At 46.7% G+C, this 218222-nt stretch overlaps 7 protein-coding genes across 11 annotated transcripts; 4 read left to right on the forward strand and 3 right to left on the reverse strand.

Moving 5' to 3' along the window:
• The first annotated feature begins 729 nt into the window (after nt 1-729).
• ID1 (inhibitor of DNA binding 1) lies at nt 730-1934 on the forward strand. The gene is made up of 2 exons (XM_082670434.1): nt 730-1234; nt 1473-1934. The coding sequence occupies exons 1-2, from the start codon at nt 812-814 to the stop codon at nt 1512-1514; spliced, it is 465 nt and encodes a 154-aa protein (XP_082526560.1). The 5' UTR covers nt 730-811; the 3' UTR covers nt 1515-1934.
• Nucleotides 1935-20657: 18723 nt separating this feature from the next.
• COX4I2 (cytochrome c oxidase subunit 4I2) lies at nt 20658-28461 on the forward strand. 2 transcript variants are annotated; one of them, XM_082671462.1, is made up of 6 exons: nt 20658-20939; nt 22431-22466; nt 23522-23603; nt 25158-25322; nt 26130-26261; nt 28228-28461. In XM_082671462.1, exons 1-6 carry the CDS (start codon nt 20715-20717, stop codon nt 28362-28364), a joined length of 777 nt encoding a protein of 258 aa, XP_082527588.1. In that variant the 5' UTR covers nt 20658-20714; the 3' UTR covers nt 28365-28461. The 2 variants fall into 2 exon arrangements, with proteins under 2 accessions (XP_082527588.1, XP_082527589.1); XM_082671463.1 differs by having other exon boundaries at nt 26232-26261.
• A 15388-nt stretch (nt 28462-43849) lies between these two features.
• On the reverse strand, nt 43850-95747 carry BCL2L1 (BCL2 like 1). Of its 3 annotated transcripts, none has more exons than XM_082670901.1 (3): nt 95654-95747; nt 93457-94132; nt 43850-45492 (listed from the first exon to the last, which is right to left on the reverse strand). In XM_082670901.1, exons 2-3 carry the CDS (start codon nt 94018-94020, stop codon nt 45355-45357), a joined length of 702 nt encoding a protein of 233 aa, XP_082527027.1. In that variant the 5' UTR covers nt 94021-94132; nt 95654-95747; the 3' UTR covers nt 43850-45354. The 3 variants fall into 3 exon arrangements, with proteins under 3 accessions (XP_082527027.1, XP_082527028.1, XP_082527026.1); XM_082670902.1 differs by lacking the exon at nt 95654-95747 and adding an exon at nt 94436-95292 and having other exon boundaries at nt 93457-94150; XM_082670900.1 differs by lacking the exon at nt 95654-95747 and adding an exon at nt 94436-95291.
• Nucleotides 95748-108321: 12574 nt separating this feature from the next.
• TPX2 (TPX2 microtubule nucleation factor) lies at nt 108322-167927 on the forward strand. Of its 2 annotated transcripts, none has more exons than XM_082671074.1 (18): nt 108322-108357; nt 112122-112238; nt 122980-123148; nt 125472-125591; nt 132724-132850; nt 139497-139625; nt 140518-140646; nt 142398-142519; nt 143484-143635; nt 145069-145240; nt 147241-147379; nt 148184-148400; nt 157171-157266; nt 158291-158467; nt 158900-159046; nt 163495-163606; nt 164256-164443; nt 165845-167927. In XM_082671074.1, the coding sequence occupies exons 3-18, from the start codon at nt 123043-123045 to the stop codon at nt 165953-165955; spliced, it is 2244 nt and encodes a 747-aa protein (XP_082527200.1). In that variant the 5' UTR covers nt 108322-108357; nt 112122-112238; nt 122980-123042; the 3' UTR covers nt 165956-167927. The 2 variants fall into 2 exon arrangements, with proteins under 2 accessions (XP_082527200.1, XP_082527201.1); XM_082671075.1 differs by having other exon boundaries at nt 164277-164443.
• Nucleotides 167928-180940: 13013 nt separating this feature from the next.
• MYLK2 (myosin light chain kinase 2) lies at nt 180941-194139 on the forward strand. The gene is made up of 13 exons (XM_082670100.1): nt 180941-180992; nt 181090-181189; nt 181671-182145; nt 183155-183456; nt 185017-185122; nt 185692-185785; nt 187892-188001; nt 188083-188224; nt 191010-191080; nt 191202-191330; nt 191818-191970; nt 192145-192277; nt 193222-194139. The coding sequence occupies exons 2-13, from the start codon at nt 181138-181140 to the stop codon at nt 193300-193302; spliced, it is 1848 nt and encodes a 615-aa protein (XP_082526226.1). The 5' UTR covers nt 180941-180992; nt 181090-181137; the 3' UTR covers nt 193303-194139.
• Nucleotides 194140-203056: 8917 nt separating this feature from the next.
• Nucleotides 203057-204645, reverse strand: FOXS1 (forkhead box S1). The gene has a single exon (XM_082670437.1). The coding sequence runs from the start codon at nt 204246-204248 to the stop codon at nt 203256-203258; it is 993 nt and encodes a 330-aa protein (XP_082526563.1). The 5' UTR covers nt 204249-204645; the 3' UTR covers nt 203057-203255.
• Nucleotides 204646-206090: 1445 nt separating this feature from the next.
• LOC309832555 (interferon regulatory factor 4-like) lies at nt 206091-216168 on the reverse strand. The gene is made up of 8 exons (XM_082670436.1): nt 215848-216168; nt 210764-210953; nt 210353-210453; nt 209459-209546; nt 209274-209339; nt 208133-208504; nt 207395-207513; nt 206091-207161 (listed from the first exon to the last, which is right to left on the reverse strand). Exons 1-8 carry the CDS (start codon nt 216076-216078, stop codon nt 207051-207053), a joined length of 1278 nt encoding a protein of 425 aa, XP_082526562.1. The 5' UTR covers nt 216079-216168; the 3' UTR covers nt 206091-207050.
• Nucleotides 216169-218222: the final 2054 nt, after the last annotated feature.

Below are 218222 nucleotides of genomic sequence, written 5' to 3' on the forward strand. Positions count from 1 at the left end.
CAGGGGAGCATCAGGGAAGGCAGTCCACTCTGGGCGCCTTCTATCTTGTTCAGGTCCCAGAGACCCAGTCCCCAATCCTGGAGGAAGACTTTCCAGAATTAATTGCTCCCATCCCAAGGGGCCTGGGTTAGCCCGCCTGGTCCCAGGAACATTAACCAGCAACATTCTCTGGGAATTGGGAAGGGACACCGCCCCGGTGGGCAGAGTGTAAAGGAGGGCCCGCTTTAAGTTTCAGCTCAAATATTTGGGAGATCAGGGTCCCAGAGATAATCTTCCAATAGGGTCCAGAAGCCCAGGCTCAAGTACTGGGCGACCCAGATCCCGCTGCTTCTCCATCGGGACCTCAGTTTCCCTCATCTGTAAAATGGGGCTGGAAAAGTGAGAAAATGAACCTGGGAAAACTGATTCTTGGAATCTTTTCGTTATTGGTAATACCGGTTTAGCCTCCTTCCCGAGGAGCCCAAGGCAGCCCTTGCCTCCACTAGCGACCTTGCACCGTGTCCTCCCACTCTCTCTGTTCTTGAGTCTCGGGTCCCTTTCCACGCCGGTGAAGGTGCAGTAGTAGAGCAGGAGGCGGGACCCAGAAGCTCTCTAGGCCGCGCCTCCAGACCTCCCATTGGCTGTTTTTGAACGTCTGAGGCCGCCCCCAAGGTGGGCGGGTGGGTGCGCCGCGGCGTCTCTATAAAAGCCGGGCGGTGGGGCTCGCATCTAGCTTTCTACAGCAGTCTTTTTACCGTTTCAACTTCATCCCGCACTCCCGTCGTCCGCCTCCTCCGTCCGCTTCACCTTCTCTCACCCAGACGCCAGAATCATGAAGGTCGCCAGTGGCAGCGCCGCGGCCGCCGCGGGCCCCAGCTGCGCGCTGAAGGCGGGCAAGACTGCGGGCGGCGCGGGCGAGGTAGTGCGCTGCCTGTCCGAGCAGAGCGTGGCCATCTCGCGCTGCGCCGGCGGCCCCGGGGCGCGCCTGCCCGCCCTGCTAGACGAGCAGCAGGTGAACGTGCTACTCTACGACATGAACGGCTGCTACTCGCGCCTCAAGGAGCTGGTGCCCACCCTGCCCCAGAACCGCAAGGTGAGCAGGGTGGAGATCCTCCAGCACGTCATCGACTACATCTGGGACCTGGAGTTGGAGCTGAACTCGGAATCCCAAGTCGGGACCCCCGGGGGCCGGGGACTCCCCGTCCGGGCTCCGCTCAGCACCCTTAACGACGAAATCAGCGCCCTGGCGGCAGAGGTGAGGTCCGAGTTGGAGTACGAGATCATTTTCCTTCTACGGATGGGGAAACTGAGGCCCAGAGAGGGAGGGGTTACTTGACCCTATGTCCGCCCCATCCTTTCGGGCACCTAGCTGCTCAAGGATGCCCAAGGAGATTGGAAAAGGTGCTGCCTCCTCGTGTTTCCTGGGGAAGAGGGGCTTGCAGCCCTGTCCCCTCCAACCTGCCCGTCTCACTTCTCTCTCCGTTTCATCACAGGCGGCGTGCGTTCCAGCGGACGATCGCATCTTGTGTCGCTGAAGTGCCGCCCTCAGGGACCGGCGGACTCCAGCCCTTCAAGGGGCGAGAGGAATAACTGTTCTCTGGTCCTTCCAAGCGCCTCGCCGGAGCTGGGGAGGAACAAGACAGATCGGCGGCCATTGGGCGCTTGCTGGATCCAGCCCGGGGCTGGGGGACTGACAGGGCAGGCTGACCCTCCCTCCTCGCCCACCAGCCACCAGAGACTTGGGGGAGTCCCCCCGTGTGTTTCTATTTTTTGAAAAGCAGACATTTTAAAAAATGGTCACGTTTGGTGCTTCTCAGATTTCTGAGGAAATTAATTGCTTTGTATTGTATATTACAATGATCACCGACTGAGAATATTGTTTTACAATAGTTCTGTGGTTTTTTTTTTTTTTTTTTTTTGGTTGTTGTTATTAAACAAATACTTTCGATGGTGAAGTTGCAGTGAATTCTTGGATTGAGGGGAGGGGTCTGGGCTGGGGTGACCCCTGACCCTTTTCGCAGCTGCTGCTAGGGGGAGGGGACTGGAAGGCCACATCTGGACTGTCGCTTTTACTGACCTGAAATGAGTGTTTCCGGTGTCTTTAAAGTCTATTCTTTCCCCCCATCCCTGGCCATTTCCCCGCTCCCTAGTGTCATAAAATTAAATCCTTTAGACTTTTAGGGTTTCTCAAAGTGGTCACTGGGTCGTATGGGTCACCTGGGGAGGTTGTTAAATGCAGATCAACCTGCCAAGGCCTCCTCTGGGTTGAAGAGTTTTCAACAAGTCAGTTACATTGGAGAACCAGGTCACCGGACCACCTGCATCTTGGCCGAAATGGGTGAAGCGAGACCCACAGGAAAGGGACTTTCCCAGAACCTCAGCTTGTCGGGGGCAGGACTTCCATCTTGCCCCATTCCCCTGTAGGAGGTGCCCCCCCCCCCACGGGCTCCAGGCTTGTCCAAGTGGGTGAGCAAGTTGGCAGGGCCAGCCTGGGCACAGCTGCTGGGCCACCTGCTCTGGGTCTGGACTCGGCCCCCTCACCCTGGCCTGGCTATGCCAGCAGCTCACAGAACTTCTCTCTCCCCCAGGGCTCCTGTGTGGGCTCTGAGGAGGAGTGCGCGAGTCAGTCTGCAGCTCCTGAGCAGGAAAAAGGTGTCATTGACAAGGACCTATCTGCCTGGACATGTGTGACGTTTGTACTCATGGGAGAGTGCATATGAGTGTCTGGACCTGTGTGTGTGACGTGAGTGAACTGGTAGTTACCCTGTGGGGCTGGGTCATCTGTTGGTGTGCTGGCCTGGGGGTGTGGGTGAGGATACACAGGGGGATGTGTGCAGAAGGGCAAATGTGCGCACGTGTGTTCTGCAGGATAAGTGAGCACACTCCAGCTGTCTGGGCTGGTGTGCTCTGCTGAAATGCACTGTGCGGCTCTTGGCCTGGCTCTGGCTTGATGGACGGGTTTGTGTGTCTGGGGGCTGCAGAACTGCACTGGGTTTCTAAGTAGATGTCTGTAAATCGGCTGGCATTCCTGGGTCTCTGCTGGTCTAGGAGTGGGGGTGGGGTGGTAGGTTTATTCAGGAAAACCCTAAAATGTTCAAGTACCACCTTTCCAGGCAGTTGTTAGGACCTTGGGGACACCAACCCTTAAGTATCCCTACCAGGCAGTTGCCAGGTATTACACAGGTAGAAACTGAGCCCCAGAAAAGGCAAAGAACTTGTCCCAGAGAGTGTAAGGACTGTTAATATATTTTGTCAATAAATAAAATAGAATAAAATAAACAGCACCAAGCACCACGAGCCCCACTGTGCTCTAAACCCTTTACAGAAAGGATTTCATGGATCTCTGTGGGGCTAAGGGCAGGATTCTGAATAATAATAATAATAATAATAATAATAATAATGAAGACTATCAACTATGAGCACTAACAATAAGCCAGATATCAACCCCCTCTCCGAGCACATTCTAGACTTTATCAAAGAGCCCAGTATTCGGAGGTAAATCGTGTCCTTCGCTACTGCCCACTCAACTCCCCACCGGCTACTGTTTTGTAGCATTAACTTCACAGAACTGTTGTAGAGAATAAATGAAATAGAGCACTTAGCACGTAGTGTTTGCGAGCTATAAGTTATTATTAACTGTCCCCTGAACGTCCTTGCAGTGTCCTCAGAGGCACACGTGTGCCCCACTCCCTCCCGCGTGCCCCCCCACCCGCCTACCAGCCCACCCACCGGGCCGTGGGCGTGTCCCCGCGAGTACTCCCCCACGGCACGACCCTTTTCCAGGAGAGGAAGGGGCTGTGCCGGAGGGGTGGGGGCCCGGGTCACCTCCCCCGCAGTGCAGGCACACTCTGGCTTCCACGTTTCCCTCTTTTCCCCTTTGGCCCGGGCCCAGCCCATCTGGAGGCCGGCTCGGCGGCGGCCTGGGAGCGTTTCCATCAGCTGGGCCCGAGGAATGCGGAGCTATTTAACCTGAGCATCCCCAGGTGTACGGAGGCGCCTGGCTGTCTGGGGCCCGCCGCCTTTGGCACGGCCGCGCTAGACAAACAGCGCGCCGCCCCCGCCCTGCCCCTCCGCCCGCAGCTGCAGCCAGGCCTGGGAACTGGCGGGCGCCGGCGGCTTGCATAAGAGGCTCGCGCTCCGCGGAGGGAGGGGCGAGCGGGGGACGGGGGCCGCCGGGGGGTGTGAGAGCAAGAGTGTGTGTGTGTGCACGTGTGTGCGTGCGTGTGCGCAGCGCGCAAAACCCTGCTGCGAGTGTGTGTATGTACAGCACTGAAAACCCTGCTCTCTGCGTGTGTTTGTGTGTGTGTGTGTGTGTGTGTGTGTGTGTATGTGTGTGTGTAGCACACAAAACCCTGCTCCTTTGGGCCGCCGCTGGGGAAATCATTAACTCCTTAACCCTGCCAGACAGGGGGCAGGAGCTGGGCGCGGGGAGGGGGTGGGGGAGACCGCAGAGAAAAACCAGGACAAAGTTCTTTGGGCATTGGACCCTGCCTCTCCAGGGCTTTGGGGCCCAAGAGCTGAAGGATTTTTTTCTTTTCTTTAACAAACACTTCTAGAGCGCTTATTCTGTGCCGGGTACTATATTAAACTCAAAATTAATTTGGTTAATTCTCCTCACAGCTGTAAGGGGGCAATGCTATCATATGCTCATTTTAATAATAGCAACAACAGCAGCACAACAGTAAAGGTTAGATAACATTTTAGTAGGGAGGCTGGTAGAACACAGCTTCTGAATCAGCCTTGATGCTCCTCACTTCGCCTGTCTGAGCCTCCATTTTCTCATCTGGGAAATGGGCTCCAGAACCTCAGCCTCAAGGATCAATTGAAGGGTTGTGAATGGAAAGCTTGGCACCAGGACTGGCTCAGTGTAGACACTTGGTATATGTTGGTATAAAATGTTTTGTGCCCTCACTAAGGGGATTGTCTCATGAGCCCTATCAGATGTGTGAACCCATCGCTATTCCTACTTTTCAGATGATAAAAGGGAGACATCAGAGAAGTGACCCACCCAAGGCCACACAGGGACTGACTTAGAACTTTCTGGAAACTAGGCTTCTGAGGGGCTTCACATTCCCACTGGACATCCAATTGAGCTTTTCTTTTTTCTTTTTAAATAGGAATGAATTTTTTTAAACCAGTTTTTGTTTTTTAATGTTTTTATTTTTGACTGTGTTGGGTCTTCGTTGCTGCACGCGGGCTTTCTCTAGTTGTGGTGGGGGGGCTACTCTTCATTGCAGTGCGTGGGCTTCTCATTACAGTGGCTTCTCTTGTTGCGGAGCATGGGCTCTAGGCATGTGGGCTTCCGTAGTTGTGGCACATGGGCTCAGTAGTTGTGGCTCTTGGGCTCTAGAACGCAGGCTCAGTAGTTGTGATGCCCGGGCTTAGTTGCTCCACGGCACCCAATTTAGCTTTTTCATCTTATTTCCAATCGAAATCACACCGGGTCATTATATATTTTTGTTTTAAACACATAAACTGGAAAAACGCAAGACATAACGCATATCACAATTTTTGCAACTCATGTTTTGGCATTTCTTAATTTTAAAAAATCTAATGAGAGCCTTGAAAGATGGAAATGGCCCAGGCTCTCTCTTCCTCTAAGAGGTCGTGGGCCAGGTCCAATGTGACCTGGCTCTGAGAAGACAGGTCCCACAGTGGGGCACAGTCTTGAACCAGGTAGTGACCAACCAAACTGTGGACACGTCTGCTTGGATCCTGGTGGCTAGGGATCACTAGGCCCTGACCTCTGGAGGCACACGCCCCCCTCCACAGAGGTCAAGGGGGTTTCATGCGCAAACACCAACCTTACACTTGCCAATTTGAGTCACCCAGACCTCAAAGTGCCCCTGGAGCTGCCTCCCCGCCCCCCAACATTGCCTCCTGAGCCTAAGACTCAGGGGTAAAACCTTTCCTCACACCAGCTACTCTTATTGAGTCCCAGGGACTGCACACAGGGAGGGCTCCCGGCTGTCCAGGTCACACACTGCAAGGCTTTCCATTGACAGTTGGGCCTGGGAGTCCAGCCTGACTACCAGAGGGAAAGGTGAGTCATGGCTCAGCCAGGGTCCCGGGCGCCGCTTTCCGGGAAAGGGAAGGGAACGGAAGAGAGGAAATCAAAAGGCCTGGAGGCGCACAAGGCGGTGGGGCGTTCTTATCTTCCCGGGACCCGCCCTGGCTGGCGCTTCCTGCCCCAACTCTTGCAAAATGGATTTCCCAGCGCTGCCCCCAAGAGGGGCACCGCGGGCCATACAGGGTTGCATCAGGGCCTTGTGCAAGGCATAGCTGGCGGGGAGGGCGATGCTGCAGGCCAAGAGGGGGCAAGCGAAGTGGGACTTGGCTTCTAGGTCCAGTGCCACTTCTGATTGGCACTTGTCACCTCCCTGGCCTTCATCATCCTCAGCTTTAAAATGGGTGTTACAGCCACTGTTCTGAGGTTTCAGTGACATCATCCCCGTCCCATCCACTCCTCAAGCCTCACCCAAGCCAGGCCATTGTCATCTCTACCTGGAAAACTGTACCGGCCCCAACTGGTTCATTCAACAAACATGTTGGCCCTTGAACAATGTGGTTTTGACCTGCACGGAGTCCACGTCCCCAACACCCGGGCCGCAGACCGGTACCTGTCCTGGGCCTGTTAGGAACCGGGCCGCTCAGCAGGAGGTGAGTGGCGGGCGAGCCAGCGAAGCTTCGTCTGCAGCTCCCCACGCTCGCATTACCGCCTGAACCACCCCCCCCCCCCGCCCCTTCCCGGTGCGTGGAAGAATTGTCTTCCACAAAACCGGTCCCTGGTGCCGAAAATGTTGGGGACCACTGCACTACAGGACTACAAGATCGGTGCGTGGCTGAAACCACTGATGCAGAACCACGGATGCGGAATCCCCGATAAGGAGAGCTGAGTATAAACTAAACGCGGATTTTCACTGCGTCGGGTCGGTGTCCCTAACCCACGCATTGTTCAAGGGTCAACGGTAGTTACAAAGTTTCTACCTGTGCTAGGAGTGGGTTGCAGAAGCTAAGAATTTAGATAAAAATCCTTGCCCTACTGGAATTTACGTTCCTAGTGGAAGAAGACAGACAGTAGATAAATACGCATAAGCATAATCAGAGGTGGATTTACCCTGAAATGACTGAAGCTTACATTTCAGGTCTTCACATCTGGAAGGAGTCCTAGCAATGAGTTATGTGGGGTTTTGTGTGTTTGTTTGTTTGTTTCTTTGTGTGGGTGTATTTTTGTAAAATTTGCAAGATGTTGTGCCTAGATGCAAAAATCTAGGCCCACAAAACCTAGATTCTCTCCTGTATATGCAGAGGGCATGCAACAGGATCCAAGCTTGAAGACAAGGCTGCTGGAGGCGGAGCAGAATCATGTCTACTCGGTAGTTCATGTTTTCAGCTTGAGACCCCGGTCTCTGAGCGGCAGAGAGGAGCTGGGTGGATCAGCGAGCTCCAGCACAGCTGAACTCACTCAGCTCACAGCAAACCTGGGCGCCCTGCCCGCTCCACCCTTTCTCGGACCACTGGCCCCCCTTGCCGGGAAGACCCGGAACTGCGCCAGCGCCGGCGAGAAACCAGGCCTGGTTCCCGAGGGCTGTGAAGGCTGGTGCCTTGGCGGCCTCTGGCGGACTGTCTGGGAACTGCAGCCAGAGCTGTGATTTCTGTGTCTGGTATGTGACTGTGTGTCTGTGTACATGTACACAGCAGGTGACGAATCCAGAAATCTCCACCCAGCTCCTGCTCTGATCAGGGCCTTAGTTACTCTGTCCCCCATTCTTTCATACTCTTCCTTCTTCCTTGCTGTATGACAGCCCCCTCTGAGCCTCATTACCTTATCCACAAGAGGAGATCTTAGGCAAATTCTTGAAATTTTTTAAAATTGTGAAATGTATTATACATACAAAAGGGTACATATCACGAATGCATACAGTTTAAAGACAATAATAAAATAAACACTTGAGTATCAGCCACCGTGCTTAAGAAATAGAATATTAAATCTTTCGGTGCCCCTCTGGATAAAATCCCCTCTCTCCCTGTAAAGACATTACCACTATTCAGAACTTTGTGTTATTTAATCATTTACTTTTCTTTTATTTTTTCCCACATACGTACCAGTATGCATCCTTAAATAATCTATTGCTTAATTTTACCTGGTTTTTTCTGTTATAGAATCATACTAAAAAATAAATAAATAGAATTATACTGTGTGTAGTTTTCTGTCACTTGCTTTTCTCATGTAATATGAATTACACTAGAGCCATCCACAGTGATGTGTGTAGCCTTAATTCACTCACTTTTCACTGTGTATAGTATTCTGTAATGTGATTTTTTTTTTTTTTTTTGGCCGTTCTGCTCCTCATGCAGGATCTTAGTTCCCCAACCAGAGATCGAACCCACAACCCCTGCAGTGGAAGCGGGGAGTCTTAATCACTGGACTGCCAAGGAAGTCCCTCTAATGTGATTTATTTACCCAATCCTCTGTTGCTGGACCTTTGGGTTGTTGCATTGTTTTTGCTGTTATCAGCAGGGCTGCTCTGAATGTCCTTGTGCATATCTCCCAGTGAAGATGTGTGTGAAGGAGTGAGATGGCTGCATCACAGGGCATACACAGTTTAAATGTTACTAGGTTGGACTGGAGTCTATTTTGATTAAACAGAGGAGTCAGAACTGGGAAGTCCCTTACATACCACTTAACCCAACACACTCACTGTAGAGATAAGAAAAGGAAAACGCAGAGAAGTTAAGTGACTTGCCCAGAGTCCCCAGCCTTGACCTCCCCATTTTGAGGATCAGCAAGACTATTTCATCGTTAAAATTGTCTTCTGGGCTGGTTTTAGAATTCTGGACAAAGTAGAAACAAGGACACTCCTTGGAAAGCATGCCACAGACACACACACACACACACACACACACACACATTCACTTCATCTCCAAGTCCTGCCAATTCTAACCCCCTAAATGTATCCCAAATGCATGCATTTCTGCCCATCCCCCTGGCTTTCATTACCTCGTACCTGGACGTTGCAGTAGCCTCCTCACTGGTCTCCTTGCTTCTAGCACTGTCCCCCCCCCCAACATTCTCCAAATGGCAGCCAGAGAGATCTTTCTAAAATGTTGGCAGAACGTATCACTTGCCTGCATAAGAGTCTCCTGTACCTTCCAGTTGCTCTTAGAATACAATCCTAATTCTGTACCACAGCTCACAAGGCACAGTGAGGCCTGGCTCCTGCCTATGTTCTCCCACTAGCCTGCACTCACCTCACTGCTCTCCTGTCACTTTCGTCACTTTCCAATTACTCTTCCCTGACTGGGAGGCCTTTGCATGTGCTGTGCCTGTTGCCTGAAATTCTATGCCCCACAAATAAACATTCTTGTCACTCAGGTCTCAGCCCAAATGTTCCATCAGAGGGGTCTTCCTGACCATAACATCTCTTTTCTTTTAAAAAAAAAAAAATTATTTATTTGTTTATTTGGCTGTGCCAGGTCTTAATTTGCAGCATGCATGCAGGATCTAGTTCCCTGACCAGGGATCGGACGCCAGGCCCCCTGCATTGGGAGCATGGAGTCTTAACCACTGGACCACCAGGGAAGTCCCACCATCTCCCTTCTTTCTTTCTTTTTTTTTTTGGCCACTCTTTTTGTGGGATCTTTGTTTCCCGACCAGGAACTGAACCCAGGCCCTCGGCAGTGAAAGCACAGAGTCCTAACCACTGGACCACCAGGGAATTCCCACCATCTCCTTTCATTCCCTGCCTTTCACCCTGTTTTTTGTTTCCTTCCTAGCACCATTCACATCTGTAATTGTCCTTGGGGAAATCTGCTTAACCTCTCTGGACTCGTTGCACTTAGAACAACTCATTATCCTTGTGGCAGGTTTTTTTTTTTTTTTTTGGCAATACGCGGGCCTCTCACTGTTATGGCCTCTTCCGCTGCGGAGCACAGGCTCTGGACGCGCAGGCTCCGCGGCCATGGCTCACGGGCCCAGCCGCTCCGCGGCATGTGGGATCCTCCTGGAGTGGGGCACGAACCTGTGTTCCCTGCATCGGCAGGCGGACTCTCAACCACTGCACCACCAGGGAAGCCTGTGACAGTTTTTTAAATTGCCACAATTATTCCTTCCTTTGAAAGGTGGGTCTATGTCCCCTCCCTGTGAACCTGGATGGGTTTCTGTGACTGCTTTGACCAATAGTTTACAGCAATTGATGCTACATGACTTCCAAGGCTAGATTAGGAAAGGGCCTTCAGCCTCCGTCTGGTTTTCCTGGGGCACTCACTCTGGAGGAAGCAGCAGCCAGGTGAGCCTGCCATGAGACCTTCCTGCTGGCACGGCCATGGGCAGGCACTCCCGATGACACTGCCAGCTGAGCTCAGCCATCCGGTCATTCAGGTCTACAAGAAGCTATCTTGGATCCTCTGGACTAACCCGTCTGTCAGCTGAATCCCACTGAGTGACCACAGCTGACGCCACAGGGAGCAGAATTGCCCAACCAAGCCCTGCCTGAATTCCTGATCTATAGAATCTGTGAGATATAATAAAATGGCTGTTGTCTTTTAAGACGCAAAGTTTTGGAGTAGTTGTTACCAAACAGTATAAAACCAAAACAATCTTGTGTGTTTGTTCCCTTGTTTATTGTGACTCCTTTCTCTAGGACGGGGGCTCCATGGGCTGCTTTGTTCTCTGCTGTATGACCTCTGTCCAGCACAAAGCCTGGCATGCAATTGGCGCTCAGTAAGTACTTGTTGAATGAAAGACAGCGTGGATGAATAGAGGTACTCACACTATACTCCGCTCCAGCTCCCTTCACCCTGCTGGGTGGGGTTTTGGGGACAATCCTGCAGATACCTTGGCATTGGGAAGAGGGGTACCCAAGTTCCTGCCATCCCCTGGCAGCCCAGTCCCTAGCTCTGGAAGTGGGTACTGAGAGTTCCTTTTATCACCAAAGCCCACTGGGGCCTCAGGGCCTCTCCAGTAAGTGCCCACCTGCCATGACCTCTCTTCTATGGTCCAGCCTGTGGGCTTTGCATAAGTTCCTTCCAATGATGTCTTTCAAGCTTCCTTTACCTGAAGTCACTTCCTCCAGAAAGCTGGTGCACTTTGGGAACTTTCCCAGGCTCTCTACCTGACCTCCAGAAACAAGTCCCCTCAACTGCTTCTTTATTTTTTTTTAATATTTATTTATTTATTTGGTTGTGCCAGGTCTTAGTTGCAGCACATGGGCTCCTTAGTTGTGGCATAAGAAATCTTAGTTGCAGCATGCATGTGGGATCTAGTTCCCTGACCAATGATCAAAACCAGACCCCCTGCATTGGGAGCGTAGAGTCTTATCAACTGCGCCACGATGGAAGTCTCTCAACTGCTTCTTGATCACAGACAATTCCAGGGATTTCTCTAAGATCATTCCTGCTCAGTGCCTGCAGAACACCTCTTTGCCCTATACTGTTATCTCCCAACAAGGACACACAGCCCTCTTTCCTGCAGTTCAGTCCCCTGACAAGGACAGCCCCATCCCGAGATATCTATGTGCCAAGCCCTCTGCTAGGTGTTTTGCTGCCAGTATCTCATTTCAACACCTCCACAACCCAGTGAGGTCAGATTCATAATTATCTCACTTTATAAATAAGAAAGCTGAGGTTCCAAGAGGAAAAATAAGTTCCAGGTACATGGCTGGCAAGTAATCTTCTGGGATCCAATTCATCATCGTCAACATTATGATTGTAATTTCTTAAAGTACTGACTGTAAAGGTAACAGTCCACTAAAGGACGCTAAATTCAGTGGGTCAGACTTTAAGCAGAAACAGGATATTTTCACAGTTTCAAAATATCCCCCTTAATGTATTTAATAATTACAAAGAGTAAAATATTAATTTTAATATCAATCCCCCTAAACAAGGGATCAAGATGATGTCACCAGTTATACACATCAACCTCATGAAGTCTTGGGCATATGTCACTTCTGTGGTGTTTTTCCCCAAAAATGCGTAACCTCAATTTGATCACGAGAAAACCTACGACAAACCCAAATTGACGGACAGTCTACAAAAGAGCTGGCTAGTATTCTTCAAATGTGTCAAGATCATGAAAAAGATGGAAGGACAGAGGAGCTGTCCAAATTGGAGGGGACTAAGGAGACATGACAACCGCATGTGATGTGGGGTCCTTCCTGGACTGGATCCCAGAACAGAAAAAGGACATTAATAGGCAAACTGATGAAACCCAAATAACTTCTGTTGTTAGAACTTTAGTTAATAGTAATATCCAAGGTTAATTTCTTAGTTCTGATAAGGGTTCTATCATTATGTAAGATGTTGGCAAAAGGGAAAGCTGGGCATAGGACATACAGGAACTCTGTACTAGTTTTGCAACTTCTGTAAGTCTAAAACTACCTCAAAAGGAAGAAAAAAACATTAAAATAAAAAAGAGAGAGAATGAAGGCTAAGCTAGAGTAAGCCTCCTACAGCCCAACTCTCCCACTGGTTACAGCTAAAAACTCTGGACAAATACAAAAAGCAACTACTTAAGAAAGCCATTCTCTGGTGGCGCAGTGGTTAAGAATCTGCCTGCCAATGCAGGGGGACACAGGTTCGGGTCCTGATCCAGGAGGTTGCCACATGCCGCGGAGCAACAAAGCCCGTGCGCCACAACTACTGAGCCCATGTGCCTACAGCCTGTGCTCCGCAACAAGAGAAGCCACTGCAATGAGAAGCCCGCGCACCGCAACGAAGAGTGGCGCCCGCTCGCCGCAACTAGAGAAAGTCAGCGTGCAGCAACAAAGACCCAACATAGCCAAAAATAAATAAATAAATAAATAAATAAGAAAGAACACTGTAAAGTAAATAATAGAGAGCAGATTGGAATGAAAAGTCAAAATATGAAGGACAACCCACACAGCAGTAGTGAGTTTCCTGGTAGATGTTCTTCCTGTATCTTCTTGCTTAGACCCAGGGTACTCTGAGTTCAGGAAACTGCACACCTGACATGAGCAGCAAAAACTCCCATAGAGAAGCCCAACATTCTGGCCAGAGAACGGGGAAAATGGACCTCCGGAAGCTGGAAAGTGTGAGGAATTCCTTGGTATTATTTTTTTAATTTAATTAAATATATATATATATATTTATTTCTTTTTGGCTGTGTTGGTTCTTTGTTGCAGTGCGCAGGCTTCTCATTGCGGTGGCTTCTCTTGTTGCAAGCCATGGGCTCTAGGGGCGCCGGCTTCAGTAGTTGCAGAAAACGGGCTCATTAGTTGCAGAACGCGGGCTCAGCAGTTGTGGCTCACAGGCTCTAGAGCTCAGGCTCAGTAGTTGTGGCACACGGTCTTAGTTGCTCTGTGGCATATGGGATCTTCCCGGACCAGGGCTTGAACCCGTGTCCTCTGCATTGGCAGGAGGATTCTTAACAACTGCGCCACCAGGGAAGCCCTCCTTGTTATTATTTTTATTTAATCTTTGCTCTCAGCCCCAGTCTGCTCTGCAGTTCCCAAAGTCGTTGAGAGAAGAGTCTTGAGAAAACCCACCTGCTGGAGAAAAGAACTTGGAAAAGGGACCCCTGAGTGTAAATACTGTGGGGCGAATCTGTCTTTTCTCTGTTTTCTGTCTTTTCTCTTGCTGCTTTGCCCCAGGGGTAGGCCCAGTGGTGACAGTGCTGGTGGTTAGAACTCTGAGAGAACCTCATATTTCAGACCAGAGGACCAGAAAAAATGGGCCTGTAGAGCCAGATAATGTAGATAAAATGCTGGAGAGGAGAGAATGGATGAAGGAAACCCTCTAATTCTGTGTATGAACCAACACAAGTCCTGGGCTCAACTCCAAGCTGAGCCTGTATGGAAGACACCCCAAGAAGGTGAGCAAAGCTTTGGGTACTGACACCGTGTAAACCACTGCCCATATCCCAGACTAACCCCTGCACCAGGCAGACCCAAACCACATAGCAAAGCTTTGAAAGTAAAACTGATTAGAATCACTGCCTGCAGCAGGTGACATAGAACATGCAGTCTGCACCTAACCAGGTTTGCCTGCTACTAAAAAAGAACAAATTTCCAGAGGCTTTTTAACAGTACCCAGAGTCTCAGAAGATAGTATTGAAAATGTCCAGGATACAATAAAAAGTTGCTCAATAAGGAACATCCAACCAATTCTCAAAGCAAAAGACAATAGATGCAAACCATGAAAAGACCCAGATGTTGGAATTGTCGGACAAAGACTTCAAAGCAGCTATTATAACTGTACGCTGTGAGGGAAAGATGGATGCTTTAGAATGAATGTGAAAACAGACATTCTCAGCAGAGAAATAGAAACCATAAAAAAAGAGCCAAAAAACAGGCAGTGTTGGTCAAAAGGTACAAAGCCTCAGTAATACAAAACAAACAAGTTCTGGAGATCTGTACAGCACAGGGCCTGTAGTTAGTATTGTATTGTATGTATACTTAAAAACTTGCTGGGTGTGATGAATTGGGAAATTGGGATTGACATATATACACCAATATGTATAAAATGGATAACTAATAAGAACCTGCTGTATAAAAAAATAAATAAAATAAAATAAAATAAAAAGTTTTACAGAATAAAAAGAAAAATACTTGCTGGGAGGGTAGATCTTATGTTAATTGCTCTCACCACACAAAGGAAATCAATATTTTTAAAGGCAGGGGCAGGAGGAAACTTTTGGAGGTCATGCATAAATTTATGACCTTGATTATTGTGGTGAAATTTTCAGTAGTGTATACTTACCTTCAAACTCATCAAGTTGTATACATTAAATATTTGTAGCTTTCTCTATGTCAATTATACCTTAATAAAATGATTTAAAAAAGAATCACTGAATTATACTAAGAAAAAACAAAAAAAAAAAACAAATGACAATTTTAGAACTTAAGAAGCACAATATCTCAGATCTTAAAAATTCAGAGGATGGTCTCAATAGCAAAGGGAGATGACAAAGAAAAGACTCAGTAAACCTGAAGCTAGATCAATAGGAGTGAAGCAATCTAAAGAAGAGAGAGAGAAAATATTTTAAAAACTGAACAGAGACTTAGGGACATGTGGGAAAATATCAAAAGATTTCATATGCACGAAATTGGAGTCCCTTAAAGTTGCAGAAAAAGAATTTTTTAAAATGACGACTGAAATTTTCTCAAGTTTGGTGAAAAACTTAAATTTACAGATTCAAGAAACCCAGCAAACGCCAAACAGGATAAACTCAAAGACAACCCACACTCACACATCTCATAATCAAACTAAAAACCACCAATAAGGAAAAAACAATCTTGAAAGCAGCCAGGAAAAAAAAAAGAACCAAAAGCCAAAAACACTTTACATTTAAGGGGCCATGGAGGCCAGAAGATAGTGGAACAGCATCTTTAAATTGCTGCAGGTTGGGACTTCCCTCGTGTCACAGTGTTTAAGAATCCGCCTGCCAATGCAGGGGACACAGGTTTGGGCCCTGGTCCGGGAAGATCCCACATGCCGCAGAGCAACTGAGCCCGTGCGCCACAACTACTGAGCCTGTGCTCTAGAGCTTGTGAGCCACAACTACTGAGCCCACACACCTAGAGCCCATGCTCCGCAACAAGAGAAGCCACTGCAATGAGAAGCCCATGCACCGCAACGAAGAGTAGCCCCCGCTCGCCACAACTAGAGAAAGCCCGCGTGCAGCAACGAAGACCCAACGCAGCCATAAATAAATAAGTAAATAAATAAATAAAAATACAGTGCTGCAAGGGACTTCCACAGCAGTCCAGTGGTTAGGACTTTGTACTTCCACTGCAGGGGGCGTGGGTTCAATCTCTGGTTGGGGAGCTAAGATCTCGCATGCCACGCAACACGGCCAAAATAAATAAATAATAACAATAATAATAAAAAAGTAAAGTCCTGCAAGAAAAGAACTGTCAACAACTCTACATCTAGCAAAAATATCCTTCAGGAATGAAAGTAAAATAAAGACATTTTCAATGAAGGAAACTAAGAGAATTTATCATCTGTGGGCCTGCTGTAAAAGAAAGTTAAAGGAAGTTCTTCAGGCTGAAGGGATATGACCCCAGAGATAAACTTGGGAGTTTAGGAATAAATAAAAAGCAACAAGAGGGTAAAAATATGAATAAGTATAATAGATTGTATTTCTCCTGTTAAGTTCTTTAAAATATATATGACTTGAGAGCAAAAATCCTAACATTTTTTGGGGTATTTCAATGAATGTAGATGTAATACATATATGATAACTATTATAAAGGGGAAAAGGTAAAGGCACCTTTATGGTTGTAATGCATCTATCTTTTACTTGAGGTGTAAAGTATGAACACTAAACAGACTGTCAAACGTTAAGTATGTATATTGTAATCCCTAGAGAAACACAGAACCTACAGAAAATTAATACAAAGATATACAGCCAAAAGGCCAATAAGTAAATAAAAATGGAAGAGTAAGAATAACAAAATAATCCATTGCACAGCTAGATCCCACTTCATCCCAGTCTGGAAGCAGAGGGACCTGAGTGAACAGGCTTGATGGGTAGAGCGTGCAGGAAAAGTGAGCCTGTGGGTTTTTATGTGTGTAATTTTGGACTGATTAGAGAGGGTACTTTCCACGGGGGTCAAGGAAAGCCTCTCTGAGGAGATGATATTGAGTTGAAATTGGGAGGACAATGGTGGGGTTTGGGGTGTCAATACTTAATACCCTCTTTCTTGCCCAAGTTCTGAAACAACTGAGTCAAATGAGGAGTCAGATATATTGAATCCAAATAACATTTTGTTACCATTCCAGTTACTACTGCTGCATAACAAACCACCTGAAAACTTAGTTGTAAAACAGCTGTCTGATGTTAATGGATTCTGTTGGTTGGGAATTCAGAAAGGGCACAGCAGAGATGTTCCATAATGTCTGGGATCTTAGCCGGGAAGACTCGATGGCTGAGGCGGACTTGATGGCTAGGGGCTGGGATTGTCTGGAGACGTACACGGCTAGAAGCTGAGGTTGGGTGTAGGCTGGCACCTCAGCTGGGCTGCAGCCAGAGCACCTAGATATGACATGGGCTAGTTTGGCTTCCTCACGGCATGGTGGCTGGGTTATAAGAGAGAGCATCCCAAGAGAGTCCATGGCATTTTATGATCCAGCTTTGGAAGTCACACAGCATCACTTTGACCATGTCCTATGATTAAAGCTGTCACAAAGGTGCACTCAAGTTCAAGGAATGGGGACATAGATGCCACCACCTGATGACAGGAGTGTCAAGGTCACATTGTAAAGAGAACGTGTGGAATTGGAGATACTGTTAAGGCCACAATAACTGATAAACTTGTTTGTAGACCAGAGTTTAAGTCTGCGGGTGAGAAGTGAGGTGTGCTGCTCCAGTAAAGCCTTTCTCATGGGAACACGCCAGTGGGAATAAATGAGCCTTGTTCTTGAGAGAAGAGCATTTCAGCAGAGGGAGTAGTTGCAAAGGCCCTGCCATGGGCAAGAGTGGAGTATGTTCCAAGACCTGAAAGGCAGCATGGCTGGGGCATGGTGGGGGAGGAGGAGAGGTTGATGGGGGAGCTGCATTTGCTGAGTTTGGCAGGAGGGACCTTAAATATCAGGCTAAGGAGTTTGCTGGGAGGCCAGTGGGTGCTAAGGAAGTCTGAAGGATGCCATGAAGCTGTCCCCACAAGGGCCAGAGTCACATCAGGGGGCATTATCCCCATGCCCATGAGGCAGTTGAGTTTGAGAAGACAAGGCTTTGGGACTTGGCCAGGGTCCCTCACACCCTGCCCTGTGCACCCTTGGTTTGTCCTGTGGTGCAGAAGGCCCTGGGAGATCAGGAACAGAAGCAGCAGACCATTCCGTGTGGAGCCCCAGGGCGGGATCTGAAGGGACCAGTGCCTACCCCAGAGTTAATTTGACCCCCTGCGCCCCCAGGATCCCACGGCCACAGCCCTTCGCCAAGTTGGACCATTCTCTTGGTGGTCAGAGCAGAGCACTGGGCTGGACCTCAAGGCAATGCCCACACTGCCCATAGCTCCATCCATAGCTTGGCTGATACGTCACTGCTGTGGGCACCTCTAGGAGAAGCTCCGCTTAGACCATCGCATTCACCCTCCTGGTCCCCAAGCAGAGTTTGGGTGTGACTGGCATTATAGAAACGTGGAAAGGAGGCCATGCAGGCAGCCACGAAGAGGGGTTGAAACCAGCAGAGGATAGAGCTGGGACTAGAATCCTAGATGTGGGCCTCCCAAGCGCTCAGTTTCACGGCCCCTGATAACCAGGGGGTCCTTTGATGTCGTTTGTATACATCTGCCCAGGTCGGGGGTGGTGCTGATGAGGACCCGGACCCCAGGCCCGGGATGCCAATGCAGCGAGTTCTGTCGAAGCCCCACCCCCGCGCCCCTTCTCCTGGCTCGAGGCGAGTTCGGATACCCGTCCGGCCGCTTCGTGCCCTTCCTGCGGTCAGAGCTTGAGGGCTTCACGGTCCTGCTCCGCTCGGGGAACGTCTTCGCCTCCTCTGCCTCAGAGGTCGCCTGCAACGTGGGGGCTCCGGCTTGCGCCCTCACTGACCACGTGGTGGGGGCGGGGCCTGAGCGGGTTGGAGGGGGCAGGGCCCTGGGGACGGACAGGGAGGGCCTGCGTGACAGTCGGGGCGAGGCCGGAGCAGGCGCGGGCCTGAGGGGAGTGACAGAATGGGCAGGGCCTCGGGGAGGATCTAGGGAAAGTGAGCTGTGCCCTGCGGGGGCGGGGCTTGCTGACAGGGTGGGGGCTCGGCTGGGGCGTGCTGTGGCGAGCAGGCTGACAGTAAGGGCGGGGCTCGGGAGTGGGCGGCACCACAGAATGACTGAAAGAGCAAGGCTAGAGCCAGGAAGAGGGTTTAACGAGTCTTGCGAAGGCAGTGCGGGAAGGACTAACTGGGCAAGGGGCCGGCCGCGGGCTGAGCGATTGAGGAGGAGCCTCAGGGTACGGGCGGGGCCGGCGGGCGGGCTCAGCTAGGCGAGCTGGGCGAGGCCAGGGATAACTGACGGGACTGGGGTAGGGCTGGAGATGGTGGAACGCTAGACTACTACGTAGAGTCCAGAGGTGCGGGCACAATGACTGTGCAAGGGGCCAGGGAAAGATGACTGGCAGCTCGAGGACGGGGAAGGAGGGAGGAGACGAGGGACGTAGGTGAGTAGAGTGAGGCAGGTGGCGGGAACTAGAATAACGGCCGCCTGTGGGGGGGGGGGCCCAAGAGGCCATGAGTGACAGCCAGAGGGGTCGGCCTCAAACGTCTCCCCTGCAACTCTGCGAGGAATTCCTCTTCCGGCTGAACAACGCGGGCTTCGCTCACTTCGTGCCCCAGGTGTGGTGGTGCAGAGATAACAGACCTGCAGGAAGGAGGTTTCCATCTTCCAGGCCACCACCGGTCTCGTCCCGTCCCAATGAAATCCATCCGAGGGCGTCCACCTGCTCCTGATCGCGCCACGGGATCGTTCCTAGGGCCGGGAAACGCGCCACTAGCGACCGCTCCCGTGGTAGCCCTGGTTCGGCGTCGGTTCTGAGCCGGCCCTCCTGTCTACAGTTGCAGAAGCGCTTTCTGGACTGGTCCCTGCTGGATCTGCGGATCTTCGCACGACGTCCTCCGAGCCTGCGCTGCCGCCCGGGCACCTTCATGCTGGCGCTGCCCGTCGCCTGAAGGCCGCAGTGTCCCGGAATCACAGTGTCCCTGCTGGGAGTCAGCTTTCCAGCTGGTGGGCGGGATCGGGCTCTGCTCTGTCCTTAACACGTCCCCTCTGTTTACCGGCACCCGCCCCCCCCCCCCCCCACCGCCCAACTGGCCCCATCCCCTTAGTGCCTCGGTTGCCCTGCTCTTCCCTGGCCCACTCTTACACGCAGTCCCCGCCCCTAAGGATAAGCCCCGCCTACTCCTACCTTCCGGTCTCCGACTACCCTATATCTCCTCCCCAGTCCCTGCACTTCTTGGCTTCGCCCCCTCCTATCCCAGGCCTCCTCCCCATGTTCAAATGGCTCCAGGGGCTCCCCAGGGGCTGGGGATACGGGTCCGCAACGCTTTGTCCGACACCTCTTCCTACTTTCGGCTTTGTGTCCTCCATGAGGCCTAGCTCTTCCTCAGTATCTCCTCTGGGCTGGGAGGCCAGAGGTGGGTCCTGCATGAAGCCTGAATGGGAGGGGAAGGGGTCGTACCAGCAGGATGCTGAGATTGTGGCTCAGGTCTTTGTGTCTGAGCAGAAACTCAGGGCCTCCCTGAATCTGATCAAGTGAGAGAGAACTGCTCCTTTCTGTATGGGTTCCTGCTGGGGGGTTGGAGCCGCAGGGCCGCCTGAAAGGGACAGATCCCTCTCACCTCCTATTCCTGCTGTTTCTGAAATCTCAGCCTGCATTCACATGTAGGGCCCCTTGCCGTGAGTGGTGTGTAATGCCTCATCTGGAGCCCACCTTGTGCCCACCAAGGTTCCCACGGAAGACTCCTACTCCTCGGCCCCAGGACACCTGAGTGACCTGCTTTATGGGAGAGTCTGACTATTTCCAGGTTCCAGACCTCAAGACGCTGCTGGGCATCGCCCTCTACGCAGTGGTGCTGCCCTATATCAACCTTGAGCCGCCGGGGAGCCTGCCATCACCCCATCACCCTCAGCCCTGGGGCCGGCTTCCCAAACAGATGTTCCTTGTCACAGCACTGCTCCACATCTGGAGCCTGGCATTCCCACAGAGATGGGGGTGGGAGACGGTAGAGAAGAACAGAGGGTCAAGTTCTCCAGGGTCAAGTTCTCCCTTGGGAGGCCCTTGTAATGGATGGGGAAACTGAGGCCCAGAAATGGAGCCACTTAGTCACGAGTGTGGCAGCAGTAAAGCCTACACATTGCCCTCACCCCAATGCAGCCAGCACCCACCTGCCCCTGGAAAGATCTGACAAGACTCAAGGTGTGTCCTCCCCAGGTTGCCTGAGGGAGGGCCTTACCTCATCTTCTGTCCTTAGGGCTAATCTTCAGGACACCCTGGACAGCATCCAAGGGGTAAGGTGGTCCTCTTTGGGTTCTCTCAAATCTGGAATTCCCTTGATCATGGGGAAGGGGGAGGAGCAGCCCCCAGGAGTAAGCATGGCCAGTCCTGGGAGCTGGGGTCTCTTGACATCCAGCAGACTCCCACACTGCCTTCTCACCTCCCAGAATGGAGGTGACATGCATCCTGCCCACTCTACGGTCTCTCTAGCACCTCCCCCTGAGTCCCTGCTCTTTAAGACTCATCTGCTTCCAGGGCACTAAGCCCCTTCCTCCAGGCACTGGCTAGAGCAGGTCTGTATGGCTTCAATGGGCTACAGGAACCCTGATGGGTGGGTGGGTGCTCGGCACACCTCAGGGGACCAGAGCTTGCAGACCTAGAAAGTTCTGGCCCCAGGCCACGAAAGAATTCACAGCCTTCACCCATCAGTCCAGAATCAGTATTCTAACAATTCCAAGCCATATTTACTGGACGCATGTTCTGCTCCATTTAACCACATCACTACCCTACTTACCGTTTTTGGCTTCCCAGCTTTAAAATAAAATCCAAGATCCACACCGTGGCTTATGAAGCCCTGCTTGGTACTCCAGCCTCTCTCCAGCTTTCTCCTTTGCCCATTACACTCTGGCCAAGATGGCCTCTCTCTGTTCTGTGAACACACCTGTGTTTTTCTGCCTCTGGGCCTTTGCACAGGCCTCTCTCTGCTTGAAACTGGATTGTAAGCCCTAAAATGGCAGGGACCGTGTTTGATTTTGTTTGTCTCTAAATCCCCAAGCATTTAACCTGTTAAACAGCAGACAATAATGCCAGCTGTAATAGGTCTTAATAAATAGTTCTTGAATAAATGTGCCTGTTGCACATTTTTCTATTGACATATTTAATCTTTCCAACGATCATGTAAGGTAAGAGATATCATTAGCTCTCTTTTTCAGAAAACAGGAACTCAGTGAGGTTAGGCCATTTGTTGAAGGTCACACAGCTAAGATTTGAACCCAGGAGGAGGCTTTTTTCACCTGTCATTGAGTATGAGGGCATTCGTGCCAGGTGGTACACCACAGGACAGCTCCCAGATTCTAGATGCTTGTAGCTTCCTGGAGCAGGAAGGCATGGGGTCTGGGCTGGAAAGTTGCCAAGACTTGGGTCCTCAAAAGCCCTAAGAGAGCATTGCAGGTGGAAGAAACAGCGGTGAGCAAAGGTGTGAAGGCAGGAAGATCCAGCTCCTGGGACAAGCGGACTCACAGGGCTGGGCCAGCCCAGGGCACACAGCCAGCTGGTCCCAGGGCTGCGTCAGCTGGTGGCCTCCAGAGGCAGGACCCCGGTGGGCAGGGAAATTGAGGCGGGGAGTCATTGCGCAGCCCGGGAGACCCCAGGGACGCGGGCTAGGCTCTCCCAGGCAGGACGTTCCCACGCGGGGGCGGTCCTGGGAAAGGCTGTGGGGCGGGCCCGGAGGCGGGCGCCAGCGCTCCGGTCCCTCTGCAGCCTGTTCTCCGTTACTTGCTCCGCAGACCCGGGTCGTGTTCTGGCTTCCGCTGAGCCGCACGGTAAGTGAGTGGGTGGGAAGAGCCCCGGCTGCCCAAATCCGGGCCGGTGGGAGACGCGGCTGGGACTCCGGCTTTTACAATCCGTGGGGGCGCTGCTATAGAGGAGCATGGCGGGTGGGGCGGGCGGGCAGCTACTGGCAGCTCAGAGTTGAGGGGAACTTTCCTCCGTCCGCATATGGGGAGCCATCTCTTTCCTCAAATGTAGATTACTCCTTCCCTCCCCATAGATGGGGCTCTCAACCACTTATCACTGATGGGGAGCCCTTCCTTTCCAGATGTGCAGCCCCTTCCCACTTTCCATATATGGTACACCCCTCCCTCTCTCTAATGATTGGGTGCCTCTCTTTCTCTAGATGTGGGGCCTCTTTCAATTTCCAGAAGTGGGATACCCCCTTCTTCTCCCCAGATGTGTGCCTCTCTTCCTCCGTCTGTCCCAGTTTGGTCCGTGTCCTCCTCTAAGTCCCCTCCTCGCCCCCCTGGGATGCCAGACCCTGAGATTTCCCTGGGGATGGAGGGTTGGGCTCGCCTGTCTCCCTCTCCCACCAGGTCCAGCAGAGCAGGCTCTCCAGGCACGTAGGCAGCCAATTATGGGGGAAGGGGTGGGGGCCAAACCATCTGCAGGAGACCTTGGCAGATGGCCCTGTAGCGAGGAGAGTTATCCCAGGACCTGCTCCCTCCCTACCTGGACTCCCACCCTGTTTCCTCTAGAGGACAAACAGCTGAGAGAGGTTTCCCAACCTAGCCACCATGAGCTGGGGCTGGAACCGGAACCCAGGCTCCCAGACCCAAACTGTTCAGGTCCTGCCTTTAAGAGTTAGGCCTCCTCCCACTTCTCAGATGGTAAACTGAGGTCCCAGGAGGGGGGTCCAAATGTCTAGGATGCCCATCAACCCCCATAAGGATATCATACAGAATTAGAAGGGGCAGGCGGTGACCTTGGAATCCTGGGGACCAGTACCCCAGCCACAACACCTGTGAAAAAGCTGTTCCTCTGGATCCTGAGGGGAAGGGCAGAGGGCAGAGGGCAGGACTCACCCACACCCCCCCCCCCCAAGATGTCCTTTAGAGCTGCCTGGAGCTTGGTGCTGAGGAAAGGAGGACTTGGAATGCGAGGGATCCACAGCCCGGGAGGCACTGGTAAGACCTGGACACCCACCCCGCCCTGACCCTCGCCTAATTGCAAGGCCAGGGGCAAGGGTCCTGTCTGCAGGCTGCCCCTGGTCCCTTTCATGCTGCCCTGGGCCTGCCCCAAACCATTTCCCATGATCCTACCCCTTGGTCCGGGGCCACATTCTTCCAGGAAATAGAGACAGCCGTCCCCTCCTCCCAAGCTTTCTCAGGGTCTGACCCCCATATCTCAGGCCCCTAAGACCTTTGTGTCCTGAGGCTGAGGGTGCTGACAGAACTTTGGACCGTCTTTCCAGACCCTTGTGTCCATGCTAGTCAGAAGAAAGAGACCTAAAGTAGGAGAGACTTCAGCCAGATAGAAGGCTGACCCTCTGGAGAATAAAAACAGATAGCATTTATTGAGCCCTTACTATGTACCCTGAGCCGTGATAAACTTTTTGCAGAGATTAACACATTTAGACTTCAGAGCAAACACATGAAGTGGATACTATGCTGTCATCTCCATTGCTCAGGTAAACACACAGGCCCAGAGCCAGGACTCTTTGCCCAAAGCAGTTCCCATGCTATTTGGGCACGGTGGTACCAATGCCCTCCTTGAGGGCATCTCTGGTGACAATAAACAGAAGAAGCTTTACTGAGACCCTTCGAGCGCCCAGCCTTGTTCTGGACACTTGCATGGAGCCCTTGAGGGCTTAGCCATCAGGGAAAGCTTCCAAGAATGGAAGCCAGAGGTGAAGCCAGCCGCTGTCTAACAGTGGAATTCGTGGAGCACCTACTGTGTGCCAGGCGCTGTGCTAAGCCTTTCGAGTGCATTATCTTGAAGCTTCCACAACAGTGTGGAGTTGGATCTTTTACTCTCCCCACTTTCCGGATGAGGACGTGGAACACAGTGAGGTAAAGGGGCTTGTCAGAGCTGGGCCGGGGTAGAACTGGGGTTCCGCAACTCCAAAGCTGTGCCCCTGACCACTCATTAAAAGCATAGGGATACAGTGAGAGGCCCGCGCACCGCGATGAAGAGCGGCCCCCGCTTGCCACAACTAGAGAAAGCCCTTGCACAGAAACGAAGACCCAACGCAGCAAAAATAAATTAATTAATTAATAAACTCCTACCCCCAACATCTTCTAAAAAAAAAAAAAAAACAAGCATAGGGATAATGCTTTACAGTTTGTGGGGCAGTTTCCCATCTGCCATCTCAGGTTCATCACAATGAACCTTTCCCTACCCATTGCCTTTGCCTGATGTGCCCTCCTCACCCCAGATCTTCCCAGAGGACACAGGATTTGAAGCCACAGGGGCTGAATTGCAGCCCTGGCCCGGCTCCCTTTTGCTCTGTGAATTTCGGCAAGTCCCTTAGCTACTCAGTTTCTTCCTCTGTAAGATGAAGAGAACAATATCACTGTCTCAGAGTGATGCCGAGCCAATGAGTCAACTCGCCCGAAGGCCTTAACATGGCTCCTGGCACACAGTAAGTGCTCAGTAAGTGCCACCCACTTTCTAATACTGCGGTTAGTGCCAGGACGTCCCAGGGGCAGCCTGAACTCAGTTCCTCCCTGTGCCCGCAGCCCATGGCAAGGAGAAGATGCCCCCCTACACCAACTACCATGCCCAGCGCTCCTACCCCATGCCCGATGAGCCCTTCTGCACGGAGCTCAACGCAGAGCAGCAGGCCCTGAAGGAGAAGGAGAAGGGCAGCTGGACGCAGCTGAGCCACGCTGAGAAGGTGGCCTGTAGGTCTCAGGGTGGGGCTGGGGGCGACTTTGCAAAGAAGGGCCTGGCCTGTCACGGAGCAGTGGGCAGGGAGAGCCCCCAACAAGACAGCCAGAACCACCCAAAGACTCGAATGCGTACCTGAGGGGTGAAATTCATTCCTTTGTTCATTCATCGTTTTATTCATTGAACTGTTTGTGCACAGCCTGGTGCTAGGCGATGCTGGGGACACGGAAGTGAATCCCCCTGAGGGTTCCTGCCCTCAGGGTGCTCCCAGTCCAGTGGGGGAACCAACGCAAGCCCAGATAGCTGTAATACGGGATATGCGGCTGGGTGAGGTGTGTTCAGGGGGCTGTGGGAACCCAAGGGAGAGAGAAAGATGGAATCCTGGTGGGCCTTCCAGAGGAGCGTTGTTCCAGTCGGTTTTGGATGCTGAAGAGGAGGGGCTGCCAGGTAGTAGGAACAGCATGGGGAAGGATGTAAGAGCTGGAGAGCATGGAGGGTCCTGGGCATCACTGAGTGGTGTGGGGAGATGGAGCAGAGAGAGGCAGGTGAGGTGGGTGGGAGAGCAGGGGCCTGACCCTGGGAAGCAGGAGGGACATGTGACCCCAAGTGCTGCCCACCAGAAGTGCCCCTGGGAGCCAGCTTTGCCATCAGCTCCTGGCCATGCTTTGCACATGCTAGATGCTCAATAAGAATTTGCTGAATGGACAGCATCTGCTGCAGGGAGGGGGAGGCTGGAGGTCCCTGAGACCAAGAGTTGGCCCAGGGCCCTTGGAATGGATGCACCTGAGGCCCCTCCTCCCCCACCCCTCACCTGCCTCCAGTGTACCGGCTCCAGTTCCATGAGACCTTCACAGAGATGAACCGTCGCTCCAACGAGTGGAAGACAGTGATGGGCTGTGTCTTCTTCTTCTTTGGATTCACAGGTCTGCTGATTTGGTGGCAGCGGGTCTATGGTGAGTGGCAGTGTCTCAGCTGGCCGCAGCCCTCGGCCATGCCCTTGTGGCCACAGCCACCAGCCAAGCTTTGATAAGGGAATTATGCTGGCACTCATCTGAAGAGTTTTGAAAAGTCCCCCAAAGAGGTGTATGGGGAAGGGCAGAGCACGGCTGCCTGGGTTGCAATGTAGGGACCCGACCTCTCTGGGCCTCAATTCTCTCATCTGTAAAATGGGAATAATAGTGCCCACATCTCAGGGTTCTTGTGAGGATTTAATTATAAAACTGTTGCCTAGTGCCTGGCACATAGTCATGAACGATGTTGTTACTGATTGCTGTTACTAACCGTGAACTTTTCAGTATATTGTTTTGGCTGCTGTAACAAAGAGTCTCCAATGTACAAGAGCTTAAACAAGATAGAAGTTTTTTTCCTCTCTCACAAAAAAGGCCAGGGGGAGTATGGGGATTCCACAATATCAGACTCCTATTGTCTTGTTGCTCTGCCATCCTTAACATGCAGCTTCCTTCTTGACATACAAAATGGCTGCTCCAGCTCCAGCCATAAAGCCTACATTCCAGCCAAGAAGAGGGAAAGGGAGGACACACTCTCTCTAAGGTCCAGAATTTGCACCACCACTTCTGCTCACATCCTATTGGCTAGAAGTGATCATATGACCATGCGTAGCCACAAGGGAAGCTGGGAAATATAGTCTTTAGCTGAGTGATCATGTACCCAACCGACCATGTTATTACTACATTTGTTACTACAGAAGAGTGATTTATTACTACAGAAGAGTGATTCTCAAAGTGGGGTCTCTGGACCAACAGCTTCACTTGGGAACTTGTTAGAAATGCAAATTCTCAGCCCCACTCTGGATCTACTGAGTCAGACACTCTGAGGCTGGAGCCCAGCAATCTATGTTTTAATATCCCTCTGGGTGATTCTGATGTGCACTGAGGTTTGAGAAGCACTGCTCTGGAAGTAGAGGGGAGCATGTTGGGGATGAGCTGGCAGTCTCTGCCTCAATTGACTTCACCTCCAGAGGCCTCACTTTGTTTCTTCTTCTGTAAAAGTGTGATGGGAATTCCTACCTTGCATGAGGGTGAAATGAGAGAACCTTTGGGAAAAATTCTATTCTAGTCCAATGTTTGGTATTAATAGGTGCCCATAAAGATCTTTCCCTTCTTTCACACCCACTGGAATAGAAAGTACCAGAGACAAAGGTCAGGCAGGTTAAGCTGGCCTCAGGGGCAGATGGACCAGGATGTAGGATGTGAGCAGGGCTGGGAGCTCTGTCCCCCAGGCCTTTCTAGGTCCACACATCAAGGCACCTAAAATGCCTCCGTGAGTTCACCCTTTGGGTCCCCATAGCTTTAAAGTGAACACCCCTATCCTACCTCCCACTCCCAACCCCTTCAGGAAGCATAAGAAACTGTCTCATCCTGGACCCTTCCCAATAAGTGGGAGCAAACTCAGTAATTATAGTAGCTATCATGTGTTAGGGGTTTTCATATCTTCCCTCATTCTGCCAATTGCATTATAAATACTAACACATTCAATCCCCACAACCCTGGTGGACAGGACCTGTTTTTGACAGGTAAGGAAATTGGGGGTCAGAGATGAAGTGACTTGTTCAAGGTCACACAGCAAGGTAGTGGTAGAGCTGGGATTTGGACCCAGAAAGATTTCAAACCAGTGCTCCTCTTACCCTTGGGTCACAGAGTAGGTGAGGAAACTGAGGCTCAGAAAGGGGAAGGACCTTGGCCCAGTTCCCACACCAAGTCTAAGGCAGAGCAGGGATCATAACTCAGAGGTCCCCAGAGTGCAGCTTTAGTGGGGAGTCTGGTGGCGGATGGACAGGGTGGCGAGGGGTCCTCATGCAGGGCACCCTGACCTTGTGCCTGGATACCCTGGCTCAGCGGGAGGGGGTGGGCCTGGCAGGGTCCCGCATGCCCCTGTCCCTACCCGGTTCCTTCCCTGCAGTGTTCCCTAAGAAACCCATCACCCTGATGGATGAGTGGAAGGCCCAGCAGCTCCAGCGCATCCTGGACATGAAGGGCAACCCCGTGCAAGGCCTGGCCTCCCGGTGGGACTATGAAAGGAAGGAGTGGAAGAAGTGACGTGGCATCCCAGCTGCTCGCGCTGCAGCTCTGCCCTGGCCCGGAGCCTATGGAGGCCCCTCCCCGCCACTTAACCCCAATAAAGCTGGCCTGCTCTCATCTGCCTTTAGTCTCCACCGCAGTCTCTACCTGCCATAAAGCCTACATTATACCTAAAATTGGGCAGGACAGTAGGTGGGAGGCAGTAAGCCACTTTCCAGGGCCCCACTTATCAGGGAGGGCTTCCTGGAGGAGTAGAGGTTGGGGTTGAGCCTTAAATGATAGGTGGGATTAGGAAAGGCAGAATACTTACTATCTGCTGTGTGCCAGGTACTAATCTAGGCCCTGGGGATGCAGCAGTGAACGAGACACACAAAGTGTCTGGCCTCATGGAGGAGGTGCTTCTTTATGTGTGTGTGTGTGTGTGTGTGTGTGTAGGGGGGGAGACAGAAAAAGGAATAAGTAAGTATAATATACAGTATGTTACCCAGTAATCAGTGCTATGAAGGAACAAAACAGCAGGATAAAGGGACAGAGCTAAAAGGGGTTTGGAGGTGGTAGGTGAAGCCTCTTAGAAGAGGTGGCATATGACAAGACAAAACAGCAAGTGCAAAGATCCTGAGGCAGGATTTTAGTTTGTGGAATGTGGAACATCAAGGAGGCCACAGTGACTGGAGTAGAATGACTTGGAGAATAGTAGGAAGGTGTGTGTTGTGGGAGAGGGTTGGTCTTGGGGCAGAAAGCAGATTATATAGGAATACACACTCGTATACCCCAGAACCAAGAAGAGAAGCCTACTTTCCTCTTGGTATGTCTCCTCCAGCACCCTCTACTGGAGAAGTTTAGCATCTCACTGTAAAGAGGGCGGTGCCCAGAGTCCTGCTCATTATCTTAGAGCAGGCACTGAGGGGTGAATTTGGGGTGGAGGGGCAATACATTGATAACTGGCACAGCATCTTTGAGAAAGTCTTGGCCAGGCCAATGGGGAGGCTTAGAGCAGAAAAAGCCCATTAGATGAGTCCTGTGTTGGGCAAAATTGACCCATCCCTAGAGTCCCACTGTGCTCTGTCCTTTGTAGTCCTTGGTTGCCTAGGGGGGCTGTGGCCTTGGCATGAACACTGCAGCAGCTCTGAAAGTGCAGCAGCTGGAGGTGGTCATACACCTATCCTCTTCATAGCAGGTCCTCTTGAAGAGACATCTGAGCGGCACACCTCCAAGGACACTCTGGATGCCAATGGAGGGATTCAGCAGGGCAATTGGGACAATATTCATTCAATCAACAAATATTTATTGTGCATCCACTATGTACCAGACTCTGGGGACAGAGTGAATGAGACCTCATTCCAGTGTCGTGATTTCCAGTCCTCATGAATCTGAAAGTCGGTAATGGTCACCCTAATAAATTATAGAACAGATGAGTGCTAAGAAGGGGAGATACATGGTACTTGGACTGACCTAATCTAGAGAAGTCAGGGTGGGCTTCCCTGAAGAAGTGTCTTCATATTTGAGATATTGTTGCCGAAATTCATCCGCTGTACACTGGTGCCAGATTAAACCTCAGAGACAGAATTTTGAGTGAAGTAGAAAGAAATAGCTCTATTGCTTTGCCAGGCAAAGGGGGCCCCAGTAGGCTAACGCCCTCAAGAATGTGTGTCCTGACCTGGAGGGGGTAGTGAGGAGTCTTATAGTATTCAAGGAGCAGGGTGTGATCAGCTCATGGACATTGTTCTGACTGGTTGGTGGGGAGGTAATCAGGAGTCAGCATCATCAGCCGCCTTGTTCCAAGTGGACTGGTGTCTACATGCTTGCGGGCAGCCTACAGTTAACTTCTCCCACCTGGTGGGGGTTTCAGTATCTGCAAAACAGCTCAAAGGACATGGCTCAGAATGTTATCTATAGTCCTCGAGGAAGAACTAAAGGTCCTTGACTTTGTTTAATGGCTAAAGTATTATTATTTTGTCTTGCTTGACTGTTTTCCTTTCTTTCTGCATTTTCTCACTTCTGTGATTAACTTTATTCTTTAAAACTTTGACTAAAGTTTTTCTACAGACAAAAAGCAGGTGGAGGACATGGGTGGGGACCTATTCAGGGAAGGCCTCATAGGGTCCTGCTTGGTTACAATATGAAGGATGACTGGGTGTAAACTAGATGAAAGGGGTGGTGGAACAGCATTTTAGGCAAAGAAAAGCATGTGCAAAGGCCCTGTGGTAGTGAGGACCATGGCATGAAAGAGGAAATAAAGGAAGCCAGTGGGTTGTCACAGGATAAGGAAGAGATGAACAAGGGGAGACAGGGAAGTGGGAGACTCATACAGGGCCTTGGAGTCTCTGCTGCCTCTACTGAAGACACAAGTCTGGGGAAAAGCAGGGAAAGATGGAGCTGAGGGAGTATGTGGGGGCCAGAGGATGGGAAGCCTTGAACATCCATTTAATTTTTATTTGAGAAAGACAGCTGCCTTGGTGCAAGTTTCTGTCTGGCCTGAGGGATCCACTTCACTGCCTTAGCATGAAAGATGCTGGGGATGCAGACATGGAGCAGAAAGGAGCCCTGGCATTCGGGTCTCCTGGCCTGCGGGCAGGACTGGCATGAACATGGCCAGTGGGAGGCTAAGGGGGATAAGAGCTATAGAAATGTTTGATAGTATGTTTTGACCCCATTATTTTGACCCAGACCCTGATGCTTTGCTAGCAGCAGGAGCAGTTTCGACATAACTGAAGATGTTGAACTATGCAGGTGATAAACTTTGTTTAGATTAATAACTTACTGAGGAATTATGTTGTGGGTAATAAAGAAAATTGTCAAAATTGGCCTGGGGAAAATTTGATGTCATACTAGTCATTTTTTCACCTGCAATAATGCTGTGTAACAAACAACACCAAAACTTGATCGCTTATAACTTTGAGCATTTATTTCTATCTTTCATGGGCTTGTGGGTTGGCTGAGGCTCTGCTGGGATCCTCCAGGTTTAGTTCCAGGCTCTGGGTTGGTGTTTTGGTTTCCTAGGGCAGCCATAACAAAATACCACAGACTGGGTGGCTTAAACAACAGAAATGTATTTTCTCACAGTTCTGGAGGTTAGAAGTCCAAGATTGAAGTGTTGGTAGGATTGGTTTCTTCTGATGCCTCACTCCTTGGCTTGCAGATGGCCTCCTTCTCACTGTGTCTTCATGTGATCACTCCTCTCTGTTTGTATCTCTGGTGTCTCCATGTGTGTCCAGATTTTCTCTTCTTATAAGGACACCAGGCAGATCAGGTTAGGGCCTTCCCTGATGACCTCATTTAAGTTTATCACCTTTTTAAAGGCCCTATCTCCAAGTGCTTTCACATTCTGAGGTATTAGGGGTTAGGACTTCAACACAGGAATTTGCAGGAGACACAATTCAGCCCGTAACAGTTGGGTTCAGGGTTATTCATGTATCTCCTTTTTCTGGGACCAGCAGGCACATGTTTTTGTCATGACAGAAGTCAGAGACTCCTGAGGGGACAGAGAGACAGTGGGGACCCACGATGCTCTGAAAGCCCAAGCTCAGAACCACACACAGAACCAGCACCGCATTCCACCAGTCAAAGCAAGTCCTGTGGTGCTCTGGTTACAACTGCTACATTACAACCCCCCCTTAAAACTTAAAGGCATGAAACAGCCATTTCCTTATGCTCACTGATTCTGTAGTTCAGGAATTTAGGCAGGGCACACTGGGAACTGCTTGCCTCTGCTCTAGACTGTCTGCGCCGCCAGCTGGAAACATTCAAGGCTGTGGCCAGAATCTTCTGGAGGTGTTTTCACTTACACATCTGGTGGTTAACATTGGCTGTCAGCTGGGACCTCAGTTGGAGCCGTCAACCAGAACAACTCTTTGTGGCATTCCCCAGGTGTTCTCTCTGTGTGGGCTAGTTTGGGCTCCCTCAAAGCATGGTGGGTGGGTTCCAAGAGAGCCAGGGGGAAGTGTATTGTATTTTTATGATCTAGCCACAGAAGACACATCACTTCTGAACCCTGTTGCTCAAGGCTCTCACAGAGATCCACTCAGGTTCAAGAGGGAGAGGACAGAGACCTCCCCTACTTGATGGGAAGACATCAAGGTCAATGTAAGATGTGAGATAAATGAAACAACAAGGTCCTACTGTACAGCACAGGGAACTATATTCAATATGCTGTGATAAACCGGAATGAAAAGAACATGAAAAAGAATATATATATATATAACTGAGTCACTTTGCTGTACCGCAGAAATTAACACCACGTTGTAAGTCAATTATACTTCAATAAAATTTTTTTTAAAATGTTGAGAGATGAATGTGAGATGGGAAATACATTGTGGTCATCTTTGGAAAATATAGACTGCCAACACAGTCAAGTTCAACATCAATGAGTAGAGAAATGTCCTCCAGTAGAGGGTATGTGGAGAGCGTGAGGAGGGAAGGCAAAGTGTGAGCAAATAATACAAACTGGGCTTCCCTGGTGGCGCAGTGGTTGAGAGTCCACCTGCCGATGCAGGGGACACCGGTTCGTGCCCCTATCCGGGAAGATCCCACATGCCACGGAGCAGCTGGGCCCGTGAGCCATGGCCGCTGAGCCTGCGCATCCGGAGCCTGTGCTCCGCAACGGGAGAGGCCACAACAGTGACAGGCCCGCGTACCGCCAAAAAAAAAAAAAAAAAAAAAATAATACAAACTACCACAGATGTATAGAAATAACCAACACAAAATCAAGTTGACAGAAACGAAAACTGACATGTTAAATTAGATATTGACTAAAATTCAAACAGGGAGTACAATTTTGACATTTAGATAATCAAATGTGACCTGAAAAAATTGGACCAATTAAAATTAATGGACATAGTAGACAACGCACAATGGCAGGAAACTGGTGAAATCAGATATAGACTAAAAATGACTGAGAGAAGAATTAAATCTTCATGGTGGCATTTACCCCATGAGACTAAGTGATTTTCATGAAAAAATAATTTCGTAAAATTAAATTTAAAGTGGGCAACATTAGAAAGAATTTAATTTTGGTCATAAAATAACTGATGGAGGGATTAAATTTGTTTCGTTCAGCTTGCCCAAGAAAACTCTTTCTTGATGTATTGGATTAGTGTAATTCTGATAAAAATAGTTGAATTCAAAACTCATAGTCAAAATAGTCTTGGGGTAAACACATATACGAGGTCAAAACATTTGGGTCAAATTATCCTGTAATATTGAAATTTTCTGTAAAAAATGAGAAAGAAACTCAGGAGACAAATGAGGAACTAAAAAGTATTTACCTGTATGACAGATAAAGGGCTGATTTCCTTTAAAAAAAGATTTTTTTAAACCCATCTAACAAATCAGTAAGAAAAAAACAAGAATGCAGTAGAAAGTAAACAAAAGTCATGACCAAGGAGATTACAGAAAAAGAATAGAAATGCCCTAAACAGTTCTTAAGGAAAAGTTCAAACATACAAAAAGAATAGTTTAATAAACCTCCATGTGTCTCCCGGGAGTCCACAATTATCTGCACATGGTCCTCATTTTCCCACCCTTGCCCCTGAATTATTTTAATAAATCCCAGGCATTATATCATTTCAGTCATAAATATTTCAGTATGTCATTAAGGACTGTTTTAATATACATAACCAAAATACTATGACTAGACATAAAAAATCCTAATATTTCCTTAATATCAAATATCCATTCAGTATGCAGATTTCCCTGATTGTCTCAAACATTTTTATTTATTTGAATTTTCTTGGAATGAGGATCAACCTTAAATCTAGATTGCAGGTGGTCATCTGAATCTTTGTCTGATTTTGGTATCAGGGTAGTTTCCTTCCCTCTATTTTCTGGAAAATATTATCTAGAAATAGTGTTACTTTTTCTTTAACCATTTGGTAGAATTCTCCAGTGAAATCATTTGGGCCTGGAGATTTGGGGGTGGGGTAGGGTAATTTTTATATTGCACTGATTTTACTGCATCCCATAAGTTTTGGTGTGTTATGATTCATCTGTCTCTGAGTATTTTCTAATTTCCTTTGTGATTTCTTCTTTGACTAATTGGTTATTTAACAGTGTGTTGTTTAATTTCCACGTATTTGTATATTTTCCAATTTTCCTTCTGTTATGATCTCTAGATTTTTTTCACTGTGGTCAAAGAAGATGCATTTATATTATTTCAATCTTTTAAATTTATAGAGACTTGATTTGCGAACTAACATATAGTCTATCCTGGAGAAAATTTCATATGCACTAAAGAATGTGTATTCTGCTGTTGCTGGTAAAGTGTCCTATAGATGTTTGTTAAGTCTAATTGGTTTGTAGTTTGCTTAAGTCCTCTATTTCTTTTCTTTTTTTTTTAATATTTATTTATTTGGCTGTGCCGGGTCTTAGTTGCAGCACGTGGGATCTTTGTTGCGACATGTGGGATCTTTTCAGTTGTGGCATGCAGGCTCTTAGTTGTGGCATGGTTCCCCGACCAGGGATTGAACCCGGGCCCCCTGCATTGGGAGTGCAGAGTGTTAACCACTGGACCACCAGGGAGGTCCCAAAGTCTTCTATTTCTTCTCATTTCCTTTTGTGTATATATTTAAGATATTTTCTTAATGGTTACAGTTAATTACCATTAACATCTTAAATTTATAACTACCTAGTTTGAATTGTTACTAGCTTAGCTTCAATAACATAAAAATTTCTCCTATACCACTCTGTACCTCTCCCTTTATATTTGTCAAAAATTGTATCTTTATACATTGTGTGCCCTGATAACATAGGTTTCTAATTTTTTATGCATTTGTGTTTTAAATCATGTAGGAAATAGAGTTACAAACCAAAAATACATTAATACTCCTTTTTTTTTTTTTTTTTTTTTGCGGTACGCAGGCCTCTCACCGTTGTGGCCTCTCCCGTTGCAGAGCACAGGCTCCGGACGCACAGGCCCAGCAGCCATGGCTCACCGGCCCAGCTGCTCCGCGGCATGCGGGATCCTCCCGGACCGGGGCACGAACCCGTGTCCCCTGCATTGGGAGGCGGACTCTCAACCACTGCACCACCAGGGAAGCCCAATACTCCCTTTATATTACCTATGTAGTTGTCTTTATCAGAGTTCTTTATTTCTTCTTATGTCTTCAAATTTCACTGATTTCTGCTTTTATCTTTATTTCCTTCTTTCTGTTTGCTTTGAATTTACTTTGCTCTTCTTTCTCTACATCTTGAGGTGAGAACTTAGATTAATGAGTTGAGAATTTTTCTCTTTTGTGATGTATACACTTATTGCCTAAATTTCCCGCTTGGCACTGTTTTAACTCTGTCCCACAAATTTTAATATCTTGAATTTTCATTTCATTTAGTTCAATGTATTTTTTTTTTTATTTCCCTTGAGACTTCCTCTTTGACCAATGAGTTATTTAGAATTATGTTGTTTAGTTTCCAAGTGTGGACATTTTCATGTTATCTTTCTGTTTCTGATTTCTAGTTTGATTCCACTGTGGTCAGAGAACACACTTTGTATGATTTCAATTCTTTTAAATTTATTGAGGTTTTTGTATGGCCCACACTATCGTCTATCTTGGTATATACTTAATGGGCACTTGGAAAGAATGTGTTAAGTGTTCTATAAATGTCAACGAATCCTGATGGTTGATCGTGTTGTTGAACTCTTTATATTTTTGGTCATTTTCTGTCTAGTTATTCTATCACTTGTTGCAAGAAGGGTATTAATTGTGATTTGTCTCTTTCTCTTTTTAGTTCCATCAGTTTTGCTGCTGTCCTTTGATTGTTGATTGCATGATATATTTTTTTATCCTTTTTCTTTCAGCCTGCCTATATCTATCTATCTATCTATATTTTTTTTAAAGATTAATTTTCTTTATTTTTGGCTGTGGTCTTCATCGCTGCGCGCGGGCTTTCTCTAGTTGTGGCGAGTGGCTACTCTTCATTGCGGTGCACGGGCTTCTCATTGTAGTGGCTTCTCTTGTTGCGGAGCATGGGTTCTGGGCGGGCTTCAGTAGTAGTGGCATGCGGACTCCAGAGCGCAGGCTCAGTAGTTGTGGCACATGGGTTTAGTTGCTCCGTGGCATGTGGGATCTTCCCAGACTAGGGCTCGAACCCGTGTCCCCTGCATTGGCAGGCGGATTCTTAACCACTGCGCCACCAGGGAAGTCCCTGCCTATATATTTTAAAAGGATTTCTTATAGACAACATATAGTTGGTTTTGTAAATTTACTCTGCCAATATTTGTCTTTTAATTGGTATATTTAGACCGTTACACTTAATATAACTATTGATACGTTAAGACATATCTCCTAATTTTCTTTCTGTGTGTTCTCTTTGTTACTCATTTCCCTGTTTTCTTTTTTCTGCCTTCCTGTGGGTTATTTGAAGATTGTTTTCTAGAACTCCATTTTAATTTATCTATAGTGTTTTCAAGTACAGCTTTTTTAGTGGTTACTGTGGGTATTACATTACATATACATAATTTGTCACAGTCTACTGATGTTATCATTTTCCCCATTTGAGTGAAGTGTAGAAAGCTTACCTTTCTTTATGTCTCTTTACCCACTTTCATCATTGCCAGGTAGGGGTGGAATTCCAGGCTCCCAATGTGGTCTCCACTGACATTGTGGGGAGAAGGTGTAGCAGGAGAGGGCTCATTAACTGGCCAGCAGAGATGAAAGTCCTGGCTCCCTTGGCCTAATCTCACAACACCCCACATTGGTGGGAGTGGGGTCAGGGCATCTTGAATCAGGGTGGAAGCCTAGGCTCCCCACTCAGCCTTTGCTGATGTGGCTGGCCATAGTCTTCATAGTTTTTTTAGTGGTATTTGGCTGGAATAGAGCTGTTATTGTCTAAAACTTTTCTGTCCTGCTAGGATGATCCTTTCCTAATCCTTTGAATAGAGAGAGCCGGCTTTGGTTGGGGCTGTTTTTTCTGTTCTGTGCCCATTGGCTTTTTTGGGTAGCCCACTCCAGCTTCTTTGGCCCCAAGTCTGGGGTCTCTGAGGCAGAGAGGAAAAACTAGGGAACTCACCACCGTGTTGTTCCTCAGGTCCTGAGGTCCCCGTGCAGCCTGCCTTCTCTTTACCTTTCAGTTTTCTTATGCTTGTTGCATATACAATGTCCAGGGATTTTAGTTTTACTTAGCCATCTTCCCAGACATGGAAGTACAGAGGGGGGTCATCTGTCCTGAGGAGTTTCCCCCAGTTTGCATTTTACTGATTGCATTCCCATGTATCATTTATTGTGTCCTTCTGTCCCCTGCATTTTCCATCAATGGTGGTCACATTTAGAGGCTTTGGTCAGATGCAGATTTGACTTTTTGGCAAGAGTATTTCTTTTTTTTTTTTTAAATTAAACTTTTTATTTTGGGATAATTGTAGGTTCACATGCAGCTGTAAGAAATAATACAGAGGGATCCCATCTACCCTTCACCTAGCTTCTCCCAACGGTAATGTCTTATAAAATAAAAAATCACAACCAGGATATGGACATGGACGCAGTCAGGTACAGAACATTTCCATCGCCACAAAGATTCCTTTCTAGCCACGCCCACTTCTCTCCTTCCCAAGCCCCTGCTAACTCTGGCAACTACTCATTTGGTCTTCTTTTCTAATTTTGTCCTTTCAAGATTGTTCCATAAATGGAATCATACTGTATGTACCCTTTTGGGACCGACTTTCTTTCTTTTTCTTTTTTTAAAAAATTTTTATTGGAGTATAATTGATTTACAGTGTTGTTAATTTCAGGTGGACAGCAAAGTGAATCAGTTATAGATATACATAGGTCCACCCTTTTTTAGATTCTTTTCCCTTATAGACCATTACAGAGTACTGAGTAGAGTTCCCTGTGCTACACAGTAGGTTATTATTAGTTATTTGTTTTATATTTAGTAGTGTGTATATGTCAATCCCAATCTCCCAGTTTATCCCTCCCTGGCAAGCGTATTTCATGGGTGTTCTTTTGCCAGGAGGCACATGCTGCCTCACTGTCCTTGTGTGCCATTGGCAGCCTTCGTTGGTCATTGTGTAGATTCATTAACTTATTAGGGGTACAGATGGCTTTCAACTTATTGAAAGATGCCAATCTCAATTAGAGGTTTGAAAATGAAATTTTAAAGTATGGGATACTATTTTTTCATCAGCCAGATTGTCAGAGGTCAAAGAGTGTTAACATGGATGTTGGCAAGTGTGCAGGAGACAGGCAGTTTCACAGGATTCCGGTTTTGGGCATCCCCTTCCAAATGACAAATGGCCCAGCAATTCTACTTCTACGAATATCCTGTGGATACACACACGTGTGTGCAAAATGATGGATCAGTGAGGTTCTTTATTGCATATTGTTTGGATTAGCAAAGTGGCTAACCACCAACTGTTCCTCCCTCAAGCAGAATTTCCCAACTGATATGCTACTAAGTTTCATAAGTTGTGGTAGATGTGATGGTACCCCCACCATGTGCCTTCAGAACACCCTCGAAGGTCAGGTGCAGCTTTGGTGGACAGTTCTCACTCAAGAAACAGGTGCCTGGGCTTCCCTGGTGGCGCAGTGGTTGAGAGTCCGCCTGCCGATGCAGGGGACACGGGTTCGTGCCCCGGTCAGGGAAGATCCCACATGCCGCAGAGCGGCTGGGCCCGTGAGCCATGGCCGCTGAGCCTGCGCGTCCGGAGCCTGTGCTCCGCAACGGGAAAGGCCACAACAGTGAGAGGCCCGCGTACCGCAAAAAAAAAAAAAAAAAAAAAAAAAAAAAGAAACAGGTGCCTGTGCCTCCTTGACCATAGGTTTATGCTTGGCAGGAAGGAAGTGCCAAATACTGAGGAGAAATGACCTAGGAGCAGCCCTCAGCTGATGAGGGATGGGAGTTAGTGTATAAATACCTCGTGTTCTTTCCCCTAGAATGTTCCACGGGTCTTTCAAGGATCCCCTGGGAAGGAGCCCCATTGTCTGAGTTGGCAGGTTACTCATCATTGCATCCTCTGTTGACTTCCTGTCCTTCCCTGACTCACTGTCCCCACTACCCTGGGATCACCTTTTAAACTACTTATACCTGAATCCTTATTTTAGGCTTTGCATTTGGGGGGTATCCATAATAAGGTTAGAAATAGCCCCCAGACTAGCCACCTCAGGCGTCCCCAGAGTACTGGTGGTGAGGGGTGGGAGGTCTGACAGCATAGACTGATGAAGATTGTATAATATTTATGGTGCCAGAAACCCTTCTTAAGCACTTTACAAGCATAAAATTAGCATTAAATCTGCATAACCACCCATCAGGTAGGTATAGTTATCATTCCCATTCTACAGGTGAAGAAACTCAGGCACAGAGAGGTTAAGTCACTTGTCCCAGGGCACCCAGCTAGCCCTGGAAGTCTGGTTTCAGAGTCCAGCTACTAACCACTACACAGCCTGTCTCTCCTGCGGCCCCCACTGTTCCACCAGGATGAGCTAAGCATGGCCAAGTTTGGGCTCTTCCTTCCTGGATACCTAACTGCAGTGATCACCTGCACAGCATGTGGCCACCCATCTAGGAGGGCCACCCACCCTCCACAAGGACCCTCCACAAAGTCCATGGAGCCACTGGAGAAGTTTGCTTTCCAGGTGCCCAGGGAGCTTGGCACGAAGCCTAGGAGAGACTGATGTTCCTAAAAAGGATGGCCAACTAGCTGCTGGGGGATGCCCCACCACATAAATAGTTTGCAAATAAGGGCCTTACCATTGTTTTTATTGTTATTGTTTTTACAGTGCAATTGGACAGAACACAGTTGTTTTGCTTGGTGGGGTGTAGGGGGTTGGGGTTTGGGGGCAGTATTTTTCACACCAGTGCAACTTAAGCCAAGCTGATGCGGGCACTGGTCATTTCCCACTGAGTAACAAATTTACAAACCATGTAAAACGTGTAAGACAAATGTAGCAGGCCAGGCCGCTACATTATGTTATATATTTTAAAATTTTATTCGTAGAAGACCGTTTTCTTTATGTCCCTATTCTCGGTACCTCAGTGTTTGACTTCCTCAAACTTTAAGACTGACTTCTTAAAATTCTGTAGTAAGACCATTTAAAGTCATAAGAATTCGCAAGGTTATCATGAAATTATTCAAGCTAATTATCCACGTGTGAACCTACTGAAATGGGATAATAATTTAGGAGGGAATTATACTCCATATAATTTAGGAGGGAATTAATACTCCATATGCCCTGAATTCTAACATTAGTGCACGGATATTTATTAAACATCAAAGAGGACAAACTTGTAGGGATCATATATGTTTGTTTCTATTATTGTCTATATATTAAGAAAAAGTTCTTGGTTTTTTTTTTTTTTTACCTCATGACAAAGGCTGTGATGGTGGAGATAGAAAAATGGAGAGCTGGATATTATGTAATGAATTTGATCATGATATAAGTTGCTGATTTTCGTGAAAAACTTGTTAATTTTTAAAAATTGCACAAGCAATGCACACAATCATTACCTTAAACTTTTATGGAATTCAGAAGGGTGAAAGCTAACTTTAAACCCTTGGCTTGCTAAAAGGTTTTTTAAAAATCATAAATAGGTGTGAATTTTACAAAATACTATTTTAACATCTACTGAAATACCGTAAGGATTTTCTTTGTGAATGTTACGGTACAATGAATTACATCGAAAGATTTCCTATATTGAGTCAATCTTGTTTACCTGGAATAAACCCTACTAGGTCATGAACTATTATTCTTTTTATATGTTGTTAGATTCCATTTGTTAATATTATACTTAGAACTTTGGCTTGCATGTTCATAAGTAAATTGGCCTAGAATGTGCTTTCCTTTCCTTGCCTTCCTGCCTCCCCTCTCTTCCTTTGCGCTATACAGCCTTGTTCCGTTTTAATAACAGTTATATAATTTTCTCAAAAAAAAAAGAAAAAGAGTTTGAAAGCTCTAGGTCATTTCCTGTGCTCTGGAACTCACAATTACTTTAAAATACCCAAAATGAAAAAGTTCATTTGGATTCGAAATCCACTTGATTACAACACTGTACTTGTCAATTAAAGAAAGGGAAAAACTATTAAAACATTAAAATATAATTTCAACTGTAAGTTCTGGAATGGCTTAACATTTTCTTTTGTCACCTACTTGAGGTTACAAAGTCTTGTCAATGCTGACTACCAAGAATTTGAAGAGATCATTGTTAATAAACTTTGATCAGGAACTGTGTAAACCATTTTGATCATAAAACCTCATATAAAAAAGTTGTGTTCATAGGAACAAGATCAAGTGTCTCAAGGAAAAAAATTTAAATAGTGTATTTAGATATATTAATCAAAGTTAATTCTTCATATCTGATGAAATATGTTGTATTTCATCTCTCATCATAAAAATATATAGAAATGGAATGAATTTTTCCCTAGGACCCATGCAGACAGTCCAAAACCACTTCCAGCTTTTCCTCAGTGTGCATTTCCAGTATTTTGTGTGTGTGCCATGGCATGTTTAAGGTTGGAATCTTAAACTGAGTTCAAGGTCTGGTTAAAAAAATGTGGAATATTACATGGCTAGAAAAAAGAATGAATCTGCCATGAGTTAACTGTTGAAGCTGCACAACAGTGGGAGATTCGTGTATGAACATGGAAACTTCTATAAGATACACTATAGGTGGGAAAAGCAAGGCACAGTGTATCTGTTACCATTTTTGAAAAAAAAAAAAAGGGTCAGAATATATTTATATTTATGTATTATGTGAAAAGACGTTTCTGGAAGGATCTCAAGAAACTGGGGAGGGGACTTGAGTGGCTAGGGTAAGGGATGGGGGCCAGCGTCATGGGCCTAGAGGTGGCGGGAGCCTGCAGGCTTTGGAGAATGGTGACCTTGAGCCCTGAGAGAGCCGTGGCAAGCTGTGAATCCGGTACCTAAGGGGTGGTAGTGTAGACGTCCTTCTGGTGAGCAGGACAGAGGATGGAGGACGCCACGGAAAGCTGGTCAGGCGGGAGACACAGGTCGTGGGCACGCGCAAGGGCATCTGGGGTTGGAGCGGCTTTCAGCTGGCAGCCCCCGGCCACCAGGGGGCAGTCAAGCTCGCTCCTGGAAGCGGGCAGGGAGGAGCACCCGAGGCAGGTCCCCCGCCTCCAGGCCCGCCCCCCGGCCGGAGCTCCTGCCTCTGGAGTCCTGCTCCCTTTCCCAGGCCCTTCCCCGACCTCCGGGTACAGCCACGTGGAGCTCCGTGTGGAGCACCTCCTTCTTCCTCTTGGGGGTCTGCTTGATGGCGAGGTCATTGATGCCTCCCCCCTCAACTTCCAGTCTTCGTTAGGTTATCTTACTCAATTTTAACCACAATCGCTTGAGATGGGTACTGCTATCTTACCCATTTCATAGATGGGAAAGCTAGGGCATAGAGAGGCTAGGTAACTTGCCCAAAGACCAGGAATGGCGACCCAGGATACACCCCTGGCCTGTCCACTCTCAGAACTGGAGTGTTAACCAAACCATGGCTTCTCCACTCTGCTCCCCCTCCAGAACCTTCTCCACATAGCAGCCAGAGGGTGCTTTGGGGGCTCTCAGTGGTGTAGCACTCCCTGACAACCTCTCTCTGGCTCTCACTGCCCTCAGGACCAAGTACAGTCCCCTCATTCCACCTGTCTGGCATCATATTGACCCAGGAGCCTCCAGACACAGCAACTGTTCTTCAACCCGGAGAAAACTCTTGCTCATCCTGTGCATTTGCTTCTTCTTCACCAGGACCACTCTTCTTGCCTCCCTGCTTCTTTTGGATAGCTCTTATAGATTCTTCAGGCCCTGGCTGTGATAGCACTTCCTCCAGGAAGCCCTCCCTGACTCCCAGACAGGCTCAGGTTCCGTATTAAATGCTGTTAGAGCACTCACTATGAGCCTCTTGTGTTGCACTGGCCTCAGATGTGTGCTTCATTTTGTGATTATAATAATATCATTATTTCAAAACCTCAAAATCACCCTTGGTTCCTCTTTCTTCCTAGAGCTCTCTCCAATACATCAGCTGATCTTGTGGGATTATCTTTAAAATGGTATCTCAAGTCTGACCCCTTCTTACCTCCTTCCCCACTACGTCCTTCATGTCTTGCCATACTTCCTCAGGGTCATCCTGTTTCCACTTTTGCCCTGCAACAGCCAGCCATCCTTGTATTCGTCTGGCTGTCTCCCCGACCAGAATGGAAGCTCCATAAAGGCAAGGGCTTTGTTCCCTGCAGGATCCCCAGTGCCTAGGACTGTGCCTGCACAGAGCAGGGCTCAGTGAACACTTGCCAAGTGGCCATTTGACTGTTTCTCCCACTAGAATGTCAGCTCCTGAGGGCTGGGACTGTGTCTGTCCTGTTAATACACAGCCCCAATGCCCAGCACACAGCAGGTGCTCAATAAAAACCCAGTGTACAGGTGGAGAAATTCAGGCCCAGAGGGAGGAAGAGACTTGTCCAACGTCCTCCCCAGAGAGCAGCAGAGCCAGCACCGGTACCCAGCTCTCCTGCAGCCCCCCTGCCAGCCAAGCATCCCCTCCTTTCCCTGTCCCAGAGCACACAAGAGCCCAGGCCCTTTGCTCACCAAGTCAACACAGTTTATTACTGAATTTCACTTTCACACAATTTCAAAGAGCTGGAACAAGTGTGGGGTGGGGGTTGGGGGAGGGACAGGTGCCCCTCAGGAGCCAGGACCCCCGGCTGGCTTCCCCGGACCACGGCAGGGGAGGGAGCATCAGGCCGTTCAATCTCTGGGCACCAGCTCTCCACGTGCACACGCACAGCAAGCCAGCAGCTCCTCACACATAAATACAGACACGCTTAACAAAAATAGTATATCATCTTCACAAGGAATAAAAATTAGTCTCAAATATGTACAGCAGAGAGCCCGGGGTGGCCAGGGCTAGGCCAGGATCCCCAGGGATGAGACAGGCCATGGGTGGAGCAGAGGAGAGAGGGAGGCCTGAAGAGCTCCTGGCCAGGCCACCCTGACCTTGGCAGCCCGGCTGCCCAGGCTGAACGGGGGTGGGGCACAAATCGATCAGGCCAGACAGGACTGGCCCCTCCAGCCAGCCCTACCTCCACCCCACGCACAAGGCTCTCTTTCCTGCCCTTCCTGCCTGAGGTAGGGAAGACCCCAGGGCTCCCACAGCTGTTCCCCGTGGCTCCCCCTCACCTCTGGGCAGAGGCCCCTGAACCCCATGGGCAGCAGCCCAAGGCAAAGGTGCCACAGGACGATCTCCTTGCAGGAAGCGAGGCAGCTGAGGCCATGAACAGCTCTGGGGCACCTATCTTGGGCCCAGTCGGTCCCTCAGTCGTGGTCATGGGAGCCGGGGAAGGGGAAGGGAACTGGGGTGGTGCTCAACTGCAAGGGCCACCCAAGCTTGGGCATGGGATGCCTCCTGCAGCTACAGCTCCCCCATCCCAGGTGGGGCTGGCCTCTAGCCAGAGGCCTCTAGGACACTGGGATTGAGGGTAGGGACTTTGGCCAGGCCAGAGGTGGGGAGGGGGTCCTGGTCCTTGTTTCTGTATCCCAAGCAGCCTGAATCCCTAATTAGTCAGAAGTGGCCCCTAAGCGGCTCTTGGAGGGTGGGGATAAATGGAAGGGGAGCCCAGGTCCGGGAGGAGGGAGAGACAGGAAATGATCAATTCCGAGGCCACAAACATCAAAATGAAGGCAATCTAGTCTCTCTTTCTGGGGAAAAGGGTCAGAAAATTTTCCAGCTCCCTGGCAGGAAAGCATCCTCAGTGAGGCTAAGGGGGCAAGGGGTTCCACCAATCAGGCAGGGCACTGCAGCCCCCAGTCACAATCCCCCCAAACCTGTCAGCTTCCACGGGACAGAATCTGGGGAAATTTTGTGGGTTTTGAGGCCGGGAGAACTGAGGTGTCGGGGAAGGCGGCTTTCACAGAAGCATGGTAAATTCTAGAAAACTAAATGAGGGGACCAGGTCTAGGCCCAACCCTGTGATGTGTGGGTGGCCGTGCGCTGCATGTAGTGAGTGGTTCTCCAGGTGGCGACGGTGGCTGGACGGAGGGCTGTGGTGAGGGCAGGATGGCGGTGGGCGGGTGAGTGGGTGGTCAGTGTCTGGTCATTTCCGACTGAAGAGCGAGCCCAGCAGAAGCACGCCAGCCACAGTCATGCCCGTCAGGAACCAGCGGTTGAAGCGCTCCTGGCCCTTCCGGCTCTCGGCTGCTGCATTGTTCCCATAGAGTTCCACGAAAGTGTCCTGCAGGGAGACAGAAGAGAAGGGAACATGCTGTTCGAGTCCTCAACAGTAATGTGGCTGGGACAAAGGGGGACCATCTGCATGCGATGGCCTTGGTGAAATGAAAAACTGTGGCCGTCCATGCCCACTCTGGGCCAGATAAAGGGTTAAGGGCTGTCCTTCTTCCTGACCCTCAGTTTGGGATAGCCAACCCATTTTATTGCTGAGAAAACAGGTGCAGAGTGGGGAAAGAGTTTTGTCCAAGGTCAGACAGCTAGGAAGTAATACTTCAGAACCTGAGTTGGGAAAGAGATGGGCAGGGAACTGACAGGAGGTCAGGGGTCTGGAGCAGGGTGGAGAGAAGAAGGGAGATGAGTGTGCAGGGGTGAGCGAGAGCTAGACCACGTGTGGTCTGGAAGCCTCGGAGGAGCCTGGAGTTGAGCCCAAGGGTGGTGCAGAACCACCAGGCCTCAGCCTTTCCACTGCTGCAACAGAGGGAGGGAGGGAGAGAAAGGAGCCAGGGCTAAATTCCCAGAGTGATTCAGGAGCAGAGCAGATCTGGAGGGAGCCTCTGACCAGGGCAGGCTGATGGGTGGGCAGAGCAGGGCAGAGTAGAGAGGGTAACAACAATGCAGGACTGGGATGGGGTCTATGAGGCCCTGTCCCCCACCCCAGGGGGTGTGACCCTGGGCCCAGGAGGAGGTGAGCAATAGCTCTCTCCCTGAAGCTAGTCAGGAGGGAAGCACGTGATACAGGGAAGGAGGGGCAGTGGGTTAAATGACCAGGCCTGGGGTGGAGTCAGCCTGTGGCGCAGGGAGAGGGGAGCTTGGAGCACCCTTTAATGAGTGTGCTTCGCACCCTATCTGTCCTTTAATCCTCTCAGCAATGCTGTCTCTCCCCACTGACAGACCAGGAAGCCTGGCCTCTGAGCACTGAGGGACTTGATCAGGTCACCCAACTCTCTGGTGGAACCAGAATCCAAACCTGGTGCCTGGTGCCTAGAAATCAGTGTGCTTTGTGTGCCTAGAGAGGGAACAGATCACTGGCTGGTTCCAGAGACTGTGTTCTTGCCTCTCCACCAAGAACTCACATCATGGGCCCACACCTCTACCTGGGCCCGACTGGCTGAGCCACCAGGCGGCTCCCTCAGACAGCGTCTGCCATTTCTGGTTGGCCCCAGGTCCCACCCGGCCAGTTTGCTCACTGTGATATCTGCTGGGCCCTACTTCCAGTCTTGATGACGTCCCCTTAACTCCATGCCAAGAAGATTTTTTAAAACATAGGTCAGATCGTGGCACACCAACAGCTTTCCCTTGCACTTAGAAAGCCAGCGTCATGTCTGTTCATGTCCCTGGTACCTAGCAGAGGGCCATGCGCACTGAGCTGCCACCTTGACTCAAAGAATCCGTAACATTTATTAAACCATTAGGGAGGCAGCAGTGATGCATGAGCCAGAGCCCTTCCAGAAAGCTCACCATCTACTGGGGAAAAGGCATTGGGAGGGGAAGGCAGGCAGGTGGGGAAAACCCCACCATTCAGACCATGTCACTCCACCATCTCAAGCTCTCCAAGGCTCCCCATCACACACAGAATCAAGTCCTCACCACGGCCAGCGAGGTCTGGTAGGACTCGGACCCTCCCCACCGCACACTGCATTCTAGTCGCACTGGCCTCCTTGCTGTTCCTCGAACATCCGCTGAGCTCGGGACCTGCTGCCCTTGCTGCCTGGAGCACTTGACCCCAGGCTCCCTCATTTCACTCCTAACTCTGCTCAAATGTGATCTCCTCAGAGATGCCTTCCCTGGCCACCCTGTCTAAAATGGTACCCACCACCCTGATCTCTCTCTACCTACCCCCTTACCTTGCTTTATTTTCCTTCTCAGCACTTTTCAGAAGCAGAGCCTACCCTTGGTCTTTGTTTTGATTTGTCTCCTGCAGTAGTCATGGCTTGATGAGGCAGAGAGCCTGTCTTGTTTCTAAATACCCAGAACAGTGTCTGGCACATAGTTGGTGCTCAATAAATACATGAGTAGAACAAAGGTCTTACATGTCTTCTAAGTGCCAGACATTGTCATCCCACTTCTCCTTCATCAGAATCCCCAGATGTAGCGACCTGAGCCCCATTTCACAGGTGAAACAACTGAGGTATAGAGTCGGAAAGACCTTGCCTGGGGTCACCCAGCTAACAGGTGGCAGAGCTAGGATCAAAACTCAGGACTGCCTGGCCCCAACCCAAGTGCTGCTACAGCAGGACACTTCCCTATGTGGGGGGCTGCAGTGGAGGTGGAGCCCTGGCTCTGGGGAGAGAAGGGCAGGGGCAGTGGCAGTGGCAGCAGCCAGCGTCCTTACTCTTTGGCCTTCATCCTGGTTAGCCTCCATGAGTGTTGGCAGACCAGAAAATTCTTACAGGAATTAAAATTTTTCTGGTCCCAAGTGAAGTAGGGCCAGGTGAAGTCACAAAAAAGATTGATCTGTGATGAGGGAGAGTCCCGGGCTGTGGGGAGCATGGGAGAGGGAGGCCATGGCCAGAAGGCTTTGGGTTATCCCAAGGGACCAAATGTCCCACAAGAAACCAGGGACATTGGGTTGCAGCCAAAGTGGGAGAGGCCTGGCTCCCTCGATGGGAACTTTCCTGAAGTAGAGGGCTGGCAGCCACAGGAAATTTTCAACTCTGAGGCTGAGCTGGAATAAACAGGCCCTGCTGCAAGGCACAAAGCACTCACTGTCCAGGAACAGTTATTCTAGGGTGGCGGGAACATTCTCCTGTCGGTGCCACAGAGACAAGGCTCTGAGCTGCCCAGCCCCACCCCCACCCCATGCATTCGCGGTTGGACAACCTTCATCTCCATTTCAGAAGCTCCTTCTCCTAGGGAGGGGGGAGAGAGGATTCTGGGGATTGCTTTTGCAGAGAGAGCAAGAGCAAAACGGGGCGTGCTGTTCCAGGGCGGGTGCCGGGGAGGCAGTGGTGTGGGTATATTTAGCCCACGGTTCACACGACACACTTGGAAACAAACACAGCCATTTTCTCAGCGGGCGCCTGCTCTGGATAAATAAACAGGATTGCGGAGCTGCCCTGGTCTGGAAAAGCAGAGATAAGCCCCCACTGCTGCGAGCCAGAGCTGACGTGGTGGACAGGGGGTCAGACGTAAGAGTGGGCTGTAGGGAGGTCTCTGATGTCACAGAGGCTTTCAGGAGACCTATCCTCAGTGTGGGTTAGGGCAAAAGTGGGGCAAGTTTCTCTTTGTAGCTATGACCACTACCATGGGATCCATGTGGGGTTTTCAGGACCACTGGGGACAGGCAGTGGCTAATGACCTCCATGGGAGAACCATGGACTCCTAGGCTGGCAGACCCCAAAGTCAACAAGGCCAACCCATTTGCGCACTCTACAGTTTCAAATAGCCTGTTTGTGGTAGAGCTTGGACTCAACCCTCTAGCATCGGGGCCCTTCAGAGTGGCGAGACAAGAACCAGGGTCCCCAGGAGAAGCTAAGGCGGGGGCCATTTTCAAGGTCCTCCCTCCAACAGTCCTGGCCACATGCGTGGATTGGCCCAGCCCCACACTCCGGAGCGTTTCATGCCCCTGTGCCTTTGCCAGCATTGTGTCTTTAACTGGTCACCCTCCCCACACCTCCCTTCCTCAGTCAGCCAACCCTACTCAGCTTACACGACTCCACTTTGGAGTCCTGTCTTCTGAGAAGACTTCCCTATTTATCTCTCTTCAACTTCACGAGGAATGTCTCCTTTGTGCTCCCAGAGTTTTTGGACCTTCGTTCACACCGTTAACTACTGAGTGTCTACCATGCTCCAGGCCCAGTACTGGAGACACAGCAGTGAACAAGACAAATAAGGTCCCCACTTTTCCGGAGCTTACATTCTAGTCCATGCATTCTCCATTGGTTGGGGGGGCGGGGGGCATAGCACAGAAAGAGATCACAGTACAGCTGTGGTATTCAAAGTCACGGCAGGGCAATTAGGACAAACATGTCTAAAAGGACTCCTTCGTGGGGAGTGGTGAAGAGAGAAAAAGGTTGAGAAACACTGTCCTAGTAGGAAGCAGAGAGAATAAAGAAGCAAGACAATTTCAGATATGATGAGGTTTTGAAGACAGTAAGTCCCGGGCAGGTGATAAAGAATACCAGGGGACTGATGTAGGTGGAGTGGCCAGAAAAGGCCTCTCTGGGGAAGCGAGGTTTAAACTGAGACCTGAATGACTAGGTGGCAGTGGCCAAGAGAGGACTAAAAATCTCGGGTGAAAAAGAGCATGTTCCACCAGAAGCAACAAGTGCAAAGGCCCTGAGGCGGGAAGGAGAGGCAGGGGGGTCCCTAGGTTGAGGCCTTCTGTATGTCGGTCTCACCCATCAGTCTGGGGGCTCAGTGCAGGCAGGGACCAAGGACCCATGTCTGAAGCCAGGGGTCCATCCAGACAGGCACAGACTGGCTTCAGCTAGATCTCTGCCCAGAGACAGCCAACTGCACAATGCAGGTTATCCTGCGGCCCCCTGCAACCCTGGAGAAGTCAGGAGAAAGGCTGGCACAGCAGTGCCCCTGGGGCAGTGGCCCAAGTGCCAGCGGACCACCCGCCCTGCCAGGGGCTGGAGCGCAGTTCCTGCTTGAATCCGGTCAGTCCTCCACTCCCCACCCTTCTCCTCTCTCACCTCCCACGTCTCCATGCTTCTTCCTAGCAGTGTGACTCTGAGCAGGTTACTTCGATTCTCCAGCCCACAGTGTCCTCACTTTTTAAATGACAATAAAGTATCTGTTATTATGGCAGCTGACCTTTATCACACAGCTGAATGTTTTACCTGTGCCAGGGACTGAGCTAAAGCACTTTACTCCAAGGAGGCCATACTCCCTGCACAATCACAATCACATTCACTTGAGGGACTGCACAATCACATTCACTTGAGTGATTGTTTTTTGTCCTGTCTCCCCCACTAGACTGCGTGTAGTTTTTGTCACTTATACCTAAAGAACCTGGTGCTGTACCTGGAACATAGCAGGTGCCGTTCTAAATGAACCTATTTGAGATGAACAAATGAATGACTACCTTCAGTTAATCGTCAGAACATTTGTCAGAGCCTCATTCTGCAGACGTGAAGATGGAGGCTTCAGCGTTTCCCCGCAAGCTCTATCTAGGAAGTGGTAGGACTGGGATTTGTCTGAGTTCTGGCCTCCTGCTCATTCTGATGTCCAATCCTGCCATCTTGGGTCCCTGCTGTCTCCACCCACAAAGAACTAGCCTCTTCAGTGGCGGCAGCAGTGGGTGACTTTTCCCAAGCACTTATCTTGCAAGACACTCTTCTTGGCCCTTTCTGTGGATTAGTTTATTTAACTGTCTCTATGCTCTGCCGGCCAGCGGGTACTACTATTAACCCAGCATACAGCTGACGGACCTGAGGCCCACAGACGATCTGTGACTTGCCCAAGGTCACACAGTGACCTGGTGACATGGCTGGGTTGCCTGCACCAACAATCTGGCTCCAGTGCCTTTGCTCCTATCCTCTACACAGCACTCTGCTCACTTTCAAAAGGATAATTCGCCTCAATGCCCCATCATGGGCCAGGTGCGTGCACTTCTGTTACTGAAGGAGGTCCTCACTTTAAGCCCAGGTAAGCCGAGGCTCAGAGATACTGAGAGACCTGTCCCAAGTGGATAAGTAGAGAAGCCAGTTCATATTCTGGGCCAGGCCTATAGCCCTGAGTCCCTCTAGGAGGAAGAAGGTGGCCTGAGGCCACCAGCTGAATGAATGAGTTCTGGCCCCTAGCCAGCTGAGGGGAACTGGGTGCCACAGGAAAAGGATGTGACGAAGGCCAGGAGAGAAAGTGAAACCCTTCCGTCCTGGCTTCAGTGGAGAACAAGCACCTCTGCCAGACGGGCCCTTCCTTCCTTTAGGGTGACTCTGGAGGGCCCAGGCCCACTGCTTCCTTCCTGCTTGGTTATTTCAGGAAAGAGGTAGGTGGAGAAGAGGAAGGGGCTCCTAGCAGCCCAGGGAAAGTGCCAGGGACATCAAGACTGTACCTTATCCGGCCTCACCACAGCCCAGCATGGGCAGGCCGTGAGTCACTTTCTGTTCCTGGCCTCAGTTTCCCTGGAGGAGAGGCTGATAAATGCCGGCTGAATAGACAAATGAGGCCTTGCTAGGAGATCCCAAGGAGATGGCAGGAAGGTGGGTGGTGGGGCAAACGAAGAGGTCTTATCACTCTCTTGGCAGGGAGCAGCAGGCGGAGACTCGGAAGAAGTAAGGTTTGTGGTTGGAATCCACTTCCCCTGGCTTTCTTGGGGGAGCTGTTGGCTTCAGCAATGTGAGAGGAACACAGCCTCTCTCCTCTACCCTGGGGAACACGGGCCTGGATGTGGGCAACTCAGAGGCGGCTCAGTGGGGCAGGGTAAAGAGATGGGTTGTCAGATTGCTGAGCCGACACCTCAGTCTAGCCAGCCCAGCTGTGGGTGGCACAGCAGGCAGCTCTACTTCTGAGCCTTAGTTTCTCCTGCTTTGACCTCAGTGATGAGGTGAGGCAGTGATGGTGAGACCAGGGGATGAAAGCATTTGGTAAAGCAAGGTGACCCTGGCGTTACTGGCTGAGGAGGGTGGCATGGGGGGCCCAAGCCATCCGGGCTGTAGGTAATATTTGGAGCATCCTCACAGCAAACTTCATGTTAATCTTTCTCTAAGTCTGCCCCTGTCAGCTGCCAGCCTCTCCTCCCCCGCCTCCTCCCCCACCATTAGTTCTAAGAAGCTAAGCCTGACAGATGTGCTTACTTCTCAGAAAAGGAAGTGGTTGTGCCAGGAGGAGATAACACCTCCGCTGGGGAATTGAGAAAGCTATCGCGCCCAGCAGTGCAAGCGTGGGCTCTCCACCTCCTCAGCTCAGAAGTGGAGTGCTAGTCTTGGAGGCAGAGAGAGATAATTCAGAAAAGCATTTACTGGGGGCACAGATGCTCATTTTGGGGCTTTCGACCACCTTCCCAGGGAGTGATGGCTGCTCTTTACCGAGCACTTACCATGCACCAGGCAAGGTGCTAAGAGCTTCGTCATGTATGCAAATTCACTTAATCCTCATAATAACCCCATGAAGTAAGTGCTATCATTACTTTCCAAGTTACAGATGAGGAAACAGGCACGGAGAGGTCAAGTGACCTCCCAAGGCCATACAGTTATAAATTGCAGAGTAGGGATTTGAATTCAGGCAGTCTGGCTCCAGAGCCCAAATGTTTAATGGCTCCTGGGCAGCTGCTACCTGCTCATAAGCATTCATTCCCTGGCAGTCTGGGCACTCCCCTCATCTCAATCCTCTCTCATCTCTTCCTTGGTAACTAACTCCCTATTCTTTCATGAGTAGATGGCCACAGCCTTTCATTCCTCTCCCAGTGTCCAGGGTGAGAAGGACCAAGGCTCACCCTTGAAAGAGAGTCAGAGACTCAAAAGTGACCTTACAAGATACCCATCCAACCTTCCATGTGATGCTCAAGCTCACCCCTAACTCATCCCCACTTCCCAGATGAGGTTCAGAAAGGTGGAGTGCAAATCTACAGATTCAGTGCAATCTCTATCAAAATACTAATGGCATTTTTTTCACTTGGTTATTTCAGGAAAGAGGTAGGTGGAGAAGAGAACAAATAATTATAAAATTTGTATGGAAACACAAAAGACCCCCAATAGCCAAAACAATCTTGAGAAAGAAGAACAAAGCTGGAGGTATAATGCTCCCTGATTTCAAACTATACTACAAAGCTACAGTAATCAAAACAGTATGGTACCAACACAGAAACAGACACGTAGACCAATGGAACAGAACAGAGAGACCAGAAATGAACCCACACTTATATGGGCAATTAATCTACAACAAAGGAGGCGAGAAGATACAACAGGGAAAGGCAGCCTCTGCAACAAATGCCGCTGGGAAAACTGGACAACTACATACAAAAGAATCAAACTGGATGATTTTCTCACACCATGCACAAAAATAAATTCAAAATGGATTAAAGACTTAAATGTAAGACCTGAAAACATAAAACTCCTAGAAGAAAACATAGGTGGTATGTTCTTTGATTTGTAATGTTTTTTTGATATGTCCCCTGAGGCAAGGGAAACAAAAGCAGAAATAAACAAATGGGAGTACATTAAACGAAAAAGCTTTCTCATGGTGAAGGAAACTATCAACAAAACTAAAAGGCCACCTATTGAATGGGAGATGATATCTGCAAATGATATAGCCGATAATCAGTTAATATCCAAAATATACAAAGAATTCATCCAACTCAAAAAAACATATAACCAGATTACAAAATGGGCAGAGGATCTGAACAGACATTTTTCCAAGGAAGACATACAGATGGCCAACAGGCACATGAAGAGATGCTCAACATCACAAAACACTGGGAAATGCAAACCAAAACCACAATGAGATATCACTTCACACCTGTCAGAATGGCTATTATTGAAAAGGCAACAAATAACAAGTGTTGGTGGAGACGTGGAGAAAAGGGAACCCTCACGCACTGCTGGTGGGAATGTAAACTGGTGCAGCCACTATGGAAAACAGTATGGAGATTCCTTAGAAAATTAAAACTAGAACTACCATATGATCCAGCAATACCACTCCCTGCATATTTATCTGAAGAAAACAAAAACACTAATTAGAAAAGATATATGCACCCCTATGTTCACTGAAGCATTATTTGCAATAGCCAAGATATGGAAGCAACCGAAGTGCCCATCAACAGATGAATGGATAAAGAAGATGATACACACACACACACACACACACACACACACACACACACACACGCAACGGAATATCAGCCATAAAAATGAATGAAATCTTGCCATTTGTGACAACATGGAGGGACCTAGAGGGCATTATGCTTAGTGAAATAAGTCACACAGAAAGGCAAATTCTATATGATTTCACTTATATGTGGAATCTCAATCAAAACAAAACAAATGAACAAACATAACAAAACATAAATAGAGTTACAGATACACAGAACAAACAGGTGTCTGACAGAGGGGAGGGGGCTGGGGGAGGAAAGAAATAGGTGAGGGAGATTAAGAGATATAAATTTCCAGTTGCAAAATAAATGAGTCTCGGGTATGAAATGTACAGCATGGGGAATATAGTCAATAACTATGTAGTATCTTTGTATGGTGACTTATCTTAACTAGACTTACTGTGGTGATCAGCTTGAATTGTATAGAAACACCGAATCACTTCGTTGTATAGCAGGAACTAATATAGTGTTGTAGGTCAATTGTACTTAAAAAATAAACAAACTCATAGAAAAAGAGATCAGATTTGTGGTTACCAGAGGCAGGGGCCAGGGGAAGGTGAGGGGAGGGGAAAGGAAGAAGGTGGTCAAAAGGTACAAACTTCCAATTATAAGATAAATTAGTACTAGGGATGTAATGTACAACATGATAAATGTAATTAATACTGCTGTATGTTATATATTAAAGTTTTTAAGAGAATAAATCCTGAGTACTCATCATAAGAAAAAAAATTTTTTTTCTATTTGATTTTGTACCTATACAAGATGACATGTTCACTAAACTTACTGTGGTAATCACTTTATGATGTATGTAAATCAAATCTTTATGCTATAAACCTTTTAAACTTATACAGTACTGTATGCCAAATATATTTCAATAAAACTGAAAGGAAATAAACAAAAAGAAAGGTGGAACATCCAGATCACATAGTAGGTCTGTTTCATTCCAGATGGTCCATACTCATGGAGTATCTCCAGGGCATTCTCTGCTTACACACTGTGAGCAGGGGTTCCCTCCCTCCTATGTGGAGCATTTCATCTTTGGACAGCTCTTTTGGAAAACTTTTCCCATTGATCAGCTCTCCTGGAAAACTTTTGCCTCTTTCCCTCTACCTCCCGCCATTGCTGGGCCTTAGTTCTGGTTCTCTCTCCTCTGCTGCTCTCCTCCAACTCTGTCCCAAGGGCTACCCAAGAAGGCAACATGAGCTGGCAGAGGAAGCTATGCCAGCCTTGCCGAAGGCCCTGGACCAGGTCCTGCTGCTCTCTGAGTATCAGCTTCCTCATTTGTAAAATGGCAGTGCTATCCAGATGAGGCCAAGGCTGGTGACAAATTAACTTCTTTTTCTCCACCAAACTGGGCTGCCAGAGCAACGAATAGGCAGGTACCCAAAAAGTCTTGCAATTAGACTAAGATGTTTAGCTTTGGACCTCATCTATAACATGGGAATTAAAAATGTACTTATTTCACAAGAACATTGTGAAACTTCAATAGTAATACATATAAAGGGCTTAGAACTATATGTGACACATAGTAGACTTTAAGTAAATGCCAGCTATTATACTGCTCTTATTATTAGACCAAGGCTCAGCCCGAGTCTTAGACCTTTCTCCATGGTCTGCAGGGTTTCCTTAGCTTTGTCGAGGGCTAAGCTGCTTATTCCTCACATGCCATGTTCTGTTCGGCCTCAGGACCTTTGCTCATGTTGGTCCCTATGCTGAACTCTCTCCTGCTTATCTCTTAGGTCTTAACCTACAGGCCACTTCCTCAAGGAGGCCTCCTGCTCTCCCCTTCCAAGTCTCCTTCGGCTCTCTCACCAGTTTGCTGAGCTGCTCATTTCTGACCATGAGCTCTGTCCCCCAGGCCTAGCCCAGTGCTGGGCCCAGAGAAGGTCCTGATGAGTACGGCTGACTGGTGGGAAGGGAAGAAGGCCAGTTCCCTCTCTCTTCATCCCCACCCTCATTGCCTGGCAAAACTAGGAGGAGGCCCCAAGACACCAGGTGATTGGGCAGGGTACCTGGGGCTCCCCAGACACCAAGTTCTCCCAGGCTCATGAGAAAGTTCTGGAAAAGGCATCTTCTGCATTGTGTTGAGGCAACAGGCAGGAGGGACTAGGGTAGCAATCTACAAAAGGAACAGGGGCTTGGTCTCTGGGGTCAACCCCCTCCCTAAAATTCTGCTTCTTTCTGGGGTCTATGCCTCTAAATACTCCATGGTCCAAAGCAGCCACTCCCTCCTCCTTTCTGCCCAGAGCTGCCCCCATTCCCTCATCTGGTGCTGATCAATGCTGCATGCTGTGGGGAAAAGAGCAATGGGCTGAGCATCAGCAGGTGTGGGTTTTGTGTCCCAGCTCTGTCACTGGCTTGCTTGGGGTGAGTCCATTCCTCTGTCTGGGATGCTGGGAAAGCCTGGGACTTTCCTCATCTGCAAAATGAAGGGGATCATCTCAAATCACTCTTACCAGTGCTGCAGCATGAGGAGGATGAAAATAATTCACACATGGGCAAATAAGTGACTACCTGTGTTCTCTCTCAGGGGTATCCAAAAGATCCAGTAACTTAGTGCGGAAGGTGGGAGGCAACATTCTGGAGTAGAAGAACTTGTTGCCTCCACTTTAAAGCCTGCTGAGCCTTGCCCTCAAACCTGCAGATTCCTGGGGAAAAGGGCAATGGGCATGTCTGTGACCAAGGCCAGCTCCTCAGAGGGCCAGACCTCGCCGGGCTGTACCCCAGTGGCTTCAACCTCCTCACCCCAGCACCGCCTCCAACTAGTCCAGACAAGTCCCGGGTATTTTCAGCCACCTTTATCTGATGGGAAATGTTTGGAATTCCACAGCAGAAGGCAACGGCTCTGGAGGATTTGGCAACAGGAGTAAATCCCTACAGCCCCCACCACATACAAATGGTCACACACACACCCCTGTAACCAAAACCTCAGAGCTGAAGGCGCCCTCAGGGTGCATTTCCTTCATTCTGGTTCCTTCTAGTCTCCCCGTTTCATCTTCAGCCCGGTCCACCAGCCCCCACAAGGTAGAGAACAGCAAGATGCCTGAGATGGTGCCAGGAGAGCTGAAGTACTCTTGTAGCCATGACGCTGAGGAGGGGGCCACCTGGAGGTTTGCTGTTCACGGTCAGTGCCCACAGCACCAACAAACTGCAGAAGGTCACCACCACCATCACCAGGCAAGCCCAGAAGCAACTCACTGTCCCACCTGATGTGGCATGACCTGTGGTTCACAGAGATGTCTAGTTCAACCCCTACCCTAAACAGATGGAAAACTGAGACCTGACGAGGTGAAGGGACTCCCCCGCAAGGCTTCTTGAGCCCTGGAGCACAAAAGTACAGGTTCCAACCCTAGCTCTGTGACTGCCTACTTGTGGGACCTGGGGCAAGACTTTACCTTTCCAAGCCCAGGGGCCTGTCTACAAAGTGAGAACACTGTCCTTACATCACAGGCTTAGCAGCAAGAATTAAATGGTCCATGGAAGGTGCTCAATAAATGTTAGCGTTATTTTTTTATAGCTAAAAATGAATGGCCCCATTTGTGCTTCTCATGTGGTATTCTCATTATTTATAGCTACAAACAAACAAACCCCCCCAAAACCCCCAAAACAGCTCATACTGACTCAGCCTCTGCTTGAATTCTCAAAATCTTCCAAGTAGGTCTTGTCCCCATTTTACCAACGAGGAAACTAAGGCTCAGAGAGGTGAGGAGACTTTGCCTGAGATCTCTGGTTACCAAGTGAGGGTGTCTGACTCCACAGCTCGTTAAATCTGCCAGCGCAATAGGACAGATGCAGAAGGATGTGACTAAGCTCTTCCTTCCTTCCCCTTTCACCCACCCACTGCCCACTACTTACTGAGAATCTTGGGCCTTGCATCAGAGATGACCCTGAGGTCAGGGCAGAGGCATATCTCTTGGTTCCCCCCAGGTGCCTTGAGGGTGGGAAGGACAGAGGTATGCGGATGGCTGCTCTGTGCTTCCCCACTGCCCCCCAACTCAGCCCCTGCAAGGCCAGTCCTTGCAGAGTCCCTCCCTCCACCTAGTCATTATCTTGGAAACAAAAGCCATGCCAAAAAGCTTTGGCGAAGTTGTTAGCTGCGTTTTTAAAGACAGACCATGACTCCTTTCTGGGCTGACCTGTGGGTTGTAGGAGGATTCCCTGCTTAGCTCTGGACACTCATTCATTCCATAAATCTTTATTAAGAGCCCACTAAATGCCAGGCACCACGTTAAGTGCTGGGGATAAAGCAGTGACTAAATTAGAAGAAAATTCCTACCTGCATAAGTTTATCATTTAATGGGAAGAGACAGGCAACAAACAAATGTCAGATGGTGATAAGTGCTAGAGAAAACTAAATGAGAGAAAGGGGTTAGCGAGAAACACGGAAGATGGCAGAATTAAAACCCTGGTCAGGGGCTTCCCTGGTGGCGCAGTGGTTGGGAGTCCGCCTGCCGATGCAGGGGACGCGGGTTCGTGCCCCGGTCCGGGAAGATCCCACATGCCGCGGAGCGGCTGGGCCCGTGAGCCATGGCTGCTGAGCCTGCGCGTCTGGAGCCTGTGCTCCGCAACAGGAGAGGCCACAACAGTGAGAGGCCCGCGTACCGCAAAAAAAAAAAAAAAAAAAACCCTGGGCAAGGAAAGCTTCTTTTAAGAGGTGACATTTGATCAGAGCCCTGAATGAAGTGAGGAACCGCACTGCAAGGATCTGAGGAAAGGCAGAGGGAAGAGCAAGTGCCAGGCCCTGAGGCAGGAACACACCTGGGGTGCTCCAGGAACAGGAAAGAGGTCAGTGTGGCTGAAGCTGAGTAGTGAATGAGGGGAGAATGATAGCGTAGGGTCTGGCAGTAGCCAAGGGCCAGATTGTGCAGGGCCTGTAAGGCCATTTAAAAACTTGAGCCTGTCCTTCGAGTGACATGGGAACACTGCAGGGTTCTGAGCAGGGGAGGGACATGATCTGACTTTGATTTTAACAGAATCCCTCTGGTTGCTGGGTGGAGATCTCCATGATTTTAACAGACTCCCTCTGGTTGCTGGGTGGAGATCTCCAGGGGTAAGGGTGGAAGCAAGAGGTCTGGTGAGGAGCTGATGCAGTCATCTGGGAAAAATATGAGGGTGGCCTAACCAGGATGGTGCCAGGGAAGCTGGAGAGAAGCAGTCAGATTCAGAATTTATTTTTAAAAGTAGAGCTGAGGACTTCCCTGGTGGCACAGTGGTTAAGAATCCACCTGCCAACGCAGGGGACACAGGTTGGAGCCCTGGTCCGGCAAGATCCCACATGCTGCGGAGCAACTAAGTCCGTGCGCCACAACTATTGAGCCTGTGCTCTAGAGCCCGTGAGCCACAACTACTGAAGCCCACACGCCTAGAGCCCATGCTCCGCAACAAGAGAAGCCACCTCAATGAGAAGCCTGCGCAACACAACGAAGAGTAGCCCCCGCTCACCACAACTAGAGAAAGCCTGCGTGCAGCAACAAAGACCCAACACAGCCAAAATTAAATAAATAAATAAAATTTTTTAAAAAGTAGAGCTGAAAGGATTTGCTAATGGAATGGATGTGGACTATGGGAGTTGCTTTCTTCTCTGGCCTTGTTTCTCATCTACAAAAGGCAGGGGATTTTTTTCCAGCTTGATAACTATGGGAACCCTGTGACATGAAGAAAGAGACAAAACCATTTCTGCTATCAAAGCCATTTGCTCACCTGACCTCCAGCCATGTGCAGGATCATGGAGTAGCCAGGCCCAGGGTAGGGGTGGGGATAGCTTGATTTCTATGGGGAGGGAAGGGGCATTAGAGCTGTCCTATGTGTGTCCAGGGCCTGCTAGGCAGAAAGTGCTCAGTGAGTGAGTGAATGAGGCAATGCTAGGAGGCCAGGATGTGTGCAAGAACTTTCCAAGTCCTTCCAAATTAACAACAGGTAAGCCTAGCCTAAGGGATTCCTCTCCTGGCATTCCTTCTGCATCCATTACATTCTAGGCTGAGTGTCAAGTTCCCATTCTTCATGAATGGGAGACTTAGAGGTCTGAAATCACCAAAGCAGAATTTTAGAACTGGAAGGAAGCACAGACACATCTGGCCCACTCTATCCACAATTTTAGCGGTCACTGTTTTGGCCTTATCCATGTGTCATGATTATTATTAACATTTTTCTATCAACTGACTCACTTTTTAAACACTTAAATGTATTGAAAATTTTTAACCCATCCCCCAACTTGTTCTTTCTGCATCTTTCCCCCTTTTACTGAATGGTAGCAGCTTCATCCGTCCAGGTACTGAAGCCTGGAACACCTTAGAGTCAAGATCCTTAAGTCCTCTCTAGCTCTGATCTGTCAGCAAATTCCGCTGGATACATACTCAGAATTTATCCAAAATCCCACCACTTCTCACCACCTCCACTGTCCAAGCCAACATTATCTTCTGCCTGTATTGTTATAACAACCTCCTTACTGATCTCCCAGCTTCTTACTTCCCTCTCTGGTCCCTCACACAGCAGCCAGAAGGGTCCTTCTAAAAGCAGTCGGGGGACTTCCCCCGGTGGTCCGGTGGTTAAGATTCCATGCTCCCAGTGGAGGGGGCACAGGTTCAATCCCTGGTTGGGGAACTAGGATCCCGCGTGCCACACAGCGTGGCCAAAAAATAAAAATTAAAAAAAAATTAGGGCTTCCCTGGTGGCACAGTGGTTAAGAATACATAAGCCAATGCAGGGGACACAGGTTCGAGCCCTGGTCCGGGAAGATCCCACAGGCCGCAGAGCAACTAAGCCCGTGCACCACAACTACTGAGCCTGTGCTCTAGAGCCTGCAAGCCACAACTACTGAGCCCACGTACCACAACTACTGAAGCCCACGTGCCTAGAGCCTGAGCTCCACAACAAGAGAAGCCACCACAATGAGAAGCCTATGCACCGCAAGGAAGAGTAGCCCCTGCTCACTGCAACTAGAGAAAATCCGCGCGCAGCAACAAAGACCCAACGCAGCCAAAAATAAATAAATAATTTAAAAATAAATAAATAAATAAATAAAAATAAATAAAAGCAGTTGGACCCGAGCCTGTCTGGTCAAACCACTCCCCCCGCCTTCCCATCTCACCCAGAGGAAGAGCCACAGTGTCTCACCACGGCTCACACAAACCTCTGTCTTCTACCACTCTCTCCTCTGCCACTCTGTTCTAGCCACCCTGGTCTCCTGTCCTCTTCCTCAAACATGCCAACAACACCCTTCTCACCTTGGGGTCTCTGTACCTGTACCCTCTGTCTACAATGTCCTTACCACAGACTGTTACATGGTTTACTCCTTCAGGTCATACAGATCTCTCATCCCATGGCTCCTCCTCAGAGAAGCCTTTCCCAATCACTCTTTATTAAAACAAACAAATACCAACAGATACCTAGCCACCCTCCACCCCCACCATCATTCCCAGTCTTTTTTTTGTGTGTGGTACGCGGGCCTCTCACTGTCGTGGCCCCTCCCATTGTGGAGCACAGGCTCCGGACGCGCAGAACCAGCGGCCACGGCCCACGGGCCCAGCCGCTCCGCGGCATGTGGGATCCCCCCCGACTGGGGCACGAACCCACGTCCCCTGCATCGGCAGGGGGACTCCCAACCACTGTGCCACCAGGGAAGCCCTCCCTGTCTTTTTAGAATGTAAACTCCATGAAGGCAGATATCCCCAGTAGCTAGAACGGTGATTGGCACAGAGCAGACACTCAGTAAGTATGTGCTAAATGAATAAATGAAATGAAAAGGCAACTTATATTATTATGAATACTAGTATAAACAGAAAACCAGTATCATTTGCCACAGACGGAAATCAACATAAAATAAAAACACTACTAAAAATCTTAAATGTTTATCTGCATATCAACTATAAGTTACCTTAAAGATCAATGCTACAGGTACTGATCTTGGTCCCACATCTTTACAAAGGAGATACATGAAGTCTAGGGCAGGAGAAAGCTCAGGACAAAATAAGCCAGCCCATTAGAGGCCAGTCCAGAGCAGCCACACAGGTGCCCCTTCCCTGCCTTGGAACCACAGCCCCGCCCCCCAGAGTGCAGGCAGAGAGATTGAATCTTGGGACGGGTACAGTTAGGATGGACCAACAGAGCCTATCTGAGGGGACAAGAAAGCTCTCCCCTTGGCCAGGCACAGAACTGGCAGCTCTGCTGAAGAGAACAAAGGCCAAAGTGGAGTATGCCAGGCAGAAGGACCCTTGTGGGGCTGCATCGTGGGGGACGGGCATGCATAAACCTGTAGGTGAGGTCTGCGGACACCAGACAGCTGAGAGCAGAAATGAAAACAGGCTAGGTCCCAAAGGGTGGCAGCTTCAATCCCGTAAACACCAGACAGGCATGGGGGTTCAGGTGCAGGCCTAGGGGCCCAGCTGAGCCCAGCGTGAAGCTGAGACCTTCCCAGTCTCCTCCATCAGTGATGATGATGCTAAGTTGTGCTGAGCAGAGGACCACCAACCCTGCTACTACTAACCACAGCAGGCATTAGACATTAAGGGGGAAAGAGACAGAGACACCCTCCTAGTCCCCACATTCCAGATGGTCTCTTCCAGCACCCTCCTAATTCCAGTCAGCTCTGCCTACATAGGCCCTTGAGGATTTGATCCCTGTTTGGAGGGGAACATTCTTTTCCCATCCCCACAGGGCTTAGCAAACATGGCTGCAGGTGCAGGGGTAGAGATAGAGCTGTTGTAACTGCCAGGCCAGCAACGCCTGACCTACATCTCCACGGTTGGTCGCATGCAAAGAAAAATACCAGGGATTTCCGTTGGTGTTCACCAGATGCAGCTGCCAAGGGAAGGCTGGGTCTTCTGAAGACCTATTGTGAGTTGGGCGGGACCAGCGGTGAGCTGGCTGGGATAGTCTGGGGGCTGGCCTCTAAATTATTTCCTGGCTTTGAGGACCTCCCTAGACTTCAGAGAATCTATCAAATTTTTACCTTTTTTCTATCAAGGTCTTCCACTGAACTTCCCCCTGATCCCCCTTCTAGTATATCATCCTTAATAAGAATTGAGAGAGAGAGAGAAAATGAGAATGAGATTCTATTTGGGAAAAAACTCCCCAAACTAAACAGCTGTTCTAATTGTAAACTGCTGGCATTTGGAGTGAGGTTTAGATTTGCATAGAAAAAAAGCAATTTGGAATCCAGTTTTGCAAGATAGTATGAAAAGGACCTGGGACCTTAGTCACCACCGCTCTGTGGTGACAGAGACATGTCTGGCTCTGGACATGTCAGTTAATCACCCTGGCCTCACTCTTCTCATCTGTCAAGTGTGGAGGATGGACCAGAGGATCTCTAAGGCTCTCTCTCCAGCTCCAGAGTGCTATGATCCCAACCCTAGGCCTTCCTCCAGCACCCCCGTACCCCTGCGGGGGAGCAGTATTGTATAGGGAAGAAGTAAACTCTCTTAGGTGACAAGAGACCCGAGTTCTAATCCCAGTGTTGCTGTTTATTAACTCACTGTGTGGTCTTGGGTAAGTCACTTTACCTCTGGGGGCACATCACTTTCTGCATATGTAAACCAAAGACTTGAAAGTTCATTGAAAAAAGCACTATAGGAACTTTGGCATTATTATGCCTCCCTTATGTCATTCACCCCTTAGAGTATGCCTGCCTCCCAAAGGGCATGTTCTTCACCTGCAATTGCCTCAAACTGCAAATCTTAAGATCCTAGAGACACAAAATGGAGGAAGGGGGTTAGAACCCCCTTCTAACCCCCTTCTGTCTGATCGCAGAGCCTGTGTTCTCCCACTACAGAAATGTGGAGGTGGCACGGATGGTGGACAGGACTTGGGATTTGGAGTCAGAAGACCTCAGTAGCTTCCATGGTAAGAGGAAGACCTCCTCTACACCTCCTGGCATAAACAGAGGCTCAATGAGATAATATATGAACACAAAGCAGCACTGGACAAACCTTAGTCAATGTCTCCAGGCCACCCAGCATAGAGCCCACAGTGCTCTCCCTGAGAGGCCATGGAGGGACTCAGAGTCCTAAATCTGACACTTATTTGCGGTGCACTCTGGGCTGATCACTTAAACTCTGAGTCTCAGGGTCCTTGTTTATAAAATGGGCATAAGACCTACCCCATCGGGCTCAATAAATGTTTGCTATGATTCTAATTATGTTACGCTTCCTCCCTCTTCTGAACTCTTCTAATCCTGTAGTCGTTTCCATTGACTTTGGTACTTGCAGTCTCATGACCTAAGTTGTTGAGAGCTAGGCCCGTACTTTATACATCTCTTCTCTCCCATGGGGGCAGTGAGCACATGACAGGTGTGCAAAGAGCACCTGTTATACCATTGGGAGATGGGTTCTTTCTGAAGTAATATCAGTGGGGGCCATCGCCAATGATCACCAACCAATCCTCGGGCATCACACTGCAGCACACTCTTTGCTACCCTGTGCTGAATAGTGGGCACAGGGGTGGGGAGTATGAGGTAAATGGAAGCTGTAGGCCCTCTCCTCTAAAGCAGTCAGTGTGAGGTGGAGAAGCCAGATTCACCATCTGGAGAGGGCACCAAGCAATACAGAAAAACGGAAGAGGCAGAGAGAGCCAAGGGAAATCAATGGACACCAGAGGGAGCGAGTGAGTGTGTCTGAGTCTAACAGATTGTATTTGGATTCTGTCCTTATTAGCATCTGACCTGTCTTACTCTCAGTTCACTAATCTGGACAACGGGGACAATAATATGTTTCCCAAGCAGGATTATTGTGAGGGTTAAAAATACGACATTAGTGCACCTTATAGCACCTTGCACATAACAGGTACTCAATAAATGGGGTTATGTCTATGGGCCCCTCTGACGGCCAATAGATTGCACACCAAGAACCAGTACGACTTATGGCTCTCTATAGCAACTGGAGCTCTGGATGGAGAAAGTCCTCTTGACAGAATCCTGATTAGATTTGGAAACTCTTTCTATAGAAGGAAGGGAGGCAGCTCAGTACAGACCAGAGGCCTCAGATCAGACATATGTGGTTCCCCCCTGGGGACTCCATAGCTTCCTGGCTATGTGTTCTTTTGGCCAGTTACTGTGAGTCTGATTCCTCATCTGTGTTAGACTCTAAGACCATGTGTTACTCCTTCCAAGAGGCAGCCAGGGTGTTCTTTAAAAGCACAGAGCACAGGGGTTAGAGGATTCAAACCTGGGTTTAAATCCCAGCTCCGCAACTTACTAGCTTGGGTGAGTGACCACAGCACACTATTTAAACTTCCTGAGCTTCAATTTTCTCATCTAAAAACCTTCCTCCTTCGGTGGCTTTATTACCAGATAACATGCTTGTGTCTGGCACACAGTAACAACTTCACTTGATACATGAAAGTGTTATCTTTGTATCCAGAGCCTGGCACTGGAAAGCACTCAATAAATGTGCTGAATCAAACCCTGCCCAGTGGAAGGGGTGAGGGGAGGAAAGATGCTCCTGTAAACTGGCACTTGCTGCTACCAGCCCAGGTTGGTGACATCTATCAAAATCACAAGTGCACATGCCCTTTGACCCTGCAATTCCACATCTAGGGATTTATCCTCCACAGATACCCTGTAGTCACACATGGGCCAAATGACAAATATATCGGGCTCTTCACTGAGTATCCTAATGGCAAAAGACTGCAAAAAAGTGTTTACCACTGGAAACTGGTTAAATAGAGGACGGTACCATGTATGGAATACTCCGTAGCTATTAAGAATGAGAAAGCTCTTGATGGACTGATACAGAGTGATCTCTAAGAGACACTGTTAAGTGAGAAAATCAAGGTACCAAATAGTATTTATAGCACACAACCATCTGTATAAAAACCAGGGGAAACATATGTGTTTGCTTATGTCTACAGAGTCCATTCTCCCAGGAAGGGAACTGGGTGGCTAGGAGAAAAAAGTGGGAGGGAGACATTTATTCCTTTCAAAATTTGAACCCCATGAATATACTATCTATTCCAAGAAAACTAATAAAAAGTTAAAGGGGGAGTGGTTTGAGAGAGGAGAGAAGAGAGAGAGAGAATAATTCTCCCACGAGAAGCAGCTGGGACTCCCCAAAGACAGACCCTTTGGCCAGTCATCATACTATCAGAAAAAAAAAAGACGACTCTGGTATTTGCATCCTGTGACAGCAAAATAACATCACTGCTGTGTGACCAACTGCACTAGGGTTGCCAACATCTCTGATCCTTTGGCCCTAGGAGAGGACCAGGATCCATGATGAGGTCCCTCTATCCTCTGGGTTAAGTCTGTCCAGGTAGAGTAACAGGGAAAGAAGGTTCAGGTTAAAGTAAAAATTATCCCTGATAGTCTCAGAAGAAAAAAGGGAAAGGAGGGAACCTAGTCCTGGAGGGAGCCCTCTTCCCACCTTTCTTTCTTTCTTTTTTTTTTTTTTTAAAGAAGGCATTGGATCTTTTTTTTTTAAATTTTATTTATTTATTTTTGGCTGCGTTGGGTCTTAGTTGCTGCGCTCGGGCTTTCTCTAATTGCAGTGAGTGAGCAGGGGCTACTATTCGTTGCAGCGCACGGGCTTCTCATTGTGGTGGCTCCTCTTGTTGCGGAGCACGGGCTCTAGGCGCACGGGCTTCAGTAGTTGTGGCAATGCGGGCTCAGTAGTTGTGGCACATGGGCTCAGTAGTTGTGGCACGCGGGTGGCTTAGTTGCCCCGCGGCATGTGGGATCTTCCCGGACCAGGGCTTGAACCCGTGTTCCCTGCATTGGCAGGCGGATTCTAAACCACCGTGCCACCAGGGAAGCCCCACCTTTCTTCCCTTAAGGCCCCTACTACTCCTTCTCCTCCGTTTTCCTTAACAATCTGCCTGCATGCTAAAAACACTCTATCAGGGACTCCTGGAAGTAAATGGAGACCCAGCTGGCTCTGTAAGATATATACCTGGCTAATAAAATATAATAAAAGATGCTTTACCTCATAAGTAACCCTGGAAATAGTCCTTGGATATTTTTAACTTTTTATTATGAGAATATTTCAACATGTACAAAGGTAGACAGAATGATAAAATGAACCACCGTCACTCAGCTTCAACAATTATCAACTCAGTATCAATCTGATTTCATGTGTTTCAACTCTCCCTCACCTCTCTGTATTATTCTGAAGCAAATTCTAGACATAGTTTAGCATGTATTTCTAAAAGAGAAAAAAAAATCCATAATCACAATACCATTATCATATCTAAATTTGAAAAATCCAGCAAAAGTCTTGGAAGGGGTTTAAATGTGATCAAAACTCTTTCCCAAAGAGGGCACCTTTGTTCAATATGAAATATTAATGCAGTGTATATAATAAGCTCCAGGTACAACTCAAGTTATAAATAATTCAGATCTGTAGATGTTTAAAACCTATCGAAATAAGGGTATTCCACCAACAAAAATACTAAGACACGAGAGTCAATTCCAGATCTATTAAGAACTTAAACGTGAGAGGTAAAACTTTAAAACCTTTAGAAGAAAATATAGACAAATGTCTTTAGGACTACAGATTAAGGAAGTATTTCTTCAACATAACATAAAGGGTGTAAATCATGGAAGAAAAGATTCAACTACATTAAAATTAAGAAATTCTAGTTATCAGAAGACATCATATATAAAGTGAAAAGGCAAACTGCGAGCCTATATTCATAACACGTGCAGACAAAAGATTAGTATTCAGAATACGGACTTCCCTGGTGGCGCAGTGGTTAAGAATCCGCCTGCCAATGCAGGGGATACGGGTTCGATCCCTGGTCCGGGAAGATCCCACATGCCGCTGAACAACTAAGCCCGTGTGCCACAACCACTGAGCCTGCACTCTAGAGCCCATGAGCCACAACTACTGAGCCCATGCACCACAACTACTGAAGCCTGTGCGCCTAGAGCCCGTGCTCCGAAACGAGAAGCCACCACAACGAGATGCCCACAAACCGCAACAAAGTGTAGCCCCTGTTCGCCGCAACTAGAGAAAGCCCACGTGCAGCAACGAAGACCCAACACAGCCCAAAATAAATAAATTTATATATAAAAAAGATTAGTATTCAGAATACATAAAGAATTTCTAAAAATCCATAAGAAAAAGGCATATGAAAAGAAAACAGAGCAAAGACTTTTACAGGTATTTTACAAAAGAAGAAACACGGTCAACAGATGTAAGGAAAGATTCTCAACTCCACTGAGAAATGCAAATTAAAACCCCAAGATACCATCTCACACCCACCAGCTATATAAAAATTTTAAAGTCTGACCATATCAAGTATTAAGATGTAAAGCAATGGAAATTCAAATGCTGCTGTTTCCAGCATAAATTCTTACAAACACATAGGGAAACATTTGGGCATTACCTTCCATCAAGCAATTCCACTCCTGAGTATATACCCTACAGCAATGTTTCCCACAGTGTGGTTCCTGGACCCGCAGTAGCGGTATCACCTGGGAAGTTGTTAGAAATGCAAATTCTCAGGGCCCCAACCCCAGACATACAGAATCAAGCACTGTGGTGGTGGAGCCCAGCAATCTGTGGTTTAACAAGCCCTCCAGGTGATTCTGATAAGCAGCTGAAGTCTCGGAACCACTGCCCAGGAGAGACTCTTGAACGTGTGCATGCGAGGGAGACACACACAGAATGTTCAAAACCACATTGTTTGAAATAGCAAAAACAAGGGAACAACCCAAATAATCACTGACAGTAGAATGGATGCATAATCTGAGACATAATCATACAAAGGGATATGAAAATGAATGAACTACAACTATACACATAACATCGAGGGATCTCACAATGTTCAATGAAAAAAGAAAACTGCAGATGAATACACACAGTATGATATTTAAATGAAATTTAAAAGCATGCAGAAGCATACACACACACACACTAAAACATTTTTTTAAAGGCAAGGGAACGACAGACACAAATCTCAGGAGAATGGGTAGGGTGTGGCTGTAATTGGAGAGGACACACAGGGGGCTCTAAGGTATTCATAAACTGAGTTATGAGTTTACAGGTGATTATTTTCCTAGTCTTGAAACTTCACATACACATAAGATATTCTCTGTTGTATTTATGATAAATTTCTTAAAAAAAAAAAAAAAGTTATACTGGAACAGTGCATACTGGGAGCCAGAACTGCAACCACTAACTCTGGCTACATGTGTGGTGTCCAAAGAGTTAAGCCTGTTTCTCAGCCTGTGGGTGGGAGGGCAGGCAGCAGCTGGGGCACAGTGGGAGTCTCTGGCTCCAGCTGGCTCCAGCCTAGATCTGCCTGGATCAAGCACCACGCCCAGGAACTGGCACCTGTGGGGGCAGGGCCCTCTGGACAGGTGGCACCTGAAGCCCCTGATGACCTGCACATGTAAGGGACTGGGCCCAGTCAGATGGATGGCAGTCTCCTCCTTTAGGAGCCCCTCCATCTGGTAAGAAAGTGTGCTGGTGGCAGCTTAGAGATGGTGAGAAGTGGGAAGAGGGTCTGGGACTCAGCGTGGAGGCGGGGAAGGAACTGGGTGGGCTGGGCTCAGATACCAAGGGAGGCTGCTGGGATTAGCACCTGCTGAGAATGAGATTAGGTTTCTTGGGAAGGGCTCATCTATCTAATGCCCCCCAAAAGCTGTCTCCCTACAGCTTTTCTCTGCTGGACAGATGGTGTCTGAGCTGCTTCCTTGAGAGGGTGGTGGAGGTGGGGTGGGAGCTGATGCCTGCTTGGTCTTGGGCTTCCCTGTCTTCCACAATAGTAATGATCAGAGACCCACTACATGCCAGGCACTGTCCTAAAAGCCCTTCACACAAATTACCTCCATTTAATTTTCACAGCACCAGACTGCCTATGGCCTAGAGAGCAGGTTTACATTCAAGGAGACCTTGGCTTGGTATACTTAAACACTTGCCCAAAAAAAAAGTCAAAGAGTGAACAAACTAGGACTTGCATGCAGGAGCCCTCGCAGGAAACTACTGGCCGTGACGTCTTCCCCTTCTCATTAAACGGCAGCAAGTTCCTTCCTGTTGCGCAGGCCAAAAACCTGGACTCCTTTTTCTCTCACATACCCCTTATCCAATCATTAGCAGATCCAGTGGCCCTGACCTTCAAATTGTATCTATGCTCTGACCACTGCTCACCACTTTGGCCACATCTCTACCCTCATACAAACCACCATCATCACCTGCCCAGCTTCTTACTGGTCTCTTGCTCCCACCTTTGCTCATATAGTGAATACAGGGACTCTGGTTAGTTTACACTGTATACCCAACCTATAGCTCAGTGTCTAACACATGGCAGGTACTCAATAACTATTTGTTAATGAACAAATAAATGAATGACCAACATCTCTCAGGAAATGACTCAGATTCAGAAGGGAGGAAGACCTGCCTGAGTGCCCTTAGCTTTCTCAGCCCAGATGACCTTTGGTACCCCAAAGCAGTGGTCAACATCCTTCCCTATTATGAAATGTCCTGGATGTATAGCATTACCACTGTGTCATCCACTTGTGCCTGTACACATGCACACACACACAGGGACAAAGGTACTGGAACAGGGCTGCTTCTGATTAGGAATGAGCCTAGGACACTTATTTCTAGGGGACCGTCCCTGCACTGTATACACGTTGGTTTTTATTCTCATGAATGAAGAGTCACTGGAGGGTTCTGAACTGAAGAATGACAGGATCTGACCTCTACTTTAGAAGAATCACTGGTTGCTATATGGCTAACAGATTGGGAGGGGGGGGCGGTGTGCAAGGGAAGAAGCATGGAGGTGGCTGTAGAGTTGTCCAGGTGAGAGAGGGAATGAGCAATAGTTCTGCCCTCAGCCAAAGCAATCTTGAGAAAGAAAAACAGAGCTGGAGGAATCAGGCACCCTGACTTCAGACTATACTACAAAGCTACAGTAATCAAGACAGGATGGTACTGGCACAAAACCAGAAATATAGATCAATGGAACCGGATTGAAAGCCCAGAGATAAACCCACGCACATATGGTCACCATACCTTTGATAAAGGAGGTAAGAATATACAGTGGAAAAAAGGCAGCCTCTTCAATAAGTGGTGCTGGGAAAACTGGACAGCTACATGTAAAAGAATGAAATTAGAACACTCCCTAACACCGTACACAAAAATAAACTCAAAATGGATTAAAGACCTAAATGTAAGGCCAGACACTATCAAACTCTTAGAGGAAAACATAGGCAGAACACTCTATGACATAAATCACAGCAAGATCCTTTTGACCCGCCTCCTAGAGAAATGGAAATAAAAACAAAAATAAACAAATGGGACTTAGTGAAACTTAAAAGCTTTTGCACAGCAAAGGAAACCATACACAAGACTAAAAGACAACCCTTGGAATGGGAGAAAATATTTGCTAACGAAGTAACTGACAAAGGATTAATCTCCAATATTTACAAGCAGCTCATGCAGCTCAATATCAAAAAAAACAAACAACCTAATCCAAAATTGGGCAGAAGACCTAAATAGACATTTCTCCAAAGAAGATATACAGATTGCCAACAAACACATGAAAGGATGCTCAACATCACTAATCATCAGAGAAATGCAAATCAAAACTACAATGAGGTATCTATCACCTCACACTGGTCAGAATGGCCATCATCAAAAAATCTACAAACAATAAATGCTGGAGAGGGTGTGGAGACAAAGGAAACCCTCTTGCACTGTTGGTGGGAATGTAAATTGATACAGCCACTATGGATAACAGTATGGAGGTTCCTTAAAAAACTAAAAATAGAACTACCATACGACCCAGCAATCCCACTACTGGGCATATACCCTGAGAAAACCATAATTCAAAAAGAGTCATGTACCACAATGTTCACTGCAGCAGTATTTACAACAGCCAGGACATGGAAGCAACCTAAGTGTCCATCGACAGATGAATGGATAAAGAAGATGTGGCACATATATACGATGGAATATTACTCAGACATAAAAAGAAACGAAATTGAGTTATTTGTAGTGAGGTGGATGGACCTAGAGTCTGTCATACAGAGTGAAGTAAGTCAGAAAGAGAAGAACAAATACCATATGCTAATACATATATATGGAATCTAAAAAAGAAAAATGGTTCTGAAGAACCTAGGGGCAGGACAGGAATAAGAACGCAGATGCAGAGAATGCACTTGAGGACATAGGGAGGGGAAAGGGTAAGCTGGGACGAAGTGAGAGAGTGGCAATGACATATATACACCACCAAAGATAAAACAGATAGCTAGTGGGAAACAGCCGCATAGCACGGGGGCGATCAGCTCGGTGCTTTGGGTGCTAGGTGCTCTAGGACGACCTAGAGGGGTGGGATAGGGAGGGTGGGAGGGAGATGCAAGAGGGAGGGGATATGTGGATATATGCATACGTATAGCTGATTTACTTTGTTATACAGCAGAAACTAACACAACATTGTAAAGCAATTACACTCCAATAAAGATGTTTAAAAAAAAAAATAGCTCTGCCCTCTCACATCCCACTTCTAGCTTTTTTTTTTTTTTTAAACTTTTGAAATTTTGGCTGCGCTGGGTCTTAGTTGTGGCATGGCATGCGGGATCTTTCGTTGTGGTGTGCGGGCTCAGTAGTTGTGGTGCGCAGGCTTAGCTGTCCTGCAGCATGTGGGATCTTAGTTCCCCGACCAGGGATCAAACCCGCGTGCCCTTCATTGGAAGGCAGATTCTTAACCACTGGACCACCAGAGAAGTCCCCCCACTTCTAGCCGTTAACCAGGCTAGTTCTCCTGCCAAATGAGAAACAACAACAGCACATGCTGGGGACTCCCTCAGCAGCTTCCATTATCAAGATAGCACCTCACTAACCCCCTCAACAGTCCTGTGAAGCAGGTTCTAGCAGTACCCAAGTTTTACAGAGAAGAAAACAGAGGCTCTAAGAGGTAAAGTCACCTGTCAAGACTCCACAGCAGACTGTCAGCATCCAAAGTCTGTCCTCTTCTCATCTGAATAGTCTGCTTCCAGCCAGCATCCATCCACAGCCTATCCAGACTCCAAAGCTCAGTTCCCCTTACTCAATGGCCTTCTTTTGAGAACCTATCTACAGGGCTACCATTCACTGAGTACTCCCTGGGTGCTGCATGCACTGCTGAATGCTGTACATGTGCTGTGTAATATTCCAATGATCAAAGGAGCCACATACCTTGGTGACTTCCATTTTACACATGAAAACAGTGAAGCTGAGAGAGGCAAAGTCACAGAGCAAGTAAGCTGTCTATTGTCCTAGTCACCTGGCCCTGAGCCATCTTATTACTTTTCTTTTTCTTTATTTTTTTCCTTTTCAGTCATTGGGTCAAGGGAGGATATCCAATAGATCATAGTGTGGTGGATGCTCTGCTCTAAAATATAAGCTGTCTTTTTGTCCCCTTGACCCGACTCTACATGCCTTAAGGTCAAAGTCCACAAATAACATTTGTTTGCCCATCCTACAGTGCTGGAGCTGAGCCTTGGACTTGGGCAAAGGAGATCAGAAGGGTCAGGAATTCTCGTCAAAGTCACAGGGATAAATGAAGGTGGAGGAGAGGGATGGAGGCCCTCCTGTGAATCCTACCCCTCAAGGGTACTGTTCCTTTTAGCTTGAGAAGCCTTGAGGACACCTTTGTCCAGGAGAATGCACCTTCTAGTTCCTTAAAAGTGGGGAGCACTGTTCCAGCTAAGACCCTGCAGACAGGTGGAATGTCTGTACCCCAGCCTCGTTCTGAAGAGACTTGCAGAGCAGGAAGGAAGGGGCAATGACTTTCAGTTCCCGTTAATGTGTCTAGAAGCAGCAGCTGATTCAGCTAGATGATGTCACCTTCCTAAACCTCCTGACCAGCAGCTGAGATGGTAAAAGCAGGAAACTGGGGGATACTCAGCTGGCTAAGCCCGAACATGCCTCTGGAAAAGGCCAATAGTAACCTCGGGCTCTGGGAGCATCCTCCTGAAGTTTAGCAAAAAGAGTCCTATCAGATGAGAGGACAGTAGGTGTCCTTCAAGACCCTCATTCCAAGATGCTGCCCTAACTCTCCTTTTGCTCAGCAGCTTTCTGCACATCCTGAACTAACAATGCTTCGCTTATTTGAGGGTGGAGCACTGGAAAAAAGCCTGGCTTTTGGAGCCAGACCAATGTGGGTCTGAATTCAGGATCCAGTGTGTCCAAGCTGCAGGACCCTAGGCATGGAACTTCATTTCTCTCAATCTCAATTTCCTCATGGAAAAGAAACTGGAGCCGACAGCCTACTCATCACACAGGCTGGGTGGGAGAATAAACGAGAAAATGGATGTAGAGTGCCTGATTTGGGAAAGGTGCTCAGTAAGTGGTAGTCGCCGTAACTCCCTTTGGATCCCTGGGAGGGAGGAGTGAAAGACCCATAACACAAAGGGGAAGCAAGGCCCACAGTGGGCCCACCAGTGTCAGAGCCGAGTATCTGCGTGGGCCCAAAGTCTGGACGAGCCAAGTTCAATCTGCCTTGCTTTTCTGTTTGCAAAATCTTTGCTTCAAATCTTCCCAGGCCGACTTGCTCCTTAATCTACTCTCAGGTCAAAAGTCACTTCCTCAGAGAGGCCTTCTTGATCTCCTCGTATAAAGTTGGTTCCCTAGATACTGCATTACTCAGTTTCATTTTCTTTAAATTATTTAACCCTCTATCTGAAATCATCTTGTTTCTCAGGCTAGCTGCCTCCCCAGCTCACATATGTGAAAGCAGTGTCCTTGACTGTCTAGTTCATCACAGCACCCCCAGCACTCAGCACCACCTGGCATGTGGTGGTGCTCAATAAACATCTGCTGAATCAACAAATGAATGAATGCACCTGGGACAGCCACCGGCGAAACTGACAAGGACCCCACACTTACTCCTCTGCTCACTGTCAGTTCTAGGTCCTGGCTCTCATGCCAGGTGCTGGCATTGCTACCTGGGAATCAGTGGACCAGAAGGTGGCCAGGATGGGCATCTGTACCTGGCAATGGGATATATATATTGGGATACCAGGACTGCCGAAGAGGGCCTCGGACTCTCTCCCTGGCACTTGAGGCTCCCGCAAATCTGGCTCCAGCTGACCTTTCTGGCTTTATCACCTAATAAGTGACCCTTTCACACACACTCCAAAATGGACTACCACTCCTATCTGTCTCTTCTTGAGAGTCCATGCCAGCCTGCACAACTTAGCTCACATGGAGCACCAGCTGCTCTTTTCCCTCACTCTGCGGTAAGTCCCAGCACAAAAGTCACCTCTCCTGTGAAGTGCTGCTCTTATTTGGCATTTAGCATTTATTGTTGGCTTTCACAAGATCTCTTTTCATGTGCATTACGTCTTTTCTAATTCAACTGGAAGTATTTCAAGGATAGAACTGGGTCTTCAAATGGAGATATCTCAATTAATAAATCTGGAAAAAAGGCTCTCTTTTTTATTTAAATTAGTTTATTTATTTATTTATTTTTGGCTGCATTGGGTCTTTGTTGGTGCACGTGGGCTTTCTCTAGTAGCAGCGAGCGTGGGCTACTCTTCGTTGCGGTGCGCAGGCTTCTCATTGCGGTGGCTTCTCTTGTTGTGGGACACAGGCTCTAGGCGTGCGGGCTCAGTAGCTGTGGTGCACCAGCTTAGTTGCTCTGCAGCATGTGGGATCTTCCTGGACCAGGGTTCGAACCTGTGTCCCCTGCATTGGCAGGTGGATTCTTAACCACTGTGCCACCAGGGAAGCTCCCAAAAGGCTCTCTTTGAAACAAAGTTGGCTGGGTCCCGAAAGGGTTGGGGGGACTCCTCCCTGCTGCACTGGCCCCTCTGGTGAAGGAGGAGAAAGATCATCATGCTGTCTCAGCCCAGGAGCCCAGGTATGAGGCAGTGACGGAGCCAACAAATCCTGGACTATCACATGCAGTCTGGGACAATCCCAAGGTCATGTGTGTGACTGGCTTTTTAAAACTCCATCATTTTCACGAATCTGGGCATAATTTACTTATCAATCATAAAGAATGATAGAAAAACTCTGCTCAGTTCAACGGGACTTCCATGCTATCTGCTTCTGTGAATTAAGCTTATCCATCTTATCATCTTCTTTTTTTTTTTTGTGGTACGCGGGCCTCTCACTGCTGTGGCCTCTCCCATTGCAGAGCACAGGCTCTGGACGCACAGGCTCAGCGGCCATGGCTCACGGGCCCAGTCGCTCCGCGGCATGTGGGATCTTCCCGGACCTGGGCACAAACCCATGTCCCCTAGCATCGGCAGGTGGACTCTCAACCACTGCGCCACCAGGGAAGCCCCATCTTATCATCTTCTTATCCATACTTTCCTTTCCCTTGATTTCCCCTGCTATTTTATCCTTTTGATCATATGAATTTTCCTAAGTTGCCTCCAACTCTTTGTAAAACAAAGTGAGGCTCCAATAAAATGAGTTGGTCCAGTTCTCTTTTAAATGCTACAATGGTGTACAAAAATGATGTCCGAAACAATTCATTATAGCAAAGATAAGTGACAAAAATAATGCATGTGAATCACTAAGTATAGTACATGGCACTTAGCATTCAAAAGGTAAGTTGAAAGAACACTCACAATTCTTACTAGCTTCTCTGGGCTGACTCAGTTTTCTCATGTGTAAAATAAAAACAACGTCTTAGGTTTATTCATTTGTTCAATCATTCATTCCAAAATCATTCACTGAATGTTTACTACCTATAAGGAACAGTTTTAGGTATTAGAGATAAAATGATGAGCCACCTAAAGTCCTTATAATCATGGGGCTTACATTCTGGTAGAAGAGTGACAAAAACCAAATAAACAAACAAAAAGAAAATTTCAGATAGAGGTTGGTGCTGTGACAAAAATACAAGAAAGTAAACGACTAGAGAGTGATTTAGAAGTACCTTGGCTACTTTAGACCAAAGGTCAAAGAGAACCTCTCAGAGGAGGTGACCTGTGAGCTGAGTCAACTGAAAGAACCAGCAAGGCAAACACCAGGGGCAGAGCACTCCAGGCAGAGGGAACAGCAACTACACAGACCCTCAGGCAGGGGCAAGTGAGCCAGGAATCAGGAACAGCAGGAGCCCCTGAGCCATGAGTGCAGAGAGGGAAGGGGGAGTGCTGAAGGATGGAGAGGCAGCCAGTACCAGATCATGCAGGCCATAGAGGCCTAGGTAAGGACTGGGTTTTATTCCAATTGGGTGGAGGGTTGTAAGCAAGAATGTGCCAAGATCTGAACTGGTTTTCAAAAGACCACTCTGTCTGCAATGTTGGGGCAGAAGTGATTTTTTAAGGTCCCTTCTTAGCTCCAAATAGCTGACTTTTCCTCCTGTCATTATTCTAGGCTCCCACAAACTGGCTGCCAGAACAAGAAAGATGCATCCTCCTCAATAAAGAGAGAGCAAAGAGAAGGAGCAGTTTCTACCCCAGGCAGAAGCAAGGAATCTGTGTCACCTTGTTCTGCAGGAGATGGAGGGAGTGGCCCCATCAGGGAGGGGTGGGAATCCCAGCTTGGAAAACATCCCCAAGCCACCTGTATTGTTTCTGCCTCCTGTGTGGAAGTTTCTGCCATGACACAGTGCTCCGGAATGCTCTCCCCACCCACCCCCCCACACCCAATCTTCCGTTTACAGAGGCAGAGTTGTACTTTGCATTCCTCCCAGGATTTAGCTCAAATCTAGCCTACAGGAAATGGTCGATAAAGAGCTACTGACTGATTAATGAAGAGAGGGAATATTCTCAGCCATTAGGCAAATATTAATGAGTACTATGAGTACTATGTTGGTCTCTGGGGATACAAGGTGATTAAGATGGGTTTCTTGCCTTCACTGAGCTCAGAAGTCAGCAGATAGACCAAAAACCACAGACAGCTACAATGCTGGGTATAAGAGTAACAGCAGCAACATTTACTAGGCCCTCTTTATTCACAAGTAGAGCACTGTGGGCTTTAGAGCCAGACTAAGGTTCAAATCACGACTTTACACCACTTACCAACCTAGCATCTTTGTACAAATTCCTTAACTTCCCTATGCTTCACTTTTCTCCTCTGTAAAATGAGAATTATAGTAAGAATGCCTACCTCAATGGTACTGTTTTGAGAATTCAATGAATTAACACATATAAAATACTTAAGGGTAAGTGCTCTATAAATGTTAGCTATTATTAAAATTACTATAACATCTGTGCCAAGCTCGACATGTATGATCTCATTTCATCCTTACAAAAACCCTACCAGGCAGGTATTACCATCTCCATTTTTGAGATAGGGGAACTGAGGCTCAGAAAGGGGGAGGAATGAGCCCAAGATCAAACGGCTGGTATGTGATGGAGCCAGATTCAAACTCAGCTCTGTCCCACTCCAGAGGCCATACTTCCAATAATGAAATGATCCCATTCTCTTCAGAAGCTCACAGCACAGTGCCCCAAACACAGCAGAGGCCCCGTAAAGGGAGCTATGGTTGTTATTCCATTGTTCCTGGAGATCTTCCAGTAGTAGGTGCTGTGGAGCCTAGAGGAAGCACCTCTTTTACCCTGAAGGGGTCTGAGAAGGGCTCAAAGGAAACTGACCTGGGTGCCAACTGCAGGCTTTGCTCTGGAGTCCTATGGGTTCCCCTCACTGAATCGTGGTCTGCTAATTTGGAACCCTACCTTCCACCACTAAATCAGACCCAGAAACTGCTCCCAGGTGCCTGGACACCTGCATGGACAGGCAGGCAGTTTCCTCTGGGCTGACTTCTTGTCTGGCTCTACACACCTCTCAGTTTCATCACTTAGCCACCAGCCTGGGGCCTCTTGCCTGCACCTGCTGCTGGACCCAGTCCCAGGGGACCCTGCCCAAAGGGCCATTTCTGAGTGACTCCCTGGAGACTTCCTTGATATGGTAACCCCTAGGGTTCCATATGAATGTGGGTGCTGTGAGCAAAGGGAAATTTTTCTTACTGAGTAGCAGACGGAGAGTGGGTAGAACAAGGGGTGGTTGTTCTTGTTTTGAATCAGAGGTGAGTGTGGGGTGAGGCCCACTGTGCCTCCCAGTTTTTATATTTAAGCAGCACTGATTCTGGCCAGTCAGAGCTCCCACTCAGCAGTCTGTGGAGCCTAGAGGTGGGTGAGGACATCCGGGGGTGAGGAGTTAATAGTCATCTCTACTTCCCATTTGACCCTTACTCATAGATCTGGCCTTGCCAAGTAATTAGACTGCAGAGGGCAACCAATGGATGAATTAAGGAATGACCAAACCTCACAGTGAGAGGAAAAGGAAAGATCCAGCATTTGGTAAAGGAACCAGCTTTTACTCCATACCAGGCTCTGTGCTGGGGCACTTTACATACACCGCTCATCATTATGAATGTTCACTAACTTGGACACTACACACTCAGCCACCAAGTGCCAGGCACAAGAGTAGCTGATGGCAGTGAATGAGATTCAGTTTCTACCTTCAGAAAGCTCAGAGCACCTTGCTTAATTAGTCTTTCTCCCAACAATCCTATGAAATGATTATTTCCATTTTATAGATGTTCAGGCTTAAAGAAGTAAAGTAACCTGTCCAAATTCATGAAGCTAGGTAAGTGAGAGAGCTACGATATTGCTTCCACTCAAAAAGTGCTTGTTGGTTGAAAGAATTAATGAGTGAAAGAATGAATGAAAGAATGAGAGACACAGGGTTTTGACCTCAGTCAAGGAGCAGCAACAAGACGAAACATTTATAGTTCTCAAAGTGCTTTTTCATCTATCATCTCCTTGGGCCTCTCAAGATAGCCCATGAGGGAGGCAAGGCGGGTGTTATCTTTCTTCAGCAGATGAGGCAACAGACTTACAGCCACACAGCAAACAAGGAGTGGGGCCATCCTGGAAAACTCCAGAGTCCCCACAGCACCTTGTTTAATCATTCAGATGCATGTCAAGCACCTACTATATGCTAGGCATGCTCCTATGCTCTTTAAATATTCAACTCATTAAGTCTTCCACTCAGTCAACAAATAATGATTGAATGTCTTCTGTGTTCCAGGTTCTATGGCAGGATCTAGGGATACAGCAGTGAATAAAGCAGGGGAGATCCCTGCCTTCCTGGAGGCACTTGGCAAAGTGCCAAAGAAAATATGCCCCATCACCAAATGCCCAGCCAGCAACAATGGCCAAACCCCCACTGTGTACAGCATGATTTGGGGCCCTTGTGGAGGAGGTGGGGGACAAGGTTATGAGCTACAACCCCCAGCTTTAGGAGTCTTAAAATCTCCAAGTTCTTGGTTCGAAGGATATACATATACTCTGTCAGCCTAAAAGTCTGCTCTTGGAGTGTAGCTCCGATAGTGATCACAGCTTCTTGATCACCTGTGAAGGCAATCTGCTAATAACAGCTGTAATAGTAGCTGTCATACTGAGTAATTACATATGCCAGACTCCATGATAAATGTTCCATGTATCTGACCACTTATTTTTATGATCAAGAGTCTTTCAAGAAAAGTACGGCATTATTTTCATCTTTTAACAGATGAGGAAACTAAGGCTGCGACAGATTAAGCAATTTGTCCAAGGATAACTATAGAGCAAGTAGGATTCAGCACTGGTTTGTCAAATTTTGTATCTGGCTCTGAACAGTGATGGAATTTCTCCCAGGGAGGCACTGGAGATGGAAACATCAAGAATACCAAGAGCAGCTGCTTCCTGGGAGGGCTAGGACCTCCAGAGCCCCCAACAGATTTTTCCTCCCCCACTTTTATCAGGTCTGAACATCAGACAGAGAGGGAAAGGTTAAGTAAGCTCAAGCTACCCCTAGGGCAACAGGAGTCTCTCCCTCTCTGCTGAACCTCCAGGGGAGGAGTCTGTGACCTTCATTTGCCACCACCAACCCCCCACAAGAGAGACAGAAGGAGGGGATGGGGGCAGGGGAGTCTTTTCCCTGGGTTGGGGAGGGGTGGGGCACACCAGGGAAGAAGGGAAAAAGCATGACTGCTTCTTTCCTCTCTTGGACAAGAAGCCCATACATGTGATGTGGTGTGTGTCCTGCACATGGAAGCCCCACAGGGGAATGCCAGGGTACCTTTTGGACCCAAGAAGACTCAGAGAGGAGAGACTGGCACAGTCCTGAACTGCAAGCTAAGCTAACAATTTCTAAGCATTGTAACTAGGTCATCAGGTTCCTGGAGAAGCCAGCTGTGTCTGGGGATGGGGGATGGGGAGGGAAATTTTGCAGTTTACCAAGATCCCTACTTCCCTTCAGGCCCCGCCCTCCCTGAAATCTGCACCTGCTCCCAAACTGACCCCTCCCCCTAGCTGGGCCCAGCTGTCAACGGCTCCCAATGCCCCACCCCTGCCTTCCATGGGCCGGAACTATGGGGGCCTCTTGGACAGGAGGTACCTTATTGCCACCTTAGCCCTTCGGAAAGGGAGCTGTGGGGCAGGGAAGGAGTGGCCTCGCCTGGGGGGTATTTCTTACTCCATGAGGGCAGCAAGAAAGCTGGGTCCCTTTGGGCCTGCCCAGGGTACCTTCCTGGCATTGATGCCACAGGTGGCAGGAGACAGATGATGTTTCCCCTGCTGAGACCAGAGTTGCCAAAAGGCTTCAATCAAGCCTTTGAATCTGCACCTGGCCTGGAGCCCCAAAATAACAACCATGGCAGCCTACCTGATCCACAGGTCGCAGGTGCATCTGGCTTTTTTCTCCCTGCTGAGCCCTGGCTGGCAAGGGATTCTCTCTGCCAGCGATAACTAGAGACCTGGCTGCATGGCTCTGGTGTTGGGCCTCTCCCCATTGGGCCCACCTCTACCAGCAACTATCTCCATCCCTCTGCCCAGGGGCCTCCACCATCAGTCACCATTCCCTTCTCCCTGACCAGCTTTACTGACAGCCCAGACCCTCTTCCGCCAGACTGCCTCTTCACTGTCTCCCAAATGCTTCATCATACACATTCCACCCTCCAGCTCTGTGTGGATCTTTCATACCTATCAAGGCTGCCCTTGCCACATTCGTTTCACCTACTGAAAGCCTTCACGGTCCAAATTTTCCTAGTAGGTAGTAATGATGCCTGACACCGACTGAGCATACTGTATTCAGGCACTGTGCTAGGTAGGCTACAGAATCACTCACTCATTCAGCAAGTATTCACTGAGTGGATCCCATGTGCCAAGCACTCTGCTAGATGCTGGGGATGAAGGAAACTTGAAACAAACCCCCTACACTCCGGGAGCTTAGCTTTTACAAGAGGAGTCAGGCAGTAAAGAGGTAAACAAAGGTGGCCTCTTTACTCTTTAGGAGAGGTGATATTTGAGTTGAGACCTAAATGCTAAGACAGCCCTGATCAGATCTAGGGGAAGAGTGACCCTGGCAAGCCTATGACAAAGAGATTACTACCACTATCTTCATTAAGGGATGATTACTACCTTCATTTTACAGATGAGAAAACTGAGGACTCAGTGTGAACTGCACAAAGGCACACTGCTGAGAAAGCTATTATTCAAGCCTCTAGTGGTGACCTTTCTCCTTCCTGACACTAGGGTTTGGGCTGGTAATGCAGTTGGTGAGGGAGAAGGTGCATGGGGTGATGCAGGCTGAGGGTGGAGGTCCCTGGACCAAGCCACCAATTGAGTAGCTAGCTAATTGTGGAAGTGGGCTGGTTTGGCAGGGGTCCAGGGCACCTGTGGGATGCAGCCAGGGGGTCTGTCCTCTTCCATTTCTGGAGTCTACAATACAGATTTGGCACAGTTTGCCTGCAGCCATTCACCAAGGGTTGCGAGTCTATTCCTACTGCTTTAAATGAGTTTGCTTCCTTAAGGACAGAGACATTTTTGTAGCCTAACCTGCATCTAATAATAACAACCCTTCATGTTCATTGAGCAGATCCTGGCTGAGCCCTTGCCCAACCCCAGGTCCTGTGCCAGGTACTCAGGATAAAGTAAGCCAGTCCAGGCCTGCAAAGAAGCAATGATGCCGTGACTTGAGGGTAGGCTTTGGCATGAGATACAGCTGGGTGCAAGACCCAGCTCTGCCTCTTACAAGGTGTGGTACTGTGGACATGTTATAAAGCCTCTTGAAGCTCTGGATTCTCCATCTCCACACCAAAGCAGTTGTGAGGACCAAACACGATGATTATGTCAGGGGCATAAACATAGCACCTGGCACAGAGCAAGCACTCAACACATAGCACCTGTCATTATTACTAAAAAAACACTTTTGCATTTCACTTTCTCATTTGAGCCTCACTTACTCTGGTAGGCTGGTACTATTCTCTCAGATTTATGGATGAGAATTTAAAGCTGATTTGTCTAGTGCTACGCCACCAGCAAGAAATTAAGCTAAGTTTCACAGTGAGAGGCCTGCGTACCGCAAAAAAAAAAAAAAAAAAAAAAGAAATTAAGCTAAGTTTCAAATCTGAGTGCAGAGTTTTATCTATGGGTATGTAGAAAGTGATCAATACATACTACCATGACCCTTGCCTGGAGTGTCTGGGAGCTGAGGGGACGGATGGGTGATGCACACAGCCTGACTCAGATGGCAGAAAGACACCAGCAAGGCCCAAGGTGTAGGGCATGGAAACAGACCACTGAGGGATGGGACCCGGTTCCCCTCATTGCAGTACCCACAGTATCCCCAGCCCTTAGCTCAAATAAAGTATTCACCAGTATTTGCTGATTTAACAAATGAAACAAAACTCTGAAGACAGCTCCAAGCAATGAATCCCGCTTTAGGGAAGGCAGGCAACATTGATAACACTGAGTTAAAAGCTAGAATTCTAAGCCATTTACTGTGGGACTAAGGCCCCTTGCCTTAGTTTCCTCCCTGAAATGGGACTGAACATACCCACCTCACTGTGAAATCATGTATACAAAGAAGTCTGGTGAGTTATAAAGTGTTATCATGCATATAAAAGCAATTATCATCAGGCTACAGACCACTAAGGCAATGAAGTGTTGTGACGACAAGCACCTCAGGTTTGAAGCCCAGGTCGTCCTGGCACTAGCCTGTGTGGCCCTGAGCATGTCACTTTTCTCTGAGTCTCAGTCTTCTCAACTATAAAATGAAGATGACACCACCTACCTTGTAGGGTTTTTTAAGATGGCTTAGAGATAAAGAACACAGGCTTGGACTAAGACAGACTTGGTTTCAAATCCTGACTCTGCTTCCCACTAACTGGGTCCCCCCAAATCTCATTGTCCTATAATGCTGAGATTGTTGGACAGTAACACAGATGAAATTGGTGAAAGCCCTGTCACATAGTGAGCACTGAATAAATGCCAACAATCATTTAGACACTGGTACAGTCAGGGGAGGGGGCAAGGTGTAGTGTTTAAAAGTGGGCGCTTGGAAGCCACCCTCACAGGCTTTGCCACTTACTAAGCATGCTACCCTTCACAAGGTGCTTAACATCTCTGTACCTCAGTTTCCTCATTTGTAAAATAGGGATAATAATGGTAGCAACTTCAGAGTGTTGCTCTGCGAATGGAATAAATTAATACATATAAAGCATTTTGAACAACGCCTGGCATAGAATAAGCACTTGATAAATGTTAGGTGCTATTAATAGTAACGTTAACAATAATATTAATCACCAAGTGGAATAAGAGGGAGGGACTGTGTAATCCTGGGACACGGGTATCCCATGGAAGAATTCTAGGGAAATCCCTGGGCAGCTGTTTGTAGGCAAGTTCTCAGCCTCTGGGAGAAAGACTCTTCTATGGAAAGGACATGAGGCTGGGGGCTCCTGAGCAAAAATCTCAGTCCCGATGACCAGGAGGCCAGTCTCTGGGGAGGCAAGTCAGGCTGCTTGGAAGGACACAGTGTTCCTGGCCCCGCCTGACTCAGGGGAACAAAGGCACGTGTGTGGCCAGGGAGGAGGGAGGGGAATGTTTCCCTTTCAAGAGCGGAACAAAGGATCTGAGGCATAGTTGAGTGCGTTCCAATCCCCTCCCAGGCTAGCTCCCATTCCTCAGATGATTGTCCAACAAGGTTTTCAACCTTCTAGCTTCCTCCTGAAAGGTGACCTCGGGGAGGGAGTGGCAGGCTCCACTTCACTCTTCCCTCTGTCATCGGTCTCCAAGAGGCAGGATTTCTACGTGCCAACCTCTAAGACCTCTCTTAGGAGTCCCAGGCCTGTGCGGGGTGTGGGGTGGGGACCCAGGGGGAACCCAGGGTTAATGGATGACACAAGGCACTGCAAGTGACAGGTTTAATGTCCCTCTAGGGGGAGTCCAAGACTAAAACTGCTACTTAGTGTGGAGCCAGGAGAGAACCCAGGAGTTCTGACCAACCCCCAGTGTGGGGTGGGTGTAAAACTCTGACAGAACTCAGTGGAAATGCATTTTCTAAACCTTAAAGGGATGATCACAGGCTGGAGAGAGAAGCTAGGTGAAGGGTGAAGGGGGAGGAAGCGAAGAAAGTAACTGACAAGAGGAAAGGGAGAGACATGGCCAAAAAAAGGAGTTTGTGTGAGGGGGGAGCCTTTAGGGATATTACTTTCCAATTTCCACACTCTAGCCAGCAAGAATCCGACTGCTGGGGTGGGACAGGAAGCAGTCCATGGAAGTCATTGCAATGGCATTTCCTGAAGAGTGAGAGAAAAACCTCTAGTTCCGAGGGGAGCTCTGGAGTCTGCCCAAAAAGCCCTGTAGCTTGGAGCTAGCCTTAAGGCTCCGGCTTGGCCTGAGAGTCTCATCAGGGATGAAACCAAGTAGCAGAAGGTCCCAAAGGCAGTTTCTTTCTGCAAAAACACTATTTACAAAAATCAATATGTAATAAACGGGAAGCCAGATGATGTGACTGAAGGAGCCCTTGGTTGCGGCTGCTGGTTGCTGCTGATACTGACAGTCACTATTCTGAGAGCCTTTTGACATGAATTAACTCACTGAATCTTCAGTGCAAAGCGCTATTATTATAGCCATTTACAAGTTAAAAGACTTGCCCAAGGTCACAAATGACATAAGTGGTCTAGTCCAGATGTGAAAGCCCAAACCCTGCATCTTCCTCCTGATGTAACCTTGGGCAAGTCACTTCATCTTTCTCAGCCTGATTTCTCTCTGCTCACCTCCCTGGGTGGTTGGTTTATAAGCATCAGAAAGGCAAGGTGGGGGGAATTCCCTGGCAGTCGGTGGTTAGGACTCCCACTTGCAGGGGCACAGGTTCGATCCCTCATCAGGGAACTAAGATCCTGCATGCTGCAGGGTCAAAAAAATACAAAGTATCTGGGAACACTGGAACCACAGTCCCTCAGGGAAATAATGAGCAGAACTCACTCCATTAAAAATAATAATAATAAAAAAATTTAAAAAATTTTTAAAGGCAAGGTGGATATGAAAGTGCTTTCTAAGCTGTAAAGTGCTACATCAATGTGGAGTGGAAATATTGTGGGGTCAGTGATAAACTACCCTACATTAACACTGGGATTAGTTAATTTTTAGCAATTAAAGTGCCGCAGCTGTTGATAGGAAAGAGCCACCCTAAAGCATAACTATCGTGAAATATGCCATAATGATGGAATCCACAAGGCCTAGGGCCAGTGAGAAGCAGGATTCCTATACTCAGCTTCAACCCTCCATCTTACAGATGGGGAAACTGGGGCCTAGGGGTAAAATGACTTGGCCAAAGTGAGACAGTGAGTCAAGGCAGATTTGAGACTAGAACTGGGATCCTGACTAAGACCAGTGCTTGACCAACATGCAAAGGAACACTACGGAGCTCCTGGCAGGACAGGAACACTGCTACGGCCTGCCTGCCCTAAGGATATGCCCAAAGGTCACTACGGAGTCCAAACAAGGGAGAATAGACGCTGTAGATTCTGTGAATGGGTCTCCAACACGAGTTCTGTGGCAAAGATGATCAGAATTATGATACCAACCTGTGCCAGGCTCTATGCATCTCAGGCAGATCTCGTTAGGTCTTCGCCATGGCCTTGTGAGGCAGGTAATATTTGCCCCAAGGTTCAGAGAGTTCAAGGAGCTTGCCCAAAGTCACAGAGCTAGACATGGGTGATGTGGGACCTCAACCCAGACATGGTGCAGTTATCCACACAGAATTAGTGCTAGAGTGGAGGAGGACCATTCAGCACACCACATTTGAAGAGACTATCCCAGAACATCTAGCTTATTTAGCCCTGATTCTATGATCTCCAAGTGGTTAAAAAATGTGCCTTTCAAGGTGGCCAGACCCATCAATATGCCATGTGCAAGCCTGGTCTTGGTCCCTTTTCACCATTTCCACCTCTACCTCCTGATCCAAGCCACTCTTCTTTCTCACTTGACAGCTTTCACCAGCCTCTTCACTGGGCTCCTGGCTGCCACCCTTGCAGAATTCAGGTCATTTCACCCCTGCTCCTAATCTTCTCCTGGCCTCTCTCATTCTACCAAAGCCAAGTCCTCACCATCACCTGTAAAGGGCCATGTGATTGGGCCCCTGGCTACCTCTCCCCCCTCAATCCCAACCACTCTCCCCTCTCACCTCCTACCACTCTCTTACTGTTTCTTCTCCAGCTACACTGGCCTTCTTGCTCATCCTTGAGCATGCCAAGCACACTCCCTCCTGAGTCCATCCCTCTGCTTATAACACTCTTTCTACAGGTACCCACATCGACCATCACCTTACCTTCTTCAGGCCTTGGCTCATATATTACCTTTTGGTGATGCGTTCTCTATGCACTCTTTTAAAATTGCAGCCTTACCTCCTTTTGCTAGGCATGCCTTATGCCTCAATGTGCTTTATTTTCTTCATAGCACTTAGTATCACCTGATATATGTTATGTATGTATGTAATTACACGTTGTCTGTTTCTCCCCACTAGAATGTAAGCTCCACAATGCAAACTTAATTTTATTTAATGCTGTACTGCTAGTGCCTAGGACAGCCTGACACACAGCAGGAGCTCAATTAATATTATCTGAATCAATGAATGAATGTTTAGGGACTTCCCTGGTGGCGGAGTGGTTGAGAATCCGCCTGCCAATACAGGGGACACGGGTTCAAGCCCTGGTCCAGGAAGATCGCACGTGCCACAGAGCAAGTAAGCCCGTGTGCCACAACTATTGAGCCTGTGCTCTAGAGCCCGCGAGCCACAACTACTGAAGCCCGCACACCTAAAGCCTGTGCCCCGCAACAAGAGGAGCCACCACAATGAGAAGCCCGCACACCCAATGAAGAGTAGCCCCTGCTCTCCACAGCTAGAGAAAGCCCACGCGCAGCAATGAAGATCCAATGCAGCCAAAAAAAAGAATGAATGATTAGATAAAGGGCAATTCCTATTACTATTATTCTGGTTTGATAAGTGTCTGTTTCTTCAGAAATTTAGGCGGCTTCTCTTCTCTTTCATTAGGTACCTGCTACGCCTAAGACCTCTGCTCAGTACTGATTAAACAAGTATGGACAAGATGTGGACTCCACCCTCAGGAAGTTCCTAAACCTGGTAGAGGTATGGTAGTGTTAGATGTCTTCTTTATACTAATTTAAACTCTACCACTGTGATTTACCTATCCAAGTTCTGCTGGGTACTATACCAATAAAAAAGTCTTAGCCCCTCTTCCTGCAGATATTTGAAACCAGTGACCGTGGTCTCCTGGGTCTTCTCTTCCCCATGCTAAACAAAAAGACCCAGTGGGATTGTCTGACTTAGATCTGCCAACTGGGAACGGGGAAGACAGACTGTCGGCTGGAAAGACAGAAGAGAAGCGGATCCAGGAGCAGAGTGGCTCCTTCAAAGAAAAGAGAGGGAGTCCTTGGGGAGGAACTCCATGGAATTAGGTTGAAGGTTGGGGGTGGGGACAGAGCCCTGCTCATTAGGTAGTAGGAGATTATGTTTCTGTAGAAGAGCAGCTCACTGGGAATTACCCCTAAACCTATCCATGCTAAACCCAGACAAAACCATCGCTGCTAAAATAAAGCCCTGTAATGGAAGGCTGAGGGCACTGGAAAAACCAGGGAGGACGCCCAAGCCACTGGCCTCAGGACAGATACCTGCTGGGGAAGGGAGAAGTAACAACTGCTGCTTCCTGTAGCCCAAACAAATCTGGTGACTACCCACACAAAAGCCAAGAAAACCCTCTAGGTTCTGTTGGGGACCCCTGAAAAAATACTTGGGTATTTTCTACCAGAAGCTTAAGGGCTCTGTGGGGCTACTGGGGAAATCAGTCTCAGGAAGCCTGGAAAACCCTGTGATGGTGATGGCGTTTTAAGGGCAACTTCAAATGTACATCCAGAAGAACCGGGTGTTTTGAGGGGGAGCCCCTGAGACACTGCTACCTCACTTTGGGACCTGAATGAGAGATTACTAAAAATTTCCACGTTTGGGGTTTCTAATGGGGTTTCCCCAAGAAAACCACAGAACTGCGAACAGCTGCTGAGATCTGCAAAAGTCGCTGAGGTGCTTCAGCGAAGCATACATTAGTGCCAAAGAAGACAGAACAGGCAAGAAGAAACCTACAGAAACTAGAAGCCCACAGAGCTATGCAGCCTGGGAAAGGCCAAATTATGGTTTCTCCGCCACCCCCGCCCCAACAACTGTTCATTGCTTTCAACAATGGTGTTTCCATCAAGCTAAGGGGTTTCCCAGGGACAGTGATAACAAAATGGCCTGGCCCACTTGGGTCCCCACCACATAGCTGTCCACATTCCCATTGGAAAGCCCCAGAAACACTCTGTCCCTATCATTCTAGTGAACATCTCAGCAGCTGGCTTTGTTTCTCAAGAAACTCTGGGGGCAAAGTTCAGTTTTCGTAGGCAGGTAGCCCATTCCTTAAAAGAGGCACCTCCATCCTGCAGTTAAGGCCAAGGAGAGCCTTTGTTCTAGATCCTTTACTAGAGTCAAGCTATGGCAGCTGTCTATCTTTATTTCATTTTACAGGTGGGAGAGATGGATGGACAAGAGAGATAAACAGGTTCAGCATCTTGGCAGGTGACTCCAGGTAGGCGGTGGTGTGGTTATATGTGTGGAATTCCAGTCCTTGGAGCATCACCCACAATTAAGTAGACATACCTGGAGCAAGCCATATTCTCCCTTTATGCACACAATTCTTACCTACTGGTAGGGCTTGAGAAAGTTTTAACAATGAAAAATTAACAAGAAGCCCACTCTCAGGACTTCCCTGGTGGCGCCGTGGTTGAAGGTCCGCCTGCCGATGCAGGGGACACGGGTTCGTGCCCCGGTCTGGGAGGATCCTGCATGTCGCGGAGCGGCTGGGCCCGTGAGCCATGGCCGCTGGGCCTGCGCATCCGCAGCCTGTGCTCCGCAATGGGAGAGGCCACAACAGTGAGAGGCCCGCGTACCGCAAAAAAAAAAAAAAGAAGCCCACTCTCACCGGGCAAAACCCTGATACCCACTTGAGTTTTACCAGTGCCAGAATGTGCGGAGGCTACACACATGCCTTTGGCAGCCCGCTACTGCCAACAAAGGTGCTGTTCTTCCTGCAACTCCTGAACAAGGCCAGCATCAGACTCGAGTGAGCACCTCCACAGGCATGTTTTGCTTGGCCCAACAGCACCTTTGGCTCACATTATTACTCCTAGGACAATCTGAAATGCAGGCAAAGAGTTTAGGCTTTGGAGTCAGGCCCACCTAGGTGTAAATTCTCACTCAGTCACTTAACTGGCTGAGGAATACCTGGGGCCAGTCACTTAGCTACCAGCAGCTTCATATGTAAACTGGGAATAAACCCACCTACCTTAGAAGGTTACTGTGTGGAGTATATGAAATAGCATGTCATTTCCATGAAAGAAAGTACCATGTTTTGCTTATGGCCAGCACCTAGCACATGCCTTCCTCATAGTAGATGCTCAGTGAATTTTGGTGGCATAAGTAAAATACCTAACATAATGCCTCATGCATAAAATGTACTCTCTAAAGGCTCATTTCCTTTTCCTTTCCTGTAGGGATGCTAAATTTAGAGCATATCCCAGGGTGGAATGGCCCGTAACTCTTACACTCATGGATCCCCCAGCCACAGCCTCCAGGAAGGTTATGAGATGCCATTGCAGTAGCCAGTCCGTAAGTCAAACAGGATGGTCCCTGAGAGGGAAGTGGGCGGGTACCCTCTACCCAAAGGATCCCATGTCACATGTTCTTTACCTCCTGGCCTCAGGGAGAATGCGTGCCCAGAAATGGTTCTGACATAACTGGCTCTTCTGCACACATCCCCTCTGTTCACCAAGAGGAAGTAACATACGGTATGCTGTCCAACGGGCTCTGATAATTCTTGAGCAAAGAGACAGAAGATGGAATTTCAATCCAGTGGTGATCTAACGAACTTGCCCAGTGCTATTGTGTCTAAAACCTCTTTCTTGAGCAAAGAGACAGAAGATGGAATTTCAATCCAGTGGTGATCTAACAAACTTGCCCAGTGCTGCTGTGTCTAAAACCTCTTTCTACGTGCAATACCAGGTGACTAGCAATTCTCTGGTCCAGGCAGCCCTCTCAGAGGCTGTCTGGCAGGCCAGGAACCTTTCCCATATTGCCTTTTGTTAATAGCTGGCAACAACCCACCTGTATTAGGACCACCGGCCAAAGACAACGGTCAGGCAAAGTGGGCAAATGGCCCAAGTCTCTACTTGGAGATGCCTCAGAAGGTGTGTCAGAAATGCTGGAATCCTGTCCCTCCTGTAATAAGTTAAACAAATATTTGCCCCCAAAGAGAATCAAAGCAGGGGGGAATAAGAGAGGTCATCCCACAAACCAATAGGAACTATTTAATCATTTATCTCTCCAGGGAGTTCATTTACAGAAAAGCTTTCAAGTCTGCCAGCCTTAGCTAAAGAAAGCCCTCCACCTTTACCTTCCGCAACCCCACCCCAGTCTTCTGACCTCTACTGACTTGACCCCTTTGCCTTTTACAAGAACTGGCAGTGGGAAGAGCTGATGAAGTTGCAAAGAAATGGGAAATAAGACAGGGGGTGGGGTTCCAGGAGGTCCCTTGCTCTGTGGTAAACTGAAGTGCCTACCACACCCTAGGCCCAGCCTCTGGATAATTGCATTCTTAACATTCCTGAGTCCACGATGCATGGCCCTTTCCACCTCAGCTCCTTCAATCAATGACTTATTTTCCACAGGCTGCTTGATTTTCTGGGTTTTCTGAGGGGACAAAATACCTCTCATAAGCCCTGCCCCTCCCCGAGGCAGGGAGATAAGCAAGGAGATAGAACTGAGTTCACTGCAGAAAAGCAAAAACTGCCTACAATGACCGCCAGTAAAGAATCTCTCACCACTAGCTCACCCTGACTTGGTGATGGGCAAGGGAATTCCCCTCCCTGGCAAAGGAACGAGGCACAACTGCTGGGCCCAGAAAGTACACCTGGGACCGACGACGACTACTACAGTAAACTTGCTGGTGTCCATCACTGTGCTCACATTAGCTCCAAGGACTGCAAGGCAAGGAGGGCTTGCCACATTTTTTTAGTGGAAGAAGCTGAGGCTCAAGGTAAACTGTCCTGTCCAAGGTCACACGGCTAGTTATGTGACAGGGCTGGAACTCACACCTGTGTCAGTTTGTTTCTGAAGTCTGTCACTGAATCTCAATGTTCCAAGGAGCCCCACAGACCAGGTTCTTGCTTTGCCAGCAAACAGTGCTCAGTGAAGAGGCCCCAGGGCCCCGGCCGGAAAGCAACAGGCGTAACAGCTGGAGCTCCCCAAACGACCCCAGGCAGTGAGGTGCAAAGTCCCTGGGCTTAATGAGTGACACAGCAAGAGCTCCGCAAACTGGCCAACCACACAGAAAGTTGCACACTTTAGAGCCAATGAACATAGGGGCGCAGCACAAACACAACTGGCCCACTGGCACAGCTAACACCCTAAAATCAGACAATCCTCAGCCATCCAAGCCAGGGGGATGCAAAGTCTGGTCATGCAAACTCTGAAATAAAGGGAACTTGATTTGGGGGAGGGAAGCCCGGGCCAGGATTGACATCCCAGGGGAGTAAGATTGAAGGGGCTTGTGGGTCACTGATACTCACTATCTTCTGCAGGCATTACACTCATCACCCCTTAGCACGGTGAGCCATTATGTCAGGGTGAGGGGAACACTGGACTAACTTCCCACTCTCAAAGGTTTGGGGCCAAATGAACACACAGGCTATGTTTTCCTCTGCAGAGAAACTAGAACACAAGTATGAAAGAGTAGGGTCATGAGGATGACCAGAATGAAGATGTCTGGTCCTTGCAGAACTAGGTCACCTGTATTTCAGAACAGTTAACCTCTTGTGGTGCAATGAGGCCAGTCAGGTCTCCTTAACAAACAACGTCTCCAATAATCACCCAGAATAAGAGAAAGACACATAGGGGAAAGGCTGTTGGGAATCTGACCAGAGGCCAAGGAAAAGGGACACACAAGGGGCGTGGTCCTTACCCAGCCGCCGTTCTCCTGGATCCAAGGCTCTAGGTGGTCATTCAGGTAAGTGGCCATCCAAGCTGCAATCCGACTCACCAATACCTGCATCTCCTTGTCTACGCTTTCCACGCACAGTGCCCCACCGAAGGAGAAAAAGGCCACAATGCGACCCCAGTTCACCCCATCCCGGAAGAGTTCGTTCACTACCTGCTCAAAGCTCTGATATGCCGTCCCTGGGGTGATGTGGAGCTGGGATGTCAGGTCGCTGAATGCCCGCCGGTACCTCAGTTCAAACTCATCGCCTGCCTCCCTCAGCGCTTGCTTCACCGCTGCCATGGGGATCACCTCCCGGGCATCCAAGCTGCTGCTGTGGCCAGTGGCTACATTCACCGCAGGGCTGTCTGCCAGGTGCCAGGATGGGTTGCCATTGATGGCACTGGGGGTTTCCATGTCTGATTCAGTCCCTTCTGGGGCCTCAGTTCTGTTCTCGTCCACATCGCTAAACTGACTCCAGCTGTATCCTTTCTGGGAAAGCTTGTAGGAGAGAAAGTCAACCACCAGCTCCCGATTGCTCTGAGACATTTTTATAATAGGGATGGGCTCCACCAGTCCATTGTCCAAAACACCTGCTCACTCACTGAGTCTGGTCTCTGCTTAGTGGTTCTCTTCTGAGATCCAAAGCCAAGATAAGGTTCTGAAGGGAGAGAAAGAGCTTCAGGAAAAAAAAATTAATATGCATGCCATTTACCCTACAACATCCCATTCCCTCTCCAGGTACCAGCCCTGGGTTCTTTGCGGCTCTTATGAAGGTCTGGGTCTAGCTTCCAAGGGACTTGAATGAAGTCAAATTGAAAGCACCAGTGGGCTCTGAATCATCACACCGGCTTTTTTTTTTTTTTTTTTTTACCTCAACCATCCCATTTTCCCCAAAATGTCTTCCTCAGAAAGTCACCCCAATGGGCAGTCTGCCCCCCAACCCCACCCCCGCACCACCTACATTCAAATGTCTCGGGCAACGGCAGGCAGGTGCAGCCCCCGGAAAATCTTTTGTATCATAGGTCGGGCTAGGAGGTGGCAGCCGGGATGCCGGTAACTCAACTGGCCTCGCGGCGGCTGGCAAAAAAAGCAGCTCCGGCTGGAGGGATCATGCGACCCGGCGGACTGAGAGCTCAGAAGGCGACACAGGAATTACGAAGCTCAAGAACCGGCCCCCTCGCTTGCTTCCTCCTCCATCGCCCAGATCGAGGGCGGCCGCTCAGCAGCCGCGGCCTCCTGCCACCCGGGAGCCCAGCCCCCTCGCTCTTGCACGCCCCTTGGCTCTCCGCCTCCTACTGGGAGCCAGGAGAACTCTCTCGGAGATGGCTGGTGTGAGGTTTAGTTTTTGTTTTTTTCTATTTAAGTACCAGCCCAAGGTGAGGTTTCCGAAGAAACCCTGAAGGGACTTCTCAATGGGCCTCAAGGTTTCGATGAGGGGCGGAGAGAGGGAAAAACTGCCTCGGATCTGCGCTCTGACTTTGGAAAGGCCATCCCCGGGCCTTTCTGGGAGGCTGAAAGCCGGGGACCCCCCAGAAACGCCGCTGGTTTTCTCTGAATTCCCCAAAGGCCCTGGACTTCGCGGTGGCGGTGCGGGATTGCCGGGTCCTCCATTCCCCGCACGGACACAATGGCCGCCGGCGCCCTACACAAAGACCGGGCGAGGGTGAGGCGCCGGGCCTCTTCTCGTGTCAGAGAGAGGGGTCGAGGCCAGCTCGAGACCCCCCACAGCTGAGACCACGTTTTCCTGGGGACAGGCGGCTTCCTGGCGCCCCCGGGAGGGCTTGGGGGCCGGGAGCTGCACCTCTCCGGAGCCCGGGGTCGGTGGGCTGCGGCCTCGCAGCTTCCTCCGCGCTTTAGGCCGGGTACCCGCCCGGCCACCGCCCCGTTGCTAGGCAACTACTCTCCCTCAGGGGCGCCCCCTAGACCTTTCTGGGAGGAGGGGTCTCGCCCCCGGCGGCCCGCCCCGGCGTAGCCAATCAGCGAGCCCAGGTAGCACGCAAGCAGGACGGCGAGGGCTCCCATTGGGCGCAGCGCCTGCCACGCACAGGGGAGGCGGCGCTCTCACCTGCGAGCCCCGCGAACCGTGGGGGGCCACATACCCCCTTCATGGGCCAGGTCGTTTTCGGACGCGAGCGCTCTTCGCGGCCAAGTTCCGCGCCGTGGACCTGGGCCGGCCTACCTGGCTGAAGGCTCGCGCTGTCTCTTCCGAACGAGTCGGCCTCAGTTTCCCCTGAAGAGACCGGGAGAACTTGCAAGCTCAGTCACTTCCGGTGCCGCGGCAGCGCGCGCGAGCCCGAGACGCAAGGGGAGTGCGCGCCTTGAGGACTGGCGTCAAGAACTGGGCGGGAGCGCCCCCTTGCGGTGGAGCTGGGGAACCCGGAGACGCAAGAAAAAAAAAATCAACGTTTACGTTCACATTTCCATTCATTCATTCATTTAGCCAGTTTCATCCACCCGTCAGTTTATATATCGAAAAAGCATCGCGTTGTGTCTAAGAACCTTGTGTCTGGGATTCCAGCTTTGCTGGTTGGGCAAGTTACTCAACTGCTGGGTGCCTCAATTATCCTTAACTGTAAAATGAGTAAAAACCAACCTCCCTCATTGAGTTATTGTGATGATTAAAAAAGTTGTTATTTGTGAAGTCCCTAGTATATGCTGCATAATTTCTCTCAGCAAATGTTTATTGTTTGGATTGCTGAAGTTAGAGTTAGGAACAAGACAAGACATGGCCCGTGCTTTCATAGAGACTTAAACCCTTGAGATGGAGAGAGACAGTAAACAACTAAGAAAACGAACACGGTAATTTCAAATAGTGACTAGTGCTCTTAAGAAAGCAAATCAGGGTATTGTCATAAAGAGGGTGAAGGAAGAGGTGCTCCTTTAGAGTGGGTGGTGAGAGACGCAAGCCTTGTCCTCCCTGCCCAGTGAGGAAGAGAGGCATTTTTTCAACTGTTTCAATTGTTTGTGTAGGGTGCCAGAGACGGCCTCTTTGAAGAGACGACACAGGACCCAAGACCTGAAGTGTAGGAAGATGCCAACTCATCGGAAGAGTTTAGAGAACATCAACCTTGGCAGAGGGACTGGCTTGTGCAAAGTGTCCCTAGGCAGTAAGATCTTGGCATTTCCCAGAAACTGAAGGAGAAGCAGTGTGACTGAGGGAGGGCAAATGTGGGTTGAGAGGAGGTTGAAAAGTTGACCATGGAAGTGAGTTAGACTTGATTCTAAACATTCAAAGGTGTTTTATTTTATGGTAATTTAATTGATTAAAAATAGGATATTAAAAATACACCAAAGAGCATAGAATTAAGTCCTCTTCCCACACCTGCTTTCCAATCCCTAGTTCCCCTCACAGAGGTCATCACTCTTAAGCCCTTTCCTCTGTAGTCTTTCAGAGACGGTCACTGTATTCACAAGCAAATTTATATGTATAAATGTTTTTACACAACCAGTCGCTTGCTATAGACACTTCTACATCTTGCTTTTTTTTTGCTGAGCTCTATGTTTATAGTCGGCCTTCATTTTTTAAATTAACACACAACTTTATAAAGATATGCCATAATTTACTTGCCCAATCCCCTATTTGGGAACACTTAGGTAGTTTCCAGTCCTATCTTATTATAAATAAAGCTATAACTTATCCATTTGTTATTTTGCATATGTGGGAGTTTATCTGTTAAGTAAATTCCTGAAAGTGGAATTACCAGTAACTGAGTGTATGAATTTGTTTTTTGTTTCGTTTTAATGCATATTGGCAATGTGCTCTACATAGCAGCTGTACCAGTTTGTCCTCCCATCAGTAAAGTATGAGACTGCCTATTTCCTCACATCCTGAGCTACACAGTGTGTTATCAAAGCTTTTTATCCTCACCAATCAGATAAAAACTGAGAGACACTCTTATTTTGATTTCTTTTTATTAAGAGTGAAGTTGAGCAATTTTTCATATTTATGAGTCTTTTTGGGGGAGAATGTCTTGTTCTGATGAATTCTCTATGCATTTCATTTGCCCTTTTTTCAGTTGGTCTTTCTGTTGAACTTTTTTCTCATTGATTTGTAGAATGTTTATCTTTTTTTTTCCTACATATAAGTCATAAATAGTTTTCCAGCTTATTATTTATTATTATGGAAAAACTTTTATTTTCTATTTTTTTTTTTTTTTTTTTTTTTTTTTGCGGTACGTGGGCTTCTCACTGCCGTGGCCTCTCCCGTTGCGGAGCACAGGCTCCGGACATGCAGGCTCAGCGGCCATGGCTCACGGGCCCAGCCGCTCTGCGGCATGTGGGATCTTCCCGGACCGGGGCACGAACCCGTGTCTCCTGCATCGGCAGGCAGACTCCCAACCACTGCGCCACCAGGGAAGCCCTTCTATGTATTTTAATGTATGTCTTTTTCCTTTGTGGTTTCCAGGTTCTATGTCATTCTTATGAAGACCTCTGTTTGATATCATAAAAATAATTCTGTTTTCTTCTACTTGGTTTCATATTTTACATTTCAATCTATGTTCCATCATAAATTCCCTTCAGTGTAAGATGTGAGGCAGGAATCCATAAATTTTTTCTAAATAACTACCCAATTATCCCAATATCATCATCTTTTCCAGCTCACTTGAAATGTCTCCATTACCATAATCTATATTCCCAAGTGTATTTGTGTCAATTTCTGAATTTTTTATGTTCCATGGAAAGGTGTTTTTTTTTTATTTATTCTATTTAATTATTTTTATTTTTGGCTGCGTTGGGTCTTCATTGCTGCAGGCAGGCTTTCTCTAGTTGCGGCGAGCAGGAGCTATACTCTTCATTGCCGTGCGCGGGCTTCTCATTGCGGTGGCTTCTCTTGTTGCAGAGCACGGGCTCCAGGTGTGTGGGCTTCAGTAGTTGTGGCGCGCGGGCTCAGTTGTTGTGGCTCGCGGGCTCTAGAGTGCAGGCTCAGTAGTTGTGGCTCATGGGCTTAGTTGCTTCGTGGCATGTGGGATCCTCCCAGGCCAGGGCTCGAACCCGTGTCCCCTGTACTGGCAGGCGGATTCCTAACCACTGTGCCACGAGGGAAGTCCCCATGGGAAGGTTTTAAACTGGTACAGGACATGATCTGATTTCCATTTTTAAAACCTGTGGTGTCACAATCACTTCAATGTGGAAATTTTTAAAAAAAATAAATTTATTTATTTATGGCTGTGTTGGGTCTTCGCTGCTGTGCATGGGCTTTCTCTAGTTGCGGTGAGCCAGGGCTACTCTTCGTTGCGGTGCACGGGCTTCTCATTGTCGTGGCTTCTCTTGTTGCGGAGCACGGGCTCTAGGCGTGCAGCCTTCAGTTGTTGTGGCACGTGGCCTCAATAGTTGTGGCTCGCGGCCTCTAGAGCTCAGTCTCAGTAGTTGTGGCACACGGGCTTAGTTGCTCCGCAGCATGTGGGATCTTCCCGGGCCAGGGTTCGAACCTGTGTCCCTTGCATTGGCAGGCAGATTCTTAACCACTGCGCCACCAGGGAAGCCCTGGAAATTTTTATTATGGAAGTCTCTGATGTGCTTTGGGAGGCCAGGAGAGAGCAGAGGTGTGAGGGGTATTTAAGGTGGAAGGTGCTGCCTCAGCAAAGGCATGGAGAGTTAACAGGAGAGTCCAGATGGGATGGCTAAGAGGGAATGGTAGCAAAGGAGACTGAATGTAAACATGTATCTGCATGTGCAGGACACTAAATAGGCACTGGAGGAGCCAACCAGGCTTTTTGAACAGAAAGGACATGAAGAGATTTATATTGGGGGAAGATAGAGCCTTTGGGGAAGGGAACTTTGCAATATTTATCAAGAGCCTTAAAAATGGCTCTGGAAAGATCATTGAAAAATAATCTTTGATTGGAATTGAATTTAAGAAAAGAAGTGAAATGCAACCAAATTTTATCCACAGAGATGTTTATACTAGGTTATTTATAACACAGGAAAGAAAAATTAAAACTGAGAATTCAGTAAATAGGGTGATACTTTAAATGGGTTAAATTCACACATATTTAATGATGGGGAAAAATCCTCAAAACATAACACTTTGTAAAAAAAAAAAGGGTTACAAAGCTATACTGAGAATTATTCTAATTTACTAAAAAATGTACATTACATGCAACATATAGTAGAAAGAATTATGCCAGGATGCAAAAAGGTGGTTATTGCTACATAATCAAATTATGGATGATTTTATTTTCCTTTTTATAATTTCTATATTATCTAAACATGACTATTTTTTTTAATTGGAAAGCATTGTTTAAAAACACATTTGCTGAGATTTAGATGACGAGGAGATGCTTATGGTGTAATATGAAGTGAAAATAAAAGTATACAAAATTAGATGTGTGACATGATCTCAACTCTAAATACCATGTATAGGAAAAAAGGCTGGGAAATCAATATGATAAAGACAAAAGAAAAATGGAGAAAGCCCTTGTGCAGATGCTAAAGAGGAATGGAAATAGAGTGGTCAATAAACCAGAGATTGAGGTAGATGCTCAACCTCACCAGTTATCAGGAAAAATGCAGATTAAAACCTCAGTGAGATATCATTTCACACCCACAAGACTGGCAAAAATGAGAAAATCTGCCTTTTTTTGGTAGATGGTTATTCAGCAGTCAGTTGTGATTTTGGTGTTTTCATGAGAGGAGGTGAGCTCAAGTCCTTCTACTCTGCTGACGGCACTACTGCCTCGCCAGCAACTCCCTCACCTCGGCCAAGAAAATCTGATAAAATCAAGTGTGATTCAAGAATATGGAATAACTTTGGAAAAAATTGTATTGTTACCAAGTAGAATTGAAGATGCCTACAACCTATGACCCAGCAATTCTATTTTTTGATATATGCTCTAAAATAACTCTTAACACGTGTGAGATGCAGGTATAAGGATGTTTATAGCAATACTACTTCTTTTAGCAAAAATATGGAAACTACCCAACTGTTAATTATAGCAAATGATTAACCAAATAGTAGTATGTTTTTACATAGTAATATGACACAGTGAAAAAATAAGCAGATTTAGCTATACACAGCTTGAAAGAATCTTAGAAACACATTGCATGAAAAACATTGCAAAAGAATAATGCAGTATGATTCCATTTATATATAGTTTGAAAAAAGGCAAAATTAATTGACACACTGTGTAGGGTTTGTGGTAGCCAGCCACCTCCAAGAAGGCCCCCAAAGATCCCTGCCTCCTGGCATTCACACTTTTGTGTAGTCCCCTCTCACAATGTTCTGTGTGATTGATAACAAATGGCAGAGATGATGGCATGCCTCTCTTTCTCTCTCTCTCTTCTATCTCTCTGTCTCATCACTCACTCTGGAAGTAGCCAGCTGCCATGTTGTGAACAGCCATGGAGAGTAACAGTATGGAGAGGCCCATGTGTAATGAGAAACTAGATCCTCCCGCCCCACCGAGCCTTCAGATGACTCAGCCAACGGTTGACTACAAACCTTATTTGAGACCCTGAGCCAGAACCACTCTCTTAAACTGAATTCCTGACCCTCAGAAACTGTATGAGATAATAACGCTTGTCATGGTAAGCTGCTAAGTTTGGAGGTAATCTGTTCTGCAGCAATAAGTAGATAATTCATACAGGGAAATATACCTATGTGGTAAAATTATAAAGAAGTATAAGGGAATAATCAACACAACATTCAAGACAGCCATTGCACCTTCACAGGGGAGGGTACAGGATGAACCAGGGAACAGGATAAAGTTGGGAGCTTGAAAGAGAATAGAAATGTTCTTCTTGTTAAATTAAATCGTACGTATGTGTACAGAATGTGTTGCCTTACTATTCTTTATGCCTTTCATTCATTTTACATATACATACATTTATATTTGTATCTACTCAATATCTAATAAAATCAGTTTATGAGATTTAAAAAACTAGAAGGAAATACACTTAAATGCGAAGAGTGGAGAGGTTGCTTCTAAAGGCTAGGTTATAGTTATTTTTTTGGTTCTTTATTATTTTCTATATTTGCCAAATATTACAAACAAGTAGGCAATACTTTTGAAATGAAAAATTTTTAAATATATAAACACACACATATGTAAAATACAAAAATGCATGCGTTTATAGATATAGATATATGAGGGTTTGTATTTGCATTAAAAGCCTTTGAAAGATTCACACTCATCTTTTAACACTAATTTTTAAACTGAGGAGTGGGATTGACAATGGGGTAGGGGGGGAGGCTTAGGGCATTTTCACTTTTTACTTCATAAATATTTATAAACTCGTATGGATCTGACTGCAAATCTTAACTCTGCTGTGTGACCTTGAGTAAGTTATGTCACCTCTTTTTTTTTTTTCTTGCAGTACGCGGGCCTCTCACTGTTGTGGCCTCTCCCGTTGTGGAGCACAGGCTGCGGACGCGCAGGCTCAGCGGCCATGGCTCACGGGCCCAGCCGCTCCGCGGCATGTGGGATCCTCCCTGACCAGGGCACAAACCCATGTGCCCTGCATCGGCAGGCGGACTCTCAACCACTGCGCCACCAGGGAAGCCCTATGTCACCTCTTTTGAGCCTCGGCTTTTTTCATCTGGAAATTGAAAATAATAGCACCTACCTGGTAAGGGTGTTGCAATGATTAAATAAAGTAATAAATATACAGCACCTAACATATATTCTCACTCTGTCATAATCGTGTATAATATTTGTAATTTAAAAAATTTTTAACATAGAAAAGTCTCCCATATTAAATCCCACATTAAAGTAGTTTGACCTAGGCCAGGGCCCACTGCAAATGGAGAGGATGGAATTTCAAGTGATTCCCCTCTTCCAACTCCCAGAAGAAGACAAAGGCACCTCTTGAGTCTGGCTACCACTTACCTTACGTGAGCTTATTGAAAAAAACCCCTGCATCAGTAGTTCCTCTCTATCCCCCCAGCCCCCAGCCCCTGGCAACCACTAATCTAATTTCTGTCTCTATGGATTTGCCTATTCTGGAAATTTCATATGAATGGAATCATACAATATTTGTCCTTTTGAGTCTGGCTTCTTTCACTTAGTATAATGTTTCAGGTTCACCTACGTTGTATGTATCGGTATTTTATTCCTTTTATTAAAGAATACTATTCCATTGTATGGATTTACCACATTTTATCTACTCATCAGTTGGTGGATACTTGGGTTGTTTTCTATAATTCATCGCTTTTAATCACTGTGTGCTAAGGTGTCTGTAATCCTTCCTCCAAAATGGATTACACATCAGCTAGGAAGGAAGAGACCAGGACACCCACAGAGATCCCTGTGTTTGGTTGGAGGGGAACTGCAGAAGACAGATCTTTTTGATGACTGTCACCAATGGCTCACACTTGCAACCTTCTCCAGGGGGTGTCCTTAGGTGATCACAGCCACCTTGCCTGGAGGTGTCTGAGGGTTAGGTCGCTAACCAGAGCCAGTGACCAGCTGTTGTCTGTTCTCCATGAAGCAGGAGGTCTCCAGTGAGCTGGAAGGCAGGTCCAGATTTCTGGCCTGGTGACCACAGGTTGGATGGTGGAGGGAGTGACAGACACGGAGTGAAGAAGATTTGGAAAGGGCAGGAGTAGATGTTGGGTCTTTCCCTCTCACTTTTTAAATATAGAGCTTGTCTCCCCCACCTCTCTCCTTTGCAGACTCCTCTCCCCTTCTATAATAAGAAATAATAAATTCAAAGCACACAAGTAACACGTGGATATATTCTTTTAAAAAAATTAAAAATAAAGATCCAATTATCTATCCTTTCTGTCCACGAGTCCTGTTTAGCTCCTTCCCTCTGAAATTCCCACTCTTGTCAGGTTGTTGTGAATTCTTCCATACCTTTCTCTCTATATACACATCCATGTTTAGGAGAGGTAATATAGGGCAGTGGTTAAGGGTTTGGCCTCTAGAGCTGGCCTATTTGGGTTCAAATCTTGGCTCTGTTGCATACAAACTATGTGACCTTGGAGAAGTTTTCTAACCACTCTGAGTCTCAACTTCCTCAATCTATAAAATGGATATATAACATTACCTACCTCACAGGGTTATTGTCAGGATGAAATGAGTTAACTATGTGCACAGTACTCCAAACAGAGCCTGGCCTATGGTAAGTGCCCGGTAAGTGCTAGCTGTTAATACTTAATCACACCCATGGGAAACGTGGTACACTGTTTTGCATATTTTTAGAAAACATTATGATCAACTATACTTCAGTAAGAAAATATAGTTCTTAAAGTTCAGAAAAAAAACCCCATAATGGTTTCATAATGAAAAAAAAACACCCCTAATCAATCAGCACTTTGTGTTTTAACTCCAGAATGTGTCTCAAAGATTATCTCCATATCGGTCCAGATCTATCAAACTCGTTTTTTAAAAAAAATTTATTTATTTATCTTTGGCTGCATTGGGTCTTCGTTGCTGCGTGCAGGCTTTTCTCTAGTTGCGGTGAATGGGGGCTACTCTTCGTTGCGGTGTGCGGGCTTCTCATTGTGGTGGCTTCTCTTGTTGTGGATCATGGGCTCTAGGCGTGCAGGCTTTGGTAGTTGTGGTGCACAGGCTTAGTTGCTCATGGCATGTGGGATCTTCCCGGACCAGGGCTCGAACACGTGTCCCCTGTATTGGCAGGCGGATTCTTAACCACCGCGCCACCAGGGAAGCCCCCAAACTCTTTTTGAACTGATGCTTAGTATTCCATCCTATAGACAGTTTATTGAACAACCCCCCTCTACTAATGGACCATTAGGTGGTTTCCAATTTTTCACAACTACAATGCAGCAGCCTACTAATTGATTTCCCTATTTCCACTCTTGTTCCCCTTCCCTCTGTTTTCAGCACAGCAGCCAGAGTTATCCCATTATAAGTAGAGAGTAAATCAATGCTCAAAACCCTCCCAGGACTCCCACCTTATTCAGAGTAAAAATCAGCTTCCTTACTAAGGCCCAGTTGGTCTGCATCCTGCCCCAGAATATCTCTGGCCTCATCTTCTGATACTCTCCTCCTTGTCCATTTGATCCAGTCACCCTGACTTCCTAGCTATTTCTAAAACATGCCTCTCTGCTCCTGCCTTTGCACTTGCTGTTCCCTCTGCCTGGAACATTCTTCCTTCAGATATCTGCATGGCTTACTCCTTCACCTCCTTCAGGTCTTTGTTCAAACGTCCCTGAGCTACCCTATTTATAATTGCAAACCCCTTTCACATGGATAAGGCCAAAAGAGTAATGACTGAGGGACTTCCTTCGTGGTCCAGTGGTAAAGAATTCACCTTCCAATGCAGGGGACGTGGGTTCGATCCCTGATCCGGAAACTAGGATCCCACATGCCACGGGGCAACTAAGCCCATCCGCCACAAGTACCGAGCTCGCGCTCCTCAACGAGAGGGCCTGCATGCTACAAACTACAGAGCCCACGCGCTCTGGAGCTGGCTCGCCACAACTAAAGAGAGAAAGGCCCGCACGCCACAACTAGAGAGAAGTCCGCATGCAGCAACGAAAGATCCTGCATGCTGCAATTGAGACCCGACACAGCCAAAAAAACAATAAAGAAAATAAATAAATAAATATATAAAATAAATCAACAAAAGAGTAATGACTGAAATTGTGGATAGGGTCTACCAGATATGTCTGCGCTTCCTTCAGGTCTAAAATTCTGCTTTGGTGATTTCAGACCTTGAAGTCTCCCATTTGTAAATAATGGGAACTTGAGACCCAGCCTACACTACAATGGATGCAGAAGGAATGACAAGAGAGGAATCTTTTGGGCCAGGCTTATTACCTCTTGTTAATCTGGAAGGACTTGGGAAGTTCTTGCACACATCCTGGCCTCCTGGCATTGCCTCATACACTCATTCACTCACTGAGCACTTTCTGCCTAGCAGGCCCTGGACACAGCACAGCTTTGATACCCCTTCCCTCCTAATATAAAGCAAGTACCTTTACCTCCACCCCTACCAGTGGCCCTGCACATACCTTGAGGTCGGTGGGCAGCCACAGCCTAGGCAGACCCTGCCCTCCCTTTGTCCCTGTCCAGCCCTCCCTTCCTCCGCTTCTTGTCATGGCTTTGCATTTATCATCTCTTATTATGAGATATTATTTACTTATTTATTTATTCACCTTGTTTAGTGTCTGTCTTCTCCACTAGAATGTCAGCTCCCTGAAGACAGAGATTTTGTCTGTCTTTTCACTGCTATATCCCCACATTTAGCACAGCCACTGGCACATTGTAGGTGCTCAGTAAATGCTGCAGTGACTGTGCCTCTGTTTCTCTGTGTGAAAGTTGATGTGTGTCTCTTGGAACTAAACCTAGAAATAGAAGTGCTAGGTTACAGGGCACACATGTTTGACATTTTAAATACGTGTTGCCAAGTTGCCCTTTAAAGCAGCTGAACCCATCCTTTTCCCCAACCTTCTGAGTTACCTTGTAAATCTTTGATACCATCAAACTTTTAATTTTGGTCAGTTTGATAGGTGAAAAATGGTACTTCTTTGTTTAAATTAAGTTTAAAATTTAATTTCAGTATTACTACTGAGGCCAAGCACCTTTTCATGTCTTTAATGGCCAGTTTTGTTTCTTCTTCTAAGAATTGCCTATTTTCCCCATTTTTTCCCCCTATTGAGCTTTTGTCCTTTTCTCACTGATTCTTAGGAGTTTTTGTTTTTGTTGTTGTTGTTTACATTTTAGGTTCTAATACTTTGTTACATGTGTTGGAAATATTTTATCCTTCAGTTTTGTTTGTTTTTCTTTTGTCAAACAGAATTTTAAAATTTTGGTTTGGTCAGTCTTTTTCTTTATGTCTTAGTTTTCCCCTTATGTCTTACTTAAAAATTTCCTACACGATGTCATAAACATATATTTTAACTTAAAATTTTTAATTTAAAAAAGTCTATTTACTTTGGCTGCACCGGGTCTTAGTTGCGGCACGCGGGAACTTCATTGTGGCATGCAGAATCCTCAATTGTGGCATGTGGGATCTCCCGGTTGCGGCATGTGGGCTCATAGTTGTGGCATGCAGGTTCCTTAGTCGCAGCATGCATTTGGGATCTAGTTCCCTGACCAGGGATGAAACCCTGGCCCCCTGCATTGGGAGCGTGGAGTCCTACCCACTGGACCACCAGGGAAGTCCCTAAAATTTTTAATTTTTAAATATCTTTAGGGTTTTAATTCATCTGAAATTTGTTTTTGTAAACAGTGTTGGATAAAAATCTAACATAATATTTTCCCCAAATGAAAAGCAAATGTCCTAACTCCATTATTTGTTGCCATCTGATTTGAAATTCTACTCAGCATTTACTAAATTCTGATATACATGCGCCTGTGTCTGAACCCTTAAATTCTTCTACTGATCTTTTGTTGTTAAAAAAATTTTCTATGCCAATACCCTGCTTAAAAAAATTGTGGAAAATTTCAAATGCATATATGTATGTGTATGTATATATGTATATTGAACCTGTCACTCAGTTTTAGCAATTATCAATTTGTGGTGAATCTTGTTTCATCTATACTCCCATCTCCTTCCCTTCCTGGCATATTCCAGATTATTTTGAAGCAAATTCTAGAGTCATTTCATCCTCATCATTTCCATGTGTATCTCTAAAAATAAGGAATATTGAAAAACAAAGACAAACAAAAAGACCCAACTCTTGTTGTTTTTTTTTGTTTGTTTGTTTTTGTTTTTTCTATTTATTTTTTGAAGATACTAGATCTTTTGTCCTGTAGAGTTTTCTCGTCTGGATTTTGCTGATTGTATCCCCATAGACTCAACTGACGATACTTTTTAAATTACTATAATTTCGTAGTATGTTAATATTTGTGAGATCTGTTATGGCGATTGCCCCCTATTATTTTTCAAAATTCAGATGCCACTTCTTGTGCTTTTTTCCTTCCATGTGAATTTTAAAATCAACTTGGCAAATTCCATGACAAAACCTATTGCGATTTTCATCGGAATTGCCTTGAACTTTTAATATGGAGAATTTACAATATTAGATCTCCCCATCCATTAATAAGGTCTATAGCTTATTTAATTATTTTTATAGTTATTCAACGAAGTTTTAAAATTTCCCGTAAAGGTCTTAGGCTTATTTTTAAAACTTTGTTGCCTTTTTCGTTATTATGAACGTTGATCTTTTTGTTCTTGTTGTTGCTATTATCTTCTAATTGACTATTGATGATATATAGGATCAGACGTTCTTAACTCAAATCCCATCTCCTCTACTTAAAAAATGTGATCTTAGATAAGTTTACTCAACTTCTGTGAGCATTTGTTTTCTCTTCTACAATACGAGGGTAATAGAGCCAAGGATGCAGACGGCATTAAAAGTGAAAGACCAAACCTCCAAAAAGCCGCCGGCTTTAGCCAGTAATATTGGGGCGTGGACTGGATAAAGAGTTTGAGAGACTCCTTCACGATTGGCAGAGAATCTGGGGGCGAGACTATGTTGCTTGCAGGGGACTCGATGTTAAAACGAAGTGAATTCCTAAGAAAAATCAAAGGCACGATGCACAACTACAGGGAGAATTATAAACTAATGAAGAATTTCCTTCCGTGAAAGTTTTGGGGAAGTTCAGGACGCGCGCCTGTTACCTAAATAGACTCCCTCTCTCTCCGGTGGGTAGTACCACCTTTCCCAAACAGTGTGTAGCCGACCGTTCTGGGCCTTGTGGTAATTTCCTCTTTCGAGTTGTTGCAGCCGGCTCACGCAGTCGCACTACATTTCCCAGGAGTCTCCGGGGCCGGTTGTTTTCTTGTCCCTCATCCTGACTTCCGGCCTCCCTACGATCTCTAGGGCCAATCGGAAGGCTGGGATAGCTGGTTCCCGGCACTCTGATTGGTGCGTTTGACTGGAGAATCTGGGTTCAAATTTTCAACGGTACTGAATGAGTCCCGCGGCGGGTCTTCCTGGCGGTCGGTTGTCAGCGCTGAGGCGAGGTGAGCCGAGGGGAGAAAAGGGGAGCAGCTAGGGCGCCGGGCAGCCTGCTCCCTGATTTCCAAGTGGCTGGAGGTCTCCTCCTCCTCGAGGGCTCAGTTTCTGGGACGGTGTGCTGCTGGGGCGCCGACCTGACCCGCAGAGCAGGAGCCGGGCTTCCGGCCACCCTTCCCTTCATGACAGGATTTCCCCGGCCGGACCGGGACTAGCGGGCTGTGTCTACAGGTAGAGGCGGAGGCCGGCGTGGGAAATAGGTGGAAGGAGGAGTTGGGGGAGGCTGTGGGCTAAGGATAACGGTAACGACAATTATATTATTACCCAGCACACATGAAATAAGCGTTTACCGGACCAAGCACTCTGCATTTTCTCATTTAATTTTCGCCCCAATCCAGTGAAGTCGGTGCTAGTCTTAGCCCTCCTTTATAGGAGGGAAACCGAAGCCCGTAATCTAGATACATTTCTCGAAATGGGTGATACAGTAGCCCCACCCGCCCTCAAGACGTGTGACATTTGGTGGAGGAAAAAGATGTGGCCACAAACAACTACATTTCAAAACTGTTGTGCAAGATAGAAAGGTAAATGAGGTGAGAACATAATTGAGGACAAGTTTAATTCCACTTGGAGTTGTCTTTCTATTTGGGGATTTAAAATTCATTCTGTTTTATCCCTATCTGCCCAGCCCTCTCCCTTTGTGTGTTATCAGTAGGTATTACTGCTTTTCTAATTTCCTGTCCTAAAACACTTATAGATCGGAGAGGGAAGGAAAAGTGAACCAGGCTGTAAAATTGTAGGATTGTTTTTCTGGTTTCTTGATACATGGTTTCTTTTTCTCACCTACAGTTTCCTAGTACTTAGGTACCAAGGACTTCCTCCCTATCAGTCCTGCTTAGGACAAGACAGCATCTGAGTGCTCTGCTGATTTTGCTTTAAGACCATCACTTGGCGTTCTCCCTGGTTCAGCCTTACCTTGTTGACATTCTATGGCCTTTCAATTTGTCTCACTCATCAGATGTCAAAATTCAAACTGTTTGCTGCAATACTAAGGATATTTTTGTGTTGTGGCCTCGGTGTATCACCCCCTGTCAAGCCACCTCTAAATCAAACTTACATTGTTTTGGAGTTGTACTGTGGGTGTGTCAATTCAGTATTAAGTTGGCACTCTTGGGATCAAAATTATTGTGGCTCCCAGCTTACTTAGCTAATTAATTGACCTTTGAGGTTGTACTGTGTGCTCACTATTAGATACTGTGTGTATACAGATGAATGGTTTCTGGTATGCTTGAGGCCAAAAGTCTGATTCAAATTGACAAGTGACAATTAGAACAAGACAAGAAAGCATCTGAGTGCTCTATTGTTTTGTATTGTAAGCACCCTGGCAGTTTAGAGGTGAGGGAGATCAGTGAGGCTTAAAACAGGCAAGGGTGGCTTTGTGAAGCAGGTGGGACAGAAACCGTTCTTGATAAGGAGAGTTTAGTTAGACAGGAACCCGAACAGTCTTGGTGCCTGTTAATCACCCATTCAATATCTGTTGAATTGGAAAGACAAGAAGGCATTATCTAAATTGACTACAAAATTTCAGGTATGAAAAACTGGATATATTGAATTAGATTGGTAAATTTGTTTAAACTTTCAAATCATTTAAAGAAAATAGTTATTTTGGCCCACCTTATGCTTAAGTCTGTGTATTCCAACCTTAATAAAGTTAGTTTATCCCGCAGCTGCAATTAAGCTTCAACAGGAGACAGGATTATGTGGGAAGATCCTTCATTTCTTGTTCAGGTATCAGGAGAGGTTCAGAATCCACCTATATTTCCTATATGTATTTTTTCCTCAACCTTTCCTGGGTCTCTTCCCTAATTCTTTTTTTTTTTTTTTTTTAATATTTGGTTGGGTTTATTTTTGGGTGTGTTGGGTCTTCGTTTCTGTGCGAGGGCTTCCTCTACTTGCGGCGAGCGGGGGCCACTCTTCATCGCGGTGCGCGAGCCTCTCACTGTCACGGCATCTCTTGTTGTGGAGCACAGGCTCCAGACGCACAGGCTCAGTAGTTGTGGCTCACGGGCCTAGTTGCTCCGTGGCATGTGGGATCTTCCCAGACCAGGGCTCGAACCCGTGTCTCCTGCATTAGCAGGCAGATTCTCAACCACTGCACCACCAAGGAAGCCCCCTAATTCTTTTTGAATTGCTTGGGAAGAAAGGAGGAGGAGAGATTTAAATGTCCTTTGGCAAACTGAATTTTCTTTGCCATATGGGTAAAGGTAGGAAGCAGAATTTACTACAGGGAGATTGAACAGGCCAATCAATTCTTTTTTTTATAAATTTATTTGTTTATTTTTGTCTGCGTTGGGTCTTTGTTGCTGCGCACAGGCTTTTCTCTAGTTGCGGAAAGCGGGGGATGACTCTTCGTTGCGGTGCGCTGGCTTCTCATTGCGGTGGCTTCTCTTGTTGCAGAGCACGGGCTCTAGGCGCACGGGCTTCCATAGTTGTGGCTTCTGGGCTCTAGAGTGCAGGCTCAGTAGTTGTGGCGCTCGGGCTTAGTTGCTCCACGGCATGTGGGATCTTCCTGGAACAGGGCTCGAACCCGTGTCCCCTGCATTGGCAGGCAGATCCTTAACGACCGCGCCACCAGGGAACAGGCCAATCAATTCTGTGAATAGATCTGTGTCTGAGACAGATCAGCAGCTAGGGTACTTTGTGAAAAAAGTACAGATAACTGGGAGGGGTTCTGTTTTTGTTTGTTTGCATAGAGAAACTTGATTATAGGGGGAAATTAAAGATTAGTGAGAAAGGTATAAAATTGTATTATCATTATTGTATTATAAATTGTATTATACATTATTATCATTGTATTAGTGAGAAAGGTATAAAATTGTATGTAGGAGCATAATTTAGAAAATTTATAAAATGCTATTTCTACTTTTTAATTAATTTTTTTTAAAGCTAAGTTATTTTTTTTAATATTTATTATTTATTTATTTTGGCTGTGCTGGGTCTTAGTTGTGGCATGTGGACTTCTTAGGTGTGGCACACACGCGGGATTTAGTTCCAAACCCCAGCCCCCTGCATTGGGAGCATGGAGTCTTACACACTGGACCACCAGGGAAGTCCCTATTTCTACTTTATTAAATTTAAAAAGGTAGTAGAAGTTTTTTCATATTTTGAGTGTGCCTACTCTTTGTCCTGATGTTTGAATAGGATAGAAGTGTGCACTGCAACCCCTTGATGTCAGTGTTCCTAAGTTGCAGGTTTCAGAAAGGTTGCTTTAAAGTGGGAGTATGTAACCACAAAGATACTGGGAAACAGCACATGTACACTAAAAAACTTGAAGAACATTTTTACACTAATGAAACAACAATCTTTTAAGAAGTCTGGCATTTGGGGGGATCCATGCTCTTTAGACCTTAGCTCTCAGAGCACTCTTTGGTTTTAAGAGTGGGTATCCTTGGTATTTTATAGCAGCGGTCCCCAACCTTTTTGGCACCAGGGCCTGGTTTTGTGGAAGACAGTTTTTCCACGGATGGGTTTGGACGGGGGTGGGGGGTGGGGGGCATGGTTCAGTTGGTAATGCAAGTGACAGGGAGCGGCAAATGAAGTTTCAATTGCTCGCCTGCCGCTCACCTCCTGCTGTGCGGACTGGTACTGGTACGTGGCCCGGGGGTTGGGGACCCCGGGTTGGGGGGTTGGGGTTTTATAGCTCCTTCTGTTCTCTGTTAACCTTTTTTACTATAAAGAACTTGAACCTGTTTCATCACCTTTCTGCTTCTTCCAGGTTCTTGATAAGAAGTACTTTCTAGACTTCAAGATTTCAGGAGAGAGGTGAAAGAGTATATTGCAACTTTGAGTCAAGCCTGTAGACAGGTGGACCGACAGACGGATTAAACCACAGGTAAAGCTGTATCCACAGTATTATATTAAAAAGGAATAAGGGGGACATTAATATATTAGCTTCAAAATTCTTTAAATAACTAGCTTATCTTTAGAAAGTAACACTTATTTTGGAAGAAAATTTATTTAATATGTAAAAGCAAAAGAAAATAATGTCACCCAATGTCCTACCTCTCAGATAAACTATGGCTAGCATTTTGATAGATTTCTTTCCAAATTTTGGAGGGTATCTGTATTTGGTTTTAAGAAACCATACTCTAATAACCTTCATTTTTTTTCATTTAATGATTAGGTTATGAAAATTTTTTCATTTCATTAAAATTTTGTGTAACATAATTTTAATGGCTATATATTATTCCATTATATCGTTCTACCATAGTATTTTACCCAGTGGAACCATTGGTCAAAAAGAATGCATATATATATATATATGTTTTTTAGAATGCATATTTTTATTTTCTTAATTTTTAAAATTTATTTATTTATGGCCGTGTGACATGTGGATCTTAGTTCCCCAACCAGGGATTGAACCCGTGCCCCCTGCATTGGAAGCGCGGAGTCTTAACCGCTGGACTGCCAGGGAAGTCCCAAAGAATGTGTATTTTTAAGACTTCGGTACGTAGCACCAAATTGCTTTATAGGAAAATTGTGCTGATTTACACATCCACCAGCAGTGTATGTTCACACAGGCACAATTTTTTATTTTAAAATATAGATTCAAATGGTGCAAAAATCAAAATAATATAAAAAGGTTTATAGTTAAAAACCTTCCAACCCTCTCATTGTCTACCTCACTCCCTGCCACCTCATTGATTATCACTTTTTTAGGGTGTGTGTGTATGTGGGTGTGTCTCTGTCTGTCTGCTTTCCAAATCAGATACCTTTTGAGGGATATAAATCTCTACAAGACTGAATGATTGAGATTTGACTAGGATTGTAACCTCCTGTAGCCCCACTGTCAACCCTTACAAACTCTTTCAGCTTCTTACTTTTGGAACATCAGCAAACTTTGGTATTAAAAAGATCTGTGTTGTTATTTGGCCTAGAGGTAAATGGCATCTTTGATTTCTATCCAGGTCCTGTTAGTCATGTAAGAGTGGATTATGGTTTATAGAGTTCTGTGGTTGAATAAAAAAAGCGGAACTGAATTTGTAATCCTTCAAAAACAGTGATAAGAAACTCACAAGTTTGGGAGGAAAATGGTAGAAAAATGTATTTGCTTGAGATTTCTGGACAGTGATGAATTAGAACAAGTGTCCATGTGTCCTGTGCTGACTTCTAAGTGCTTGGACAGTGAGAGATTGTCACTGGATTTTAAAATGACCCAATTTTGGAAGCTTCATAGATCTGTTTCTGTAAATAGATCCGATTTCATCATAGAAGTTAGCAAACAAATGTGGAAACACAAAGTCCATTAACTTCCTTCAGACTTAGTTTGTGACTTTGATGAACATTTAAAATTGCTGTCTGTATTATGTTGCCATTTACTGTCTCCTGCTAATCCTTATGTACAAGAAAAAGAAATGTAGGTGTTTTCTCCCTGGTTAAGATGACAATAACTCAACTCTAACTTGTGGTAGTGTAACAGGATCTCTTATCCCTTGTGAAAATAGGAGAGGGTGTCCCTGGGGAAATGGCACTGCCTGGGATGGGACCATTTTAACTAACTACACTTCTAATGAGATCTTGCCTTACTCTGTTTATTCTATTACATTACCATTTATTTAACTCATGATTTTTCCTCCAATAGAATTAGGCAATACACAGTTCACAAACTTGTATAGTGAGGTACTTGGGATCATTTGTCACACCAAAGTCTTCGTTTTGCTCAGGAGCTGCTAGTCTCTTTCAACCTTACTTAGACTGCAGCCTTTTACAGCTTTCCTCCACCCGCTCTGAACCTGCACCTTTTGATTTACAGAGCTTGTCATGGCTGGTTATTTTTGGTTTGATAGTGAAGAGAGACAGGGACCCTTGGAGGTTAATTTCAGATGAATGTGGAAATAGGTTACTTTGCTTCTTTTGCAATCTTCCTCAATTGTGTACTTCCCCCTATTTGTTTTCCCTTTCCATTTATTTCTTCCCCTAGAAAAAGTCAATATTCATCTTTAGCCTGTAGAACTCTGCAGGTCTATCTGTATCTTTTATGTATCACTTCCACCAGGAAGCCTTCTCTGACCCTCCTTCATCTATTCCCCTTCTCTGCACTTCCACAGCAAAGATCACCCTGTGTCAAAATTACTGTGAGTTCCTTAAGGGAAAGGATTATATATATCTTTTCAATCTTTGTTTTTTGGAAACAAAAATTAGCCATGTGATGTGATGGATGGCACTTGATAAGCAGTTTTAAAAGGAACCTAACTAGTTCATAACATATGGGAGAAACCTTTACCTGTCTATCATAGGATTATTGGTCAGGAAGAGCTATTTCTTCACTCAGAATGGTTCTAGTTTTGCAAGAGTCTGAAGTTGTGGTGGATTCAGATAATTTTGAAATGTGAAGCCGATTCTCTTGCTTGGCAGCTTGATTTGTGTGGGGGAATGTGGTTGACGCATGTGCCTTTTTTTTTTTTTTTTTTCAGTGAAACCTGTTGACAGAAATTCAGTCTTGATTAAGCGGTGCAGGAAGGCATCCAGTTCCACCTTGCTTGGGGCTCTCATTTAAACAGTTAGCTTTGGCCTTGGCCTGTTCCATTTCCCACTAGTCCTTTAATTTTTTTTTTTTTTTTTTTTTTTTGGCGGTATGCGGGCCTCTCACTGTTGTGGCCTCTCCCGTTGCGGAGCACAGGCTGTGGACACGCAGGCTCAGCGGCCATGGCTCACGGGCCCAGCCACTCCGCGGCATGTGGGATCTTCCCGGACCGGGGCACAAACCCATGTGCCCTGCATCGGCAGGCGGACTCAACCACTGCGCCACCAGGGAAGCCCAGTCCTTTAATATTTGAAGGTTTCACATCCTAATATTTATTATTTGTGGGAGAGGCAGCGTAGTGACGCTAGCATAACCCAGTAGTTACTTTTGGTTTTGTTCATGTACTTGTGCCATCACTCTTTATTGAGGAGAATCAGACTTCTCAATGGATATATATTTATCTGTTTGTTCCCCTCTTTTGGTTGGGGGGTGGGGGCAAGGGGCTGTATTAGACCAAAAGATAGCTCAAAAGAAGCTTTTTGAAAAAGAGGTCGTTTATTTTTTAATATCTTTATTGGAGTATAATTGCTTTACAATATTATGTTAGTTTCTTGTACAACAAAGTGAATCAGCTCTAAGTATACATATATCCCCTTATCCCCTCCCTCTTGAGCCTCCCTCCCACCCTCCCTATCCCACCCCTCTAGGTCGTCACAAAGCACCGAGCTGATCTCCCTGTGCTATGGAGCAGCTTCCCACTAGCCACCCATTTTACATTTTGGTAGTGTGTATATGTCAGTGCTGCTCTCTCACTTCGTCCCAGCTTCCCCTTCCCAGCCTGTGTCCTCAAGTCCGTTCTCTACGTCTGCATCTTTATTCCTGCCCTGCCACTAGGTTCATCCATAGTGTTTTTTTTAGATTCCATATAAGGGCGCTAGCGTACGGTATTTGTTTTTCTCTTTCTGACTTACTTCACTCTGTATGATAGACTCTAGGTACATCCACCTCACTACAAATAACTCAATTTCATTTCTTTTTATGGCTGAGTAATATTCCATTGTATATATGTGCCCCATCTTTTTTATCCATTCATCTGTTGATGGACACTTTCATGTCCTGGCTATTGTAAATAGTGCTGCAATGAACATTGTGGTACATGACTCTTTTTTTTGTTGTTGTTTGTTTTTTTGCAGTACATGGGCCTCTCACTGTTGTGGCCTCTCCCGTTGCGGAGCACAGGCTCCGGACGCGCAGGCTCAGCGGCCATGGCTTACAGGCCCAGCCGCTCCGCGGCATGTGGGATCTTCCCAGACCGGGGCACGAACCCGTGTCCCCTGCATCGGCAGGCGGACTCTCAAACACTGCGCCACCAGGGAAGCCCCATGACTCTTTTTGAATTATGGTTTTCTCAGGGTATATGCCCAGCAATGGGATTGCTGGGTCATATGGTAGTTCTATTTTTCGTTTTTTAAGGAACCTCCATACTGTTCTCCATAGTGGCTGTATCAATTTACATTCCCACCAACAGTGCAGGAGGGTTCCCTTTCCTCACACCCTCTCCAGCAAGAGGTTGTTTTAAAAAATAGTATTTTGGTTTTAAAATTTCATCTAAATAAAGATAAGGTATATTTAGGTTTCAGCCCCCTTCGCCTTTTAACCCCCACCGATCAAATGCAGTCCTAGACCTCAGAGGACGTCCCTCCTTCAGATGCGTGAATAGTCTACTCTGGAATATCCACTGAGAGGTTCAAACTAACCTCCATCTTGTTTACAGCAAAAATTTATATGCAAGAGTACAAACTTAGAAAAAGAGAAATTAAGGGGTGATATTTTAGTTTATGAGAGGATTCAGCTCAGAGTTTTCCTGGTATACTTAGAATAGGGTTTTTAATTTACCAAAGTGTTCTTTTTGCACAACTTGTCAGGAATACTTAATTTTTCTATAGAGCAGAGTTTATTTCTGTATTTGTCTAACAGGTTAGTAAGATTTGGTTACGTACCTCATTTTTTTTTTTTGGCTGCACTGTGCAGCATATGGGATCTTAGTTCCCCGACTAGGGATTGAACCCGTGCCACCTGCAGTGGAAGCACAGAGTCTTAACCACTGGACTGCCAGGGAAGTCCCTACTTGCCTCATTTTTGAAGGAATATTTATAGGAAAACCCTGTATATTATAGTGACCCCAGATTTTGGAATCCTATTAACCTGGTCTTAAAACTCAATATTGCTACATACTAGTTGGTGATCCTGGATCACCAGGATCCTGGAGTAGTTGAGCCAGTTCCTTATTTGTAAGATGGTGATGACTATATCTACCTTATACATTGTTAATGCAGTTTAAATGAGATGATTTATGTGAAGTGCCTCGTAAAGTGCTTGGCCTGAGGTAGACAATCAGTATTTGGAAGTTATTGTTATCTGTAAATGGTTTTGTCTCTCGCTCCTTGACATTTGATATTGATCTACATAAATATCTGTTTTTAAATAAATATGAGAGGCAGTGGATAAGGACACTCCCTTTAGGGCCTGTCTGGGTTTGAATCCTGGCTCTGCTACTTCTTAGCTTCATGACCATGAACAAATAGTAAATCTTTCTGTGCCTCATTTTCCTCATCTGTAAAATTAAGATAATAACAGTACCTACTTTACAGGATTATTGCGAGGATTTAGTGAGTTAATATATGAAAACACTGTTTGGCTTGTCATAAGGACTCAGTAATTAATAGCTATTATTTTTTTAGGTCAATACACAGGAACATTTTATTTTATTTTTATTTATTTATTTATTTATATTTATTTATTTATGGCTGTGTTGGGTCTTTGTTTCTGTGCGAGGGCTTTCTCCAGTTGTGGCAAGCGGGGGCCACTCTTCATCGCGGTGCGTGGGCCTCTCACTATTGCGGCCTCTCTTGTTGCGGAGCACAGGCTCCAGACGCGCAGGCTCAGTAGTTGTGGCACATGGCCTTAGTTGCTCCGCGGCATGTGGGATCTTCTCGGACCAGGGATTGAACCCCTGTCCCCTGCATTGGCAGGTGGATTCTTAACCACTGTGCCACCAGGGAAACCCTGCCCCTTTCCCTCTTTTATAACCTGAATGGGAGCACACACTTGTGCATTTTGCTTTTCTCACTTAGTAGCTCTTGGAGCTCATTTTGTACAAATCACATCTGTAAAGTTATCTAATATTAAAGTTACTTAATATTTCAATATATGGTTGTGCCATAATTTATTCAACTAATCTATTGGTGGAATTGGGGTTTTCAGTTTTTTGGCTTTTATGAACACTGCTATGTGAATTTTCTTATATTTACATATGTATAAATACATATCTGTAAGATAAATTTCTACATTTGGCAAGATGTATCAGAAAGAAAAATGTAAATTGCCCTCCACAGGGGCTAGCAGTGTAGCTCCGTAATTAAAAAAAGGAAAAAAGGATGTGAGGGTTTAAATTTGAATACTTTCCAGGTGGTTTTCAGCAGCATGCTTTGGTGGAATCATAGTTTTTAGGAGGCTAAGTGGGGTTGCTGCATATTACATTCCTGCCTCTTCCCTCCCCCAGCTTTGGTTGTCTTCATTACATTCCTGCCTGGGAAGTCTTCCCAGTGACCTGGGTTAGGCATTAAGATCATGGGAATCCAAGATTTTCCCATGTCTTCCAGCATGTTTGTTCACAAGAACTGGAAAACTTCCTCCTTGCAGCAGGGGAATTTTAACCACTGTCAATTGCTGGAGAATCTTTCAACAATGTCCTTTGAATAGATGTGGTCAAGGAGAGGAAAGGTATCAGTAGGTGAAAAGGCAGTGATAATATCATACGGTAGTGTATTTCATAGCACTCAAAATACCTTCTCACTTGTTTACGGGAAGTAGGTAGGCAGAAAGGTGCAGTGACTTGCCCATTATCATATACATCAAGTAATGCCAGGGAGAGGGCTAGAATTCTGGATTTCTATGTTGGGATTGTTTTTGGCTTTAAGTGAAAGAAAATGTGACTTTAACAGCCTATATGAAAAGAGTTTTATTGTCTAGAGGTAGGTGGTTGCTGATATTTGATCATCAGTGATCAATAGCTCAGTGATATCAGGGCCATTGTATGTTATTCTCTTGATCATTTACTCCTGTGTATATGATGGCTGCTATAGCTCTAGCCATTACATCTGCCTTCAAGGCAAGAAGAAAGCTGAAGGAAGATGGCAGGAGCAAGGGCTGTAGCTGTATCAGGTAAGTACGAGTTTTCCTATGAATCCCTCAGCAGATTCTCATCATTCTCATTGGCCAGAACTGTCCCATGGCTACTCCAAGCTTGGAAGCTTGGCAATCAAGGAGGTGACTTCTGTTACAGTGCACTTCTTACTGTTTTGATGCTGTTCAATGAAAAGTATTTAATCATAACTTGACTTAAGCCACGTCATCTCTAATTTTCATCCTTTTTTCTTTTTAACTAATTTATTTATTTTTGGCTGCGTTGGGTCTTCATTGCTGCACATGGGTTTTCTCTAGTTGCAGTGAGAGGGGGCTACTCTTCGTTGCGGTGCACAGGCTTCTCATTGCTGTAGCTTCTCTTGTTGTGGAGCACAGGCTCTAGGCGCGTAGGCTTCAGTAGTTGCGGCACCCAGGCTCAGTAGTTGTGGCGCGTGGGCTTAGTTGCTCCACGGCAGTGGGATCTTCCCGGACCAGGGCTAGAACCCGTGTCCCCTGCATTGGCAGGCAGATTCTTAACCACGGCACCATCAGAGAAGTCCCTCTAATTTTCTTTATACTTATGGTTTATACTGTATAATTTAAATATTTATACTGTCTTATTTATTGAGTCTAATAGGACTCCTGTCTAGGTTTTAATTCCTTTGTGTCTGAGACTAGATCTACCTTTTGTATGAGACATATTGTCTCATCCTTGAATATTAGTGAGAAAGGAGCTCCGATATTATCAAGCCCACATTTATGACCTCTAGCAAGTGTGTAATATGAGTGGACTGCTAATAAATAGCTTATTGAGTTAAACTGAATAATGAAAGTAGAAATAGGGGAGAATGAAAACTTAGAAGGAGGATAATAAAGAATCCTCTATTCAGGGCAAAAGACTATGAAGAATGGATCTACTTGGAAAGAAATACCGTACTATTTTCTATGCAAACAGAGACTATAACTACATTAACATGCTTCTCTAATTCATAGGGTGAGAGGGCAGAACGATATAGGAAAAACACTGTGCTGAAGTCAGGGGCCTCAGTTCTAGATCTAATTCTGCTTTTATATAACTGTATGATATTGGGAAGTCTTCTCCCTTACCTTCAGCTTCCTCTTCTAGGATGGAAATAATAATTGATGCTTTAGAGGATTGTTGAGGGTTATTAAAATAGTACAATTTAGTACCTCATGGTGTCTGGCATGTATAATCACCTTTGGGAACTGTTTTTACCATAATCATTAGTAGTGTTGTGTGATCTTGGAGGACCCCGTTTCGCTTTAATTAATCTTTATCTATAAACTTAAAAAGTTAGGTGTTATTTAAAATTCCTCCCAATTCCAAAATGTCATATTTCTACATTAAGTTCCTCAGTCGGCACATTGTTATAAAGGTATCTGTGGAGTTGTGGCTTCAGTGAGTTCATAAGAGAGACCATGGGAGAATGAGGTTCTCTGGTGTATAGGTTGATGTCACTATATAAACTAAATATCTGTCAGAAAAAATTCCTTCTGAATTACCCAAGTCCACTGAGAGAAGCTAATGAAATGATGGCTAAACCACTGAGCAGCAACGAGGTTGGGTGGAATTAATCTCATGATTTATCTCACAGCCTAGGTATAGTGGTATAAAATAGAGAAAATGAGCACTGAGGGCTGTTAGTGCCCAGAAGAGAACGGGCACACCTCTCTGGTAATGCTAGTGGGTATTACTCTTCTGAGGAATGTTTTCACAGTATGTGTCAAGAGCCAGCAATTCCATCTTTAAGAATTTGTCTTGGGACTTCCCTTGGTGGTGCAGTGGTTAAGAACCCACCTACCAATGCAAGGGGACATGGGTTTGATCCCTGGTCTGGGAAGATCCCACATGCCAAGGAGCAACTAAGCCCGTGCACCACAACTACTGAGCCTGCGTGCCACAACTACTGAAGCCCGTGTGCCCTAGAGCCTGTGTGCCACAGCTACTGAGCCCATGCGCCGCAACCACTGAAGCCCACGCGCTCTGGGGCCTGCGTGCTGCAACTACTGAAGCCCGTGCACCTAGAGCCCGTGCTCTGCAACTAGAGAAGCCACCGCAAGGAGAAGCCCGCGCACCGCAATGAAGAGTAGCCCCCACTCGCCGCAACTAGAGAAAACCCACCCACAGCAACAAAGACCAAATGCAGCCAAAAACCCCCACATGGGCTTCCCTGGTGGCGCAGTGGTTGAGAGTCCGCCTGCCAATGCAGGGGACATGGGTTCATGCTCTGGTCCAGGAGGATCCCACATGCCACGGAGTGGCTGGGCCCGTGGGCCGTGGCCGCTGGGCCTGTGCGTCCGGAACCTGTGCTCCGCAGCGGGAGAGGCCACAACGGTGAGAGGCCCGCGTACCGCAAAAACAAAACAAAACAAAACAAAAAAACCCACAAAAACACAAAACATAAATAAATAATAAAAAAAAGAATTTGTCTTAAGGGAAGAATTAAGAATATGTACAGAAATTTAGCTACATGGTTATTCTTCTAGTAGTATCTTTAAAGTGAAAATATTGGGAAAATCCTAAAATAAGGGATAAGTAAATTGTGGTTGCTGATATATCTATATTTATTGACAAGGAATATGCTCACGATATGTGAAGCAAATTCAAAATGTCAGTGATCCCATTTGAAAAAACAAAATGTGTGCGTGTGTGTGTGTGGAGAGGGAGAGAGAGAGATTGAGAGAGGTATCGTGTGTGTGTCTGGAGCAGTGTGGCACTGTAGATTTTTATGAAACCTATTTTTGTGATCTAATTTTTTAAAATGGTCCATCCTATTTCTAAAATAAGGGCTTACAGAAAGGTACTTAGTTTAATAAATGTGTATGCAAGTTGTTACTGATATCTACTTCTCTTCCAAGATACAGAATACTTTGAAGTACATGTCATTTCATGGATGAAGACAAATGGCTCATTGGGTTTCATAGGGAAATTATTTACCAGTGAGTGTGGCCTTTCGGCTCTTTTCCAGATTACTTCCAGCTACTTTCTTAACCATACAAGGCTGGAGTGGGGGCTGACTTTAAACCTACACAGGTTTCCACAGACAGAGGACACAGTACAGTACTTCTGTACAAAGTATGCTGAAGTAAGGATGGACCCATATCTTTGACATGTTTCTTTTACCTAATCTGCATGTTGTGCCGTTTATATACTTTTTTTTTCTTTTATGTGTTTTTTGAAGTCTTTCTCTTCATGCCCAGGAATAGTATTTTTATGAAAGTATTTCTAAAGAAAAAACCTGTACTTGGCAAAACTATATTGAGCTTTTACTATGTATGAGATACTGTTCTAAGCTCCTTGATGGATGAGGTATACACAAGTGAGTAAAATTCATCCTTATCTACAGGAACTTAGCGTCTACTAGGAGAGACATTTGCATAGTTAACTAATATAAAATTAGATGGTATAAAAGCACTATGGCTTTGGAGAGGCAACAATTAGGTATGATAGGTGGAAACTGGGAAAGATTTTACAGAGAATTGGACTGGATTTGAATGATGAGTAAGATTTTGGTCGGTAGGTATAAAATTTAATGGTGTGTTTCAGAAATTGGGTTATTCAGGGCAGAGAGAAAGCACACTGGATGTGGAGGAGACTGGAAATGAGAAAACGGTAGATTGAGGAAAATAAGATAATGAATGTAAAACACCTAGCACAGTACATGGCATGTTGTAGGTATTCATCAAATTTGACCTCTTTCTAATTCCAATATATTTACCTCAAGGAGTGTCTTCAAGTTACTGAAAAAGCGAAGTTAACTATTAGTGTGATTTGAAAAGTAAGGCATACTGCCCAGGTGATTTTCAGAATTGCAAAATGTGATCATAAAAGCAAAGTAATTGTTAGGCAATCAGTACCTTAGATAAATGTGCCACCAAGTTTCTGAACTATTTCTTTCCTTAGGAGGTGACCTATTGAGAAACAAACACTGGGCAAACCTGCTGTTCTACACCAAGGGTGGGAAAAATGTCACAAGTTACAACCTCCTATTCCTATGATGCTCCAACAGACTTCATCAATTTTACATCTTTGAATGATGAGGAAGATACCCAAAACATAGATTCCTGGTTTGGTAAGTATCTGCTTTCTCTTGCTGTTTTAAGGGTTAGTGACTTGCTTTGTGCTGGAGACCTTTCAAAAATAGAAGGGATTGTAGATAACCAAAATATAAATTCCTGCGCTTCCCTGGTGGTGCAGTGGTTAAGAATCCGCCTGCCAATGCAGGGGACATGGGTTTTAGCCCTGGTCCGGGAAGATCCCACATGCTGTGGAGCAACTAAGCCTGTGCGCCACAACTACTGAGCCTGCGTGCCACAGTTACTGAAGCCTGTGTGCCTAGAGCCCATGCTCCGCAACAAGAGAAGCCACTGCATTGAGAAGCCTGCACACTGCAACGAAGAGTAGCCCCTGGTCGCCGCAACTAGAGAAAGCCTGCGCAGAACAACGAAGAACCAATGCAGCCAAAAATAAATAAATTTATAAAAATAAATAAATTAAAAAAATATAAATTCTTTTCTGCACCAAGATACTTTGTCATCCACCATATGATAGAAATAATCGAGACGCCCAGTATTTTGGGAATAGACTCTCAGTAGAAATCAGTGTTTTCCAGTTAAGAATGACAAATATTTAAGCTTTAGGGACATATGGTAAAATCTAGATGAAACAAAGTTGAGTGAAGTTCTAGGACATGTCTGTAGTGATGGCAGTCACATAAAAACTTGCTCTCCTGTCACTGGGCATAGAGTATAATATTACAACTGAAATGGGATGTTGACAGTCTTACTCAGATTTCCTCAGTTTGATTTGTATTTATTTTTATTTATGTGTATTAAATTCTGTGCAATTTTATCACCTGTTTAGGTTTGTTGATCTGCCACAGTCAAGATATCAAACAGTTCTAACATCACAAGGATCCTGTGTTGCCCTTTTATAACTATACTCATCTCCCTCTTGCTGCTTCTCCCCAGTTCTTTTTTTTTTAGTTTTTGGCCCCACCACACAACTTGAGGGATCTTAGTTCCCTGACCAGGGATCGAACCTGTGCCCCCTGCAGTGGAAGCAGGGAGTCCTAACCACGGGACCTCTAGGAAATTCCCCCCAGTTCATTTTTAAATGGAGGGATTATGCTACTCAGAACCCAATCTCCAAATAGAGATAGGATTGCCTGATGTTGGGGCAGGTGATATGACACAAACTTTGATACCAGGTCAACAAATAAGGATGTGGTTTTGTTTTTATATTACATTGGAGTAATATCTGAGCCCAGTGATATGTGAGGCTAGTATTTGCTGGGGCTCCTTCATTTTCTTCTATCTCATGTCCTTATCCTCCTCATTAAGAGAAATCAGTATGTGATGGGGGATAGAAATTAGTCCATTGCAGCTGTACTTAACACTTATAATGCAGTGTCCAAATGTGATGGCATATGCCATTCTCTTGGAAAAGGATTCTAATAAAATCCAGTGGGTATCCTGAGAGGAGGGGTCTTTTGGGCGTGGTGTAGGAGGAAGGGTGGATAAGACGGCCAGCTGCCATACAGAAGTCTTCCCCATGCCCTTGGCCCACAGAAACCCTGAGGAAATAGCTGGGCTGTCTATCTCTTTCTCCAAGTTTTTCTTGAAAACAAGAAAGGAAATATTAATATAACAATACTATTAGATACAGTTTAGAAGAAAAAATGAATCCCACTATTTTTTTCAAAATCACCTTAGTTCTAATATATTACTTTCTAATTTTCTTCCAAATAATCAAATCTTTTTACACAGTTTTGCAATCAGAGTGTACATTCACAGAGTTATTGCTGAGGCTCGCTACATTCCTAAAATTTCTATCAGTAGGCTGTTGGTAGAACACACTTTTCACTGTTTTGCACTGGCTTTTGGGCACAGCAGAACCTAAGATAAAATTCCTTAAGAGAGCCTAACTCTGTTCCATACTCATACACCCCACACTCTCATAGTTGAGGAAGAACCTCAACACAATTAGACTATCAGATGTCCCTTGTAAGCCTTGCAGGTCTTGCTGGATACAGTTTTCTTTAAGAGGAACATGCTGTATTTAGGTGGTAGATAAGACCAGTTTATGCTTGTGTGGTCCTGAATGTGTATCAAGCAAAGATAAGGAGCTATTCACAATACAGAGTCTGCACTTCTTTTCTATAATACATTGTTCAGTGTTGCCAGTGTTTTAGTGATAGTTTTTGCAGTCGCTATCTCTGACATATAATATGTACTTATTCCTTTTTGATCACTAGGACTTTGCTGGTACTTGCAAATGAGTTAGAAGTATACTGGTAGGAGGCTTTATTTAGGCCCCATATTAGGTGTATGGCACTAATTTATTTTGCATTCTTTGCTGATTGTTTACACGATGGTGATTTTACCTTTTCACAGAAGAGAAGGCCAATTTGGAGAATAAGTTTCCTGGGAAGAATGGTACAGGAGGGCTTTTTCAGAGCAAAACTCCTCTGAGAACAGCTAATCTTCAGCAAGATGTCACACCTTTGAGACCAGGTAAGAAAGAACATCTTAGAAAAAAGCTGCTTGGCAGAATGGTCGAACAGTATACTAGGAACCTGAGGGATCTGGGGAAATTACCTAAATGATGTATCCCTTGGATTTTAATTGGTGAAATGTGTTAATTCATTTATTCATTTCATGGTGAACGTGAAACTAATGATGTGCTGCATTCTTCTTTTTTTTTTTCCAGTCTTTTGGAAATTAAGCTAACATAGAATTTTATTGCCAGATATAAAACTATTTTGTTTTTATGACTAGATTTAATGTAACCTAACCTCGGTCTGGCTGGGAAACAAAACAGCAGGAGGGAAGAATGTACTGCTTGCTAACTGTACAAGAATTCTTTGAGTCATGTATCTGATTTTAAAAGATGATTGACACTTAAACTAATAGTTACTAAATCTGCAAGATACTGTCTATTTGATTAAAACAAAAAAGTATTCTTTAAATCCTCAAAAATGATTCTTATTTTGAAATAGTAGCTATATTTAGATATAATTCACATATCATACAATTCACCTGCTTAAAATGTACATTTCAATGTTTTTTCATATATTCACAGCATAGTTGTGCAGTCATCACCACAATCAATTTAGAACATTTGAAAATTAATCTTATGGGTAAATCTGAAACTAGCCTCAGTCATACCAATAACTAGAGGGCCATATCAGGAAATAGCTGTTTTCAGTGAACTTGTGTAGTTTGCAGAGTCTGAGTTGCTAGGCTGACTTTTTTATTTTTAATAGAACCTCCTCATAAGTAAACTCTGGAATTCACATGTACTCTTTTTGTTGTTGTTGTTGTTGGGGGTAGGAGTTTATTAATTAATTAATTTATTTTTGCTATGTTGGGTCTTCGTTTCTGTGTGAGGGCTTTCTCTAGTTGTGGCAAGCGGGGACCACTCTTCATTGCAGGTGCGCGGACCTCTCACCGTTGCGGCCTCTCTTGTTGCGGAGCACAGGCTCCAGACGCGCAGGCTCAGTAGTTGTGGCTCACGGGCCTAGTTGCTCCATGGCATGTGGGATCCTCCCAGACCAGGGCTCGAACCCGTGTCCCCTGCATTAGCAGGCAGATTCTCAACCACTGCGCCACCAGGGAAGCCCCCAGGCCGACTTTTAAATAGTTCATTCATGAGTACAAGTGATATCTATTGAATTTGGGATCTGGACAAGGATCCTGAACTTTTACATCCATCTTTCTTGCATAAGAGGTTAGAACTATGTGCACGTTTCACTTGAGGTGCTTAGAAGTGTGGCAGATTTTCTGTTGCTTTGATGGTCTTTGTGCTCTTCTTGAATTGAAAGAGGATGTGATGTACCTAGTTTGTCTGGACCACTTTCAGTTTAAGACTGTTATATCAGCAGTAAGCCCCAGAGCAAGAGACCTCTGCATGACCCATCATGTGGCAAAGACCATGTACACTGCTTCCATGCATGTATACCCCTTGGGCCCCACAGTCTTTTTGTTCTTTGTTAGCACACATTCTTACCTGTCTCCGTGCTATTCCCTCTGCCTTGAATACCTTTAATCTAACTGAGAAGTCCTTACTTATCATTCAAGTTCCAGCTCAAATATCTTTTTTTCTCTAATTTGATTCCCCTTATCTGTGTTCTCAAAGCACTTTTCAGACCTCTGTTTTGATTTCAGCTTTCTATTGTGTTGCTAGTACAAACAAATACAATTAATTTTTCTATGTCGATATTATATCCTACAATCTTCTAAACTCAGTAGTGTTTGTATCTTTTTTGTAGATTCCATCAGATTTCTACAAAGGTGATTATGTTATCTGCCTTTTGTTTTTTTCTTTCTTGCATACTGCACCTTTAGTAGGATGCTGAATAGGAGTAGAGAAGTAGACATGCTTGTTTTATTCCTGATCTTACGGCAAAAACATTCAGGCTTTCACCATTAAGTATGATGTTAACTGTAGTTTTTTCATAGATGCCCTTTATCAGGTTGAGGAATTTCCCTTCTATTCCTATTTTGCTGATAATTTTTATAGTAATGGAAGCTAGATTTTCTCATATGCTTTTTCTGCATTTATTAAGAAGTTTACATGAATTTTTTTCTTTTTTCTTTTATTCTTTAACTATGCTCAGTTATGCTGTTTTTCCAATTTTAAGCCAACCTTTCATTTCTGGGATGAACCCCCAGTTGGTCAGGATGGTATTTTTCTTTTTATATATATTTTAGGTTCAGTTTGCTACATTTTTTTGTTGAAAATTTTTCATCTATGTTCATGAGGAATAATGATCTGTAGTTTTCCTTATGATGCCTTTGTTTGATTTGATAGAGTAATGTTGGCCTTACTCTATAAATATTCCCTTCTCTTCATTTCTCTGGAAGAATTTGTGTAAAATAGATATTACATCTTTCTTAAATGTTTGGTAGAATTCATCAGTGAAGCCATCTGGGTCTGGAGTTTTCTTTGCAGGAAGGTTTTTAACTAAAAATTCAATTTCTTTAACAGATATCGATTATCTGTTTCTTCTTGAATAAGCTTTGGTAGTTTGTTTTTCAAGTAATTTGTCTGTGTCATCCAAGTTGTTGAATTTATAGGCAAAAAGTTGTTCATAATGTTTCCTTATTATCCTTTTGATACTTATAAATTCTGTAGTGATATCACCTCTTTCATTTCTGATATTGGTAATTTGTGTCATCTCTCTCTATTTTCCTAATCAGTCTGGCTAAAGATTTATCAGTGTTAATAATCTTCTCAAAGAACCAACTTTTGGCTTCATTGGTTTTGTTTTTGTTTATTCCTATTGTTTTTCTGGTTTTTATTTCATTGATTTCCATTCTGTTCTTTATTATTTCCCTTCTATTTACTTTGGGGTTCAATATATATATAAAGTTTCTTAAGGTGGCAGCTGAAGCCATTGATTTGAAATCTTTCTTCTTTGTTAATGTGTTTACTGCTGTAAATATCCCCTAAGTACCTCTTTAGCCACATCCCATAAATTTGAAATGCTATGTTTTTATTTTCATTCCATTCAAAATACTTTTAATTTCCCTTTTGAGATCTTTGACCTGTGTGGTTTTTTTGTTTGTTTTTTTATTTTGGCTGCACGGGCTTCTCTAGTTGTGGTGCACAGACTCTCTAGTTGTGCTGCATGGGCACCAGAGCACGTGGGCTCAGTAGTTGCGGCGTGTGGGCTTAGTTGCCCAGCGGCACGTGGGATCTTAGTTCCCAGACCAGGGATCAAACCCACGTCCACTGCATTGGAAGGCGGATTCTTAACCACTGGACCACCAGGGAAGTCCCGACCTATGTGTTTTTTTTAATTGCAATATAATTGACTTATAACATCGTGTAAGTTTAAGATGTACAGAGTGTTGATTTGATGCATTTATATAGTGCAATGTAATTAATACCTCTATCATATCACATAATTATCATTTCTTTTGTGATGAGAACAATTAAGATCTAGTCTCATCAACTTTGAAGTTCATAATACAGTATTGTTGATTATAACATTTATGCTATGCATTTAGATCTCCAGGACTTAATTTATCTACTAGTTGCTAGTTACCTGTGTGTTATTTAATTTCCAAATATTTGGGGTGGGGGTGGTCCAAAAATCTTATCTGTTATTGATTTCTTGGGGGATTTCTACTGTGGTGAAAGGACATACTTGTATGACTTGAACTCTTTTAAATGTATTGAGACTTGTTTCATGGCCCAGAATATGGTCTGTCTTGGTAAATGTACTTGGGTGTACTTAAAAAAAAAATGTGTATTCTGCCGTCATTGGGTGGAGAGTTACATAAATGTCAGTTGGGTCAAGTTGGTTGATAGTGTTGCTCAAGTCTTCTGTTTCCTTATTGATCATCTATCTGATGGCTCTGTCCATTATTGAAAGTAGGGATATTGAAGTCTTCAACTATTATTGCCGAATTGGCTATTTCTCCCTTGAGTTTCGTCAGTTTTTGCTTCGGGTATCTGGGTCTCTGTTGTTAGGTATGTATATGTTTGTAATTGTTACATCTTCATGATAATTTGACCACAACGTATTTTTGTAAATGAAGTCTTATTGGAATACAGCCATGCTCATTTGCTTATATATTATTTGTGGCTGTTATAATCTTACTGATTTTTCTGTCAACTTGTTCTATCAATTAGAGAGAGAGGTATTGAAATTTTAGACTATAATTGTGGATTTGTTTATTTCTCCTTATAGTGGTATGTGGTATGGATAAAGAAGATATGGTATCCCACTTGATCATGGTGTATGATCCTTTTAATATATTGTTAGATTTGGTTTGCTAACATTTTGTTGAGGATTTTTGCATCTATGTTCATCAGTGATATTGGCCTTTTTTATGATACCTTTGTCTGGTTTTGGTACCAGGGTGATGCTGGCCTCATAGAATGAGTTTGGAAGCATTCCTTCCTCTGCAGTTTTTTGGACTAGCTTGAGAAGGATAGGTGTTACCTCTTCTAAATGTTTGGCAGAATTCACCTGTGAAGCCATCTGGTTCTGGACTTTTGTTTGTTGGAAGTTTTTTTAAAATTATGGATTCAATTTCATTGCTAGTAATTGGTTTCTTCGTATTTTCTATTTCTTCCTTGTTCAGTCTTAGGAGATTTTACATTTCTAGGAATTTGTCCATTTCTTCTAGGTTGTCCATTTTATTGGCATATAGATGGTTGTAGTAATCTCCTATGATCCTTTGTATTTCTGTGGTGTGAGTTGTAACTTCTCCTTTTTCATTTCTGATTTTATTGATTTTGGCCCTCTCTCTTTTTTCTTGAAGAGTCTGGCTAAAGGTTTATCACTTTTATTTATCTTCTCAAAGAACCAACGCTTAGTTTCATTGATCTTTTCTATTTTTTTAGTCTCTATTTCACTTATTTCCGCTTATTCATTTCTTTCTGCTCTGATCTTTATGATTTCTTTCCTTCTACTAACTTTGTGTTTTGTTTGTTCTTCTTTTTCTAGTTTCTTTAGGTGTAAGCTTAGGTTGTTTGAGATTTTTCTTGTTTCCTGAGGTAAGCTTCTATTGCAATAAACTTCCCTCTTAGAACGCTTTTCCTGCATCCCATAGATTTTTGGATTATTGTGTTTTTGTTTTCATTTGTTTCCAGGTATATTTTGATTTCTTCTTTGATTTCCTCAGTGATCCATTGGTTGTTTAGTAGCATATTGTTTAGACTCCATGTGTTTTTGTTTCTTGCAGTTTTTTTCTTATAGTTGACTTCTAGTCTCATAGTGTTATGGTCAGAAAAGATGCTTAATATGATTTCAGTTTTCTTAAAGGTACCGAGGCTTGTTTTGTGGCCTAGCATGTAATCTATCCTGGAGAATGTTCCATGTGCACTTGGAAAGAATATGTATTTTGCTGCTTTTGGATAGAATGTTTTCTCTCTATATATATGGTCTAATATGTCATTTAAGGCCAGTGTTTCCTTACTGATTTTCTGTCTGGATGATCTGTTCATTGATATAAGTGGGGTGTTAAAAGTCCCCTACTGTTATTGTGTTACTGTCAATTTCTCCCTTTCTGTCTGTAAATATTTGCTTTCTGTATCTAGGTGGTTCTCTGTTGGGTGCATATATATTTATAATTGCTGTATCTTCTTCTTGGATTGATTCCTTGATCATTATGTAGTGTACTTCTTTGTCTCTTGTAACATTCTTTGTTTTAAAGTCTATTTTGTCTGATATCATTATTGACACCCCGTTTTCTTTTGATTTCTATTTGCATGGAATACTCTTTTCCATCCCCTCACCTTCAGTCTGAGTGTGTCTTTAGATCTGAAGTGAGTCTCTTGTAGGCAGCATATATATGGGTCTTGTTTTTGTATCCATTCAGCCACTTTGTGTCTTTTGATTGGAACATTTAGTCCATCTGCATGTAAAGTAATTATTGATATGTATCTACTTATCGCCATTTTGTTAATTGTTTTGGGGTTGTTTTTGTATGTCAGGTTTTGTTCCTTTGTTCTTTTTTTGTTCTCTTCCCTTGTGGTTTGATGACTGTCTTTAGTGTTATATTTGGATTCCTTCTCTTTTTGTGTGTGTGTGTATCTATTATAGATTTTTGGTTTGTGATTACTGTGAGGTTTATAGTTATCAATCTGTATGTCTCTATTTTAAGTTGCTGATCTCATAATTTCAAATGCATTTTAACAACCCTGCATTTGTACTCTCCTCCCTGTATGATTACTGTTTTGACATCATATTTTACATCTAATTGTTTTGTGTATCCCTTAACTGCTTATTGTAGATACAGATGATTTTACTACTTTTGTCTTTTAACCTTCCTATTAGCTTTGTATGTGGTTGATTTACTACTTTTACTGTATATTTGCCTTTACCAATGAGATATTTCCTTTTGTAATGTTCATGTTTCTAGTTGTGGTCTTTTCTTTTTCACTTAGTGAAGTCCCTTTAACATTTCTTATAAAGCTGCTTTTGGCAGTGCTGAATTCTTTTAGCTTTTGCTTGTCTGTAAAACTTTTGATGTGTCCATCAAATCTGAATGAGAGCCTTGCTGGGTAAAGTATTCTTGGTTGTAGGTTTTTCCCTTTCATCACTTTAAATATATCGTGCCACTTCCTTCTGGCCTGCAGTTTCTGCTGAAAAGTCAGCTGATAGCCTTATGGGAATTTCCTTGTATGTAACTTGTTGCTTTTTCCTTGCTACTTTTAATATAGAATTGCAGATTAAAAGATTTTTTCTTGACTTTTCTGAAGGCATTATTCTGTTATCTTTTATCGTCCTGTGTTACTGATGAGGAATTCAGCTTATCCTATTTTCCTTCCTTACGTGATTTCTTTTTCTCTGTGGAAGCTTTCAGAATTTTATCTTTTTAAAATGTCATGAGAAGATGTTAAAAAAAAATGTCATAAGAATGTGTTTGGGATACTTTTTTCTGAGGTGATGCCTTAGGCTGGCAAATAGGCAGGGCCCTGGATACTTCATTTCTGCTTCAACCAAAGTAGCTTTTATAAATTGCTCTTCTGCATAAGATTTCACTGCTTAGGAGGGATACACACACACATACACACACAATTTGCAATCTAGAATTCTGTATTAAGTCATATATATACACATGTATCTCTCATCTCCAACTCATTTCCTTGGGATTTGAGTACTGACTAGTTTTTGCTCTCTTGCAGTTGACAACACTTATAACAAAGAGGCAGAAAAAGAAAACCTGGTGGAAGAGTCCATTCCAACAAATGCTTGTTCTTCTCTGAAAGTCAAAGGAACCACATCAAGAAATATTCTAGCTCAGCCTCAGAGGTAAGACTGTTTTGGTGTTCGAAGTGGTGGTTATATTAATAACGTTCAACGAAGAGTTACTGGAGCACCTACTATGTGTTCCATACTACATTAGACTCTTCATGTTACCTTATTTAATCTTCATAACATTTATGAGTTGTAGGTAACATGCTTAATTTATAGATAAGGGCTCAGATGTACTAAGTTGCTTGCCCAAGGCAGATTTATTTCAGAGACAGGATTCCGACTGATCACTTTGGTTCCAAAGTCCTTGCTATTTGTGCTGTCAACATGGGTTGCCATTTACATTTATTTGTATGGATATGTGGCAGGTTTTTTTTTTTTTTCCTGTGTATAGGTTGTAAATAAACTTCATAAGGGCAAGTGTCATGTATCCCTAGTACCTAACAGTGTCTTGCAGGAGCAAAGCTGAATAAAGTCTTGAGTGAAGGGGTGGATGGATGGGTGGGGTAAGCTGTACTCTTGGCACTAGGAACCTCTGAAAATCCAATGTCTTTGAATGTTGTATCAGTATCCTCTTTTTAACCAAAACAAAGCTGTTAGTCTTAATATTAGTTGCCTTCAGATGGCACTAATCAAAAGATTATTTGAATTAGATTTTTAAAAACTTTCACTTGGGAGTTCCTGGTGGTCCAGTGGTTAGGACTCAGCACTTTCACTGCTATGGCCTGGGTTCAATCCCTGGTCGGGGAACTTAGATTCCACAAGCCGCACAACATGGCCAAAAAAACTTTCACCATCTAATAATTACCACTCACCCACAGAGTTTAAATTCGAGGACTGGGGACTTCCTTGGTGGTCCAGTGGCTAAGATTCCACGCTCTCTATGCAGGGGTCCTGGGTTGGTTTCCTGGCCAGGGCACTAGATCCCACATGCTGCAACTAAGAGTTCGTATGCTACAACTAAAGATTCCATATACCACAACTAAAAGAACCGTATGCTGCAATGAAGATCCCAAGTGCCGCAACCAAGAGCCGGTGCAGCCAAATAAACAAATAAATATTTAAAAATAAATAAATAAATTCCAGAACTATTTAATGCTTTATACTTTGATGTCAACAATATTGAGGAATGGCAGAGTATTTATAATACAATTGCTCAGAAGTAATGAAATTACCCTTTACAAACCCTCATGCTGGTGTAAGGGGATCACCTTTTGAAGATGGTATCATACATGCTTATTTTAATCTTTTCTGGTGAAGAAGCCCCTTTTAATTGAAAAATTCTGTGAGATTCAACCAGCTATCACAGGAAATTTAAGAGATTGCTACAGGTTGATTCTGTGGTTTCTGTTCCATGTTTAGATTGTTAAGTCCCTATGGAAAAGGGACCCAGTATCCTATAGATTCCTTCAGAGTCCAAGATAGTGCTAGTGTCTTGGCTTCTGCATTTTGAATATGTATATTACTAAAATTGCCCCACATTCTGAATGAATTTTTGAATGCTTTTGGGAAATGATGGTATGACAGAAAGCCAGCTGTTCACAGAATCAGAAGATCTGAATTGTTTTTGTTTCATTTGTTTTAAAGGCAGGTATCTCTACTACTCAAAACCTTAGTTTACTGAGAATAACCGTCTCTCTCAGGCTTATTGCAAGAAATGGCCAAATAGGATAACATGTGGTAGTAGTTTGTAAATGAGACTGCATTATGAAAATGCATAAAGAGGTAAAACATTAGTGCCATTTATCTTAGATCTCAGATTTATCTTAGTCTAGGGATGCCTAATCTAGAAAAGAAGAGCAGATGGAATAGGAAGGTATAGATAATCATACAAATTTCCTACTATTTTCTTCTCACATGATTTTGATGGATAAGCTAAAAGATGGCTAAAACTCCTTTGACTCAGAATAGTTAAAAGTCAATAAGGCCTTAGTCTATAATAATAATTTTTCCATGCAGGTGTTGCTTTACCACATATATTTTTAAAATAAATTTATTTATTTATTTATTTTTGGCTGTGTTGGGTCTTTGTTGCTGTGCATGGGCTTTCTCTAGTTGTGGCGAGCGGGGCTACTCTTTTTTGCAGTGCATGGGCTTCTCATTGCGGTGGCTTCTCTTGTTGCGGAGCACGGGCTCTAGGCATGTGGGCTTCAGTAGCTGTGGCTCGAAGGCTCTAGAGTGCAGGCTTAGTAGTTGTGGTGCACGGGCTTAGTTGCTCCGCAGCATGTGGGATCTTCCCGGACCAGGGCTTGAACCCGTGTCTCCTGCATTGGCAGGCAGATTCTTAACCACTGCGCCACCAGGGAAGCCCCACATATATGTTTTAATTTTTATAGTCTCATCCCTTAGCAACTTCTCCCTAAAGACATTCAGCAGTTCTTCTCTTGACTTTATAATATCATTGTATATTGAATTTAAGTAGTGGTCCAAAATGGCCATGTCTTCATGTACGTTGCCTTCTTTCCTTCTAATTTTTAATGAAACTCTGTCCATTTTAAAAAAATTAACTAATTTTATTGGGGTATAATTTACATATAGTAAAATGTACAGCTCTTGAGGGCACAGTCTGATTAGTTTTGACAAGTCTATAATGCAACCACGATACCAACATAGAACAAATTCCATCACCTCAGAACATTCCCTTATTCCTCTCCCTTTAAATTCAACTTTTACTGTTCTTTCTGCCTTCTCACTTTCCCACCTCCCACCCAGAGGCAGCCACTGTTCTGATTTCTGTCACCATAGATTAACTTTGCCTGTTCTAGATATTTTTATAAATGGAATTGTATAGTATGTACTCTTTTATATCTGAGTTCTTTCACTTAGCATGTGCTTTTGAGATTCATTCATGTCATTGCATATATTAATATTTTGTTCCTTTTTATTGCTGATAATAAATTCTGTTGGATGGATATACCACAGTTTATCCATTAACCAGTTGAGGACATATGAATTGTTTCCAGTTTGGGGTTATTATAAATAAAGGTGCTATGAGTAGTTTGCCTATAGATTTTTGTGAGGACGTGTTTCTCTTGGGTGAATACCTAGGAGTGAAATTGCTGGACCGTACTGCTAAGTGTATGTTTATAAGAAACAGAATTTTTCCAAAGTGACTGTACCATTTTACATTCCCATTAGCAGTATATGAGAGTATCAGTTGCTCCATATCCTGGCCAACACTTGGTATTGTCAGTCTCTTTAATGATATTTCATTGTATTTTTTTTAAAATAAATTTATTTATTTTTTGGGTCTTTGTTGCTGTGCTCAGGCTTTCTGTAGTTGCAGTGAGCAGGGGCTACTCTCCGTTGTGGTGTGCGGGCTTCTCATTGCGGTGGCTTCTCTTGTTGTGGAGCATGGGCTCTAGGCGCGTGGGCTCAGTAGTTGTGGAATGCAGGCTCAGTAGTTGTGGCTCGTAGGCTCTAGAGCACAGGCTCAGTAGTTGTGGCACATGGGCTTAGTTGCTCCGCGGCATGTGGGATCTTCCTGGACCAAGGCTGGAACCCGTGTCCCCTGCATTGGCAGGCAGATTCTTAACCACTGAACCACCAGGGAAGTCCCTCATTGTGTTTTTAATTTGTATTTTTCTGATGACTGATGATGTTGATCACATTTTCATTTGATTACTGGCCATTCATATATCTGCATATACAGTTGTTTTTTTAGTCTGGCTCCCTGGAGTCTCCCCTGTGCCTGAAAATGTTAGTGGTCAGCCAAGACCGAGTAGAGTTTATACTGAGGCTTAAGTGTTCATCCTCTCTGGTTCTCTTGCTTCTCATTTTGCCTCTAAATTTCCAGTTGTTTTGCCAGCCCTAATGTTTGTCTTCTGATACCTAAAGCTAGTAAGACTTTAGCTGTGTGCCATTCTACTATATACACATTGGGGAATGCACTGAATCAAATAAAAACCAGTGAACTCACCAGTGTCTTACCTAGTGCATTTATGTCTTTTAAGGATGGACACCTCACCAGTTTCTGCTTTTTCACTGGGCCCCCCAGTCTCCTCTAAACATGCATAGTTAGCATATATAGTAATACATAGGAATTTGTGCAGAGTTTTGGCTCAGACTTTGGGTGATACCTTTTCTGTAGCTCTTTCACTACCGGGACTTTCCTCCTATTTCCAGCTGCTGTACTGGCCTGAATTCTATCTTCCGTTATCTACGGCCAATGAGATTAGAGTTTTCCGCTGCTGGAGCTGCCGCATTTGGGGTGTGCCCTCAGGCAAAAAAGCTACTAACTCATAACTCTTAACCTTTGTAGTTGCTTTTCATGGATAAATGTTTCTCTTTTTTCTGCCTGCTTTTGGTCACTTTTCAGTGCCTTCAAGTAGTCATATTTTTATATATTGTGTACATTTCGTAATAATATGCAAGAAGATTTGCATGATAAATGCACTCTGTATTACTCCATGTAATTGTTTTTATGAGTACTTTTAGAGATTGATATGAAAATATTTGCAGGTGAAAGATCTGAAATTTGGGATTTGCTTCAAAAGCTAGGCAGGCGTGGATGGAGGGAAAATTGACAGTGTGATTGGCTATAAGTTGAAATTTTTGAAGCTGAATGATGAGTAGTACCTGGTGGTTCATTATATTATTCTCTTCACTTTTTACTAAGTTTTAAATTCTTTATGATAAAGATTTAAAAATTAGTTACTCTACGCAATCTAATAACAATTTGAATATATACTAATACATCTTAAGACTTGAGAGAAATTAAACAAGATCTAAATAAATGGCAGGACATAACCATGTTCATGGTTTGAGAGACTCAGTAATGTAAATATGTCAAATCTCCTTATCTGATGTATAGATTCAACGCAATCTCTACAAAAATCCCAAAGGTTTTCAGTTTGGACATTGATAAATTGGTGCTAAAATTTATACAGAAATGCAAAGGTCCAAGAATAGTCAAAATACTTTTGAAGTGTCTAGTAGATAGCAATATTATAAAGACTTTGTGGTATTACCCAAGGATAAATGAGACCAATGGAATCAAATAAAAGCTTACTCTCTCATATATGGACACAATATATGACAAATGTGGTACTGCAGACCTTTGGGGAGAGGGTGTTTTTATTTTTCCCCCTTCAATAAACAATGATTGGACAATGGATAGCCACATAAAACAAAATGGGAATTAGCCCCTACCTCACTCCATAGAAAAGAGAAAGTACAAGGTGGCTTGTAGATCTAAATGTGAAAGCTGAAGCTCATGTAAGGAAATATAGGAGAATATCTTCATGACCTTGGAATAGGGAAAGATTTCTTAAATAGAATCCACACAGAAAAACACTGACATGCTTTCAGGGAAGGAGGTTGTTGTATTTGAGCATATTTGTCTAATCAGATGATACCATAAGGAGAGTGAAAAGCCAAGCCTCAGATTGGGAGGAGATATTTGTAACACTAAAAACCTACAAAGGACCTCATATTCACAGAATATAAAGAATTCCTACTAATCAATTAGAAAAGGATTGACAATGCAGTAGAAAACAACCAGGAGGCTTAACTAGCACTTTATGAAAGAGGATGGCCAAATGGCCAGTTAACATGTGAAAAGGTGCTCAGTCTCACTGGGAAAAGCAAATTAAAACCACAATGAGTTTCTACTCTATACCAATTTATATGATTAAAATTAAGTCATCCGACAATACTAACTGTTTTGGAGAATGTAGAGCAGTGTAGACTTTGTAAATTAGTCAGTGTAAGCATAAATTGGTACAAGCACCTTGGAAAATAACTTTAGTTGATAAACCAATGTCTATCGGTGACCTAGCAATCTTACAACTTAACATACCCAACAACAATGTGTACATCAAGAGACATTATGTGAGAATCAACAGTAAGCTGGGTAAATAATGGTATGTTCCTACAATGAATGTTACACAGCACTGAAAGTCAGTGAATTCGAACTACGTGAGTCAGTGTGGTTGAACCTCACAAACATATTGTTGAGTAAAATAAACCAAGACAGAAAAAATGCTTGCAGTAGTCTGATTATTACATAACGTTTTTTGCTTCCTTTCCAAACTAACAGCCCATGTTTATGGAATGCATGTTTGTATGGTAAAATGATAAAGAAAAAGTAATCATTACTGTAAAAGTCAAGATAGCATCTGCTGCCAGTGTTTTGTTTCTTAGTCTATGTGGTGATTTCATGAGTCTTCACTTTGTAATCACTTAACTTAATTTTTGTTTTGTGTACTTTTTGTTATGTGTTATATATTTTAACAAAAATAGGAGGCCATGGCTAAAAGAAAGTGGAGAAAATAAACACTTGGTAGTAAATTTCCAGGAGATCTGATTTCTAATTTTAAGTCTGACAGCAATTAGCTGTGTAACAGGGTCAAGTCACCTCATCTTCTTTTACTTTTACTCATACTTCCAAAAGGAGGGAGTTGTACTAGGTGATTGCCAGTGCTCTTTTACAAAATTAAATCAGCTCTATTGAGGTCTAATTTACAAACACCAATGCACTTAAGTACCAACATTTTATGGTGAATTTTCAAAAACGATTAGTAAGACGAGAAGGTATTAGATTTTTAGAGCAGAAATAATGCCACTTTTTTTTTTAGAGCAGAAATAATACCACTTTTTATAGCCCTTTGTAGTTTGACATATTTTCACATTTCTGAGGAGTATTTGCACATATAGTAGATGTATTCATTACAAATAAGTTTTGTCAATTCTTCTACCATAGAAGATCTCTTAGACTCTCTGCTCAGAAGAATTTGGAACAGAAAGAAAAACACCATGTACAAATGAAAGCCAAGAGATGTGCTACTCCTGTAATCGTCAATGAAATTCCACCCTCCAAAAAAATGAGAGTGTAAGTAGCCACAGCTTCTGTCTGCTGACATAGATTTTTACTCCGTTTGCTCCTATGGTAATGGCAAGCAGAATACGTGGTGCTTGTTCTTATTTTTATCAGTTAGGAATGTATTTTGCTGAAGGTAATAAGACGTCTCTATTTAACTAGAGAGGTTTAAGGAATAGTGATTTATTTGCTTCACAGAAGTCTGAAAGTAGTTTGCTTTGGTTCAATGACATCTCTTTGAGTCTTAGGGGTTTTTTTCATACTTGTTGCTCAAGATGGCTGCTCTGTGTTTCTTAGCTTCTTCTCAGTGCTTGTTGCCTCATTATCTGAAGATAGCTACTATATCTCTAGGTATCATATCCATGTTTGAGAGAAGAAGAAGGGTCTGGCAAAGAAAGAGGGGCAGCACCCATATCAGGAAAGTGAAGTATTTTCCAGAAACGCTTATGTTATGCCTCAGTTGACTGAACTGTAAATTAGATCCCCTCTAGCTGCAGTAGAGACTGTTGAAGCAAGTACAATACTTTTGCCTTCATACATTGCTGCCCCAAGCAAAATTGGGGTTCTGTTAATAAGAAAGAAAGTAGAATAAATATTGAGGAGACAACTAGCTGTCTGGCATTTGTTCATTTGATGATGAGCAGTTGGAATCTCTTCCTACCCTCCTGAACCATCACCAGACAGCTCTTACCCTGACTTCTATTGGCATTCTCAAAGTTTACCCATTGTAGCCATTGGAATATATGATCTGATGATACTATTGGAAGAGTCTTGCTGTTGAAACATGGTTTTTGTCCTAAAGAATGAGAAAATTTAAGTCATGTGTGGTAGATCTGTGGAGGAGGGTAGAGCAGGATATGCTGTAGGGAATTGAGAGGATATTTTTTGTTCTTTTCAACTCAAGTTCTCACAATAAAAAGAAGCCAGAGGAAGAGGAAGAAGGCAGTGCTCATCAAGATACTTCTGAAAAGAATGAGTCTTCCCCGGAGAAAGCCAAGGGCAGACATACTGTGCCTTGTATCCCACCTGTAAGGTATGATTCTATCCTGAATTTCAGCTTTAGAGTCAGTAGAGTAAAATTACAAATGGGGGGGCTTCCCTGGTGGCGCAGTGGTTGAGAGTCTGCCTGCCAATGCAGGGGACACGGGTTCGTGCCCCGGTCCGGGAAGATCCCACATACCGCGGAGCGGCTGGGCCCATGAGCCGTGGCTGCTGAGCCTGCGCGTCCAGAGCCTGTGCTCTGCAACGGGAGAGGCCACAACAGTGAGAGGCCTGCGTACCACAAAAAAAAAAAAAAATTACAAATGGGTACATCTACAGTCTGTTTGATGCACATGGAGCTTGGGAAACTCTGAAAGCCGTAACCATGGTAAGGTAAATTGTTTTATGTCCTTGTGGGTGCTTGAGTGTAACAGATTGAAAAAAATTAACTATTAAAACAAACGTAAAAGAAATATAGAAGGAAAAAGTTAGTGAAGGTTCTTACTACCTAAATTGAACAGTTTTTATTTTGCCAAGCTCCCTTCTGGACTTTACTCAAGTAAAATACATATTTTTACAATCAGTGTATAAGCAATCTTTGGGCTCTGCTTTATTCACTTGCTATGAGACTATTTTATTTTCTGTACTGCTACAAAATCTTCACATTTACCCTTTTTAGCATTCTATCAGATTATATTTAACTATTTCCTGTTGAAAATGCTGTTTCCGATTTTTCACTATTATAAGGAATCAATGAACATCTTTACAGGCAGATCCTTTTCTTTGACTAGTCTCCTCAGGATAAGGAAAGAGAAATTCCTTGATCTAAGATTATGGTCAGTTTTCTGGCTATTGATATTTATTGCTAATTTTATTTCCAAAATGAATGTGTGAATTTACAGTGCCATCAACTTTGAATGAATATTTTTATTTCCTTGTAGTCTCATCTGCATTGAATTTTTTTTACTTTAAAAATTGTTTCAAATTTAACTGATATGTTGATGGCATCAGATTATTTTAATTTTTATGTGTTTGCTGACAAGATTGTATAACTATTATTGTAAGCATCTTTTCCAAAGTTCCTCTTGGGTGAATCATCTGTTTTCCTTTTCTGTTTATCTATAAGTGGTCTTAGTGATGTTCTCATTACTAAGAATGGCTACTTTATTTTATTGTTATTGTTTTTTTAAGAATGGCTACTTTAAATTGAACTTTTGCTATGTGTCCAGTATTTCAGAAACATTATCTGATTTAATAGTCACAAGTATCCTGTGAGAACAAGTATTCATATTACCCATTTTACATTGGAGAAAACTGAGGCTCACAGAGGTTAAATAGTTTTCTCAAGATCACATAGGCAGAAAATGAAACAACAGGGTTGGGATTTGCATTCTGGATGGCTTTACTCCTAAGTCTGTTCTCTCTATCACAGTATATATTTTATGTATATTAACCTCTTGCCATGTTTGTTGAAAATATTACTACTGGTATTTTAGTTTTTCTTGTGGCATAAAAGTTAATCATTATATAGTCAAATTTGTGGATATTTTATAATATCTTCTATAGTCTATTTTAGCTGTTTTTTCAGAAACTTTTTCAATATTTTGGAATAAATTTTGTATCTTTTTTTCATAGTGTTATCTAAGTTAATATCAATTTATTAGGTAATACTTTTTGGTTTTGATGGTTATTTTATCACAGGTTAAAAATCTAATCTATATAATGCCTTTAGATTTTTTTAACCACTGAGTCACTTTCTCCTCTCCTCTCTTCTCTCATCTCCTTTACTGATTTGCCTTTTAGGCAGAAGATTCTAAAAAGTACTGAGGAGCAAGAGTTGGAGAAGAGAATGAAAATGCAGCAAGAGGTGGTAGAGATGCGGAAAAAGAATGAAGAATTCAAAAAATTTGCTCTTGCAGGAGCAGGTCAGCTTGGTTCTGATTGAGTCTGATGTATGAGGGGGTGCTTCTCATAATCTTGGTAGGGTTTTTGAAGTCTCTAAAGCACAAAAGTCTTTCTTGGTCAGTAGTCAGCATTAAAAGATGTGTTTATTTAGAAACCTGGACATGGGCACCATTCATATCCCAGTGATCATTCCCTAGAACATTTTACATATGTTGGTCCTTTCTTAGAGCATGCTGTTCCTCTCCATCTCTAACTGAAGAAGTCACACCCATTTTTTGAGGCCTTTTTCCATGAGTCCTTACCTCATTTCTCTAAGTGGAGTTAATTCCTCCCTCCTTTTTTCTCCTAATTCTTTTTCTTTGTATTAGAATAAGAAGGAACTAGGATTGAGACAGAAGATAGAGCAATTGGGCAGACCAGCTTTTTGTTGTCTTCCCATTTTATCCTAGTCAGAGGAAAAGACAGCTGAGTGAATCCAGTTGTAGTTATGGAGGAAAGTATACCTGAGAGAGCTGAAGGGATCAGAGTTCTGCTTTGCTTTAGCATAATTATCATTGGTGGAGTCAAAGCTGTGAAGCTCTGCTTACTGGGTTGAAAAGCATCTCTGGAGTTTATAGGGTATCCCTCTTAGAGATGCTTAGTTAAGTGCTTTTAAAGTCAATTCATAGCTTTTCCTATCAAAAGTATTCCGGTTTCTCTGTCTCCAGAGCTATGACCATAACTGGGAGGTGGGATTCTTCTCCCCTGTGCTACCTTATAACAGTTTGCCTCTGACTGAAAGGCCTCAAACCCAATAGTACTAAATGAATAAGGCACATATATTGGTGTCCCTGAGGACTGTTTCAAGTGTTGGCTTATATGTAGAGAGTGAACAAAGTTAGATCCATGGTAATAGAAATACCAAAAGGACTGGATAAAAGGGGACTTACTTTATGTTCTCTATTCTTAGTGTTATCTGTGTGTTTTACTCTGCTCCTCACTCAGGGCTCCCTGTGAAGAAATCAGTGAGCCAGGTAACCAAATCAGTTGACTTCCACTTCCTCACAGATGAGCGAATCAAACAACATCCTAAGAACCAGGAGGAGTATAAGGAAGTGAACTTTACATCTGAACTGCGAAAGCATCCTCCGTCTCCTGTAAGTTGATAGACTAAATTAATATTCTTGTTAATAATTCAGTGAGGATTCTGGTGTAATATTTGTGGTCACTTAGTTACAATAATATAATTGAGAGGAGCATATGTTTTTGAGTTAAGATAGGTCTGAATCCTCACTTTGCCCCTGTTAGCTGTGTAATCTTGGACAAATCACTCTATGTCTCTGGGAAGCATCTTATCAAGTTGCTGTGAAAACTGAATTGAGAATGTACACAAAACACATAGAATTATGTGTGGCAAATTGTAGGTACAGGCTTGTTACAGCTTGTGCTATAACAAAATTTTTGAAAAAATCTTGTGTCTGCAAAATTGTGTGCAAAATATAACAGGGTTTATGGGGAAAATGGGATTGGGGCAGACCACTCAAATCCAGTTTTGTTACCAGAGCGCTAACAAAAACAGTAACAATCCTAAATAAAAATCCTAGCACTAAGAATTTCTCCTTGCATTTGCAGTCACCATCATGACTTGCTGAAGTCAGTCCTTTGCAATCTTAAATCCTGGGGTTGTGCTTCTTCCTTTGGGACGTAAGTCCTTGAAGTGTTTTGTTTCCAATCAGAGACCAATTTTATCAAAATTAATGACCCAAAGAGTAGGCTTCTTCATCAGTCAGTTTTTGGTAGGATGTGTGGAGAGAATTTGATTCAGGCAGCTGCCTGACCTGATTCAGGTCCAGAAGCCCAATTAAAAATTTTTAAATGGGACTGGGGATGGGATACCTTTGCAGCTTTTTTCACTTCTAAGAAAACTTGCTCTTGATTGCTTCAAAACATTAACATGCTTGGGAAAAATCACCTTATGTACTCTTACAGAACAGATAATTTGTTAAGTTCTAGATGCTTTCTCCCCCTTTTCATTTTATTGTTATTTTTTAATTTTTTTGGCCACGCTGTGTGGCTTGTGGGATCTTAGTTCCCCAACCAGGTATTGAACCTGCGCCTCCTGCAGTGGAAGCACAGAGTCCTAACCACTGGGCCGTCAGGGAATTCCCCTCTTCCCCTTTTTAAAAGATGGGAATAGACTGTTTATAACCCTTGCTCAAGGACTGACAACTTAAGAAGAATAATAATCTTGGCTTTACACAGGCCCTTTTTCTTTCTTTCTTTTTTTGTTTTTTTTGCGGTACACGGGCCTCTCACTGTTGTGGCCTCTGCCGTTGTGGAGCACAGGCTCTGGACGTGCAGGCTCAGCGGCCATGGCTCACGGACCTAGCCGCTCCGCGGCATGTGGGATCTTCCCAGACCGGGGCATGAACCCGTGTCCCCTGCATCGGCAGATGGACTCTCAACGACTGCGCCACCAGGGGAAGCCCTGACCCTTTTTCTTTTGATCCTCTGTACTGAGTCTGTGGCTTGTGGTAGATCTGAGCTCTTCCATAACACTTCATTTGGGGAACAACTTCTTTCTTTTCAGGCCCGAGTGACTAAGGGATGCACCATTGTTATGCCTTTCAACCTGTCCCAGGGAAAGAAAAGAACATTTGGTGAGACGGCTTCTACGTATGTGCCCCTTGCACAGCAGGTCGAAGCCTTCCATAAACGAACCCCTAACAGATATCACTTGAGGAGCAAGAAGGATGATATTAGTAAGTTTCTTTCCAATATCATACCTAGCTGGAGCCTCCCCTAGAATTCCCTTTCCTTACATCTTAGATGCAAATTTGCCTTTAGTTGAAATCCTCACTTTTGAACTAAAGCATGGCATGTGCCTGTATGCAGACAACAAATGTATACATAGTTGAGCATTTCTCAAACCACCCAGCTATCTGTCCACTTATACCCATCAACCACCTCGATCCTCCTGATCAATAATTGGCCAAGGGGAATTAAGTTAACCTGAGATGTCATTACACATCAAGGCTATCTTTACCATGTGTCAGTGTGCATTTACTCACCTACAGAAAATGAAAGCATTCCATTCACTTAAGGTTGTGTGCTTTTTGTTCAGCAATTCAATAAATGTTTTACCACTACAAAGCAGACACTCTGTGTGGTGTAGGGAGTATAGAAGTGAGCAAAACGGACTTGGTGCTACTCAATATCAAGTTTCTAATTCAGTGAGACAGATAAACAAATAGGTCATTACAAATTATGGTAAATGCTGTGCATGTGGAGGGAGATGTAAGAATCAAGGGAGGTGCGAGATAGGGAGAGCAGGTCTGTATGCTGAGAAGTCCTTAGCAGGGAAAGAAGATGAAGATAGAGGAGAGAAAAGAGATAACCGATGATTAAGTCCCTGTGCAGGCAGGTAGGAGAGGGATACTTAACACAAGTGGAGTGATTGTTCTTTGAAAGGAGGGTGGAAGAGAGCAGTGGGTGCAGGTGCTGCTGAGTTTGATCTATATTTCTGTTTTTGTGCCAGTACCATGAAGAGGCTGTCTTTTCTCCATTGTATATTTTTGTGCTGTTGAGTTTGTAGATTTGGTGGTGAACAGATAAGAGTAATCTAATCTAATAGCATCTATCTTTATGAAAATAATTCCTACGAAAAGAAGCTAAAGAAGTTTCAGGAGTGGAGGTGTGGTATACAATAGTTGTCAAGAGTGTAGGGTAGTATTCTGGATAAAGCAGAATCCGTTTGTTTTGACTTTGAAGGTTTCTAAATTTTTTCTGCCTTTGCATAGGCACTGTTTAGTGCTATGTTAGGTAGCCAGATGAATTCCTTTAAGGACAGCATTTCCTAATATTGTTATTATGTTCTAGTAACCATTTTTCAGATTTTATATTATGAAAATAATGAAATGTCTTTCTTTATTCTAATGGAAATGTAAATATTAACCATGACTTTCCAAATAATACATGACTGTTAGAGTCTTATATACATTGCTCTTAGAATCTTGGTCCTGGCAAATAGAAAAATTATTTTCTGCAATTTTTATTTAAAACTTTGTACCGTTATAGCTCAAAAATAGTTATATGTATACTTGAAGGCTGGCTTATTTCTAAAATAAGTAGATTTGGTTTCCATCTCCCACTGTTAGGTAATAAGGTCTAAATTAGAGGATTCATTCTGTGTAATTATGAAAATTGACAAGGTTGCTCCTGGCCAGATAAATCATTATTTTCTATGAGTGGTGATGATGATCTTAATATTGATGCTTTGACATAGTTTTTTCTTACTTTTTCCATTTGACTTTCTGTGAGAGGTGGTCTTGATGTTTTGATGTAGACACTTTTAGGGAATACATAATATTGGGAGTTATTACTTGGTCTTTAGAAAGGCCTTATTTTAAAGCTGGAATAAGTGAAAATCTTATTTGTCAATAACAAGCAAAATAGTTAGCACTGTCAATAGAAAGTCAGTACAGGCCTGTGCAGTGAAAAGGAATCCATCAGACATAAATGGATTTCAGATTCAGAAGACGATAGCAGAGTTTACCCAAGGGCTGCCTTCATCATACCCTTCAGTAAAGAGTGACAGGGGAGAAAGGACTGAATGTTTATCAGATTGACTGACATGAGCTGAGCTGAGTGTAGAGGGCCAGCCACTCTGGTTTGGCATCTCTGGGCTGCCTAGCTGAGTCAGCACCTACAGGTATACGGGGTCTTGGAGAGCTAAGTGAATGTCTGTGATCTTGGTTTACAGCTCTGTTACCCTCCAAATCTGTGGCCAAGATATGCAGAGACCCACAGACTCCTGTGCTGCAAACCAAACAGCGTGCAAGACCTGTGACCTACAAAAGTGCAGCAGAACAGGAGGCTGAGGAGCTCGAGAAACTGCAGCAGTAAGTTTCACTCAGTGTTTGAGGAGGAGTTCCAAGAACGTGCCTACTTTCTTTTCAGTTCTGTAAGGGGGACAGTTAACTATTTTTCTTGCCTTGGGAATTATGGCATTTGAGCTACAGGCTCTGCCTTGCCACTGTGATGAAAGGATTGAAAGTGGGAATATGGAGCTGTCCTGAAGTGTAAACTGGTAAAACACTATTGTGGAGGTTGCAGTGGGAGAACTCACTTGTGATTCCAATAAGGAGTGTCCTCTGAGGTTAATTTAGGTAGATCTCACCTTTTTATGGCTACCCAAGGGAACTGGAACTTAATGTGATTAGTGCTAGAGTTTGTCTCCTGTATTCTTCTTTCTTCCTTCTTGTACTTTCTTTTCCTAAAAAAATTATTTATTTATTTATTTGGCTGCGCCACGTCTTAGTTGCAGCATGAGGGCTCTTTTAGTTGTGGCATGCGGGATCTAGTTCCCTGATCAGGGATTGAACCTGGACCCCCTGCATTGGGACCCCCTGCATTAACCACTGGACCACCAGGGAAGTCCCCTTCTTTTACTTCTTTTTAGAAGGGGGAGTTTCCTCTTGCAGAGAAACCGCAATCTTTAAAGTGGTGGGAATATTAGACTGTCTCATTTATTCTTTGCTCTAGAGGTAGAGACAGTGGCTATGAAGAGAGTTGAAATTTTGTTGTGCATGATGGGTAATCTTAATGAGTATTATTTTTCTGGTTTTGGCTTAGTTTGTTGTTTATGTAGTTTTCATTTTATTAAAATATTTTTTGTGGTTGTCACTTAAACTCTCACCTTACAGATACAAATTCAAAGCACAGGAACTTGATCACAGAATTCTTGAAGGTGGACCCATCTTGCCTAAGAAACCGCCTGTGAAGCCATCCACTCAGCCTATTGGCTTTGATTTGGAAACTGAGAAGAGGATCCAGGAGCGAGAGTCAAAGAAGAAATTGGAGGATGAACACTTTGAATTTCATTCTAGGCCCTGCCCTACTAAGATCTTGGAAGATGTTGTGGTAAGAGTGGGGAGGCTCGGCGAGCTGGCAGAAGTGCCCTGCTCATGACCACAGATCCACCCATTCACAAATGTTTGAGTAGATACATGATCAGGGCATCATAATAGGAGCTGTGGGTGATAAAGAGACATGTCAGAGGTGGATTTTGCTCTCAGGAAACTTAAAGTCCAGTAAGGGATACAGTATAGGTATAAATAATATAAAGAGTGACAGAAGTGCTCTAAGAGAGGTGACAGTTAAAAGTGCTATAAGTATTCAAAGGAGTTAATGATTTCTTCCAGATAGAAGGTTCAGGGAATGCTTTGTGGAGGAGGAAGCATTTGATCTGAGCCTTGGCAATGTATAGTAGTCGTCCTCATCATCGTCATCTTCCTGTCGTTACTGTCATAATAGCTGACACTTTCACTATGTGCCAGGCACTATGTGCTCCAAGCCCTTTTTGTATATTAACCCATTCATTTTGATCAGAACCCCTTCAGGTTGTGTACTCTAATTCTCACCAGTTTCAGATGAGGCACTTGAGTGACAGAGAGTTTAAGTAGCATTCCTAGGGTACTCAGCTGGTAAGTAGTGGAACAAGTATAAGAATTCAGGCACTCTGGGTCCAGAGTTTGTGACCTTACACTTCATTATATTGCCTCTCCACTCTGTGGTGGAATTTGGACTTGTAGAAATGCAAATGAAATGGACTGGCCAAGCATTCCAGGCAGTGGGAGTAACATAAAAAAAGTCCAAAGGTGGAAAGCATGGGGTGGCTACTGGGAACTGTAAATGGGTCATTTAAGCTGGAGAAAAGAAGTATATCCAGAGGAGCACCTGGAACCTAGATTAGAGAAGTGGGTTGTAGTTTGATGATGGGCTCACAGTCATGATTTGAGAGAAAATATACAATCAAGAAGAGATGCCACAGTCAGAGAAGAAGTAATGGAGTTCAGCACCTGCATAAGTGCAAAGATGGTTTTCAGGTATATTTCCAGGCAGATGGGGAATCATCCTCCTTCCAGTTTGAATCACCTTATGTCCAGGTACTAAGAACTGTTTTCCCGTCCTCTTTCTTTTTGCTTATCCTTTAGGGTCCCCACAGTTTTAAGTGAAAGTGTGCACCAATATACAGTTGGCCCTCCTTATCCATAGGTTATGTATCTGCAGATTTAACTAACCATGGATTGAAAATATTCAGGAAAAAAACTAGAAAGTTCCAAAAAGCAAAACTTGAATTTGCTGCACTCAGGCAGCTATTTACATAACATTTACATTGTATTAGGTGTTATAAGTAATCTAGAGATGACTTAACGTATACAGGAGGATGTGCATAGGTTATATGTAAATACTACACCAATGTAAAGGACTTGAGCATCTTCGAATTTTGGTATCTTTGGGGGTCCTGGAACCAATTCCCTCAGGATACTGAGGGACAACTGTATTACCTTTGACTGGCTATTTAGTTTTGTTTATTTTCTTAGCACTAAGTCAGAAGCAATCCGAAGTTATATTTTCCAGGCTTTAAAAAAAGCATGGTGATGCTTACAAATGATTCTTCCTCTCTTCCCTCGCCAATATCTTCTTTCAGTTTGAGAGCTTTCTGCAGATGAGACCTCTTTTCTATTCACAACGCTTTTCTTTTTCTCTTTTTCTTTCTTTTTTCTTTTTTTCTGTGATGCATACGTATGATAGGCCAGACTCTGTTACAGAAACTTTTTTTTTTTTTTTTTTTTTTTTGGCGGTACACGGGCGTCTCACTGCTGTGGCCTCTCCCGCTGCGGAGCACAGGCTCTGGACGCACAGGCTCAGAGGCCATGGCTCATGGGCCCAGCCACTCCGCAACATGTGGGATCCTCCCAGACCGAGGCACGAACCTGCATCCCCTGCATCAGCAGGCGGACCCCCAACCACTGCGCCACCAGGGAAGCCCTGTTACGCAAACTTTTAAGAAACCTCTGCCCACTCAAGTGATTAGTCTCCAAGAGTTGTGCCTTCTTTGTCATTACCTGGTGAGGAAATTGTTCTGAATACAACAAGGGAACTGTAGTTTGTATGCAGACCTCAGAATCCTAGACCCAGAAGGGCTCAGAGTTTTCACTTTACACATCAGAAACCCAAGGCCCAGAAAAGAGAAATGACCTCCATGAGGCTTCTGTAACATGCATTTGGCACCTTACTTTTAATAACATCTTTTTCTCCAAGCTCCTGGCTTTTCCCCCTGCTACAAGTTTTTTTTGTTTTTTATTTAATTTACCTATCACCCTCTCGATTTTTACTGTATTCTTTTTATCTCCTATACCAATATTGACTTTAATTGACTTTATATATTCTTAAAATCATCAGCTCATTTTAAAAGTAATTTTAAGGGGAACATATAAATCATTATGTAAATGGAAAATCAGTACTTTTGGCCATGAATAACAACAATAATAGCTAATACTTCTATAAAGCTTATGTGCCAAGTTTTATTCTAAGCTCTTTATATGATAACTTACTTAATTCTCATAACAACCCTATGAAGTAAACACTGTAGATACTATTATCAGTCTGTTTTGTAGAGGTCAGATAACTTGCCCAAGATCACAAACTAGCCAGTGGCAGAGCTGGTGTCTGAATATGGTTCCAGGGTCCATGCTCTTGTGTTAAAATAGAAGGTACCTTTTAAACGAAAAGGTTCTTAGGAAAATATGTGATTATTTTTTAAAAAAACATGGTCTACATCCTTTTCCATACCACCAGTATTACCTGAACTCCATTTTTAGAAACACTGATTTAGGAAATTGGTTTGGCAGTTTGTTGTACTTTGGAAATGTTGGGGTGAAGTGGTAAGTGGGGAAGGGTGACTAGAGTTCATTAGGAGTTAAGTGAGATCTTAGAGTAGCATTGTACCAGGTAAGGCCTTGTTGAGAATTCTGGATAAACAGATGAGCAAAACACTAGGTAAGTATGTTAGATGCAACTGAATGGTAGGGAAGTGATTGCCAAATCCAACTGGTTCTCAGAATCCTCTGGGATTTTATTATATAAACAGATTCCTGGGCTCCACCCCTGGAGTTTTGCTTTGTTACGTGCAGCATAGATTAGAGAGAGCCCTGATGAAGACCTTAGTGTCTGACACACAGTAAGCAGTCATGTTGTTAATAGTAATAACTATTGCATGCTTATGTTGTACTGAGTGTTTTGTGCAGATTATCTTATTTATTTCTCATAACAACTCTTAAGAGATAATGTTCTTTTTTTTAACATCTTTATTGGAGTATAATTGCTTTACAATGTTGTGTTAGTTTCTGCTTTATAACAAAGTGAATCAGTTATACAATGTTCTATTTTTAACCCTACTTTTCAGATGAGGAAAGAGATGCTGAGAGGTGTCTAGTATGCAGAACCAGGATTTGAACCTGTCATCTCCTTAAACACTTATTCTACCCCACAATGCTGTTATCATTGTTTATTTTGGCAAATGGCAGTATCTGAGTTTGATGCTGGCTCTTTGCAGCTCTCTCCCTACTGAAATTTCCAGTGACATCACTTCAACTTTTGGATTCTAGAGAAGCAAACCAGAAAAGGAGGCAAAGATGTATTTATTCCCTTCCACTCTTCTTCATTTTTTAGAAAGGGAGGCTTTGAAAGAAGAATGTGGCTTGCCCATAGAAACGTTTTTAAAAGTTGGTGGCAGAACTGAGGTTAGGTGTCTTAACTTCTAGTGTTGGACCCTCAGGCAGCAGAAGAGCCTGCCTCCCAGAGTCAGAATGCAGCTATCTGTCTGACACTGTTGTCCCCATCCGTGTCCCCTGGTGCTGAAGCTCTCTTTCCATGCGTCCTTGTGGTGTTTCTTGTGCTCTCCAGTGAGTAATTTTAGCAGCAACATTTTAGGGACTTGGGGAGACCAGCAGGCTTTAAAAAAATTTTTTTTTTCATACTCCTTGAGATATAACATTGCTTCATGGTAATCTCCTAATTGCTCTGGGACAGGCCTGAGAACTTGTCCCAGGGCACTTGGGGGCATATCCTGCCTTAGGGAGAAGTGCTCACCCCTAACATCCCATCCCCCATCCTGGGCTGCGTTTCCAAAATGTGTCATCTGTCCACCCACAATGCCCACTTCTAACCATGTATCACCTCTTTAGAGATACTTTCCCTCAGCTTCCTTTCAGAGTTTCCCCCATTATCCTTCAGCTCCACATTCTGTTGGGTTTCTTCAGAGCACTTGTGAAAATCAGGAAATACTTGATTTGTTACTTTTTCATTGTCTCTTTCCTCCACTAGAATGTGAACTCACTGATAGCAGGGACCATGTATATCTGTACTGTTCACTCCTGTTTCCCCAGCACCTAAGCATCACAGCATGGGCATTGCTATATTGGATAACTGCATGAGCAGCAGTACAAGCTGAAGTGCACCAGCCTGTGTTAGACACTGGGAAATCGAATGGAATTAGGCACAGCCTCTGTCCTCAAAGCTTTCACAGTCTGGGAGAACAGATTGACATGTAAACAAATAAGGACAGTAATGCTAATCAACATATGTTCATTGAACAATTACTACTTCTTGTAGGTGCTGTGGAGAATGCAAAGGAATGCAATTGGCAATGTCGCTGCCCTCAAGGAGCTTATAACTAAAAAACCTTAAAATAATAAAACAAGAAGCCTTCTCTGCCTCTAGAAACCCAATGTCTTTTTCTTTATTTCCGATTGAGCCCCCTATTGGCTTTGATTGCAGTGGAGATGGGGTGTGGATAAATAGTTGCTGCAAGGTTGATTTTCATAAATCACCTTTCCTTCTCCCCCAAGTAATTATGAGGATTGATCCTACTCGTAAATATCTCTTTCATGGCTTACTTATTAGAGATTTCTTTTAAAATGCACATCTCTCTGTTGGGAGGATGCAGAGAGAGGGGAAAAATAGGAAAAGTGGCATTATTTTAAAACTGAGTCCTCAGATATTTATTTCAATTACTATATTTTATGAAAGGAAAAAAACCAAGGACTAAAAGGCTATCTCATGTTATACAGGTTGTACAGACTGGAATCAGAGCCGGGCTAAAACAGACCTCTTGACTCCTTGCTCAGTGTACTTCCTATTACCGCGTATCCTTGACTGTGTTCGAGCTACAGGCTGGTGTCCACAGGTGTCCAGGATGTTGTAGAACAACAGATTTTTGTTGTCGTTTTCTGGCAAGCATTATTTGGAAACCCATTTCATAGACTTTTGTCATTCTGATTACAAGTTCTGCTGTATTAAATTTTACTATACTAGTGATTCTGGTTTTCTTTAGAAAATGTGTGAGAACTTTCACAGCAGAATGAGCATTCCCTTTACAGTGGTCACCTTGAGAGTTTATTAATTCTTTCCAAAGATTGATATTATAGAAAGCATTTTGGAAAAGCCACTGGTCTTGGATCCTGTGGCACAGTGTTTTGGATCTCTTCAACGATGGCAAGTCTTCATATTTTAAAGATTAATTTGCTCTTAGGGGCTGGTCTAAAGTCATTGGGAACTAAAACTTCTGAGTAGTCTAAAATAATAGAGCTGGAAACAGTTTTGCTTAATTAAAAGTAAAGATTGAGCAATTGCCTTGCATGGCCCTAAAACTGGCTTTGAAGGCCACTCCAAGAAAGATACTCCAAACATGTTTGGAGCAGTTGCAGCATTGTTGGGATTAAGAAGTCTCCCAGGGTATAAATTAGAGTCCAAGAGTCTTCAAGTCCAAGGTATAAATTCTGTTATTCATGCTTACTGTATTCATTCAACAAACATTTCCTGAATGCCTTATGCTTGCCAAGGTCTGTGTTAGGTATTAGGGGTTGATGGAATAACAGTCCCCACTCTCAAAGCACTCATAGGTTAGCAGGAGGAGATGAATACCTAAATAAACAAGTGCAATGAAGTTTCATATGTACCATGATAGACTATATACAGGGGAGAGTGGGGTCAGTAGGTCTGGAGGAGTGGAGTGATCTATTGAAGGGTTTTATCAGAGAGGCGATGCTTTAGTGGAGGCTTGAGAAGAAGGGTTAGATGCTTCCAAGCAGCCAGAGCATTTCTGAGAGAGCATAAGCAAAGGTATTGCATTGTGATGAGAACTTGTGTTAAATTTTGGTAGCTGTTAGTAGTTCATTGTGGATGGAGGGTGATGCCTAAAGAGGGGCAAGAGATATGCCTGGAAAGTCAGGCAGGGTTCCAAATTATGAAACACCTTGTACTTCATGCCAAGGAATATGTTATACTTTTGTAGGTAGGCAGTAGGAGCCATTAAAGAATTTTAAGTTAGGAAGTAACATCAAATCTTCTGACTGTATAAGAAGATGGACTGGTGGAATGAGAGAAGCTGAAGGACTGTTAGAAGGCTAGTGGAATGGTACAGGCAATAGATGATGTGGCCTGTGTCATGACAGTGAAGAGTTAGAGAGGAAGCAGAATAGAGAGCTGATGGGGCCAGCATATGGATGTGGGTATAAGAAATAAGGAGTTACTGAGGATGTCTCAAGGTTGTTTTGATTTTTTTTTTTTTGCGGTACGCGGGCCTCTCACTGTTGTGGCCTCTCCCTGTGTGGAGCACAGGCTCCAGACACGCAGACTCAGCAGCCATGGCTCACGGGCCCAGCCGCTCCGCAGCATGTGGGATCCTCCCGGACCGGGGCACGAACCCACGTACCCCGCATCGGCAGGCGGACCCCCAACTACTGCGTCACCAGGGAAGCCCGATTTTTTAAAACTGATCTGGTCATACACTTCATGCAGGACGGTAGCCCTAGAGATACCATTTTGCAGTTAGGGTTAATTGCCAGATTCATGATAGTGTAAACTCTATGAGAGTTAGAATTATGTTAGTTTTGAATGATGTGCATAGTATGGTATACATAATTCAGTCTGAAAAGATTTGAGATGTTGGCAGTGTTTTGGAATCACAAAGGGGGAAAAAAATCTTTGGAGAAGTTGAATGTATTAGAATTAAGGAATATAGAAATTAAATCCCTCTTTTAATCTACCCTCAAAGATATGTGAGAGTTAACAGCTTGGTGTTCTTTCCATATTTTATTTTCTATGCTTAGATTAATTATATGTACATTTTATTTTATTTTTTTAGTATATGCGCAAGTATCTTTTAAAAATTTAATTCAATTCAGTTAATTTATTTAAATAAATTTTTTTGGAGTATAGTTGATTTACAGTGTTGTGTTAGTTTCAGGTGTACAGCAAAGTGATTCTGTTATACATATACATAGATTCATTCTTTTTCAGATTCTTTTCCTATATAGGTTATTAACAGAATATTTAGAGTTCTCTGTGCTATACAGTAGGTCCTTGTTGATTATTGATGTTATATATAGTAGTGTGTGTGTGTTAATCCCCAGCTCCTAATTTATCCCTGTCCCCACCACCCTTTGATAATCATAAGTTTGTTTTCAAGATCTGTGAGTCTGTTTTGTAAATAAGTTCGTTTATATCATTTAAAAAAAATTAGATCCCACATATAAGTGATATCATATATTTGTTTTTCTTAAAAGACATCTTAAAAACACACAGAAATAATATTTAATAATAGTATTTTTTGTTTCAGCAACTTGTCCCTCCCCCCTCAACATTATGAATACTGTTCTGTCAGTAATAAAGATTTATTTTCTTCTTTTTGATGACTATAGTATTCTATTGTGTGGATGTACCACAATTTTTTAAAATTATTTTTTATTGGAGTATAGTTGATTTACAGCGTTGTGTTAGTTTCTGCTATACAGCAAAGAGAATCAGTTATACATATAGCCACTCTTTTTTTAGATTCTTTTCCCATATAGGTCATTACAGAGTATTGAGTAGCGTTCCCTGTGCTATACAGTAGATTCTTATTAGTCATGTACCACAATTAGTTATGTACCACAATTTAAGAAAGGATTTAGCCAGTTCTTTTTTGATAGGTAATAGGGTTATTTGCAATTTTTTTATTCATTTAAATTTAAAAATGCTGTATTGAAATATACCTAAAAACTAAACTAGAGATCAAATACTAGAGATGTAATATTGGGTGAAAGAGTATGACCATTTAAAGATTTAGTAGCTAATTCCTAAAGTTTGTACCAATTTGTGCTCTGTACCTTACCCAACTGTATAGGAGTGCCCATTTCTCTTCACCTGTCAACACTGGTATTAACCAGTCTTTTAATTATTACTCAGTCTTGTAGGTGAAAAATACTTTATTTTACTTTATATTTTTAAAAATTATTGAGATTGAGCCTCTTGTATATCTTTGTAAACTGCTTGTTCTTTGTCCAGTTATTTGGCAAAAGGAAATTAAGCTAACCCTTGCCCCGTACTTTTTTCCATTTGCCTTTTGAGGTTAATATTTTAAAATATAAGTTCTTATTTTAGAGATGTATGTGGAATAGGTTTAAGAGAATGGACAGTATCTATTCTTTTCCTAGATAACATTTGGAAGTCCTTTTTGATTTTGTTTTTAAGGGATTGGGGTATAAAATGGGAGAGAAACAATAAAATATTGACAGTTTATTTTGTAGTGTTTTTCATAAATACCAAAAAAGATTTTGATGAATCCTATTTTTGTTGAATATGCAACTCAAACTATGTTTTTGTTATTTGCTGTTCTTCTGTCATGTTAATCCACCTTTGGAGCATTAATACATACCAGTCTTAGTTGGATAAGTTAACAACATACTGAAATAACTAGCTTTTTTTGATTCCTGATATGTGAACTTCTAAGAAAGGGATTGATCTCATCACACAGCCTAGTAGAGATTGTTCTAGGATATCTAATTGAGTTGCTTACTCCTTCCAGGGTGTTCCTGAAAAGAAAGTACTTCCAATCACTGTCCCCAAGTCACCGGCCTTTGCTCTGAAGAACAGAATCAGAATGCCCACCAGAGAAGATGAGGTGATTCCCTGGGATGGGGGTTTCTACTCCTTCTACATAATCAATCTAAGCATTATTCTTTCTTAAACTTAGTGGAATACAAAGGCCATCACTCTTGTCTGGAGTTGTCTTAACAATGGGTATGAATGATTGATCATCTGTTTTTGCTCTTCCAAGAACAAAGTAGTTAGTAAGGGTATGAATCTTTTGGCTTTCAGTGGTAACTGGTTGTAACTTATTGGAGCTATGTTTGTTTCTGTTGCATTGGAAATCACCCTGTTGTAATGTGGATCAAAATTTCCCAAGACCTATACTCTATTTTGCCCCAGCTATTGTCACCATTCAGTGAGGGACTTTTAAAATTCATACTAAGCAGTTACATCCACCCTGTCCTTAACTATCTCCATTAATCCAAGGGTTGCAAAGGTGACTGTGTGGTGATGGTTCATGAAGTTGGAATATATAAACTGTCATTGATCAGGCTAGTTTCTTGTTACATCCCCCATTTTATCTATAAATATCCAGAGTTAGGATAATTTTACAGCAGATCTCAGGCATAAGCCTTTTTATAGGTTCATTTGAAACTAAAATACACAGTAATCTTATGTTACCAGCTTGAATCCAATCAACTTACTTGGTCCTATTCTGGGTTTGGCAACTGGGAATACTCCCAGTCACATGTTTTAGTGGAGTCTGAAGTCTGGGTCAAAGAAGAGGCCAAGGTATATGCTTGGTTAGTACTTTTCTTCTGTTCTTCATTTTATTCAAACTGTTTGATCTCATTTAGTTTTTACAACCTTCCTGTGAAAAATTTTAGATCCTTTAAGAGTAATTATATTAGTTTATCAAATGCTTTCACACTGGTTTCACCCCTGAGAGTTGGTAGATACTCCTCTTTGATAGAAAAGGAAGCTAAGACACCTGAGAGGTTGAGTGACTTGCCTTAATTAATGACTTCTCTCATATAATGTCTTCTGACTCCACATTCAGAGGAGGTGAGAGAGAGCGAGGAATCTTGTTTCTAAACTGCATTTTTTTTCTTTAGGAAGAGGAGGAGCCAGTAGTGATAAGAGCTCAACCTGTGCCATATTTTGGAATGCCTTTTAAGCCCCAAATCCCAGTGGGGAGAACTGTGGAAATATGCCCTTTCTCTTTTGATTCTCGAGACAAAGAACGTCAGTTACAGAAGGAGAAGAAAATAAAAGAACTGCAGAAAGGGGAGGTAGGTGTTTCCATTTCTCCAAGTAGCATAGTACTATTCTTTGATCCCTCAAAGGTAATCTTTTATGTTGCACTTTTAACTATAAATCACTGACTTCCTTTGATCCCTCTAAGAGCCTTATGAAGTATAAATAGGGCAAGTAATTTAAAGTGCCATTAAATTACTTGCCCTATTTATACTTCATAAGGCTATTTAAGTGCCATTCTGGCACAGGGAGCTTAAGTGACTTGCCCATGATCATGCTGCTGGTCATTGGCAATATTGGGAGGAAAACCTTGATTTCCTTTTGAACCCAATGCTCTTTCTGCTACACCAAGCTGCTTTGAAAACTGGCCTTTCCTATTTTTTAGATTCATCCAAATATTCTGGAGTAGTTGTTGCTTTCTGGCTAGAAAGACCTTATTTTAAATCTTACATTTTCTTTTCTATTAGGTGCCCAAATTCAAGGCGCTTCCTTTGCCTCATTTTGACACCATTAACCTGCCGGAGAAGAAGGTGAAGAATACAACCCAGGTTGAACCTTTCTGCTTTGAGACTGACAGAAGAGGTGCTCTGAAGGCACAGACTTGGAAGCACCAGGTGGGGCTGGGGAGAGCAGCTAAAATGTGAATTGTTTGATTGTTGATTTGTTACAATAGGTAGACCCACTACACTGAACTTCTGGGAGCTAACATACTGGATTATTTTAGGGGCTGTCACTGTAATCAGGGGTCAGCAAACTTTTTCTATAAAAAAGTTTGCTATGTGTTATTTTAGGCTGTGCAGGTGGTCTCTGTCACATGTTCTCTGTGTATGTGTGTTTCAACCCTTTAAAAATATAAAAACCATTTTTAGCTCAAGGGCTATACAAAACGAGGTTGCAAACTGGATTTGGCTTGCGGCGTAAGTTTGCTGATCTCTGCTGTAAGTGATCACCTGGGGAATGTGAGAACTGTTAGGCTTTTTTTGTGTCAGGAGATTCTTAAAGATCTCATCTATTCCATTTATTAGACTTGTTCATTAAATGTTCACTCCTTTCTGCTGGTGCTTTGATAAGAAACTGAGAGGTGAGAATAGATTCTTAATATGGTATGTTGTTTTTGCAACATAGTGAGCTATTTGCTCTTTATAGATGACAGGTGATTTAAAACAGTCAATTGGTTGTTGGCTGGTTTAATTGGATCTAATTCTGCCCTGTCTGGAAAATAATCTCCTGAATCCCTAAATTTGTCAGTATTGATATTGTCTCTTATTCTGGACTCTGTCCAAAAGGGGCTCTGGCCTAATCTTTGTTTGTAGAAAGTCATCCCTCTTGAAGCCCAAGAGATATGATTGCTTAAGTAACTAAATGTAGGCTCCCTGTTGGTACTGTTCTCTAGGAGAACTTAGGACAGTTGCTTTGGAAGCAGTAGTGAATCTCTCGTTCAAGGACCATGACATAGAATGTCTGTATATTTTCCATCACAAAAAGATTTTTTAAAGTTTTTCAGTCATACATAAAAGTAGAATAGTATAATGAACTTCCATGAACTGTCACCTGGTTTTCTAGGGATCAAAACATGGAAAATCTTATTTCATCTCACTTCTACCTACTCATGTCTATACTGGATACTTCTGCCTATACAAGATTACTTTGAAGCAAATCCTAGGTGTCATCTCATTTCATCCAAAACTACTTCAGTGTGTAACTTTAAAATATAAGGATTAAAAGAATTTCATAACCACAATACTATTATCACACTTAAAAAGATTAACAGTAATTCCTTAATAGTGACAAATAGTCAGCATTCATATATCCCCTAATCTCTCATTTTTTAAACAGTTAAATTGTTCAAATCAGGATCCAGAAAAGGTCCACATTTTATATTTGTTTGATAAATCTCTAAATCCCTTTTAATCTAAAGGCTGCTCTACTTGCATTTTATATGTTGAATAAACTGGTTTGATTTTCCTATAGGTTTTTTTATATGAATAATATGACCATTTATTTTAAAAGTATATGTGTTTACATGTATATGATATGAAAGGGGTTATACACTAAAATGTTAATAATAGTTATTTATGGTGGGGTTATAGGTGACCTTATAGAATTTCATTTTTAATTTTCATCCATTTTTTTTTGAATTTTATTTTTTTATACAGCAGGTGCTTATTAGTTATACATTTTGTACATATTAGTGTATACATGTCAGTCTCAATCTCCCAGTGCATCACACCACCACCACCACCACCCTCCGCCACCACTTTCCCCCCTTGGTGTCCATACGTTTGTTTTCTATATCTGTGTCTCTCTTTCTGCCCTGCAAACCGGTTCATCTGTACCATTTTTCTAGGTTGCACATATATGTGTTAATATACGATATTTGTTTTTCTCTTTCTGACTTAGTTCACTCTGTATGGCAGTCTCTAGATCCATCCATGTCTCTACAAATGACCCAGTTTTGTTCCTTTTTATGGCTGAGTAATATTCCATCGTAAACATGTACCACATCTTCTTTATCCATTCGTCTGTTGATGGGCATTTAGGTTGCTTCCTTGACCTGGCTATTGTAAACAGGGCTGCAATGAACATTGGGGTGCATGTGTCTTTTTGAATTGTGGTTTTCTCTGGGTATATGCCCAGGAGTGGGATTGCTGGGTCATATGGTAATTCTATTTTTAGTTTTTTAAGGAACCTCCATACTGTTCTCCATAGTGGCTGTATCAATTTACATCCCCACCAGCAATGCAAGAGGGTTCCCGCTTCAAAAAAAAAAAGAGGGTTCCCTTTTCTCCACACCCTCTCCAGCATTTGTTGTTTGTAGATTTTCTTTTGATGTCCATTCTAACTGGTGTGAGGTGATACCTCATTGTAGTTTTGATTTGCATTTCTCTAATAATTAGTAATGTTGGGCAGCTTTTCATGTGCTTCTTGGCCACCTGTATGTCTTCTTTGGAGAAATGTCTATTTAGGTCTTCTGGCCATTTTTGGATTGGGTTGTTTGTTTTTTAATATTGAGCTGCATGAGCTGTTTATATATTTTGGAGATTAATCCTTTCTCCATTTGCAAATATTTTCTCCCATTCTGAGGGTTGTCTTTTCGTCTTGTTTGTAGTTTCCTTTGCTTTGCAAAAGCTTTTAAGTTTCATCAGATCCCATTTGTTTATTTTTGTTTTTATTTCCATTATTCTAGGAGGTGGATCAAAAAAGATCTTGCTGTGATTTATGTCAAAGAGTGTTCTTCCTATGTTTTCCTCTAAGAGTTTTATAGTGTCCGGTCTTACAGTTAGGTCCCTAATCCATTATGAGTTTATTTTTGTGTATGGTATTAGGGAGTGTTCTAATTCCATTCTTTTACATGTAGCTGTCCAGTTTTCCTAGCACCACTTATTGAAGAGACTGTCTTTTCTCCATTGTATATCCTTGCCTCCTTTGTCATAGATTAGTTGACCATAGGTGCGTGGGTTTATCTCTGGGCTTTCTATCCTGTTCCATTGATCTATATTTCTGTTTTGGTGCCAGTACCATATTGTCTTTTTTTTTTTTTTTTTGCGGTACGCGGGCCTCTCACTGTTTTGGCCTCTCCCATTGCGGAGCACAGGCTCCGGACACACAGGCTCAGTGGCCATGGCTCATGGGCCCATTCGCTCTGCGGCATGTGGGATCTTCCCGGACCAGGGCACGAACCTGCATCCCCTGCATCGGCAGGCGGACTCTCAACCACTGCGCTACCAGGGAAGCCCCACATTGTCTTGATTACTGTAGCTTTGTAGTATAGTGTGAAGTCAGGGAGTCTGATTCCTCCAGCTCTGTTTTTTTTTTTTTTTTTTTTTTTGTGCAGTACACAAGCCTCTCACTGTTGTGGAGCACAGGCTCCGGACATGCAGGCTCAGCGGCCATGGCTCATGGGCCCAGCCGCTCCGTGGCATGTGGGATCTTCCCAGACCGGGGCATGAACCCATGTCCCCTGCATTGGCAGGCGGACTCTCAACCACTGCGCCACCAGGGAAGCCCTCCAGCTCTGTTTTTTTCCCTCAAGAATGCTTTGGCTGTTCGGTGTCTTTTGTGTCTCCATACAAATTTTAAGATTTTTTGTTCTAGTTCTGTACAAAATGCCATTGGTAATTTGATAGAGATTGCATTGAATCTGTAGATTGCTTTGGGTAGTAGAGTCATTTTCACAATGTTGATTCTTCCAATCCAAGAACATGGTGTATCTCTCCATCTGTTTGTATCATCTTTACATCAGTGTCTTATAGTTTCTGCATACAGGTCTTTTGTCTCCCTAGGTAGATTTATTCGTAGGTATTTTATTCTTTTTGTTGCAGTGGTAAATGGGAGTGTTTCCTTAATTTCTCTTTCAGATTTTTCATCATTAGTGTATAGGAATGCAAGAGATTTCTGTGCATCAATTTTGTATCCTGCAACTTTACCAAATTTATTGATTAGCTCTAGTAGTTTTCTGGTGGCATCTTTAGGATTCTCTATGTATAGTATCATGTTACCTGCAAACAGTGACAGTTTTACTTCTTCTTTTCCAGTCTGTATTCCTTTTATTATTTTTTTCTTCTCTGATTGCCTTGGCTAGGACTTCCAAAACTATGTTGAGTAATAGTGGCGAGAGTTTTCCTATAGGTATTACAATCTGGGTTTTGCTCATTGTATTCCCAACGTGTTGATTAATATGTTCCTCTATCTCCTGTATTTCCTATAAATGAATAGTCAGATCCAGAGGCTTGACTAAATTCTGGTTAGATTCTTTTGGGGGTTGGGAGGGAGAATACTTTACAGGTGATCACATCCAGGGGTATATTAATGTCTACTTGTTTACTTTTTGTGATGTTAAGTAGGCCTTAAAAGTATCTTCAAGGTATTTTCTAGTTCTCAGTGGGTTCAGATGTTGTTAGTCTGATCTACTTAATGTAAAAGGGATTTTAATTGAGTTTAGATTAAATCACCTGCTGTCTTTGTAGATGAAACTGTTCAGAAACATTCGAACTTGAGTCATTGAGATGGTAGTTATGGAAAGTAGTGTGGCTGCTTATCTGACAGATTTTCTTTCTCATAGCTGGAGGAAGAACTAAAACAGCAGAAAGAAGCAGCTTGCTTCAAGGCTCGTCCAAACACCGTCATCTCCCAGGAGCCCTTTGTTCCTAAGAGAGAGAAAAAATCCCTTACTGGTAGTATTTTATGTATTCTTGGGGGATTGGGGCAGAATGGTTAGACTTTCTGGGACTCAGTTGTGTCAGTACAATGCTGTGTCAACCAGAAGCATCTGCCTGTAGGCGATCTAATTTTTTCTCCCCTAGCTCTTCATTGAATCCAGCAGCTATGTTGATTTGTAGAGTGTGTTGGGGTCAGATTCATAGAACAAGCACCTGGCATTTCAACAACAATTTTACTTTCCCCACCCAGAGAGTAGCAAGTAAGTGAGGGAGAGCCAGGACTTCTTTCTGGAGTTCACCCTAAAGCAAGCCTTGGATAGAAAACATTTGATTCCTTAAGCACTGGGCAGTGTTTCAGAAAAGTGGGATTCTTTTCCTAAATCTGTCTCACAATCACTATGTAGTTTTGAGCAAGCTACTTCACCTGTGTAGGTCATGCTTTTCTCCTAATTAGATGATTTATAGGGGCCCTTCCAATGATTTATAGGGGTCCTTAAAATTTTAGGACTTTTTGTATGTGGTTTACTCCACCTTTCTCCCAACTAGGCTTCCTTAGAGGTCCACCTTTCTGTTGCCATGCATATCTATCACTTGCTGGATCTGTGGGGCTAGGTTTATGCAAGTCTTGCTTGTGCACCAATATTCTCTCTGTTTCTGTACTCAGAGGGCCTTTCTGGTTCTCTAGTTCAAGAAACTTTTCAGCTGGCCACTGAGAAGAGAGCCAAGGAGCGGCAGGAGCTGGAGAAGAGAATGGCTGAGGTGGAAGCCCAGAAAGCCCAGCAGTTGGAGGAGGCCAGGCAACAGGAGGAAGAGCAACAGAAGGAGGAGCTGGCCAGACTACGGAAAGAACTGGTAACTGGGCAGCATGAGCACTGACTAACCCATGGTTGCGTCTGTTTTGTTTTATCTGTACCTTGCCTTGTTCCAGAAAGGATCTAAGGTGGCCTCCAAGGATACATCAAAGTTGAGTGAAAATGAGAAGTCAGACAAACCAGGGGTGGTGACAAAGTTGAGGAGTGAACGAGGCTAAGGATGTATACATTGTGATCCATGGATCTGCTAAGTGATATAAACAAGCTAGTTATTTAACAAATACATTTATCTTTGATCCTGAATTCAGTCAGAATTTCTTCCAGGGGTCTAAATAAGGAGGACATCAGGTGCTATACCAGTGCACAGTGATATATTTGTAGGACTCTTTATTTAACTTTTTATTATTGCCTTAAGGCTTAAGGAAACCAATGTGTTTTACAATTAGAATACATAGGTAGGGAAGGACGTGGGAATTGTGTGACAACTATATTTTCATTTTCCTCTTAATACTTGACTCAAATTCCTTGGAGTTATAGTGCATATCAGTCCAGGTGACCTTCCATGTTAACACTAGATAATGATTTAAATATTAGTTATCCAAAAAGAAAACTTAATTCACGTTAAGGACCCTTTCACTAGGAGGGCAGCAAGCCACATTAACTGCATTAATAAGGAAGAACACAGTTTTAGATAGAATTTCATATGCTTAGTAAAAGGATGAATATAGCAATATGTAAGTTGTTGAGGTTTTGTCTAAAAGTGCTAAGCCAGCAGCTGATACAGCTGTTGGTAGAGATGACTGGCCACAGGAGGGCTCTAGGGACAAACTATTAAAGGGACTAGTTTCCTGACAAAATCCAAGCTACCGTATGCTGATTGGATGTACTCACAAAACCAGCCTCAAGTGTTTTGACTTTTCTTCAGCACTTGAATCCTGCCTCTTGTGATTGTCTGTATCATAGAACTCTCTACTAATCTGGCTTGATTCAGGGTTGATTTTAGACTGTAAGAAGGATGGATGGGACCATGCCTTCTCCTGGCAACCTTTCTTGGTTATTTTATTTTATTTATTTATTTTTGTCCATGCTTTTGGTGAATATTAAGACTCAATAATCTTAAGATTGTACTCTGGCAAATTCTTAACATGTATCTTCTTTCTGCTGCAATTGAGTACAGCCCCGTCATACCCTAGTACTGAACAGTCAAACTGGAGATAGGTGCAAGCTGAGGGATCCAGCAAGACCTGAATAGAAACCTACTTGAGCTCCAGAGCTCTTGTGCTTTGCTGCTAGACTGTGTTGCCTCCCACCAACCCCCAAATTAGTGACTGGGATTTGCAAAACTATACAAAAATGTTCTCAAGAAGAGGAGCAAAAACACCCATAAGTGTAGTTCTCTAACATCCTTATCAATGGTAACTTTATTTTTCTCACTCTGCAGGTACACAAGGCAAATCCAGTACGCAGGTACCAGGGTGTGGAAGTCAAGTCAAGTGACCAGCCCTTGACCGTGCCTGTATCGCCTAAGTTCTCCACTCGATTCCACTGCTAAACTCGGCTTTGAGCTGTGGACACCGTCTGGGAACTGGAGCTACTCTTCCCATTAAACCAGGAGCCTTCTTTGTCACAGGGGCATGGAGAGAACTCATTTCTCCAGGCTTTTTCCTACCCATGCCTGACAAGTGTGGACTCCAATTTCATTGAGAGCTGTTTTCCTACATTATTGTGGCTAATAATGAGACTCAACTCATGTATGTCTCAACCAGACTCCATGTAGTTATTTCCTTGGAACCATCAGTTGACCTTTAATATGGGTCTTAACTCTGACTAGAATTTAAAGTCTCTGTATCAGTACAGTGTAATTTCTGTTGCCCTTACCCCCCACCCCCCTTTTTTTCCTATTTTAATCAGAAAATAAAGATAGTTAAATACTGAGATAGGATTTAAGTCATGAATTAAATGAGGAACCATCAGTAGTATGTCAGATTCTTTCCTCTTCTCTGTGCAAAATGAATTTAGAGTTAAGGAGCCCTTCGCTACGAGGGGGGAAGCCTCATTAACTGCATGACGAGGAAGAGACTTGACTGACGGGAACCTCACAGCAGTCATCGGCTGGCCTCGGGTAGAGCTTGCTGTTCAGGCACGTTCTTCCCTTGTTGGTGCAGATGATAATAGGGGGCGCTGAGTAGTACACGTTTTAAGTCCTCCAGTGACCTAGACTGGAATAAATATGTTTGTCTTCCCTCCCTGATTTTGTTATTTGATGTTTTTAAATCTTTCCCCCTTTGGAGGTCACATCTTATTGGGGAAGTGGGTACTTTGAGAGGAGGGTCTAGGAACTTTTAAAAGCATAGGCTCTGTCCTTAAAGGAAAGAGCTTTGTGACTTTTCTGTCTTATGACAGAATATCCTTCCATATTTTGTTAACTCCCTCCTAGGAACCACTCTGGAAGCCTGTTATGCCTTCAAAACAGACTGTGCCTTCTTCTCTAAATGTGTTTTTTCTCATCTGGTAAACTCTTCTTTATAAGACTCAGCTCTAGTAAAATCTTTTTCATAAATCTTTCCTTGACCATTTGACCTCCTCAGGTAAGGTAAGATTTCCTTCTTTGTGCCTCCCAAATGTTTCTTATGTATATCTCTAGTAGAACAGTTATACCACTGAGTTACTTGTACTTGTTTACAAGCTAGTAGAGATGAAGATAACTAAAATTATGTTAGTCCTTGAAGATAAAAATTATGTTAATCATATCTGTATTTCTCATAGTTGGCACAGAATTTGCTAGGTCCATGTTACCAATAGTGTATTTTCTTTTAGACTTGATATTGTTTATGAACTCTACTCTGTACCAGTCATCTATTCCTGTACCACGAGATATAAAAGCATCCATCTTTTGCCCAGGCTAGGCCTAGGCACTATATATGATATTAGACCTATGTTATATTCCTTTTGTTTATTCATTCAGTGACCATTATGTACAAGCCATTGTAGATTTAGTGACAGGCAACAAAGCAAGATGTGATTTGCAGATCCCTGGGCCTCCTGAAGGCCCACAGAGTGATACAAAGTGCAGTTCCTTTATTCATTTCCTAGAGATATGTGGTGTACAGTTCCATAACAACTTGTGTAGTTCATTTAACAAATATTGATTCAGTACTAACTATATATACGTTGGCACTATTCTAGTCTCTGGGCATATAGCAATGAACAGAAATAGAAGACCTTGACTTCATGGAGGTTACCTTTTAGAAGGGGAGACAGACAATAAACAAGTAACTGTCCTCTTCTGTCAGGTGATAAATGTTTCTCTGACTGTGTGGAAAATAGAGTAGGATGGGGACTTGGGGGCATGTAAGATTGGAAACAGGAAGGTGAGGAGGTTCTTGATGTTGTCCAGGTAAGAGCTGATAGTGGCCTGGGCTAGGGTGGTAGAGTGGAGGTGATGAGAAATGGTTGGATTCTGAATGGATTTTGAAGCTGTAACTGACAAGACTTGCTAACAGATTGGACGTGGGGAGAGAGAGGGGGGAGGGGTAGATGAGGATGGTATTTAGATATCAGCCTCAAACAGAAATAGAGTTCTCCATCCCTTGTGCTGTGAAAAATCCAGTTCTACCCCAGTCCTCATATCTCTTGTGGATTCTCTGGATGGGGGTGGGACAACTTCCTTTTCTGAACACCTTTTGCTTTGGTTTTTCTCTGTTCATCTCTTAATCCCCTCTCTGTGTCTTTCCTCTGTAGCTTTTCTCTCTCCCATGTATCAGCAGTTCTCTAATAGTTCACTGTCATTCATATATTGCCATCTAGTATCATTTTTTCATACATTTTGTTCATTTTTTGTTTTGTTTGTTTCAGGTGGAAGAATAAATCTGGCCCTCAAGTTGAGGGTTTTAGAAAGAGTGTTACGTATTGAGAATTATGGACCTGTGGGATCCTTCCACCCCATTTGCTCCATTCTGGATTGCCCCCTCTGGGCACACCCACATCAGGGTGATATTGTTTGGCAGTCTGTTACGGCAACAGAGAGGGATTATATTATTTCAGAGCAAATAGCTTTTAAAATTAAGATGCCCTTGCTTCCCAGAATTTCCCAGTTTCCTGGTGGTCTCCTCCTCAGCACAACCTGTCTAGTATTGAGCCCTTTCTTTCTGGACCACCTCACATGACCTTCATTTTTCTAGGACAGCCTCCCGTTTCCCCTGAAACTCAAACTCTGCTTTTATTTTACAGAGAAATTCAGGTTCTTTATCCCTCAGGCCTTGTCCAAGAGAGAGCTTCTCTTTCAACACTCAGAGGTCACCCTGGAATTTTCCTAAACAAAGAACATGTCCTCTAATAGGATTTACTGAATTCTACTGAGAAATCTGGCTGCCACAATCTGCTTGGCAGTTTTGCAAAACTCCTAGCACATGTGCACATTCAGATTGTTAGAATTCCCACACTTGCTGGGAAGGACTGTTTTCGGTGTTTTGACTTGGTCATGATTCCCCATTGCTAACAGTTTGTGCTAATTAATACAAGATTACCTTTCACTCTTAATTTGGTTGATCATTTTGTTCTTGTGTAATTGCTTTGTTCCCGTTTTGACTGCTGTTTTATGCTTTAACAGTTCTTTTCCACAGAATTTTGTCCTTGGAAAGTGGAGCTTGAGTGGTGGACACACTGCAGTGGCAGTTGCTCCAGCATTTAATAGATAAGTCTTATACACAAACAATTGTAACACAGGATAAGATGTGACTGAGTAGCATGAGACAGACAGAAAAAATGCTGCAGGAGGAGTTTAGAGGTTCTTGTTGGAGGTGAGATTGCAGTTCTTAAAGGTGTTTCTTTTTTTATGTAAAAATTATGAAAGTAGTATAGTCATCCCTCAGTATCCACAGGGGATTGGTTCCAGGACCCCCTGTGGGTACCAAACTCCACAGATGCTCAAGTCACATTTAAAATGGTGTATTTGCATATAACCTATGCACATCCTCCCATATACCTTAAATCATCTCTAGATTACTTATAATACCTAATACAATGTAAATCGTTGTAAAGACAATGTAAATTATACATAAATAGTTGCACATGTACAGCAAATTCAAGTTTTGTTTTTTGGAACTTTCTGGACTTTTTTTTTTCCCAAATATTTTTGATCCATGGTTGGTTGAATCTATAGATATGGAACCTGTAGATACAGAGGGCTGTACTGCCTTTTGGAAACAAAACAATACAGACTGTATAAAACAAAACACGAAAGTCTCTTACTTCCCCTACTCCCATTCCCCAGGAGTAACCCAGTATTACCAGTTGTGTATTCTTCCAGAATGTTTTTTATGTACACACACAGATTTATAGAGCATTTTTTATAACAATAAGATTATAGCATTACGCATTTGCCTTTAATTTTAATTTGTTCTTTGAAGGTTATATATCATGGCTTTCAAAATTCGAAAGCTACAAAGGGGTTTAGAGATAGTTGGTGCTGCCAGGTGTGTTCCCTTGCAGAGATGGCGTCAGCCTATATGTATTCATACCTGCTCCCTCTTATTTTTCAACAAATAGTGTCATAATTTACATTCTGTAGCTTGCTCTTTTCATATGTGTTCTCCATTGAATAATGTGGTTCAGGCACTACCTTAGGCATGTACTAGCTTTCTCCCTGGCTGAAGTATGAAGCCTCTTATGAGAATCTAGTGACATGGAGGCAGACCTGGTGTGGGGTCTAGATGTCCTGGCCTAGTGACCTCAGGTCCCAAAGGCTCGAGGTCAGGTCAGCAAAGCCTGCTCTTTTAATTCCTCCTGGCTTAGCTGAGCCTTGGGGGTTCATTGGCTTGAGTATCTGGTTAAACCTGTGTATCCCCTTAGGTCACTCTTGATATGCTTCCTTTTCAATTCCCTTCTGAATCTTGTCTGCTGGGGAAGTTCCTTATTGCTGAGAGTAGCAGTTAAAAAAGCTGTCAGCCACGAGGCTGAGCTCCTATTTCTGCACAGGCAGGCTGAGTACAGCTTGGTGGTGTGGATCCAGGTAGGAATTGGTCAACATTCTGAATCCTGAGCTGCCATCTGCCTTGCAGCCTGCTGGGGTGCTCAGTTTAGACAACATATAAAGTTTCCTGGATACGGAACAAACCCAGGCCTATGGAAAGAGCAGGAGGGTTAAAGTGTGTGGTACTTTGAGCAGTGACGAAGGCATAACCAGGGAGCTGACATGTTTGCTCCAATGCCAAGAATTCGAGGACAATTTGTTATCTAGCTTAAGCCATTGTAGTTGCTACAGAAAAGCCTGGGGACAAAAACATGCTTTTTCCTTGTTTTTGTCTTCCTGCATACCCACTCTATTTTCTAGTGCTGTAGTGAAGGTTCCTGACCTCAAAAACAGAAATGTCTGATGGTGTTTGCTCTTCTCCTCCTTACAAGAGAATATGAGGCTGGGCTGCGGTCAAAGCATGGCTCTTATGTGCTGAAGGTATCAGCTTCCTGAAAGGGCTTCACAAATGCTAACATTGTACTTGGAGAAACCATAGTTGGAGGGGCTTAGGGAAATACTAGGTTTTATCAGGTATTATTTCACCAGACTAAGCCTAACCTGAAGGCATCAACTGCCTTCTCTCTTTTTCTTAAAATTTTATTAAACAGAAGGGAAGTAAAAACCTGGCCTGCGTGATCTGCCAAAACCCATGGGACTGGTATCCCAGAACCTCACAGGCAGGTGTGTGAACGGGTTAAGAATTGTTGCCTAGCTTATTTCGGCACTGATGGTATTCTCAGGGCTTCTTTCAGGAGCATGGGTGGGAGAGGTATTTTTCAGTGGGTCAAATACTAAATAGTCAGTGGTTGTAAATTGTAATTTGAAAAGCAGTTTAGGGCAGCATTGTCAAGCTTGTGGTAAGGAACGATGAAAAATCTCTGGCCTGGCACTGACATCCTCTACTCACGGCGTACAGGCACACTCTCTTACACAGACTAAGGGACTAGAAAGTGACTTTGAATTTGCTCTATACAAAAATCTCAACAGGGTTTTGCAGTGTTTTTGTTTATAAAATTGGGATTTATTGTTAATCATATATAATTCAGAAAATACCTGGTAATAGGAGGAAGGAGAAAAAAATCTGTGGTCCCCTCACCCACCTTGAACACTGGTGTTTCTCTGTATAATATTTTCTTATATAGAACTTTAGTCTGTTTTTCTACATTGTAGGGGTTTTCTGTTTATGTATATATATTTTTTGTATTCTGCTTTTTTTTTTAACTTAGCAGAGTAGTAGCTCAAATATTTTTCCTATATTGCTGCATACTCTAAATACCAATTTTAATAGCAGCATACTGTTCCATCGTCCAGAGTTTGTTTCTCCCCATTGAAAATATTTGTTTTGCAAAGGATTTTCCTAGGCTATTTATAAGACAGATTTCTTTGTCCCCCTAATGTATTATGTCTGTCTCTAAACTTTAAATGGTTGTTTCAAACCACTTAGTCAATATTTGTAATTAAAGTATTAAAAGAAAATATAATTCCCTCCCAAAAGCGTAGTTAATGACATCATCCTGGCATACGCATTTGCAAATTGGAAACCTCCTTTTGGCTGACATAATGTCAATGTTACTAGGATTGGTGCCCAGCGAAAAGTTTATTGGCATTTAGCAAAGCCTTTCTGGAGAGAATTCTAGTTATGTTAAAGTCTTGGAATTCTACATCTTAAGACAGGCTTACACAGTAGATTGATGTCTCAAAGCCTTCAGACCACATTTGAAAGGGAATGCCCTTTGTCTTTCTTAACTGTAGCTGAGCTGTGATGTGTCTTTTGGGCAGAGTAGAGGCAGGAAATATAATCTCCTTCCTGGCACTGGCACACGGGGTGACCTTTAGCAAGGCACTCCCCTTTTCTGGACCTCAGTTTCCACATCGTCAAAGAGGAGATTGAATTAGAAAGATAAATAAGGCTCTTTCCAGCTTGAATATTTTCAGATTCTTTTTCTAGGCAATTTGTTCTAACCACATTAGCCCTACTTTAAACAGTTATATTTTTCTATAGTCAGCTGCTCAGTCATTGCAAGAGGGTACCTCTAGTAAGCTCCCTGCTCCTAGATTTCTATTTGAACGTCAGTGAAGTATGTTGGAGACCAGTGTGCTAGCTCGTTGAGGAGGACTTTCCAAGGGTTGTTCTGGAAGCGGAAATCTAGCCCAGATCACTCCAGGGGACTAATCTCTGAATAATGTCCTCTGACACACGCACATATATTCTGATGTTTCTCTTGACCTTGGAACTGGTTAAAAGCAGCACAGAATGCTCAATGAATTCTAACAGACTACAGCAAGGAAGTCTCTCCCATCCTTGGCTTTTCCAAGATGCAAGGTTGCTAGTATCCGTTCTTTAATTGTTGGCATTTTAAGGATGCCACCTTACCTTGCAGCTCTTCTGTTTCTCTCTGCTGCAGTTCAGTTTTTATAATGTTTGTGGTCAAAAGGACTTGGGTTGATTTGAGATAATTGTCACAGGGTTCTGAGGGGCACAAAATTATTTAGTGGAATGAACCCTAGATTGGGGATTGGGAGAGTAGCTTGAGCATGTCATTTGCATTTTGTGAGTCTCAATTTCTTTATCTTAGAAGTTTAAAATGATGTTTCTAGAAAGGATCTTTCCTCTGGCTCCATGGATGAGAATTTGCTCCTAGCTTTAAAATGACCCAAAAGCAAGTCTTGGCAGCCATGGTGACTGTCACATTGGGCAGTTATTCATCCTTGTTGGCCAGCGTGACTCAGTGTGATCCTGCTTGAGTCGTATATTCACTATATTAATTGTCAGTGGGTATGTGTCATCAGGGGTTGCCAGAAGCCCCTGCTGTTTATCCAAAGCTAACAAACTGACAAGACAGGGCCAGCAGCTGCTAGTCAGCCATCAGCGAGAGGAGCAGGGACGCTCCTCAGGAAGGAGGCTCGTGGGAGTTGGTGCAAGCAAGAGGCGAGGGATTTGAGTTGAGCTTTTAGAAATCTCATTCTTACTGAGCTGGAGGTTGATGTCTACACTGTAGCCTCCCTGATTCTTATTTGCCCATTAGCCGTTTTCTCTCTCTTGTGGTAATTTGTTACCACTTCGCATAAGAGAAAACTAATATGCGAAGCAACACGGCAGACAGGTAGGAGTTGGGAGGGGCTGTCACTATCTGCCCACCTTCACTAAACAACTTTTTGAGCCTCTCCCTCTCCTTGAAACATTAGCTGTACTGACCACTGCTGGGTCTGAGTGTTTGTGTTTTCCTCACATACATACCAAAACACTCCTCCTACCCAGAGGACCCAGGAAAATGGGTAGGAATTGGCAGGCTAGGAAGCTCAGCAACTTGGGCTGGGGGACTTTTCTCTAGGGCGGTGGTCCTCAGAGTGTCCTGCAGACCAGAAGATCAGCATCACTGGGACTAGAATGCAAATTCTCCAGACCTCTTGAATCAGACACCATGGACCTGGGGCCCAGCAATGTGTTTTAACAAGCCCTGCAGGGGTCTGTGATGCACCCCCAAGTGTGAGGACCACTGTGTCAGGAGATGTCCTGGTGGAGAACAGGTCTCTCAACTCAAAGGTCCCTATCTATGGACCAGGGAGCCTGCAGCTGTTCTCTCCTGTGAGCCTCAGCACGCAGGCCAAACTAGAGCCCTGTGGAGGGCAAGAGCATGCCTCTCCTCTGAGCTCCCTGGGGAGTCACATTTATGCAGCCTGTTCGTGTTACCCAGGAGAGCTGCTGAATTTGTTGAGTAAGTGTTTATCTCCTCAGCCAAGACTCTATTACCAAAATAAAGATGGAAGGAAGAATGCTTTTCCATATGTCCTTCCAACAAGTCATATGACAGATGAGGAAACTGAGGCTCAGAGTTTAAGTTACTTTCCCAAAGTCACACTGCTGGTAAGTGGCAGAGTCAGAATTTGGACCCAAGTCTGTGCCCTCAAGTGCCCTTTCCACCACGCCAGTTGCATCCCTTGAGGGGATGGATGGACATTCTTAGGAGCTCCTGGAGGATAGGGCCTAGCTCTTTTGGGAATTGAGTGACACTTGATCAAAGAGCCCCATGGGTGAAGAAGAGATTGTTTCCGTCACCCACCAGGGCCAGCAACTCAGGACTTTGGAGCAAGTTTGGGCTGTAGCCCTCATTGAACTCTTGACGTTTCTGTGGGAACCTCCAGCTACGCTTCCCAGAGGCTGGGAGCAGGTTCTCTCTCCTCAGTTTCACCCAGCAGCCGTCTGGGTCCTTGCCGGATGCTTGCGTTCCTCTCAGGGATGTGGCAGCTGTCAGTCAATTATTAAGTCACAAGCCTCGGCAGGCCTGAATGATGGCCGAGGTGGTCACAGTGCCAAGTGACTGCAGCCAGAAGTGCTTTGCCCTGGCCCATTCCTCATCCTTTGTTTGGACCCCCCTCACCATCCCAGACAGGGCCCTCTTCTCCCAGCAGCCTCTCAGAGCTTGCCATACACCCCCTGGCTTATATGGTAACCCAGTTCTGCAGACGAGCCTGAAGTGTTATAAATAGCACAGTGGAGGCCAGGAAGCCTACCAGGATAGAACATGCTTTCCCCCCTTTTTGAGCCATTTCCTAGGATCGTGTGCTGGGAGTGACTTCTAGTGCAGATAAACTCCAGTTACTCTGCTCTCCAGGGTCTGCACTCTGCACTTGGGTTTTGCTTCTTTCTGCGTTTGCGTTTGTCCCCCGCCCCCACGGGCCCTGCCTTCATGAGGTGGTGCTTCCAAGTCTGCTCCTGGGACGTTTCCTGTTCTTGGAACAGCTGCACCATCCTGGGGTACCCTCCTGCTACTTGATCCTATAGGGAGGTGTCCAGTGTCCATGGGCAATTTTCAGATGACCTTGTTCCTCTGACGTCATTAGATGGCTATTTTTGGCTTCGCTGTTTATGCTGCAGAGAAGTTGGGCTGCGATGGGGGAGAGGGAGAAAGAGTGAAGGAGGGGCCGGTCTTGGTTTCTCATTGTCCCAGGACCCTACCAAAGTAGGAACGTTTATTCAACGTTTACAGAGCACCTACTGAATGTCAGGCCCTGGGGCTACCAAGTTGTGACATAATCTAAGTATTCTTCACTCACCCATGAATTCATTTTTCAGCAGGCATTTACTTTGTGGTATGGAATAGTAATCAAGAGTGAGAGCTCTGAGCTTGGTGGGTTGGGTGTACATTCTGGTCCCACTGGAATCCTACCTTTGAAACCTTGGGCAAGTTACTCCTCTGTGCCTCACTTTCCTTTTGGAAATGGGACTGATAATAGTGCCTACCTCATAATGTTGCTATAAAGATTAAAGGAGTTAATATCTCTGCCTGGCACATGGTAAATGCACAATAAATATTAGCAGCTGTTATTATTAACATCAGAAGCACCACTTTTTGTACGAGGTCCTTGGGATATGAGGTCTACTGACTTGGTCCCTGTCTGTTCTGAGCCGGCACCTGATCCCCAGGGCCCCAGGTACTGGGACAATACACACAGTCAGTACAAGTCAGAAGGGAACACCTGCCATGTGTACCGCTTTACCTTAACTTGCAGGTGCATTCCAGGGAAACAGGTGAAGCTCCTGCCCTGGGAGAACCTCAGAGCAGTGGCTCTCAACGCTGACTGCACATCAGAGTCTTCTGGGCAGGTTTGAAAAATAACTTTCTGGACCCCACTCCAAATGCGCTGACTTCAGGAGCGGCTCAGACTTCAGAAGTTGTGAAAACTCTCTAGACATTTCCCACGTGCATCAGGGTTGAGAACACAGCCCAGGCTAGAAGGATATGTGTCCTGGAAGTACCCTGCCAGCTGCCTCAGGACTGCCTCAAAGCTGGCCCTCTGACTCGTAGGTTCTCAGATTTGGGGTGTGCATGAAAACCACCTGAAATGCTGGTTATAAGGACAGATTCCTGGGGCCCTACTTGCAGGAGGCTTCATTTTAAACTCGGGGGCCTAGGCACTGAGAAAGCCTGCTGCAGCCATGCCTTCAGCTGAGAAGTCAGCCCTGATCATCGGTCCCAAAAACTCTGCCTGTGAGACCCTGCAGTGTTTCATATCTCATGTGTAGCTCTTATTTTCTGTCTTGAATTGTAGAAAGCTGTATCCATATTATTATGTTTTGAATTAATATTTATCTCCTAACAGTTGCAAATAGTCATTTCAAAAAAATTTGCAAAATCCAGACAAAGCATAAAAATCATCTCTACTCCCACACCTGTATGTGTGTGTGTGTGTATACATATATATGCCTCCAGATATTTTCTCTACAAATATTTTTAGCAACAAAAAAGGACCCATTGCATGAATGATCTTACAGTCTTTTTTCACCTAAAATGCACTGCATGGTGATTCTATAGCTTTTCCCCAGTTTCATCTCTGTGTCCCCAAAGTGACCAGTTTATTCCTTGCCACAGAGTAGAGCACTGAGTAATAATCTTAGCGATAAAACTCTACAAATTCTGGGCTGGAACAGTGTCATTCGAACTTCCAGAGAAATCTACATCCAATTGGCCACACAGAATGTCCATACATCTGTGCTTACCAGCCTTGGAGGGAAGGACAGGGTATGCAGTAAGGACAGCAGCCTTACCAGGGCTTCCCCGGGGGCTGGTACTGCCAAAGCCCAAGGCTCAGGGGCCCAAGGTAGGAGAGAGCAGGAGAAAGCAGCCCCGAGTGGCTCCCATATCAGGACTGGGGGGAAAGTCGTGAGGGGAGTTGGCTGCTTTCTTTGGAGTCAGAAAGGTCATTGCTCAACTCCTTGGATTTTCCATCACAGCCGAGCAGGGAGAGGGTCAGGCCAGGAAATGTCTCCTCTGAGCCGGTCCTTTTAAAGCCTCTTGGCTGGGTCTGTTTCCTCCAGGAGCCAGGGAAGCAGTGCCCGAGTGGAGTTAACCCCTCCACGCCCCAGGAATTCTCCCAGGGATGGGTGAGCCTGGGAGCCCAGGCTTCTGGAATGCAGAGCCTTCCAGGGCAAGAGGCCTAAGGAGCCGTGAACCCTGGCTGGAGAAACCTTCCCTCTTGCCTTGTTAAATCCAACAGGCATAATTGCATCCTGCTGACCTTAATTCCCCTGGCGGGTTTAATTGGTCCTGGCACTGTCCCACTTCCTGCCCTGCCCCTGTAGAGGCAAGGAGGGTGGCTGCACAGCTGGTGCAGGGCGGGAAAGCCCCTTCTTAAGGGTGGGCAGGGGCTCTGGCAGCCCCCAGCTGGGTGGGGGAGGTTTCCCTGTGCCACCCTCCCCCCACCCCGCGCCTCCAAGGGAGCTCTGAGAAGAAGCTTGGGGACTCCCAGGGAGCAGCTGGCTGAGCTGAGCTCAGCCCCAGCGGGCGGGCGAGTAAGCTGCAGGTAATCCTGTGGATCCGGAACCAGGCCAGGCTCTCATCTCAGCGTGAGGGACTGTGGAGTAGCCTGCAGGGACAGCTGAGCCCTCTGGGTGTCCACATTATGGAGACCTCACACACAGTGCTGCAGGTACCATGCCAAGCACTCTACATACATGTTCTCACTAAATGCTCCCAGCCATTCCGGGAGAGAGCAGTGGGGCAGAGTAGTTATGAGCTGAGCATTGTGTCAGATGGTTCAAACCCAACTCTGTGACTTTGCCCTGTGACTCAGTTTTCCTTTCATATCTGTGAAATGGGGATGATGTAGCTGACATTTATACAGCACTCACTGAGTACCCATGCACTGTTCTAAATGCTTTACATATCTCTCCCTGTGAAGGAGGTGCTCGTCCTACAGATGAGGAGACTAGAGAAAGCATTTGCCCAAGCCTCACGGTCATTAGTCTGAGAGCTTCACTGTCAGAGTTCCTCAACCACTGCTCAGCAGGACTGTGGTAAGCATGGAGTGTGAGGACGGGGCCTGGTCCATTTAATGAGAGTTCAAGAAATGCTAGTTATTATTTGGGAATCATAACAGTAACAAGTGCAGCAATTAAAACCCCTTATATTGTCCCAGCCTGGATTTTGGTCTCATTGGGAGGTGGCTCTGGATATGAATCTGGGTAGTTTGAAGTTATTCAATAGCTGTGTGACTCTAGGGACAAGCCTCTTACCCTCTCTCAGCATCGAGCTTTTCCGAATCTTTAACATGGTCTAGAACTTGGCCCCTAGAGTCCTTTGTGAAGATCCAATGAGCTGGGCAAAACCCTTGGCAGAGCCCTTAGTGGCCCTTCATGGGCACTCACTCAATAAGTGATCAGTACTGATAGCCACAGTCATAGCGAGAGGACATCAGCAAGGGCCATCACGGTAGAACCCGGTCCAGAGCCTTGCTAGTCAGCTGGATACTCATCGGACACTGATTGGCAACGACACTTTGTGCTGGGGACACGTGAGCATCATAACAGCCCCTGCCCTCGAAGGGCTCCCGGACAGTGGCAACGGTGAGATCAGCCTGGAGCTGAAGGAGCTCAGAAGAGGGGGTCCGACATTTCAAGCTAAACCAGAATGTCCTGTGGGGACAACCAAATAGAAGACTGGGGTTCCAGATCATAGGCACAGGCAGGAAGCATTTCAACCTTCAGAATGCTATGAGACCCATAAAGCCAGTACCCAGCAGGGAGATGGGGTGAGACACAGGCTGGGAAATTTTAGGCAAGAAAGACGACTTTGGGGCTGTAAAGAAGCACATTTCTGGCCCAACTCTCCTCCTTGTGGAGTGACTTTTGGCAAGTTACTCTTGATCCTCCCGTCTTCATCTAGAAAATGGGATGAAATCTCCTCACAGAGTTATTATCAAGATGATGTTTTAAGACAATATGGATAAAGCTAATAATAGGAGGCACTCAAAAAATGGGAGCTCCCCTCCTTTCAGAGAGCCTGGGTTCAGATCCCCGCTCAGTCCCTTACAAGCCCGATGGCCCTGGGTCAGTTACTTAACCTCTCTGAGCTTCAGTTTCCCCATCTGTAATCGCATCTACCTCATCTGGTTGTTCTGAAGATCACGTGAGTGAACCTACACAGGAGCACTTAGAGGCCCTGCACGTGTGATGAGTACTGTATAGGCATTAGTATTTTTGCTTCCTATAAGAGGCAGGCTGTCAACTAGATGCTGAAGGAGAGAAATGGAAGAGAGGAGGGCCAGGTCAGAAGAGGAGGACAGGCAGACACAAGGCAGCAAGACTGCGGAAGGGGCTCCCACTCTGGTTTTTGCTAGCCTTGGACAGACAATCCCAGCATTTGCTCACTTAAGAAAACATCACTCATTTTGAACAGTAATCTGTTCACATAGTTTTGGGTTCAAATAAAAAAGTAAAAAGGTATGCAGCGATATCTTTCTCCCATCTCTGGTCCCCAGTTTCTTATTCTGCCAAAGAAATCCTTATGTGTGTAAAGGGAAATTTTATATATTAGATATATTATGTTCTCTATTATAAATCTTAACCCCTTTGGCACAAATGGTAGCATCATCTACATGCTATTCTGCACCTTGCTTTTTCTCCTCCCACTTTGTAGGTTGCTTCATGTCAGTTCATTCACGGCTTCCTCCATATTTTTTACAGTTACACAATTTCACACTGTTCAGACGTGCTGCATTCTCAAGCCATTTCCCCACTCCTCTCAACAGGGGGCAGGAGTTGATTTCTCCATTTGATAATTAGAGGAGCTGGACCGTGGAGTGGGGTTGGAGTGACTGGACGGGTCACCACAGTCAGGACCTGAACCCAGACATCCACGCCAGATCTATTTCCAATGCACTCAGCTTGGGGCTAGTTCTCAAGCACCCCACGGAGAAAGGCTCTGGGCAGATAGCCCCCGGGTAATGGAAGGCCCCTTGGATCATACCTCTCTGCATCCTATCTCCACTTGAACACCTCGGGCTGGAGTGGCCCCTGGGTCACCATTGTGGTGGAGGATCCTAGGATCCTTCCAGGCGGGCCATTGAAAAGACCTGGATCAGCTCAGGGGAGGGGCGTGAGAGCACTGACCATCTCTCACAGCCGCTTGGGGCAGCCTCCGTCTCCCCAGGGGCCCAGGAAGAAGACATTTTCAAAAGAAAACACTTTCAGGCCCATGGGTGTGTTGAGCAAGTGCCCCTGAGACCATTTTTTACCCAAAGATGCTCCAAGCAGATCCAGAGGCAGGGGCAGGGCTTGTGGACACCACGCTGGGCGCTGGGGTCAGGGTGATTACCTGTGGGCCTGTGTGGTTCTAACCAGGCTCCGGGGAACCCCAGGAGATGCAGGCAGAGCCAGAGCCTGGCCTGGGCGTAGTCTTGCCCTTCAGTCCTGCCTGAGAGCCCCTCTTCTTCAAGCCCCCCCACATCTTATCTAAGCCAGAGATACCAGGCAAAGCCTGGGAGAAGGCTGCTCCCCCAGGGCCCCAGGTGCCCCCTCCCTCTTTCTCTTCCTGCTTGTTCCAACACCACTCTCCCCCCAGTCAGTTCATGGGAAGAATGCCGTGTCCTCTGAATGGGGGCCAAGAGTGACAGGTGGTGGCAGTCTGAGCTGCATGGCCCCTGGTGTAAGAGATCCTCTCCTCCGCCCCCGCCTCCCTGCCTGTGCCCCTGCCTCCGCCTCTGCCCACCCGGCCCAATCCCTTACAACTGCCCCAGGACTGCTCCTGGGCAGCCGCTGCGAGACAGACAGACACCAGATTGCCTCTCTCTGCTCCAGGTGCCTCTCTCCCTTCAGTCAGCTGGCCCTGGCCTCCTTTCAGCCAGACAGGAGGAGGAATCCTGCAGTCCGACACACCTTTCTCTTCTTTCTGCAGCTAGAAAGACTTGAGTTAGACAAGCAGAAGCACACGCCTCCCTGCCTCATGGCGACAGAAAACGGAGCAGTGGAACTGGGAATCCAGAGCCCATCAACAGGTGCCAAGCTGGGGCAGGAGATGGAGGGAGGAGCTTGGGAAGGGGTGTTTGTTTGAATCCAGAGTTGGGCCTGTTCCTCAGGGGGAATTCTGTGCCTGAGGCCTCCTTTATGGTGCATGGAGGACCAAGAAATCAGGGTTATCTCTGGTACAGTGGGGCTGGATCAAGGGCCAACATGAAGCCTTCCCCAGAGAGACTGGGAAAACATGAAGTCCCCATTGTTGGCGCCTGAACACTCAGGGCGAGGGATGGCAGGGGCATCAAGGCCCACCAGGAGACCAGAGGCTCCTACACAGGGCCGCCGAGGTCTTGGCAGCCCACCTCTAGAGCCCATGGAGTGGCCCCAGAGCCTCAGCGGGACAAGCTCTTGCCAATTGCGGCCTGGGTGGGGACCTGGGCCTGGAGCTGGTCTCCGGCCAGCCTAGCTGGGGAAGGAGGTGTAGGAGGGTGGATCCTGACTGGTGTTTCACCTCCTTTGCAGACAAGGCACCTAAAGGTGCAGCAGGTGAAGGACCCCCAGCTGCAGAGAAAGACCCTGATCCCCCAAACCCAGAGAAAGAACTTGGTCCCCCAGACCCAGAGAAAGAAATTGGTCCCCCAGACCCAAAGGAAGAACCTCATCCACCCACCATGAAGAAAGATGCTGAAGCCCCAGCCCCAGAGAAAGGGGCTAGTGCATTGGCCCAACCCTCAACCAGCAGCCAGGACCCCCAGGGAGAAGGGCGCCGGGGTGGGGGGCCTGCGGAGGGCAGTGCTGGGCAGCCGGCCGCCCTGCCCCAGGAGACCGCGACAGCCGAGGTCAGTGTCAAGAAGCCCGAGACCAAGCAGGGGACCCCAGGCAGCCAGGACCTCGGAGAACCCAAGCTGCACAAGAAGGCAGCAGAGGGCCGAGCAGCAGCCAGGAGGGGCTCACCCGCCTTTCTGCACAGCCCCAGCTGCCCTGCCGCCATCTCGAGGTGAATGGCCCCTGGCCGGGAGCGGGGAGGGGCCCTGCAGTTCCTCTGTCTTGGGCACCGTCATCACACTCAGTGCTAGACGGGGTAGTTCTGATGTTCACCTCCCTCTGTCCTGGGCATCGGCCTGACCACTTTGTCTCCCTGCAGAAACCAGGATTTTGTGATAGTTCACAGAAGCCTGGAATGTCAGGCAGGAGAGGTCCTCAAAGACCTCTTCGCCAGGCATCTGGAGTCCAGAGTTCCCCTTACCCCATGAACTTGGGTCTCACCAAGGGCAGGACTGAGATGTCAGGAGGAAAAGATAACCTGTCTGCTTAATAGAATTATTGGTATAATATGGAAAAATGACTAATAACCAGACTGATAGATCATTACCAATACTCTTAGAACCATAATATAGCACCAGTCTCATGGTGCAATCCGTTATCCTTACCTGAATGCCAGTCATATTAATGAGGTTATTAATGATGTATTTATCGTAAGCCACAATAATAACACTTACCATATCAGTTTGAATTATGTGGTAATATAAATTAATATCATTGATACATTATCAATTGCATCACCACAGTTTTATGAATCAAGAGCTACATAACCTTCCTCATTGTTGCCACATAATGATTAACCAAATCAACAATCCTGTTAACAGTTATTAATGATCTATTAGTGCATTGATACTCAAGATAGCAACCACAGACATGGGAATTCCCTGTTGGTCCAGTGGTTAGGGCTCCGCGCGTCCACTGCAGGGGGCACAGATTAATCCCTGGTCGGGGAACTAAGATCTCGCATGCCATGTGGCGTGGCCAGGAAAAAAAAAACCATAGACGTTTATGGTATTATTAACATCCCTTGATTTTGTATGAAGTGAATTCAGATGCATCACCCCACGCGTGTGGGGTGGGGGCGGGGTCTTATTACCTCCAGATTGCAGATGGGGCTCTGGGAGACCTGCCTGCTGGCGGGGCTGTGGCTGCTGAGGGCGTCACCTCTGTGTTCTCACTTCTAGCCCTGAGAAGCCGCTGGCTGAGAAGCCCCCAGATGAGGCATCAGAACTCATCTTTGAAGGGGTGCCCGTGACCCCAGGCCCCACGGATCCTGAGCCAGCCAAGGTAGCAGAAGGAGAGAAGAACCTCCCGGAAGGCAGCCAGAAGGAAACAGAAGAGAAGGTTCCAGGCCAGGCTGGCCAGGCTGAGGTGCAAGGGGACACCTCGAGGGGGATCGAGTTCCAGGCTGTTCCCTCGGAGAGATCGGAGGTGGGACAGGCCCTCAGTCCCACAGCCAGGGAGGAGGACTGCTTCCAGATTTTGGGTAGGCCGGGGCTGCCCTGGGGCTAGGTAAGAGGGAGCGGGCTCCCCATGTCTCCCCACTTAGAGGACTCAACCCTTCTGAGCTGCCTCATCCAGCCTGATCCATCTGTCACCCAACCCCAGGAAGTACGAGTTCCTGGTCCCCTTTGAGAGATGGGGAAACGAGGGTTAAAAAAAGGGAAGTGGGGCACCCCAAACCCATAGCTAGAACAGGATATGAACCTGTCAGGACAGCCTGACTCCAGAGCTCACTTTTTACTTTCTTCTACTTTGACTAAAATGGGACTTTAAAAAAAAAATCAGGCACGTTATTGGACAAACACCAATTCTCTGGACAGTGGGATTTGAAGTCAATCTGTAGAAAGGCTCAAGTGCTAGGCTTTGGTAGTTACACTGCATCCTGGGCGGGTGAGGAGGCTCCTGGGAGCCATAGAGGGTTCTTGAGCTGAAGAGCACAGGTGTGTGTGTGGTGGGGGGAGGGTGACCAAGGTAGCTGGGCACGTGAGATGGGGCAGGACTGTGGAATGGCCTTAAGTGACGACGGTTTATTCAGCGGGCAGCAGGGAGCCACTGAGCATGAGTGAGCTTGGCGAGCAGGTGAATAGGAAAAGGGCCTGGGCAGGAGTGTGGCAGGGCTGGGGGTGGGTTGAGATGGGGTCAGGAGAGCCCAGAGTGTCCTGAAAACCCCCCTTCTCCAGGCTGAGGTGCCCTGGGAGACCCGCCAACCTGCCTGGTGAGCGGCACAGTGCCACCCAGACAGGGTGGGAGGGCCTAGGCGGCTGGGCGGCAGCCAGGAGCCCTGCCTCCTCCCCTGAGCAGTGGCCCAGACCTCCGGGCCCACCCCACCCTGCGATCACATCCTCGAGTGACGAACCTGAACAACCTCCAAGGGCCGCCTGATTTATCACCGGCTTCCCTGCGGCCTCTTGCTATTTATAAAGAGGTTTCCACTCCCCATGACTCAGCCTGTCTGTCCCCATGCTGTTCCCCATGCTGTCACTAGGTGGCAGCCTCTCCCTACCAACATCTCCATCCCTGGCCCACCCCCACCCCACCCCACCCCCAACTCTGCCTCTGGGCCAGGTCCAGGTAGGACACCCGTTCCACAACTGGTGAGAGCTTGCAGTGTTATTAGAGGGGATGGTAGGCAGGTCCCATCTCCCACCGCAACAGACACAGTAACCCCTATCGGGCACTCCACCATTATAGATGCCTTTTTTTTTTTTTTCTTTAATGGAAATGCAGATAGCTTGGGATGGAGTCTTCATACCTTATAATGTGGGAGTGTCCGAGAAGTCCAATCAGCCGTCCCCACTGTTGTGCCGGGAGAAGCTGAGCCCCACTCTGACAGAGGCAGAGGCCTCCCAAGGAGGGTGTGTGTTGGTAGCAGAGCTGAAATTGGAAACTAGGCCCCTAGCCCCTATCCTGGAGCCAGCTGTCCCCCAGGTATCACTTGCTGAACTTCCCTGGATGGGGCTCAGGCCAGGCAGGAGGGTGTGGTGGCAGGGTGGGTCCTCAGCAGCCGCGGCACTGACTGTGATGGCTTTGCTCTGCTCTACAGATGACTGCCCACCACCCCCGGCCCCGTTCCCCCACCGCATCGTGGAGCTGAGGACTGGGAACATCAACAGTCAGTTCAGCCTGAACTCCAAGGAGGCACTGGGCGGGTGAGAGCCGCGGCCTCAAGCCCCTGGCCCACCAGCAGGAAAGCATCGAGCCCCAGGCCTTACATCTTCCCCATGAGAGGCCCAGACACTCCGACTGGACATGAGCCAAGTGGACAAAATTGATTCCACATGGTCACACTTGTGTGCAGCCTGTCACATGGCTGGTGTGTCACTGTCACTCACACAAACACACCACTGGTCATTCAGTGTCTCCCATAGGAAGCATATAGTATTTTCCTGTCTGTCTCAGTTGCAGGCACCACTGACTGCTCAAGGCGACTCCTGCTTTGTCAAAAGTCCTGAAGGTGCCCTCCCCCAGGGCCCAGGGCCCAGGGCCCCTCCCTGCCACAGTCTACGAGCTGCACATCAGCGGCCATCCTTTGATGAGCCTACCCTTCCTGGGCCTGAGGTCTATGTGGTTCAGCCATTGTCCCTGCAGTAGAGCTCACAGTTTCTGGAGGGAATCGGAGCTGGCTGGGATGTGCGCCCCCATCTCACAGGGAACAGAGCACAGCCCCTCACCCCATGGCCCTTAGAACTCCCTCATTCCCAGCCTCTTCTCTCTCCAGTGGCAAGTTTGGAGCAGTCTGTACCTGCACAGAGAAAGCCACAGGCCTCAAGTTAGCAGCCAAGGTCATCAAGAAACAGACACCCAAAGACAAGGTAGTGGGGGTCTGGCTGTGTGGGAGGGGGAGGGGATCCTTGGAGTGGGTGCCTCTCACCTCCCTCCACCCACCCATCTGCACCAGGGGCCTGGTGTACGAAGCTTAATGCACTGAAGATATCACACAGATAGACAGACAGACAGACAGGTAGCCCTGCCACAGGGGCCTGATGCCCCTGGCCATAAACTTGACCCCGCGGTTAGTGAATTTATCCTGGGGACTTACCCCCTTCACGCCCTCTGTTCGGTTCAAGTCAAGAAGTGCCGATAAGCGCAGGCTCTGGGCCAGGCCCTGTGCTGGTGCTGGAAGTCTCAGAGGGAAGTCAGTTGGTCCCTGCCCTCAGAGAGCACCAGGGTAAACAGGCCTCGAGGACTCTGCCTCTAACACCCAGCCCAGGCCCGCTTCAGAGCAGTGTTTGTTCAAGGAGTGAATGAATGGCTGAATGAATGAGGCAGAGGCTCATGTGGAGTGAGGGAGTCGGGTGTGTGAGGAGGTGATGGTGACCTAGCAGGCTGGCATGGTGGGAGCTGTAACTCAGGAAAGCTAGGGTGGGGGGTCACAAAGGAGGCTCCTGACTCACGGGGGAGAGAGTTTCAAACAGAGACTACTGTGGAAAGAAAGGCCTGAGGGCCAGAAACGGCAGGTACCTGCTGGGAACGCTTGAGTCAAGGTCAAGGCCAGGGGAGCAGAGACAGCAGAAGCCTGGAGAAGCAGGAGAAGCAGGTCCGGAGGAAGTGCTGCAGCCCTGAATTCCTCACCGTGGCTCTGAGCTCATATGAACAGCATGGATTTTCTATGTGACTCTGTCTTTCTCTGTCACTTCCACTTGACGGGGCCTGGATCCATGTTATTGACTGCTGGGTCCAAGGCCTCTATCATGGACTTGGCTCAGCATAGATGCTCAAGACACATGTACTGTGTAAATTAATTGGAGTCAGCTGTTGATTAATTAATTATTGGGCACTTTTTCTGTGCTGTTCAATTTGCCAGGTGCTAGGAAAATGGTAGTAAACAAGTCCTGACGTGCTAGAGAGCAGGGACAGAGGCTAAAACCAAACTAAAACAAAAAGCATGGTGTCAGGACCTGAGAAGTGTTAGGAAGAAAAGTAAAGCCAAGTAGGAACAGGGTCGATGGGGGCCGTTCAGATGGATCAAGTGAGGTTAGGCCTCTCTGAGGAAGTGGCCTGGAAGGTGAGATATCAACCAAGGAATGGAATAACGGGAAAAACGGAGCAGTCCAGGTAGTGATCCAATGCTCTGGGGGCATAGTTCCGGGGAGAGACCTGATCTGTAGCATTTGCCAATTTCCCTGGTGTAAATATTCCTACCATTGTTGATTTCACAGATGTGACCACTGGTTTGCAAACTTTCTGAAAGTGACAAATAATGGCAGCTGAGACTAGGAAGGCAGTGATGGGGGAGGTGAGAAATTATTGGATTTGTAATCTAGCTTAAGGGTAGAGTCAAAGGATTTACTGATGGGTTGGATGAAGGGTGTGAGGAAGTGAGAATAAGACAGGAATCTAGGAAAGCTCCTAACTTTTTGTCCTGCACACCCAGGTGAAGAGTGATGGTCTTTTGCTGATGGGCAAGCTGGGGGCAACTCAATTGTGGGGAAGGGGTGGTATCAAGAGTTTAATTTTGGACATGAGAGATTTGAGATGCCTGTTAGTCAGACATTCAAGGGGAGGGAAGGTAGGCAGTTGGAGAGATTGGTGTCTGGAGTTTAAAGGAGCACTCAGGGGTGGAGATATGGATTTGGAAATCAATCACATTTGGATGGAATTTCAAGTCCTGGTACTTGAGGAGAACGCCCGGGGGTAGAGTATAGAGCGGGTAGTGCTGAGCAGGGAGGATGGAGCCCACTGTTCAGCCAGGGGGAAGAGAAGAACCAGCAAAGGAAAGGTGTCCCAGCAGGAGTGACTGTGTGGTGAGGACACAGGCTTGAGGGTGGGGAGAGGTGGGAGGTGAGGAGACCAGCGAGGAGGAGGTGGGCAGTGGTCCAGGCAAGGCCCAACAGGTCTGGTCAAGGGCGAAGGTGTGGAGGGTGGAAGGCAGGGAGTAATGATGCTCGGATGGTACCCCTGACTTCCCTGGTCCCCAGGAAATGGTGATGCTTGAGATCGAGGTTATGAACCAGCTGAACCACCGCAACCTGATCCAGCTCTATGCAGCTATTGAGACCTCGCACGAGATCGTCCTCTTCATGGAGTAGTGAGTGCCATCAGTGGGGTGGGGCCTGGGGAGGGGGCAGCGGGCCCTGAAGCAAGCCTGCAGAGGGGTCTGTGCACACAGCATCGAGGGCGGCGAGCTCTTCGAGAGGATTGTGGACGAGGACTACCATCTGACTGAGGTGGACACCATGGTGTTTGTCCGGCAGATCTGCGACGGGATCCTCTTTATGCACAAGATGAGGGTTCTGCACCTGGACCTCAAGGTACTGGGGTGGGGGCTCCCGGGAAGGGTCGGGAGCGGCCTCCAACCACCTGAGACCAGCGTCGCAGCCAGCCATCCCTCCATCCCCCAACCCCTCCTCCTCCTCCATCCAGCCTTCCATCTGTAGATTCAAAAAGGGTGTATTGAGGGCTTCCCTGGTGGCGCAGTGGTTAAGAGTCCACCTGCCGATGCAGGGGACGCGGGTTCGTGCCCCGGTCCGGGAAGATCCCACATGCCGCGGAGCAGCTGGGCCCGTGAGCCATGGCCGCTGAGCCTGCGCGTCCGGAGCCTGTGCTCCGCAACGGGAGAGGCCACAACAGTGAGAGGCCCGCGTACCGCAAAAAAAAAAAAAAAAAAAGGGTTTATCGAGCATTTAGTAAGTACCAGGAGTCAGGGGACATATCAGAGAGCAAAAAAGACTTGGTCCCAGCTCTCAGGAGCTCCTAGTCTGGTACTAAGTACTTGCTGAAAGGGTCTCTTGCCCCACACTCAGTGTCTCACACGTGAAACTTGCTGATAAGCGTTGCAAAAGCGCCTGCCTCAGTGCAGGCCTCTGACAGGCACTGCGAATGTTTGTTCATTTATTCCACAAATATCTGTTGAGGGCCTACTAGATGCCAGGCAGTGTTCTAGGTGGTGGAGATCCAGTGGTGAACAAAATAGATAAAAACGCCTGCCCTCATGGAGCTTACATTCTAGAAGGGGAGTCAGAAAAACACATCAGCAAGTATAGTGTCGGTGCAGCAATACACACGTGGCAGGTGCTAACGAAATGTATAGTGAAAGATGATGTCTCTCTTCTGACCTTGCTCATCAGTACCCTGCATGTAGCAGTTCAGGGAGAGCAAACAGATTTCACGCATCCCACCAACTCTGATCAGCTGGCAGTGGCTGTCTGGAGCTGAGACATGGCCGTGGCGTGGAGTGGGCAGGAGCCCCATGAGTAGCGGGTAGCTCCATCCTTATGGCAGGTGTTAATGTTTGTGGGATCAGTGGCAAGGCTAGTGGAGAAGATGAATTCTGAACACGGATGTGGGTTAGCAAAGTGGATGGTCCTTTCATTCATTCACTTGGTAGATACGTACCAAGTACCTGCTCCTGCGCTACTGTGCACAGTGCTGGGCATGGGCATTACCATCAAGATCATGAGGACACGCCCCTGTCCCACGGAGCCTACAGGTCATAGGGGAAACAGACATTCATACAGTAATAACCCAATGAATAGATCATTTTAAACCATTAAAAGTGTTACGAAAAAGTACGTGAGAGTAATGGGGAAACATACAAGGTGTAACTGGAGAAGCAGGCAAGGGCTGGAGCATTCGAGGTCCAAAGCAGGAGATGCTCCCGCTGCTGTGGGCTAACACCTCCACCGTGCTTACTAGGGGTCAGAGCTGCTCAGGGTGTGTTCAGAGTGTGTGACAGCCCATTGGGTCAGGTGTGCTGTTATCATCCCCACTGACAAGCGAGGAAGCGAGGACGGTAAAGAGATGAGTTTCAGTGGGGCCACCGTGGCAGCAGGGCATTTAGGAGGCGGTCATAATAAGCCAGGAGAGAGATGATGGGTCTGGAACCAGTGGCAGTGGGGGAGGGATGGGAAGTGGTCAGATGATGGATGCATTCTGAAAATAGAGCCAGCTGGGTTTCTGATGGTTTGGATGGGGGAGGGCGGAGGGAAAGGAAGGAGTGTGGGTGACTCCTGAGTTTCTGGACAGAGTGGGTGCCTGCGTGGTGGCATCGGAGCCTGCCCTTCTCCCACGAAAGCCATTTTCTTTGGGGTAGGGCAGGGTCTCCAATTAAAATGCAGTGTCCTGGGAAGAAGGTCAACCTTAAGTCTCTGTATCCTAAAGTGTGTTTTTTTTCAGGAAAGCAGTAAGTTTTTCATCAATAAAGGGTTTCACGTCAAGTCACTTGGGTGAACCATAGCCTGAAGGCACTTCCCAGGGCTCTGGCTGCAGGGCTTTTCAGGAAGTCCCCTGTCCTCCAAAAGGAGGTCTGAATCTGTCTCATTTCCCCTACCAATTGTGTCCTGGGGCCTTTCTCTCCTTTCCCTGTTTCGGGGAGCACTGGGTTGGGCTGCTGAAGTCACTAGCATCCTGCTCTGAATGAATGCAGCAGTGTGAAAGGACCTTCAGAAAACCTATCAGTTGGGGCCTCAGATCAGATGCACACAAAGCCCAGACGAAGAACAGAACCCCATTAAACGAGGCGGAGGCCCCGGGGAAGTGGAGGACTTCTGCCCATCACAGGGGTCAGGGGCAACTCCCTCCCAGCCGTGTGTGGCCATGTGGCTGGGGCTTCCAGTGTTTCAGGAGGTGCTGAAAATCAGGGTTTTTGTGCAAAATCTGCCTTTTAACCATTGTTAACTACTTACGATGTTTCTGCCCTGCAACCTCAGATTAGTCCTCTGTCCTTGTGTTACATGAGGAGGAAATGGAGGCCCAGAGTGGGAGGGACTAGCCTTGCATGTGACTCACATATTCACCTGTGCTTGGGGCACAGGATTTCTGGGAGCCTTGGTTGAGTGTCTGCTGGGCGCTTTGTTAGACGCTGAGGGTGGGGAGCAAGGAGGCCTGGAGGAGGTGGTTCCTGCCCTGGAAGAGCTCCTCTCGGGCGTCAGGATCCTCCTCTTTGCCTGGAGCAGGCAGGTCTGAGGGTCTCTGATGGGCTGTCCACTCTGGCAGCCTGGGCCTCTAGTCCCGGGAGCCTGGGACTTGGATGGACCTGGGCGGGGAGGGAGGGTGAGCCAGGTCAGAGGTCAATCCAGGCCACCCCCTTCTCCTCAGCCAGAGAACATCCTGTGTGTCAACACCACGGGCCATTTGGTGAAGATCATTGACTTCGGCCTGGCACGGAGGTACCACCTGGGTGGGTGGCATGGCAGGGCCAGCCTCCAGGTGGGCAGGGCTGGGGGAAGGTTGGAGGGTGTCTGGGAATGGCCTGGGAGTTGTGCTCTGAGCTCTTGGCCTCACCTCCAGGTATAACCCCAACGAGAAGCTGAAAGTGAATTTTGGGACCCCAGAATTCCTGTCACCTGAAGTGGTGAATTATGACCAAATCTCTGATAAGACAGACATGTGGAGCCTGGGGGTCATCACCTACATGCTGTGAGTCCTGAGGGTGCCTGTTGTTTATGCGGTTGGGGCACATGGGTGGGCAGCTGAGGCCTAGATTGCTTCCACCTCCCCACTCCCTCAGTCAGGGGTTTGTGGGGCGTGGGGCATGCTAGGGCGAACCAGGAAAGGGAACTCTGTACCCATTTTATAGATGGAGAAACCAAGGCCCCCAAAGGCATAGTGTCCCAGCCCAGGGCTCTGGGCAGCAGAGCTTTGATGACCCAGTGCACTCATCATTCCTCTTCTTCACTCTAACCCTGGGAAGCTGGGATGATTATGCATGATGATTTACAGATGAGAAGAGTGAGGGTCAGAGAGGGGAAGTGACTTGCCCAAGGTCACCCAGCCAGATTCAAACCCAGGTCTGTCCCATATGAGAGGCTGGGGGTCTTTTCAGTGCATGGTGCTGCTTCCTAGGCTCTGTCCCCATCCCTGACCCAATCTCACCTCCCTGCTCCCTGCCAACCCCTCCCTCTAGGCTGAGTGGCCTCTCCCCCTTCCTGGGAGACGATGACACCGAGACCCTGAACAACGTTCTATCGGGCAACTGGTACTTTGATGAGGAGACCTTTGAGGCCGTGTCAGACGAGGCCAAAGACTTTGTCTCCAACCTCATCGTCAAGAACCAGAGGTGAGGCTCACCCCAGGACACGAACCCCGTGTGTGCAAGCCCAGTGTGTGTGTGTGTGTGTGTGTGTGTGTGTGTGTGTGTGTGCCCGCTGGGCGGGAACTGGGCCAGGAGGCCAGTGGGGTGGTGCTTCCCTGGCCTGCCACCTACCCTCACCGCACTGCCCCCTCCCCACAGAGCCCGGATGAACGCTGCCCAGTGCCTCGCCCACCCCTGGCTCAACAATCTGGCAGAGAAAGCCAAGCGCTGTAACCGACGCCTCAAGTCCCAGATCTTGCTTAAGAAATACCTCATGAAGAGGCGCTGGAAGGTACCACAGAACTGAGGGTGGGGCGGAGCGGGGGATACAGGGCAGGAAGAGTCCTGGCCCCACTAGCCCTGTGTCAGCCGGTTCGGTCTGGAAAACAGAATTGGTTTTTCTCTTCTTGTCCTGGGCTGGCTACTGCCCTGGGTAGTGGCCCTCCACCCACCCATCTCCACCGTAGGGAGGGGTGTCCATTTGTGGCTCGGGCTCAGGAAAAGTTCTCTGACCCCATCACAGGCTTCCTCCCCTCATTTCACAAATATTTCTTGAGCATACACTACCTCTAGGCACTGGGGATACAGCAGTGGACAAAGAGACAAAGATTTCAGGCTTTGTGGACTTGCTTTTGGTAGAGGATGGAGAGTTGCTAAAAGGAGTTAAGGAAGGGCTCTAGGAAAAAATAAGGATGGTCGGGAGTTCTGGGGAGAGGCTGCACTTCTTAGTAGGGTGGCCAGGGAGGGCACACTGAGAAGGAACATGTGAACAAAAACCTGAAGGAGGTGAGGGCTGAGCCAGGCTGGTATGGGGGGAGGAGTGTGCCAGGCAGAGGGAACAGCTGGTGCAAAGGCCCTGAGGCAGAAGCATGGTGGTCAAGTGTGAGGAACAGGTAGGAAGCCAGCACGGCTGGAGTGGAAGAAGCAAGGGGTAAGGGAGATGTCCAAGAGGATTGGGAGGCAGGGCGTGGAGGGACTCGGCCATGATGAGGGGTTTTTACTTGGAGTGAAATAGGAACCACTGTACTGCCTTGAGCAGAGGGGTACTCAGGTTGAATGAGGGAGGGAGCCCTGGAGGCTGCAGTGTCATGGCGCCCCCTGCGGCCATTTTGGGCACTGCGCCCTCCCTGGCATGGAGCCCTCCTGGAATGAAGGTGACCTTGGGAGACACTCAGCTGTCCTACAGCTTTCCCCCTGCCCTGCTGCTGACTGGGACCCCTCTCCCTCATCTCTCAGAAAAACTTCATTGCTGTCAGTGCTGCCAACCGCTTCAAGAAGATCAGCAGCTCAGGGTCACTGATGGCTCTGGGGGTCTGAGCCCCAGGAGCAGCTGAGGCCTGGACGCAGCCGCACAGTGGCCGGGGCTGAGGCCACACAGCCCAGAAGGCTGGAGCAGACGGGCCAGATTGCCGGGGCTGACTGGCCAGGACAAGGCTGCACCAGGCTGGGAGGCTCGGGGCTCCCGTGCCCCCGCGCAGTGACTGCTTCCCCGACGTGCGCTGCCTCGGATATGGCCTGACTCCATCCTGCTACTGCCTCCCCAGACAGGGCTCCGGCCCGTCAGCCACAGCCCAGATGCCACGGGCCCTGCCGAGACGCCGCCCGGCTCACCTTCTCGGAACTGCTGCTCTGGTGACCCCTGCTTGGCCTCACCTGGGGCATCCCTGGCCTGGGCTTGCTCCTAGCTAGAGCAGGAGGGCTGGGGCTCCTGGCATATGGGGTTTCTGCAGTTGGGGGTGGGAGGTCCTTGGTGGGGCAGGAAGGCAGACGGCGATTCCTAAGGCGCAGCTGCCAGGGGAGACAGAGCAGGCTTTGTGAAGGAGGACCTCCATGCCCCCACCCGCCTCCCCACTCCCAGCAGATAAGGCCTGACACACCATCTGGTCTGGCCCGGCCCCCGCCCACCTTCCTTGCGACCACCAACACACAGGAACTCTGTGTGAGAGAGGACACCCAGCCCGGGCCTGGTGGAGGGGGAGGGGAGAGGCCTGGAGGACAGGGGAGACCACCCCCGAGCTTTCCTGAAGGCCAAGCCGGCCCAACCCAGCCACTCTGGCCCCCATTCCAAGGGTCACCCACGGCCTCGGATGATGGCGTCAGCAGGCCCAGGAGGCGTGGGAAGGCCGTCGGCAGCCCCCAACCCGCTCTCAGCTTGTGCCTTGTAAATAAATGTACAGGTTGGAAGTGGCCTCCTTTCACGGTGTGCGCGCCCGGGCGAGGCCTCAGCGGGCCACCGTTCACGGATCACTGCTGCGGGCCAGGCGCCTTAGCAGCCTCAGGAGCCAGGCTACCCAGTGTGTGATCTAGGCAAGTGGCAGCCCGCTTTGTGCCTCGGTTTCTCATCTGTGAGAGGGAGGGCACAGCACCAGCCAACATTTAGGGGTGACATTACTGTGTGTCAGGCTCTATTTAAGTGCTTGTATGTCTATTAACTCATTTATGAGGTCATGAGGTAGATATTATTATTATTCCTCTTTTTCAGAGGATGGAAACTGAGGCTTAGAGAGGGGAAGGAACTTGAAGGCCTTTCAACAAGTCAGAAGCCGGGCCTTGAACTGGACTCTTCTACCTCCCATAGCAAGGCTCTGCCCGCAAGCCCACTCCGCTTCTCACCGAACAAGGTGTAAGCAGAAAGCAGAGTCTCCAGGTGGAGCCAGAGGTTTGGGCCTGCAGTGGTGGGTGTCCTCCAGGAGGCCTGGGGGAGACAGCTGTTCTCCGGTCCCTCCTATGGGCCCCAGCCCGCCTCACCCCAGGCCTGCAAGGCAGGGGAGTGGCTCCATCTGCTGGAGGGGGCAGCCCAGAGGGCAAGAGAGCTTAACCCCAATAGGGTGCAGCCTTTCTGGCTGTGAGGACAGCTGACTCAGAAGTGGGACTGGCTTAAGTGGGGCAGCTGGTCTGCCTGCTGGGGGCTTATTGGTTCCAGCAGGAATGGCAGTAACAACAGCTCACGTGCACTGAGTGCTTGCAGGGTGCAGCCCTGGCCCAGCTCTGCGTGTTCACGTGACTCTGCTTCCAGTGATCCTGCACGGTGGGCAGTGTTATGTCCATTTCTCCGATGGGGCAGCCAAGCCTCAGGAAAGCTAAGCCATTTGCTCAGGGTCACACAGCTAGTCAATGGCAGAGCCAGGATTTGTACCCAGACAGTCTGGGCCCAGAGCCCCTGCTCTTCACCACCACATTATCTGCCTCTGAGAAATCTTGGACGGAGACCTTGACCATTCATCCTTCCACCCCCTGCTTCTATGAATATTGGCCTGGAGGGCAAGGCCAGGTCGTCACCCCTACCCCTGCCCTGTTCCAGCAGATGGCTGCGGAGTCCCCCTGCAGCAGGTGCCACATGAGGCAGGGTATGGGGGACTTTGGAATCTGAGCCTGCTGGGGCTTGCACTTGGGGCTTGGGGGGCCTGGGGAGCCTGGCTTAGGCTCTTGGTGGGAGATGTGCTTATGGGCAAGGCCTCTAGGGCTGTTGATCCCTGCCTGCCTGTCCGCCCGCCACCTGCTAGCTGGGCCAGGCCTGTGGTTTCCTCTGAGTTCTCTCAGCCTTGCTGGCCCCCGCCCAGGCTGAGCCTCGGCCACACAGCGTGATGATGAGGGATGAGTCACCGCCATAGTGGAGGGGTAAGGAAATGAGGTCCAGCCAGCACAGAGATCCAGGGCCTGGATCCAGCTAGGGAAACCGAGGCCAAAATGAGAAGGCTCCTCAGCAGAGACAGCAACAGCTGGGACTAGAACCCAGGACTCGTGACTCCCAGCGCAGGCCTCAATTTCCTCCTCTACAAAATGCAAATGACAACCTCAGCTCCACTGTCCTCTATAAAATGCAAATGACAGCCTCAGCTCCACTGTCCTCTGCCACTCTGAGGGCCATTGTAACAATCCAGAGATGGGATAGGGTGCTCATTCACCCTATTTCACAGGTGAGGAAACAGGTTCAGAGAGGGAAAGTGAGCTGCCCAAGGCCACACAGCAAATTAACATGTCCTGGGAAGGAAGCCCACCCAGAACCATGGAACAGGGCTGACCACTGCCTCTATCCCTATCTGGTCCTGGGAGCACATCTTAGAAAGCTCTTTTTGATTCATCAGGTGCCTCCTTTGGGCCTCCCCTAGTCCCTGGAAGTAAAGGATATGAACTCAACAATATGGATGGGAAATGATGGGAATTCAGAGAAAATTTGCTCCCCCAGGGCCACAGAGCACACCCAGGAGAAAGCTGGTGTGGCAGCCCCTGGGGTGGGACTGAGTCTCAGTCTTTCTGTAGGCTGGGGCCCAGCCCCATGACCTGCACTAGCACTTCCATTCCCAGCAGCCTCTGAGCCACCCAAGAGAGGGAGTGGATCCATGCTCGTTTGGGCCTGCCAGCTGGAGCCAGAGCCAGGACCAAAGCTCCAGGTCTGGGTCTGGGGTTCTGCCAGTCCCGGGCAGCCGGCGGCAAGAATCCCCTGCCCCTTCCTTGGTGTGCCCTGCCCACCCCATGCCTGTGTTGTGGGCTCCCCCTGACCGGCGCCCATCACAATGCCGATGCTGTAACCTTCCCTGCAAGGGGCTCTGTGCCTCACGGGGCCAGAACCACGAGCTGCTCCTGCACACTGTCCTGGGCCCCCCTTGTGGGCTCAGAAGGGTTAACACCCTCAACAGGACAGCTCCTCCCGACGGGTCCCAGCCCAGAGAGCGTTCCTCCAAGACTATTTCCTGCCTCTGGGCCTTGGCCAGGCCCACAGTGACCACCCCCATGGGTCTGAGGCCGCATCTGGTTTGGATTACACGAGGGCTGGTGACGTTGCCTTTTCCTGTCGGCGTCCAGTGGCCTCGAATTCCACTGGCCACCTTGGACCCAGCAGGGCAGCTGTGGGAAAAGATTCAGCCAGTGACAGGGCTGCCCCGAGGGTGTGAAGCAGCCAGGGCTGTCCTGAAGGATGTGCCCACCTGGACCAAGCGCCCGCTCGTGCAGCTGCCCACACACCTGTTCCTTCCTTCACTCTAATGGGTGTTATTTACCGAGCACCAGGCACAGTGCCAAGTGATTCCCATGTACGCAGTCATTTCATTTCCCCCCATGAGTGGGTATTTCCTTATCAGCCGTTCACAGATGAGGAAACTGAGGCACAGGGAGGTGATGGACAAGTCCATGGGGTCCCAGCTAGTAAATAGTGGGGTCAGGATGCAAAGCAGGTGGCCTGACTTCAGACTCATCCAATTACTTCACAGCTATTTCTTGAGGCCCTTTTCTGGGCCTGGCCCTAACCCAGAGCCTGGAGATGAATTAGTCATGGTCTCGGTCTTCAGGGAGTTCACAGCATCTGGAACCCCAGGGTTGGGAGTTGGGGATCATGGTGAAGCTGGAAGGGTGTGGAAGAAGACACTAGCTTCTATTCTCTCCTCTCCAGTGGGAGTGACAGTCAAGCTGAGAGCAAAGAAGGAGCAGGCCTCTTCCAAATAGAGCGTGTGCTGCGGGGAGGGGGTGTTCCAGGCAGCTCCAAAGACTTGGAGCTGAGAACAACCTTGTCCTGGAGCATCCCAGGGGGCTTCTGCACATGAGGAAGCAAGAAGTAATCTGGAGAATTTGGTGGGAGTCTCAAATGCCAGGCTGAATTGGGGCCATAGGGGGCCATGGAAGGGTTCTGAACGAAGGAGGGACATGATCAGCTCTGTGGTTTAGAAGGATCCCTGCAGCCAGGGATGTCAGTGAGGGAGAGACTGGAGGCAGGGAGGCCAGAGGGAGGTTGGGCCGTGTCTGCTTGAGGGGCTGTGAGGATTGTGGGGACAGGAGGTGGGAGCTGCAGACCTCATACACCGCCAGGGAGACAGGCTGATAACAGAGAGACTGGGTGCAGGTCAGGCAGAATGGGGTTCACATCTACTTATTTGCCCTCTCTGAGCCTCAGTTTCCTGTCTGTAAAATGGGATAATAGTACTTGCCTCCCAGGGTCAATGCAAAAGCGACATGAGCTGTGCAGATCTAGCACCTGGCCAGGCTGCTCAGCTTATGCTTGTTCCACAACTATTTCTCCAGCCCCTACTTTGTTCCAGACACTGTTCTAAGTGCTGGGGACAAGCAACCAATAGACAAAAACCCCTGGCCCGGCGGAGCCTCCTTCTGTTGGGAGACAGACCCTGGACAGCAATAATGAACTTAGAGCGCGTTGGTGGGGTGGATGGGGGATGCGGTGGTCAGCGAGTCTCAGAACAGAGACTGAAAGGCTTGAGGGAGTGAAGATCAGTCCAGGCAGAAGGACTAGCAAATGCAAAGGCTGCTTGGAGTGGGGGCGGAGAGGGCAAGAGCAGCTGAAACCAGATCACACAGGCCTGTAAGGACTTGGCCTTTGGCTCTGAGTGAGCCAGGAAGCCCCTGGGCGGGTTCTCTGAGATTTAATCCATGGCAAATGGATTTATCCATTTATCCACTCAGCAAATCTTTATTGAGGGCCTGCTATATGCCAGCCAGTGGGTTAGGGAAGTGGATAAAGTGAGTAAGGCAGACCCAGCCCCTGCCCCCAGAGGCTTATGACACAAAGGCAGAGACAAGCAGAAGGGAATGCACACAGAGATGCAGAATTCCACATTGCAACAGGTGCCAAGTGGAGGAAACAAATAGGATGCAGAGGTGGAGAAAAATCTAGAGGCATCCAATCAGATAAGGAGGTGAGGGTTGTCTTCTCGGAGGAGGTGATGTTTAACTTGGGCTCTGGAGGCTGAGAAGTCAGCTAGTGGGGGTGAGCATTCCAGGCCGAGGGAACAGCCAGTGCAAAGGCCTAGAGGTGGAAACACTCACAGAGGAGTCAGCTGCCTTAACTCAGCTCGCGAGGGTGAGCCTCCTGTCTGTCTCCCGGAGAGATCAGGGCACCAGAGGACTGTGGTCTGGCGGAGGCAGCCCTGGCCTTTCCAGGGGCCACAGGCAGGGTTCTGGCGGACTGTGGGACTAAATGGGACTCTGGTCTGTTTTTAGCCTGGAACCACTTCCTTCAGGCCCACCAGCTGCCTCCCTGAGTCACCACCCAATTACCAGCAGGGCAGGAACAGGGGATTAGACACCTGGGGGTCTGGACCTGTGGGGAAGGAGGTTTTGCTGTGTGCAACAAATGGGCAGAGAGGACTGGGCTGAGGGTACAAGGCCCTCCAGTGGGGCTGTTTCACGTTCCAGTAGTTGATGTACACTATTATATTAATTTCAGATGTCCCATTGCATTCGTGTTGACTGAATTGTACACATATCGTGCAAGGTGAGGTTTCCCGCATGCCAGTCCTGGGGGCTGAAATCATTGCCCCATTTTACAGATGAAGAAACTAGTACTCAGAGAAGTGAATCTACTTGCTCGAGGTCACACAGCAAGGAAGTAAAGATGCCAGGAATTGAATCCAAAGCTTTGTGTATATAACAACCTTCCCTCCCCCTGCATCTTCCCACCTCTACAGCAGCTAGACCTTCCTGGTGGGTAAATCAGGTTAAGAAGACAAGCCCCCAGGGCCGAAATATTTATTTTACTTAAACACTTAAATTGCTGTTTCCATGTGTCAGACCCTGTTCGAAGCACTTTGCAAGTATTAATTCATATAATCCTGACAACAATCCCATGGATATAGTACTGTTAGTGTCCACATGTTTTAGATGAGGGAAACCCAGAGAGGGGAAGCAACTTGCTCAAGGTCACACAGCTAGGAAGTGACAGCTGGGATCTGAAGCCAGCCAGTTGGAGTCCAGAGCCCCTGCTCTTAGCTGCTGTACCTACTGCCTCTGGGAGCCTGGCCTTTCAGGGGTGACGGGAGGCGACATTCTGGCTGAGGCCTGGATTCCTGGGTTTGTACACTCCCAGTAGGCAGACATGCCAGGCCGGCCGACACAACCTCCCCCCACCGTCTTCCTCATTTCTGTGGTGGCCTCAGAGTGCCCGCCCCGCCAAGGGAGAGCGTCTCCCCACCCTGGCCCAGGCGCTGTCTGGGGTGTGGGAAGGAGCTTGGAACTCAGGGCAGTGGAATGCCATAAACCAGGGAAGGAAGCTGGTGGGCGGAGAGGCGCAGGGAGATAAGATGTGGAGGGTGGAGGAGAGGCTGAGGAAGGCCCAGCCCTGTGGGTGGGGGTAGCCTCCCTGGAGGCAGAGAGAGCAGAGACCAAAGGACCAGCAGGTGAAGAACTTCCTGACTGCCCTTCAGAGCTGCCAAACTTGGTCGGGAAGGGGCGGGCTCTGAAAGCAGCAGGCTCCCCTTTCCTGGAACCCGCCCCCCCCCACCTGATATGAACTGCTTGGTGTAGAGGGGATTCAGAAATCAGGCAGGAGACGCCCTTTTAATTCTGATATTCCAAGAATCTGAGCTGCTGTGATTAAAAACTCTGGAATATTCTGAAACACCACTGATCCTGCAATTTTAGATTTCGATTTAGTCTAACTCTACAAGGCCCCTCGGCACCCTCTTTTGCTCCGACCTGCTGAGGAGGAGTGGGGGCTGGGATCGCCTCCTGGAGACAGACCAGCCTCCAGGGAGGAGAGTCAGATGGGGTGGCCCCTGTCCCCTAGAGCTCTACAGTTAAGGCAGCAGAGGGGTACTCCTGCCCTGCTGTGTGACCTTGGGCATGTCACTTACCTTCTCTGGCCTTGGTCTCTCCATCTGTGCCAAGGAGCTTTCTCTGGGTCGGCCCAGCTTAGGCATTCGGAATCTCTGCTAAGCACTGTCCACCCCTGGGTGGCCAGGCCAGAGGCAGGGGGTGTCTGTTGGTCATGGAAAGAATGTGAGGGCAGGAGGCCCAGTGGGTGGGGTCCCCAGGCTGGGCAGCAAGCAGAGGGCAACATGAGATCATGGTGTCTGGGCCTCCTGGTCCAGTATTTCTGGGGATGGGATCCCTTCCAGGCTGTCCCCCAGGTTAGACCCTCCCTGGGATCCGGATTCAAAGAGTCAGGCTGCCCTTTTCCCTCACCCTGCAACCTCCTCACTGGACAAAGGGAGTGAAATCAGGGCCCAGAGAGATGGGCACTGGTCCAGGCTCACACAGCAAGTCCAAGGCAGGCTCTGAGCCCAGGGCCCTGCTTAGGGGCTGAGAGGACTGTCTTCACTTCTTGACTCTCTGGAGGGACCAGAGAGGGACATGGAGGGGGTTCATGCCCAGAGCTAAGTCTGTGCCTCTGTGTGCACTTGATCCCTCTGCATGTTCCCCTACCTCAGAGCATCGGCAGTTTTCTTCCCCCCAGGCTCCCACCCCAGTTAGATGCTCAACCTCATCGGGGGGGGGGGGGGCGGGGCAGGATGCAGAAGCCTGGGATCCCCGAGTCGGGCCAGCCTCCCCATCCTCCTACAAGCTCAGGACACAGGCTGGGAAGGGACTGGGGTCACCAGGTCTCCACAGGAATGCACCACAGGGAACAGTGCCCGGCAGAGGCCTCTTTCCCTGACCCAGCTGAGAAAGAACCCCCGCCCCCCCCGAATCTGTCCTTGTCTCCGTAACTGTCTCTGCGCATCACACACACACACACTCATGTACACACGGAGACGTACTGACCCACTCAGGCACACACGGTGGTGCGAACCTCTCCTCACCCGTGCCCTGCTCTCGCAGGCCTCTGTCCCCTCCCCTTTCAGCCACGAGGCCGCCTGAATGCGACAGGACAGACCCTCTTTCCCTCCCCCCATTGCTCCATGGGTTCCAGGCTGGGGTCCGGCACACACGCTAGGGAGGGTCCGCACAGCTGGCCGGGCATTCTTCCACCCCCTTCTGGCCGCACTGAGCCCGCACCCTGCAGGTGCCCCCTCCACCCCGGCTCTGGAGTCTGTGGGAACCAGACAGTTGGGGCTGTCCAGCCGGGCTCACTTCCTCCCAGGCCCCAGGGGACCTGCGGAGGGAGGAGGGAGCCACAGAGACTGAAGCCAGCGTGGCCGCCTGCCCGAGGGGGATGTTTTGGAGGGGACAGGGCTGCCTGCCCAGCAAAGGGGTCTCCAGCCACCTGAGCATCACCTCATGGGACATAAGACCCTCCAGCAAAGACCAGAAAGTATCCTTGGCCCCTCTTCTCTCCCTATACCCATGATCCAGGTGGGGGGACTGAAGTTCCGGAAGAAAGCCATCTGCCTCAGCAAGTCTGGTGTTGGAGGGTATGGGGACAGTGAGGTTTCAGGTCCCTAAGTTGTTCCTCTGATGGGGACCACGACTATACCCACTTCTCCTGCTTCTACCCAAGGGGGTAGCTACAGAAGGCCAAAGGTCAAGGCTCAGTCTCTTCTAATCTGTACCCAGGGTAGCCACCGCCTCCCCCCATGAGGGAAATTCTTTCTCAGCGTCACCAGGAGACCTCAGAGAGCTGGGGGCTCGGGGAGTTCTCCCAGTCACGCCGGAAATCCAGACAAGGGAAGTGTGCCTGCCTTTTGAACCTTGGGTTCCCTGTCTGTGCAAGGGGTGAGGGGTGGCTTTTGAACCCTGGCATGCCAGGATTCAAAAAAAGCCCGCCTCCCTCTGGCGGGAGTCACCCTGTGGGCCACGCTGCATCCTCACGCAAACTGCAGGTAGGGGCAGGGGGGCAGAGCCACACAGACCTGGTTTTGATTTCCTCTCTGCCACTCATTGGTCATTTGGAGCCGGAGCTAGTGAGCCCCAACTTCTTTGAGTCTCAGTTTCCACCACTGTTAAATGGAGGTAACATTCCGTACCACCCAGGATTCGTTGAAAGGATATACACGAGCCCAGGACAGGATAACTGCCACAGATGGTCACAGGTATTGTGGCTGCTCGCAATGTGAGGTGCTGTCACAGAGTTTGGGGCTGGAGAATCAGCCCCTTGGTCCAGCCCAGCCTCACTCCTGCCTGGTGTCTCTCCTGGTTGCATCCCTCCTCTCTCTCTCCCACTCCCTGCTCCCACTTCCTCGGCCTTCCTGGGAAACTCCCTGAGAAGGTCCCCAGCAGGAGAAAGCCTCATGTGGGACATTCCTATCTGGGGTCCCCCGTCCCTGCCATACCACCCCACAACCATACGCCCCCCACGGAGCCAGGTGTCCTGGCCCTCAGTCCCCAACCATCCAGCAAACTGACCCTCATCATCACACTGGCTTTATTGGCCCTGAGAGCCATAGAGTAAATCCCAAGGGAGCCCTGCTTCCCCTCACCCCCAAGTCTGTCCAGAGACCCTGGGCGCTGGCTGAGTGTTCACCACGCCAGTCTTGGCTTCCTGTCCCGGCTGTTGTGGGCTTGCCAGGCCCGCGTCCTTTGAGAGCTCCCCAGATCCTAGAGGCAGGCTCAACCTGGAGGGCGTAGCTGGCAGAGTCTCTGCAGGGACTGCCTGAGGCCGGCTGGCTTCACTCAAAGAAGAACATTCCTGGCGTCCGGTATAGGCAGGAGGTCAGCCCCAGTGGGTAGCCGGAGCTTCCCTGGACAGGGAAGCTGCCTGCAACCCAGGGTTCCTTGGGGTCTGCTGGCAGGGGCAGCGGGGCCCGGAGAGAGGCTGGAGGGGTGGGTGGTGCAGGGGAGGGGGCTGCTGAGGCCAAGAGGTGCTCAAGGCCAGGATCAGTCCCCATGCAGAAATTCAGCGCCTGCAGCCGGCACTGGTAGCTGCCCCCGATGGTGGCCTCGGAGGTCAAGATGGGGGCAGGGGCCTTGCTAAACCCCTCAGCCTCAGAGAAGCTGGCAGGAAAGCCAAACGCGGGGCTCGGGGAAGATGAGGTGGCCACGGGGAGCTCCCCTGGACCTGCAGGCTTGGGCGTGGGCATCTCCTTGGGCTCCGAGGGTGGCCGAGGCCTGGCATTGGTGGTGGCCGGGCACACACTGGCTGGCAAGGCCCCCACCAGACCCCCAAAGCTTAGGCCCTTGGGCTCTGGCGGCTCCAGTGGGAACGGGCATTGCATGCCAGTCGCAGCGTCGGGGGCTCCTAGGTCCTGGCTGGTGGCTCGGAGGGGTCTGCGGCGCACCTTGGCGGGGCCCTTGGCTCCCTCGGCGCCTGCCCGTCGGGTGAAGCGCCGGCGTCGGCGCAGGAAGCTGCCGTGCTCGAACATGTCATGGCAGTCGGGGTCCAGCGTCCAGTAGCTGCCCTTGCCCGGTTTGCGATCATCACGGGGCACCTTGACAAAGCACTCGTTGAGGGACAGGTTGTGGCGGATGCTGTTCTGCCAGCCGGGCCGGTTGTGGCGGTAGAAGGCGAAGCGGCCCATGATGTAGCGGTAGATGCCACTGAGCGTGGCCCGCTGCCCCGGTGAGCTCTGGATGGCCATGGCAATCAGGGCGATGTAGCTGTAGGGGGGCTTGGTCGGCTCGGCCGCAGGGGCCAGGGGCCCGGGTGGGGGCTGCTGCTGCATGCTGACCGGGCTGGCCAGGCTGGCGGCTGCCGGAACCACGGGGGCCAGGCACGGTGTCCAGGGCTGGTGTCCGGCACAGCCTGCCCAGGCTGGTTAAAAGGCCCACTGGCCCAGCCTCCCAGCCTGGAAAGGCAAAAAGGGGTGGGCCCGCCAGGCTGCCCTCCCTTCTTCCCTCGCCCCCCTCCCACAAGGCCCAAGAGGGGCGGGCAGGAGAGGCCAGGATTGGGAAGCCGTGAGCAGCTGCCAGGGGTGAGGAGACAGGAGGGAAGGGACTGAGACCCTTAGCCCACATGTGCTGGCTGGTGGTGGCTGAGGAGGGACAGGATGTGAAACTGAGCGAGACAGAGACGAAACAAAGAGAGATAGAGGCCGAGATGGAAAGAGAGAGTGAAAAGAGACAGAGAGACAGAGACAAAGAGAGGTAAGGGCATAATAAGAGGAAGACAGGAACATACAGAGAAGATAGAGGCAGAGACTTAAAGAGAGACAAAGAGCAGAAAGAGACAGAAAACAGGGAGACACACAGAGAGCCAGCCCCACGCACATGCACACGTGCACACAGAGTACAGAAAAAGAATCACTGAATGAGAGAAAGAAAGGAAACCACAGAGAGGAAGAGGAATACACACACACACACACACACACACACACACACACACACACACACACACACACACATTAATGAGAGAGGAGAGAGGTAGCATCTGTGTTTGAACTGGAGAACAGGGAGTTCCTGTGAGAAAAGCCTCAGGGGCCTCTCGAGTCCCCACCTCTGGTTCCCCCTTTCTTTTCTCTTCCTCCTCCCAGGCCTGGGGTCTACTTTCTTCTCCCCACAGTGCAGAGCGCTCGAGGTCACACTATTCCCTGCCCTCCTAGCTCTGGGGTCCACGAGGGGTGGGGCACCTAGGGTGGGGACGAGGGCCGGCCCAACCCCGTTTGCTGAGCCCTGGCGCCCTCTAGTGACTAGTGTGGGGAGGACAGACATCTGGACAGAGCCATCCACCCTCCCAAGAAGCTCTCAACCAAGACCCTGGCTGAGCCTTCATTTCCCATCTCTAAAATGGAGCTGAAGACTCTGCAGCTGTCCGGGCTGTGGTGGAGAGGCAACGGGCTCCCTTACACTGAATCCAGTGCCCTTTGAGAGCCTGGTACAGAGTAGGGGCTTGGGCATGACGAGGACTGTCACCCTGAGCTGAGGCTCCCCGATAGCTGCAGCCTTGGGCCGAGGGTACAGCGAAACCCAGAACAGTCAAGCCTTCTGAAGGATGGGGCAACCTCCTCCACACTCTCCCACCCACAAGTAACCAAGTCATCGGTACCCAACTGTGTGCCACTCTCCATGCCAGGCCAGCTCCCCTCCCCTCTCGACATTTACTTCTCAGACCAACTCTGCTCCAGAGGCCTTAATAGCTTCTCTTGAGTAGATGAGGAATGTGAGGTTCAGAGAAGTTAAGTGACTTGCCTGAGGTGGCACAGCTAGTCAGTGACAAAGCTGTGATTTCAACCCAGAATTCCGTAACTCCTTAACACTACTCCTTCCGTGAGGGGCAGGGGTAGAGGACTGTCACTGGGCCCCCACTGGAAAACTGGCTGTGACCCCCAAGGGAATAGGGAACCATGCTTTGTTCTATCCCAAGTGTCCAGTATCTGCCTGGAACAGAGTAGGTGCTCAATAAACATTCGTTGAATGAATTTTAAGACTGATTCTGCCCTTTATTGAATCATACAGGTTTCCCCCATAAAAGTGGCTTATTAATGTATCACTAAAAGATTTATTATGTTGCCATCTGTAAGAGAATTCCTATAAATAAAGTCAGAAATCAGAAAAGGTAAAAGGTCTGATATCTGGGGTAGAAAACAGTGACTTTACTGACAAGGCAGTATGCTTTCATGGTGGAGAGGGCTCCACTCCAATTCTCAAGGACTCCCTACAACTTACAGTTTGCAAAGATTGGGGGGGCTTGGGCAGGGGCTGGACTCCTGGCTCCCACTTTGGCTTCTGTCCTAGGCCTGCCTCAGTTTCTCCAAAGACAGTATCTACTGGCGGTGGTTCAGTGGTTAGCATTTAAAGCCCCAGGTTCAGGCTAAGTTCTCTGTTTTGGGACCCCCTCCCCTCACAATCCCCACCCACCCCAAAAGAAGAGAGACTTGTGGCAGGTGAAAGGAGGGTCTGGAAACTCACAGCCCCTCAGAGGTGGGGCAATTCTGTTACTGGTTGGGCTTCAGTCTAATCTATGCGGAGGATCTTATTGGTAAACTCAGCCCCTTTTCTTTTTGGCTGCACCTGGTGGCTTGTGGGATCTTAGTTCCCCCACGAGGGATCCCTCGAACCTGGGCCCCCAGCAGTGGAAGCACAGAGTCCTAACCACCAGGGAACTCCCGGTAAACTCAGCTTTAAGCAAACCTTATAATGGATCAATTGCAGGTAAGGTCTGCTTTAGGTAAACCGCTATGGGCATGTCCGGCTCTTCACAAAAAGATGAAGTCTTGTTTCTGACCTAATTGCTATTTCTGGACCCTCAAGGTCGAGTTTAGTTCCCAAGCCTGATGCCCCAGGCCCAGCTGCCCGGCTGTCCGCTTACACGCCTCCTTCCTGGGTTCCGGGGGCTCCATCTCATTGGCTGAGAGGTTGAAGGCCGTGACTGGCTTCCGCTGTCTCAACCTACCTGGGCGATAAGTGAGGCGAGACCTAAAGTCCCCTGGCTCAGCTAGGGCAGGGCTGAGGTGGGACCTGCACCCTGTGGGGACTGCTGTAGAGGGTACGGGAGGGGGAAACAACCGCTCAGGGCTGACTCAGCTGTGTCAGCAGGTGAGTGACGCTGTCGGGGATGCGGGGCTGGGAACGCGCCACCGAGGCACCTGGCCGTGGAGCTTCGAGTGTAGGAGGAGCTCCCGCGCGAAGACTGGCTCCACCTGCGGGGTGGGGGTGGGGGTGGGGCAATGAGCCAACCTTCCCCTTTACCCACACCCTTTGTTGGGGTCGGGGGGACAGAAGTGACAGCTCCTCTCCACATGCATTTTACACGCAAGGTGTTCTAGATCAGATAAGGCAGGTCCGGAGCGGAGCTGGGACTGGAGGGAGCAGTGAGAGGCCGTTCGGGGAGGCTGGAGGGTGTGGTTCTCCGCTGGAGTGGGAGGTGACTCACATGGGCCATAATGAGACGCTCCTCAGGCTGGTCTGGGGGCCCCGGGTACTCCTCGCCAAAGCACAGCCGGATCTGGTACTCGGGCTCCTGGCGACCATGATGCAGGTGGGCTCTCAGTTCTACGGGCACCGAGACTGTGGGGTCTGGGCCAAGATGGGGCGTCCCACCTGGTGCCCACCTTGTGCTCACATCCTATGCACACGTCCCGTAAGCCCACATCCCCATTGTGTGCCCATGCCCTATGCCCACTTCCACGTCCCCACACCTGCCTCAAGTCCCACATCTGCTCCCACTTCTAGGTTTCATGCCCCGTGCCTCGTGCCCTATGCTCACTATCATGCCTTTATGCCCACCCCATGCCCACTGCCACTCACCTATGTCTATCTTGTGTTCAGTGCCCCCGATGCCCACCCTATGCATAACGCCCTATGACAACACGTGCCCAAGTCCTATGCTTATGTCCCACACCCAGTGCCCCAGCCTGCCTCGTGCCTACACCTCCCATACGCCTATGTCTAATCTGTGCCCAGCCCTCTCGATGCCCATATTCGTTCTCACCCCCGGTGCTTCTGCGTCATGTCCTTTGTTTCCATTCCTACTCCAGCCCAGCATCGTCAAGTCCATCGCCCCGCGCGCACATCTCGTGTGCCCACTCTCCTCTGTCCGAGTTCCTTTGCCGACCCCAGTGCCCGGCCACTCCGCCCCGCGCCGCCAGCGGCCCCGCTGTCGCGCTCTTACCCGCGAGGAAGCTGCGCGTGTCGAGGAGCTGGCAGGTGCGCTCTCGCTCCAGTTTGTTGGGCCGCGCGCGGTGCGGGGCGAGCGGGCCGCGCCAGTACACACGGCCCTGGCACAGGCGCTTGGCGAAGACGCCCTCGGGAGCCACCCAGAGCAGCACTCCGCGCTCCAGGTGGGGCAGCAGGCGCCGCAGGACGCGGGCGCCGGGCGGCGGCTCCGGGAAACGAACCTGCGCGACGCGCGGCGGCGACCCCAGCAGGAGCTCGGCGGCAGCGGCGGCTGCGCGCGGACTCAGGCTGCAGCCCTCGGCCGCGCGCGCTGTGGCTTCGCGCACCAGCTCCGCGCCATAGAAGAGTCGCACGTGCAGCCAAAAATCTGCGGGAGAGGGAGGGGACGCGCGCCCGGCGTTGGCGGCGCCGGCTCCCCCTCCCCTCACAACAGGGCAGGGAACCCAGAGGTCACCCGGCCGCCACCTCGGGAATTTTTGACACTCCCTCCCGATAAGTAATAATAGTAATTCTAGTAGTAGTGGTGGTAGTAAATAATAGCAGCTTCCAGTATAAACAAACTGGTAGTTGAGCTTCAAAAGCATAGGGTCTGGGGCCATCAGTACAATGGGGGCATGACACCGACGCCCTCCCAGCCCAAATTTCTGAGATTCTAGGAGTTTCTTCCCGGTAAATATTTTTAATGCCGGTAGAAATAATAATCATCATAATAATAGCAACAACAACAACAAAACAGCAGCCTCCCATATGAAGAGCTAGCAGTATGCTCAGTGGTTAGGGCTGTGGGCTCTACAGCCAGGCCCTTGGGTTCTAATCTCTCACTGCCCCTTAGGAGCTGTGATCTGATAGTAACTTTCCCAGGGTTACTAACTGTGTGACCTTGGGCAGGGTTCTTAACCTCTGTGTCTGGTTTCTGCATCTGTAAAATGGGGAGAATGGCAGTATCTATCTCACAGGGCTGTGGGGAGACTTAGAAGGATGCCTGGTATAAGCTAAGCCCTCAACAAATGTTAGCTGTTGTTATCTGGAGTCTGGGCTGGGTGCTTTGGGTGGGAGACAGAGGCTATTCGGCACCAACCCTAGGTCCTCCCCAGTTCTGCACAGCGGTCAGGGGAGAGGGCCTTTGGATTCCTTACCGGGGTTGCTGAAGTCCTCAGAAGGCAAGGCGCCCCAGGGGTGAGCAGGATTCTGAGCCTGGTACCCTGGAGAAGGAGGGGAAGCAGTAAGGCATCGCCTCACCCTGGGTCCCTCGACCCCTAGATCAAGGTCCTGGAAGAGGCCGGGGAGGAGGCAGGGGTGGGTGAGGAGACCCAGTCCTTACTGTGGCCAGCCAAAGGGCCTGAGGGCAGGGAGGCCAGCCTGGGGGGCTGCTTCTTGTCTTTATCCTCTGTGACTAATCTGGAGCCAACCTGAGCATCGGGAGAAAGGGTCGTGAGGGTGGAAGAGGAGACCTGTGGGCCACAGGAGCTCCCAGACAGTCTAAACTGGGGCAGGGGGAGGTCTGGACAGACTGAAAGCCAGCCGGGCTTGATAGGGACTTTGAAGTTTACCCCGTAGAGTTAAAGAGAGAGAGTTGATGGGGTTTTTGGAGGTGAAGCTCATTGTGATAGGGAGAGAAAAGTGCTAGCAGTGAATGAGGAGATGGGGTGATAGAAATGGGGTGATAGAGCAATGGAATGGGGACACTTGGGACAGTGGAATGAACCAGGCTAATGGGGAGATGATGGGAACAGAGGAATGAACCGCAGATGACGGGGGAGAGGTGATGAGGTGGAGTAAGAGTGATACAGACAGTGATGGAGATAGAGATGATAGGGGTGATGGCAACAATGAGAGCTAGAAGTGATGCAGGTGAAGGGAATACAGTGATGGAACTGGATCTGATGGGATGAGTGGGGACAGAGTGATTGATCCCATGATGACAGGGAAGAGGGGCTGAAATGGGAGAAAATAGGGCTGGCGCAGACAGAGAGATGGAGGTGAAGATGGTGGAGACGATGGGACAAATGATGGAGTCAAGGAGAATAGAATGAAGGAGATGAAAATGATGGCAGAGATAGAGTAGAGGCAGGAAGTAGAGCTGATGGATGGGAACAGAGATGGGCAGGAGCTGATGGAGAGGATGAGATGAATGCGCTGGAGATTATACAGGGGGTGGTATGGGTGCGAGGTGCCTGGGCTAGCAAGGCTGTAGGGGCTGGAAGGACTCACTGACCTGCTCTTCTGTCTTGCAGGCCGGCTCTGTCACTTCTCCAGGGGGCACCTGCTGGCTATGAAGAATGCCCTCCTCTTTACAGGGGGCACAAGCCCTGGTAACTGGATGAAGGAAGAAATAGTCTGTGGTTTCCTGGGCCCCAAGGGGAACCCCCCAACCTTGTCTGAGGTGAGCCCAGACCAGAGTAACCCAGCTCACTGCATGATCTCAGGCAAGGCCCACCTCTCTCTGGGCTCAGTTTCCTCCTTTTCGAATGGGGAGATAAACTGTAAGGTCCTTCTAGGTTTACCAGCCCATGAGCTTATTTAAGCTCAATAAGCCCACCATTTCCCATTTTACAGATGGGCAATGTGAGGTCCTTATTGCCCAGAGAGCCATCCTCAGCTGCTACCTCCAGGGACAGGATGGTACCTGGGTTGTGGGCACCGGCAGACAGGAGCCGATAGACCTTGTAGGGGTTGGAGATGTCCAGCTGGTTGAGCGAGCGCACCTCACAGAAGTCAGCGCTGTTGTTGAGGGCACAGCGGAGCCGCGTCTTCCAGGTGGAGGGGTCCTCCTTGTCAACGCCCTCTAGGTGCTTGCCCTTGTATATGGCCCAGGCCTGGGGGTGAGCAGGGGCATTGGGGGAGGAATAGCGTGGGAGATGGGGATGGTGCCGTGGAAAGGGATGAGGGCTGCCTTGCCTCCCACCCTTCTCTCTCTCTCCCTCTGTCCCTCGGCCCCTCCCTCCTTCCTTCTCTTCCTCCCTCCCTCCATCCAACACATATTCCTTGAGCTCCTGCTGTGTGCCAGGCCCAAGTTAAGGACTAAATGGGGAACAACAAGACATACATGGTCCCTGTTCTCAAGGAACTCAAGTCTCATGGGAGAAGGCAGCCGCAAACAGCTGAAAGGAAATAACTATATTCCAAATTATGGATTGTGATAAATAAAAAAAATAATACGATGGGATATAAAATGCTGGCAGTGACTTGCTATCTGGAGAGCCATAAAACTGAATCCTTACCTATTGCCACAAACAAAGTGGTCTCCAGATGATTAAAAAACCAAAAGTAAGAGGTAAGACTATAAACTTAATAGGAAAGAATGTAGAAGAAAATCTTCTGGGGCAGAGAATCCTTCTTAACCAAAATTTTAAAGGCATGAACCATAAGGCAAAAACATTGCAATGTCTGAAATCAGCAAGGGGCTAAGATCTAGAACATACAGGAACTTCTGCAAATCAGTAAGAAACAGAAAGCATCCCCTAAAGAAATATTCTTATCAAAGGACAAGGATGGGTGGTTTACAGAAGAGGAAACCAGAATCCCATGAGCATAGGAGAAGGTACTGAAACTCATTAGTGCCAGAGAAATGCAAATAAAAGTATGAGATATCACCTGTAAGCTTACAAAATTTAGCCAGTTGGATAAGCCAGTAGTTGGTTGGGATGTGGACACAGTTGGTGGGCATGGAATGGGAGCAGAGTCTCTGGAGGGCAATCAGGCATGCCTAGTCCAATTAAGTATAAGCATACCCTGTGAGCAGAAATGCCAATTCCAAAGGAATTCTCACAGAGGCTCACGAGGGGACCAGGGCAAGGATCCACTGCAGCGTTATTTGTGGTCTGGAAAGCAAACTTGTGTCCATCCCTGGGAAAGTAGGTGGGGGAGTGCGTGTAATAGATGCCCACTGGAGAGTTCTAGGCAGCATCTAGAAACAAATTAGATGGACAGAGAACAAGAATAGATCTTCAGAGCATGACCTTGAGTGAAATAAAAGTAAGACACAGAATGAGATCTATGACACAATTATGATGTATATAAGGTAAGAATACACACGAAACAGCAATGCCCACTTTGCAAGAAAACATACAAACCAAAGATACTCATTAAACACATTAGAATGACTGTTGTGGTAGAGGGACTAAATAAATAAATAAATATGAGGGGCCGCTTTAGAGAGGGTGATCAGAAAAGGCCTCGCGGAGGAAGTGGCCTTTGGGCTGAAGCCTGATTGAAAAGAAGGATGGAGTCGGACAAAGATCTGGGGGAAGGCCGTACTAGGTAGAAGGAACAGCAAGTGCAGAGGTCCTGGGGAGAGATTCAAGGAAGGCCAGTGAGGCTGGAGCACAGTAGTCAAAGGGGAGGACAGTAGGAGATGTCTTGTTCGCATTGCTCACTTTCAGGGATGGGGGGCGGGGGATTTAATGGATAAATCACACTCAGTCATTGCTCTCGGAGATCCCAGGCTTAGTGGGACACCAGACTGAAAAGCCACAGTTCCTTTGTTGGTGTCTCTTGCCAGTGGTGAGACCTTTAAGGCTTGATTTTGCTGTCTGTAAACTGTGCCAATAATACCTGACCTCACCTGGTTGTGGCACGTGTAAGATGAGCGGTCTATGTAATGTGCTTAGCACAGCACCTGGCACACGCTGCTTATTTATTGCAGTACTTATTCATTACGTTAAGGATGCTCTAACTCAAAGGTAACCTAGGCTCAAGGCACAGGGTGTTGTCACCATGATGAGAGAGGGATCTTTGGGGACACTGCTGTGCCCCTAAGCATTTAAAGTGGTGCCTGGCACACAGGAGATGCTCAATAAGTATTTGTTGAATGAATCAAATTGGGCCTCGAAGGATAAATAGGACGTTGCCAGGTGGAGTGACGTTCCTGGCAGGGGGAACAGCTCGAGCAAAGGCACGGAAGCGCGTGACGCGCAGGGGACAGTGGGCAGCCTGGTGTGACTGGAGCTGGTGTGCGTGTCTGAGGGTATGTGTACTGTTGATTCTTGTTATTCCTGGTAGTTGTGTTCTATAAAATTTACACAACCACTGAGTTAGCAAACACTGAACCATCACTCCTAAGGGAAATACAAGGCTAGGTTCCTGCGCGCCTCTGGTCACCCCATTTTCATCAGCGGGTCAATACATAACCTTGTTCTATGAGCGTTTCTGTTGAAGGACACCTTATTTAATATAAACTGTTCATTCATTAACAGTGAACTCATGGCCAGCAACCCTGTAACTCACGTCTGAAAAGAAACTTACAGACGTCACAGCCTTCCTGTGCTCAGGAATACTGACAGCGCTGCAACACTGTGTAAGCTGGGGGGTCATTTTAAACAGTGAAATCACCAACAAAAAGCACAAAAATATTAAAAACGTGGACTAAATATTGTCTGCGAAAGGACACCTGTTTACAGTAGAAGAGCTGAAACTAGAGTTGTCACCTTGCTCAACCTCAGCTGGGAACATGCATGTTGGTGACAATTTTTTTTTTTTGCCATCCTGTGCATGTCTGTGAATGGCTGCAAAAGTGCCTTGAATATCAATTTTGAGATTACATATAATTTTAGTGAGTAAGAGAATTTGTAAATATGGAATCTGTGAATAATGAGGATCAACTGTATGTGGTGGGGGGGAAGGAGAAGAGGAATTAAAGGAAGAAGACAGGTTGAAGCTGGATCATGAATGTCCTCGAAAGCCAAGCTTTATCCCGTGGACTTTGAGGCACCAGGAGGGCCTGCAGCCAGGGAGTCACATGTGTGTGTCAGGGGTGTGTTGAGGGATGGGTTAAAGCAGTGCCAAAGAGGGACAGGGAGGGCCCGTCCCCAGAATCTCCCGCTTCTGAACGGCACATAGCCTTAAGGGGCAGGCCAGGTAACCACCTGTTCACTTCCTGAACCAGTCCTCTGTGGGCCAGGCACTGCACTCAAGGTCACCACCTACGGGCAGCTGGAGGAGGCAGACTCATACAAGGCACTTATAATTCATAGGGAAAGCGGTTCCATGGAGGAAGCAGAAGGAATCAGGGACGACTTGGGAGAAGCACTGAGAGCTTCATAAATGCATTAAGCAAATGAACGCATCAGGGAAGGCTTGTCTTTAGTAAGAGATGTTTAAGCTGAGCATGATGGGAGTTGGCTAGTGAAAGTGAAGAAGAAAGGGTGTTCCAGGCAGGGGGAACAGAATGTACAAAGTTCTCACGGTGAGAGAGACAGGAAGCATTTGGAGACTGAAGGGAACTGTCTGGCTGGGTCTAAGGTTGGGGAAGGAGTGGAGAGAGACGGACAGAGGCCAGGGAGGAGCAGTTCATGCAGGGCTTTGAGGTCTTGGTAAGGAGTTGGGACTTTATCACAAGAGCAATGGGGAGCCACGGAAGGACTCTGAGTAGGAGAGTGCCAAGGCAAGATTTACATTTAGAAATATACCTCTGGAGGACTGAGGGGAGAGCTGAGGGATGGGAAAGCAGGGCATTCAGTTATCCTGGTGAGAGATGGTGGGAACGGGTCCACGTAGACGGATGAAAGAGCAGTTCTGCAGTAAGAGCCGAAGGCCTTGGAAATGGATTAGAATGAGATTGCAGGAGAGGGGAGCGGCCAGGGTTCAGGTGCCCAGCTCTGGGGTCTAGGTGGCGATCCGTGCCATCTTCCATTTTGGGAAATACAGACGTTTGTAGGAGGGAGCTGACGAGTGTGCTATTAAGGAGGTGCTGAGTCTGAGAGGTCTGGGCTGTCAGACCAGCAGGCTTGGGGCTTGGCTGGGAGGCTGGGAAACGCTGGGCTCCACACTGAGGCTGTGGAAGGGGAGAGTGGGACGTGAGGAGGGAGGTCCAAGAGAGAGTGCTGAGAGCCCCAAAAGAGGAGAAGAAGGGATGGAGGCTGAGAAGCGGGGTCCAGGAAGGTAGGAGGAAAACAGGTCAGGGTTGGAGTGGGGAGGGGACACAGATCCTGGAAACCAAGTGAGACTGTTTCAAGAAGGGAGGGTCCACTAGACACAAACCCACCCAGGGGTCCAAGAAGATGATAGTAATGGCATCCTTGGATTTGGCAAAATTAGAGACGTTAGCAGGAGGGAGAGGAACCACACTGTGGGTGGGGGAGGAGCGGGGGGGCGGGTATGAGTGAGGGCGTTGATGTCCAGAAGACCCTTTCTAGGTGCTTCACCCTGTGAAAGGAGAGGGGAGGCCAGAGAAGCAGGAGCTGGAGACGTGGTGTTTGGGATGGTGGCGGTGGCCTGGGATGCGGTTGGTTGCTTTTTGCTCACAGGAGAGATTCCAGTTTCAATCTTGGTGGGAAAGAGCCAGTTTGGAGGAAGTTAATGGTGTCTAAGGAAAGGGAGGGCATCCCTGGAGGAGGTCCCTGAGAAGGGCTGGTGTTGGAAAGCACAGAAAATGTCCCCGAAGCTGCTGGGGTTAACAGTTTACGTGTGGGAAGTGGAGGGAATTTCCATGGTGGCGGTGGCATCTAATTTCCTCAAGGAGAGGGAGGAGAGGTCCCCTGAGGCGTGGGGATGGTGCAGCTTATGCAGCCCTTGTCTGATTCTCTTTTAAGAGGGTGTGGGAGGGTCTCCCATGTATACAGAACACTACCCTCAACCTAGAGACAACTGAGGTTAAGGGGTGAACCTGTGGCCCGAGGTGACAGCGTGTCGGGTCGGTTCCGGACTCTGCGACAGTGTGAGCGCAGAGCCCTCCCGGGCTGGGCTGGCGACCCCCGGCCCGCGCATCCTTACCCTGAAGAGCGCCGCGTCCTGCTGCGCCTGGTAGCCCTGCTTGGCTGCGTGCTTCCAGGGGATGCGGAAGAGGGTCTTGCCCGCGTCCTCCCAGCGCAGCCCAGCGTAGCGCCCGCTCTCGATCTGCGCCACCAGCCAGTCCCGGAGACGCAGGGGACCCCCGGCCCCCGCCATGAGTCGCCTGCTGTCGGGGACCCTCCCTTCGTCCCTCCGCCATTGGTCGCCGGCCATCGGGGACACAGTGCTCCGGGGACCAGGTCTGGGGAGCGCGGCGGCCAGACCCAGCGCGACAGGGGATCGCGGGGGCCACCTGGACGGCGAGTGGAGGCGGCGAAAGCGAAAGGCTGGGCGGGAGGTTTCACTTTCCTTTCTGCTCCCCAGAGGCCCTGTCGCCCCTCCCCGTGTCGCCTGGCCCGGAGGGCGTCGGTCCTCACGTCGGGGGCAGCTAGAGGCACCACCAAGACCCACTGAAGGGTACGGGGTGGGGTAGCCCGGGTTCTGCTCATCCCTGGAGGGGGGCCCCCGAAGGGCGCTCAGAGGCATCCCTTGCACCATCCCTGCACCTGTTTTCTGCTCTTCCCAGCCTACCGGAAACTTAGTCTCTTTCCAGGACCTGGACTGTAGAGGTGGGAAAAGCATAGTGCTTCTCAGACTAACTCCCAGTAGAATTGGGATGCAGAGACTGGTTTAAAATGCATACTCCTAGCCGCCATCCCAGACCTGAAGAATCAGATTTTCTGGGCAAGAAGTCCAGGAACGTGCATTTTAAACAAGTCCCGCCATGGGATTCTGATCCAGGTGGTCCATGGGTCACCCTTGGAGAAATATTTCCTTAAATATTGGGAGTCCCTTTCTGATTGCTCACCATGGTGCTGGGCCTGGCTGAAGCCTTTTCTGCAGTGTCTCAGTGGGTTCTCACAACAGCACGTGAGATGAGTGTAATTACCTACTTTGTTAAGAGGACTGAGGTCACAGAGCTAGTGCCTGGGGGAGTCAGAATCTGAACCCAGGACCCTCTGCCCCCAGAGCCCAGGGGCCTGAACAGTGCCCCACACTGCCTCCCAACAGCTGCACCTGGAGTTTATGGGTTCTGGGTGGGGTCCGTGACCCGTCCAAAGTGTATGCAATTTTTTCATCTCTACGCATTTTTCTAGGGTTTGTATCTTTCATTAAATTGTCGAAGGGGGGTTGTGATATGAAAGAGGTCAAGTAGCTCAGACTGCTCCACCCTGGCTGTGTACCTGGGAAAACTGAGGCTCTGAGAGGGAGAAACCACCCCTCACTGCAGGGATCACCGAGCTGGATGGCCAGCCAGTGTTGACCAGAGGCTGGGAGCCCTGTCCCTCATGTGTACCTGTCAGGGGCCTTGCTTCCTGATCCCCACCTTCTGTCCTCATATGGCAGCAGCCACCCAGTTCTGACATTTCTACAGTCACAGCCAGGATTCAAAATCAGAGCTGTGGGACTCTGATGGAGCACAAAAAATTTCTTATGATTAAATACAAGAGTATGGGACTTCCCTGGTGGTGCAATGGTTAAGGATCCACCTGCCAATGCAGGGGACACGGGTTCGATCCCTGGTCCAGGAAGATCCCACATGTCACGGAGCAACTACGCCCATGTGCCACAACTACTGAGCCTGTGCTCTAGAGCCCGCAAGCCACAACTACTGAGCCCACATGCCACAACTACTGAAGCCCGTGCGCTTAGAGCCTGTGCTCTGCAACAAGAGAAGCCACTGCAATGAGAAACCCGCGCACCACAACGAAGAGTAGCCTCCGCTCGCCACAACTAGAGAAACCCTGAGTGCAGCAGCGAAGATCGAACGCAACCAAAAATAAAATAAAAAATTAAAAACTAAAATAAAATAATAAATACAAGAGTAATAATTACATCTAAGCAGGAGTATTGATTGTGTCAGGCAATCTCTTCATTTTTTTCTGGGGGCGGTGGGCAGAGTCATAGTAATGACAAGGATGGGGTCCACAGCCAGACTGCCTGGATTCAAATCCCAGCCCCACCGCTTGCTAGCTGACCAGCCACTTCACAGGGCTGCTTGAGATGCAGGTAAAGTGTTTGGCACATTGCCTGGCCCACAGTAAGTGCTCAATAAATGAGTGGTATTATTGCTCTTATTGAGCCACAGTGTGGTAAAAGCAGCAATGGAAGGGGGCGGGGAGCATCATGAAGGACCTGGAACATCAGATCAAGGGGTTTTGTTTGTCCTAGAGATGATAGGAATGGAGTTTTTTTTTTTTTTTTTGGCTGAGTTGGGTCTTCGTTGCTGCACATGGGCTTTCTCTACTTGCTGCGAGCGGGGGCTACTCTTCGTTACAGTGTGCGGGCTTCTCACTGAGGTGGATTCTCTTGTTGCA

The sequence above is a fragment of the Grampus griseus genome, assembly GCF_964374135.1.
Source record: "Grampus griseus genome assembly, chromosome: 14".
Taxonomy (NCBI): Eukaryota; Metazoa; Chordata; class Mammalia; order Artiodactyla; family Delphinidae; genus Grampus; species Grampus griseus.

Excerpts from the sequence above, each read along its gene's own strand:
- ID1 (XM_082670434.1), top strand. The coding sequence starts at position 812 with ATGAAGGTCGCCAGTGGCAGCGCCGCGGCCGCCGCGGGCCCCAGCTGC. Across the intron at positions 1,235-1,472 it reads TCAGCGCCCTGGCGGCAGAG|GCGGCGTGCGTTCCAGCGGA; the intron begins GTGAGGTCCGAG and ends GTTTCATCACAG.
- COX4I2 (XM_082671462.1), top strand. The coding sequence starts at position 20,715 with ATGGATGGGGAAACTGAGGCCCAGAAATGGAGCCACTTAGTCACGAGT. Across the intron at positions 20,940-22,430 it reads CCCTGGACAGCATCCAAGGG|ACCCGGGTCGTGTTCTGGCT; the intron begins GTAAGGTGGTCC and ends CTTGCTCCGCAG. Across the intron at positions 22,467-23,521 it reads GGCTTCCGCTGAGCCGCACG|ATGTCCTTTAGAGCTGCCTG; the intron begins GTAAGTGAGTGG and ends CCCCCCCCCAAG.
- BCL2L1 (XM_082670901.1), bottom strand. The coding sequence starts at position 94,020 with ATGTCTCAGAGCAATCGGGAGCTGGTGGTTGACTTTCTCTCCTACAAG. Across the intron at positions 45,493-93,456 it reads TCCAGGAGAACGGCGGCTGG|GACACTTTCGTGGAACTCTA; the intron begins GTAAGGACCACG and ends GTCTCCCTGCAG.
- TPX2 (XM_082671074.1), top strand. The coding sequence starts at position 123,043 with ATGTCACAAGTTACAACCTCCTATTCCTATGATGCTCCAACAGACTTC. Across the intron at positions 125,592-132,723 it reads TGTCACACCTTTGAGACCAG|TTGACAACACTTATAACAAA; the intron begins GTAAGAAAGAAC and ends GCTCTCTTGCAG. Across the intron at positions 143,636-145,068 it reads GAAAGCATCCTCCGTCTCCT|GCCCGAGTGACTAAGGGATG; the intron begins GTAAGTTGATAG and ends CTTTCTTTTCAG.
- MYLK2 (XM_082670100.1), top strand. The coding sequence starts at position 181,138 with ATGGCGACAGAAAACGGAGCAGTGGAACTGGGAATCCAGAGCCCATCA. Across the intron at positions 191,331-191,817 it reads GGGGTCATCACCTACATGCT|GCTGAGTGGCCTCTCCCCCT; the intron begins GTGAGTCCTGAG and ends CCCTCCCTCTAG. Across the intron at positions 191,971-192,144 it reads CTCATCGTCAAGAACCAGAG|AGCCCGGATGAACGCTGCCC; the intron begins GTGAGGCTCACC and ends CCCTCCCCACAG.
- FOXS1 (XM_082670437.1), bottom strand. The coding sequence starts at position 204,248 with ATGCAGCAGCAGCCCCCACCCGGGCCCCTGGCCCCTGCGGCCGAGCCG.
- LOC309832555 (XM_082670436.1), bottom strand. The coding sequence starts at position 216,078 with ATGGCCGGCGACCAATGGCGGAGGGACGAAGGGAGGGTCCCCGACAGC. Across the intron at positions 209,547-210,352 it reads CCTGCAAGACAGAAGAGCAG|GTTGGCTCCAGATTAGTCAC; the intron begins GTCAGTGAGTCC and ends CCCGATGCTCAG. Across the intron at positions 209,340-209,458 it reads AGGCCCTTTGGCTGGCCACA|GGTACCAGGCTCAGAATCCT; the intron begins GTAAGGACTGGG and ends CTCCTTCTCCAG.